Genomic DNA, 288,358 nt, shown 5'->3' with positions numbered 1-288,358 from the left:
TAAATTGTTATCCATATGTCCAGCAATGATGTACTATTTTTTTCCTGTCTCTGTTTAAGTTCGAGAAATGTTTCTGATATTTGGGGAGTGGATCAAAGGTGTACGTGGAAAGACAGTAGAAAAGAAAAAGAGCAAAAAAGTTTTGGAACGTGGGAAAGTGTCCTGTATAATAAAAGGGAAGTAAAAATCTTACCTTTATTTTTATTGGATACGTTACACTTCTCTAAAGTAGCTGTGTTTAGCGCTATTATGGGACATTGTTTTTAATATTCAAGTTCTTTGGGAGTATATGAAGCCTCCTTTTTGGTCCTGTAAGCAGAAAATTGAAAAATGGCAGTTATGAGCTGATTGGTTGGTACTAAACTGTTTTAGCGGGGCGTTGCGTCCTGCCTGATTTCTGCCGGCATGTCAGGTGCCGTCCCCACCTGCGGGCCACAGTGTCCCGCGGGTGGGAAAAACTGTGGTGCAGGGTACACCCTTGGTGAATAGATGCCGTGCCTATGCGCATGGCATCTATTCACAGAGGTGAGAGTTTGGGGGCAGCCCAGCATGTCCGTAAGTGCATTTCAGTGCCTTTTCTACGGTCTGGCGGCGCCTAGAATGAACACTTATCTCGCTCCAAGCTTTGAGAAAACTCCCTCAGAGGGACACAGCAACCCATGCCATGTGATTCCCCCAAATTAATTATATATTTAGAAATCAGAAGGGATGTCTCCTTCCCTGAACCCTTCTACCATCTTAGGCAAGAAGACTACTTTCTGCCACTCTCTCAAGAGGCCTAGAGCCATCACACACACACTAGCTGGTCTCAAATTGTGAGAGGACCATAGGATTTTGGTTTTCTCAGTAATATCCTTACTGAGTGCGTCCAAAAGACAAAACAAAGTGGATTGGACATTGTTAAAGGTTATTTTTCTTTGCAGATCAATTAATTCACAGGTATAGTGAATATTTCTCAATTGTGTTGACATGAATGGTATTCTCAAACATGAGCTACAAGGTGTAGATTTTAATTATAAGCCCTATGAATGGAAATACTATAGGGGAAACACATTTACCAACAGTGTTAAGGTGCCTATCCACTAGTCGATTAAAATGAGCGACTGAACGATAACGATATAGATATAGTTTGCAGATTGTTTAAAAAATTGTTTTTTTAGACATCTATCATCACGCAAACATGCTGGTCAACCTGACGAGAACGTCAGGTTCAGCATGTTTGCAGATGATTGATTTGCCTACACTGAACGACTGCTATTTTAGTGTAGGCACATCACAGACTGACAAACGACTGTACGATTACAATGTCGATTACAATGTCGTAATCGTGCAGTCTTTTGCCTGTCTTCTAGTGGATAGGCACATTTCGTTTTGCTAAAAAAACCACAAACTTCCTTTTTGAAAACTTGTGAGCATTGTTACCAACAGGGCCTCAGCCATAGATGGCAAGAACAATGGTCTCCTTGCACTCTGCCAAAAAAGGCTTTCCTGATTTTGCCGCAATCCACAGTACTTGCAAGATGATTTATCAAAGCACAACTCAAATGAGTATGACAACCCATAGAATGTCAGGTGGCTTTAGCTGGGTAAACACCTGGTCGACCAGTCTGCCGACCTGTGTAACGATTGGCAATTGCATATACACTTACCAATGCTTCAGGTGATATATCTGCCAGCAGAGCTATTTGAGTATAATCGCCCACTGGTGACAACATATAAAAGGACTTCTGTTGCAGACAAATCATACTGTCGGCAGGTCGGCCATACCGACAGCCAGATGAAACTATATATTGTCTAGTACAGTATCAGATTAGGTCGGCGCTACACTGGTGCGATGGAAAGATTGTAATTAAATCCAATGGGGATAGATACACTATATAAATAGATATGGATCAGTGCTACACCTATTCATTGCTGCACTCAATGTGATGGAGATGGAAATAAATGTGCTACACAGACTAATATAATCCAATATGCTTGGTATATATTTATTGTAAAAATCAGGGTCACAGATGCCCTTATATATTGATTTTTGGAAGTGCACTGTTCTGAGTGAATATAGATACCTATAAATGAACCAGGACTATAGGTATCGATAGGGTATTAGTCTCAGAGTCAATGTCCTGGGTATATGATAGGTAATCTATAGTGTTTATGAAAATGGTGGACTGTTTATAGTCACCAATGGTCTCTCTGTTAAATAGATGGTAAATGTCTGGTGGTGTACGGGGGGTGTTTAAAGAATGTGTCTGGCGGGGCGGCGTCCCGTATCCCCCAGGTGCACAAACTTACCCTCAGCGTCCTTTTCCGCTCACCTCCGGGTGGGTTGGCGACATCCATTTCTTCGGTCTTCTGTCTTCCGGTCCCTCGTTCCGCTATGTCTGTCAGCGCGCGTGGATACACGCGCTGACTGGGAAGCGGAGTCCTCACCATGGGTCTGCGAGACTTACGGGTCACTTATACCACAACAAAGATGGCTGCTAACAGAGTATTTAAGCCACACACAAAATGGCGCACTTTAACCCCTGAGGAAGGCTGCATAGCCGATACGCGTTGGGAGGACACTTGCTGGTTCATCCAAGACACTATACACATTGTCGAGTCCAACTCCTGAAGTCTCCTCGCGGCGCCGAGTTGAGCCACCGCTACGGAACTGTTGAGCCCGGGCAAGTGCACGATCTCGCGAGAGTTCACTACCCGGAAGTCTCGCAGACCCACGGTGAGGACTCTGCTTCCCAGTCAGCGCGTGTATCCACGCGCGCTGACAGACATAGCGGAACGAGGGACCAGAAGACAGAAGAAGTGGATGTCACCCACCCGGAGGTGAGCGGAAAAGGACGCTGAGGGTAAGTTTGTGCAACTGGGGGATACGGGACGCCGCCCCGCCAGACACATTCTTTAAACACCCCCCGTACACCACCAGACATTTACCATCTATTTAACAGAGAGACCATTGGTGACTATAAACAGTCCACCATTATCATAAACACTATAGATTACCTATCATATACCCAGGACATTGACTCTGAGACTAACACCCTATCGATACCTATAGTCCTGGTTCATTTATAGGTAGCTATATTCACTCAGAACAGTGCACTTCCAAAAATCAATATATAAGGGCATCTGTGACCCTGATTTTTACAATAAATATATACCAAGCATATTGGATTATATTAGTCTGTGTAGCACATTTATTTCCATCTCCATCACATTGAGTGCAGCAATGAATGGGTGTAGCACTGATCCATATCTATTTATATAGTGTATCTATCCCCATTGGATTTAATTACAATCTTTCCATCGCACCAGTGTAGCGCCGACCTAATCTGATACTGTACTTATTGTTCTAGAGTGGGTAAAGGGTATTCCCATTAAGGTCCGCAGCAAGCACGAACCATATACGAACCCTTTAGAATCCTAGCGCAGGTTTTCCCATCCCTTTGTTTCTATATACTGTCTAGGTATATATTCAACTGCTTGCTGCAGGGCCGATCAGATATGGATATTGGGTATACACACACCAATGGAACAGGCGATATATCAGGCAGTGTGTACCCAGCTTAAATCAGGGACAGTCCAAAGAAAGATTGAGCCAATGCTCGTAGTCATGTAATTTCTATTTGCAAAATCTGACAGAAGACATTTCTGCAACTGTCTCCTATATGATCGATATGAAAATCTAATTTAGAGGAAGAAATATTGAAGCTGTAATATTCATCTGAAAGCAAACTCTTCCGAAAAATATTTCTGGGACCACTGAATGAACAGAACCTATATTTCAACCAGTTATCAAAAGATAGGGTCTTCAACCCGTGGCCCGCGGAGCCATTCCTCGTGGCCCACAGATGGTTACTGTAGTGCAGACCGCAGTAAGTGCAGTCTGCACTACAGACAGAAACACACTGCCGCTGGCACCGGCAGCTGTGTGTTTGTTTTTACAGCCATCCAATGAGAGTCAGAGACTCATTGGCTGCTGCACCCACTGCAGGAGCCGGGCTAGAGCTCACTCGTGAGCTCATTCTTCCAGCTCCCGCAGTGGGTAATGGGAGCAGCATCATGACGTCTCTCACATAATTCAGAGCGGGCCGGCCGGGGAGGACAGAGGAGCGGTGGCGGCAGGAGCGGGGATTCAGGTAAGTGTTTTTTTCTTTATGTGTGTGTCTGCACTGCTAAGGGAGGGGGGCATTACTGGGGGTACTGAATCGAGGGGTTCCACTACTGGGGGCACTGTACAGGTGTGGGGGGGACACTACTGCTGTGGGCACTACACTGCATAGGAGGGACCACTATTGAGGGCACTGCACAGGGGGCACTGCATAGGGGTCATCACTACTGGGGGCCTGCATAAGGGGGATCACTACTGTGGCCACTGCATAGGGGGGGGGGGCAGTTATGTGACAATTAAAATTGTATGAGGGGGCAGTTATGGGTCATAATTGTGTAAGGAGAGTGCAGAATTTAAATACTGCAGTATTTCTTAGTGGCCTTTGGCTTTGGTGAATTTTTTAATGTGGCCCACACTGCCTTAAAGGTTGAAGACCCCTGTATTACAACATGAAGGTAAGTGAACAACAACTGTATTATGGCAAAATGCATATGTTGGATATCATTTTACATTTCATTACTTAATTGACAGGATAGATATAACTGTGTGCTATAGTAGATGGAAATAGATTTTCAGGTACGTCAAATCAAATGTCCAATCATGTTCTGCTACAAATGAGCTGTGCAGAGAACACTCATGGTGGTTCCCCTCCTGTGGGTTTCACAGGGAAGTATACAACACCACCAGATCTCCACAGACAGCTCTAGTTCCACTACAAAGCATTGACAAATTTATATTTATTAAAACTTTAAATAGTAATATAAAAAACGTATTACAAGTACCTGAAAGAGAGTGAAACCAGTGTAGTACTCAAACAAGATGCATCCCAGACTCCACACATCACATGGCTGAGACCAGCCCAGCTCTATGACAAGAGAAGAACTTATAGTGACTGCACAGAAATATTATACAAAACTAACCTCCAATACATTTATATATTAGCCATAGTCCAAGAGTGATATAACCTGGGAATAAATCAATTTACAAAAGATTTATTCCAAATGGTTATAGAAAATGATTTCTGCATAAACACTAACTGTAATCATCTACCTGGCGCATAGATATCTGGGCATTCCCACAGGGCAGCACTTACTGCATGACTACATAGCACTAGTAGAGAGCTCCGTGTCATTACATCTTACTGTATGGATATTAATGTTCCATTGGTTTCCTGATTTGCATAGCATTGGGGAGCATTTTTGCAGTAGATAAATTAGTTACAACATATTATAGTGCTGCACAATAGAAGTTACAGTATATATGTTATCACTACATTTTATCTAGTTCCAGCATACTATAGAATGCTTTACAATTGGGCTAGCTGGCAGAAAACCCTGTACATGTATGAGATTCTACAGAGTTTGTAAAAAAATAATGTGGTTGTCTTTCCGCGGGGCCTGAGCTACATTTGGCATCACAGAACAGCTTTCATTCAGAGCACCGTAACCCCCTTCAATTTACAGTAGCTTGAAACGGAGGCACAAAGCAGGAACTCACCTAAAATAACCTCGGGGGGGCGATAGTGCCGCGTTGCCACAATAGTGGTATGATATTCATGGTCAAATGTGGCACTGCCAAAGTCTACAACACGGATACTGGAGTTCTTTACACATTTATCTTCGCACTTCTGCCAGGACAAGGAGAAATATAGGGAGATGTGAAGATAGAAACAGGGGTACCTAAAGTATGCATAGCCATTCCAAATTCATCTACTGCTAAGGAAAAATATACACAATTCTGTACAACATTGAGAAAAGGCCCCATGGGAACAATACCACCACCTCATGTAGCCACACACCCGCCTTACACACACTTTGAAACACATAACAGTACGTTGCAAAACCATAATTGCCTATAGACAGTAATTTGCAACACATTAGAATAGCCCTTTGCTATTGTTAGTTATTCTTGCACAAATAAAAATATACATAATCTTAGAAACACCAGAGTGTGCCTTGTCATAGCTGATGAAAGATGGTAACACAAACAAAGACTAACACTCTGTAACAAAAAAAAAAAAAAAACTATTCACAAAAGGACGACAAGTAAACCATAATTCACTGCATTGTTATTACTGACAGGTGTTATAGGAAAAGTCTCTCACCTTCCCCTCATTGTAAGTAGTGATAAACTCTGAATTCACAAAAAGTATATTCTCCGGCTTTAAGTCTGTATGTGTCAGCTTGTTGTCGTGGAGAACTGTAAAAATGGAGAATGTCATATTCTGAGCTACTGCAAACTCAGTCTAAAAATATATTTTCATTAAATACCCAACTTTAATGTTTAAAAATAGCTAGTTACAAACTAAACAATAATTAAAATGTAAACAGGCAAATGTATTATAAAATATGTACAGTGCTGCTACAATGTAACCAGAAGGTCAAACATTGATGCACTAAAATCACTATTCAAGTGTTTTTCAAAATGGTGCTTATACTGAATAATATATGTATAATTGTATAAAGTGCACTCAAGACCAAAAATAAGATCTTTGGTTCGTACTTTAAATCTCTCTCTCAGAGACTATCTGGGTGAAACTTGACCATAGGGTGTAGTGAGGGTTGAGGAGCAAGCACTTAATGGGTTCACTTTTTTTTTTTGTTAAAGTATAAAAGCTTCTCCCTTCCAACCACTTCCTCAGTTTGAACTTAAAAAGCCCCAAGGATGTACAACAAAATGAGAGTGATTCCCTGCGTCCATCTGAGGGACGCTACAAAGATTCGACGGTAAGTACCAAAAATATTTTCTCCTTCCTCCATCTCGACCATGAGAATGTAATCTGTAAAATATTTTGGTGAATGTATGAATCGAATGTATGAATCGAGGACCATGACCATCTCTGGCTGACCCCACCACTTTACCAGACTGTTGAAGACTTAAAAGCAGAGGACCATACTCTTGGAAGAATAGAGTAGCGACTCAAAGTCCACTATGTAATTCTCTATTCCTGGAGTAAAAAGACTGCAGAAATTGCTGGAACATGCCCAAGATAGCATCTTTTCAGATCCTCTTATCTGCAGGGAGCTTCTAGTCTCCACAGCACCATTTTATATACTGCTGTAGCGTTTTCAGCCTGAATTAGAGCTTGTGCTTTCTTCTATGTGTTTAAAACTGCTCTTAAGCTGGCCATACACGGTGCGATATGCACTATGCGACGCGGGATCAGACGTCCGACATTTCAGGCGGTCTCCACACACAGTGAGATCGGGTGGCTGACCACCCGATATGCTGGCTCCACCCTCCCCCACCCACAGTGCTGCATGGGATCACACATCGCATCCTCTGATCGACTGAACCTGCAGTAAGAACGTGTATGGGCACCTTCATCTCCAACACATTGATTGGAAACTTTTTTTCATTTCTGGACCAGAGTTTCTTAAAGCGACTGTTCAAAATAACTGCCCCTCCCTTCCAAACCCTGGAGACTGGCATCGGTCACGATAACCAACTGAGTCCACCATCTGATGAATTGAGCCAATAGTTGGAACCAGTGACGTGCGGTGAGGTAAATGGCTGGAAAGGCACTGGCTAGTATCAGAGCCAGATTTGCAGATACATATATGAACCCAGAGGGTTCATGTGGGCATTATACAAAAGCGCAGAAGTATATACAGTCAGGTGCATAAATATTGGGACATTGACAGAATTTTCATATTTTGACCTCTATTCACCACCACAATGGCTTTGAAATGAAAAACAAGATGTGCTTTAACTGCAGACTTTCAGATTTAATTTGAGGGCAATTACATCCAAAACAGGTGAACGGTGTAGGAATTACAACGGTTTCTATATGTGCCTCCCACTTTTTAAGGGGCCAAAAGTAATGGGACTATCAACTCAAAAGCTATTTCATGGACAGGTGTGGGCTATTCCCTTGTTATTTCATTATCAATTAAGCAGGTAAAGGGTCTGGAGTTGATTCTAGGTGTGACATTTGCATTTGGAATCAGTTGCTGTCGACTCTCAATAGGAGATCCACAGAGCTGTCACTATCAGTGAAGCAAGCCATCATTAGGCTGAAAAATCAAAAAACAAACCCATCAGAGAAATAGCAAAAACATTAGGTGTGGCCAAATCAACTGTTTGGAACATTCTTAAAAAGAAAGAACGCACCGGAGAGGTCAGCAACACCAAAAGACCCGGAAGACCACTGTGGTGGATGACAGAAGAATTATTTCCCTGGTGAAGAAAAACCCCTTCACAACAGTTGGCCAAACCAAGAACGCTCTCCAGGAGGTAGATGTATATGTGTCAAAGTCAACAATCAAGAGAAGACTTCACAAGAGTGAATATAGAGGGTTCACCACAAGATGTAAACCATTGGTGAGCCACAAAAACAGGAAGACCAGATTAGAGTTTGCCAAACAACATCTAAAAAAGCCATTACAGTTCTGGAACAACATCCTATGGACAGATGAGACAAAGATCAACTTGTACCAGAGTGATGGGAAGAGTATGGAGAAGGAAAGGAACTGCTCATGATCCAAAACATATGGCGTGGGCATGTATGGCTGCCAATGGAACTGGTTCCCTTGTATTTATTGATGATGTGACTGCTGACAAAAGCAGCAGAATGAATTTTGAAGTGTTTCGGGCAATATTGTATGCTCATATTCAGTCAAATGCTTCAGAACTCATTGGACGGCGCTTCACATTGCAGATGGACAATGACCCGAAGCATACTTCAAAAGCAACCAAAGAGTTTTTTAAGGCTAAAAAGTGGAGTGTTATGCAATGGCCAAGTCAATCCCCTGACCTGAATCAGATTGAGCATGCATTTCACTTGATGAAGACAAAACTGAAGGGAAAATGGCCCAAGAACAAGCAGGAACTGAAGACATTTGCAGTAGAGGCATGGCAGAGCATCACCAGGGATGAAACCCAGCGTCTGGTTATGTCTATGCATTCCAGACTTCAGGCTGTAATTGCCTGCAAAGGATTTGCAACAAAGTATTAAAAAGTGAAAGTTAGATTTAGGATTGTTTAGTTTGTCCCATTACTTTTGGCCCCTTAAAAAGTGGGAGGCACATATAGAAACCGTTGTAATTCCTACACCGTTCACCTGATTTGGATGTAATTACCCTCAAATTAAATCTGAAAGTATGCAGTTAAAGCACATCTTGTTTGTTTCATTTCAAAGCCATTGTGGTGGTGAATAGAGGCCAAAATATGAAAATTCTGTCAATGTCCCAGTGTGTGTAAAATATATTGGAGGTGCTACCTATGGAGACAATTGAGATATATATATATATATATATATATACACACACACAAAAAGAAATACAAGTGCACGACTCCAAATTAAATAAATATTATAAATATATATATTTTTTTTAGAGATATATATCTATATATCTCTAAAAATAATATTATAGCAGTGCCTTGGGGTGGCTTAGCTGGGCTGGTTTGGGGGTGTCCTGCTCTCTGGATTTGAACCTTAGAATGTTAGGGACCTACCCTACAGAGGTTACCCAGATGTGGTGGGTAGGCCCATTGCCTTGGCCACGATTATGCCAAAAACCTCTATTTACTGCAAAAATTTATGTATGCATGCATGCATGTATAATCTATGTATATCTATCAGTTAATTTGGAGTTGTATTTCTTTTTGTGTTCACATCTGTAATACCTTGCAAGTCTGCGAAAACATCAGTACCATCAAGTAACATCGGAGCCTGACACACAATTGAACAAGGTCAGACCTTACCTCAAAAATTGCTAAACTTCCTGAACACACAGAGCTCAAGCTGCATATGCACCCCAGTCAAAAAGTCCATGGTATGGAGAAAGCATCCGTCCCAGATCTCTCGTCCTGAAGCAGTACAGAGGGATTCTGCGATTCAAGTGAAACCTCATCATGCCGACCTCTGGTAGGCCCCACCTGGACACCAACTCCTGAAACACGTCAGGATGCAGGGACCATTCTGCCGGATGTAGATCGTGACGACTTCGGTAGCCCACTTCCCAATTTTCAACTCCAGGAATTAAGACCACCTACTGTATATAGCTGGAATACGACTTTCTACCCACTAGAGCAGGCCTGGCCAGCATGTGGTTCTAAAGCTGTTGTTAAACTACAATTCCCAGCATGCCTTGCCACAGTTATTATTAGGGTATGCCAAAACAGTTGCAGGGGATGCTTGGACATGTATTTTCACAAAAGCTGGACATCCACAGGTTGGCCAGGCCTGCACTACAGGATGCAAACCATCTCTGCACTCCTTGTGCCTCCATGCAGATGTATATATGCCACGGCGTTGTCTGACTGGATCCTCACCGGACACCCATCAGAGCATTGAAAAAGCCCTTTGATTTGATTTTGAAGGACCACTGCCCCCCAAGCCCCTGTGGCTGGCATCTGCGGTGACTAACGTCCAGTTTCAAATCGTGAATGGTCGACCCACCTCATGATGCTTGGAGTGCAACCAGCGAAGAAGAGACAGTTGTGTCCGAGGGGAAAGACTGGCCCTGGCCAGGTGAAGGAGAGAGCCGTCCCACTTTGAGAGGAGGTCCAATTGAAACACCCAGGAGTGAACTGGACTGCTCTACGCAGAGACTAGTTTCCCCAAGAGGTGCATGCACAAATGAACGGAGACTGTTCAACTCTTGAGAACCAGCCTCACGGGGGATGGAATGTTGTCCATAGGGAGAAAGATAGTCACCTGACAAGTGCTGAAAACCATTCCCAAATAGAGCAACCTCTGAGACTGAACTAGATTGGACTTCTTGACGTTTACAATCCATCCATGCAAAAAGTTTGCCTGATGTACCAGGCGAACGTGAGAATTGAGAACATCCGCTCATTGAGCCTTGATGAAAAGGTCGACCCTAGATAAGGGACGATGATCACCCCCAGGGACAGGAGGTGAATGATCATAACCGCCATCACCTTGGTAAACACCCAAGAAGCGACCAAAGGGCAGGGCTGTGAATTGGTCATTTGCGTCACGGATCGCAAAATGAAGGAGAGCCTGATGGGGTACCCAAACTGGAATATGTAGGCAAGCATCATGAATGTCGTAATTATGAAGCTTCCACCTTGAACTTATTAGTAGCAGAGATGTACATTCAGGGACTTGAGAATCAGTATGTCTAAATAGTCTCACTTTGGAACCAAAAAAAAAAAAAAAAAAAAAAAGATTTAAGTAAAACTTTTACCCTTTGGTGGGATGGGACCTTTACAAGCAGCTTTGCAATTGCGATCCTTGCAGATATGGATGCAGCAAGAGGAATCACGCCTCCTGTGCGTTACTTATTCAGGCTGCGTTGTCCAACGCAGCATCGGATATTCTGTGTACCATCAGCCAGCTGCGGTGGCCCATGGGGTCCCGAAGCAGACCGCCACAGTTTAGAAGAAGAGGCCAGGAAATCTCCATCAGCCGACGGAGATCCTGGCTTCTTCCCTCCCCCACAATGGCGGCAACACGCCTCAGTTTCTGGAAACAGAGGGCATCGCCACCCTCTCCCCACCCACAAACAGCAGCAGACTGCGAGTCTACATGCGAGTTAGCAGGACCCATTCTGCACACTCGCAGAATGGGTCCTGCGTCAATTCTCAAACATCGGGAATCAGCGTTCAGCAGTCTGCTTGCAATGATCTTAACCAAAGGGCTAGGCAAGCTGCAACGGCACCGCGGAAATCCTAGAACAGACGAGACCTGCATCTATAGCAGCCTTCCCAAGGTAAGAAGCAGACTCCTCAACGTGTTCAACCAGTGGCAGAAGATCCGCCCTAGGGGTACCGGAACAAACCATCCAGAAGCAATTCTGCCCACTTCTCAATCTCCTTGTTTACCCAAAAGGAGATCAGAACTGGCTGCTACATAAATCAAAGGTGTTTACCAGTTTTCGCTCAGAGTCATCTTTTAGGGAAGTGGCTCCCGGAACCAGAATAGTGGTCTACTTGGAAAGGCAGGAAATGAAGGATCCACTGACTGAGGAGATTCCCACTTTTTTGATTTTCTGGAGATAGTGGGTACAAAGAAAGCATGCAGAGAGATTTGAAACTTACGGTCCAGATGCTGCAGACAGTAAGTAGTCTGTTTTCACTTCGTCCTGAAGAACGAGATTTCCTGAGACTACTGGGAACCTGCATCAGAAATATGTAACACCTGGTGAACGACAGTAATTTAGGCCTATACCCCCGACAAAAATCAGTAGAATCCTTCTCTGTAAGGGAAGAGACCTCAATTTCAGTCATCTAAAATCTCCTTGTCCTCTTCCCCTTGCAAAGATACCTCCGAATTGTAAACTTCCCCTGACTTGAGAGCTGTTGGAAGCCTGCGCTTCCTTTGACTACCTAATTGGGGCTCACTGGGTATAGAAGGTCCCCCAAACCTGTAGAAGAAGGTTCCAAAAGTTTTCCCAAGGAGGAGTAAATTTGTACCAGTCCCTGAACTGACCTAGCCAAACCCTAAGCCCAGGGGAGTTCTTGAGAAGAGGGAGATACCGGAGATGAAGGTCTCACTCCAAGCGCTAGAGCAGCATGTAGTGCTTGTCTAGAGGCTGACAACTGTTGGGACAATTCAGACATGGCCCATGCTAGAGTGGCCATCCAAACTGGAGTCTCCATATGTGGGGCCCTGCTGGCAGGAACTGCGCTAACAGAGGGCTCCAGGGAGCAGGACTCACAGACCGCCCCCCCTGTCAGCCCGTGCACTTGGAAACGCTGTCCTGCACTTAGAGCAAGCACAAATATTTTGAACAGCTCCATTATCTTTTAATGGGGACCCCCAGCATTGCCCTTCTCTGCCATCATATGAGAGAAAAGGAGAGGGGAGCAGAATGAAAGGAGAAAGAAAACAAACAATAGAGACACAGCAAAAATGCTAGTTAGCAGAAACTAAATAACTGTATGAAGAATCTGTCCAGCAAACATTCAAAAAACCCACACACAGGCCACCCAACATGTACAAAAACCACAACCCTGCTATGATATTAGAAGGGGGGAGAGCACAAGCCTGATCCAGCCGTCTATCCACGAAAGCTGTCAGTAGGTGGCTGCAGGGCTGCTGCTACGCTGTGAAGGCTGGACACTGCACCGTTGAATGGAAGAAAAATCTCTCTGTAATGGCGGCTGCTGACTTACTGGTACAGGCTGCTCCCCCTCAGAGGCTGGAACACTGCTCTGGCAAGACGTTTTGAAGGGCAGTGCTGGCGTACTGTCCTGTAGGCAGGAGCACGCTCAGCAGAGGGTAGCGTGACTAAAAGCACTCCCTCTAGCAGGGCCAGGGAGTGCCTGTAATAGAGGAATAATCCTCTGTGAGGCCACCTAACAAGCTGCAGAGCAGCTGCTCTGGCCCCGCCCCCTCAAAGAGCCAACTGCAGCGCCCACGGGAACAGAGGGTTAACAAACCGTGACTTAAAGAGCCAGCCCATCCAGACAGACTCTAGCTACTGCTACCGCGAGCCTCCAGTGCATGGTGGAGCCAGTGTGTCTGAGGAGACTGCTCAGAAAACCCAGACACTATCCTGTGGCAGATACCACCAGAGGCATCCCACGTTGTAGGCAAGACCCCCATAGCGCAGAGTCAGCTCAGCAGGATACAAAAGAAAAAACAGGAGATATGGTAAGAACTTACCTTTGTTATCTCTGTTTCTACGAAGTCCATAGGGTCCACAGGGTTGACCTTGGGGTTATAGCTGGAACAGGATCCATGGGCACCACACAGTTAAGCTTTTAGCTCCCAGGATGCACTTGGGTCCTCCTCTATACCCCCCCCCCGAGCCACAGGCACCTCAGTTGGTAAGCAGCCTAGGCCGGAGGAGAATATGGAACAGAGAGAAGGAAGACTGGAACACACAAGAAACCATACTCACAGCAATAGGAGACGGAAAACCGGTGACCAGCCACACAGCCCATTTGAAGCCAGGTGCGTCAGGGCGGGCGCCCTGTGGACCCTATGGACTTCGTAGAAACAGAGATAACAAAGGTAAGTTCTTACCATATCTCCTGTTTTCTACTTCAGGGTCCATAGGGGGTCCACAGGGTTGACCTTGGGGATGTCCCAAAGCAGTTCAACTAAGGGCGGGGACGCTCCTGTGCTGAAAGGAGCACCCGGCGCCCAAAGGAAGCATCCTGAGAGGCGAAGGTGTCAAACGCATAGAACCTCAAAAACGTTTGAATAGAAGACCAAGTGGCCGCCTTACACAGCTGAACAGCAGAAGCGCCACTTCTAGCAGCCCAAGAGGGACCCACAGAACGAGTGGAATGAGCCTTAACAGAGGCTGGCACAGGTAAACCCTCTTGTGCATAAGCCTCACAAATAACGGAACGAAGCCAACGGGCTAACGTTTGTTTGTTGGCAGGCCAACCCCTCTTGTGAAAACCAAAGAGGATAAACAAGGAATCAGACTTCCTAACCGAAGCCGTCCGGTCTACATAAATTCTAAGCGCCCGGACCACATCTAAGGAAGTCTCACCAGCTGAAAGATCAGGGGACTGAAAAGCTGGCACAACAAGTTCCTGATTAATGTGGAACTTCGAGACCACTTTGGGCAAAAACTCAGGACGAGTGCGGAGCACCGCTCTGTCCTGGTGAAAAATCAGGAAAGGAGGGCGACAGGAAAGCGCCCCCAATTCAGACACCCTCCTGGCCGAAGCAATTGCCAGGAGAAAAACCGTCTTAAATGTCAGCCACTTGAGCTCCACCGCCTCAAGAGGCTCAAACGGAGGACCCTGCAGGACCCGTAGCACCACCGCCAAGTCCCAACGAGCCACAGGAGGCACAAAGGGAGGCTGGATCCTGAGAACACCCTGGAAAAAGGTGTGAACGTCTGGTAGTATTGCAATCCGCCGTTGAAACCACACGGACAAGGCGGACACATGAACCTTCAGAGATGCAAGGCGTAAGCCGAGATCCAATCCTGACTGAAGAAATTCCAAGATCCTGGAAACTCTGAACACCTGAGGATCATAATGTCTGGACTCACACCACTGAAAGTAAGTGTGCCACACTCTGTGATAAATCCGTGCTGAAGCAGGCTTGCGTGCCCTGAGCATGGTACCAATAAACGAACTGGAGAAGCCCCTAGACCCCAAGACGGCTGTCTCAAGAGCCACGCCGTCAAAGACAGCCGACCCAGATCCGGGTAAAGGCAGGGCCCCTGAGACAACAGGTCCCGACGCTGAGGAAGAAGGTACGGAGCGTCGATGGAGAGGCTCCTGAGATCGGAGTACCAAGGACGTCTGGGCCACGCCGGAGCTACCAGCACGAGCATGCCGCCGTCCTGCTTGAATTTCCGCAGAACCCGAGGAAGCAGGGATAGCGGAGGAAACAGATACGCCAGTGAAACGTCCATTTCACCGACAGCGCGTCCACCAGACTTGCGCCTGCGTCTCTTGTCCTTGACCCGTAAACGGGCAACTTGTGATTGTGACGGGAGGCCATCAAGTCCAGCTCCGGCAGTCCCCACCTGTCCACGAGTAGCTGAAACACCTCTGGGTGAAGCGACCATTCCCCGGGATGCACGTCGTGACGGCTGAGGAAGTCCGCCTCCCAATTGAGGACTCCGGGGATGAAGACCGCCGAGATCGCCGGAATGTGACCCTCCGCCCAAGTCAGGATACGAGACACCTCCGACATCGCTGCCTGACTGCGAGTTCCGCCTTGGTGGTTGATATACGCCACCGTGGTGGCGTTGTCGGACTGCACCTGTACCGCCCTTCCGTGAAGAGCGGGGCCGGACGACTGCAGGGCCCTGTATACTGCCCGCAGTTCCAGGATGTTGATGGGGAGAAGTGCTTCTTCCGCTGACCAACGACCCTGAAGCGACAAAGAGCCGGTCCCTGCCCCCCAACCCCGGAGACTGGCATCCGTCGTGAGCAGGACCCAGTCCGGGATCCAAAATGGGCGCCCCTCGACCAGATGAGCTGTCTGAAGCCACCAAGCCAAAGATTGCCGAACGTCCGGAGACAACACCAGCACCTGAGAGCGGATCCGGTGAGGTAACCCGTTCCATTCTGATAGAATCAGCCCCTGCAGGGGCCGGGAATGGAACTGGGCAAATTCCACCATGTCGAATGTCGACACCATGGACCCCAGAACTCTCATAGCCGAATGGACCGACAGACGGCAACGGCTCAGGCAACTGCGTATCCGCAGCTGTAGGGAGGCGACCTTCTCCGGAGTCAGGAAGATCCTTTGCTGACGCGAATCCAGCAGGGCTCCCAAATGAACCATCCGCTGTGATGGAATCAGGGAGGACTTTTTCCAATTTATCAACCACCCGTGTGCTTGCAGGCAAGCGATCGTCAGGTGGAGATGTTGAAGCAGTACCTCCGGGGAGCTCGCCAGCAACAGGAGGTCGTCCAGATACGGCAGCAGCCGTACATTCTGGTTCCGAAGATGTGCGGCCATGACCGCCATAATCTTCGTGAACACCCTTGGTGCCGTGGAGAGGCCAAAGGGTAGCGCCCGCAACTGATAGTGGTGTTGAAGGATTGCGAACCTCAGATACCGCTGGTGTGAAAATGCTATCTGAACATGGAGGTAGGCGTCCTGGATGTCCAGGGACACCATGTAATCCCCCGGTTCCATCGCCAGAATGATGGAACGTACGTTTCCATCCTGAACTTGGGAACTCTGAGGAATCTGTTCAGAGACTTCAAGTTGAGGATAGGGCGATGAGAACCATTGGGTTTCTGCACCAGAAACAGAGACGAATAATACCCCGTCCCTTGTTGTGATAGAGGAACGGGAACAATGACCCCTGCTTTCAGCAAGGACTCTATAGCCTCCTGAACCTGTAACGCCTTGGTCTTGTCCTGAGAAGGACTTGTGCAGAAAAACTGGTGGGGTGGTCTGTGCCGAAAAGACAGGGCATACCCCTGGGAGACCACTTCTCGAACCCAGGCATCCGTGGTGGTATTGTGCCAGCACTGGGCAAATAGAAGAAGTCGGCCTCCCACTCTGAGGTCCCCCAGAGGGAGGCCCGTCCCATCAGGCCGCAGGTTTATCTTCCTGCTTGGAAGAAGGGCGCCGAGCACTCCAGGCTTGCTTCTAGGGTTTAGAGGCAGTCTTACTCGCAGACTGTCTCGGGAAGGACTGACCTTTCGTCTTACCCTGAACCCGAAAGGAACGAAAAGCCGAACTCCGAACCTTAGCAGGCAGTGCCGCCGAAGGGAGGAAGGCCGACTTGGATTTAGCCAGGGTGTCCACTATTTTGTCCAAGTCCGGACCAAATAGTAATTCCCCATTGAAAGGTAAGGCCTCCAGACCCTTCTTTGAATCAGAGTCCGCTCTCCAGGACCGCAACCACAAGGATCGGCGGCCAGACACCGCTGCAGCCGATACCCGCGAGGTCAGCAGACTAGCATCTAAAGAAGCTTCACCAATGTAAGAAGCAGCGTCCCTCATTTGTCCCAACAACGCCCGCTGGACATCCGGAGCGTCGTCTGGGAAGGTATCTTCCAATGCATAGGCCCACCCCTCAATGGCCTTGGCCACCCAGGAGATGGCCATGGACGGTCGGGCCACCGCCCCGGAGAGGGAGTAAATAGACTTTAAGCAAGTCTCAACTTTCCTGTCCGTGGGATCCTTTAGCGAGGATATCGACGGTAATGGTAAGGTGGCGCCCCGAGTTAAACGGGTGACATGGGAATCCACCGCCGGTGGAGTTTCCCATTTTTTACAATGTGCCTCAGGGAAGGGGTAATTAGAAGCCAACCGCTTCTGAGGAAGGAATCTCTTACTGGGCGCCTGCCAAGCTACCGCCATATGATCCGTCAACTGATCCGACAGGGGAAACACCGCAGAAGCCACCTTAGTTTTTTTGAAACTAGGAAACTTCGACTTAGGAACCGGTGCCTCATCCTCTATAAGAAGAATAGCTCGCACCGCCCTAACTAGTGCTCGCACTTTAATGGACGACTTGGTATCCATTTCCTGGACCGAGGCGTCCGAGTCAGTGTCATCAGGGACCTCCCCATCATCTGAGGAACCCTCTGAGTCCGATACCTGAGCAGCCCGTGTCATGAGTGGGCGTTTTGAAATCCTAGAAGGCATGTCAGTCTGCAACATTGACTGAAAAGCCGAGGAAGTGGCCGCCAAATTTTGCACGGAGTTGGAGAGCACATCCACCCATGGTGGAGGAGTCGCCATAGGGGCCTGAAAAGGTACCACAGGCTGCTGCGGCACAGGGGAAGCCTGTATATACATAGGCAACCCCGCATAGGGACCTACTGATTGAGACCCAGGAGGACTCCGCAATAACTGCGGGACACCCGGGGAATGGGGGACCGCCCTAGTAGGGAGAGCAGTCGGGACCGACAGACGGTCCGCAATAGACACCAGCACTTGAGAAAACATCGCCCACGGTGGTTCCTGCGCCAGAGAAGGTTTGGATGGGCCAGGAGCCACCTGGCATCGACTACACAGGCCATCCTGTGACAAATCCTCCCTATCTACTCCTGCAGAACAGCGTCCGCAGGAGGCCAACACCGGAGCCACTGAGCGCTCAACCTCCTCGTCTGACATGACAGAATATATTATATATCCGGCACCAGGGTAGAAGTAAAACGCACTCACCGGTGTGCTGAACAACAGCCCACAATATGGCACTGAGTAGCACACAACTGTATGTGACGGACCTCACAAATACGTGATCTATATAAGTGAGGTCAGTAGAAACGCCCCTCCCCCACACACCTGTAGGGCTTGTAGGAGAAGTAAAGGGATAGGTATAAGCTGACAGTAAGTAGAAAATAAGCACAGACGGCAGCACTAGCAATAGTCACATACCATGCAGGAAGATATACTCACTGCACCTTTACACTACAATCAACCTGCCCAGATTCAGTGTCTGGGAGGGCTATAGTGCTGTGTACGCTGTCCTTAATCAGGGGAGAGGTACACAGGGGGACCGGTCCGCGTGCTCCCTGAGATCTGCGCTGCCACTGGGAAAATGGCCGCTGGAGACCTCAGAGGAGGAGTGGCCGTGTAACTGCAGCTCAGCGACGCCAGACTGCGTGCTGAAAGGCGCGCTGAGCTGAGGGGAGGAGCCGCTGACAGGGAAGGCTTCCTCCCCTGGCTGGCCATAACCCCAGGGATGCTGGCTTCCCGCTTGCCCCTTTATCCCTGGTGGTCTAGTGGTCCCACGGGTTATGGGGGGGCCCGCCGCCACTGCCAGCAGCCTCCGGTCTGTCCCCAGGACCGGAGGCTAAAGGACTGCATTTAAGGCATTCCGCGCGCCGCCGCTAGCCAGCGACGCGCGGCTTACCTGAATCCCCGGCGACTCCGGCAGCAGTCCTGGGAGGTAGACAGAGTCCGGCTAGTACGGACTCTGCCCTCCCGCCGCGAACCCCAGATCAGTACTGGCGTCACGGCGCCAGTCGGGGATCAGAGCGGCAGCGTGGGCGTCTGTACAGACAGCCCTTCGCTGCCGTCTGTAGTAAAAAGATTAAAATAAATAAAATCTAACTTAAAATAAAAAAGCTTCTGGGGGCTGCTCCTGCAGCCCCCCTGCGCGGTGACCGACTCCGGCCGGGCACCAGCTTACACTGAGGTGCCTGTGGCTCGGGGGCGGGGTATAGAGGAGGACCCAAGTGCATCCTGGGAGCTAAAAGCTTAACTGTGTGGTGCCCATGGATCCTGTTCCAGCTATAACCCCAAGGTCAACCCTGTGGACCCCCTATGGACCCTGAAGTAGAAAAAGGCCCTGTTCCAACGGGCACTTAAATAAAACTTAGGTCAGGTGGGGTATAGAAGGGGAGGAGCCAAGTCCAGCAAATCTTCAAGCTTTAAAGTGCTAGACAGTGTACACCATTCACTATACCCCAACATAAGCCAGTGTTCCCCATGGAGGTAGGAGAAAACTAGCTTTCTTCCAGTGGCCTCAGAAATTCTTTTATCTAGGTCTGGGCCAAACAAAGAAAAAGACGTATCTAAAAGCGGCTTCCCCCAAGTATTCTGATCCTACTTTGAGCTGCTCTGCAATAGATAATAATGGAGACCTAGGACTGTGACTGGATCCCCTCTATTAAAAGGTCAGTCCACTTCTCCTTTGCCTTAGCTACCCAAGCTAAAGCAATACTGGGCCTAAAAGCTGCTCCTGCAGCAACCGAACTAGATTACACTATAATTTTACACTTCAAGTATGAGCCTTCTTTTAGATAGGCCCTATCCAGAATTGGGGGAGCCGTGGCCTTAGATAAATGAGCTACTTTAACATCCACCCTTGGCGAATGTTCTCTGAAAGCTATCTTGATAAAATAAGATTTAGAAGGAAACCTGTGTGGAATCTGAAATTTCTTAACAGGATTAAGCCATGATTCAGCTACTAATTATAACACTTGAAAAGTTGATAGATTAAAGAAAATATTTATTTCCCTTATGCTGGACATACACTGCCAGATAAAAAGCCTGTTAGAACTACAAACATTTTATCTGCCAGCCTGACATCAAGAAGATATCATGGGCATACACTGAGATATCTCACAGCATATTGGCCTAGATATCTGCGCTCCTCCCCACGGGAGAAGATATTTTCCCATTCTTTCCCTGTTAAGGAACAGGGAAAACATCAGATCAAACGTGCTGGATGTTCCGGCATGCCCAACAGATATTTTCAGATTGGTCGCCTGCATAAACTGTGCAATTATCTGGCCGATCCACCAGATAATTGTATAGTGTATGCCCAGCATTAGTTCAAAATTAATTATTGGAAGGAGACTCCAGATTTTCAATAACTCTTATGCTGCATACACACGTAAAGATTTTCTGTCCAACCATCCAACTAGTTGATTGGTTGGAATGAAAATCTGGTAACATATGGAGGTAACTGATGATCAGCAATTTGCTTCTAAATGCCAGAAAAAAAAAAAAAAAAAGATGAAAATGGTCGTTCAGACAAGTTTGTTAAATGTTTGATCTAAACAATTTGTTCAAACAGTTTTTGTCCATTTTCCGGCGTTTGGGAGCAAACTGCTGATTGTCATTCGCTTTCATACCTTACCAGATTTTCATTCCAACCAATCAACTAGTTGGATGGTTGGACAGATAATCTTTACGTGTGTACCCAGCTTTAGGTCCAGGACCTGATGCACAGATTTAACCAGGTCATCCACCCCTGAACACCTGTTCAATCATCTGTTAAGTATACAGATTCCTCAAAATCAGAATCTTCCTGATGTTCTTCCTCTTCGAGGAAACAGACTCAAAACTCTGACAAATGCTCCATAAGCTGTCATGTACATATTTTGGGGCCAGCTGAAGACACTAATTTCGCTAACGTAAAAGGACAACCTTTACAGCCCGAAAGCAGATGTCTTCATTGCCCTAGCCCAAGATGGCACCTCCGTCGACCCTAAGGTTACGGACACCCTAGAAGAAAGAAACGTCTGTGCGTACCACCCTGAACCATCTTATATGAAACAGAGTATCAGCTACTCTATTACTCTGACTAGACACAAAATTAGACAATTCCTCCCACATAACATAATCTATGGAAAGAGCCAAGAACCTAGGCCAAGCTGTTTTTTTTTTCCACAGGGCTTGCTGCAGCTCGGCAACCAGTCGCACATCACGAGCATCCTCGCAAGCAGCACAGCAAGCATGTGTGCACCACTAGGTAATTTACCCTGTAAACGAACAAAAAAGTTATCAGTTGATCCTCTTTTCATGTGTGGGACTGTACCATGTTCTGCAAATCGTCTGGGCTGCCTGATGGTCAGCCATACCACAGTGTTACCTTTTAATTACGGGTAGGCACTAGGTGCCTCCACTCACAACTCTGACCCTTTCAGTAAGGTAAGAGGCAGCCATTGCCATAGATACAGTCACCCCACCTTTCAGTAGGGAGGGTGGCCTGGTCCGTATTATGCTTCCTGCTGCTGGCCGATGTCATCTGTAATAGCCAGCAGCTGTGTTTAACAGAGAGTACGCATTACTACTGCATACGGCAACTGATGCCGGACTGCACAGTCATACCCGACGCTCTGCTCTCTGTGGCTACCATTACTACCAGTCTGCTACTGATCCCAGTTGTGCGCTCTCTGGCAGTGGGTCCTGCGCCCCAGTGCCTCCAGCCACAGCTTCCCACCGGACCACCCCTTAACTCATCTGCACAGCTGCTGACCCCACCCCTGGCTCAGCCTGCAGACTCTGCCATTCTGTTGCGTGTCCTACCATCACGAACCTTAGAGAGGGAGCCCCATCTGCCAACAGGAAAGGCCTTTCTAATTACCTTGCAAACACAGTATTTATAATATCATGAAGTTACAGGTTTTAAAAGAGATAACAAAGACTTACCTGAAGTAAGTGGATAAAACTTAAAATCTAAATTTTTAACAATGGAGTTGGTAAGAAAATAAACCTTAAATGTTACCACTAATTCACAACTAAGCAGGAATTAACAAAAGTGTAACAAACTCACACTTTACTGCATGACACAGCTGATAGGCCATATGACGAATTTGACGAAGTGGATATGGAAGGAAATTGTTCTCCTTTTGGAAGTCAAATGTGCTCTTCCCAAGCAGCTCAAATGCAATGCACACATGTCCATGAAACTCAAACCAATCCCGCATCAGTACACACATGCTGGGGACAAAGATACAAAGGGAATGTCAGTTTTGGCATTTTGTATAGTAATATCCCGGTTTTCAACAAACTAGCCACGCCTAATGGATTAGACACCCAATTAATACATTTGAATAAAAAAAAAAAAACGCTGTAGCCTAAGAAAATCTGTGTAAAGTATAAAGACAAGAGTGTTAGAGGAGCAATGGAGTGCATGATATACAGTCCCTTGCAAAAGTATTCACCCCCATTGGTTTTTTACCTTTTTTGTTACATTGCAACCTGTAATTTATTTTGTTAATCTGAATTTTATGTGATGGATCTCCACAAAATAGTCTAATTTGGTGAAGTGAAATGAGAAAAAAATATATATATATCATATAATATAATATATTATATATATATATATATATATATATATATATATATATATATATATATAATTCTGCAAATTGGCATATGCAATCACCCCCTTTGCTATGAAGCCCCTCAAAAGTTCTGGTGCAACCAATTACCTTCAGAAGTCACATAATTATTGAAATGACATCCGCTTGTGTGAAATCTAAGTGTCACATGATCTGTCAGTATAAACAAACCTTTTCTGAAAGGCCCCAGAGGCTGCAACACCACTAAGCAAGAGGCATCACACCATGAAGACCAAGGAGTTCTCCAAACAAGTCAGGGACGTTGTTGAGAAGTACAATTCTGGGTTGGGTTATAAAAAAAAATATCCAAATCTTTGATGATCCCCCCCCCAGAGCACCATCAAATCCATCATCATCAAATGGAGAGAACATGGTACCACAACAAACCTGCCAAGAGAGGGCCGCCCACCAAAACTCACAGACCGGGCAAGGAGGGAATTAATCAGAGATGCAGCATAGAGACCAAAGGTAACACTGAAGGAGCTGCAGAGTTCCACAGCAGAGACTGGTGTATCTGTGCATGTGACCACAATACGCCGTATACTCCATAGAGCTGGGCTTTATGGAAGAGTGACCAGAAAAAAGCCATTAGTTAGTGATAAAAATAAGAAGACACGATTTGAGTTTGCCAAAAGGCATGTGGGCAACTCCCCAAATGTATGGAGATGCTCTGGTCAGATGAGATTAAAATTGAACTTTTCGGCCACCAAGGAAAACGCTAGTCAAAGCCCAGATCTCAATCCAATTGAGAATCTGTGGTCAGACTTGAAGATTGCTGTTCACAAGCCGAAACCATCCAATATGAAGGCGCAGGAGCAGTTTTGCCTTGAGGAATAAATCCCAGGGGCAAGATGTGGCAAGCTCATAGAGACTTATCCAAAGCGACTTGCAGCTGTAATTGCCGCAAAAGGCGGCTCGACAAAGTACTGACTTTAGGGGGGGTGAATAGTTATGCACGTTGAAGTTTTCTGTTATGTTGTCCTAAATGCTGTTTGATTCACGATCTAAAAAAAAACAAAACAAAAAAACAAACAAACCACAACTTCACTGTTGTAGGCATGTTCTATGAATGAAATAATGCACACCTTCAAACATTCCATTTTAATTCTAGGTTGTGAGGCAACAAAAACCATGAAAAATGCAGAGTGTGAATACTTTTGCAAGGCATTGTATTGTTCTCATGAGTATGCAGTATAGTTTGGGATTGTCAATTGCAAGTGAGGTGACAAAAAAAAAAAAAAGTACATGTCACAATTGGCTATGACACGAAAGATCAGTATCTGAGTGAGTAAATAGGGGAGGTTTTATTTTCCTTGCAGCTTTCTGATAAGTGCAGTTGCTCTCCTGAGTAGAGTTTATAACATAACTCAATGAAAGGAAATAGGAGCACAATATATACAGAAACTTTACAAAAGGGAGTAGACAAAGTAAATGTAAAAGGACAATGATTTGTTTGCCTTTTACATAGTTACTATATTTTAAAATTTTAAATCCAGTAGCAGTGGATGTTTGAGCTTTGTTTTTCATTTTCTTTTTAAACATTAGAGTTGTTGGAGATCACTGTAGGCTTCCCAACTTGCATACATGTAATAAAGGCAGAAAATATATTATTTTAAAACAGGAGTTTTGTGCTTACCTGTTAAATCCTTAACAGATGCAGAGTCTGGGTAGTAAAAGGTTAAAAAAAAAAATAAAAAAAAAAACCTTCCTGCACAGGCTCCTCCCCCTGGCTCCCGACAGATAGTTTACTCAATGCAGAAAAAAAAGAAGAAAGAAAAAAGAAGAAAAAAAAAAAAAAAAGGAGAAAGGAGGCCATCACAATCACATATACATACGTAAAGGTGGCTGGAAAGCCAATAGGCTCCTAAGAAAACACTGGGAGCCAGGTGTGCAAGTAGGTATTTGGAGGCCCCATAGCAAAAGTTTTTAAGGGCCCCTATGTACCACCCAAAAGTGAAAAATGTATATTACACATGTAAATTTGACAAGGAAGATGGGCCCCGCTCAGCTCTGGGCCCCATAGCAGTTACAACCCTTGCCCCTTTTGTAGCTATGCCAAAGCTGGGAGCGCCAGGGAGGGAGCCCAGTGTCCCCCATGGAAACCGAGAAAAGGATTTAACGGGCAAGAAAAAAAAAAAATCCTGCTCTCTTGCTTTCTATGGGGAACAGTGGAGACATTAGGGATGTCCCATAGCTGTCACTAAGGGAGGGATCACTCTTATGCGGAAGATAACACCCCGCAACTGAAAGACTCGCAAGAAGCAAAAGTGTCAAAATGGTAGAATTAAATAAAAGTGTGGGTGGAACACCAAGTGGCAAGCTCTACAAAGTTGTACCGCTGACGCACCACGACGAACCACACATGAAGTCTCCACGGACCTCGTAGAATGGGCCAAAACACTCAGGGACAGGTCGACCAGTCGAAACATAAGCATGACAGATAACAGCCGCAAGCCACTGGGTAAAAGCTGGTTTTGATGACGGCCAGCTCCGCTTGTGAGCGTCAAACAGGACAAACAGCATCAGTGCGACGCAACTCCTCAGTTTTAGCAAGTCAAAGAGCAAGAACCACATACAGGGTTTACAAAGATGGATCAGAAGTACCAGAAGATCAGAAGTACCCCCTCTGGGAGAGCAGGCATCACAATTTCCTGATTAATGTGGAAGAAACTCCAAAGTAGTGGGAGGGACCGCATGGCCCTGGTAAAAACAAGAAAGGGTGACCTATGCGACAAGGCTGACATTTCAGAGACTCACCTGGACGAAGAGATAGCCAGCAAGAAAACGATATTTCATGTCAGGAAGCGCATTCCACCAAGTCTAGTGGTTCAAAGTGAGGTTTCTTAAGAACCTGAGAAGACCAGTGACTTTTAAAGGTCATGTGAAGGATTGATGCACACCCATCTCCGGAGGATGGCATCCGTGGTAAGAATGGTCGATGAAATCGGAAACTGACGTCCCTTGTCCAAGTGAGATTTGAACAACCACCATCGTAGGGACTGTCTTGTCTTGGGAGACAGACTGATGAACTGTAAAACATATCTGGAGGGGAGAGCCACTCCATTTGGAAACCATTCCCTGTAATATAATAAAAAAAAAAAAAAAAACACACCAGAACTGAGCAAACTCCACCATGTTGAAGGTCGACACCAGTTTGCCAAGAACTTTCATGCAGAAATGGATAAAAACAGTGGAGAAGCAGTTGAAAGCAGAGCATCTGTTGGGTAGGAACTAGAGAGGACTTCTGGATATTAGGAACCAACCGTGAGCCTGTAACATGTTTACGGACAAAGTGAGGTGAGCATCCAGTTCTGGTGGCATGGTGTTCTGGCCATGAGAAGGTGGTCGCCCAAGTAGGGAAAACTCCTTATTGGCGCAGAACAGCAGCCATGACGGACATCACGTTAATACTAGGGGTGCTGTCAAGAGAATAAATGGCAGATCTTGGAACTGAAAGTGTTCGCTGAGCACTGCAAAACGGTGAATGGACTGACGACCTTGCCACATTGGAATATGAAGATAAGCGTGCTTGATGTCCAAGGACGACATGAAGTTGCTGGGTTTCAAGGATTGGATTATCGATCTGAGGGATTCCTTTTTGAATCTGGGAACCTGTAGATGAAGATTGAGGGATTTGAGAATCAAAATGGGGCAGAAATGAGGAAGAGGTTTGAGTATACACCTCATCCCGGCTGAAGAGGAGTGACAGGAACAATGACTTCTGACGTTAATTAGGGATGGCAAACGACCATAGATGGTTTGCAAGCAATAACTGGTGCATTAGACATACCACAGACACTCAACATTCTAAAATGACTCCATATGGAATGATTAGACGGATAAACTGGAGTGAAGTTCTTACTATTTATTTTCCTGATCTCGCTCTCGAATCTTCTTTAGGACATTGATCTCGAGCTGGGCTGCCTCTCTGTACTTTTGTATATTTCGGATTATCTTCAGAGCAACTCTGATGCGGCCTCTGCAAACAATATCAAGTAATTAGAAGAGGATAACCTGAGACACTAGGGACTGCTATATGCCACTGAATAAATTCAAAGTTCCATCTTTACAAACCTTTCATGGTCCATACACTCCATCACTTTGCCAAATGTTCCCTCTCCTAGATTTCTCACAATTTCATCTGGAAGACAAGAGTAAAAATTTTAGACTCCAAAATGTTTAAACATGAATAGAAAGTCTGTAACAGACTGACCACCTCCTTCACTGCTAGGCAGATTTCCAGAGTCCAGCTATTATACTACCACACATTTCATCTAGAGCCCATTTTCTAAGTTGGGCATTATAACACTTTCTGGAACATACCACGGCACATTCTAAGGGAATCTGATTTATCGAAAGGTTTACTATTAATAGTCATAACCTTAACCCTTGGATAAGATCCTCAAATCCTATATCACCACATGGAGCATCAACTTCACAGCCAACACTAAACAGTACACATGGGAAGGGTTTACTAGCTGGGGTAATATGATGGTGGAATACAATTACCTCATGGTTCTGTTAATATTCTACAGTGATATATAATTGGTAGAACAAGAGTAGTATCTCTGAGTTGAGGGAAAACAACACCACTCGGATTTATTTTAGTGCAATGGGATTCTGCTAAAATGATAAATGACTTATCAGCTGTTACATAAGAGGAACTCTGCTGGTCTGCTCAGTAGTGAAAGGGATGATCATTATGCGAGCCACACACTTTGTCACTGGCTCAGCCTTCAGTTCCCTCAGCCCTATGGTTTTCTTATGGGGAGGGGGAAGTCAAGGGAAAAGCAGAGAGGTTAAAGTTTTACGGAAGTGGCATTAGTACATCTGTCCAGGATGCGATCTCCGGTCCAGCACACCAGGTGCCCTTGCTTGTCATCTTCAATGTTCTGGCTGTCCTTAGCACTTCGCTGGCTTTTCTGCACGGCCAACAGCCACCCACAGATGTAAGGTGTAGTTTCCATTGACGATAAAAACCGGGGAGGTGGTTACATTAAGATGACGCAGTCCAAGTCGGTGTAGATTGAGGAGGTGCGCATATAAAAACATAGAATAGGGGATATTGCAAAGGGAGACGTGCAAGTTAGAGACAGATCAGCTTAGAAGCTGAACTGAATTCAATAAAGCACTTTCCTCCTGATTAGGTTAAGAAATGCTCTAAAAACTAAATTATCCATTATTAGCCACTCTGTGCAAGCAAGATAATTACAGGGCAAAAAAAAGAAAAGTTCTGGGTAGATACACCTTTAAAGGATTACAAATCCAAAGTGATAACATTTACAGCAAAATGCATCCAATAAAAAAAAAAGGATCTTGTAACATTCGCATATATTTTCCAACTGAAACCCTCAAATTTATAGTAGCCACAAAAAAATAAAAAATAATAATCAATGCTGTTCTAATTGTCGTTGCACCACTAGTTCTGGCTGCCCATGATAGCCATAGTGGGGTAGGTCTAGTTACATTACCTAGCTATTCTGTGAGAGTCAAGCTTCATTTTGAATGGAATTGTGAAATACAATCAATTGGTGAAAATGTAATTAAGGGAGACTAACAGATTGATATTTTTAAATCCGGGGCATTGTAAAACTATTCCTTCACCTTCTTAGTCAAGAAAACACCTAACATTACATACTGTGAACGTGATCCTCTACTAAATGCAGCCATTTTTCCTAAGGTCACGTTGAAAACAATTTAAAAAGTAGCAAAAAGGCTTTTTTTTGGTACTTACCATTGAATCCTTTTCTCAGATTCATGCTGGGGGACACTGGACCATGTAGATGGGACTGCAGGAGCTGGCACTTAATCTAAATTAAACCTATAGCTTTAACACCAAGATCTTCCCCTCTGCAACCCCATCATGCTAGTACAACGTGCACGGTATGGAGAAGCAGTAACCCAGTGAAACTGTTAGAACACGAAGAAGAAAAAAGACAAACACAGAACCGCAGGGACCAAACGGTCAAAAAACACAATGCAACACGACTGAGCGTGAGGGAGGGAACGCAGTGTCCCCCAGCATGAATCAAAGAAAAGGATTCAACAGTAAGTACCCACAAATCCACCTCTTTCTTCTATGCTGGGGGACACTGGACCATGGGGACGTTCAACAGCCGCCCCCAGGAGAGTGAACGCTTAGGTTGCCTGACCAGAGAACTGTACACCCAAAGTGGGCATCGCCAGAGGCAAAAATATGAAACCTGTAAAACCCAGCGAACGTGTGGAAGAGGACCAGGTAGCTGCGCGGCAGACCTGTTCAGCCAAAGGCCCCATGGCAAGCCGCCCATGAGGTTGCCACTGCTCGAGTAGAATGAGATGACACTTTGTGAGGTGCCGGCCTCCCCACATCAGAATAGGCCCGAGAGAGGACTGAGCGATCCAACGGGCAATGGTCTGCTTCGTAGCCGGTCAGCCACGTTTGTGAGCGTCGCACAGAACAGACAAGGAATCCATACGACGAACGGAAGAAGTCCTGTCCAAGTAGAGCCGCAGGGCCCAGACGACATCCAACAGAGCAAGACATTTTCCTGGTTCAGGTGGAAAGTCGAAACCACTTTCGGTTGGAATGAAGAAATTGTTTGGGAAACCGCCCTATCGTCATGGAATGAGGAACGGTGGCTTGCAAGATAAGGCCCCCAACTCGGAAACAAGCAAACCTGAGGCGACGGCCATAAGGAAAATCAATTTCCACGTCACAAATTTAAGGTCCACAGAAACCAAAGTCTCAAAGGGAGTCTGCTTAAGAGCTGAGAGGACTAAAGCTAAGATCCGATAGAGCCACCGTTGGCTGAAACGGAGTTTGAACCCGCAACACCCCCTGCAAAAAAGGTCCGAACATCTGGCAGAAGCGACAGATGCTACTGAAAATAAAGCCGAAACTTGCACCTTCAAAGAGCGAAGCCGCAACCCAGCCTCCCTGAAGAAAGGGCAAAAACTGAGGAAGGTGAAATCCTGGATGTGTTAACCTCGCACCGTTCACACCACAAGATGTGGATCTTCCAGACCCTGTGGTAGTTGCGCAACGAAACCGGTTTCCGGCCCTGCAACACGAGCCAGGATGTTAAAGCCAATTAAAGGTGGTCCTCGTGCCAAAACGATCCCTGTAGAAGCAGATCCGGATGCAGCGGAAGCCGCCAGCCGGGACCTGCCTCCAGTTTGAAGATGGCGGCGTACTACGACCTGCATGGCCAGTACAGGGCCACCAGGATCCCCAGTACCTGTTGCTCTTTGACCCGCCGGAGTATCCGAGGTAACAAGGGAATCGGGGAAAGGAGTGGGAAGAGGTATGCCAGATGAAAGTTCCATGGAACAGTCATGGCATCCACTGAGAGGGCCAGCGGGTCCCTGGACTACACACTAAAAGCGGAGAACCTTGCAGTCGTGAGGAGAAGCCATCAGGTCCACCTCTGGAAGGCCCCCCTTCCAAACCAACTGTTGGAAGACCACCGCATGGAGGCCACTCCCCCAACAGGAAGGTGGTCCTGCTGAGGAAGTCCACCTCCCAATTTTCCAAGGCCGGAATGAACACCGCTGACAGTGCTGAACAAAGGCTTCTGCCACTGCTCCCGCACTCTTGGTGCAGCCACTTTGTGACATGCTCTGGCAGAAGATGGTACAGGGATACGCAATTGCGAGGAACAAAGAACTTCTTATCCAGGGCTTTCCACGCCTTTTTGTAGAGATCCGAGGAAGCAGGGAAATTAACAATCCACTTGAGCCTACGCTTAAACGGTCCCACCGCTTGTGCTTGGGTATCCAAGGCCAGGGACTGTCGTGCCGCAGTAATAAGGTCTTCCACACCTTGAACCAAAGAGTGCTCCAGATCTTCCCCCTCAGAAAGAACCTCCTCCTGAAGTTCGCCCTTCACCTGTTTGGAATCCAAAACGTCTAACGGCCCTCTGGAAGAAGAAAGATGCTTATGCGCCTCGCGCTGCTTAGGATCCTCAAAGAACCATTCCATATAAGAGGAAACTTTCTCGAATCCAGCCGCTGTGTGCTCCATGGTACAAAGCCAGGGTGTGTCAGGTCCCAGCTGGGGAACTACCACAGCCACAGCTGGTGACTCAGCACCCTGTATGGCTGAAAAAGGCGCTGCTGCTGCGCAAGCCTGTTCCTCCTGCTGAAGTGCCATATGCTGCACCAAGTCGGAGAGCGACCAACCCATAGCCTGTGCCCATGCCAGCTAGTCTGGGGTGCCACCCGACAACTGCACGCAACTAGGCCCTGCTTGACAGTCCACATGGCAATTTCATGACACTGGGCACGCACAAAAAAAAACAAAACACCATAGTCGCGCTTTTCGCTTTGACAGACTTTACTCAGTCCCCACTGATTACAGTGGACGCAGGCAGGTAGTCAAACTAAACAGATCACTGCAAACTCCATACCACACACTGAGGCAATAATAACAGGATTTTGGTACTTACCGATAAATCCCTTTCTCCGATTCCACAGGGGACACTGGAGTTCAAGACAGTGGGGTATAGACGGTGGTAGAGCAGAGCCTGGCACTTTAAATAATTCTGAAGTGTGACTGGCTCCTCCCCCTCTATGCCCCATCAGCCCCAGTTTTAAGAACTGAGCCCGAGAGGAGACGGTAAGGAGAAGACCACAGAACGGAACAATACCGACTGAAGGAGAACAGAGGAACCCACTGCAGGGAACACATGCAGTCACACAACTAGATAAGGACCCAACAAAACGGCAGGAACGCAGCGCTGGGCGGGCGTCCAGTGTCCCCTGTGGAATCGGAGAAAGGGATTTATCGGTAAGTACCAAAATCCTGTTTTCTCCTTCATCCACTAGGGGACACTGGAGTTCAAGACAGTGGGGACGTCCCAAAGCCAACCTCCCGGGTGGGAAGCGCGGAGAACTTGCCGACCTTTCGGCCAACCGAAACAGAGACAGCCCAAGACTGGAGGCATGTCGTAGAGCCAGGAGACAATCAGAGCTCCTTGCTGAACAGTCACAGACATTCCACAACTTACAGCATAAATTCAATGGAATACGGCTAGAGAGTAGCCGCAGATGAGAAGCATCAGAACACCGTAAGCTCAGCCAAAAACAGACCAAGCAAGACCGCTGGGAGCAGAAAAACCCCAACTAGAATCCATAGAATGGCCGTAACATGAGAACAAAACTCGAGAAAACCGTACCAGCGACAACTACAGGAAGCTGCAACAGTCTCAGACAGCAGAATCCCAGCACTGCGGGACATCAATCATATAGATAAAAGTATAATGATACCAATATAGAGAGACGGAGCTGAACCCGTCCACAGACTCCTAACCAAGCAAACAAGGTGGCAAGAGTCACGACCTAACAGTCGCCCTGAACCATTCTCGAGGTCCAACTACTAAAGGGTTGGTAACCAGTGTAAGGTTTAGACCATAGAAGTTGTCAACGAGTGGCGATCCCACTGGGCATGAGGCGGATACGAGAGGATTGAGACTACACTTCCTTCCAGTGGGTCAGACGGCAGTACCACCCCTCCTGTCAAACAGCAGACAACTTCCTACATGATGGTAGAGTGTAATCAGTACCAACTACTGGCCTGAACATAGTATGAAAACACCCAGGATACCCTTAGCAGAAAAAGAGCACGGATGCCACCTCCACCCAGGGAGAGTTACCAATATAGGGAAGTATCCCATCCGCAAGGCTAAAGCACTAGGACAACTATGAAGGTACCATTCAGGTACCTGTCAGTGTGCTGAATTTATCAACAGATACTGAACAGGAAACAAACCAGGCCCCCTGTATGGAACATAGAGACTGTCACACTTTATAGTAAAAATGTGCATTAGCCCATAGATGCGCTTCAGTCCATAAACCCAACAGATTCCAGTAGAATAGGGTCACAAATCTCAATGTTACAACTATGCACCTACATACCAGGAAAGCTCTAAAGTGTACAGCCAACTGATTTAAAAGAACTGAAGGCTGCTAGGACAGCAGCTAGGGTGCGTAAGATAGAATAACAGCTATGTCAGGATGCATGAAAAGGAAGCATCTTCCGAGGCATTAGTGGGGTAAGCCCGCTTACCTGTGAGCGACCAGAAACCCTCTGGACGCTATGTAGAATGTCACTGACCTTATTCATCTCACAGCAACCCACCACGACAGGTACAGAGAGTAGCCTCAGTGGGCAAAGATCAATGCTCTACAGCACGGACTTCAGTCTGGAAATGCTGCAGAAGAAAATACTGTAGAAACTAGCAAATTGTTAGTGGAGACAAGAAGGCCGTACAACAGGACGCTATACCTGAGCCTGTTCCATTAGGGATATGTATCCATATAGAGATTACACATACCCCAAAAACGGTCTGCTAGTGTATCCTTACATTAACACTTATAATGGTGAAGTGTGTATTACGCCCACAATCTGATACAACTCAGGCCAGACCCTGCCTATATCGGCGGGTGGCCCTAGGCCTCATGTAAATTAACTAATAAGCCATGAGGATGGAATAGATCCTGGATTCTCTATGTACTGATAGGAAATGTACCCAAGGGACCATCAGATACCCATTTTATTGAGATATGCGACAAGACAATAATATAAAGTACCAGAATCGATACTGGGAAAGGTACCTGTACATAGACATAGAATGCGTTAATTATCCCAAGTAAGAAGAGATATATATATGTAGTGATAACGCCAGACAGGGCCAAAAACAGATTTCTCCAATTATTAGGAAAATTCATACAAGGAACGGGAATATATCAGTATATATACACATACACACACATAAACATAGCTGCATGAAAAGGCAAACTCTTTGAAAGGAAGAGTTAGTACCGACATAGTAAGTCAGTTGTCAAACTCCTGCACCAGGAGATCAGCACGCTACATACATATACACACATATATATATCCCGCAATAGGAGATCAGCATGCTATATCTATATATACACACACTGCATTCCTAGTGTCTTACAAGTTGGTTACTAAGTGCGCCCTAGAGTGTAGTTGTAATTAATAGGTCCCCCGAAGTGGACGCCGTAGATATAGACTGATGGAAACAGGACTATAACCCGAGGCGGGTGTAAGTACATATACATGTGTGGACATACAGGAAGGCCCCAGGACATGTATAGAGTCCATACTAGAAGCGATGCCGTAGGAGCCTGTGACTATCCTATGTAAGCTGCAGAACATGACTCTAGTCTATAGAGCCACCATATAATATGTATAACAGACAGCTTCTGGTAAACCCTGGCAGCTTTCCAGACGTGGAATAATATGTACCTTAATGATTGTGGAAGTATAGGCATACCTACACATATCCATAATTATATACATATACACACACACCACCCAATCCCTAGGGAGAGATGGTGTTAAGCGGAGTTATAGAACAAACTACCGGATCAGGAGAGTCCAGCCTCTCGTCGCAGCATCCTCTTTAAATATGCTAGGTATCAGACATAAAACTGAGAAGAACATATCCTACCCCTGCTTTAATGGTAAGGATAAGAAGCAAAACACATATATATATATATATATATATATATATATATATACACACACACATACACACATATATATATTACACACACAAATCCCCACATGCCTACGCGTACCTACATACAAGATTAGTAGGTGACGATATAATTTGAAAAATATAACATGGGCAATAGTTAGAGCCATGGAAGGAACTGAGCCCCAGGTCTTAACGCCGGGTTTAGTTTAAAATACAAGTATATACATACATGTGGCTTACCTCCACGCAGGGAGACTGCTCATGTGCCGTGCGTGGCTGTCATTCTGCTACGGCGTTGGGGCAGGAAATGTTAGCAACGTACTATCCCAGACTGATTGCCATCCTGGGACCCTTCCGTTACCGGTGTACTCGCCTTATCAGGTGTGCCCTTCTGGCTCCAGATGATGGAAATCAAAAGATGACCTCAGTGATGCGAGACAGCAATGCCAACCACCACAACGGCCATATGTTACTACTTCGTGTTGTGTGTGCTGCCGAAGGGAATAAATAAGATATAAATCCATATAGATGCACAGATGCATACCTTCTAAGGTAAGCACCGAAGGCTGTTGAGATTTAACATATGTGCAGCCACATATGTGCCCTTCTTATGCATGAGAAGAGTACGGCTCATTGTTAAGGCGAGCCAATGTGAGGCATAAGCCTGAGGATGGGACGCACCCTTTTTGTAACCTTGAGTTAAAGATATGCAATAACCGTAATTTCTGGCAGCAGCCAGAACAGTGGCCCGACTATGCATACTATACACATTTAGGCAGAGTGATCTCTGGCAGCTATAGATGGAAGAAACACACTGCATTATTCTGTTACACATCAAGCATATTTGCCCCAGATGTTCAATGTAATAAGCCTGCCGCACCTGGTATACCCAGGCGGTCTCCCATCCAAGTACTACCCAGGCCTGGCGCTGCTTAGCGTCCAAGATCAGACGAGATCGGGCGTGTGGCCGTAGGCGCTGATAGATATGTGGTGGGCAAAGTGGCGTGGACACAACCTCTATATTAGCCTGTGACATGTTCCTCCCTGTGCTTCATTTTTTTTTTTTTTTTTTTTTTTAAATATAATATTAAACCAGTACACTACCCAGTTCCGTAGGGGAACTACCGACGTGCAATATAACAGATGAGGCAGAGCCAGAATCTATATAAAGACTGCAGGTTAAATTACAAACTCCACAGTTGTGCTGTTAAACCTAATAAGACCAGGTGCTGTAGGTTTAAGTAAAGAAAAAAACGGAAGAGGCCATATGCAAGCACAGGGAGAACATACAAACTCCAAACAGTTAGGGACGTACTGGGAATAAAACCCACAACCCTGTTAAGGGTTGCACCCCCCACAGAACTCCAGAGTGAGGATGCAGGAGATGCTGGCAATAAGCCCCGGCTCCTTTTAAGGCAGGTGCATATGCTGTTTAAGAATACTCGCTGGAGGTAATGGCGGCATCTGTGCACGCCAGCATGGACTAGACTCCGCCCCTTATCAATAAGCTGGCGGGGTGCAAACAATGGCTGGTATAGCAGGCATAATGCGAGTGGGGGAGCGGGAACGTAATAGCCAGCGCCGGTGCATCTTCATACAAGCACCGGCGCCGCAACCAGCAGCCGAGAGCGCTGTGAATAACAGCCTTGCTCTCCGGCGGCTGTGTGCAGAAGCCAGCGCTTCTACAAGCACCAGCGCGGCAGGGAACAGCCGCGCTGAGCAGCTCCCTAAGCCCCGCCATGCGGCCAATTGTAGCCAGCGCCGGTGCAATCTCCGGCGCCGCAACCAGCAGCCGAGGGCGCTGTGAATAACAGCATCGCTCTCCGGCGGCTGTGCTCCTCCCCCTGCAGAAGCCCAGTGCTTCTTCAAGCACCAGCGCGGCAGGGAACAGCCGCGCTGCTGCGCAATGTAGACTCCCTTATGGGAGTAGCGGGTCGCGGCAGGCTCCCTCCCCGTGGGGATATAGCAGAGGGAGGATTCGGCTCTCGTGAGAGCAGCAAACAGAGCGCTGTCAGGCTCTATAAAGTAAGACAGCGCTCATCGTGCAGGGATCAGGCATGCTGCTAGGCAGCAACATTACAGACTGTCTGAACAGTCTCCCTGTACATGTATCCGTGCTCTATGCGCGGTACCTCCGCCCCTTGTAACAACGCTAGCGGCGTTATAACAGGATTCCAGGAGGGGTTATACTACAGTATATACCACCTGAGCCTGGGAGGGGGCAGAGGGGCCGCAGATTAAACTCCGTTCCCCATAAGGGGAACAGAGCTATACTTACCACTGCTGGCATCAGGGCTGCGGCTAGGCATTCGGAAGCACGGACACAGCCTCTATATTAAGCTGTGGCGTGTCCTCCCTGAGCTACTGCCAGGGTGCCTGGGACTCCGACACACACTCTTTTTAGTGGAGGCGGGTCTCCTGATGCCTCCATGTAGCAGGCTGACAGACGCAGTACTCTGTCAGCCTGTCCTCAATGCTTTGTGAAAGCTAGAAATTAAAATAAAGTTGAAATAAAAGAAAAAATACTAAGTGTGGGCTGGAGCTCAGCCCTATGTGACCGGCTCTCTCGGGCACATTCTAAAAACTGGGGCTGATGGGGCATAGAGGGGGAGGAGCCAGTCACACTTCAGAATTATTTAAAGTGCCAGGCTCTGCTCTACCACCGTCTATACCCCACTGTCTTGAACTCCAGTGTCCCCTAGTGGATGAAGGAGAAAAAGTATTAGACACTTATCCTTCCTGAGCACACTAGCAGCCACAGAGGTGAGGAGCTTAAGGCAACACAGCCTGGAAAAAATCTGAGTCCACAGATGCAGATGATGTGGAGCAGAGATCTCCCAGACCAAGGCGGTCTCTGCGGATACCAGAGTGCCGCCGGTCTGGCTGCATTCTCTGCACAACCAGGAACAGAATACACTATACATGTATTTAGCTATAATTTAAATTTCTTGCTTTACATATTAATAGTTAAAAATTCTAGCTGAGCATTTACTGATAGTGCTAACTGCTCATTTCCCAGCTGTCCACTCTCATGGTCTGTGCCTGCAATCTGGTAATTGTTTTACAATAACTATTTTTATACCTTTATAGAACTACTGATGTTCTATGTAAGCTCAAGATAAACACAGCTCTTCACATTGAAAGAGTGCACATATCCACCATTTCATTTCCTCTACAGAAATGCATTTGATTCTGAATGTTACAAAATATTTTTTTTTAATGGAGCAACCCAGTTTGAAATTCTTGTCTTGCACTATACATTAGTAGCCATGATATGCTATAATAATCAATTGTTACTTTAAAGCTGAACATACTGACAGCACCAATTAGTGGAACCCAGCATCATGGAATCAGACAGGATAGGCTGAAAATCACTCACCCGTGTCCTGTATACTCACCAAGGAAGTGTAGCTACCAGACCTTGACCGGTGTTTGCGAGAGACCTGATGACGACGGTTTCTGGGTCTAGCCTTCTCCAGAGCAGAGGAACGCATAGCGTAGCTCTCACTTTGAGATGAAGTGCTGACAGAAAGACAAGCATCTCTAGAGCGTGGTATGCGTGACCTCCCCCAGTAAGTTTCCCTTTCATGGCTGCACAAAAAAAAACACTTCATGTGAGAAACTATTATATACACACAGTCAGTAACAGAACTCCCTGCTCCTCTCAAACAAGGATTTTTAAACCTTAATACCAAACTAGTAGTGTCATTATTAATCTTGGTGTCTGGATGGCGAAATCAGCAACAACAAAATTGATAAAAACAAATTATAGACAGTGCTTGGTGAAATTTTTTAAGCAAAAAGAAGTTCCAAAAACATACAGAAGATGGCAGCTTCCTTGTAGATTACACCTGTTCAGTGCAAGTGCATCCAGGAAAAAAAAAAAAAAACAAACACATGGGGCGCCAAACATGCATTAAACGTATCAATTATCTAAACTTTAAAAGTGCATATAAGCAGCGTACCACAGAATAACTGAAAACATGCTCAATCTCAAACTTTAGTGCTCTCTTTGAATTGTAAAACTAGGTACACACTAGACAATACGTCGCTCGAACCGGCGGATTGGGTCAGAAAATATCGTCCACATCGGCCAGTGTGTACCCGCTATGAGCGACCATGCGCGCTCCCACTGGCTTGTTCATCGCATCGACAGATCGAGCCTACATGCTGCTCAATCTGTCAATTTGTGAACGACCCCATGGTTGTGGAGGCGGCTGGTGAACAACAGATCTGCAGTTGTACAACAGATTGTGCAGTGTCAATTGACCACACGATATGTCACTCATCACATCGTGCATCACCTAGTGTGTACCCGGCATTACCTCATGTTCCAGAACAGGACATTTCAATTTGAAAACTTTCTGGACCTTTTCCCAGGTAACATTAAATATTGATGACACTCCTGACTTGTTAGTAAATACATATGCACATCAGTGTCAAAAAAATATGCTATAGTGTACCACTAACACAAAATATTTCAGATTACACAATTTAATATGTCTGTACACAGATCTAATTATTTCAGGCTACAAGGAACTCACAATTTAGGCCACACAAGACTCCTTTGCCTGGAAGTAGGGACTTCCTATCTACAAATCTGAGACCCAGCAGAAGTGAGGAACTAGCACAGACGGAAGATGAAATGTGACACTTCCAGTTTACAGCTCCGGGACGCCGATATGGACAGAAGTGGGGACGAGATGCTTCCGGCTGTGGTGCCAGTACTTTGTTTAGCCACATTAACTAACATACAATATCTGGATTCTTTTGTATGTTTTCACACATCTGACAGGATGTTTTATTCCACATGCATGCTAAAATGGTTTTAAATGTATATGGGCTTTGTTCCTTTTTGTTTCCACCAGAAGTGGCATATTGATTACTTTCGGTATATGTTAATTGCATCCATTAGTCAAACGGGTATAAATATGGGCAGTAGTTCCACTGACCTGTATCCCCTGAGGAAGTCCAACAGGACGAAACATAGGATTTGTGATTTTGGAGACACCTTTCTGCTGGCTACCTGTGTGGACTAAATTGTGAGTTCCATATGGCCTCTGGTTATTGCCCATGTTTGTTCCAGGATCCCAGGTAAGCTTGAAATAGTTCTATTTACGGGCATGTTAATTTGTGTAATGTGAAATAAAATTGTTACAATGGTATAATTATATTTGAGTAACATATGATTTTACAAATAAGAATCAAGTGTCCTCCATTGTTACCTGTGGGAACACCTAGAGAGTTTTCTAATCGAAATTACCTTTTCTGGAGAATGAGAGAACACTTCCAAGAGATTACTAAAGTTTGAAATTGAGGAGTTAATTTGCATTTATTCCATGGTATGTTGCTTAAATGCACTTCAACAATTTAAATATGTTTAAATACACTATGTTTGGCGCCCCTTGCTTTTTTCTCCTACATTTATCACATTAAAAATACTAGGATTATTTTAAGTAATATCAGCAGTTGAAAAATCAAAACAGACAAAAAAATTCATTACAAAAATCTAATTTTGATTTTGTAAAGTGATATGTTAATCTGTGTAATAAGGCTCTAGACCTAGGGTGACCAACCAGCAGTTATTTATAGCTTGTCAAATTATTAAAACATTTAAGTGAGCCTTTATTGAAATCCATAAATTTGGATTGTAATATTCACATTAGATACTCTCACTGCAAACTAATGGTGCATACACACGGACAGATTTTTCTTCAGATCTGAACTATAACGATTTGAAAAATCGTGCAATCGTTCAGATCTGAAGGAAAATCTGACATGTCTGAATGATGAACGATGCGCGTTCCCGATGGTCAGATAACGATATCTGACATCTGATGTGTTTGCAATCAGTTTTGGACTATTTCAGTCATTTTAATGCAGTCAAAAATCGTTCATAGTTCAAATCGTTCGTCCAATCGTCCATCTGACACATCTAAAGGCCCCCATACATCAGCAATTGATTGCAGCAATCGTGCAATTTGCAATCGATTGAAAAAGGGAAAGATTTTTATACACAATCGATTGTGGCAATTCTGCAATCGATGGAAGAAGGAAAAGATTTTTATACACAATCGATTGCAGATTACACGATTGCTGCAATCAATTGCTGATGTATGGGGGCCTTGACAAATCTGACCGCATGTATGCGCCATAAGGTTGACATTTAATTTTCTTCTGCCAAGAGAAGTAAAATGGCAGCTACTACTGGTTATTAAGATGACTGATAGCAGTTCCCACCTACATTGTTTTATGATCACCCATATAAGCTAGTGGTAGTGTAATAAGATTAAAATTTACATCTGGCTCTTCACTGGGTGGCCATATAGCTCATTCATCCATCATCAAGATCATAAGGCCAATCTTATTTCGTTCCAAGAAAAAAAAAAAAAAAAAAACACCAACCAGACAGCAGGCTGCAGTACTACATAACTGATTAATCCTGTTACAAGTCTTGGCCAGAGTACCCCAGCTACATAAGGGGATATATTTACCAAGTGGCGGCTTGTCCGCAGTTCTGGAAACAGAATTTAAAAGGAAAATATTATATTAATTGGTACACATTCCTGGTTTAGCATTTAATACTATCCCCTTTTGACTCCCATGGCCAAAGCTGCCACTCAGGTTCTGCATAAATTCCTAGAGGACTAAAAATTATGCACAAAGCTTGGCTGCCCTCATTCTAAGCATTAAAACTACAGGGTTCAAATATTCCTACTTTCAGCATATGTAACAATCTACAATTATTTAGCATTTATATATACATATCATACCTCCTGGATCGAGACCTGCGTGGAGTTTTCCAATGAAGTCTATGTCGCCTATCACGTTCCAAGCTTGGAGATGGTTTCCTTATTTTCCATCTCTGCCGTTCCTCAGGGGACCAGTGTCTCTTCCTCCTATGCATCTGGTACAAATATCACACAAGACTTACAAAAAAAATTAGCATCTTATAGATGTACTACAGATTTGCTTGACCTTAAAGGAGCTTAACTGACATTAACTTAATGGATTTAGCATGTATTTAAAATTACCCTTTCAGGCATAGAGGTCACTACAGTGAACAGCTATTTTTAAGTCATGCTTTTTCACCTGAAACACTTTTTAACGGCCATTAAATTAACATGTTAACGAGCATTAACACAGAATACATGATGCGTTGACAGGGTCTCTTCACCCATTAACATGCTATTTATCAAGGAATTCTTTTCGGCTCTGGTCAGAGTCGTAAAACAACCCCGTTAAGTGCAGCCAGCGGGCTGCTTTCGGGGCTAATTGAACAGCCTGCGGATCAATTAGCATTCAGTAAATAACCGCAGCTAACTGAATTCCACCCATAATGTCCTATAGAAACTCTTGACATCACTAGTGCATGGTGTCCTCTACCAAACGTAGAAGGTATGCCACCTAGTGACAGCTTTCAAATCCTGCAAAAACAATAAGGTCAAATAAAATGGTTGACACAAGATCACCAGCACTTCAAGGATTTCTGTAAAATCTTTTTACTCACGGATAGAGTAGCTAAAAAATAAAAAAAAATGAAGGAAAGTAATGTGTAGGGCAGGGGTTCCCAAACTTTTTTGAATTACAGCGCCCTCGAGTATCCGCATTTTTTCCAAGGCACCCCTTGGCCAAAAGTTGAGAAATTCAGCAAACATTAAATGAAGCAAATTATGCTTATTTGTCACCCTTAGGGTTAGTTATGTGGTGGTTGACAGGGCTGCGCTTCTTTTTGTCCCCAATTTTTTGATTGGCAGCCATTAGCCCTGGTTTTGCCTATCACACTGACTAAAAATAATTTTATTTGGTACTGGACCACCAACCCGAGGCACCCTTCTAAGTGCCCTAAGGCATCCCAGGGTGCCACGGCACAGCTTGGGAACCACCGGTGTAGGGGATAATATGGTAGATGTATTGATCAAATACTCTAGTTTTTTTTGTTTGTTTGTTTGTTTTTTTTACAGTTGATTTAAAATAATTTTGTCCACTTCAGTGGACATTGTGCAATACAAACATCCATACGTTTCCTGGAGAAAAATAAGCAACATAAGAACAAATTGGAACCATACCAGACATTTGTTTCCAAAAAACACTTGCACGGTAATAGGGCTTTTTTTATGTTGCACATGCATGTTGTCCACTTAAGTGGACATGTGAATATTTTCTTGTTTTAGTTTGAAAAAAAAAAAAACAACCAACTTGTGTTTTTATAAGTCCTGAAGACTAACAAAAAAAAATTTTTTTTTTAAATATTGCATTAGGATTAAGTTACCATAATTTATGCATGAAAGGGTTGAAAACAACATTTTCCTTATTGCTGATCTTGTACTGAATAAATAAAAAAAAAAAAACCACACTATATACACCTGTGATAATAATCAATCTGGGAACCCTACCTAGATAATGGCATGTTAAGCAGCATCTTCTCTCATCCTTTGATGCTGCGTTCACCAGACACACTTCTGACACCAATGAAACAGCCTCTTTTTGCAATCACTTTAGGTCACCTCCCAGTCTCCAACCTAAAATGCCCAATGATCGCAAATCCCTTCCCAAGATTTAGCAACAACACAAAACATTGCTTAACTCAGGGGCGTTTTAAGAGAGGAGGAGGCCCGTGTGCATTCCCTGTCAGGGCACACCTCCTCTCACCCTGGTGGCCGACTAAAGCGGCTGGCCGGCCATCGCATCATCATTAGACTGAGCACTAGAGTGTGCCCAGAGTCTACTGCACATGAGCAGATCGCCAGGAAAATGGCATGGCCACCATTTTCCTGGCAATTTCCTCACAGCGCATGCACAAAACGCCAGAAAAAATGGCCACGGTGACCATTCTCCGGCGTTTTGAGCAGCACTGTGAGACCGGATGCAGGACCTTGGAGAGGTAAGTTTTAAATAATATGGGTACATGGTGTGCGTTGCGGGTACCCCCTGGACCCGGGGGCCCGTATGTACCGCACACCCTATAGATATGCCCCTGGCTTAACTGCGTAAGTATCGCCACTGCAACCATCTCTGAATCAGGCCCATAGAGCGCAGCTGGTGCCTCACAACATTCCCCATAACAGATCTTTTCTGTAATTTTTCTGAGTTAAGGTCCCACTAACGTACTTTTTTTTCTCCATTCATAAAATATAATACAAGTTGGGTATTTAGCAAAATCAACACAAAGGTGTATATTTGTAATAGGTTGTGAGTTCTGCTGTTGATTTCAAGTGACAATTTAAAATACAAAACCCTACCTTGTTTCGCCTTTTAAATTATTAGTGCTTTTAATCTACAGCCTAGGTTGTGCTGCTTCACAGAAGATGCCAACTATTATGTATACCCCCAAAGAGTTCTACTCCCTACAGCTTTCTCTAATAAAATAATCCTGCTAGATCTCCAATCTAAATCTGTTACATAGATACACCAAATAGTTTGTTATTGCTGATAAAAGCATTTTCATATTGAACACTATTTGCAATCCAAACCAAAGGCTTCTCATTGGATACAGAAATCACAAATCTATCACCACCACCAGAAACCAGTCTGTGCCATTACCTTCTCGCTCATTCTTAATTCAGACATTTCATTGGACATGATATATAGTGTCCAGAGCAGCTTTGAATGGAGAGTCCTGACCACCACTTCTCCATACAAAATTGGATTTAGACAATCTATGGGATGACTATTATTGAATTCATATTAACAATTAATTGATCCCATTTATGGAAATGTACTAAATGGGAGGAGATACACAACAGACTCCATTATGATGATTTGTATGGTAATCATCTCCTTCAATATGTGCAGTTGTGTATGGTTCGTCGATAATATGATGTTTGCAAACAGCAAAACGAAGTTGGATAAATAATGTTTTTTGTAAAGTCTACCACAGCCTTGAGAAACGGACATTAAGTCGCCCTGAAACGTTGGCAAACAGGGATTAGCAGGTGGCGATATTAAAGCTTTTTATTTCTGCACTTTATAGACATACTGTACAATGCTGATTGCAAGTATCAAGACTCATATGCTGCTATGCTTATATGGTGCAGGATTGGACTTCACAAGCTGTGATTTTTTCTACATGGATTGAAACAGTGTAACTTGGACTTTGATATATTGTTTCTGTTAATAGACTGCTGCAAACATCACATCAGAAATGTAACCATATGCTTTTGAATATATAGATTTCGTTTGAAATACAAGCATTGATGTCTTACAAAAAACAAATAAGAATGCCATGTGAGTTATTATATATAACAACCTTGAGGAATGTGAAATAATTACAAGGGCACCTGGGTAGATGACATCTGTTGGAAAATAGGCCCGATTCAGAGCAGATTGCTAGGCTGCGTTCACACGCAGCCTGCTTATGTTTGCAATCTGCACATGCATCGCTGTGGACGAACTAGTACATGCAATTTTGAAGCGTTCGCTTGCTGCGCATAGACAGCTCGCTAGAATGACTGACAGGACATGCCATTTGTGGGTGGTGACAGGGGTTGGTCAATGGAAACGGGGGAGTGGTGGTGCGAATGCTGGTGTGCCTGAAGATCTTTAACGCAGATTAAGAGGCGTGAATAATTAAGACGCTGCGTCATCGTACTCGTCACATGGTTGAAATTCACACTGAAGCACTCGCAGTAGGGTATGGTCGTCCACAAGTGCTGTGATCGCCTCCGATGGTACTCTGTTACCGATGGTTGCATACATATCCTGGAGATGACGTGCATAAGTGGGCATACTTTTGCCGAGTGTGAAGGCATCTAGCGAGCGGGTCTGAATCAAGCCCTTAGTGCCAGACCCTTTGGATAAAATTTTTATATAACACAATATTACCCTCAATGCGCTAACTAATGCGTTAAATTGAAAATAAGATCTTAAAATTCATTAAAAATAAAAACGTTCAAACCGGCTGCTACCCCAAGTATGGTTCTCTGCCAGATGTGGCCCGAAGGTAAAACATGTATAGAGGGGGTCTTAGTGTGCACCTAGAGATCTCTCTTATAAGTGTCCAATGGCTCCAATATGTTTTCATGAACAGTCTTACACAATATCTAATACTGGATCTGAGGATGGAGTTGTGTGGTTGGATTCTTTGTTTCTATAATGAGACCCTCATACCAAAGTTCAACCAAAACACACAAAATCTGATTCTGTACTGGTTCCTTTAATTAAAGTTAAACCCACTGTAGGTCACAATAGCATTATCATCCCACCCGAAATAAAAACAAAAAAAAATTATGTATATATATATATATATATATTTCAGTCTCTCAATTTACCATGACAACACTGATTTCTACCAAGGGGTAGAGCGAACAAACACATAAGGTGCATTCCTGTAAAGCACAGCTGCCACCTGTCATTCCCTGCATGTATGCGGTGCTAGAGAATCACCACCGCTCTAATTAGGCATCTTGCTGCAGAAGAATGAAGCACAGAGAACTTAATTATACAAAACCACTGAAGTTTACAAAAACACTGAATGCATATTATTCAGTTCAGCCAATAGTACACAATCATTGACAAATGATCAGAAAACAAGAGATATGGTAAGAACTTACCTTTGTTATCTCTGTTTCTACGAAGTCCATAGGGTCCACAGGGTTGATCTTGGGGTATAGGTTGGGAACCAAATCTGGGCACCACGCAGTTAAAGCTTTTAGCTCCCAGGATGCACTTGGGTCCACTCTCCCTATAACCCCACCCCCAGCCAGAGGCACCTCAGTTTGTAAGTAGCCAAAGGCCGGAGGAGAAAAAAAGAGAGAAAACTGGAACACTCGATAACCATACTCACAGAAATGGGAGACGGAAAACCGGTGACCAGTCACACAGCCCATTTGAAGCCAGGTGCGTCAGGGCGGGCGCCCTGTGGACCCTATGGACTTCGTAGAAACAGAGATAACAAAGGTAAGTTCTTACCATATCTCTTGTTTTCTACTTCAGGGTCCATAGGGGGTCCACAGGGTTGACCTTGGGGATGTCCCAAAGCAGTTCAACCAAGGGAGGGGACGCTCCTGTGCTGAGAGGAGAATCCGCCGCCAAAAAGGAAGCATCCTGAGAGGCAAAGGAAAACAATGCCTAGAACCTTAAAAAGGTGTAGACAGAAGACCAGGTGGCCACCTAGCAAGGCAAACCAGCCAAGGCGCCACCGCGAGCCACCCACGAGGGTTACATGGCCCGAGAAAAAAACAAGCAGCAACAACAGAAAGGCCTACCCATGGGTAGGCCCCTGAAGAAGACATACGAGGCCGTCCAGCCAACATATGGCCATAGGCCGGCCATCCTTTCCTGTTAAAACCAGAAATCTCAGACCACCAATAAGGAGTCCGATTTCCGTCAGGAACTTGAATGGATCACATAAATCCACAGAGGCCGGACCACAGTCAATGAGGCCACACCAGCCGAGAGGACTGGGGACTGAATGGCCGCACCATAAGTTCCAGAATAATATGGAACCTGAAAATCACTAAGAAGAAACACAGGGTGAGAGCAACTCACACCCTAACAAGAAGCCTTCCAGAAGAGGGAGCCACATGAGAACGCTCCCAATTCCGACACTCACCTGGTTGATATAAACTCCCTGATAGAAAGAGAGAAAGCCAAAGCAATAGACCATGTAATGGCTATTACAACCAGCGGTTCCATTAACTTTCCCCGGAGTTAACGAAGAACCACTCCTAACTCCCAAGGAGACCCTAGGGAGGACAAATGGAGGCATAATCCAGAAAACACTCCAAAGGATGAACTGGATATCAGAGCGGAGCAATTCCATAACCTAATCATACTGACAGTGTAGAGATCTGCACTGTCAGGAAGGCCAGGCCGAGGGAGAAACCCAAGCCAGCCGGAAGGAATGCCAGAATATCTGGAAATCCTGGACACCAGAGGATCGTATTGATAGGTATAATACCATAAGAATTATGGCTGCCACAGATTGTGGTAGGTCCCAGCAAAAGCTGATCCATGTGCTCCAATCATTCCAACGATGACAAAGCCATGGAAGCCGTAAGACCACTATAGGGACGTAGTCAAAGACAAACGACCCAGGTCCAAGGCAAACCCCAGGACCCTAAGACAACAGGTCTGGGTAGCGAAGCATCAGGAATGGAGTATCGATGGAGAGACTCCGAAAAACCAAGTACCCCTGACATCTGGGGCAATCAGGAGCCACCAGCAGGAAAGCATCTCTGTCTCTATTGAAACACTTCCCTCGAGGAAGAATGGAGACTGGAGAACACAGGTACGCAAATTGGAAGAACCCCTTCACCGACAAAGAGTCACTGAAGGTTGCTTCAGAATCCCCAGAGTTGGACTGTAACACCATAGTGTGATAGAGTCAGAAGGCCATGAGTGTCACCTCAGGAGGGCCCCCCCCCCTGCTCACCAGGAGATGAAACCTCTCTTGGGGAAGAGACTAGCCCCCGGGATGCACGTCGTATCGGCTGAGGACTCCCGCTTCCCAATGGAGAGCACCCGAAATGAACACTGTCGAGATGGTCGGGAGGAGACCCTCAGACAATGCCCGAATGTATGACATACCTGACATTGCCACCCAACGAACAGTATTGCTAAAAAGGAAGCCACTGTTCTGACCCTGTCGGACTGAACTTTTTCAGGTTCACCTGGAAACAAGGACTATGCCAGAGTGAAGCCCAAGACAGGCTAAAGTTCCAACAAGTTAATTGACAGGGTGGAATCGACAGACATCCAATTGCACTGAAATGGATGCGAACCAGACACTGTCCTTAGCAAAGAATACCCTGGACGAGATGGCCATAGTCACCCGAAAAGGGACCGACTTGCCTCCGGGGAGAGCATCATCGTTTGAACAGTGATCCGACAGAAAAAACTTGTTCCATCTGGAGATAAGCCAATTATGGAAAGGCCTGGAATGGAACTGTGCCCATTCCACCCTTCCAAAGGCAGACACTGAATAGTGGACCATGCATCCCAGAGTGTAAAGACATATGGCGACTGCGCAGACATCCATGTACTCCTAATGGAAGAGTGGAGATGCCGTCTTAAGCCAGAAGAATTCTCAGATTTTGAGAATCCAGCAGGGCTCCTAGGTGAAGAATACCCAGAGAGGGATGCAGGGAGGACTTTTTTCCCCTTGATTAAACGTCTGCACCCTGAAGAACCCACAGTCAACCAGACCCAGCTGTAAAGTATCCCGGTGATCCTGCTAAGAGCAGGAGGCCATCCAGGTACAGGAGCATTGGGATATACTGAACAGAAGAACTGTCAGAAAATCCAAAACGCTGGTAAACCCCTGTGGGGCTGAGATCAGTCCCAACAGGCAGAGCCCGAAAAATCGTAAGTGCTGTGATACAGCAAACCTCAGTCCATGCTGAGGTAAGGTCTCTGTAAGTACCCGTAGGCACGCGTCCTGTATATCCAGTGATACCATAAAGTCCCCGGGTTCCAAACATAGTATGATGGAGCATAGGGATTGCTTCCTGAACCCAGGTAGCTTTAGGAACTGGTTCGGGGAATTGAGACAGAGAATAGGCCAAAGAGGACCATTCAGCCACCGCACCAGAAAGAAAGCAGAACAACCAGTCCCTCGCTGAGAAAGTGGGGATGGCCCAATTAGCTCCGCTTACCGCAACAACTGTATAGCCTTCTGGATTTGTAAGGCCCTGTTCCGAATAAGGGCCTGCGTACCATCACATGGAAATAGGCCGCCTGAGCAAAGAGAGGGCGTACCCTCCTACCCACGTAGCCGCGGCAACTAGACACTAGTACCGGGCAAACTGAGAAATCGCCATCTCCCAGTGGTAGGCCTGTCTCGTCAGGCTGACGATATATCCGTTGGTTCAGAAGCAGGATCGGCTGGCAGTCCAGGCCTGCTCGGAACTGGATATGTCGGCCCTTGTAAAGGCCGACAGTCTATGAAGAAACAGACCTTTAGGCTGACCCAGAGGACAAAAAGACTTAATAGTCTGAGGCCCCGTAGTGAGCATAGCTGACGGCGGGAAATTTGTACTGCCACTGTCAAGGTCAGATATACCCTATAGATGGTATCTGCACCTCTGCATTCCCAGAGCGCAGCCATAGGGTATTACAGAGGATACCATCGCAGCCGGAACTCTGAAAGTTTGGAGCTGGTATCCAATATAGGCATGTCCACCTATGACAACTGCATATATTACGTGAGCGACCAAATACACTTGAACCCCAGACGTGTTGGAGGGGAAAAACATTACAAATGCATCAGCTCAGTATGCAATAGTATTAACCAACCATGCTATCGCCATGGTAGGATGGGTAACAACCCCTGAAAGCGAGTATACTGATTTCAGGCAGAGTTACCACCTACGGATCAGAAGTATCCGACCACGCAGGAATGGGATGCGTAGTAACGTCTGTAATCCGACGAGTAACACGTCCATCCACCCCAGGAGGGGCTCATGATGACCCTCAGGGAATTTGGGACAGGAGACCAAACACTGTTGTAATACCTCATATCTGGCAACAGCCAGAGTCCCGCCCTGCGATCCACCCGCTAGTCAGCAACAGGGACCCAGAAGGCACGTAATACTGAGGGTGTATGATACAGGTGCAGGTCAACATTCACTCTAACCAGAATGGACCTGCTACCAGCCCTAAAACAGGGATAAAAATACTTGAGATAGGCTTCCCCCCCGTGTAAGAGGGAAAGAGCCCAAAACAGTATCCAGTTCACGGTAGAGCCAAGTGGGAAGTAAGCACAGGGCGTCCACCACGCCAATTTGCGTTTCATAGAAAAACGACTTCCACCCAGGGTGGCTGTTGTGGTAATCCCTGCAAGGGGCATGACAGACTATTGTGGCACCAGGGGGAATTCATATACTCGAAAAAACCCCTGTAGGGAGCGGTAGTCTGTGTCACAGGAGAAGAGTGCAAGAAACTGCGAGATACCCTGAGATGAAAAAGGGCAGTATGGTGAAGTAACCCCAAGTGAGGTACAACAATGGGGCCCGCCCGGCGATCCGCAATTAAGAGGATCCCGAGAAAACAAACCGCCCAAGGGGGTCGTGAAAGGGGCCGGCACCCGATGACGCCACATACAGAACCCTTTAAGAGTTAAATCCTCCGCACTAACACCTGCAGCACATGGCTTGCAGGATAGTAAAAATGGGTGCAGTATAACGCTCTATCTCCTGGTCAGACATATCTGACCAAGCCTTGTGATCAAGCAGCGCTATACTGGTCCTGACTGAAACTAAAAATTAGCTGCAGGGACCCATTTTCAGCGTATGCAACACACAGTTCCACTCAAAATATGGCAACGTGCAGCACGCAACAGTATGTGACAAACCTCACAAATATTAACAAGTATATAAATGTGAGGTCTCAGAACCACCCCAAGTACAGTTGTATTAGGGCAGATAAGGAAAGGGATAGATATACACTGACAGGTGAGAGAATAAAGTACAGTCAGCACTAGCATAAGTCACATACAATGCAGATATACACATATATACATAAACATGTCATATAATATACTGCACTATTATACTGCATGCAACTTACCCAGATTCAGTGTCTGGGAAGGCTACAGCGCTGTGTACACTGACCTGATGGTGAGGTACGCAGGGGGACAGGACCAACTGCCATCTCCAGAGATTTCTGCTGTACCACAGAGAAAATGGCCGCTGGAGACCTCAGAAAAAGCGTGGCCGGCGGAGGAAGCAGCTCAGCGACGCCAGACTATGGATACTGAAAGGCGCGCTGAGCTGAGGGGAGGAGCTGCTGTAACAGGGAAGGCTGTCTCCCCTGGCCGGCTATTAACCCCCGGGACGCCGGCTCCCTGCACCGAACACTCAGTCCCTGGTGGTCTAGTGGACACACGGGGTATGGGGGGCCCGCCGCCACTGCCGGCGCCTCCGGTCTGTCCCCAGAGACCGGAGGCACAGGACTGCATTTCAAATGCGCGGATCACCGCAAGCGGTGACCCGCGCCTTACCTGCTCCCCGTGGATCCGGCAGCAGTCCTGGGCGCCCGCAGAGTCCAGCTAGTACAGACTCTGGGGTCCCGCTGAGATCCCCAGATCTGTACTGGCGTCTCAGCGCCAGCGGGGTGACGGAGCGGCAGCTTAGACGTCCTATGGACAGTCTGACGCTGCCGCTCTGAAGAATCCAAAGGAAAAATAAAAAACTCTGTCCTTCAGAAAAAATAAAGCTTAGGGGCTGCTAATCAGCCCCCCACTGCACTAAACGGTGACCCGATTCCGGCCGGGCACCAACTTAAACTGAGGTGCCTCTGGCTGGGGGTGGGGTTATAGGGAGAGTGGACCCAAGTGCATCCTGGGAGCTAAAAGCTTTAACTGCGTGGTGCCCGGATTTGGTTCCCAACCTATACCCCAAGGTCAACCCTGTGGACCCCCTATGGACCCTGAAGTAGAAAGTGGCTTTTTTTGCACTTTATAACAAGTGTAAAGGTGCCCACACACATAGCGATGTGCTCACGATCCGTCATCGTGTATGATTTCCCTTGAACTCTCCGCCGGCAGTCCTACACATGATTTGGAGTAAAAAGCATCCAATATGACTTCAGATCTATCTTGCATCTTAAATTTTATTTATTTATTTTTCCAATGCATTGTGTCCCAGATTGTCAGATCTGCCCTACTGCACGGCAGATCTGACGATACGATGTGCGACCAGCGGGGACTCATGATTTACTCTCAATTTGCCCATATTTTACACGATCTGACGTTTCAATGTGTCAAAATCGGCCAGATCAGGTAAAATATCGCTGTGTGTGTGGCCAGCTTATGAGTAAATCAAACATATTGAAACCTTTCAAAACAATGTACGTAGCTCAATTTAAGAAAAAATTATAATATCTAGTGTTCCCAATAAAATGTTTTAGCAGGGCAACGTGTACTGCCCGATTTTAAAACTGTAAAATGCACCCTGCCGGCACCTTGCTGAAACAGCCTGCCGGGTGCCATCTCCACCGGCGGGCCACAGTGTCTCACAGGTGGGAAAAGTTACGGTGAAACAGCCACCTTCTGGTCGCACAGCATCTTTTCACTCTGCAGGGAGGGCTTTGGGGCTGCCCAGCATCTCCGAGAGTGCTGAGCACGACCCCTACAAAGATGAAAAGGGGGCAACGTCTTAAGGACACGCTTCCTTTTCAAGTGACCGTGCCCCTTTTTGGAAGAGAGTGCACCCTCTGCGCACGCGATAGTTTCCGTTTTCACATCAGGTGCCCTGCCCCTCTCCGGCCCTGGCGTGAACACTAATATCTACCATTTCTAATACTCTCTTATGCTTTCCATGCTCTTTCAAAACTACAAATACAGTCAATTTCATAAGTTAAAACTCACCTTAACTGATCTCACAGTAGGACAGATTTAAACATTATTCATAGTGTGGTTTCATAATCACACGCGACTTCAGACAACTGCAAGAAAAATATTTTTTTTAGTCTTCGATATTATAAAACTTTACTTACTGAGAACAAGACAAAGTTACAGTGAAACAGAACATGTATAAAGTTATGACGGCCATACACGGTAAGATTTTTTTTATACGATGTGCGCGATTTCGATCGATCGCAACGATCAATCGTGCATATCGTGTTTGTAATAGGTAATAAAGTGATCATGTGCCCTTATACAGCAACTATAATATCAGGATACACACACAATACTTCTGTCAGTTGTATTAACTCACCATGTAGCTACTTGTACATAACTACTGGATCAGTTTTTATTAACTCACAGCAAAATTATGCTAATACAAAATAAATAATTAGTGACATTTCTCAAGACAGGGCAGAATCAATGCTTTTCATTGTGGGGTGGGGAGCTCTGTGTTTGCAATACTTTTGCTGAGGTTTTCCTAGTGATATAAAGGGTGAGCAGTGGACACAATTTATACATTCTACTGCACCATATTTATAGTGAAACTATGCTTTCAGACCTGTAACTTTCTCAGCTGGAGTCTAGGGAAAAATTACTTCCTGCTCCCAAGACACAGTAGAAGGTACACAGTGCTAAAAAAAAAAAAAAAAAGAAGAAGTACTGTGTGCGCCGCACGTCCCACCCTCCAAGTATAAAATGCCTTGACTCCAATACTGAACATAAATTTTATCAGCTACATTCGATTTATAAATGTTACCTGTTTACTGTGAAGACTTTGGGCCTGATTTAGACCCACTCGCGAGCGGCTGTCCGCTCGCAAGTGGGTCGTTGTTCTGCACTGAGCATGCGCACGACGGAGGGAGCTCCGTCGTGCGCATGCGCCAGACGCGACGAGCGAAGGAAAGTCCTTCGCTCGTTGTGTCTGATCAAAGGGGGCGTGCTGTCGATGTTGATTGACAGCACGCCCCCTTTGGTAGGCGTGCCGGGGGCGTGCCTCCCGTCAGAAGCCGGCCCACTGACATCACTAGTGATGTCAGTGGGAGTGATTTTGGCTCTGATAGAGCCAAAATCACTCCAGAGCTTGCGGTTGAAAACCTCAACCGCAGGCTCCGGCTCACAATTTCGATGGTCGCGATGGTCTCGACCATCGCGGCCATCAAAATGCACGCTCGTATAGCCTGTGGGTGGTGACCCACAGCTATACGAGCGTCCAGAAGGACGCTCCATTTTCATGGAGGCCGGCCCTCATTCAGAGCGTGCGCTCTGCTCAGAGCGTACGGCTCTGAATGAGGGCCTTTGTCCTCTATTTTTAGAATACATTTGCTATTAACCCATCCCTCCTCAAAACAAAGCATCACTGATATAAAAACAATTTAAGGCCAGTATTCAATAGCGAAAAGCGAGATACGCAAAAAAGTATCACCGATTGCGACTTCTCGCCTGTCGGAAACTTATCTCCGTATTCAATTCCATTCGCTTTTCACATACGCGGAAAGTCCATGCAATGTATAGGTGAAAGAGATTTGCCTCTGAATAGGAGAAAAGAAGTGCACATTTTTGATTTTGGGGTGCAAAGGTGGGGAAAGCACTCAGAACCCTTGGAACAGGCCCCCCAAAGGACAACTGTGTCAAAAAAACCTGGGAAAAAAAAACTTAACACCCCAAAAAAGTACTTTGAATTTGGTGGCAAAAAGCACAAAGTGGGGGGACAAGTTTGCAAACTAGTGAAATGGTTCTGGGGGTGCTCTAAGACGGGGCCAAGTGTTTTTGGGGTTGCAGGGGCTTTTATGAAGGAGAAATTTCTCTTATTAAAACTGCACTTGAGACATTAAAAGATGCTTGCACCCATTTTCATGTACCCCAAATTTGCCAGGACAACTTATTTTCACCAAAAAATACTGCTTTATGCCATTCTTCACCACTTGTGCAAAGACGCTAAATAGAGGCAATTGTGCGAACTTAAGTACCCCAAACAGTTTTATTAGGTCTAATCCGGCACTATTACATTGATCCCCAATGTTACTGCATCATTTTTGGGGGTTCAGGCTGATTTCCCCGATTCTGACACCAATTTGCCTGTTCTGACTTCGCGTGTCGCCGTTTTCGCATCTTCTGGAATTAAATAGGGCGAATAGCGGGTACGCATACGATAAGTTTTCGCAGCTAAAATACGCGATGTAGGCGAAAAGTACAGCATGCGAACCTAATTGAATACGGCCCTAAATCGGAGTTTCATTGTAATCCTGTCATGTGCCTTGCCATTCCTATTTATGTTTCTGAAGGGTGTTACAAAGAACTGCAGGGCCCACTAAAATCATAAAAAATTACTTCATATTAGCATTTGTCCTCCTCTGAAACATATGCATGGACATTTGCAATATCACATGTATTCATTTACAGCATTACAATGAACACCAGAAGTAAAACTTCCAACATATTACACTCAATTTTACCCAATAACCACATATGAGTGTGGTTCTTGCGTGACATTAATTCCAAATCAAAGGCCATCAGAACTTACTCAAAATGAAAGCAGGCAGGTGTTGGGCCTTTTTTTTTTTATTATTATGTTTTTTTGTTGTTTTGTAAACCAACGGCTAAGTTCTTTATACCGGTAAGTGGGACATTATCCTAAAATAACACGGCTCTTGAAGAAACGACTTACTGCCGAGAAACGCGTCAGCCACATACCTCCAGTGACGTCACAGGAAGTCTTGCCACACCACCAAGCTCTCAGTGCTATCCGCACAAGTCCTGCTGCACTATCAGACCCTCAGCACTATTTTTTTAATCACTGATGCACCTGCTATAGCCGCGAGGCTGGACATCGTCTCCTGTGTACTTCCGTCCTCCGGCAGCTTCATGCTGTACAAATAGACGGCCACAGCCACCCACTAACACCGGCCTGAACCACACGACTGATGACGGGGTCAAGCACCGCAGGATCAGTGAGTAGCGCAGTAACAGACAGGGACGGCCACTCCTTCATACATTGGCCATATTAATTTGACTTTATGAGTACTGGCAGAGGTCTGACACCAGCAGGTTCAGAGAGTACCATTTTTTACTGGACATCATTGAGGTCCACTGCCTGCTGTTGCGACCTAAACAAAACATTTAAAAAGTAAATCTTTTAAAAAAAAATTGTTATTGTCTAATGCTTATAAGGCTATTTGAGAAACAGTGGTACATCTGCAGTTAAAGGGACCGGGAATACATCAACCTTGTTGTCTGGATACAATTTTAAGAATCCTTTGGCGAGACATTGGATTATTTAAGTAGCAAGTCAGAGTTTGGTCAAAAACTTCTAATACCCTATTAGCAATAGGCGATTCTCAACCAGAGTGCGCTATAAAAAATTGCTACAATGTTCCAACAGGAATTTCCTGTATTGAATTGATACTCTGGTTTCAATAACTTGCTAATTTGTTTCAAGAGCAGCTGCTTAAACAGTGTTCAGACATTCCAGATGACTTGGGCGTGGTTTTATATTGTCCTCATTGTTTTGCTACTGTATGTATTTTTATATGTATTTAAGTTTCTGTATTTTATATACCTCAAGCCTGTCAGGATATTTATTAAACCATTCAATATTTAATTGTGGTCCTTGTAGTGTCACTGCACACCTACTGTTTGATCATTATCCTAAAAGACTGTCTCACAACCAGCTGAACCCTAAGAGCATGTTACTGGGAAAAACTGCAGTTGCTGCAAATATAGGTTCAATTTCATCACCATTAATCAAATCAATGACATCCTCACTGACATGGTAACAATCAATAGCTTCACCTGTATTGCAAAAGCTCACAATGTAATGTATCGTTATCATTTATATGGCACCCCTAATGTGTCTGCAGCACCGTACAGAAATTAAACACCACGTGTAACTAGTACAGTGTTTCTCAAACTGAGTCCTCAGGACTTCTGACAGCTTACATTTTCCAGACCACCAGTGGGCTGTGTCAGGTAGGAATGACTGCACTGCATCTTTTAAAATATGACAGTTAGTAATGACCACGCCTGCGCACCAGCTCATTGGTATGGAAAACTTGGACCGTTAGGGTTACTGAGGTCAAAGCTTGTATAAAGGAAGGAACTATGCATAATGATGAAAACACCCTCTAATCTAATGTTCCCCATCATCAGCTAAAGTTTTGAGATTCAGTCTTATAATACACAGTCTTATTTAATATTTCTTAAGTAAATAAAAAAATGTTAAAACACACAGCAAAGTGCAGTCTTCAGCGATATGAAGCGGACCTTATTACTTGTGACCATGGGTCCACATAATTTACAGCTGCAGAAGGGGGCCACTATGGTCACACTATTCTCATCACACTTCTATAACAATGTAGGATGTGTGTAATATATATCATAGCTAGGCAGAAACATGCTATAAGCAGAAACATTTGCATAGTTCCTGACGTCACAACCTAATTGAGAAAGCAAAGACCATGTACCAGCCATGTAATACCATGTACAGCACACAATTGTGGGAACTATGGGGTACATATACTAACTAAGCCTTGGTGACAGAAAGTACAGTACCAACCAATTAGCTTCTGTCATTTTTCAAACACAGCCTGTAAAATGACAGGAGCTGATTGGTTGGTACTTTCTCACTCCACAGATTAGTACATCTCCCACTAGGTCACCAGCGCACAGCCCCCACTGTCATAGCATACACAGCAGGCGGAGACAGGGTGCCTGCACTGACTACAGGGCATATTTATCATAATCCACATCTCAGATGCAGATGGGATGTGATAAATTCACCCAAAATGGCAATGCGATATTTAAATACATCGCAAGGGTGTATCTAATATCACATGCAGGGACAGAGCTTGTGACAAAGCTCTATCTCTACGAATCCCCTCTGCAGTTCTCAGTGTTAGCGCATATTCACCACAAGCTAACTCCCCCTCCCACTAAGCTGACACTGACCAGCATGGTTGCGGCTAGATCCCTTTCAGCTGGAGAACCCGAACATCATCAGTTACTATTCGCATGGACATAGGGGGAGATTCAAATCAACGCGAATTGAATAGAGCGGGGAGGGAGCTCCCGGAGCTACTCAATTCAGTGCGCTGTTATGTCAGAATGCCGGTTCTCGCGACTTTACAAGGTTGTTAAGGAGCACGAAACGGCATTCTCTGACTAAAGTGCCAGGCGCATAGCTGTTAACGCCATGTTAAGCAGTAAAACAGCTGTGCGCCCAGCACTTTTGTCGGATTTCTCCATGCATCCCTAAGGGGGGTGCAAAAATAAATCCTTTGCCCACCCACAGCACGGTGTATTGAATAGCTTCGGGAGCTCCCTCCCGCGGCTATTCAACATCGCACTGAATTGAATTCCCCCCCCCCCCCCCCCATAGTGTGAATAGTAACATGTGGCGAGTGAAGCGAGGCGAGCCCAAGAGGATACAAATTTCTACTATCGGTGACCAGATACTACGGTTGAGACAAAATAATAACAAGGTCAGGGCATGGAACCACACTTCAGCCCTCACTCGACATCACGTCCAGGTCCTTTAGCTGAAAGGGATCTATGATCAACCTTACCTGCACGGTGAGCTCCTCTGTGGCTCCGATGAACTGATCTCCAGGCTCCTGCACAGTGACCATGACATCCACTTGTGCTGTAAACAGATTTGCCATTTCATTGAGGAGGGGGCCCCCTCCTCTCAGTCCAGCAGCAAACTGCCGCACTGATAGACTATGGGCACTAGAGTGTGCTCAGAGTCTATAGCGTATGCGCAGGTCAGCAGAAAAATAGCCAGTTGCCTTTTTCCCTGTACTGAGCATGCGCAAAATGGCCACGGCAACCATTTTCCAGGCATTTTTACAGCACTGACACCGCACCAACGTGGGACTCTAGAGAGGTGAGTATACTATGGGTGCAAGGCGTGCAGTGCAGCCCATGTGTACCGCATACCCAGCACGCATTATAAATACACCCCTGGTATTTTTTTAACAATTTTATTTTAGTTAATATGAGACAGACAGCACTTCCCATACTTGTAATGGGAAATGCAACCTGTTTACTAAAATAATGTGAATTTAAGGGCTTATAGTAGTTTTTTTTTAATAAAAACTGCTCTGAAAGCCCTTGAGAAATGGAGTTTTCACACTATTTTAGTTAAAACAAGCATTGATTAATAGAGCACTACAAGAGCACAGATCAGATCAGTTACCTGCACTCTCCCCTGCATAGCCGAGGCTGGGCACCGGGGTCACAAGGCTGGTGTGAGGGGCTACCACTCCAACTCCCACTCGCAGCGTAGCTACGCAGAACGGTCAGGGAGTCGAGGAACTTGAGAGACGGTTGTCCACGTCGCTTCCCGGGGCAGCGCTGCCCTCCAGCTCTCCTTAGACCTCCTGACCCGCCGCTAACGTACGTAAGAGACCTCCCCGCACACGCGACCGCCACAGAGAGAGCCCGGGATCCCGGTGACATCAGCCGCGGTTCGCTCCGCCCATTTCCTGCACGGCTTCGTTCTGCGTTCCAAGCCTCGGCCCAGCCTCTCACGTAGATTGGTCTAATTTGGCCCCATGAGCGTGACAGCGGAGTGCACGTGGTGTATGTTTTTTAGCCAAGTAGTGATGCTGTGGCCGTGTGGCGGGAAGGGCGGTGACTCACATGTCCCGTACACTGCACGCCGGCAGCAGGGAGGGAGGCGTGTATGTATGATAGCGGCAGCATTTTTCAAAATGTCCTGTCAGGAAGCCGGTACTCAAAATGCGTTTGCTGAAATTGTCAAACAGTGAAAAAAGTGGCATGGCGGCAGCTGGGAGATTATTTTTGGTATCTACAGTTCGAGATGTTGATATTGTTGAAAACGTTTTGACCAATATGGACATATTGTATATTGAGCATATGGACATATTGTATATTGCAGTGCTCCATGTTCCTTATTTTATATAGCACAGACATATTCTGCAGCACTTTACAGATAATATTTGGCCTTTCACATCAGCATACCCTCCAACATTTCAAATATAGAATCTGGTACAGGGGGCGTGGCAAATGATAAAGGGGGCGGGTTTGTGATCATGCAGAAGCCCTATCTCAACCTCTCTGTCCTTGTCTCGCGGGTTTATGACGTCATCATCTTGCAAGACTTTTACTGTAGAAGCTCCCAAAAAACAGCTAAGACTGAGGGCTGACTTAGCATACAGACGATGGAGCCACCTTTTACTCAGCAGCGCTGCTATAGAATTCAGGAGATTGTACTGCTCATCCGGTACAATCGGTACAGACCATAAAAAAATGGTTCTGTACCGGCCAAATCAGTATAGTTGGAGGGTCTGCATCAGTTCTTATCACATTGGAGTTTAAAGTCTATAGCCGCGTTTCCACTACACAATATATTTGAACTATAATTTAATCGTTCATTATTCGAGCAGTGGACATTCCGGCAATGACCAGCGATGCACTCTCCTGTTGGTCATTGTCGGCATCTGTCATCGCCTGAATCTATTGTTCAACCTGACGATATATCGACAGGTTGTGCAGGTTCGGGGATGAGGGAGAGTGTCGGCACTGAACGACATATCATTCAGTGTGGGCTCAATGTCCACTGCACTTTATAACGAACGCTGTCGTTAGACTCTGGAGCAGCCGGAAACTTCATGACTTCCAGCCTAGTTGATAAACTACAGATTCCTTGTTCATCTCTCAAGCAAGCAATTTCCCTGACTTCTGTAGATGGACGTCTTCTAGCTAAAGGAGTGGTCTCCAAGGAAACTCAACCAGTATTAGTTTGAGTCGGGGCACTCCACTCCAAGTCTTTAAAGTTCTTAGTGATACCAGAGGCTTCTCAAGAAATCATTTTAGGACTACCCTGGTTAAGCCAACATAATCCCAGGATAGACTGGTGCTCAACGCAGATTTTTTCATGGGGATCTGACTATCAGAAATCCTGTCTTCCCAAAATACGACCTGTAAGAAAGATAGCTTCGTTGCCATCTCCAGCTATACCCGTGGAGTACCAGATGTTCTTTTATGGTTTTTCCGAGCAACAGGCGAACATCTTACATCCCCACAGAGAATGGGACTGTCCTATCGAGTTGCTGCTTGACAAGATGCCACCCCGTGGTCGCACCTACCCTTTATCCATGTCTGAGACTCAAGCCATGTCAGAGTATATCCAGGACAACCTAGCAAAGGGGTTTATTCGACCTTCCACCTCTCCCGCTGGAGCTGGCTTCTTTTTTGTTGCCAAGAAAGACGGAGGCCTAAGACCTTGTATAGATTACCAGGGCCTCAATGATATAACGATTAAGAATCTGTATCCTCTTCCCCTGATCACAAAATTGTTTGACATAGTTAAAGGGTCCATCATATTCTCTAAGCTGGATCTGAGAGGGGTTTATAATCTCATCCGCATCTGTGCTGGCGATGAATGGAAGACCGCCTTTAATAATGGAGATGGACACTTTGAATACCTTGTGATGCCCTTTGGGTTGTGCAATGCCCCTTCCGGGTTTCAGGGCTTTGTTAATGAGATTTTCCGGGCCCTGTTGTACGTCTCGGTTGTAGTTTGCCTGGACGATATATTGATTTTTTTCGTCATCATGAACATGTGAAGGAAGTATTGTCCCATCTGAGAAAGAACCTTTATTGCAAACTAGAGAAATGTGTCTATGGGGTTCCCAGTGTACCATTCCTTGGTTACATCATCTCTGGCTCCAGCCTAGAAATGGACAACAAGAAGATGCAGGCAATTTTGGATTGGTCCCGTCCTCAAACTTTGAAAGCCATCCAGAGATTGCTTGGGTTCGCCAACTACTACAGATGTTTTATTAAAGGATTTTCATCATTGTTGGCTCCCATTACTGCATTGACCTGAAAAGACGCTAAGCCTGCCTAAAGGTCACCTGAGGCAGAGACTGCCTTCCAACTTTAAAACAGGTGTTTATTTCAGCTCCAGTCTTACGACAACCAGATCTGGATAGGCCGTTTCTAGTGGAGGTGGATGCGTCATCAGAGGCCGTGGGTGCAGTTCTCTCCCAGCGTTATGATGATAATCGAGTTCGTCCCTGCGGGTTCTTCTCTAAGAAGTTTTCTCCTGCCGAGAGAAATTACGCCATTGGTAAACAAGAACTTCTAGCAGTAAAATTAGCATTAAAAGAATGGAGATACCTGCTGGAAGGAGCCAAGTTTCCCTTCACTGTCTTCATGGACCATAGAAATCTTCTCTTCCTCAAGAATCTTCAGTGCGCGAGTCCTCGTTTGGCCCGATGGGCAATATTTTTTGCTCGGTACCAGTTCACCCTGACCTTCCGGTCTGGAGCACTTAATCAAAAGGCAGATGCCCTGTCCAGATCTTTCCTCTGCGATGACAAGTTAGAGAATCAACAAGATGCCCCTGTTTTGGAGTCAAGAGTTTTTGCCACTGTACAGTTACAGCCTTCTACAGGGAAGTCCTTTGTGGCCCCGGAGTTAAGGAAGCAGCTCCTCACCTGCGTTCATTCCTCTCGCTTTGCAGGTACTCGGAAGCCTTGGAGTTTTTAAAGAGAGGATATTGGAGGCCATCCATGAAAGCAGACGTGTTGGAATTTATTTCTTCATGTTCTTCGTGTGCCCAGCATAAATCTTCACGTCAGGCACCGGCTGGTGAGTTATTGCCACTGCCTATTCCATCGCGTCCATGGACGCATCTCTCCACGGACTTCGTCACAGATCTGCCGAACTCTCAAGGGTTCACTACCATGTGGGTCGTAGTAGACCGATTCTCTAAAATGGTTCATTACATACCACTAAAGAAATTGCCTTCTGCTCCTGACTTGGCTCACTTGTTCATTCAACATATTTTCCATCTCCATGGTCTTCTTCTGACTGTGGTGTTCAGTTCACAGCAAAATTTTGGAGAGCCTTATGTTCTGTATTGCAAGTAAAGCTAAATTTTTCTACGGCTTATCACCCACAAAGCAACGGTTCCACTGAGAGGGTTAATCAAGATCTGGAGACCTTCCTGAGGATTTTTATGACATCTTCCCAAGACAATTGGTCTGTATTGCTGCCATGGGCTGAATTTGCTCATAACTCCTCCTACCACTCTTCCACGAACCAAACACCATTCCAAGTGGTCTACAGCCTACATCCACGGGTCCCTGAATTTCAGAGTTTGCCCGTCTTTGATGTCCCAGCTGTAGAAGACACTGTACGGAGATTTGCTTCAATCTGGTCTCAAGTTCATTCTGTCCTGGAGAAGTCATCCTCCCATTACAAATTTCAAGCTGATAAGAGGCGTAGGAAAGTACCACATAGACGAGTTGGAGACCAGGTCTGGTTGTCCACCCGGAACCTACGACTTCGAGTTCCATCCATGAAATTTGCTCCATGCTTCATCGGGCCCTTCTCCATCATAGAGGTCATTAACCCCGTGGCTTATTGCCTTCAGCTACCCCCTTATCTGAAAATCCCCAATTCCTTTCATGTCTCCCTGTTGAAACCTCTGGTGCTAAACAAGTTTCAGAGAGTCGTGCCTGCTTCTCCCCGTGTCCAGACTGAGAGGGGCATAAAGTTTGAGGTCTCCCAGGTCTTCAATTCCCATCTCCGCAGAGGACATTTGCAGTACCTACTAAACTGGAGGGGCTACGACCCAGAGGAACGTTGTTGGACCAATGCCCGAGATGTCCATGTTCCTGCACTCATCAAGAGGTTCCATGCTGCCCATCCGGAGAAGCCTGGTGAGTGTCCTGAGGCCACCCATAAGGGGGGGTACTGTCACGACCAGGGTTTCTCGGCATGGTACCCACCAGGTATTACCTGTGATGTTGTTGTGGCGGGGGGTCTCTGGCAGCGGTGCTGGTGTTTGGCGAGGGGCATTGGCTGTGCGTGGTCCTGTGCAGGCACATTGTCACTAGGTCTGGCGGTGTTTCCGTTCCGTTGGCATGGGCGCCGCCATCTTGCCTGCGGCCATGTGATCTCAGTTGTCCAATCCTGGTAGGTCATGTGCTCATTCCAGCCAGTCACAGCGCAGCACTGAGTATTTAGGAAGGTCCAGAGCCTTCCTTCCTTTGCCAGTGCAACGTGTTTCTCAGCTGTGGCTGAGAGAGAGTGCCTGTGCCTTATCTGCCTGCCTGTCGGTTATGCTACTAGCCTGAACCTTGCCTGCTCCAACCTGCTGGACTTACCCTGCACCCTCCATATACCTTTTTACCTGCCTGAGTACCTGAACCTGCTGTTTCCCTGCACCTTGCTTCATTTCACTCCCAGCTGGACTTCACTACCTCTGTATGCATCAGTTACAGCTCACCAAACCTGCATTCACTTACAGCTCATCAAGCCTGCATTTTGTTACAGCTCATCATACCTGCATTCTGTTTTAGCTCACCATACTTATACTGGACTGTTCCTGCCTGTCACTATCTGGACATTTGTTCATTAACCCTCACTACAGTTATCAAGTGCACTTTAGTGCTATACCTGGACTTTTTGTTTGCCATTCCCATGTCTTCTCAGTCACTTATCAAAAACCCCACTTTTTCATTTAAGTCTGCTCCTGTGTCTGCTTCTATCACCACCCCGGGTCCACAAAAAAATTCAGAACCTCACACAGCCTAGCTCTTTTTTTACACAGCCAAATCCTTCTGTGTTGCAGATATGCCACCTCTGTGATGTGGTCATGCCCCCAGTCCCGAACGGCTCAGCAGCAATGTTGGGAGAAATGGAATAGCGCAATTCCCGTAATTCTCAATGTGGACTGCCTTCTTCACCAATTTATCAAGTTCTGAAAAGCTAACGCTTATAGGCTACACTACATTAACAATGGAGCTTTGGATTCCTCCTTTGTAGTGTGGACTGTGCAGTACAAACACCTCCTTCGCCGCTGCTATTGGTAAGGGAGGAAAGAACTGTAAATGAGGTAAAGTCATCACTAAAGCCCCGTGCACACTAGACTATTTTGTTTAATGATTTGGACGATTCCAACTCATTGAAACGATGTGTGTACGCACCTTGTCACTGATGATAAGCTCTCCTGCACGTCACCATCGACATCCTCCATCGGCCCTAGATCTAGATGCATGTCTGATGGGGGATGTTTTTAGCAAGGGCCATGCTGCATGGCCCCATCATCGCTCCATCGCTGCCCGCGTCGTAAGTGTGTATGCACTTGACGATGCCGGGTCCCATCGCTGCAGATGTCGGGCTGGGTACACATCATCTAGTGTGTATACAGCATACTAACTAATGATCTGTAGCAGCATGACTGCAATGGTATATTCTTTCCTTAATTAATCTGTTAACTTTGCAAACAGTGGTGATAACAAATGTTAATAGGCAACCAGTAATATATAGGCCCCTAAATGTGGAACATTTTGAGACATTTTTTATCTATAGAACCTGGGCACCTGCCCAAAATGCTACTATTATATTCCACCCTTGCAGTGGACTTAAAACTGCTACCTGGGAAGGCATGTAAATTTATCCCTGCACATAAATGTCTATTGGAAGGTAACTAAAACAAAAGGTAAATAATAGAATAAATGATGCTGAACTGTCAGTAAGAAATAACAATGGGCAGTAATGGAACTAATATACTATAACCTTCACTGGATCATAGCATTTTTGCTTGTTTCATTTTAGGTAAGATACCCACGCAAAATAGACATACAGTATATCCTCTTTAGGTGAGCTCTTTTGGCCTCATCTCTATGCTGATGACACTCAGATCTACCTCTGTTCCCCTGACCTTTCCCCCTCTATCCTCACTCTTATCTCCAACTGTGATTTCCTCTTGGATGTCCCAGTGCTTTTTTAAACTTAACGTGTCTAAGACTGAGCTGATAATCTTTCCACCCTCCAAATTACTTCACCTTCCACAATTTCACTATCTTTTGATAGCACCACCATCTCCTCTAGCCCACAAGTTTACTGTCTTGGAATTATTCTTGACTCCTCTCTCTCCTTCAAACTACACTTTCAGTATATTTTGCTGTCCTGCCTTTTCCATCTCAGAAATATATCCAGGATCATCCCCTTTTTCATCCTAGAGGCAACTAAGACCCTCATCCACTCACTGATCATCTCCTGACTGGACTATTGTGATCTACTTTTATATGGACTCTCTGACTTCCACCTCTCAACTCCATTCTGTCCTTAATGCTGCTGCTTGGCTATATTCCTTTCCAAATATACTACATCTTCCTCCCCTTTCCTACAAGCCCTACACTGGCTCCAGAACCCAATTCAGACTCCTCACACTTACAAATCCATGATTCAATCCTCTCCCATTTACATTTCAGACCTTATCTCCCTTTACAGTCCTGCCCACAAATGAATGCCACCTTTCCACACAACTGATTACTTACTCCCAATCTCACCTCTAAGACTTTGCCCTTGCTGCTCCCTTCCTCTGGAAGTCTCTCCCTATCAGACTCTCTACAGAACTTCAAACTGGCTCTCAAGACCCACTTTTTCATCAAAGCCTCCCAGCTCTCATCCTAACCCACTGCCCCATGCTCCTTGCTCACTGTCTCTTCCCTCTGTGTCATCCGTGTCTGTCTGCCCCTCCCCTGTAGACTGTAAGGTTTCACAAGCACGGCTCTCTTCCATCATGTGCTTTGCTTTCCCTCACTTATACCATCATCTCATCCCCACTGCCTACAACGGCACCTTTCCCTTGGGTATTATGACTGCTAATGTTGCAATGTTTAAAAACCATATCCATGTCCTGCTATGTTCTGTACTGTAAGTGGCTTTGTTCTTGTTTTGTTCATATGGTCTATGTACCTTGTATGGTGCAGCGGACCCCTTGTGACCCCATATAAATAAAGGATAATAACAATAAAGTGAGCTTTTAGGAAAACATTCCTGTATTAAAAAATTAAAATTGTACTTGTTAACAATATTGGATCAGAACCTCTATACACACCTCCCTATACCTTCTAAGGTTGACGCTAGTTTGCGTACGCAGTCACACCATAAATAAAGACTTAGACATAGAACCTGTGGTTCCAAAGCACAAGTCATATTCAGGTAAAAGTTCAGACAGTTACACGCAATTGATCAAGACACAATTTAGGCGCAAAAGTAAATCATACAGACCACAAGTACAGTATACGTACGTAGGCGCTTCTGGACCCAGAGATAGGCTTCAGCAAGAGACCCCTCGTCATTCAGCATGAAGACTCTCAAATAGTGTCCGTGCACCCATACTTATACCCCCCCAGTATAAACAAGACAAAAGGTATGTCTGTTGCTGGTGTCATTGGTTCTCAGAGGTGAAGCATCTGTTACAGTGCATCTAACAGGCTGGTTCAAACAGACTTTCCCTGCCTCTAACAGCTAGGGGTCTTCCTCCTCACGCCTTCGTCAGCATCCTAACAGTTGAATCTAAAATATACATTTTGGTTGCTTGTAGGTTCTGCGGTCCATAACTCGAGAATGCATGATGCGATCTCCTCACCGATAGCACCGGGAAACTGTGGAAAGAGTACGCATCAGAACAACTCCAAGAATGACATGTTTATCTTGTATAATTCCTTAGTTAACAAATATCTTTATTTCTTAGCATTTAAACTAACTGAGCCTTCTTGAATCATACACTTTAAAGCTTATTGAACCTTATGTATGAATATGAAATGTGTGGGTATTCGGGGTTTGATATAATATTTTAGCAGCGTGGCATGCTGAGCTAAGTAGTTCTACATGTCCTGTCAGCAAGCCCCCCCATCTTTCCTGTGTTCAAAGGAACGATACCTCTTTTGTCCTCCTAGACTCTTGTGTGAAATGCAAATGTATTATCACCTCAAGCTGTGAAGTTTTTGGGACCATCCTGTCTAGAGTTCAAACAGATCCAATTGTGTATACCAATGCATGGATTATATTACAATTGTCCCCACTTTACTTTATCTGCATCCAGGGATTCCCAATTTGTATGTAAAAATACCCATTGTCTATTTCTATTTACTTTTACTCAGAAAGCTTGTTTTTTTCCAGTTGCCCCTTGGTAGATTAACATTGCCATCTGTTCTTAGCTCCTGAGTGGTAACTTGAAATGACGCTGATCATAAAATGGTGTCTAGCAGATTCTTGTTTCTAAAATGGAGTCTAGCTGCCATTTCCAAGATGGCGTTGCGCACGCTTCAATTTTAAACTGATCTTGTCTTAGCTAATAATCCAGTTTTGACAGTCCACCCTTTGATAGCGAACAACATGCTATCACAATCTGTTATTTAAATTTAATTTATGCTTACATTTACATATTTAGTGTTATTATGGGATGGCACAAGGTGGTTCTTAATCCATCAATAATGTGTCTCTAGGTGGGGATATAAAACTACTATTATACGCACACCGTGGATCTTGGAAGATCATGTGATAGGTGTGGGAATGCACTAGTCTGAAGGGGAATTTGAGACTTTACATTGTCTGAGGTGTTCTATAAATAACATTTCAATAATATATTCTATGCATGTCTAAATATTATACATTTAAATGATGGTACTTCCTAGCTCAGGGTTGTAATGCAGTTCTGTATCTACTTCGGTATACACATTATCATTTCTGACCACCATCATAGTTTCATTCTTTCGTTTCACTGTTTTTACATTTTCCACACTTCAACACAATAGGAACACACCAGACGCATATGCCAATTACTATGATGACAATCAGTATAAGGATCAAGAATTTGCCTATACTGGCGATCACTTCCTGGACCCATTCCCCTAGACCTGAGAACCATTTCACTGGGTTCAGCCATGACACCCATCCTTCTATCTTTTCCCCTGCTTCAGCCACTGATGCGTTATGGTTCTTACGAAATTCCCACTTTAGCTGCAGAATCTCATCCATCTTATGGTCTATCACCTCCTTAGGGTCGCTGGTATCATTGGTGACATAAGTGCAACATTTTACTCCAAATTGGGTGGCTAACGTTACGCAATACCCTCCAGTAACAGCAGTTAAATAATTCAACACTAGCCTGTGTTGCACTAGTTCTTTCTTGCACGCTTACAATTCTCTCCCTGTGTACCTGAATGTGTCATCGTACATCTCGGTGATATTATCTATTAATTTAGCAAGTTCCTGGATATATCTAAATTTTAATGTACCCCTAGCAATTCTGGTGGGATCCAGGGCGACTAAAACTTGGAAGCCAGTTGTCTCACTGATTAACTGAGCGGCTTTATGCATATCACCAGGTATCATATTTCTCTTGCCTCTGTGTTCATATTGTGTGTGAAGATATGGTGACGGTGTGTTTTTATGTATTCTCAACATTTCAACATGTGTGAGGGTCATAACTTCTGGGACTACTCTTCCCAGATAACACAAACCTTCGGAACTCGGGGAGAGCCATTTATACGCTTTTCTTCCACATATAAAATATACATTATCAGGGAGAACATAAGGAATGGTATGCATCATTATCATTAAACACATTTCTCTTGCAAACAATCCTATCTCAGGCTCTTCCATCTGGTATATGCAAGTTTCTGGTTGTATTATTTTAGCACAATAACCATCTGGTACTTTACCAATCATTTCATTGGTGGAACTCAATGTATACCGGTACCTAAAATGTTTCCCACTGGATTTAATTGAGCGTAACAGATCATAGTTTATGGACTCATTATCAGCTCTTTGTGAGAAGGTCATCGTCTCATTATTCCCCGTCACTTCCCAACCTCTGGGTTTATTGGGGTTGGTTATGTTTAAACACAACAATGATCTATCTACTTGGAATTGATAGAGTTTGAAATGAGGTGGTTTGGATGAGAGGAATTTTCCATCCAATTTTTTCCCTTTTTGTAATTCTAAAATTTCCGTGGTATTCAGCGGAAATGGCACCAACCCTGCATTATGCTGTCCCTGTGGCACATGTGAACACACCCAGCAATCAGTTTGATTTAACACTTTGCCTACCATGCTATGATAATCCTCTAGAGCATACCCACCCCAGTACGGATTATATTTAGGTTGGCACCGTTGGATACAGTTCTCATCAACTAGGGACCCACAAAGCTCACAAATACAGGAATCCTCAGACGATAACCCTCCACACCTTCCCCGAGTATCCGGAATGACAGCTCTTTTAACAATAACAGTACTAAGATTGGAAAGACACTCCCCTGATTGGCATTGCACTCCTCCTTTCTCCACTCCATCAGCACTGCCATCAGTTCCCGTTTCCTCAATCGGTCCCCCATCACAGAAACTGGATAATCCCGAACCGACCGGGATGGTGAACACTCTGAAAGAGAATATGAAAATGAACACAGCAGGCCCGTCCATTGTCACAACAAGACCTGCAAATTTCTCTCAGTTCAGGTATCTCACTACGACCTTTTCAATCCTCCCGGAACAAGTTCGCGAGCGACAGATCCACACTATCAGCTTTGTCTCCGACTTGTTTCTCCACCGGTTGATTGACCTTTTTGCAGTGAGTGGAATGGACCCAGGTATCTCTCTCGGCCACCTTCAAAGATGTAGTACTCGTCAGCAGCACCTGGTACGGACCTTCCCACCGATCAGTCAAACAACCTGAACGTAAGAAATTTCGGATCATTACATATTCTCCTGGTTCAACATCATGGCAGTTCATTTCAGGCATATCATGGGACAACAATTTCAGTTTCTGCTGCTGTTGCTTTAACTGCTTACTCATTGATATAAGATACTTCACAGTTACCTCGTTGTTACCCTTTAGATCTTCCTGTGGACTTATAATCAAATGAGGTTGTCTACCAAACAATATTTCAAAAGGGGACATTCAGAGGAAATCTAGGAATGGTCCTTATACTATGTAGGACCAAAGGTAAAGCTTCTGGCCATCCTAGTCCAGTCTCCGCCATGATTTTACTTAGCTTATTTTTAATAGTCCTGTTCATCCTCTCTACCTTGGCACTGGCTTGCGGTCGGTAGGGGGTGTGAAGTCGGCTATTAATACCCATCAGCTTACACATATTTTGGAAAACATCACCTGTGAAATGGGTACCCCTATCACTCTCGATGATTCTAGGCATACCGTACCTGCATACAAATACCTGAACTATTTTCTTGGCAGTAAATGCAGCAGTATTAGTGGCCGCTGGGTAGGCCTCAACCCAGTTAGAGAATACGTCTGTGCACACTAATACATACTTAAGGTTCCTGCAGGGTGGTAATTGGATGAAATCAATTTGTATCACCTGGAAAGGTCCATCAGTCGGTGGAATGTGGGACGGTTCGGTAGGGATCGCTTTCCCTATGTTCTTTCTCAAGCAGGTCAGACAGGACATTGCTATCTTCTCTGCTTGTGAAGAAAACCCTGGTGCGCACCAGTATGCCCTCACCAACTTGCACATGCCCTGTTTACCCAGATGAGTCTGACCGTGTGCTGCCTCAGCCAGGCTGGGGTAATATGCCTTGGGGGCTACTGGCTTACCATGTCCGTCCCTCCAGAGCCCAGAGGACTCTTGCCCACACCCCTTGGACTTCCAAATGGATTTTTCCTGGAGTGAACACAAATTTTGCATCTCAATTAATTTCAGCATATCAGTAGTTTGGAATTACATAATTGTTTCAATTGGGTGAAACATTTTTAACCCTGCTGCCCATTTTGCAGCTTTGTCAGCTCTGTTGTTACCCAGTGACACCGAGTCATCCTCACATGTGTGGGCTTTGCATTTAATTACTGCCACTGCTTTGGGCAGTTGGATTGCTTCTAAAAGATGTTTTATGTGTCGAGAATGTGCAACTGGTGTGCCTGCTGCTGTCATAAAATTTCTCAGTCGCTATAGAGCCCCAAAATCGTGCACCACCCCGACCGCGTACCTCGAGTCAGTGTAAATGTTAGCAGATTTGCCTGCTGCCAGTTCACATGCTCTAGTCAGTGCTACTAACTCTGCCACCTGGGCTTAGCGAGGAGGACCGAGAGGTTTAGCTTCCATGATGTCTGTGTCATTTACAACAGCATAACCTGTACATAATTCACCTGTGTCTGTTTGTCTATGACAACTCCCATCCGTATAGAAAGTTACATCCACATTCTCTAAAGGTGTGTCATGTATGTCAGGTCTAGCAGTAAAGGTCTGATTCAGATATGTCATACAATCGTGAGTATCATCATGTCTGCCGAACTCACCTCCCGCCAGCAACTCCTCTCCTTCCACCCTTTGTACATCATGTTGTACATATGGCAGGTATGTTGCTGGATTCAGCGTACTGCAACGTTTAACTGTCAGGAGCGATTAAAGCTAGTTCCCATTTAGTGAACCTAGCCGAGGAGACATGTCTGGTTTGAGCTGAGTTCAACAGAGCAGATACAGCATGGGGAGTGTAGACAATCATATCATGGCCCAATACTGCATCCTCACTTTTACTCACCAATAAAGCGGTAGCTGCTACACTTCTCAAACAGGTAGGGAGTGATCTTGCTACCGTGTCCAATTGGGCACTGTAGTATGCTATGGGCCTACTGGCATCACCATGTTTTTGTGTAAGGACACCTGCAGCACAACCATCGGCTTCCGTACAATATAAATCAAAAGGTTTTTTATAATCGGGTATTCCCAATGCAGGAGCTTTTGTCAGACTATCCTTAAGATTAAAAAAAGCCTGTTCTGATTCCTCAGTGTGTATGATGCGATCGGGTTTTGAGGAAGAGACTAGTTCCTGTAAAGGCAAGGCCAAAATAGAAAAACCCGGGATCCACATTCGGCAATATCCACACATTCCCAAGAAGGTACGAATTTGCTGTTGATTCTGCGGCAGTGTCATGTTTTGTATGGCCTGGATTCTATCATTTGTGAGATGTCGTAACACCTGGGTTAGGCAGTGTCCCAAATATTTTACTCTGGGCTGGCACGGCTGTAACTTGTCCTTAGCCACTTTGTGTCCTGTATGCGAGAGATGAAGTAACAAAAGTTTAGTATCATTCACACATGTCAGAACATAGCAATAAATTGTCCACATATTGAATTAGAACTGATCCATTGGCAGGTTGAAAAGCTTGTAAACAGTCAAGCAATGCCTGGGAGAAAATACTGGGGCTGTCTATGAAACCTTGGGGCAATCATGTCCATGTATATTGCACACCTCTGTATGTGAATGCGAATAGATACTGACAGTCAGGGTGGAGAGGCACAGAGAAGAAAGCAGAACAGAGGTCAATGACAGTGAAATGGGTTGCATTTGGTGGAATTTGCATAAGGATGACAGCTGGATTTGGCACTACGGGAAATTGGCTCTCTACCACCTTATTAACCCCTCTAAGGTCTTGTACCAGCCTATAACCCCTCCCACCAGCCTTTTTCACTGGAAAAATGGGACTGTTGGCTACACTTGCTGTACGAACTAAAATTCCCTGCTGTAATAACCGCTCAATTATTGGGAAAACCCCTAGTTCTACCTCCTGTTTTAGTGGGTACTGGGGAATTTTTGGAGCTTGCCTTCTGCTTTTTAAATTTACCATTACAGGGCTTACGTTTGCCATTAATCCAGTGTCCTGTCCATCTTTAGTCCAAAGGGAATCTGGAATTAGGGACAACATTTCATCTACTTGTGATGGAGTTTCATTTAAAACGGTAGAGTGATACATTATCCTTTGAGGAGTGTCTAACATATCCCGCACCTCGTATACCATTCTCTCTGGGATATCTAAATATACACCATCAGGGGTGCAATATATGACACATCCCATTTTACATAACAAGTCTCTGCCCAGCAGGTTAGTAGGAGCCGCAGCAGCCAGGAGAAAAGAATGTCTGGTATGCAACGGCCCAATAGTAACCTCTGCTGACTTTGTTAAAGGATAACATTCCACTTTACCTGTCACACCCATTGTTGGTATTGTCTCGGTCACCTGTAAATTAACGGGAGATTTCATCACTGACTTGGTCGCCCCTGTGTCTACAAGAAAAGGATATTCAGTACCAGCTACATCAACCATCAAGACCGGTTCTTCCCTAGTACTTCCCGTTAACCTGACTATCTGTAGACTACAGGTATGACCTGACCCCTAGCGTTGGCTACCATTCTCCAATAAAGCATTTATGGCTACAATTGGAGCTGGTGCTAGCTGAACATTTGCTGGCCTCTGTGCATATCCCTTATGGGGATATCTAGGTTTGCCCTGATGTGGGGTCCATACTCTTTTTACTGTGCAGTTTCTACTTAAGTGTCCTGTTTGTTTGCAATTAAAACATGTCCGTAATTCAGGTGAAAGCATGTGTTGTTGTGAAGTTTGAGCAGAGGGTAAAGGTGGTGGATATGGGTAAGGATAGGGAGGGTAAGGGTATTGTGGGGGATAAGAAGTAGGTGGATATCCTGGGACCTGTGGTTGCATTGGGTTAGTGGGATAGAGTTGTGTTTGTTGTTGAGTGGGGTTAGTGAGAGCAACTTGTTCTGACGAGTGTGTGTGCGACTGCAAGCGTGTCTGTTGGCTGTGATGTTACCGTCATTCCCTCCAGAGCTTGTATACTGACAGCCATTAATTTTTCGCTCTGGGTCTCCCTCTTTTTTGAGATGTTTTTGTCATGTTCTATGGCAGACTCTATGAGGTTATCTATTGTACGTCCCCTCCAGCCAGGCTGTGAGGTCTGAACCCGAGTTTTTAAATTCTCTTTTAAACCGTCCATCAATATCGTGACTATCATTCCCCTGTGGTGAATGCTATCTTTAATATCTTCTATCCCAATGTACTGGGCGATAGCCTGCAGAGCCCTGTCGCAATAGTCTTCTGCAGTTTCACTCTCCTTTTGTTTGATTGTGAAGATTTTGTTCCAGTTAACTACTACTGGAAAATATACACCCAATTGAGTCACAATGCGGGAAATGTTACCTTGGTTTACTTGGTCTGTTAAGGGAACGTCGCCATCCAATACACTATTCGTGATAAATTTTGTCACGTCGGTATTGCGTGGTAGACAGGCCCTTAACACCACACGCCAATCTTTATTAGTGGGCTCATGAGAACTACCCAAATTTCTCAATAATCTTTGACATTTGGCTAATTCCTTTTTTGGATCAGGGAAATCATTTATGATGGAATTTAGTTCGTCCCTTGTCCATGGACAATGTATTACTACTTCCCTCATGGGCACTACACTGTTTGCATCCGCATTTCCATTCAGAACAGTTATTGTCCGAATGGGATGCAGACCGGCAGCGTTGCTACCTCTGACCTGGTTACCTGGCTGGGGGTTTAATCTGCTGCTGCTACGTTTGGTATTAACAACTTCCTCAATGGGTGCAGAGTGTATTAACACTTCCCTTGCTGTTACCGATGGAGATGGCGGTACCACCTGTGATTGTGGTGATGCAGCATCTATCATTTGCACAGCATGGGAAATGGCAGACATTACAATAGGCTCATCATCTACATCAATAAACATTTTCTTTATGGTTACTTAAGAGGGGGTACAAATTACTTGTTACATTTTTATGGGTATTTTTGGTAACTGTACTTGCACCTTCATCCACATAAGGTGGGGGAGGTGAGCATGAACTGCTGGCAATACTCTCCACGACGCTACCTTGCCGCACGTGCGCGCCAATTTGCGGCTCGCCCGTATTGCAACTCAGCGTCGCGGACGTATTTTCTGGCAATGCGCTCGCAACGCTAGTTTGCGTCGTTTGCACATTCTTAAGCCAAGCATCCCCTTCATGCTGCCATAGTTTTAAACATTCAAAATACTTAATCTGTTTCTCTCGGGATCGCACCATACTGATGTGATCCTGGACATTGTCTAACACACTTTTGTCAAAACTATCAATTCTGGGAAACGGTCTAACACTCTTCTTCGTCATATTAAACCATAAATCACAATACCTTATTGCATAAGTACCGTACTTAGTATGCATAATACGACGGGCCGATCCAATCGGAGCCTCCATTAGCAGCACATCATTGCGTAACATCTCTACTATTTGCGTGGCTCCCATTCTGAGACAACTCCTATGCTTTTCAATAAAAATTTAAACTGGTGAAAGACAATCAAGATACTTTCACTTACTTGTGGACGATTTTAAGTTGGCGGCGCCCACACACCTGGATAAGATTTAGTAAGGCAACTTCCACACCTGGATAAGATTTGAAACAGGTCACTTCCACACCCGGATAAGCTTTAGTAAGGTAACTTCCAGACCTATGAGAGTTTATATGTCGGCCACTCTCACGCACCTCTATACAACAAAGACAACATGTACACCTACTACTGTGTATAGAACGGTAAAGCTGCTTACCGAGCGACTAGGCTAACCCTTGCACCTAGCCCTTAAGGATCATACGATACCCTTGACTTTGTTCAACAAGTATTCACTGTTACACACTTTTTTCCTGCGCAGAAAAATACACGTTTAACCCACATATTGGTAATAGAAAAAAAATGTAAACCTCAATGGCTTTGTTCAAACACGTGGCAGCAGAACCGGAAGTGCGTATACGCTATTGTGCGACCATCCGCATACACATTAATGCGACTACCACACAACCGTATAATGACTTTTTAACTGCGTACGCAAAAATGCGTCTCAGCCGCGTACTCAATACTGCGGCACCCCTCTAAACGTAAGGTTCTATCAACAGAGGAAAAAAAAACTTTTTCCTCTCTTGTCCCTTGATTCTGATCAGCGCTTCCTCTACACAATAACCGGCAGTATGCTCTCAGCAACACTGTGGTAATGAAAGACTAATGCGTCTCTCAAAAGGCGCCTCCACCCTTTTGCTGAGAGAGAACTGACCGAGTGTTACCGTGTATCAGATAACGTGATAAACCTACAAGCCCCCAACTAACAATATTGGATCAGAACCTCTATACACTCCTCCCTATACCTTCTAAGGTTGACGCTAGTTTGCGTACGCAGTCACACCATAAATAAAGACTTACACATAGAACCTGTGGTTCCAAAGCACAAGTGATATTCAGGTAAAAGTTCAGACAGTTACACGCAATTGATCAAGACACAATTTAGGCGCAAAAGTAAATCATACAGACCACAAGTACAGTATACGTACGCAGGCACTTCTGGACCCAGAGATAGGCTTCAGCAAGAGACCCCTCGTCATGCAGCACGAAGACTCTCAAATAGTGTCCGTGCACCCATACTTATACCCCCCCAGTATAAACAAGACAAAAGGTATGTCTGTTGCTGATGTCATTGGTTCTCAGAGGTGAAGCATCTGTTACAGTGCATCTAACAGGCTGGTTCAAACAGACTTTCCCTGCCTCTAACAGCTAGGGGTCTTCCTCCTCACGCCTTCGTCAGCATCCTAACAGTTGAATCTAAAATATACATTTTGGTTGCTTGTAGGTTCTGCGGTCCATAACTCGAGAATGCATGATGCGATCTCCTCACCGATAGCACCGGGAAACTGTGGAAAGAGTACGCATCAGAACAACTCCAAGAATTACGTGTTTATCTTGTATAATTCCTTAGTTAACAAATATCTTTATTTCTTAGCATTTAAACTAACTGAACCTTCTTGAATCATACACTTTAAAGCTTATTGAACCTTATGTATGAATATGAAATGTGTGGGTATTCGGGGTTTGATATAATATTTTAGCAGTGTGGCATGCTGAGCTAAGTAGCTCTACATGTCCTGTCAGCAAACCCCCCCCCCCCCATCTTTCCTGTGTTCAAAGGAACGATACCTCTTTTGTCCTCCTAGACTCTTGTGTGAAATGCAAATGTATTATCACCTCAAGCTGTGAAGTTTTTGGGACCATCCTGTCTAGAGTTCAAACAGATCCAATTGTGTATACCAATGCATGGATTATATTACAATTGTCACCACTTTACTTTATCTGCATCCAGGGATTCCCAATTTGTATGTAAAAATACCCATTGTCTATTTCTATTTACTTTTACTCAGAAAGCTTGTTTTTTTCCAGTTGCCCCTTGGTAGATTAACATTGCCATCTGTTCTTAGCTCCTGAGTGGTAACTTGAAATGACGCTGATCATAAAATGGTGTCTAGCAGATTCTTGTTTCTAAAATGGAGTCTAGCTGCCATTTGCAAGATGGCGTCACGCACGCTTCAATTTTAAACTGATCTTGTCTTAGCTAATAATCCAGTTTTGACAGTGTGAAAAAAAATCAAAGATATTTTTATCAAATAGTAACTATCACTTTGATGTACTAAAGATCTACCATCAGAGATGCAATCTGGGTTTTACATTAATGGCAGGAATCCATCAATGGTTTACATCATCGACGGCAGGGTTGTAAAAAAAAAAGTTTTTTGTTTTTTTTTAAACAAGTAATTTTTTTGTTTGCAACGTTTTTAGTTTTTTAAAACCAGTTTTATTTGCATTAATGTTTTAATGGAAAAAAATGTGAGTCCTGCATATTATATTAATACTGTGAAACATTGCTATGTATTGAAACTTTGATTAACCATGGTTTAATACTTTCTAACCAGGGATGAAAAAAAAAATATATAGATATATATACATATATATATTTTTAGTTTTTTAAAAGAAAAACTGTTTGTTTTTTTCCAACCTTGATCGACAGACATCAGTGCAGCACTGAATAGGAGGTGAGACTTGGCAGGCATCAGGGTTGGGCTTAGTGCAAATTGGCATGGAGAGACATATTAAGAATGTTAGGGCTCGCTTCAATTGAACTTAAATTAAATAGTGCCAGGATTGAACTCCTGGAGCTATTCAATTCAGCGAGCTGTTAAGGATTTCTTCTCGCACCCTTCCAAATCAATTCAATTCAGCTTTATTTGGCCAAGTATACATACATACATAAATATACAAGGAATTAGATTCGGGTTAACACATCCCTTGGAACACACAACAACAAAAAACAATCAATCATGCCACAACAACAGCCCCTCCCCTCAATTATTTAACACCTTAATAGCCTGTGGGGAAAAACTATTCAGATGTCTAGAAGTTCTCGCCCATTGTGACCTATACCGCCTACCCGAGGGTAACTTTTGAAACAAGTGGCAATCTGGATGAGAATCGTCTGCCACAATATTACCAGCTCGCCTACTGATCCTAGCTAAGTATAGATCTTGAAGGGGCGGGAGATCAATACCAATGATTCTTTCCGCCGCCCTAACCACCCTCTGCAGTCTGTTCTTCTCCCGCTCTGTAATAGAACTGTACCAGACAATAATTGATGTACAAAGAACAGACTGAATTATTGTTGAATAAAAAAGAACTAACAGTTCTTGTGGCAGATTAAACTTCCTGAGCTGGCGCAAAAAATACAGCCTCTTCTGAGCCTTCCCTACTATGGAGTCCACATTTGTTCCCCACTTTAGATCCTGTGAAATCACTGACCCCAAGAACCTAAAGGACTCAACCACAGCTACCACCGTATCGTTAATAACAACAGGAGACATTTCAGACGGCCGCCTCCTGAAATCCACTATCATTTCCACCGTTTTCTGTGGATTTAACTCCAAGTTATTCTCCCCGCACCAAATGGCCAGCCGTTCGACCACTCCCCTATAAGCAGACTCGTCACCCTCCTTAATAAGGCCTATGATGGTAGTTTCGTCTGCAAATTTCAATAATCGCACAGACGGCTCACTAGAAGTGCAATCGTTTGTGTACAATGAAAAACGCAGTGGTGAAAGAACACATCCTTGAGGGGCCCCTGTACTAATTATTCGACCACCAGATGTAAACCCACCCCACCTCATCTGTTACTTTCTATTCTCTAAGAAATTAATAATCCAGCAACATATCGAACCAGGAACCCCCAAACCAACCAGCTTTGGGTAAAGTTTTCCTGGAACAATTGTGTTGAACGCTGAACAAATAAGACCCTAGCATATGTTCCCGGCAAGTCAAAATGTTGCAGGATAATATGCAACCCTAAATTGACTGCATCCTCCACCGACCTATTTGCCCTATAGGCAAACTGCATAGGGTCCAAGAGGGGGCCTACAATATCCTTTATGTAATTCAAAACTAATTGCTCAAATACTTTCATGACCACAGAAGTCAAAGCGACTGGTCTATAGTCATTAAGACCCTTGACAGGGGATTTCTTAGGCACTGGAATAATCATAGCACACTTAAGCACAGATGGAACTACACACAGTTCCAAAGATGCGTTAAAAATCCCTGTAAAAACAGGGGCCAACTGTTCAGCACAAATCTTCAGGCTAGATGGTGACACACCATCAGGGCCAGGTGCTTTCCTGGTCCTCAGCCTTCTGAACTGTTTAGCCACTTCAATCTCCTCCATCCTCAGAACAGGTGAACTACCTGTGCTCGGTGACGGAGGAATACCAAAGGACCCACCGATTTGGTCTCGATCAGGAATAAAGACAGGCATCAAATCCCGCTTTTCAAACCTACAATAAAAATTATTTAATTTCTCTATCAAATCCTGGCTCATAACAGAATTGGGAGATGACTTCTTGGAGTTAGTAATATCTTGCAGGCCTCTCCACATCGATACAGGATCATTAGCTAAAAATTGTACTTTCAGCTTTTCTGCAAAACACCTTTTTGCCACCCTGATCTCCCTAGTCAGAGTGGTCCTGGCCTGATTGTACAGGACTCTATCCCCTCCTCTGTAAGCCTTTTCTTTGGCACGTCGAAGCTGCCTAAGTTTACCAGTAAACCAAGGTTTATCATTATTAAACGTATGAAAGGTCTTAGGGCCTGATTCAGAGCTGAACGCTCTGACCAGAGCGCTCGCTCTGAATCAGGGCCCTCCTCCCTGAAAATGGAGCGTCCTCTTGGACGCTCGTATAGCTGTGGGTGACCACCCACAGCATATGCGAGCGTCCATGATGATGGTCGCGATGGTCTTGACCATCGCGACCATTGGGCTTGCGACGGAGACCCTGCGGTAGGGTCTCGCTGCCGCAAGCCCAGGAGTGATTTTGGCTCTATCAGAGCCAAAATCACTCCCACTGACATCACTAGTGATGTCAGTGGGGCCGGCTCCAGACTGTAGGCGTTCCCATGGGAACGCCTCCGTCTGGCCGGCACGCTCACCAAAGGGGGCGTGCTGTCAATCAACATCGACAGCACGCCCCCTTTGGTGCAAGACCCGGAGCGACAGCTTGGCTGTCGCAGTCCGGGTCTCACGCATGCGCACGACGGAGCTCCCTCCGTTGTGCGCATGCGCAGTGGGGGAACATCGACCTGTTTGCGAGCGTCCTTTGCTCGCGAACGGGTCTGAATGACCCCCTTAGTTGGAATACACAGATCCTCGCAAAACCTTATATACGATGTTACAGTGTCTGTTATATCATCTAAATCATCAGTTGCGGCTTCAAACACGCCCCAATCAGTACAATCAAAGCAATACTTGAAGATTACCCTTCGCTTCCTCAGTCCATTTCCTCACTGTCTTGACTACAGGCTTAACTGATCTAAATTTCTGCCTGTACGTTTGTAACAGTTGAACCACACAGTGGTCCGAAAAACCAAGAGCAGCACGAGGAATAGAACGATAAGCATCCTTTAAAATAGTATAACAGTGATCTAAAATATTAGTATCCCTCGTTGGGCACCTAATATGCTGCCTATACTTAGGTAATTCCCGGCTCAAATTTGCCTTATTAAAATCCCCCATAACAATCAATAAAGAGTCAGGGTACTGACGTTCCATATCCATTATTGAAGCCGCCAGATGCTGCAATGCTTCGCTCACACAAGCCTGCGGAGGAATATACACCCCAACCAAAATAAAAGACACAAACTCCCTCGGAGAATAAAATGGCCTACAATTAATAAAAATACATTCCAAATGAGGGCTGCATGACTTATGCAGTACCCCAACATCTGTACACCAACCTTGATTAATATAAAAACAAACCCCACCCCCCTTTGACTTCCCAGATAGTTCCATGACACGATCCCCTCTATACAAATGGAAGCCTGGCAGCTGTAGGAGTTCATCAGGGGCAAATTCCTCTAACCAAGTCTCAGTAAAACAGAAAATCCCGAAATGCCCCCATTTGATCTGCCAAGGAGCAGCAACAATTCATCCAATTTATTTGTCAAGGAACGAACATTGGCTAACAGGACTCCAGGGGTGCGAACAGAAATCCGACAGAAGTACAGGCGCGATGCTGTTTTCTGCCCTTAGTGCCACGGAAACAGCATCGCATCGGGGCAGTTTAGTCGGAGAATGCCTGTTCTCACGACTAAGCACCCTGTTTAAGGCGCAAGGGGCGGGAGAACGAGTATTCTCCAACCTAATAGTGCACTGAATTGAATAGCTCTGGGAGCAGGGTAGTAGCAAGAGTGGTTCCGATGAAGCATGAGCTCCAGGCGCCAAAATGGACAGAGGGCGCCATCCAGGGTTTCGGAATTTATGAGTGCTACTCAGTATGATGGACGCCTGTTAGTTTTATCTCGGTTTGTTTGCTCTATATCCTAAATAAGTTACAGATCTGAGATCCGTTTCTACATTTCATTCTCCCTCAAGCTGCCGAGATTGCCTCCTCTCTGGCCCCCCTCCTCTGTGATCATCTTCTGTCACTTCTCCTTTCCTGTCAGATTACATTCACTTCTCACTTCTTTAATTCCCTCCCCTCTCTACCCTGTGATCGGCTCTTCGTCCCTGTCCACTCCTTTCTTATTGGCTTCTGTCACCTCCTCTCTCTGATCACCACTTTCCTCTTCCCTCTCCTCTTTGATCCCCTCCCTCCTCTCCTCATTCATTCATTGTGCTTCAATGGACATAAAAGTGACACATCTGAGATAAAGTCCTAAACTTCAATTATAAGGTATTAGATTAAACAAAGTCACTGCTTTGATATTTAAAGTGATGGAGGTGTTCCCAGAAGGGAGCTTCCTAAAGGTGTTCCCACTCCAGTGAAAGCTGCTTGGGGCAGTAATAAGTTGTGCACCCTGTGGCATTTCACTCTTGCATATATATTTTGTTAATTTAAGATAAATGATTAGAATATATAATACAATCTCCTCTATTGACTAATAACAATGATTCAAAGGAGATAAAAGTCAGATCCTAGGTGCTATACATAAATAAAGTGGTGCTAAAGGAGCTACCCCTTAATGTCAGACAGTGCTTCACCGAAGCATTCCATTCCCCCAATGGTACCTCAATGCCAAGTGTCATAGATACTGCCACCGTTTGCTCTTTTTCTCTTCACTTCAGTATTCCCCCGAAAGCTGGCCATACCCCACTGGCACAGTTCAGTACAGGGGGGGCTGTATGACATTTAATTTGCGTTCAATTGAATCGAGCCCTCACAGCATAAAGCGTTCTCACTATTAGAGACAATAAATAGCATATAAAAAAATAAAATCACAGTATAACATGGCAAAAAATAAATAAATAGCATAAAATAAAAATAAAATTTGGTGTTAAATCTTCTCAGCATTTCACAGCACACCTCCGCTGGATCGGTATGATTTACCGCCGGACGCATGGAATCCCGACACCAGCATCCCGGCAGCAGTGGAAATCCCGATCGTCCTCAGGTAAGTATTAGCTTAAATAATTCTACCCCCTAACCCTCCCTTAGCGGTGCCTAACCCTAACCTCCCCCCCAGTACCTAACCCTAATGCCCCCTCTAAGTGCCTATACCTAACCCCCCCCTTCCCCGCTGCCTAACCTAAGTCCCACGGGGGGGTGCCTAACCCTAACCCCCACTTCCCCTAACCTAAACCTAGTGTAATTGAATTTTGAATGATATGGGTCAACAATTGTTAGCCATGAACTTTGATACATGTTCCTGGTGCTGGTCTTCTGGGGTGATTATGGGCCTGATACAGAGTTGTACACTATGCCTATGTTTTTGCAAATGGAGAGATTTGTGTACGCAGTTGCAGACAGTATGGTACAAGTCCCAGTGGCTGTTCATATTAGCATATTCTTGCAAAATCGCAGCTGCGACAGCAAAGGCATACAACTCTGAATCAGGCCCTATGTTTGTAGTCAAAGTGTGCCTCACTAGTCTATGGTTATCAAATAATAATAATGTTATAAAAATATATAATATTCTCTGAGCAGTGTAAAAAAAAAATACAACAGAATTATTTTTTTTCCACTCCAAAATGGAGGAAGAAAGACTCTCTTGTCTCTGGTCTGTAAGAGGTTAAACCACAGACTGTCCATCTAAGTGCGTGCTATTTGCAAACAATTTCTGAGTGTACGGGAGTGTGTCTATAGCTAGTGACAGTTGCCTGGTTTCACAATCTGAACTGGTTAATCAAAAAAAGGAGCAGCACAAGTCTTGTTGCTGTATGTAACCATAGAAGCAAGTCCAAGCTTTCATTTCTTTTAAATGGGGTTTGAGATTTAGGTGGGCTGACATAGGTGCAAGATAAACTACTGGTATGCACACCTATAGCTTATGGTAAGTGTCAGTTATTATGCTACAAATATAATGTCTGTTGATTTTTTTTTCTACTCACAGTATCTATAATGTAAAATATGTAGATACAATAATATATCTGTTTTCAGTGACTAAAACTAATGTAACATGTATTTTGTTTGTTGATTCTGAATCTGAATTTTTATCTCATGCAATATTGCACAGTTTCTTGTTATGTATATAATTTTTATGAAAGCAATATCCTTTGTTCTTATGTCGCTGGTATGTGTTTTTCAGACTTTGTATGTCCCTGTTTTATGTATGTTGTGTTTTCCCCACTGTCCTGTGTTGTTGGACTTTGGGGCGCTTTACAAATCAATATATCAGTATATGTAATATACAATAACTTTCCAATAATAGTAATATAATAACATTGCATTGCCTGCATCACCTGTATTCCCAAAATGGTAAAACTCCCATTAATATTGTAATATTCATCAATATGTTATGATAATGTTGTTCTGTAAAAATTATTTCATTTTTGTTGATGTGAGAAAAAGAGAAGGTAATATACAATATGCAAACTATGAAGCATGCTGAGGCTATATAAATAAATGTTAATAAATACATTTAATGATATAAGTCCTCTAATAATGGACATATTTTGTTGCTACATAGGGGGCCATTCACCACTGCCGTAACACATGAGATAACATGGATATCTCTTACATACAACACAGTCGTGATTTGCTATGCATCCTCCTACACTAGGAAGAAGATCTGGATTGACAAAAGGAATCCATTGGGATTCCCCCGCCTCTTTCGGCCCTTGATGTATTCGGCTAAAGTGTTAGGGCTTTGTGAGGCAACTGCTTTTTGGAGCAGCTATTCCGTCACCGAAGCAATAATGAATTGTTCTGGTAGATTGGTTTCTGCTGCTGCAAAGCATGGCAAGTTAGATACATAATTTGCATGAGGCCTTTGCAATTAATTTATTTTATTAACTGTTTTATATAGCACATTCACAGCGGTGTAACTAGGTAGTTGAAGGCCCCATAGCAAAAGATTGTAAGGGCCCCTATGTACCACCCAATGGTGAAAAATGTATATAACACATGTAACTTTGTCAAGGAAGATGGGCCCCATAGCAGCTGCACCCCTTGCACCAATGGTAGTTACTCCCATGCACATACATATTCACCTTACAGAGAATATATGGCCATTAACATCAGTCCCTGCCTCTGTTGAACTTACAGTCTATATTCCCTACCACACATAAACACAGGGTTTATTTTTTTGTCAAAAGCCATTTAACACATTAACAGTATATTGTTGGAGTGTGGGAGGAAACCGGAGTACATGGAGAAAACCCACGCAAGCACAGGGAGAATATACAAACTCCATACAGTTAGGGGCAGGCTGTGGTGGGAATCAAACCCACAATCTCAGTGCTGTGAGGCAGTAATGCCAACCTTCGGGTGTTGCTTCTGGACCGGGAAAAGTGGGCAGTCCAGAGAGGGCCGATGCTGCGATTTGCGTTGAATCGCATCATTGTAGCCTCATCCCCTGCTTTACAATGCCGGAAATCTCCGTATTGTATGATAGGGACAAGGCCACGATGACGCGATTGTTCCGCCACACACCCGCACCGCCCACTATTGCTGCTAGGCACCCTGCAGCGCTGAGTGGGGCAGCCAGAAAGTTGACATGTATGCCACAGACTTAAACTTTAGAACACTAGTAAGGAGTCATACTGTAACATTGTTTCTATGTATATGCTTTCGAGATACAGTGCACACTTATCCATTACACACTTAAAATACAATAGTGGTTCACCAATGTCTAAGAAAATAAGAGGGGAGCCTGTCTATTATAAGCAATTCAGCAAACAATAGTGCTGCTTTATATCTGTTTGTTTTCCTTGCATGAGATACGCATTTCCATACTACGGACCAAAAATGCATCTGCATATGTCTAATTATAGTTTTTTGCGTATTGTCAAGCAGTCAGAGGTGGGCAAGTGTAGGTCCTAGCACTGTAACTCAGTGTTTTTTAACTCCAGTCCACATGTACCCCCAAAGGGTAATGTTTTCATCATTAATTTCGTCATGGACCATCGAAATAATCTTTTTTGCTGTGTAAGTAATTATCCCACCTGTTTACATGGGCAAAACTGCAGGAAGTGTGACCTGTTAGGGTATTTGAGGACTGGACTAAAAACCTCTGTTATGCATCTGCAGATACGGGGTTGGGTGTGGATTAAAATATAGACAGTAAAAAGATAGACAATGTCTAGTTAGACACCAGATGTTAGACAGTCAATAGGTTGACTAGGACAAAAGGTCGACATGTAAGAAGGACGACAGGTACAAATGGTCGACACATGATATTATTATAATTTTAGCCTTAATCTTAATCCTAACCCTCCCTCCTGGTGCCTAACCCTAACCATCAGGGTAAGTGCCTAACCCTAAACCTAACCCTAAAAAAAATAATAAAAAAATAATTCCAACCATTTTTGTGTCATCTATTTTCATGTCCACCTTTTGACCATGTCGACCATTTCTACCTGCTGACCTTCTTACATGTCGACCTTTAGTGTGTCAACATTTTGTCCCAGTCGACCTATTGACTGTCTAACATCTGGTGTCTATCTAGACATTGTCTGCCTTTTTTACTGTCTATCTGTAGTCCAGGGGTATGACATATCTCTTGGAATGTTGATGCAATTATGTGCAATGAAGATCTATCTAGTAGCTTATAATTTATTATTATTATTGATATTTATTTATGTATGTATTTATTTATTTCAAGGTTGGAAAAGCCAGTAAATATATTAAACATGGTTCATAAACCCCTATAGAATGTAAGCTCTCACAAGCAGGGCACTCTTCCCTTATGTGCTTTTCCTTCCCTAACTCATACGATCATCTACTCAAAACCAGAGGCGTCACTAGGGTTGATGTCACCCGGTGTGGTAGCTCATGGTGTCACCCCCCCATCCTTAGTACTGTTTTTGTACTATCACTAAATGCAATGGCAATAGTAATAAAATAAACAGCTAACAAAACTAAAGTTATACCTTTAAAATACAATATCACAGGTAAAACATTATAACATTTACATAAGTGTTATGCAAACTAAACTCAATGCCTAACTTATTTGACTCAACAGTTTCATGACTTACTGGCCACAAACTTAGACTGTAAAACGGTTCTGCATTGCAATGAGGTTTTTCATGTGTTAGCCAGGATTCGGAAGGGCAACATAGGGATGAAGACATTAAGAGAAACTCTCATGAACAGCACGCCAAACCATATTAAATTTATTATATTCAGCAAAGTATCACACAAAGTATTCATTTGCACACCTCGATAATTTAATTTGAAGTAATACCATAAAAAACATAAACAGTAACAAATACAAAAGCATTTTAGCACTTAATGAACATCTCCACAAAAAAAATCAAAACTTTCCTTTCCTTCACAGCTGCAAACTTGTGAATCACTTCATCAAAGTCAATGCCTTTTGCCATCTCACTTTCAACTGATAGAATTGCAAGGTCTGAAAGCCTTGACTGCAGAGGCGTCACTAGGGTTGGTATCACCCGGTGCTGTGCTGCACGGTGACACCCCCCCCCCATCCAAAATAAAAATTCGGTACCAACTGGTGATGATGCCACGCCCGATATTCTGGGTAGCAGTGCTTAAAGTGGACCTAGAGACATGGTGGAACAACCCCCCCATTCCTCAGCGATTTATCAATAAAAGGACAGCATGCGCCTTAGGCGTGTGGTGCAAAAAAGGGGCGTGATCTCGAAAGGGGCATTGTCATACAATACTATCCCAAATTACTCCACACAGTAGCACAATCTTATCCACATTACACCGCACATAGTGCCCCTGATTCACATTACACCATAAAGTAGCGTCCCTTATTTATGTTCTGGCACACAGTAGTGCCCATTTTACACAATGACCACATTATTGACCCTTATACACAATGCCCACAGTAGTGCCCCTTATACAATGCCCACAGTAGTAGTGCCCCTTATTCAATGCCACCTGTGGTAGTGCCCCTTATGCAATGCCCCAGTAGTTGTGCCCCTTATGCAATGCCCCCTGTAGCTGTGCCCATTATGCAGTTACCCCTTTAGTAGTGCCTCTTTGTGCACTGCCCCCTGTATTATACCCCTTTAAGCAATGCCCCTGTATTATAGCCCTTTATGAAATGCCTCCTGTATTAAAGTCCCTTACGCTGTGCTCCTTATGCAGTGCCCCCAGTAGTGCTCCTCATACAATACCCCCAGGAGCTCCTCTTATGCAGTGCCCCCAGTAGTGCCTCCAGACAGTAGTGCCCTTATACTGTACCCCCAGTAGAGCTCTTATGCAGTGTCACTTTTACAATACCCCCAGGAGCTCCCCTTATGCAGTGTCCCCAGTAGTGCCCTTATACAGTACCCCCAGTAGTGCTCTTATGCAATGCCCCCAGTAGTGACCCTTATACAATGCCCGGCCCCAGGAGCTCCCCTTATGCAGTGCCCCCAGACAGTAGTGCCCTTATACTGTGTCCTCATACAGTACCCCCAGTAGTGCCCCTATGCAGTGCCCTTATACTGTGCCACCATACAGTACCCCCAGTAGTGCCCCTATGCAGTGCCCTTATACTGTGCCCCCATACAGTACCCCCAGTAGTGCCCCTATGCAGTGCCCTTATACTGTGCCCCCATACAGTACCCCCAGTAGTGCCCCTATGCAGTGCCCTTATACTGTGCCCCCATACAGTACCCCCAGTAGTGCCCCTATGCAGTGCCCTTATACTGTGCCCCCATACAGTATCCCCAGTAGTGCCCCTATGCAGTGCCCTTATACTGTGCCCCCATACAGTACCCCCAGTAGTGCCCCTATGCAGTGCCCTTATGCTGTGCCCCCATACAGTACCCCCAGTGGTGCCCCCAGACAGTAGTGCCCTTATACTGTGCCCCCAGAAACGCCCCTTATGCTGTGCCCCCTCCCCTGTGCAATAGTACTTACCCCTCTTCACGATGTCCGGGCGCGCATCTTCTTCTTCTTCTCCTCCGGCGTGCCGCATGCATGATGACGTCACCGCGGCCGGCGTCCAGAGCCACACACAGGCCGCTTTGTGTCTGTGTGTGGCGCTGTATGCTGGACGCTGGACGCGGTGAGTGACTCCAGGCAGTGGCGGGGTGTGGTGGTGCCGGGGAAGGGAGTGCGGATGGTGTGCGGCCCGCGGGTGTGTGCGCGCTGCTCTTTGGTGTCACCCCCTTGAAGGGTGACACCCGATGCGGGCCGCACCCCCCTTGTGACGCCACTGCTTGACTGTCCCATGGTAGATCGCAAATAGTTCTTTATAAGTTTCAGCTTTGAAAAGCTCCTCTCACATGAAGCCACAGACACACAGATCGTCAAAAATAATTTTAGACTTTGTGAAAGGTTTGGTAGAGATTCTACAAAGTCCCATTCTGCTATGAATTTAAAAATATCTAATACTACCCAATCTTTGGCTTTTTCCAGATCAATCTTTGCTGCTTTCAGGTGCCTTCTTAGCCTTGGTATTTCTATTAAAAGAGCACTTTCAGATAACTCATCATAGAAAGTGGTCAATTTTGGAACGGACACCTTTAACTGATCATCAGTGGCAGATATGAGACTCTTCGCTTGAACAGATTCAAACATGGCTGCTATTTTCTGGATGGCTCTTGATCTGATCTGAAGCTCAGAATGAAAGCAATCAATGCACTCAAGCATCGCCCTCCTATTTTCTTCTTGAAGAGAGAGTCCAGCATCACATGCTTGTTCCCCTGCCAACCTCTTCTTGACCCTGGCTCTTCTCTGTACTGCAATTCCATATTCTTCTGACTTTGAAAGTGCCTGTTCAATTGCATGCTCCACTAGTTGACTGCGTTCATCATGTGAAAAAACTTTAAGCACCTCTAACTTTGTCACCACCTTGTCAAGAGTTAAGCCCTTTGTCTGCAGGTACTGCTGTGTTAGATTAACTTCCTGAAGTACATTACACCAGAAGTATAGGTAGCACAGAAAAGTGAAATCACAGACAGCAGGAAAAAGAGTTTGTGCTGCTCCCCTTGTGTCCAAATTTTCATGTAGATCACAAAGAGCTTCGATCGCCTCCACAAACTTATCAAACTTCTCCTTAACTGGTGTAACAGCAGCATGATGAGCGAGCACTCCAGCGTGTTGTTGACAGCCTTTTTACTGAGACTCCAGTATGTTCCATTAACACATCCCATCGCTGGATGGAAGCAGCAAAGAAAGAAAACATTCTTTCAAGAGTCCCAAAAAATGTCACACATGATGCATTTTCAGCAAAAGTGCGCTGACCACACAAATTAAGTGAATGGTCCACACATCCACTAAAAATAGCCTTCCTGTTCTTTTTTTTAAGAATGGCTTGCACACCTCCATGGATTCCAGCCATAGTGGCAGCATTATCATAGCCTTGAGAGCGGCACATCATTATGTCCAGTCCATCATTTTCCAGTGTTTTAAGAATGTCAGAACTGAGGTCAGCAGCGGTTTTCCCCTTTAAAGGAAAAAATCCAAGAAATACCTCTTTTACTTCAACTTTCATATAGTTGATTTTTACATATCTGATCACTTCGGACATCTGGTCAGTATGTGATATGTCAGGTGTGCTGTCAAACATGATCCCAAAACAGTTTGCAGACTTTATGTCAATGACAAGCTTCTCCTTCACATGGGTTGCCAAGGCACTTATAAACTCATTCTGAGTGTTTGGTGCTAGATAAGAGACTGACACTTTAAGTTTACATGTGCTCTGTTTTAATCTCATAAGGTGCTCTTTCAGCACTGGATCATAGTTTGACAGCATCTCAACCATCTCAAGAAAGTTCCCTTTATTTAATGAAGTTTCATCTTCCTTGTGGTCACGGAATGCTAGATTCTGCTTGGCAAGAAACAATGTTATATCAAGCAATCTGTACAAGATGTCCCTCCACTTTTTCTTCTCCATTTCCATTAAAGAAATACTTTTGGCATCAATGGTTTTGTGCAGCCTAAGTCCTGCTGCTGTCTATTAAAAAGTGACTATAAGGTATGGTGCGCAAAACCTGCTGCCCCCAGTTCAACACAACAAATGGAGGCTCACCCGACTCCAATACATATAATCCAACAAAGCAAAATTATTGTGTCATCCAGTGGCGCTGGATATAAAATGTTGCAAAACACAAAGTATTGGGATAGTACTTAATCCTTATCAGAAATTTGAAATCCTGCTGGTCATCCTTTTGTATCTGGAGTTCTCAAAATCTTCATACTTTGTCCATATGATACATGTAACAAAAATAGTAAAGGAGTGTCTTAATAGTCTGATGTAATTTTCCTATTAATGTTCATATGCAGAATGACGTTGTTCTTATCAAATAGGCACATATGGTTGATGCGTACCCCACTCACATTAGAAAGTGTGGTTTAACTCCTAAAAAGGTTTCTTTACTCTTCCTTCCTAATTGTTATTCCAAACAAGTCTTTTTATATCGTGACACACAAATGTTTATGAGGGGTGAAGTGATGCGTACCCTACTCACATGGTGTAAATGCTGTAACCTGCATATAATGGTTTCTTTTCGGATATCCTCCTGGAGTATCCTCGGGGTTAATTCCCATATGATGTTTCCTTAGGTGTGGGGGGGCTCTCTCTCTTTGCTTTTCCATCTGAATCTTGCCTTGCCACTGCACTAAAAGGACCATCTTTGTTCTGGAAATAAGTACTTCCCTTTTTGATGATTTCAACCCGAAAGTGATCTGGAACTGGTATTTCCCAGAAAGAAACATCATGGAAAATTTGCAAATCTTTCTCCATAACACCACTCATCTCCGTTGCAGTATCAAGGCTAGAGTCACTTTCAGCACTTTCTTCTGCTTGACATTCTTCCATTTCCACTCCTTGTTTTTCTGCTGTAAATTCTGAAATTTCCACTTCTTGCTCTTCTGTAGAATGCATGCAATCATCAGAAGAATTAGTATTATCAAGTGGAGACTGACACGGAGGAGCTGTGGGCCTGATTCAGACCCGCTTGCGAGCGCTGAGCGCTCGCAAGCTGGTCGATGGTGCCCTAGTGTGTATGCGCACGACGGAGGCTGCTCCGGCGTGCGCGAGACCCGGCTAGCGACGGGGAAGCCGTCGCTCCGGGTCTCGCACCAAAGGGGGCGTGCTGTCGATGTTGATTGACAGCACGCCCCCTTTGGTGGGCGTGCTGGGGGCGTGGCTGCTAGACGGAGGCATTCCCATGGGAACGCCTACCGTCTGGGTCCGGCCCCACTGACATCACTAGTGATGTCAGTGGGAGTGATTTTGGCTGTGCTAGAACCAAAATCACTCCAGGGCTTGCGGTCACCGAGACCCTACCACAGGGTCTCGTCGCAAACACGATGGTCGCGATGGCCTTGACCATCGCGACCATCTTTTTGGCCGCTCGCATATGCTGTGGGTGGTCACCCACAGCTATGCGAGCGGCCAGGAGGCCGCTCCAAGTTTAGGTAGGAGGGCCCTGATTCAGAGCGAGCGCTCTGGTCAGAGCGTCCGGCTCTGAATCAGGCCCTGTGTCTTTTGATGAACCCTGGCCATCATCCTGTCTTTTGACAAATTGAAGCATTGATCCAGCTTGCGTTTTCAGTGCTTTTTTTCTTGTTTCTTTTGCCTTCCTTTGCTGGTATCCACTTGGCCTCTTTGCTTTATGTACACCATGTAGCATGATTGAATATCACTGCACAATATAAAAATGCATAATAGAATTTTTTTGCAAAATAAAATAAAAATATGTAAAATGTAAATCTATTGTAAATAGTACAGGCAAAGGAAGGAAAACCTTGGACCATGTGATTCTGCTGTTACCCTGCCAGGTTAATTACAAGTGCAGAACACTGCATGGGGAAGTTAATTTAAATATTTAAATATACCCTGTTAGTCAATGAGGAAAGGTGTGTATTTTACCCCTAATCGATTTACCCCTAATTGAAATCAATGCAGGGTTCACAAACATGCAAAATTTAGAAAAGGCAAACAAAACATTTAGAAAAACAAAAAAAAAGTAATGTTAATATATGTATACAGATATGTCCTCATACGCCAGGTCGCTTAAGAATCTTCTAGCATTGGGCATCTTCTTTGCTTGTTTCTAGCTAAAAATGCATCCTAGTTGCAACGTAATGTGACTAGGATGTAAAAGGAGGATTAATTTGATATATGACACTCAGGGTAACTAGGGTAGTGCGACCGGTGCCATGGCACAGGGCACCGCAGGGCTGGGGGCGCTACACGGGCCTGTCAATTTTTCTGTTTATTATCATTCTCACTTGTAGCTTCCTCTTCTTTTATCCCCAGCATAACCTGGCCTCCCCTATCTCTTCCCTGGCCCCAGCATCTCCTGGCCTCCCCTATGTCTTCCCTGGCCTTTCCCCATGAGGCCATGGCCCTTTTTCAGGTGCACTATTTATGTACCCATTTAAAAAATGGGGGGGCACTAATGCTCTCTTATGACACTTGTATATCTGTGTGCAACTGAGTCTCTGAATCTGTATATAAAGTGCAGTAGTAGCAGCTGCAGCTTTCTTCCAATACAAGCTCTGATCTGTATACTGACACAATATACAAGTGTCATATATCAAATTAATCAACACAGTCTCCTTGTGCGTACTATAGTAGTCACATTGCATTGTGACTGAGACTCATTTCTCATTTTTAGCAAACAAAGATGCCCAACGTTAGCAGAGCTGCACTGGACCTGGTGGCTCACTCATGTCAGGCATCTTGCGCTGTATAGCATATCGAGGATAGATGTAGGAGTACACATCTATAATGATGTTAACATAAAGGGCAATACACAGACCAATACCAATACCAATTAATAATTTAAAATGAGCCATTTTAAATATACTCCTTAGGGTAGAGACAGTGGGGGCGATTCAATTGTTTGCACCCGTGGCTGATAGCTCAGGGCAGGTGAGCAGAAATGTTCAATAAGTCGACACTTTGGGCGCCCAAAGCAGGACTTAGCCGCTTTACGGGTTTAGCCCTGTCGATTTGTGCGCGACATGCATGTGCGCCCAAAAACAATTGAATATCGCACCCCAATCTCCCGTCACTTTAGGCGGGAGATAGGGTGCGATAAAACAATTCAATCGTCCCCAATGACCAACCCTCCATTGACTTTTTCTACTACCTCATTCCCTCCTCACGTTAAACTCATAACAGTAAGATCATATTATAAATCAAAGGGCCTCATTCAGACCCACTCGCAAGCGGCTGTCCGCTCGCAAGTGGGTCGATGGTGTGCACTGTGCATGCGCACGACGGAGGGAGCTCCGTCGTGCGCATGCGCCAGACGCGACGAGCGAAGGACTTTCCTTCGCTCATTGTGTCTGATCAAAGGGGGCGTGCTGTCGATGGGAACGCCTGCCGTCAGAAGCCGGCCCCACTGACATCACTAGTGATGTCAGTGGGAGTGATTTTGGCTCTGATAGAGCCAAAATCACTCCAGGGCTTGTGGTCGAAAACCCCGACCACAGGCTTCTGGTCGCACTGGCGATCATCCTGCACGCTCGTATGTGCTGTGGGTGGTGACCCACAGCTATACGAGCGTCCAGGAGGACGCTCCATTTTTATTGAGGACGGCCCTCATTCAGAGCGAGCGCTCTGCTCAGAGCGTCCGGCTCTGAATGAGGGCCAAAGTTTGATTACATGTAAAGAAATATGATCTATTATGCAATAATACAAAATGGACCCTCTCTCGCTCCCTTATCTGCAGCCAGGTGTTTATTCAGGGCAAAAGTTGCCTCCCCCCCCCCCCCCCCCACCAACCTGACCCAAAAAAATTTAGACTAGTACAATGCTTTTAACATATAAATGTGTATTATGTATTTTAAGTCACAACAATAAGCATACTATACAATATCACTGCAAACATACTCAGACTTACAGTGCAGATTTCTTAAAGGTGAAAGCAGAAACTAGGCAGCACTCAATTCCAATAGCGTCAGGAGTAGGGTTAGGCTGTCTCCACCAGACTGCTGTGAAACCTCACTTTATTCTCTGAAAATATGTTTCTAATAAATGAGCAACTCTAATATATGGATAATTTATAAAGCACTATTATATATGTTAAATCAATGGGCAGCAAGAGTTTCCATTTGCAGATGGACAAGCACTCGCATTACCTCTATGGAATGCCCCTATTTCAATGCCGTATTAGTGCCCCTTATGCAATGCCCCTATAGTTGTGCCCATTATGCAGTTCCCTCTATAGTAGTGCCCCTTTATGCAATGCCCCCTGTAGATGTGCCCAATATGCAATGCCCCCTGTATTAGAGCCCATTATGCAATGCCCCCTTTATTAGAGCCCCATATGCTGTACCCCCAGTAGTGCCACTTACACAGTTCCCCCAGTAGTGCCCCTTATACTTTACCACCAGTAGCGCGCCTTATGCAGTGCCTCAGTAGTGCCCCTTATTCAGTGTGCCTAGTATGCAGTGCCCCAGTAATGCCCCTTATGTTGTGCCCCCAGTAGTGCCTCTTATACAGTATCCCCAGTAGTGCGTCTTATACAGTACCCCTTATACAGTACCCCCAGAAGTATGCCTTATACAGTGCCCCCAGTAGCACCCCTTACGCAGTAGCCCAGCAATGCCCCTTGAGCTGTGCCCCCCGTAGTGCCCTAATACAGTGCCCCCAGTATTGCATCTCTTATGCAGTGCCCCTTAAGCTGTGCCCCCAGTAGCGCCTCTTATGCAGTGCCCCAGCAATGCCCCTTAAGCTGTGCCCCCAGTAGTGCCCCCAGTATTGCCTTTCTTATGGAGAGGCAGTGCCCCCAGCAATGCCCTTTAAGCTGTGCCCCCAGTAGTGCCCTTATACAGTGTCCCATAGCCCCCAGTAATGCCCTTATATAGTGTCCCATTGCCCCCAGTAGTGCCCTAATATAGTGTCCCATTGCCCCCAGTTGTGCCCTTATACAGTGCCCCATGGCCCAGTTGTGCCCTTATACAGTGTCCCATAGCCCCAAGTAATGCCCTTAAATAGTGTGCCATTTCCCCCAGTAATGCCCTTATATAGTGTCCCATTGCCCCCAGTAGTGCCCTTATATAGTGCCCCAAGGCCCAGTAGTGCCCTTATACAGTGTCCCATAGCCCCCAGTAATGCCCTTATATAGTGTCCCATTGCCCCCAGTAGTGCCCTTATACAGTGTCCCATAGCCCCCAGTAATGCCCTTATATAGTGTCCCATTGCCCCCAGTAGTTCCCTTATACAGTGCCCCATGGCCCTGTAGTGCCCTTATACAGTGTCCCATAGCCCCCAGTAGTGCCCTTATACAGTGTCCAATGGCCCAGTTGTGCCCTTATACAGTGTCCCATAGCCCCAAGTAATGCCCTTAAATAGTGTGCCATTTCCCCCAGTAATGCCCTTATATAGTGTCCCATTGCCCCCAGTAGTGCCCTTATATAGTGCCCCAAGGCCCAGTAGTGCCCTTATACAGTGTCCCATAGCCCCCAGTAATGCCCTTATATAGTGTCCCATTGCCCCCAGTAGTGCCCTTATACAGTGTCCCATAGCCCCCAGTAATGCCCTTATATAGTGTCCCATTGCCCCCAGTAGTTCCCTTATACAGTGCCCCATGGCCCTGTAGTGCCCTTATACAGTGTCCCATAGCCCCCAGTAGTGCCCTTATACAGTGTCCCATAGCCCCCAGTAGTGCCCTTATACAGTGTCCCATAGCCCCCAGTAATGCCCTTATACAGTGTCCCATTGCCCTGTAGTGCCCTTATACAGTGTCCCATAGCCCCCAGTAGTGCCCTTATACAGTGTCCCATGGCCATGGGCCCTGTAGTGCCCTTATACAGTGTCCCATTGCCCCCAGTAGTGCCCTTATACAGTGCCCAATGGCCCTGTAGTGCCCTTATACAGTGTCCCATAGCCCCCAGTAGTGCCCTTATACAGTGTCCAATAGCCCCCAGTAGTGCCCTTATACAGTGTCCAATAGCCTCCAGTAATGCCCTTATACAGTGTCCCATAGCCCCAAGTAGTGCCCTTATATAGTGTCCCATAGCCCCCAGTAGTGCCCTTATACAGTGTCCCATAGCCCCAAGTAGTGCCCTTATACAGTGTCCCATTGCCCCCAGTAGTGCTCTTATATAGTGTCCCATTGCCCCCAGTAGTGCCCTTATATAGTGTCCCATGGCCCTTTAGTGCCCTTATACAGTGTCCCATAGCCCCCAGTAATGCCCTTATATAGTGTCTCATTGCCCCAAGTAATGCCCTTATACAGTGCCCCATGGCCCTGTAGTGCCCTTATAAAGTGTCCCATTGCCCTCTGTAGTGCCCTTATACAGTGTCCCATAGCCCCCAGTAGTGCCCTTATACAGTGTCCCTTAGCCCCCAGTAGTGCCCTTATACAGTGTCCCATAGCCTCCAGTAATGCCTTTATATTGTGTCCCATGGCCCCCAGTAGTGCCCTTATACAGTGCCCCAGCATGGAACTCCAATGGTGGCCCGGCCCCCAGTAATCCCCCTTATACTGTGCCCCCCCTGTGCAGTGACTCAGTACTTACTTCTGGGTGTGTCCGGGTGGGGTGCGCACTGTGTACTTAACTTGAGTCCTGGCTGGCTTCTTCTTTTCTTGACACGCAGCGTGCTCAGGTCAGTAGTCCCTCCTCCTTCTCCAGCAGGCTGAGCGGCTCCCAGAAGGACAAGCGGAGCCGGTGTGCGCGATGACGTCATCACGGCCGGCGTCCAGAACCACACACAGGCACAGAGAGATCCTCTGTGCCTGTGTGGCTCTGGACGCCGGCCGCGGTGAGAGAATGTGCAGTGCAGCTCACCCCGGCGGCGGCGGGCAGACCAGAGGACCAGCAGGACGGACGTCACGACTCACGCGGATCTGCATATACAGTTAGTGTCTCCAGCAGCATGGTCGGCGGTGGTGCCTGGGGTGTGCGGCCTGCGGGTGTGACGTGCTGCTCTTCTTGGTGTCACCCCCTTGAAGGGTGACACCAGGCGCGGGCCGCACCCCCCTAGTGACGCCGCTGCTCAAAACTCTCCACAAGGGCACTTAACACTTGGTTGATGACGCCCTGCTGCTTTTTTTTAGTGTTATGACAATGTTTATAAACTATGGACCTGATTCAGAGCCGCTCACAAGATGCAGTCGCCTGCTCCCTGCGTATGCAAATCCAGCGCATACCCAGCAAGGCAGGCGATCGCACGGCAAGGCATTAGCATGCCCACTATGTCTTGGTGAGCAATCACTTTGTGTATGCAGATGCCCACCATCCATTCATAAGATGCCCACTTGCGCACGTCATCTCCAGGAAGTGCATGAAAAGCGCTTGAGGTTGACTATACCTGGCCGCAAGCACTGCGATCCCTTCAGTGTGAAATACAACCAGGTGACGTGTACAATGACGCTGCCTGTTAATTATGCACGCCTGTGAAACGGCGTTGAAACACACAGGCACGCCTGCTTTCGTACATCCACTCCCCCGTTTCTAGTGGCCTGCCCCTATTATCACCCACAAACGGCCTCTCCTGTCACTCATTCCACTGGGCTGTCTTTGCAGGGCGAGCGAGCACATTCCGATCGCTCGTACTAGTTTGCGCATGCCCACTGTGAAGTATACGCATGCGCACATTAGCAAACAACGCCAGCAACGAGCGATTGCTCTCTAGCAAGCAGGTCTGAATCAGGTCCTATGTTCTTATTCTTTATTGTTTTGTACTGTAAGTCACTGTTTTACGAGTTTGCTCATTTGTTCATGTACTTTGCGAGGCGCTGCGGAACCCTTGTGGCGCCATATAAATAAAGGATAATAATAATAAAGAAAAGACAATGACTGAGTTACAAAAAAAAAACGCACCAAGGTGTCTAGCAGTAATAAGTCTTAAAGGGACTTTCAATTTGATTGAAAAATCAATAAAAGGGCCCTGCTGAAACAGAAGAGGGTCCTGATGAAACACTAACAACACAGACCAATCACTGAGAAAAATTAGCTGACAAGTTATATCATGAATAATCTAGAAACAGACAAAAATAACATACATAACTAGAAAACATGACGTAAAATGACTTGTCAACGGTAATAATAAATGTTACCAGGGTAAAAAAAAACGGTTGCTAATATTTTTGTACACAGTGGCTATGATAATATGCTAATGCCGCAGGAGGCATCTTGTGTAAATAGACACCTCCTGCCAGCTTCTTCGATCTACTGCTGTGTCCAAGGATATGCATCAGATCATCTGCGTGAACATCGATCATCTGAGTAACCCACAAACATGTTTAAATCAATTTGTCTGAATGACCATTTTTGTCTGTTTTCCAGTGTTTGAAAAGAAACACTAATTCACAGATAAAGTGATGTCCAATAGCAATGTGCTTGGACGATCCATGGGTGCTCACTGCTTATTGTCACACTCAATGCTGATAGTCTCATCTTGGCTAAGAAGACTTTGGGCCTGATTCATAGATTTACGCTAATGCAATCGCAACTGCGCTCTCGTACTGATCACAATAACGAAAATATGCTAATGTCTCCAAAGCTTACCCAAGCATAGGGACACTGACTGCTGCCTTCTTATATCTATCCGATGATGTGCAACAACATAAACATTGGGAACATCGATGCAGATTGGGCAACCATGTAGCTTCTGTGTCTTGACCTGCCTCAAACACTACATCTCTCCTGACATGCTGAGAGCTCTCATGCTGCGAAGGAGATCGCAATGGCTAAATTATGCTCGCACATGAAACTGCATTTAAACGGTCCTGACATGCCTGCATTTCCTTATCCACCCCATTTACCTCCCCCAAATGCTGGTAACCTGCCAATTACTTGCAGGTGAATCCCCAGTGCGAGGAAGTTAAACTTCTAATATCACTCTCATAAGGAACTTTCTTAATTTCCTCTATCTCTGCCTCACGTGGCAGTGTCATTTTTGTGCCTTTGTGAATAGGAGAACTTTGAGTGGTTTTGCATCTGTCATTGCATACCTGGTAAGTATAAGTTGATCGATTGTGACAGATCCTGCACTCAAGTTTTGTAAGGCCCTTAAGTCTAAATGAGATGTGCAGGCACTATGAGCCTGATTCAGCAACGATTGCAAAGCTGCACGCAGGCAGCTTTACAATTGTGAACCTTGAAATTATGGTAATGCCTCCTGCTGCACTACGTATCCAAGCTGCATTGTCCAACACAGCATTGGATAATTACGGACCATCGGCCGACTGCGTGACCCATGAGGTCCCGCAGCATCCGCCAGAGATTAGAGTAAGAAGCCAGGAAATCTCCATCAGCCGACTGAGATCCTGGCCTCTTCCCTCCACCCCCAATGGTGGGAGCATGCCTCCTTTTCAGGAAACGGAGACCATTGCCGCCCACTCCCCACCCACAAACGCCAGCAGACTGTCAATCACTGATAGTCTGCTGGCAGTCTGCATGCGGGATCGCAGACCCGTTATGCACATGCGTAGAATGGGTCATGCACCTGCGCAGATTCCCGATCATCGGAAATCTGCGTTCAGGAGTCTACTTGCGTGCACTGCTGAATTAGGCCCTATGTCTTTTAATTTACATTTTTTTTCCAACATGTTTGACACTGGCTATGTGTTTTCCCTGCTAGCAACAAATCATCCACTTATACAACTATGATGAACAATTTTCTATTGTCTTGTGGGATACACAGTGGTCAATCTCTGAATGCACAAAAGTTCATTTCTAAAAGTACAGCATCTAGCTTAATGTACCAACAATAACCACTCTGTATGTGACTACACAATGCCTTTTTCAACTGACAGACCATTCCTTTTTGAAAGTGTTCTAATTGTAATGCTCAGGATATTCCATATAAATGTCCTCAAATACTTCCCTTTTTAAGAAAGCTGAGTCAGTCTAACTGGTACAGCAGTAAATCATGCATGGCAAATATGGCAATGACTAAATGTAATGTACTGTACCTTGCATCAGGCGAGAAGATTTTCCCATAGTCAATAACGGATTCTAGCGTATATCCTCTCCCGACAAGGCGGGCTTTATAATGAGCAATAGTACCCACTATATTAACTTTTTACAAAAAAAACCCACTAGCTTTTAACTATCTTGCAATGACTCAGCCTGTTAACAACAGTCCAAGTATCTTCATCCAATTATGCCAGTTCTTTATCTATTGCTGATTTTCATTACTCCTAATCATTGCATGACTTTGCCTCTTGGATAGTTTGGGATAAACAAAGTGATATTTGCTAACTCTTCATTACCCCTGCTCTGTGGTTGGATATCCACATTTGTATCTAAATCAGACATGCTGCAAGCTGTCGGCATATTCAACATAATAAACTTGTACTGCAGTTTTCGTTCCAGCCTCACATTAGGTGGCGCTGTTTCATGGAACACCACCACCCTCGATTCCGTAAGCCCTTCATCTGCAATGTCCCATAGTCTGTATCCTCTAATTTCCTGGCAGTATCTAAGCATGGTACACTTGACTGATTTGGGATCTAATTTACACCTTTTCTCCTTAGGGATGTGTACATGTGCTTTGCACCCAAAGATTCAGAGATAATTGATACTGGTCTTTCTTTGAGACCATGCCTCTAGCAGTGTTTTGCCTTTCACAGTTACTATGGGCGCACTCATTTTCAGATATACTGTGGTAGACACTGCTTCTGCCGAAAATCTCTTTTCTAGGACTGTGTCACTCGGCATAGTCCACACTTTGTCCACAATTGTATGGTTGGCCTGTGCGCTGACATCATTCTGATCTGCCGTATATACAATGGTTAGCTGGTGCTCTATGCCATTTTTCTTCAAGAAGATGGTACACTCTTGTTCTCATATTCCCCGCCATTGTCAGATATCAAGAACTTCAGTTTTTGACCCATTTAAGTCTCCACCAAACTATTGTAATCTGCATTTTTTGTTTATTACTTCACTCTTAGCTTTAATTAAGTAAATGTGTGTCAGTCTCGTGTCGATGAATGTCAGGATATAGCGATATTCACTCATCGATTCTACCTCCATTGGACCACACACATCTGTTTGCACCAATGCTAGCAGTGCCTCAGCTCTAGTTGCTGACTTCAGATAGGGACAACTGGTTTGCTTACCCTTTACACAGCTCTCACATGCAAGTCTCTCTGAATTGTTCACAGCTATCACTGTCATCATACCATCAAGGAGTTCCTGGACATTATCATTATCCTTGGTGACCTAGTCATCTAGCCACAGCACCATAGACTTGCTCAAATCAGAGACTGTCATCGCATAATACTCCTTCATGTCTAGGACGTAAAGTTGTTGACACCGGGTTGCTGCTGCTGTTATAGTGCTTCTTTTATTCTGCACAATACACGTGCCCTCTGTGAACTTGACCTTGAATTACTTGTTTTCTAGGACACTTATGAAGATAAGGTGGGTCCCCAAATCTGGTACAAATAACACATCCTGGATGTCATTGATAGCAGTTTCACCTTTAATTCTTAGGCATACAGTGATTGTCCCAACTTTCATGGCTGATCTTTCTGACTGATATAACATCACATGTGCTCAATGATGTAAACCATTTTGATTGCATCTGACATGTCTTGTGGCTCCCGAATCCATCTTCCTGCAACTGTTTAAAGATGACTTGTTTCTTTTTTCACAATTCTTTTGCATGCCACCTCTCTCAGTCTGCATTCAGAGGCTTTATGTCTCACTTTGACAAATGAAATGATTGCACTTAGTGGCCTTTGTGAGTAAAGCAAAACTCTCAGCATTTGTCTCCTGGTATGCATCCTTGAAACTGCAGCAGCTTAGACCTCACAATCTCCACTGATAGCTTGGTCGCACAGACTTCCCAAGCCACTACTAAGAAATCAAATTTGGGCGTCAGATTTTGATGACCTCATATCCATCTGGACTACAGATGTCAGTTGCTGAGATATGGACTATATCTTGTCAATGTACTCATTAATGTCCCTGCATCAGGGCCAAATTCGGGGGCAGCTAGGGGGGCACATGCCCCAGGAGCAGAATTTAAGGGGGTGTGCATGCTGCTGAGGGGGGTTGGGTAGCAGCAGGTGTGGATTTAAAGCTGCACACACACACCTGCAGCCAGACGTCTGCAGCCCTTGAGAGACACAGCACCCTCCACTGTCATTCTAAAGTGGCTGCTTGTGGTGCTGATCATGACCCAATCAGAGCTTGTGGACCAGCAGCCAATTAGCAGCGGCTGCTGGTCTGTGAGCTCCGATTGGCTTGTGACTGTAGCCACATTAGAATGATGGCAGTGGGCACTGTATTTCTTTCAAGGAACGGCTGTGGGTCTGCTGGACTGCTGTCAGAGGAGGGGGACGAGGTGAGGCTGCAGGGTGAGGGGTCCATAATTGTGTGAGGGACATTACTGTTTGTGACAGAATGTATAAGGGGCATTACTGTGTGTGGCATAATGGTGTAAGGGGCATTACTATATGTGACATAATAGGTGGGGCGCCAAATTACTGCCTTGCCCCGGGTGATGAAACTCCTATGTTCGGTCATGCCCTGCATGCACTCAGTTTGGTGCTGTACAGTGTATGCCTCAGGTTTATCCTCCTCATCAGACCTTTATCTACATACGCTGCATGCAGTGCTATTCACATGTCATGTGCTGACACTTTCCCATGAAATATGGAATACACGTGCTGTTCTACAGGTAGGCCAATGGTTTTCATGGATCTATCCACTTCATCAGGATTTGGATTGTCACCTGGATCATTTGTGATCTTCCACAACGTTTCTTGCTTTAGCTGCATGTCCATATTGAATTTCCACATGGCGTAATTATCTGAGCCTCTCAGTTTTACAAAGCTCATGCTGGCTATTGCACTGTGCATTTTCTATTGGCAGGACCTGTTTGGTTACTTATAACATGTGTCTGTGGAATGTAAAATGGATTATACTCCGCACAGATGTCCTTAACCAGTCTGGATGGATTATTTGGTAACAGCAGTGTTACCAGGGTTACCAGCGGTGACAGCAGTAGGCACAGTGTTAACAGCAGTAAGTGCAGTAGGTAACGGTAACAGCAGCAGATCTCTACAGAGGAACAAAGTACTGCACTCTGTTCTACACAGTGGTGCGAACAGAGGGCCTGATTCAGAACCAGTCGCTAGGCTGCGTTCGCACGCAGCCATCAGCAGCCCAAGTATGCAAATACCGCAATCGCTAGCAAGACATTAGCACACCCACTATGTCTTGCTGTGTGATCGCGGTATGTATTTAGATGCCCACCAGCCTGACAAAAGAAGCCCACTTTCCTTTAGTAACATACAGTGCCTTGCAAAAGTATTCACCCCCCTGTGTATTTTTCATGTTTTGTTGCATCACAACCTGGAATTAAAATGGATTGTTTGAAGGTGTGCATCGTTTCATTCGCAGAACATGCCTACAACTGTGTTGTTGTGTTTTTTTTTATATTGTGAATCAAACAACATTTAGGATAACATAACAGAAAACTTCAACATGCATAACTATTCACCCCCCCTAAAGTCAGTACTTTGTCGAGCCACCTTTGCGGCAATTACAGCTGCAAGTCACTTTGGATAAGTCTCTATGAGCTTTCCACATATTGCCCCTGGGATTTTTGCCCATTCCTCAAGGCAAAACTGCTCCAGCTCCTTCATGTTGGATGGTTTCCTCTTGTGAACAGCAATCTTCAAGTCTGACCACAGATTCTCAATTGGATTGAGATCTGGGCTTTGACTAGGCCATTCCAACACATTTGAATGTTTCCCCTTAAACCACTCGAGTGTTGCTTTAGCAGTATGCTTCGGGTCATTGTCCTGCTGGAAGGTGAACCTCCGTCCCAGTTTCAAATCACAGGAAGACTGAAACAGGTTTTGCTCAAGATTATCCCTGTATTTAGCACCATCCATCTTTCCCTCGACTCGAATCAGTTTCCCAGTCCCTGCTGCTGAAAAACATCCCCACAGCATGATGCTGCCAGCACCATGTTTCACTATGGGGATGGTGTTCTTGGGGTGATGGGATGTGTTGGGTTTGCACCAGACATAGCGTTTTCCTTGGTGGGCGAAAAGTAAAATTTTAGTCTCATCTGACCAGAGCACTTTCTTCCATACATTTGGGAAGTCGCCCACAAGCCTTTTGGCAAACTCAAATCATGTCTTCTTATTTTTATCACTAAGTAATGGCTTTTTTCTGGCCACTCTTCCATAAAGCCCAGCTCTATGGAGTGTACAGCTTATTGTGGTCACATGCACAGATACACCCGTCTCTGCTGTGGAACTCTGCAGCTCCTTCAGGGTTACCTTTGGTCTCTGTGCTGCCTCTCTGATTAATGCCCTCCTTGCCCAGTCTGTGAGTTTTGGTGGGTGGCCCTCTCTTGGCAGGTTTGTTGTGGTACCATGTTCTTTCCAACAACTTTATCCCTGACTTGTTTGGAGAGCTCCTTGGTCTTCATGGTGTGATGCCTCTTGCTTAGTGGTGTTGCAGCCTCTGGGGCCTTTCAGAAAAGGTGTGTTTATACTGACAGATCATGTAACATTTAGATTTCACACAGGTGGACTTCATTTCACTAATTTTGTGACTTCTGAAGGTAATTGGTTGCACCAGAACTTTTGAGGGGCTTCATAGCAAAGAGGGTGATTGCATATGCCAATTTTCACAATTTTATTTATGATTCTTTTTTAGATCTATTTTTCTCATTTCACTTCACCAAATTACACTATTTTGTGCAGATCCGTCACATAAAATTCAGATTAAAAATATAAATAAATTACAGGTTGTAATATAACAAAAAGGAAAAAAGCCAAGGTGGGTGAATACTTTTGCAAGGCACTGAACGTCATCTCCAGGAAGGGTATTACACAATCGGTAACATCGAGTAACATTGGACCCATACGCAGCACTTGTGGTTGACCATACACTACCGCGATGTGCTGCAGTGTGTAAATCAGCCATGTGACGTGTATACTGACGATGCGTCTTAATTATGCACGCCCCTGAAATGGAGCTCAGATGCACAGACACGCCTGCGTTCGCACCACCACTGCTCCCATTACCATCGACCACCCCTGTCACCACACACAAACAGCATGTCATGTCACTCATTCTAGTGGAGCTTCTGTGTACAGGGTATGATCAATTCGCATTTGCATGGACTAGTTCGCGCACGCGCACTGCGTCTTAAACGCATACGCAGATTGCAAACATCGGCATGCTATGCGCGAACGCAGCCTAGCGACCGAATCTGAATCAGGCCCCGAGTGCGCATGCTCACTAGCACGGCAGTCATCCCGCCAGTGCATCACTGTACAGGAAGAGGCAGGGCAGGAGCGCACACCTCTCCAACATTTATCATATGCACAAAGGATCTTGTATGAACAATAGCCCTGAGAGTACCATGAGTTCTGCCATGAAATGACAAATGTGCAGTACTTTATAGTTTTATAAAATGACCATTAAACACTTTTGGTGGTTATGAAACTCAGGGCCTGATTCAGAGCCGCTCGTAAGCGGCCGCTCGATCGCTCTGAGCGATGTTCGCACAACTGCGCATGCGTATGGTTTGCAATGCGCAAACCAGTCATTGTGGTCGGAAATCAGGCGCTCATAAATCAACGAGGGGCTGCTAATTTGATTGACAGAATGTACAGTTTGTGGGTGGTAACAGGTAAAGGTGCTTGAAAACAGGGGAGTGGAGATCCGAACGCAGGCGTGCCTAACGGTCAAAACGGCGTTTAATGTCAGTGCATAATTAGTAAAGGAGCGTCATCGACCACGTCACTTGGTTGTCTTTTATCCTGAACTGCTCGCAGTGATAGTGGGAAGTAAATCCTACTACAAGCACTGCGAGCAGTTCAGAGGCCTTTCGATGTTCCCGATTAATCTAATAAATAACGGAGATGACGTGTGATGCGAACGGCAAAGGGGCGTCTTTACAAAATAGCAAGCGCATTTTTCGGACGTTCCCTCAGACATAGAGGCGTCAACACACCGCAAGGAGCGAGCGCTCAATTTATCCGGCCCCTTTTTAAGAACGAGCGTCCGCAAATAGCGTCCGGGTCTGAATCAGGCCCTCAGTATTTTACTAATAGTTCCATCTATGATCGGATAGGTTGGGGAGGGGCTTATGATATTAGGCTGTGCTTAGATGTGAAGTGTTGATTTCTGCAAAAAGTGTAGTGTCCCAGTTTCCAAGCTTTAAAACCACAATAATATCAAAAATAGCCTGCACAGCTAGATCATGGACTTGCTCAATGCATTCTATATGTACAGTATGTCTATGTAGAGGCAGCTTGTTATATGTGCTGTGCCATGTCGTGCCTTACTTAAATTATACCCATAAATTGGGCCTGATTCAGAGGTGTACACACTTGCGATGTTGGATGTAGTGTATTGATTATTTATTTTTTGCTACTGCACGTCTAAGGGTGGTATTCAATTAGTTTCGCACCCGTGATAAAGTTACGCTTGCCGGACTTTTTGCCTACATCGCGTCTTTTGGCCGCGGAAACTTATCGTGCGCGTCCCTGCTATTCGCCGTATTCAATTCCAAAAGAGGCAAAAACGGTGACACACGAAGTCAGAACAGGCAGAAAGTGGTGTCAGAATCGGGGAAATCAGCCTGAACCCATCAAAAAGATGCAGAAACATTGGGGATCAATGTAGTAGTGCTCGATTTGTCCTAATAAAACTGTTTAGGGTACTTAAGTTGGTACAATAGCCTCTAATTAGCGTCTTTGCACAAGTGGTGAAGAATGGCATAAAGCAGTATTTTTTGGAGAAAATAAGTTGTCCTGGCAAATTTGGGGTACCTGAAAATGGGTGCAAGCATCTTTTAATGTCTCTAAAGTGAAGTTTTAATAAAAGTGAAATTCCGCCCTCATAAAAGCACCTGTAATCCCCAAAACACTTGGCCCCGTCTTAGAGCACCCCTAGAACCTTATTTTGCTAGTTTTTGAAGTTGTCCCCCCACTTTGTGCTTTTTCGGCACCAAAATGAAAGTACTTTTTTGGGGTGTTCTTCGTTTTTTTATGGAATTTTTTTGACGCAGTTGTCCTTTGGGGGTCTGTCCCAAGGGTTCTGAGAGGTTTCCCCACCTTTGCACCCCAAAATAAAAATGTTGCACTTCTTTTCTCCTGCTGTTCAGAGGCGAATCTTTTTCGCCTATTACATTGCATTGACTTTCTGCGTACGCGAAAGCGGGTGGAATTGAATACGGAGATAAGTTTCCAACAGGCGAAAAGTCGCAATTGACGATACTTTTTCGCGGATCTCGGCTTTTCGCGTCTAATTGAATACGGCCCTAAGTCGCACTGTGCATGCATCCTAATTGTGTCCGTGCAGAGTCACCATTCTAATTTCAGGCGTATGCAGGGAAAAGTATATAGAAAATGTAGTGGGCAGTGACAGGGAGGTGTCTTAGCACATGCATGAGGATGGTCGGTCATATGGGCATGTTATGGGAGTGTCATTGTATTTGTAATTGGTGGTTGCATACACAGAGGCGAGATCCCGCGTGTAGCCCCTGGAGCCAGCAGCCGCCACAGCAGGAGCGGTGCTGTCCCTGCTGTCGTAATAATTCAATGACAGCTGCAGAAATAGAAGCCCTGCGCAGTGGAAATTAGCACATACCGGAGGTTTCTCATACATACAATTTAATAAGTGGCAATTCTAAAAGTATATACTGTTTGGATGAAAATTTATTTGACATTATTTTTACTGTTAGATTGTAACATTTTTCATTGAATATTTACCACTGTATAGGTATTTTATCTGTAAGTTACCGATGGCTCTCTCAGAAATATTTTATTATGTGTGCAATGTATTAAATAATCCATTCTGAATGATAAACCTTTATGGATGTTTAGCAATTTTACTTCTACAATCATAGATGTGTTTTGCCCGTACAAATCATTGAGGATGTTGTTTATCCCATGCTATGCAGATAAGCATAGATTGAATGAATATTGCTGACAGAAACAGCGTATGTCAGTAGCATTTCTGCTTAACCAATAAACAGACACTGCTGTCCTTTGGAGCATATATAAAAGGTATACCTGAGGTCTGGAGCATGACGAAACGCGTTAAGCGCTCCTCTACCTACCTGTCCCAAATGCCAGAAAACCAGATTGTTTTCACCCTAGCTTTCTTAGCCTTCTACAGCCGTCAGTGAGAGAGCCACACAGCACAGAATCTGAGGATGCTCGGACAGACTGATTACCTACTTGTGCTTAGCCCTCCAGTTATGTATGCAAGAACCTATATCTGAAGTGTTATGTGCTCAATGGCCGCGATTCAATGTGATGATGAATAGCCCTGGGAGGGAGCTCCCGCAGCTATTCAATTCAACGCGATGTTTGGTCAGGCTAAAAGATTTCTCGCACCCCCCTGGGGATGCGAGGAGAAATCCGACAAAAGTGCCGGCCACACGGATGTTTGCCGGCTTATCGCAGCGCTAACAGCCTCTTGGCCGGCACTTTATTCAGACAGTGGCGGTTCTCATGACTAAACACCCAGGTTAAGTTGCGAGAACTGGCATTCTCCGACTTAACAGCGCACTGAATTGAATCTCCGGGAGCTCCCTCCCGGGGCTATTCAACATCACATTTAAACTGAATTGCGCCCATTGAGTAGGTTTCTAAAAGCAAACTGATCCTGATAAGTCATGAGTTCAGCACTTAAGATTTTTATAATTTTTTACTTATCTTTACAGGTCAAAGATTTTACATCCCAAATTTCTACACATAACCTGACCACAATGTATATAACTATATGTGCCTAAACATCACTGTATCATTACCACACTTCCTGGAACTTTGCACTTTAGACATGTCATACCAGGTCTGTAATGGATATGTCAGCTTGCCCTCACGTTATGGCCTTAATGATGGCTATCAACAGCACCTGGATATTGGCCGGAGGTCTCCACGATGGTTTTCCAAAGATCTAGGAAGTAACAGGCATGGGCTGGAATCAACAAAAGCATTTGGTCTGTCGGAGTTGGAGAGGAGCATTGAGGTTTGGATTCTTCATATCATTTAGTATATTCCATGCCAATATCGTTTAATTAGCTGTCTACAAAAGCTTAAAGACAATTGTAGAGGATGGATTGTGTTTGTTTAACCCTATGTTGTCTTGTATGTGTGAGACATATTTTTATGACAACTACATCTAAATAAATGGGCAGCACAGACGGTGTAATGGTTAACGTTACTGCCTCACAGCACTGAGGTCATGTGTTCGATTCCCACCACGGCCTTACCTGTGCGGAGTTTGTATATTCTCCCTGTGCTTGCATGGGTTTCCTCCGGGTACTCCGGTTTCCTCCCACACTCCAAAAATATACTGGTAGGTTAATTGGCTCCCAACACAAATTAACCCTAGTGCGTATGTGTGTGCGCATGTGATAGGGAATATAGATTGTAATCTCCACTGGGGCAGGGACTGATGTGAGTGGCCAGATATACTCTGTAAAGCGCTGCAGAATATGTATGCGCTATATAAATAAGTGGTAATAAATAAATTATTGCTGACAAAACAAAATAAAAAAACATGTTTCTGACAGTACTATTGTCTTCTACCTACACACATTGAAGGCAGCCATTTTTATTTTGCTGAACTGATATTATAAAAAAGCAGTCTATTATTTTTCTACAGTAACTTACCTAGACTGACATCTTTTATTAATGATAAAGAAGCTGGTCATTAATTGTTACAATTATAGTGATTTATCTAGTTAACAAAAATTTATTTTCCTGTGCGGAATCAACAGAACCCGCCCTCTCTGATCTTTTATTGTTGACCTAGGGCCTGATTCAAAGTTGCATTCTAACCCTATGGTTAGTGCACATCTCCGATTGTTGGAGGATTGCGCAAGTGCAGGATGTGTACTGTGCATGTACAGCCTTCTCATTGCGAGTCTCCTGCAGTGTCTCCCAGATTGACAGGCTGCAGCATTTGGGAGGCGTTCCTGGAATCAGGTGCAAATCGTCCCCGTTTTCTAGGAGGGATGATGCCAGGGTCTGTGTTGGTGGACACAGATTTCCTGGGCTCGGAAGTGCCAGGCACTGACCAGGCTGAGGTAAGCTTCAGCTTATGCAGACTGGCCAAAGGGACAACTATCGCGACTGAAGGTTGTGATGGGGATCTGAAGCAGCATTTACGGATGCTGTACTAGGATCTCTCAGATGCTGCAAGGAGGTGTCTATTTCCTCCAGACACCTCCTGCTGCATTTACGCTTTGTTGGACGGTATTGCACAGACATTTATGTGCAGCTGTGCAATACCATCCAGCGGCAGCTCCTACCCTCTTAGATGAGGGGGGCTGCCTCCGCCGAAAAACACTCACCCGAGTTCTGTCTGGGTTCCGGCGCCTGCACAATCGATCTGATAGGCGCCGGGACCGATGCATGCGCACTAGTGGCGGAGCGCCGAGCATGCGCATATCACCGGCTTCCAAAGACCTGCATTTTCTGCAGCCCCAAGGACCCTGGTATCACTGGCAGAAAGGCAGAGTAGCGTCTTCCTACTGAAGGCTGCTCTCTGCCAATAGCAGCCCGGACTGGCAGTCCCAGGGGAAGGAGACACCTCCCCCTGAGACTGCCTGTTGTTTATGTGATTGGCAGATAGCGCTTCAAATGGGAAACCACTGCCAGTCACAGTGCAGTCACTACACTGAAGTGGTGGATTTTACTGAGGGGGGGGGCTGCAGCCCCTAGGCAAAATCCGCCTCTACATCCATTTCTGAATCATGCCACTAGGTCTCTTTTTCTGTGTTCCCACCAGTTCCCTCATCTTCTGTATTAACTCTCAGAGAATGTTCATTCCTTCCCATCACAAGCACCTGCTGTAGTGCCAGTTTCATCAGTAGCCATTTAAACTATGTATATGCTTTAGGTTGTGGGTGGATGCAGGAGCAAAAGAAACCTATACTATTATAGGGGTAACAGACAATAAGAAACAGAATCTGCAGGCTGCACTTAATGTTTAACAGATAACATTCATGAGCAAAGTCTCTCCTCTGTTCTTCTGCTGCTCTAGGCCAGGCCTACCTAACTTTTCTTTAAACCTGGAACTGTTCACTAGTTGACGGAGACACTGATGCTGTAGTGTGAAGAATGTTGGATCATCCCTCAAAATAGCTTCCTCTACTATGTATAAGCGAAGGGAGGGGTTGACTGTAATGCATTAGTTCCCTCGTTATGTTTAACTGTTCCTTAAAGAATGAGTTTATTTGCTGACCTTTGTGCCTTTGCTATGAAAATATTAAACCTCTACTTTTCATTTGTTATACATTGCTTAATATCTCTAATTTATGTATTCTGTAATAATATAGTATCTGGCAATATCTTTACTATTTGTTCAGATGCAGCATTTAATGAGCTATAAATAATTTTTACTAAAGTAAAAATAAAAACTATCAAATATGTATTCAGCAGGCAAACCTAAAATAATAAATGTATTTGAACTTTTTATTTAAGTATACATGTACTACATTATTATTTTCATTATTACACTATTATGTTTAATTTATAAAGCACTAACATATTATGCAGCACTGTACAGTGAAGGGACCTTGACACAAGCAAATTACATACAATATTGTAAATCAGAATGTAAAAATGGCCGTGCTTAAATAATCTTACAATCTAAGAGATGGGGGAACACAGTATACATAACCTAGTGAACTAACAGTTGTGCATTACGTTTGGAATGAAGAGAGGCAACAAGATATGAACCAGTCACTAGAAAATCTTAAAATAGCTGCTGCCAACCATAACTGTCCTTCACCATATATCTATTAGCTAAATTTATCTTAGCTACATTCTTATATATAATACCTGCAAATATCAAGTTTCAAGGTTAAAATAATTACATAATTAATTTAGATAATAAAATTTCCATTACGCTGATGCATAATTATGATAAAGAATAAAATAATTAACCAAGGTGCGTAATAATGAATTATTGGCCTACAAAATTTGGCACCAAATAGATAATACTTAGTAATAAGCTATATCAAAAAAATATGACAGCAAAAATCCAGAGGTAATAAATTAGTAGAATGTATCAAATTAAGGAGGCTGCTTCATTGACATGGTTGTTGTAGGATGCTGAATGTATTCTTGCTAATTTTCTGATTAACTGTATTTCAAGACTAGCATCACTCTCAGTGAGTTTATTTTTTATGATGAGAAAGGATGAAGTGGCTTGAAGTTGTATTCTCTCTGTGAATCATATGCTTTTTTAATGTGATTTGTGGTTTGTTCCCGGTAAGGCTGCTGGGCACTTCGAGTCGGATAATTGGATGGGACAGGGAAGAGATTACAGCCAGGGCCCTCTGAGTCCACGATTATCAGACAGGGCCAGGTCTGTGAGTCCTCTGAGAGGCATCCACTCCCTGGAATGCTGCAGGTACAGTTTGATGTGGTATTTTCAGTGCACTGCTAAACAAAGAGACACATTATAAATAAGCAGATTAAATGAATATCAAAAGCAAAAGCAGTTTGTTAATATTGTCGTCTTGTTACAGTTTACTTTCTGAAAGTAAAAAGTTATAATACATGACAGTAGTCTTACAGGCCAAACCTTTATTTATACTGGGGTAGTGGCAGATTGTGGAATGCTGCCAATGACATGAAGTCTGTCTGAGACAGATTAAATCTAGTGTTCCCTGGAGCTGCAACAAATTGCTGTGGTAACACAAACTACTGTGGCCACTGGACAGGCATATCTACCACCATTATATCAACTAAATACACTGCATTCTTTTTTTTTTCTATTACTGTTTTAGAATACTGTAGACCCTCTCAGATGAGATGAAAGGATAAAAGCTGAAGGACCTGTAGCTCTATAGTAAATCCGCAGTATCTGTCCTCATTAGCTTATATAAGTAGGGAGTATTAAAACAATAAATTTATGTAGCAAGTTTCCAAATAGAATGTCCCATATATCAAGCAGGGGGGGAAATTCAGTTAGTCTTGAAGTTTGAATTAGCTGCGATGCAGTGCGTTGCCCGCAGGCTGCACTTAATGTGGATTTCTGTTTACCTCCTAAGGCTTGAGCAGAAATCCACATTAAGTTAGGTATTCTGACCTCAACACGGCCGCCACAAACGCGTTAAACTAAAGCTCTGGGTACTTATGCCGAATCAAGGGGATAACGCGTGTTAGCCACGCAAGGAAAATGGCTTGTAATTGAATAGTTCTGAACGTAAAAGTTAGAGGTTACAACCCTTTACTCATGTGGTAAGATATTGAGGCCAATTGAATCCGGACCATAGAGATAAAGCAGTCTATACGTACAACAGCAAGGTCTGGTGCCAGACCAATGATCCAGTTCAACATACAGTAGCTATGGGCAACTTCTCCACTGGTCCAGTGGGGTCCCTCCGAGCACTGACACCTGGTGCGGTGAGGGCTAGAGTGAGTCCCGACAAAAGGGGGCATGGCCTCACAGCCGAAACCCCGTTCAGCGTTCTTATCACTGGGGGGGGGGGGTGCCGGATGTGCAGACTGCCCTGTGTGCAGTACCGGCTCTCTCACTGTGACAGGAGCCGAGTGCTGCACTTAATGCTACAGTGCACCACCCAGCTCCTATCACTCAGGGGGAGTCGGCACCCCCCCTTTGACGACACTGCACTGGTCCACTGCTTGATATATCCTGGTCCACTGCTTGATACATCAACTCCTTTGTTCTACTACATAAATTTAGCCCCATTTTATAACCACTTTCGTAATGGTAGTCTTCATTATTTTAATGGAATTCCATTTATTTATACTATTTGTAAAAGATGTACAAAGATATAGTAAATCATTGTAAATAAAATCAAAATCAAGAAATATCAAATTAAAAGAAATACTTCACCCAATACTTTGGTTTTGGGTGACATTCACTCAGATTTGATACAATTTCTTATTTTCTGGGGAGTGTCTTTTATACAATCATGTGGGTTTCCCTTAAGCCTCTTGTAGCAGTCAGGATCTGCCAGATCAGGGGAATGCCACACTCCAGATAAACATATTTATATTTTATCATGACTGAGTGAGCATCATTCAAAATGTAATGTTTACATTTTAGGTGGTGTAAGGAAGAAATGATTTCTGCTTACTTTCATGTTTTATACTTTAATAAAGATTGAATGTGCAGAATTTTTAGCTACTATTCAGCTTGTCTACCATTCGCATAGGTGATGGCACCAACTCAACTTCACATCTCTAAATGTGCCATTTCCACCATTTGAAGCACTTGTAAATATATTGTTTACAACATGAATCTCACTTTTGCATATGGGCACAGTAAGAGGTGCATTTCAGCACCCCATCCCTACTCAAGGCTGACTTTTGAGAAAGCACAAGCGAAACACGTGTCTAGGCATTCTCTGTGCCAGTACTAAATGTTAATAATACCTGTTGTACCTATAATTTGAATGTTATGATAGAAATTAAAGCTCCACTGAATTGATAGTAATTCTAGCTGTAGCTTTTGCACGGTGCTGCAGAGCTAGTGCAAATAGTGCAGCTTTTCCTCTCAGAGCAGGAGATGTACCAGACTAACTGAGAGGAGATATGTGGCCAGACTCAAAGCACTGCTGTGTATATTAAGTGAGCCAGCTGAGAAAGATATGCAGCCACTGTAAGCAGCGCTGCCTTATGTGATAACTCGGCTGAATGAGAGAGATATATACGGCCAGAATCAGCAGTGCCGCTTTATATTATACTATAACCCTGTGTGTATGAACCAAGCTATTAATTATTGACGAATGGGAACAAGCACCTGTAAATTAAAATAAATTAGAGGAATTTCTGGCAGGCTGGATATAATGATCTGTTTGTTATCCACTATTAAACCAGACTCTTGAGATTGATACAGTGTTGCTGTTCTGGAATCAATGTGGTGTTGTGGAAACACAATTACAAACAGAGAAATGGTCTATAATGTGTTACATCATAATACGAGTATAACACCATAGTAAGGGGATTCATTTGGTTGATGTATTAGATTTGTAAGCACACATGATTATAACTGGATCCTCTCATATGAGACGTACACACGTGGGTTAAACTAATTGCTGATACTCTCTATTAAGCAGCCAATAATTTGAGAACATATCAAACTGTCATTGAATTTAGGAGCTTTATAAATTTAATAGGTACACAAAAGGACACTATCAAGTGTAGATGTGACAAATATATAGGACTGAGCACACATATTTTAATATGTTCTGTTATATGTAATATTGTATGTTTTGTATATTGCTGTGTTTGTTCACCCAAGGGTGTGTTTTAAGAATTATAATAAAGGTTATATTATATTTTTTATTATAAGTAATAGTGCACTCATATAGGGATTCTTCCCTTCTCTCCTTTTTTGAAATAATGTATAATGTCCCTGAGTTGCACCCCTTACCTGATCATTAATTTATAATATCAATAGGAATTTAAGGGTTATTTGAGAATTTATGATGTTTTGAATATCAGTCCTTGGTGCGACCTTTCTTCCATTCCCCCTTACTCTTATTTAAGATTCCACTTAAACTGATTGTCATTGTCTCTTCATATACAATAATTTTAATCTGGTCTGCAAGTGTAGAGATCAGCTACAGCAGGGGGCCTGACGCATGCACCGCTACTCTCTGCATGTGATGGAGGAAGGGTATATGCCCATGAGGGTAGGGGGGTAACACCCAGAAGGGGGATCTAGCATCAGTGGGAGTGGAGGAGGTTAAACTAAAGCAGTATGACACTAGAGGAAGGATAAAATAATAATAAAAAAATTAGACTACTCACAGTGTCGGTTGAAGAGGGTGGGGGTGCAAAAAAATGGGTTTTTACAGGGGGGGTTGTTTTAAAAAAAAAAATATATATATATTTTTTTTACTACTAAGGGGGTGTGGGGAGGTACTATTATTAGAATTTATGACCACTGGGGGGTCTATTGCCAATGCTGGGTGGTACATTATTTTATAATGGGGACAATTCATGGACACGGGGGGATGGGGGTGCAAAACAGCCCCTATATAAAAATACCATTTCTGAACAGTTTTTTGAAATAAATAAAAAAATTGCCAGTTAAGTCGTTAAAACAAAATTTAATGATAGTATTTTATTGGTCATTAAATTAGCAAAAAAACTTTTTTTTTTTTTTTTAGCTCATAGTGTTTCTTTTGTCTATTACAGTAAACTACCAGTCGGTACAGACTATGTTAGAAATCTGTCCAGCCCTCCTGTCTCAAGGAGAAATTCCCTGTCTCGTATCTCCACCTGGTCTCCAGAGGAACCTGGCTTTGATGTGACACTAAGCCGCAAGGGATGGGGTGGATCAGAAATGGACCTTAGGGCATCTCTGACAGAAAGTGCCCAGAAACGTTCAGATCTCGTACAACGCCTGAGAGAGGCTCAGGGGAATCTGGAGGGGCAATCTGAAGAGCTCAAAAAGCGGGACAAAGAACTGGAACTCAGCAGAGCTAAAATAGAGCTACTGGCTCTAAAGCAGAAAGTAAGATGTTTTTCATTATTACAGAGATCTTTAAGGTGCAGTTATATGGGTATTTTTAACACAGGCACTTTTCCAGCAACAAAATCCTTACCTTCTATAGTGTGCATTTACTCTATACTTTACTTGAAGTGAAGAATCCCTCTTCTTCCGCCTCAAAGTAGTTATTAATCAGGGACGTGCAGTCAGGGGAGGCTGAGCCTCCCCTGTCATACTCCTGAGATTTGATATAAAAATTATTAGAATTGTACAAAGAAGATATTTATAACTTATAAACATCTTCTTTGTTTATTGTAATCATTTTTATAGTTAACATTTGCCAGCTTTGTGGAGCTCCCTGGGACTGCAGAGAGACGAGAGATCAGGCAGCAACAGCTCAACCTCACTTCTGTATAGTCAGACACTGCTTGCAGAGCTGGGGGCGGGGCAGTAAGCTGCACAGAAAGAGATCTAATAGAGGCATGCCTCTGAGTATGGGGGTCATGCCTTGAGCACTGATAGACACCTTGAATGTGTCATGTGACCAGGAAGTGCACTGCAATTATTAGAGATCAGAGCTCTGTTAGCAGCAGCAATAAAAGACACAGTGATGCAGGTAGGAGAGTGTCAAGTGACCAGGAAGTGCACTGCAGTGTTTAGAGATTGGAGCTCAAGTCAGCAGCAGCAAGAGAAGACACAGTGATGCAGGTAGGAGAATCAATGGACACTAAAGCTTAGTATAGTGAGGGGAGAGTTACAGTGAGTAGGGGGTGAGACAGGCTGACAGCACTCAGACCCATCTCCATGTGTGCCTCCCAGCCATTGACCTCATTGCACTTCACTGTTACTAACCAAATCAAAGCACATATCTCCTATTACACAGCAGAGAATCTTTTCCCCTTCACTTGAACATGTCACCACAGAAGAGAGTGAGTGTTTTGGACACTAGCGACTCGTTTCCTACTTGGAAAAGCGTTATTGTGCAAAATGCCAATATCACCATTAAGCAGACTTGCATACCAAATTTTGGTGCATTCCCTTAGACCTTCCTGAAGTTTCCCGGATCCCACCTATTTTCCCGGTGAAGTGAGCAGGACTGGGGTGTGATTACGTGATTTACATCGGATCAAATTGTTATAGCCCTCCCTTTGCGATACTGTAATTCATAAAATATTGCAGCAGAGGCAGAGCCATAATTACATTAATCGCGTCTCCATTCCCCCTATACCAGCCCCTCAGTGGCGTCCCTCCCCATGGTGACACCCGATGCGGGGAGGGATGCCATGTGCGCGGTGTGCCACTGAAAAAGGGGCATTGCCTCACAGCCCAAACCACATCCACGGCCCAATTTTATCATCACTGGGGTGGTGGGGGATGCCGGAGGTGCAGAGTGCCGGCTCTCTCACTGTGACAGGAGCCGAGTGCTGCACTTAATGCTACAGTGCAGCACCCTGCTCCTGTCACTGACGGGGAGCCAGCACCTTGGTGTCACCCCTCGGCGGGTGACACCCGGGTGCAGCCCGCACCCCCCTTGAACCTCGACTGGTATCTCAGAAAAAGTAGTTAAGTATGCTCTCAAGTTTGTTATGTTTCTGAGGAATGGGGGGTGTATTTACTAAAGTGAGAGTTGCTAGAACTGGAGATGTTGCTCATAGCAACCAATCAGATGCTACTTAATATTTAACTAGCGCCTTCTACAAGATAACAACTAGCATCTGATTGCTATGGGCAACATATCCACCTCTAAAAACTCACTTTAGTAAATATACCCCTAGGAGTCAGGTTCATGATCCGCATTTTAAGTTCAGTTTTGAATATTGTTAAAATAACAAAACAAAATATATTTATTGTCTTTTTTGAATAGAACTTTGCACCTGACTTTCATGAGAACTAGTTTTGTTATTTCAGTTAAAAGCTCATCTGTTTGATTCTCCTCATATATCTAATATTATCTACTTATTAATCTAGATATAGCTGCCTCTGTCAATGACCTGAATATGTTTTCAATATAAAAGCCTATTAATAGATCTAGAAACCACTTCAATGGGTGTTGTTATGTCAGACTAGGACTGGTACTACCATTAGGTGAGCTGAGCACCTAAAACATTGGAAAAGTGACATCATTTAGGGGTATATTTACTAAAATCGATTTAAAATCGATGTTGTGTTTCTGGGGCTAAATCACACATTTAATAACAGACAACTTTTGAATTAGTTTTTTATGTATTAGTTAATGTGTGATTTAGCCCCAGAAACAAAACATTCATTAAAATCGACCTTTAGTAAATATACCCTTTAGTGTTAATTTGCTTTTCACCAGCCGCCACTTTTTGCGGTTAATTGAATTCGGCCCTAGCTTGCAAGTCTCAGGTCTATTCCAAATGAGAATATGCTTGAAGTCCCAAGCAGCAGTAAGTGGCTTTTTATCACATCTGCAGAGATTCCGAGCTTTTTCAGTGGTTTATTTGTTAATGCTCTGTGTTTATGCTGAATAATAAAAGCACCCAGTACAATTATTTTAATTAATTAATTGTAACACTCAATTTTATGTATAACCAAAGTGGTAGGAAGTGAATGAACCTTTTTTTTTACATAAACTTCCATATTTCTGTTAAGTGGGGAAAAATCAATTATTATTGTTATTAGTGCACCCGAGCAAGGAACATTAAAATTAGCGGGCCAGTAAGAAAATTAGGACAATAAGAAAAGAAAACCGAATCATGTATAAGTCGATTTTGACTTTAATAGATTTGGTGCTTAGGAAATCATGTATTATTTATTTATTACCAGTTATTTATATAGCGCACACATATTCCGCAGCACTTTATAGAGAATATTTGGCCATTCACATCAGTCCCTACACCAATGGAGCTTAAAACCTATATTCCCTACCACATGCTCATACACATACACACTAGGGTTGTTTCTTTTTTTAGTTGCAAGCTAATTAACCTACTAGTATATTTTTGGAGTGTGGGAGGAAACCAGCGCTCGGAGAAAACTCACATAAGCACTGGGAGACTATGCAAACTCCACACAGTTAGGGCCAGAGTGGAAATCGAATCCAGGACCTCAGTGCTGTGAGGCAGTAATTCTAACCATTACACAAATCATCCTGCAAATCAATAAAAAAAAAAAAAAGTTATTTTGTTTCCCTATTTCTGCACATTGACCTTTTGTAGATCCCCCCTTACACTTATGATTAGTTATCTTCTAAGCCACGGAGGTATGAGTGAGGTACTATCTGAATAGCTCTGCGCCTCCTCACTTCTGGAGCTGCAGGTTGATGTATCCCAATCTAAAGGAAGCAACAATATTTAAGTTATCTCAAGCCTATACATTTTATTAATATCTTTAAAAAAAATTAAATGTATGTACTGTAAACAATAAAATGTAGCTGATGATTACAAAGCAAGATGCTTGTACATAATAATAATTAAAGATTATAAATAATTACTTTTTAGTTGTTAGTTAATATTTTTAGAAAAGATTGAACCATAAAGACCCACCCTAAATGACGAGGCTTCAATTGTTTTTGTCTTTACTCTAGGTTTTTTTACATCACACATTCATTATTATTATTATTATCTTCATATCTTATTATTATGACACAATTGTAAGCTGCTACTTTTGAGAGCACTTTGGTAAACATTTGGTGTGGTAAAGGGGCATGCTGTGTATTATGCATGTGTAGAATCAAATATAAACATACTCTGTATATTGGGGAGTTATTTTCAGCTATGTACAGGCATAGTATATTGTTTTGTTGTAGTGTTACTTTATATATTAGTATTGTATTGATGATATGAGGTTTGAGCTGCATAAATGGTGAAGAATTTACGGAGTGCATATAGTATATGAATGCAATAATAAAAGAAGATGATTTTATCATAGTCACTGTCCCTATATGGGTCCTATTTTAGTTGTGTAATTATATTACTACTGTGATTTGTCTGTTAGCAATTGGAGGCCTCCATATCCCAGCTAGAAAAAGAGAAGGGCTGGCTGGAAGTCTCACGCTTTGAGGATAAGAAACAACGAGGAGAACTACAAGACCGGCAAGTATTTTGTTTTCATTTTAATTACACCATTTGCATTGTCCATTCTGTATATTTTATTATATAATACTAAATCAGGCAGGTACACAGGCATAACAAGAATGGGCACCATTGAAAACTCAAATGATATCATTAAATGATATACTGCTTCTACTTATTGTTAGCACTTAGCTTAAGTACATAGAATCTGGATGCTGTATTAAGACGCACTGTTATCAATAATTATAATTCACTCTCAACTGTACTGCAAACAATAATGCAGATACTACAAGTCCTGTATGATCAATCATTAACTGATAGTTCTCTCTACAATTTTTTTCAGGGTTATTGAGACATGGTAATTGAATGAACATAGAACACATTTCCTTGTGATAACTAGACGCTGTGCCAAGGTCTTCTCAAAGTGGAAATGCATTAAGAGCGATTCCATGACTCATGAGTTGAGATCTTCAATATGAATGTGTGCAGACATCGATTAGTCACACTTATAGAAGGCCAAAATATTGAGTATTTTTAAGGGCCAAAAGGACGGGCTTGTGCAATGTTACAGTATGTGGCCTCAGCTGCCACACCTTTCAGTCTATGAGCACCCTTTAGAGGCACTTAAATATGAGGGCGGTTCAATAAATAAGGTAACAAGACCTTTCATTGCGTACATTTATTCAACACGTACATACAGTACATGTATATATAATCAATAGTATGGAATTGGTGCAGATTATTTTTCCACATACTTGTCTAAGCATTTGTTCCAACGGTACAGTAAGGAATCTATCCCGGCATAGAAGAAATCATTGTCAAGTGCCTGAAGCCGGGACATGACAGCTTGCTGAACTTCACTGTTGGTTGCGAATCGCCTTCCATCCAGTTGCTTCTTCAATGGTCCAAAGAGATGGAAATCACATGATGCCGGGTCAGGGCTGTAGGGAGGATGGTCCTGTATCTTCCAATGATTACGTCGTAACAACTCATGGATGGCTGAGTGTAGCCTGGCATTATCGTTCAGCAATTTGACGCTTGTTTGCAGCAACCCAGGTCATTTTCAACAATTTTCCCTCTGCAAACGGCTCAATATGTCACTATAGTAGACAGCATTCACAGTATCTCCCTTGGTGAGGAAGTCAACTAGAAGTACGCCCTTGTGGTCCTAAAACACGGTCTCCATGACCTTCTTTGCTGATGTAGTTGTTTTGAATTTCTTTAAAGGTGGGGACGATGCGTGTTTCCATGTCATGGATGCTTTCTTTGTCTCCAATGTCACATGATTCACCCATGCTTCATCACCTGTAACAATACGCTGCAGGAATTGCACTCCCTCCTCATGGTACCACGTCAAGTATACGAGAAACAATCCCGTCTTATTGGTTGCTTCTGTACCCAGCATGAACACTTCTTCCTGTACCTCAGTTGCTCATGAACTATGTTGTGCACAGTACCCACTGAGAGGTTCAGTTCGTCAGTAATATCCACTTTATCAAATGTGTCATGTCCTCCTGAATCGGACCTTCAGTGCGGCACAAATTGTCAGTTTTGCTGGATGCGCTTGGCCGGATGGATCGCTGCTCATCTTGAACGTCTGTCCTGCCGTTATCAAAGGCAGTGCACCAAACCTGTTTCCAGGACATGACATTATCATCATACACCTCGACAAGTTGGCAATAAATTTCAGCTGCTGATTGTACTTTAGACGCAATGTTTGACCGTGTTTCTGCCAGCCCTGCCATCTTACAACTGATGTTGGGACATTATGACTGATATAAGGCACTGTCTAATGGCCCAGAGGGGAAGCAGTGGTCTACCTGATCTTAACATACAAAGTAACAAAATCATATATAGTTATAATATCATATATAAGGTCCGTGTGCTATATATTTTTATTGAATATATAATACTAGCTAAAGTACCCAGTTTTCCCCAGGTAGACCATAGATATTATTGTTTCCATTTACATCTCACCACTGCAGTAACACATTAATCCTTCACCTCTATAGTAATGCATCCCCTCCCTCACTGCTATAGTAAGACATTACCCTCCCTCACCTGTGTACTAACACATTCCCGCACCTCTGTAGTAACACTGTTATCTTCACTTATCTCTGTAGTAACACATTCCCCTCCCTTGCCCGTGTTGTAACACATCCAACATTCCCCTACCTCACCTGTGTAGAAATACAATCCCTCACTCTCACCTGTATTAACACATTACCCTCACTCACACCTGTAGTAACACATTCCCCTCCCTCATTCTAGTAACACATTACCCCTGTGTAGTAACACATTCTCCTCCCTCACCTGTGGACAGACAATTAATGGTGACTACTATGCAAACGTCCTGAAAACCCATTTGCATGGAGCCATGAGGAAGAAAATACCACATTTGCAGAAGAAACAGTGATTTTTGCTCCAAGACAAAGTCCGACCACATGTTGCTGCTGTTGCATTGGCAGCACTGACTGAAATTAATGGGACATTCCCCTCCCATGCTTGTGTAGTAACACATTCCCTTCCCTCACCTCTACAGTAACAAAGAGGGTAATACGCAAGTGACTGACGAAGTGCATTCTGGGAGACCATCCACCACGGTTACAGATGTCGACATTGCCAAAGCTGCAGAGATGTTGCAAAATGACAGAAGGTTAACTTTACGCGAACTTTCGGCTTCACTTGGCATCTCAGGCCCCAAGATTTTTGTTGTCGTCCCTGATAATAGGAGAAACCTATCAGTATTATTGGTCTCACCAAAACAAGTGCATAAATAACCTCCAAAATGTGCCAATCCCAACTAGCAAAAATGTAAGCCTGAATTTAGTAAAATAGACATCAGCAATTATTCTAATTGTTTTTGTCAGTACGCACAGCTATGTTATACACAGGAGAATGGTGATGAAAGATAAGGAAAATTATTAAACCAGATGTTTCCAAACTCAATCTTCAAAGCACCTTAACAGTCCAGGTTTTAAGGATATCCATGCATAAACCGAAGTGACTCAATTAGTACCTAAGTTAGTTTGATTATACCATCTGTGCACAAGCATAACTTTCTTTAAAACTGGACTGTTAGGGTGCCTTGAGGACCGAGTTTGGGAAACCCTGCAATAAACAATAGGTTCAATAAATAGAGATTTCCAGGCACAGAAGAAAATATCTACCAGGTTTTCACAAAAATGATAGCCAATAGCAAACCATTATTTTTTTGAATATATTAGAATTATACAGTCACATAACAATATAAACAAGATACATAGTTGCTGTTATGATTGTCATTTGTATTCAGATTTTCATCTTTAAATTGAAGAATTAGCACTTGAAATAGTGCTGTTTTATATATGATCTGTGCTTTGACAGTGTCAGGTAACATTTTAATATAATTTTTGCACTATAACTATTTAGTATTATGTAGTTCAAAGACGAAAATTTGTTCTGACTAAGTTCAAAATGCGTGCCGAAAATAATGATGGTTGCTGACCTGCATGGTTTTTGTTTCCCATCAGGATTATAAATCTGGAGATGGAAGTGATGTTGGCCAAATCTTCCTTGGAAAATTTCAACCACACCAATGAGTTGATGAACCAGAAGATATCTATGGTAAAAACTAGTGCTGGCTCTTAACATCCTCACAACCCTTAAGTATATACAGTTTGATTATTACTGTGTATTTTCGTTCATTACAAAACAATAGATAGATTATTCACATATTATATGGCATATTTCATAATCAGGAAAACTAGGTTTTACTATTTTTCATAAATTCTCATGTGTTTAAATCTGGGACTTCCCAGATGACCATAGCGTGTTTACTTCTAGTTCTTTAATAAAGTGTGGCAAGGAGCAAACAATCATGCTGGAAATAGCCATCACTGTGTTGGATATTCTTCCCTATACCGTGTTTCCCCGATAATAAGACGTTGTCTTATTTTTTTTTTTTTGGTCAAAAAAACTCCATAGGGCTTATTTTCGGGGTAGGGCTTATTTTAATTAACATTGACAGCAATTTCAATAAACAGTTAAGTGTGAACAAAAAAATCGACCTTTATTCAAAAATGGTCATGTCATCTTCTTCAACAACATCATCATAAGTGTCCATACCCCGAATTCCGGCCTGGATTTCTTGCACCTCCATTTCCTGCAGAAGAAGTGGACCCAATCTGTCATGTCCAGCAATATAGCTCTCCTTACATGAGCATGTCTTGTCCAGGTAGCCTGCTCGTAGTGCATTGGCGACACAGCTGTCAGTAATTTTATCCCATGACTCACCCAAGTCAAATGACGCTGCCACGCACGCCAGCTGCCACTCGCTCACTGTGAGAGAGTGAGACGCTGCAGCTGTGGTTGGATGCCACTGTTAAATCTTTAACAGCGGCATCCATTTCATGTGGGGGCGGAGCTGGGGGCATTTTAGTGTAGCGCAGGGACTGGACAAAATGGGGATTTTGTTAGGGCTTATTTACGGGGTAGGAATTATTTTGGACCGTTTTTCAAAAGTAAGGGTAGGGCTTATTTTCGGGCTAGGTCTTATTATCGGAGAAATGCGGTAGCTGTAAAAACTCAGCACTTTGGAATATCACTGTCTTTTCCTTACAACAACTTTCCTGTAACTTCAATCAGTCCTCCACAGAACGCTAGTGCCGCGTATCCACTACACGACATTACTGAGCGATTGCACGATTACGACATCGTAATCGTGCAATCGCTTAGTAATCGGGCACAAATCGTGCACATTAATGTCGGAAACGACCAGTGATGCGCGCTCCCGCTGGTCGTTTCCGACATCAATCATCGCCCGAACATGCTGGTCAATCTGCCGATAAAGACAGATAGACCATGTTCGGGTATGATTGATGTGCCTGCACTGAACAACTGATCGTTCAGTGTAGGCACAGCACAGACTGTGAAACGACTGCACAATTATAATGTCGTAATCGTGCAGTCGTTTCACATTCTGCTAGTGGATGTGCCCCTTATGTGTCTTTGTATGTTGTTGTTTTAAATGGACAAATAACAATTTTTCTGATCAATAGTTTGTAGGTTCAAGGTGTTGTTTTAAATTTCTATCCATACAGTATGTCCACTTCTGTTTTGGTCATAAAGAATCGGTTTCTCTACGGGGGTCAATTCAATTTGGTGCAAGTTAGATCCTGCAAGCCATTTTCACGGCGATATTCCACCACAAATTACATTTGCACTCCAATTCCAAACTCGCACTGATTTTTCAGAGGAAATTCGTGGGTTTGTTTGTGCGCATGCCCCCAAGCAGGTGAAAAGGTAGAAAATAATCTTTATTTGAAGGTAAAAATGTCAATGTTTAAGTAGCATAATTTGGCCAATAAAGAAAGACATTTTCCTTTTTACAGTGAATTTTTGTGGACAGGTATGGGAGAGGGTTTCTTGATAGGTAAAAGTGTTATTCCAACTATTTATAAACTTGTATACTAACACTGAAAAATTAATATGACGACATTTTTCTGCACCCCAAAATGCTGGAAAGACTTTAATTTGCTGAAAAACACTTACAGTACTTGCTATAATTTTTTAACCATTAATTAAAAGTTGCAAAATAAGCCTTTGGACACCTTTTAAGAACCTCCTGCACGTTCCTTATATGTGGTCCTGCTGTCTCAGTTTTAACAATTTTAGGGTCCAGGATGGTTTCCCCACTTTTTTATGCACTTCTCCCGGGTCGCTTTTTTTGTAAAACATCCTACAACCTCGCCGCAAGTACCATGAATTGTCATTTCTAATTGAATCTCGCATTTCTCGGGTGCACGCATTCATGCACTGTATGTGAGTTTCATTAAACAAACTCACTTTCGCAAACTTGCTCCAAACTGAATTGACCTCACTGAGCAGAATTCAATTCAGCACGCTATTAAGTCGGAGAATGCCAGTTCTCGCGACTTAACCTGGGTGTTTAGTCACAAGAACCAGCATTCTCCGACTACAGTGCTGGCCGCACAACTGTTAGCGGCGTGCTAAGCTGGCAAACAGCATCGCGGCCGGCAGTTGTGTTGTATTTCTCCTCGCTTACCCAGGGTTGTGCGAGAAGAAATCCTTTAGCCCACCCAAACATGTTCGTTGAATTGAATAGCTTCGGGAGCTCCCTCCCAGCGCTATTCGACATCACTTTGAATTTGAATTGAATTCCCCCACTCTAGATTTACTGACTCCAGGAGATTATAATATTATGAACAGTCAATTTTGGCTCTTATCCTGGGTGTAAAATAACAGCAATACTAAAGAAAGGCTGAATAACAATTCACATGAAACCAGATATCAGATTACTGTTACCTTGTCAAAATCTGGCTCTAAACTGATATAAACTTGATTAAACCATGCCATCTAAAGTAAATACACGCTATTCCCTATGTCCTGAAAACAAAAACCACAAATAGGAAAACCTACTTTCTCCCATAAATTTGCACACCATTAAATATCACTTTTTATTTGCAAGATTTAAAATGTTTACTCTTTATAATCTTTACAATCATTAAAGGGAAAAGATGAGGTGAATAAGGAATTGAAGACAGCCAGGGAAAACCTTGTATATTTCCGAAATCGTGTCAAAGTTCTGGAGGCAGAGAAGAATCAGGCTGTGGAGGAGCTCAGAAAATTGCGAGAGGTACAACCAGAGGTCATATTATTATAATTGTGTGTTACACTTCAGTGACGGGCTGAAATGAGAATAGCAATGCCCCGTTCTAAATCAGTATCGATCAATGAAACATCTGCAAGCAGGGCCTTCATCATTATTTTCCTAGTTTGCACATATGTTTAAGCATGTATCTACTGTAATTTTCTGGTGGCAAAGAACACCAGTGCAGAACTCCAAGCTCAACCTTATCCAGAAACTTTGTGAGCACCATTCAGTGATTGTGCAGTGGCCTTGGAGAGTTCACTCATCCCTTCCCTTGCTTTAAAGGTCTCCCCATGAGGGTGGTGTTGTTTACTTCAGCCTCTATGTTAGGGGAGTGTCCCCTTGAAAGATGTTTACATTGTATACAATGCAATAAGGAGGTTTGGGGAGTAAAGGTCTCCGTTTGTTCCTATACCTATCCAAACCATTGCCACTTGCTTCTATTGACATTTATCACATGTCAGGCCTAGGTGGCCCTTATTAGTATTTATCTCTTGTCAGGCCTGGGTAACTGATATGCGCATTTATCATTTGTCAGGCCCAGGCAGCTGTTATGGCATTTATAGTTTGTCAGATCTAGGTGGCTGTTTTGTAATTTATCGCTTATCCGAACTAGGTGGCCATTATGTTCATTTATCGCTTGTCAGACGTAGGTGGCTGTTATGAGCATTTATCGTTTGGCAGGCCTAGGTGGCTGTTATAGGCATTTATCGCTTGTCTGTCCTAGGTGGCTGTTATGCTCATTTATCACTTGTCAGGCCTTGGTGGCTCTTATTGGCATTTATAGCTTGCCAGGCCTAGGTGGCTGTTATTGGCATTCATAGCTTATCAGGCCTTGGTGGGACTTATTGGCATTTATCGTATGTCAGGCCTAGGTGGCTCTTATTGATATCTATCGCATGTCAGGCCTAGGTGGTTGTTATGGTCATTTTTTCACTTGTGAGATCTAGTTGACTGTTATTGGCATTTATTGCTTGTCAAGTCTAGGTGGCTGTTATGGGCATTTATCGCTTGTAAGTCCTGAGTGGGTCTTATTGCCATTTATCGCTTATCAGACCTAGTTGGCTCTTATTGGCATTTATCACATGTCAGGCCTATGTGGCTGTTATGGGCATTTATCGCTAGGTGGCTCTTATGGGTATATATCTCTTGTCTGGCTTAAGCCGCATACACACTAGCCGATATTTTGAACGATTGAGCGATAACAATTCATTCAAAATATCGGCTAGTGTTTATGCTAAAAACAACCAGCGATGTGCGCTCACGCAATCTGGGGTTATCGTGAGCGATACCTTGCTGCTGAATGCAACATGGCCCCTTGTCCCCCCACTATCGCCATCCATCGCTGGTCAACATCAGCAAGTGTGTATACACTTGCCGATGCCGGCACCCCCGCCAGGCCTGCTGAATACGATATCGCCGCATACACACATCGTGTAGTGTGTATGCTGCATTAGGTGGCTGTTATCAGCATTTAACGCTTGTCCAGCCTAGGTCGCTGTTGTTGACATTTTTCTCTTGTCAGGCCTAGGGGGCTTTTATGGGCATTTATTGCTTGTCAGGACTACGTGGCAATTATTGACATTTATCACTTATCAGGCCTTGTTCAGATAGATTCATAGAACATTTTCACTGCTTCAGACTTAAATTTCGTGGCAATTTTGCATTGCAATGTTGTAATATGATAAATCCTTTAACTTGTTGATGTTATATCCTAATAAGCTAAATATCACAAGATAACAATCTGCAAGGCATTAGACCGAAAATTGCCAAATCTGATATAATATTTATAGTATGATATGCAACAGAATTGACTGCCTGAGGTTGTAAGAGAGAGTTCTGTGTTTTGATTGGTTTAATAAATACCCGTCCTTATTTTTGTTCGCAGGGGAGTCAGCTGACTCTTAGTCAAATGAATGAAGCAAACCAGAGAGTAACGGATACACTCCGGACTCGTCAGGACCTGCATGATGAGCTTGCTGACCTTCAGCTGAATTTCAACAACATAAATTTGGTATGGGTACAGGGACAGGACTAGCTGTTTTATGCAAGTACAACCATCTTTAATACTTTCTAACCTGGCAATGGTCATGTTTCTGACAGGAGAAAGAACTTCTATCCTCCAAAGTAATAAGGCTAGACGAAAAGGTCTCAGATCTCACTTTCAGACTGAAAGTTGCGCAAACAGATAGAGAGCGTTATTTGCAGGTAAATATATTGGCTGGTTGAGTATGAAGTTGGTAGCTTTATACTTGTACATTAGCATCCACATGCAGTGACATCAAACACTGCCATCCAAATAGGAAAAGTTGGAGCTGCATCGGCGTACACAGGAGCTTTCTCTGGAATTGGAGAGAGCCCAGAGAGGTCGGGAGGGGTTTAATGACCAGGTCAGCGACCTCCATATCGAGCTAGTTGGCGCTAAAGCCCAGGCCAACCGCCAGGACCAAGAAAAGGTGCAGATGAAGGAAGAATTGGTGATGCTTAAGCAAGTACGTACTGCATAACACATGTATAAATATATTTATCATGATTCAAATGTCTCATACTAGAGTATATTCTGTACAAACTATAGGATATCCAGCTCTTACTCCCCTGTACAGGTACAGATTATTCCTTACATCCTATATTATTTCATGTCATATACAGTATTTATAATCTATAAGAATTGTATCACAACAATCATAAATATCTTAAGATACATTGAACAATTATTTCTGTACCGTAAAATTAATGGATTACTCATCGCAAAGTTCCAGAGGATCACCAGATCTCTCGTAGTCCCACTCCACCTTTCACTCTCCTCTTTCTGCTTGTACGAGTGAAATGGTGACTGGAAATTTCATAGGGTATGCTCATTGTCAGCTGTTTCAAATTGACTGAGGGGTAAGAGCAAAGTGAATTGTAGCATGGTACTGAGGCCCTCATTCAGAGCCGCTCGTAAGCGGCCGTTCGCTCGTTCTGAGCGATGTTCGCACATCTGCGCATGCGTACAGTTTGTAATACGCATGCGCGAACCAGTCAGTGCGGCCGAAAAACGTTTGTTCGCTATATAGCGAATGCCTGCTATTTTGAGTGACAGGAGGAGGCGTATGTGGGTGGTAACAGGGGAAGGTGCTTGAAAACGGGGAGTGGAGATCAGAACGCAGGCGTGCCAAAAGGTCAAAATGGGCGTTTTATGGGTGTGCATAATTAATACAGCAGCATCATTGACCACGTCACTTGGTTGTTTTAAAGTCTGAACTGCTCGCAAAATAGCGGTAGGAAAAACCAGCCACAAGAATAGCGAGCAGTTCATACGCTGTTCGATGTACTCGATTAATCAAATAAATAGCGGACACGACGTATGGTGCGAGCGGCCAGGGGGCGTCTTTTTCAAAATTACGACCGCAAGTTTTGTTCGCTCGTTCAGACTTATAGGTGTGAACAGACCGCAAAGAGCGAACGGTTCATTTGAATAGCCACCCCTTTTTTGTGAACGAACGACCGCAAATAGCGTCCGGCTCTGAATCAGGGCCTGAGACCCAGGTCTTAAGGTGCCCACACACATACCGACTTTTCATCCAATTTGGCCGATTTCGACGAATCGTGAAGACAGATCATGTAAAAAATGGCCAAATCGTGAGTTCTACTCTTGATCACGATGCCGATGCGCGTCCCCGCTCGTCGTACCTCGCATCTTCAGATCTGCCATGCTGAAGGGCAGATTAGCCAATCTGGGATACAATGCACTGGCTGCACGATAGATCTTAAGTCAGATTGGACATTTTTAACTCCAAATCGTGACCACGACTGCCTGGGGAGAGTTCAGGGAGGGTTCAGGGGAAATCGTGTACATCGGCTGATTGGGAGCAAGTCGGTATGTGTGTGGGTACCTTTAGGGGATCTTACAAATAGAGGGGTTGTAGTGATTTCTGCACTACCTTTCTATGATCTCAAGTCCCACTATCGACCCCGTAGGCAGCGGCCTAGCAGGAAAATTACCACTAACACATATGGCCAATCCGCCCCTGAGCATATGCGCCATTTATATGACTTTTTCAGCAGAGGGAGTGATCTCTCCCCTCCTTGCAACCCCCCTGTCTATGCCACTATTCAATAGGTGGTTTTGTAATTTTGACTTTACCTCATGAAATTCCAGCCAAAACTATTATTTCAGTTTTGGGATTCGTTATTCTTTAAGCCATAGCATGTAGCTTAGTGGTTCCCATGATATCATTTAAATATGTAAACATTTAGAGTAATGCTGGCCATACACGCTGCAATTATCGGGACGATCCGCCCGATATCGGCGGATCGCCGCGATAATTGTAGCGTGGGGGGGGGGCGACCGAGGGTTAAATATTGCTCGGTCGGGCATGCTGGATTGTCCAGCATGCCCGTCCGATGTGATATTTACCCAGTAACTGTCGGCCGCATCGGGCAGTGTATGCCCAGCATTAGGAGATGTTACATAACCTTTGTTTGGGGGGTTTTTCTATTTTTTTTTCTAATATTTTGAATACGGAATTCTATGTACATTGATTGTAGCAGTATATTCTGACCAGGTGAATGAGAAGCTAACAGCAGATTTGGGACAAACACAGCACAGTCTCCAGAGTGCCCTAGAGGAGCTTCACCAGACCCAGGCAGAGCACAAGATCTCCAGCAACCTTGCAGCTGCCTTGGAGGCTGAACGCAAACAACTCCTAGAGGAGAAACAAATGCTAATGGCCGCAGTGGAGAATGATGCGGAGAGCGAGAGTGTCCAGGAACTCAGGTGACAGGGGGCATCGGAGGTAGAATTAATACTAATTAATGGAATTGTGATACTCTTATCCCTGTTCTAAAGATTAAACATATTTATACTCTATTAGAACACAGTACACAAGTGGAAACTGAAATGTTGTTTATATTCCACAAATCTAACAAATAATATTGTTGTAACGATGGGTGACAGATAATTAAAGATAGATGTAATGTACGAATTAATATTTATAATAATGATAACTATGACATTAAAGGTATTTATAATTTATATTGAGACATAGGTTTAGGACATATTTCTTTAATATTTTAAATTGTATTGTTGTAATAAATGTCTCATTATGATGGAACTATACTTGTTATCATTGGCAGTTCTCTTCCTTACTATCAGTGTCTTGTCTCTGTAACCAACACTGTTGCATATAATTTAAGCTGAGTCTGGTTAGTTGCAGCTTAGAACAAAAGTGACCCAGCTGCTGTGCAAAAACTACTTTTTAAAAGCATGGATCATTGAATTATATTTCTAAAATACTGTCCTTTAAATAATAATGAACTCAGACAATCCTATACCGATTTGCAAATGTTTACAACAAATATTGTCTGTGACTTCCAGGGCTTTGCAAACACAACTACAGGAAGAAAGAGACAAACTACATGTCCATTGCCATGACCTGCAGATAGCTCTGGAGCAAGCACATGAGCAATTAGGCTCCCAAATCCAGGAGCAGCAACAGGTCACTCTATACTGGAAGGAAAGATGGCAGCAGACAGCTGTCAATTTGAAGAATGCAGAAGAGATGCTGGAGCAGGAGAGAGCTCAGTGTCAGAAAGCTGCTGATAAGGTTTGAAAACATTTGTTTCAGGACAAGTTATAGCTTTGGGCCTGATTCAGAGCAGGACGCTCTGACCAGAGCGCTCGCTCTGAATCAGGGCCCTCCTACATGAAAATGGAGCTGCCACTTGGATGCTCGCATAGCTGTGGGTGACCACCCACAGCTATAGCGAGCGTCCATGATGATGGTCACGATGGTCAAGACCATCGCGACCATCGGGCTTGCGACGGAGACCCTGCGGTAGGGTCTCGCTGCCGCAAGCCCTGGAGTGATTTTGGCTCTATCAGAGCCAAAATCACTCCCACTGACATCACTACTGATGTCAGTGGGGCCGGCTTCAGACGGTAGGCGTTCCCATGGGAACGCCTCCGTCTGGCAGCCATGCCCCCGGCATGCCCACCAAAGGGGGCGTGTTGTCAATCAACATCGACAGCACGCCCACTTTGGTGCGAGACCCGGAGCGACGGCTTCCCCGTCGCTAGCCGGGACTCGCGCATGCACACGAAGGAGCTCCCTCCTTATTACAACAGAGCGCATGCGCAGTAGGGCACCATCGACCCGCTTGCGAGCGTCTGAATCAGGCCCTTTGTTCTGAAATGTGTTGATTGCATTATTTTGGACATTTAAAAAACAATTATGTAATTAAAACAAGAAAATTGCTAAATTAACACTCTTTCACACACAACGGATTTGTCCGTCTGGCATAAAACTGAAATTTTTGTTCTGTTTAATTTCAATGGAAGTTACAAATACATCAGGGCTTTCACACTGAACGAACACGCCATGGTCGCCGTGTTGCAGCCGTGAAAACCACTGACTAGGACGGCTGTCATGCTGTGACGTGCAGTCTCCAGAACTTAGTGCCTCACATTACTTTATGCAGGGCTCGACAAATGCCGGGGGCCAGGTCGCCATGGATACCAGATTTTGCTGCCTGGCTACCAGATTTTGCAGTGAGGGAGGAAGCAGATCCTCATCAGATCTAGCGGAGTTTCATGCCTATAGTATTGCGGTGTTCATATCATGCACAGGAGTGCATGTGCTGAGTGTCGCCTGCGGTGACTGCTGTGCATATGTCCATCCCAGCCTGCGCTGATGACTCCTCTCCTTCCTGGCCTGCTCTGATTCCTGCTGTCTGTCCCAGTCTACGCTGATCCGCCTGTACGTCCCAACTGTCTACTGTCTCCTATCTCCAGTAGTAGGGTCTATGCGTGGCCAGGGATTGCGGAGCAGCTTCAGAGGGATAGTGGTGTGACCATGAGGGAGGGAAGGAGGGACGGGGGGGGAGTTTGTTGTACTTTCTTGCACCATTATTTTATGTGAAATGTGGTCCGTTATGACTGGAGGGTGGAGCATGGGAGCTGTGCAGAGCAGTGAGGGGGCCTCCATTTTACTGTATCCATTCAACTGTGACCATTTTGTGGAGCTGTGCTCATTACTCACTCCTGTAATTTTTTGGGGGGGACAGTGGTCTGGCTCCTACGATTTCAACCTGGCCTTGTAGTCAATGCTTGTTTCATCCAAAGAAAATCCGTTGCATGTGAAGGGAAGTCATCCGTCTTTCCGTCCGGAAAAAAAAGTCTGGTTTTTTTCCGGACTAAAAATGTTGTGTGTTTAACGGAATCGGTATGTAATACCGACAGACAGAATCCAGATGGTCAGAATCCTGACACCGGGATCCCAACAGGGTTGACATACCGACACTTTGTGGTCGGCATGCTAACCCTCCCCCTCTCCCTACCTTAACCCTCCCTCCCTGGTGCCTGAACCTAACCTCCCTCCCCTATTGCCTAAACCTAACCGCCCCCTCCCCGCACCCGAAACCTATCCCTCTCCCTTAGTGCCTAACCCTATCCCTCTCCCTTAGTGCCTAACCCTATCCCTCCCCCTAGTGCCTAACCCTAAACCTAACCCCCTTCCACCCCGCCACTTCCCTTCTGCATCCCGGCGGTCCGGATGCCGGTGCCGGGATTCTGACCGGCATCAGTATTCTGGCATCGGTAAGGTAATCGTCAGCATCCAGACCACTGGGATGGTTAACGCATACCTGTGGAACTAGCCTATGGCATCAACTTTTCATTGTTTATCCCAGTAATTACTCAGACCCATATTGTGCTAAGTCTAAAGTTGTTTAACTGAAGAATCCCAATTCTACTGATTTCAAATACGTTTGGAATCATCTGTCTGCTCTTACCTCCTCATGTTATATGGAATGGTCTTAAGATGGGTAGTAGAGGAAAGATCTTGGCTATCCTGGTACACATGCAATTGAGCAGATATTGCTAATATGGACTCCAAAAAGCTTATTACAACAGAGCCATTCCAGTCTACTGTGTATACTTACATATATGTTACATATATTGTATAAAGAATTCCACGCAATATAAATCCTAAACTTCTATGTTTTTTAAATCTTGTACCCAAAATATATCAGAAAACACAGTGGCTGGAATGTATGAAAGTTAAAAAAAAAACAGTTTAAAATCTGAGCTAATGGAGAATGTTGTAGTCATTATTAACACCACCGCTTTCCTTCCACAAATGTGTCCCAATGAATCTCAAGTTCTGTGACAGGTAGGAAAAAGGCATGGCTGGGAGAGTCAGTGTAAAGTACCTTAAATCACAATGTTTCCTTCTAATATATATGACATATATAACATAATATAACATGTATAATTATTTCTGCCCTTTCCTTAGAACACAGAGTTATTGCAGGATTGTGAAATGTTTCAGGCAGACAACGAGGAGCTCTCTGATCTCAGATTGGCAGTGAGCAGGTTGGTTATAGTTCATACAGAATACTGTCACCCAGTATGGGGAAGGGTAAGAGACAGGGGTGGCCAGGAGATGCTGGGGATAAAAGAAGAGGAAGCTACAAGTGAGAATCATAATAAACAGGAAATTGAGAGGCTCAAACAGCGCCCCCTGCCCTGCGGTGCCCTGTGCCATGGTACTGGTTGCACTACCCTAGTTATGGCCCTGCTGTCACACATGTGCCAGTATCATTGGCGATATCACTAAATTGGTCTGATTCACCTTAAGGGGGCATCCACTACACGATTTTAGCAGGCAATTGAACGACAACGACGTCGTTATCATTCAATCGTTTATAAATCGTGCAGTGTTTGGTCATTAACGATCAAGGATGCGCGCTCCCGCTGGTCGTTTGATCGTCTCATCAGTCGACTGAACATGCAGGTCAATTTCACTTGATCTATTAAAGATAGTTTGCAAATCGTTTGCAAATCGTTCAGACTGAAAGATAAAATTTCAAGGGAAAAAATCAAGGGAAAATCGTTTAGAGATTGGACAGGGAGTAGATCGTCTAGTGGATGTGCCCCTTTAGTCTGATAACAGGTGCACTGATTGAAATGCATAAGGAATCAGGTAAAGGCATAAGACCTGTTTCTGAGTCGCAAGCAAAAGCGCACGCAGCAGCATTTACTGGCGGCCGCCCGTATGCATGTTTATGCAAATGCTGCTATAAACCCCTTCCCTTGTGTACATCCATTTGGCCGAATGTGCAAGGACCAAGACACCCACTTTTAGCATCCGTCCATGCTGTAATATCGATTGGTGAGTCCTTAGACGCCACCATAGGTCGCACCCTCAAAACTTTCACCAGTCCTATGGCAGGTGCAGTTTTCTGTCTGACCATGGCCTGCTATGCCTGTGGCTGTTCGTCTGTGAACACAGCCGTTTGCATCCACACGCCTGCAGCACTCCCATAACACGCCCACTGAATGGACCATTGTTGCATGCAATAATTGCCACCTCCCAGGAACCCCCATCACCAGTTCCGGCGCTAGGTGTCTTTGCGCCCAGCACCATTCCGTGTTTCCGCTCCGCCTGCTCCTTCCATGGGTCCTTCCCCTCACCTTATAATAATACCTGTGACAGATGGGTGGAGGGCGGGGATTAGCTCCTGCCGGACTCGGCGCTCCTGTGCGGCTGCACTGACAGAACGTGTCAGGAGCCGGCCCTGCCCATCACTTTTCTGCAACATTTTGGATACCGTACGTCTCGATCGAAACAGCGTCTTTATGTGTTTGCTCTGTGTACGCATGCACTGTAGGGGTTTTCAGAAATGTTTGTGCAGTTGCAAAGAATCGCTCAACTACGTGAATATTGGCATTGCGTGTGCATTGCGTGCTGCTCTGAATAAGGCTTATAGTGTGATACATCTGATGTCAGGCTTGTAGCCACAATGTGTTTTACTTAGTTGCTGTCAGTGAAAAAACCTAAAAGGTCTACATGTATTCATGTCCAGATTAGTTATACTTATAACTGAAACCGTTGAATGTTATCCTCGGACACAAACCGATACATTGGAGGGAATTCAATTATCCCCGATAATGTTTCAATCGCAAAAAACAAGCCTTTTTTGCATTTTTTTACCAACGGGCAATTTAATTCCCCTTTTTTTGTGCCCAAAAACTTATCTGTGTTCGGACGACAACACATAGAATCCATGATAAGGTCACAGACCTATGTGTATTCGCTGCCCGACCTGTGAAAATGGGATAATTATCGGGAGATTTTTTTTTTTGGAGACTGCTGAGGTCCCAAAAAAAAATACCCGATAAGTGCTACAGTCGCCCGCACTTCGAGGCCCATTGGATAGCCCTGGGGAGTCAATTAGCCCTCGGTAAATTACAGCAGCTAATTGAATTCCCCTCATTGTACTGAAAATGCCTTACAGAGGTTTTTCTGCTTTTCAGATTAAAAGAAGAGAACAACCAGTTATTACAGCAAAACAAAGAACTGGAGCAAAAACAGCACCTACAGCACATCCACAACTCCTTGGTAAGGCCAAAAGATAAGTACTATATGTCAGTGAATCTAAAAAAAGGTGTAAAAATAGTCACATGGAAAATATTTTGTTTCCAATAAAAGATTACTGTGCCTTTCATTGAAAAAAGTAGCAGAAACTATCTACTCTATAATCCTATTATTAATCTGCTTCCACAGCATGAGAGCCCAGAAGAAATGACTGATCAACTGACGGACATATATAGAGAGCTTCAGGAAGCTTAGTAAGTTATTTGTCTTGAACTAAAGTCAATGTTTTCTTGTTTTGCTCATATGTAGGGCTCTGTGGAACCCTTGAGGAGTTATACAAATAAAGTATAATAATAATAATACAACAACTATATTACACTATGGTGGTTCTCTCTAATACAATGCCATGAAATCATACTGTGGGTTTCTGGACTCCTTTAGAAACTCATGGTGGAACTTAGATATTGTACAATTTGGGCTTTGCTATATGTAAGAGTAAAACTTATTACATTTTGTAAACTTGTAAACCACCAAATAATAAGAGGTAAGTAGAAGACACCACTATTATGAATAGAAACCTAAAGTAAAGCTTGCTGGTAATAGCCTTCATCCTGCTTGGTTTTATGGGCGTCTTCTGGGCGTGTTGCAGGAGTGATTACTGATTCAGGGAGTGATTCAGTAAGGTTGGCAATTGCGATCGCAGCTGTGTAATGGCACGCAATGAAGCTGTGAAAATTTGCTAATGCCTGAAATCACTCAGCCAGCATAGAGATGCCCACTACTGCTTTCTCACATCTGTAATACCTCGCAGTCCTGCAAATACAATGGTACCATCGAAGCACATCAGCCTGTCACGCACAATTACAGTAGGTCTGACTAGTCGCAGAAACCGCAAGATTCGTTGCATGCAATGAGCTCTACAGCTGCGTATGCTGTCGCAGTGGCTAACTTATGCATGCCCATGCAACGGCATACAAACGGACAGACGCGCCTGCGTTTCTCCAACCACTCCCCCGTCACCACCCACAAATCTCACGGCCTGTCACTCACTCTGTGATGGATTCCTATGTTCATGTGTAATCGCAGTACCATTGCAGCACACGCGCAGCACGGTACATACGTATGTGCTGTGCTGAACAATCAGCCGATCTGAGTTCGTAGTTGCAATTGTGCACATTGCTGAATCAGGGCCTCGAACACTTAGGGCCTTATTTCAAATTTAGGAATAGAATAAGAAAGAGCAAGCAACTCTGCATCTTGGTGAAACCATGCTGCACTGCAGGTGGGGCAGATTTAAAATGTGCAGAGAGATTTGGATTTGAGAGGGCTGTGTCCAAACTGACATCTAAATTACAGTGTAAAAACAAAGCTGTCCAGCATTTGTGGGCTACATGCAAAAGCGGACAGTATTTACCCCACATGCAAAATAAAATGTATGTATTCGCCCCCCTTGCATTGCAACATGGTTTGTCCAGGCAGAGCCGTAACTAGACTTTTTGGTGCCCTGTGCCAGAGAGAGCATTGGCACCCCCCCTTTTTCTAAATAGGGACATAAGATAGGGCAGCTGAAATAGGGATATGACCTCATGGGGAAGGGCCAGGGAAGAGATAGGGGCAGCCAGGAGATGCTGGGGATAAAAGAAGAGGAAGCTACAAGTGAGAATTATAATAAACTGGAAAAGTGACAGGCCCAAACAGCGCCCCCTGCCTGCGGTGCCCTGTGCCATGGCACTGGTCGCACTACCCTAGTTACGGCCCTGTGTCCAGGTGCACAATTACTTGCTTTATCTTCCTCTATTCCCAACTCTGAATCAGGCTCTTAATCACGTACATTGGAGGCCATACTCTGACAGAGATACGGCACCTAGCATGGGGCAGGTGCAAGTCCCAATGGTTCTCCTGATGGGTGCGACTGCAGCAGCTCACAGTGGGCGCCCCAGTCCTTGCGTATACAGACACATGGTATGCACCAGATGAAGGGATTATACTAGCATTATCATATACTACAGCAGTTGTGCATCTCAGAATCAGCCCCTATATGTGGTAACAAAATAATTTGGATCATTATCAGACATGTTGGAAAATGGGCCTGAAGATGACAGCTACCTCCCAACCACACTGACAAGTCCCAGTGATGCCAGAGGAGATCCGGCTGCCCAGCCTCAGGACTGCTGTATCTCTTCTAGCTTTGTTGATTATGTCAGTATTGTACCATGTGTGTCTGGTATATAATACTATATTAAGCCAGAGCCCCCTCCTGCACAAACTGGCTCATAACCGTTAGCAATTGCCGCCCATAAAAACAAATAATACATATCTACACAGGTTGTGTTCTCTAATTCCTCCTGAGGGTCACAATTCTTTGCCTGTACGTTGTAATAATGTGTTACACTTTCCCAGGACACATTTGTGTTTCATTTAGATTTGTATTTAGTGCCAGCTATGTAATAAATAAATGTTAATAAGAAGATTTCCAGTATTTGCTTACAGAATGAAAATATGGTTTAATAAATAAATAGAGAAAAAGTTAGAATACAAAAATTAAAATAAAATTTGGTCATGAAAACAATGGTAGGTGTTTAATCAATGGTTGCTGTTTAATATTATTGTTCCTTGCACACTATTAGCTGTTTGGTTGTCTGCACATATCTAATTATTTCCTGCCTACCCCTCAAAATTGGGAATATTCTTCTTTACAGTGGAAAGCAGAACCCTTAGCAATTACCTCCCATATAAACAATGTTTAGCACACCCTTTCTGTCTTTCTAATGCTGGGTACACACTGGTCGACATATTGATCGTTCAGTTGAAGTAATTCACAGACATATCGCATTGGCTGTGTAGCACAGCTGATTATTACAGATATATCTGCAACTATATCACACATTGTGCTGTGTGTATGGGCGGTAAGCCAAATGCCCGTACACTGCTGCACAGGCCATCCCAGAGGACTGCGCAACACTACCCCCGGCCAGCAGGACCACCGACCAGATAGCAGTGATGGTTGTTCAGTGTGCATGAACAACCATCCACTGCAGGTATATCTGCAGATCAGTCAATCTGCAGATATATCTTTCAGGGGGTTGGGTACAGGATGCCAGCACTTGGGATCCCGGCAGTCAGAATCCTGACAAAGGCATCCCGACAGGGTTAGGATACCGACACCTGTCGGCAGGGCTGTAACTAGGGTAGTGCGACCCGTGCCATGGCACAGTGCACCGCAGGGCAGGGGGCGTTGTTTGGGTCTGTCCATTTTCTGTTTATTATCATTCTCGCTTGTAGCAGGGAGGGCGCCAATGCTCTTTCTGGCACACGGCACCAAAAAGTCTAGTTACGGCTCTGCCTGTCGGTAAGTATTCTAGGCAGCCTAAACCTAACGATCCCTCAGCTTAAACTTAACCCTCCCCCCAGTGCCTAACCCTCCCTGTAACTCCACTACTTACCGGCAGTATGCCGGCGCTGGGATTCTGACTGGTGTCGGGATTCTGAGCGACGGGATAGTGACTACATCCCCTTTCAGGTGTGTACCCAGCTTTGATTGTGCATTGATTGTCTCCCAGAATTAGTACCTTTTGTGTAGATCTTTCTGTGTTGAGATAACTGATATAACTTTATCTCTGCAGTGACAAGATAAAGGAGCTGGAGAGAGAACTAACAGGCAAGGAATCAGAAATGAGAAAACTGAAGGTGAGCTGGTCATCCTAGTTACGTTTCTCACTCACATGCATGCAATCTACACACTTTATAACCTGGCATTTATTTTAAGGGAAGCTACTTGTATAGTGCTTTGTAGCTTGGGAATATTCAGGGCATGCCACTGCTCATGGGGCCTGATTCTGAGTTAGACGCAGAAGCGTATGCAGCAGTGTCTATTGGCGGTCGCCTATCTGTGACTCTATGCCGATGCACACTTCTTCCCTTGTGTACATCCATGTAGCCGAATGTGCAAAGTTGGAGATGCCCACTTCGCTGTAATACTAATTGGTGCATCCTTATACTCCACCATAGGTCGCACCATCGAAACTTGCAGCAGCTGTATGGCAGGTGCAGTTTCTCTGGCCTCCTAGGCCTGCAGCTGAGCGTCGTTTGTATTGACACGCCTGTGACACTCCCATAACACGCCCACTGAATGGACCATTTTTGTGTGCACTAGTAACCACCTCACATCCCACACTGTGCTCCCCAATCCACAACCTGCACTGTGCCCCCCATCCACATCCCACACTGTGCTCCCCTTCCCCATCTACATCCCACACTCTGTTCCCCATCTACATCCCACACTGTGCTCCTCATCCACATTACCCATTGTGCTCACTGCTCCCCTTCCCCCATTGTGCTCCCCTACATCCCATCCACATGCCTCACTGAGTTCTTCCTCCCCTTGTGCTTCCTTGCCCTGCCCTCCTTCTAGCGCCTCATCATAATTGCAAAAGTCAAGTTAACCCTCCATAAAATGCCGCCCGGAAAGAAAAAGTTTCCCCTGGGTTGCAGCTAAGCCTGCTGCTGGCTGCTGCTGGGCAGGACTGGAAAGGCTGAGCACAGGGGTGGGGGTCTGGGCTGCCTGGTGACTCCTCGGATCTCTCAGCCAGTGATTTGAGGAGTCAGAAATAGCAGACAGTTCAACTTACTTCAGACTCATCGGATCACTGGCTGAGAGATCTGAGGGGACATCAGATCATCATCAGACAGCAGCCCCACCCCAGTGCTCAGCCTCTCAAATCCCTCACTGTCAGATTGAAGACTGATGCTGGCTGGTTTCAAGGGTCTCCTATGCCCAGGGCCAGCGCTGCATGTGTATGCAGTGTGTGACTGCGGGCAACTGGCAGCCCCTACAGTGCTTAAATCGTACTGGCCCAGGGTAGCAGATGGCACCCCTTACCCTGGTCCAGATGCCCTTGCCCAGCTACTATACGATCAGATAGAAAACTCTCTCCATTCCCCATTTCACATACCAACAGTAATGCATCAGCCAGCTACACCCAAAAAGGAGTATGGTAACTGGAACATCGACCCTCTGGCACATCAATGGTTTCCCATACAACCCATTCTCTTGTTTGCTAGCTAAATTTAATTGTAAAATGTCTGCCTCACAACCTTTTGGAAGAACTGGTACAAATAGTATGTTTTGATTATTAACCATTGGATAAATGAAAGCACTTGCCCACTATTATTAAGAGGACTATAACATTCCATGTATGCCTATCCCTCAATAATTGTATCTATGGATATAGGGCCTTATTCAGACGTGGACGCGATGCCGATGTTTACGCAGTTCAGTGATTATTTGTGATTTGAGCATGCGTCTGAGTCACACTGCGCATGTGTCAAGTTTCATTACCGTTGTCGATCGCAGTGAGGATTTATTTGCAAAGTGATTGACAGGCAGGGAACAGTTGTGGATGGCAAGGGGGGGTGGCGACATAAACGCAGGTCTTTCACAACCATTTTCAGGGTGCGTCTCAGCCTACGGCTGCAATCCCATTGGCTGCAACATTTGCATATTTTCGCACAGCCGCTGCATACAATTTCGCAGCAGTGGTGGCAATAGTGTACATCTCTGAATCAGGCACATTGTCAATATTTACTTCTAATGTAGATTCGTGTTTGGCTGAGACTAGACACACTTGGCAATTCTGGGATTCACATGACTTTTTGGACCTCAAATCACAGATCTTCTAACAATCGTGTTTGACTGTCTCTAGTTTACCGTTGGTGATACAGATCATGTTTAATTATGTGCGAGTTCAATTCGTATTGACCAGAAATCAATAGACCTGCCTGTGAGCTCTGTGTTTTGCCGAAGTGCTGCACAGAACAGTGTGATCTGTGCAGGCTTCTGTGCATAACCAGCCCCGGACCTCTGAGCCCATTCTGGTACTGTGGGCTCAGAGTGGGCGCGGCCGCTGATTGGCTGTGATAGGTCTGACTCTTAGCCAATCAACGCTAAAGTGCAGGAAACTACGTGGGAACGGTCATTCCCAAGCAAGCAATGAATGTACAGTATGTACATACAGTGCTTGCATGACCGTGGGATCGGGAGAGTGTTTTTTTTTTCTGCCAAGCCCGTTGGTTGTCTACCTGGGGAAGACCAGTGCCATGGAGTAGGTAAGTATGTATTGTGAGTGCGCGTGAGTGGTTAATAAAGGGTTAACATATTCGGTGTGTGTTTTCTTTATGGTTGGGGTACAGGTGCCAGCAGGAGCATACTGTTCGGGATTACTGGGACCTGTAGTTCCACTGTAACAACCAATATTTTTAACTATTTATCACACATTAACTCTGCATCCACCGCCATCAGGAGTGCTGGGAATAGCCCCGGGCTTTACCCCAGTCCTGGGGTACTCTCGGGAGGGGGGGCCCCTTTTTTGGCTGGACATATGGAGGAATCCCACACACTGTTTGCCCCCCACTATTCCAGTACCAGAGCGAGCTCAAAGGTCAGGAGCTGGATATGCTTTTTTGGGGGGGGGGGGGCATTATTTTTTTTTAGATATTTTAGCCATTTCTTTACACTGTAACACACAAAAACCTACATAGATCATACTGATCTGTGTAGTGCTTTGTGAGAACACACCACTGATTAGGTCGTCTATGCGACTATACTATTCTGCTCCAAGTTTCCTCTGTGTTCTATTGTGTTTTGAAACACGATTCTTAGTAAATCCGTGAGTTGTATTCCAGTCCATGGAAAGTACTCGCAGGTTGGTTCAATGGTCCATTGATTTCTATTTGTGTGTTTTGTTGTCTATTTCGGTGCGGCATTATGTTTTACACGCGTTGACCTTTAGCAAATCTTTGAGTTGCAAATTCAGGAGAAACTCCACTGAGAATGCAAACTTGGTCAAACACAATGAGTCTTAGTAAATTTACCCCTAGTACTCTTTCTTATTACACAGGATTTATACTTCATTAATAGCAAGATAGAATCCTACAATGCAAGTCTGGCACTTACTTATTACCCACATATCTGGCTAATATTTTTCCAAAACCTGCTACGAAATTGTAATTTTTTTTAATGATTGAATTAGGTCAAGGACATCTATTTTGGAACTTATACAACATGATTTTATTTTTTTTAAATATTTTTTTTTTTAAACACCCTATACCATAAAAATAGCAATTTTTACTGTGCATGAGCTTGAAATTTTACACTATTTAGGATAATTGACGATCCATAATTGAAGGACCCGTACCTATATACTTAATTTTGATAGTAATATCAATAAAATATATCTGATACATCGACAAATCTGTATTTATCGATTTATTGATGGCAGGGAGCAAACTTTGGGAGCCAAGGCTCCTCTCTGCAACCGCCGGGTGGGGGTGTGTTGCTGGGCTGCCCGATCTCTGTTGGCCACAGTGATTGGGACACACTTCTGGGAGAGAGGCCGCTACTGTGAGCTGTGGCTGCTCTGTTTACTTTGCAGTGTGGCTGCCCTGCAGCCGATGGGAGGGGGTGCCACCAGCCTGCTCGATCACTGTGGCCAGCAGTGAATGAGACACACTGGTGGGAGGATCCGAGGGTGCAGAGAGACTCAGTGGGTGTTTCTGACTGATCGAAACAGATGTAGTTAATAACTCCTTTATACACACAAAATAGCAGCTTGTTTCGTACAAAAAATGTAAATCAGACATGGCAGGTATATGGTCATGACAAGTATTTGATATCTAAAATTACTTCTTTGCATTTAAGTTTTTGTGTGACATAAACAAAACAAAACTTGAACACTATTGTATTGTGCAGACTGAAAGTGGAGCCATTCTTAGAATTGAGCTAGATGCATGCAGGCAGCAGCTGGAGCTGGAGAGAAGTCGTCGGGAGGTGTTGCAATGTAGAGTAACAGAACTGGAGTCCAAACTCACAGAAGAGAGAAAAAGCCAAGTGAGTGTCTGGCTGTAATTAAAAATTTATATATATATAAAGTTGAAGAGTAATAAAAATCATTCAACTGCATAAACATCAACACTGCACCCATCACTGAACCAGGCCCTTTCTAAATATATCTGTTTCATTTGTGCTGTATATTTTGGCATAGCAGCAGATTGGATTCATTAGGTGAATCTCTGAATGTTTCTATGTAACATGCTCAATTTGTAAAGATGTAGAAATATAAAAATAACTGATATATTGTTGCTACATTTTGCATATCTCAAGGGTAGCTGCATGTCTTAACTTTGAGTAAATCCATGTTTAGCATTGTGACTTCAATGTAATATGGATAATGAATGGCAACTCTGGATCACTGCAAACAGTCCTAACCCATGTATACTATATGTTGTTTCAGGACTGCTTTGGTGACATGGAAATCCATAGCTCCATGGTCCAATCACAGAGGTTTGTGAAAATGTGGCTGCTAAAACCAGCCTTGTTTGTAGGACTGGACAATGAGTTGTGTCTTCACTGGTTTCACCACTGGAAAAGTCAGGGTATGGCCCAAAGTAAGGGTTGGACAAGTCACATGACCATATTCCTGGCCGAACACACTACATAAGTGTAGTTCCTGACAGGCAGCCAGCCAATACTGGACATAAGATAAGGTCCCAGGAATGCTACGTTTTTAGTGGACATCATCATACATTGCACACTGGATATCAGTGTTGAGCTCTGTATGGTATATTAGACACCAAAGTAGAGCTCAGTACTGTAAACTGCGTTGTAGATGGGGCTCTGTATTGTATAGGAGACATAACATAGATCAATGTTTCAAAATTAGATGATGTCTAATGTCTAGCAAGTAAATATGGACCATCTTTCAGGGTGAGTTTGGCTGATGTTGGGTCTGAAATACATCATCTAGAACAGCAGCTGGAAAGAGAACGAGAAGCAAAGAAACAGAAAGATGAGCTGATAATTACACTGGGAGAGGTGAGCAGCTGTAATCCATCCTCACTGCATGGCAGTGATTGGATCTGTTCATACATCATGTACTGTACTGGAAGCTGGCAATAAACCTCACTCCATCTGTTCCTGTGAGAGTGTACTCTGCAGCTGAGCCTCCAGCTTTATATTATGTATTTTATTTCCAGAGTAATTCATTATATTTCACATGTTTATAATATCCTACCCTAATTATAACAGCACTTTCTCCCATCTGTCATCCTCAGCATAACTCTGTGTAGACTCTGACCCCATGACTTCTACAATGCTATCCCATCCTACAGAACTACTATTAGATATATGACCCATAAACTTCTGTACAACATATTTGGCCCCTAAACTTCTGTTCAATATATGTGTGCTGTACCCTGCCATGTCTATTATTGCTAATGAAAAATAGTTTTTTTTCATAAATGATGAGTTTTAGGTATCATGTCACTGGTCCTTTAGGACAGCAATTTCTTGTTTTGCACAGAAGTGGTATGAAGTTAAAAGTCTACTTAGACTAACTGGGGACTGGATGTGTTCTGCTCAGGTTTCCCTGGAGGAAGTGGACTCTGAATTGATGCTGGTCCGGGAGGAGCTGCAGAAGGTCTGGGACATGCTGAAGACAAAGGACACAGAGTTGGAAGAGCAGTATCAGGAATTGGAGTCTGCACGGGACCAGGTATGGAACACGGGAACTTTGTTACAAATGTACTATTGCTGACATATTTCTGATTGGGAAAGAAGCATGGGCAACACATGCTACAAACAGTGGAAAAGCTATGTGTAGACTCTAACGGGGTATACAAATAAAACATATGTGGAGAATGTCTATCAATGTACTTATATTTCCACATTGTTTTCATTATCTTTGTCTATTTTCTGGCTTATATGTGGCAAAGGACATTTCATCACATCTTGGAAGAACTTGAAGCAGCGTAAAGGGATCTCTCCTGACCACTACATAAAAGACCACTAACATAGAATAGAAGCTATATTACTAATATTCATACATATACAGTATATGCAATAGAATAAGATGTAATGATATACAGAGTTAAGTTGTGATCGTAGGGAGAAATATCTTCCTTCAATAATCCTACTGAAGGAGTCTGCAGTTAGCCCTTTAATGACAGTGAAAAATAGTTTACACTTAGCTGCATTACAAATGTAAATGCTATGTCCTATGTCTCAAGTTCTATCAAGGCATATGATCTTATACATATAGAGTGTGAGTGCATGTTTATATATGCTCAGTAGCCACTTTATTACACTTTCATACCTGCTTGTTAATACAATGGCAAATCATGTGGTCACAACTCAACGCATAAAGCATTCAGATATGGTCAAAACATTGGCCCTGATTCAGACCCACTCGCAAGCGGCTGTCTGCTCGCAAGTGGGTCGATGGTCTGCACTGCGCATGCGCACAACGGAGGGAGCTCCGTCGTGCACATGCGCCAGATGCGACGAGCGAAGGAAAGTCCTTCGCTCGTTGTGTCTGATCAAAGGGGGCATGCTGTCGATGTTGATTGACAGCACGCCCCCTTTGGTGGGCGTGCCGGGGGCGTGCCTCCCTGACGGGGGCGTTCCCAAGGGAACGCCTACCATCAGAAGCCGGCCCACTGACATCACTAGTGATGTCAGTGGGAGTGATTTTGGCTCTGATAGAGCTAAAATCACTCCGGGCCTTGCGGTTGAAAACCTCAACCGCAGGCTCCGGCTCGCAGTTTCGATGGTCGCGATGGTCACGACCATCGCGGCCATCAAACTGCACGTTCGTATAGGCTGTGGGTGGTGACCCACAGCTATACGAGCGTCCAGGAGGACGCTCCATTTTTATGGAGGGCGGCCCTCATTCAGAGCGTGCGCTCTGCTCAGAGCGTACGGCTCTGAATGAGGGCCCTTGTTTGTTCATTTTAAACACCAGAATGGAGAAGATGTATACCCAAAGTGATTTTGAACGTGGAATGGTTGTTGGTGTCAGACAGGGTGGTTTGAGCATCTCAGAAACTGCTCATTTAGTCTCTACAGTTTACAGGGACTGGAGTGAAAAATATCCAGTGAGCAGCAGTTCTGTGGGAGAAAACATATTGTTAATGATAAAGGCCAGACTGGTTCAAACTGACAGGTAGGCAACAGTTGTTCAAATAACCACGCATTACAGCAGCGGTACATAGAGAAGTGTCTCTTTATCCACAGCGTGTGGAACCATCAAGTGGATGGGTTGCAGTGTCAGAAGATCATGCCAGGTTCATTCCTGTCAGCTATACAGAGAAGAAAAAGGCTACAGTGAGCACAAGCTCACCAAAACTGGACAGTTCAAGATTGGTAAAATGCTGCCTAGTCTGACAAGTCTCAGTTACTGCTGCAACATACAGTGCAATTTGGTATATATGATTGGAGGAGAGAGTTTTTTTGGGCTATTCCCATAGTAACGGGGACGAACACTGATCAAGTGCGACCTCCGAATCCGCAGCTTACCATGTGTTCTTCTTCCTCCATAGGAGTAGGATATGCCCATGAGTGTCCTTTACAGATGCAGTGATGCCACCACTGCTTGTGGAACTACGAGTTCCACTGTCACCACTGTGTGTATATTATACTGTGCAAAGCCCAAACACTGCACACTACCTCTGTTAACCCGCACCTGGCAGGATATGTGTCATACTGCATAAATCTGATTTTGTGTTTGTGATGTCTCAATCCCTGTTGTTCTATCTGGTTAAGTTATTCAATGTGTGAACTGACCTCCATCACACACCACTGCCAACTATATAAACAGCTATAGATTCTGCCATTAGGTTATGGGTCCAGGCTGTTAGGCTCCCAACCTGACAGCATATGCTGAATAATTATACCAAGAATGCAGCTGTCACAGCAACACTGAATGAAAGGATCTGAGTGAGTACAGAAAATACCTTTATTCATACCGTGGGTGAAAGTGTATGCTACTAATCAACTAATAAGTATGGGATTCAACAAACTAACACTCTCTGAGAATTATGCTACATGGATGTTTGCCATATTAATGCAGTTAAAACCACTAGTAATCCTGGTAATAACCTAAATCCTAATGATTTGGATATAGCCATGGAAACCATAGGTCTAGCTGTAGAGCAACATTTATATTCAATTATCCACGGGAAAGTGACCGCATACAAAATGTGAGTAGTACTGTAAACGTCTTATGAAAACAATGGTTTAATGAGGCGAATCAACCTAATGCGCACTCTGTATGGCACTAAGCTAAGTGCATGCAAGAATATGAATGAATATATAGATAGGATGCTGTCTATCTCTCAGCACTTAACTTCAGTAGGCATCCAAAGAGATGATGAGGAGGTTGCAATGGTGTATCCTGCAAAACCTTACCCTAGGGTATGATTTTTTAGTAGTAGCTTTGGAGTTATGCACTACCAAACTATCAACAGATATTGTACTGCAGTTTCAAGAGCACATTCCTGTTTCTATTCTGCTGTCAATGGGTGTAAAGTTTAAAAAGCCCAAGTACAAGTGCTTCAAGTGTCACAAGTTAGGGCATAAAGCCTCAGAAGGAAAAGCAAGTGAAACAAGTGGTATTTTGTTATGCAAGCATGACAAAAAGAATGAGTCAGCATTGAATGCAGCAGACCGTCACCTCAAAGATCACTGGTACATGGACTCAGGAGCCACAAGACACTAAAGTCATGTGAGCCTATAAATGTCAAAGGAATAGGTGATGAACTCCTAAATGCCACAAAAGCTGTGACAATTTTGTTTTTACAAAATCTAGGAAACAATCTGATTGCCATCAATGTACTTGAAAAAAAAGGAGTACAGGGTCAAATTCACACAGCGACAGTGTGTTCTCTACAACAAAAGAGGCACTGTAATTGCAACGGCAACCCGGTGCCAACAACTATATCCTAGACACTGAGGAGTGTTGTGCGTTGACAGCTTCAGATACCAAGCAGTCAATGGAACTATGGCATAGGAGAAATGGGGGTAAATGTATGAAGCAGTGAAAAGAGTGGAGAAGTGTGCCAGTGGAGAAGTTGCCCATGGCAACCAATCAACTTTGAGGTTGCATTTATGAAACACATTCTATAAAATGATAGGTAGAAGCTGATTGGTTGTCATGGGTAACTGGCACATTTCTCCACTCTTTTCACTGCTTCATACATCTATTCCTGGGACACCTAGGCATGGTGATGGGATGTCAGTGAACAATCTTCAAAGACCAAAATGTGAGAATTGCCTGAAGGATAAGCAAACACATTGCTCCTTTTCAAAGTCAGCGTCTACAGAAAGTGCACCAATGGAATTAGTGTACAAAGACGTATATGGACCAACAGAGGTGGAGTCAATTAGTGTCAACCTGCTTCAATATGATGCTCATAGATGATGCTAGAAGGATGACGCACCTTTACTCCCTGAAAGCCAAGAGTGAAGTAACAAGTACAATTGTAGAATATAAAAATCTCATAGAAACTCAAATAGGCTGAAAGATTGAAATGTAGATGTCTAATAATGGTGGAGAATAATGGTTACCTAAACACCTGAACAAAATAGTGTGAATGGGAGGGCAAACAGAATAATCATTGAAAGAGCACAGACTGTGTTAAGTGATGCAGGTCTGGACAAGAGATTCTGGGCAGAAGCAATCCAAACTGCTGTATATCTCAAGAATCGAGCACCTACAATGACAGTCAAAGACACAACACCATTGGAGGCATGATCTGGTTGAAGGCCAAGTACCAGTCATCTACATGTCTTTGGATACAGAGCATATATCCATATTCCTAAGGAGAAAAGATGCAAATTAGATCCCAAATCTATCTCATGTATTATGCTTGTATGTTGTCAAGCAAAGCAAAGGCTACAGATTGTGGGACATTGTCAATCAAAGGCTTGTGAAGTCAAGAGATGTAGCGTTTCATGAAGCAGCTTCAATAAAAGACAAGTTAAGCACTACAACAACACAAAAACATGTGTTGCTGGACATAGCAGCAGCTGGAAGAATGCCAAAAATTGGAAACGCAGGTACAGCAGGAGCTCTATGAGGAGCAATAAAGAAAAACCTCCTAAAATATACAGTGCGGAATATGATAACTTTATCTGCTGTGAACCTCAATCCATAGAAGAAGCAAAGTACAGCAGTGACTAGGAGAAGTGGAAATCAGCCATAAATACAGAGCTTACAGCTTTGGCAACAATGGCACATGAACATTGCTATACAATATTTGATTTACTAATAACTAGACTTTGATTCAGCTTTCTTAAATGGTGAGCTAACTCAAAAAAATGACATGGAGCCACCTGAACACTACAATGTTTATGCATTTCAGGAATGAAAAGTAAGATTGCGAGAAAAAAAAATCATTGTATGGGCTAAAGCAAAAGTGGCTGCTACTTTTACATAAAACTTGACAGTGTATTATTAGAAATTGACTTCATACATTGCAAAACAGGTCATTGTTTCTACTACAAATGGAAAGATAAGAACTTATTCAGTATAGTTGCGTATGTTGGTAATTTGTTGCTTGCAGGATAGGAGAGCCAGATAGCCAAAGTGAAAGTGTTGCTACCTGAAAGGTTCAAATTGATCTTGGGCCTGCCTACCAATTGTTGGTTCTAAGAATTGTTTAAGATTTGAATGCTGGAACTGTTACTGTTGACCAACAAGGTTACATTGAGGCGATATACAACAAATTTAAACTGAGGTATTCTAAAACTGTCAATACATCAATCGACAACAGTACAAAAATTACAAAAGCTATGTGTCCAACTTCAAAGGCAGAAATAGAGGAAATGAGCAGAGTTTCTTACCAAAGTGCCATTGGAACTTTGATGTATGCAAGTGCTAGCACACGCCCAGATATTACTCATGCAGTCAGTTGTGTTAGCCAATTTGTAAATAACCCTAGAAAGAACACTGATCTGCCATGAAGCACATTTACTAGCGCCTTAAAACTAAAGTTTTCTAAAACTGAAGTCTGGAGTTACAAGCCTTCAGTGATACTTTCTTAGTAGTAAAAGAATCCCTGTTTTATAAACCAACCCCCTGGTTTTTCTGCACCCCTCCTTCTTTTTCCCTGTGACCAATGTCATTTTTGTATTATCATTTTACCCCCCCCCTCCAGCATCATATTAATTTACTTTGCTGCTCTCCCACCCCCGTTGATAGCAGATCCCCCTGGGGTTTTACCCCCCACCCCCATGGGCTTACCACCCCCTCCCCCACATGTAGAGTGCAGCGTAGCTGGTGTGTGGGGGGACTGATGATCAGTCCCCCCTGCAGCAGCTGATGTCTGCACTTGCAGTGATCAGCCAATTTGTGCTCTGTTGGGAATTTCGGTCCCCGCCAAATGCGCTCCATAAATTTGGATGCAACCGCAGCCAGCTTTACCGCTGGTTGCAATTGCATCACATGGGACCACGCCAGTTCAGTGGTTCATTAACCTAATACCTGGTTTAGTTATCTATTGTGTGGACTGACCTTCATCACACACCACTGGCACCTATATTAACTTATATAGGATCTGCCAATAAGATGCACAGGAAAGAAGTCACATAGGTAGATTTAACCCTTATGCATACTATACACTAGGGGGGTACGGGCCGCATGGGTGACATCATCCGAGGGAGTGACACCAAAATAGATATAACAGCGCTGAAGTCATCCACACTGTACTGGGATGGGCTGGGGGGTTTCGCAGCAACTTCAGGAGCTGGGCAAGCCCCCAGCGTGACGATAACTGGGGTGTGACATGCGGGCATGCCCCCAAAATGTCACATATGGGGCTCATGGCTTCGAGGGTATGAGGTCACACCCCCTTTCCCACGTGCGCGCCGAAGGTGCATGCGAGGGGTTGGTAAGTGCTGAACTGGGTGTCATCACCCTTACTGACGCTTCTGCATTTACATATTAGAGCAATTTATATCTTGGGAAGATAAACATTCAAATATTTATATTTTATAAGGTCCTAAACACGAAAGTCATGAAAACTGTATTTCTCTTTTACAAAAAAGAATAAGTAGATTCAGCCGCATGAAGCTATAAGGCAGATAATAATGCATATTAAGGAGGTTCCATTTCTTGTTTGACTACTGTATGTGTCACAGATCTATGTGAATTTATATAGGGGAATGATGCATGTGTGATGCTTTATCTCCCTACAGTACACAGAATGCAGCACTGAGAAGGTCAGACTGGAACAATTGGTTGCCGCTCTACAGAAACAAGTGGAAGAGAAGTAGGTTATTCATGTTTTGGTCGTCTATTAAAAATATACGAGGTTATCACCTCCTGTTGTGGATCAGCAGCACTTATCTCCAACGTTTCTGTAATGTAGCCTGGAGTCACAGAGGAAAGAGCATGCATGTCCTGTAATTCCTCCCAGTCTGTTCCCATTCTCATTTAACAATTTCATACGCACCCACCAAAATTCTATACCAAATTTTGCTTGACCTTAGTGCAATAGGATCTAAGTACACTTGATACACTTTACTGTACCCCCAACAGACTGGAACTGGTCAGTGACTGACAGCATTTATTCCAGCAAAGTACTAGGAACCATTTGTTCCTGGACACATGATTAGTAAAATATAGAGTTCTGTTGTAAAATTGTACATTGTAACAAAGAGATTAAATAATGTATTAGCTAAGGATCACATATTAGCTGTTTTTCTTTACTCTTTTTGCAGGGAACAGGCAATGAGGCATCTCCAGAAGATTAGGGAAATGGAGAAGACAGAGATGGATATTGAGAGGTCATCCCTGGAGTTGAAGGTAATTAGTGATTTAAGAGAGTGAGCCGCAATTATACTGGCACCGTGGCTGCAGTAGTGGTTGTGGCTGGATATTACACAGCACGGGATGTAGTCAGCAACTCGGCGTGCGGAATGCCGACGGTCTAAATATCGGCGCCGGAATCCCGATGGCATCGGGATCCCGGCTCCGGTATCCCGACCATGGTTATCCCGAAGGTAAGTATCGGGCGTTAGCGGAAGGTTAGGTTTAGGGTTAGAGGTTAGGATTAGGACTAGAGGAAGGGTTAGGGTTAGGCACTAAGGGGGCAGGGTTAGGTTTAGGGTACGGACAGGGGGAGGTTAGGTGTAGGCATTAGGGGAGGAGGTTAGGTTTAGGCACGAGGGAGGGTTAGGGTTATGGTAGGGGCTAGGGTTAGTGGTAGTATACTTACCTACGGGTGTCAGGATTCTGACTGTTGGGATGCCGCTGTCGATATTCCGACTGCCGGGAACCCCCATACCTAACCCCACAGCACAGTCCCTTCTACTAGCCATGCTGGTGGATGTTTAAAAGTATAGTTGCAATAAGGCATATTTGCAGTGTATCCTATTGTTTTAGGGTGTACCCAAGCCTCTAAACCCTCTTTTTTTCCCCCCATATTTCTATTGTTCTCCTGCCCTGAATAAGCTGCTTCCCTATACAATGCCTCCCTTACTTCTGCTCTTGACTCTGTTGCTCCGGCGATCATTACTCACCCTCACACTACCACACCTCAACCCTGGCATTCCAAATGCACCAGATACCTGCAAAAATGTTCACGAACCGCCGAGCGAAAGTGGAGAAGATCACGCTCTCAGGCTGATTTTCTCCATTTCAAATTTCTGTTATCCTACAGTGCAGCCTTTTCCCTCACTAAACAGTCATATTTCAAGAATCTCATCTCCTCCCAGTCCTAATATCCGCCGGGGTCTCTTTTCCACCTTCAATTCCCTCCTCTGCTCACCCCCTCCTCATCTCCCCTCCTTGCTCTCTGCCACTGACTTTGCTAACTATTTTACATCTAAAATTGATTCCATACATCAGGACATCATATCCAACCAGTCCCCCAGCTCTCCACCTCCTCCTTTCCCGTATCACCCCTCCCCATCCACTTTACCGACTTTGATATCCTTCTCCCCTGTATCTGGAGAGGAAGTAATGGCCCTCATCCAGTCCTCCTCCCTCTCCACCTCCCCCCTTGACCACATCCCCTCCCGCCTCCTCCACTACCTCTCTCCTTCTACCTGCTTCCATCTTACCCACCTCCTTAATCTCTCCATCTTTTCTGGCACTGTTCCTTCTGCATTCAAGCATGCCCTTGCCTCCCCCATTCTTAAAAAACCTACCCTTGATCCTAACATTCTTTCTAACTATTGACCCATCTCTCTCCTCCCTTTTGCCTCCAAACTCTTTGAGTGTATTGTTTACAACCGCCTCACCACATTTCTTTCCTCCCACTCCCTCCCTTTTCAGTCTGGGTTCCATTCTCTCCACTTCAATAAAACTGCCCTCACGAAAGTCAGCAATGACCTCCTTGCTGCCAAATCCAAGGGCCACTACTCCCTATTCATTCTCCTTGACCTCTCTGCTGCTTTTGACACTGTGGACCACCCTCTCCTACAGCATATCCTTCACTCCATTGGTCTACGTGACACTGCTCTCTCCTGGCTGTTCTCCTACCTCTCTGACCGTTCTTTCTCTGTTTCCTCTCACGACGACTCCTCTCCTATTCTCTCTCTATATGTCCTCTCTAGGTAAACTCATCCGCTCTTTTGACCTCCATTATCATCTCTATGCTGATGATAATCAGATCTACCTTTCCTTACCTGATCTTTCCCCCTCTCTACTGACTCGTATCTCCAACTGTCTCTCTACCATTTCTTCCTGGATGTCCCAGCGATTAATATGTCTAAGACTGAGCTGATGGTCTTCCCATCCTCCCACATAACCTCATTTCCCACTATTTCTTTTTCAATAGATGGCATAACTATCTCATCTAGTCCCAAAGTGCATTGTCTTGGAGTCATCCTGGACTCTTCCCTCTCCTTCAAACCACAAATTGAGTACCTCTCACAGTCCTGCCGTTTCCATCTCAGGAATATTTCCAAGATCAGACCCTTTCTCATCCAGGATGCCACCAAAACCTTCCTCCTATGTGGCCTCCCCAATTCCCATCTCTCTCCTCTCCAGTCTGTCCTCAATGCTGCTGCTTGGCTCATTTTCCTCTCCAAACGCTCCACATCTGCATCCCCTCTCCTACAGCCCTCCACTGACTCCCCTTCCCTTTCAGAATCCAATTCAAAGTTCTCACACTCACTTACAAAGCCCTAACCCATTCCTCTTCCATTTACATCTCTGATTTCATCTCCCTTCACTGTTCTTTCCGCCCTCTTCGTTCACTTAATACACTTCGCCTTTCATGCCAATTGATTACTTCCTCCCACTCCTGCCTCCAAGATTTTACCCGTGCTGCTCCCCACCTTTGGAACTCCCTCCCTCTCCTCATCAGACTCTCCACCTCTCTACAATCATTCAAACAAACTCTTAAGAGCCACTACTTCATTAAAGCCATCCAGCTCTCATCCTAACTTGCTGCTACATCTTTCTTCCTCCCCGCCTACCCCATCTGTGTCACTCCTGTTTGTCTGCCCCTCCCTTTTAGAATGTAAGCTCCTTCGAGCAGGGCCCTCTACCTTCTTGTGCTTCTCCCTACTGTATTTTAATTTATCTCTTACTCCCCACTGGGATAACTAACACTTGGCTGCTTATGTGGGTGTAAAGGTCGCTAATATATAGCTATGTTTATTATCCATGTCCATGTCCTGCATTGTATTGTATTGTAAGTCGCTGGTTACTTACTTGTTTATGTACTTTGTAAGGCGCTGTGTAACACTTGTGACGCCATATAAATAAATGATAATAATAATAATAATAGTGCAAAAAATCCAATAAAAATTTAATGTTACAAAATAAGTAAAGTTGTATTGTGTTAAACAATACAAACAAGTTTCTTGTATGAAGTGATCCCCAAATGTGGATACATTTTTACTTCTGCAATTGATAATAATATATATAAATAAAACAGAACTGAATATAGGGCCTGATTCTGCATGGATCACAACTGAGTGAATCTGTGAAAATATGCTAATGTCTGCCACCGCTCAGCCAGCATAGAGACGCCCACTACTGCCTTCTCACATCCATAATACCTTGCAGTCCTGAGAACATCGGCCCCCTCATGCACAATTGCAGGAGGTCTGACCTGTCTCAGAATTTGCAAATCTCGTCGCACGCAGTGAGTATCAAGCTGCTTAGGCAATCACAGTGGCTAATTTATGCACACTTCCCCGTCACCATCCCCAAATGCTCACGGCCTGTCACTTATTCTGCGATGGATTCCACAGTGCATCCGTAATCGCAGTGCGATGGCTGCGCATTCGCATTGCGGTGCATACGCATGCACAGTACGCAACAATCGGATGATCTGCGTACGTGGTTGAAATTGCAATCCGTGCTGAATCAGGCCCTATGTCCATCAATACTCCTTAGATTTAAGCTGATTTTTTATCTTTAAACTCCTGTATTCTCCAGCTCGCCGAGATGCAGGAGAAGAATGAGAGCGTTTTATCCCACAATGTGCGGCAAGGTGCACTGAGTGGACATTGGAGTCCAAAAGCAGCTCCAACTGCATCTAGTACCCATAAATGTGCTCGTTGTGAGGTCTTCCTGCTGCAACTGGACATGGCCATTAAAGGTGGGACATTTACTATTCCCTCTATATCATGCTACATCTGCTTTCAACAGGGGTATTCTCCAAAAGTGGATGAAGTAGAGGGACTATAACCTAATATTTGTTCTTATTTCCCCTATATATCTGTCTAATGTAAATATTAAGTAATGTATAAATTAGGGGTGAGCGGGTTCGGTTTTACTCGGTTTTACTCGGTTCTTACCGCCACTTTACCGCAAATTCGGCTCGATTTTATTCGCTATCCAAAACACATGATCGGTGAAAGCCAACAAAAAGATCCGAGTAAAACCGAGTAAAACCGAACCCGCTCACCCCTAGTATAAATATGTTCATAGGCAAATGCAGGGGGGGGTTCCATCTGCCTGGAAACCCCCCTCCCCAGCCCACACCATGACAACAATAGAAATAGTAATATAATATAATTTTAGTAGTGCTGCATGTTCTTCTCAGTATCACAAATTAAATAATTAGCACCACCTGTGGATCTTTTAACATGTATCAGCCAGTAATAAATAACCTGTGCACCAACTAGGAGATCTGGAAAACATTTACTGTTAGGGATGTGATACTATAGAGCCCAATTTGTACATATATGTCCAGGGCAGTGCTGGGTTATTCTGCTACTGCCCCAGACTCCCGGACTTGCTCTAATGTGCTCACATCTAAAATAGAAACATTCACCTCAGACAGGATGGACCTACTGCCGCATATAATGGCTTACTGTGATCACTGGTCCTGTACATGCTGGAATTATGACACACAATAATATATGTATGACACATATAATGGGTTACTGTGATCGCTGGTCCTGTATACGCTGGAATTATGAGACACAATATACTTTGTATGACGCATATTAAAGATGGTTAAGTGCTAATTTTACCCTACTTATGGACTGGTCGCACTCACTCTAAAATCATGCATTTGGAAACCCCCCTCTAGAAATCCTGCGTTTGCCACTGATGTTCATGTTACAGATCCTTTACCTAGTTTATCTGATGGTGCTAATGAGGCTGCGTGCAGAGCCACACTAGCTATGCATTCATCAGGGCCGTAACTAGGGTAGTGCGACCTGTCAGGGCACCGCAGGGCATAGGGCGCTGTTTGGGCCTGTCAATTTCCCTGTTTATCATTCTCACTTGTAGCGTCCTCTTCTTTTATCCCCAGCATCTCCAGGCCTCCCCTATCTCTACCCTGGCCCTTCTCCATGAATCCATGGCTGTTTTTCAGGTGCACTATCTTATGTCCCTATTTAAAAAATGGGGGGGTGCCAATGCCCTCTCTGGCACAGGGCACCAAAAAGTCTAGTCACGGCTCTGGCATTCATATTCCTTTATCTTTCTTTCTCTCCCCCAGCATCCATTTATTTCCATCCGAAGTTCTATTGCCAGAGAGCTGGCAAAGAGGTAGCAGGCACCCCCCCAAAGCTTGTTCATCACCCACTCAAAGGGATAATATAGAACTATTCATCTCAATTTACTCCTATCTTTTAGGAAGGCTCCCAACACATGGTATAAATCATCATGCCTTAAAACAGAATGCATAGCATAATACTGTTTTTTTTTTAGGTTTTATTAACCAGATAAGAGTAACAAATTCACAATAAAAACACTTGTTTATTAGCTTATTTGACAACCACTTGATGCAGGTAAAGATGGTAAGGTCTGACTTCTTCTCCTTCCTCCAAGGGGAAAATTAACCAGGCAGTCCTAACACCAAACAGTAATATTGGACCCGGTGCTAGCAGTGGTGTATTGCAAAAAAGTGTCACAATGCTAACGCCACATAGATTTATGAAGCTCTGGAACCTTGACTCGTTTCTTCCAACAAGACTTTATCAAAGGGTAAACGCTCCTCTAAAGATCAACTTCTTATTCACATAGGGCTCTTTAGATAGGGGTTATAATTAAGCATTACCAGTCACTTGATATCATCACACGATTACACGCTTCTGTTACCAAGCTCATTTTTTCATATTCACTCCTTACACACTTATACAGAATAAAATTAACAAAATATATACATAAAATCAGGTAATTCCTACAGAAAAATAGATTCTCCAATGTGTGCGGGTATGCGTGTGTGACTGTGTATGTATTAGGTATACTTGCCCAGGTGTCCTCCAGAGTAACCAAACTCCAATATAATGCATGCACGCTGTGTCAAGTTCTGTGTTCAACTCTTCAGTCTAGCGACTTTTATCAAGAACAATGCAGTGTGTAAATGACATGACTTAAATAGCAGTACATCTGGAAGTTAAACCAATGGGATCCCTGGTGCTGGAGTGTGCTGATTGGACAGCATTATCAGTCCGACCCTAAGACAGACTGAGAGCTGCACGGTGCACTCTCATACAAAGTGAAAGTAAAACTAAAGAACATCAATATACACACACATATACATACATTACACACACATACACACACCCCATACTTACCGACTTCTTGCTGCACCTTCCCGGGAGTGGACCTGGTTGCTGTCATCTTCGGGGGCGGAGCCTGACTATAGCCGTCATTAGGCCCGCCCCCTTTACCGGAAGCCCCGCTATTTGCGGGTCAGTGAGGAGGGTGTGGGGTAACATACTGCGATTCACGTAATTTAGCCCCGCCTCCTCCCTACGGACCCACATATTGCTTAGAAAATCTCCCCATCCTGCCCGCTTCACTAGGAAGTGGGCGGGATGCGGGAGATTTGCCTACTCTTTCGTGGGTGCGGGGGGTTCCCCGAAAAATCGTGAGCCTCCCGGGAGAGTAGGCAAGTATGACACACACATATATATGTATATCATACTTGCCTACACTTCCGATATGGCCGGAGTCTCCCGAAAATCGGGTGTCTCTCCCAACCCCCCGGAAGAGCGGGCAATTTTCCCGGCTGCCGCCAACCGCCCGCAAAGCATTTATTAAGATATACTTGTTGAGGATCCAGCAAAGAGCCGTAGACCATCATGCTTCCTACTTTTACAAACCCATTTTTTTTTTCACATATAGCAGTTTACTGCTTACCTTTGTACCATTTCAGATTATTCACTGGGCTTGAATTGCTAAAATTTCTTGTTGTTCAGTTAGATTTGTGTTTTAGGAGGAGATTTAATAAAGCTTACAGAGAGATAAAATTGTGGGAGAAAAAGCACCATCCAATCAGTTCCTAACTCAAACACAGCCTGTAACGTGACAGGAGCTGAATGGTTGGTGCTTTATTTCTCATAATTATCTCTCTGCAAGCTTTATTATCCCTCCCTTATTATCTTTAGGGCATCGACTTTTGTGAGATTTGATACACATCAAAAAACTAAAGGCGCATATCCACTTGCTGATATAAATGGACAATTGAACGATTATGATATCATTATCGTTCAATCATTCATTAATCATGCGGTAAAATGCCGGTAATGACCAGCGATGCGTGCTTCCACTGGTCGTTGTTGGCATCGCTCATCGCCCTAACATGTAGGTCAACCTGACGATAGGTCGAGTATGTTCAGGGATGAGGGAGAGTGCCTGCACTAAACGACATATCGTTCACTGTGGGCGCTGATTCAGAGCGCTCGCTCTGAATCAGGGCCCTCCTACCTAAAATTGGAGCGGCCTCTTGGACGCTCGCATAGCTGTGGGTTACCACCCACAGCTTATGCGAGCGTCCATGATGATGGTCGTGATGGTCAAGACCATCGCGACCATCGGGCTTGTGACGAGACCCTGCGGTAGGGTCACGCTGCCGCAAGCCCTGGAGTGATTTTGGCTGTATCAGAGCCAAAATCACTCCCACTGACATCACTAGTGATGTCAGTGGGGCCGGACCCAGACGGTAGGTGTTCCCATGGGAACGCCTTCGTCTGGCAGCCACGCCCCCGGCACGCCCACCAAAGGGGGCGTGCTGTCACTCACCATCGACAGCACGACCCCTTTGGTGCGAGACCCCGAGCGACGGATTCCCTGTTGCTCGCCGGGTCTCGCGCATGTAATTCTGCATGAGGGTCTGATGTTACTCGATATTACCGATGCATATGCAGGACTGCAAGGTCTTAGAGGTAGATCTAGCTGCTGTTGATGAACCGTATTAAGGAACCTATCTTAGTCCTCAATAAGGAGCATTGAACTCTGGGCCTGATTCAGAGCCGTTCGCTCTGACAGAGCGCTCGCTCTGAATCAGGGCCGGCCTTTTTTTTTGCTGGAGCGGCCTCTTGGCCGGTCGCAAAGCTGTGGGTGACCACCCACAGCTATAGCGAGCGGCCATGATGATGGTCGCGATGGTCAAGACCATTGCGACCATCGGGCTTGCGACGAGACCCTTGTAGTGTCTCGTTCATCGCAAGCCCCAGAGAGCTTTTGGCTCTAACAGAGCCGGAAGCTCTCCACTGACATCATGGGAACGCCTCCGTTTGGGCAGCCACCCCTCGGCCCGCCCACCAAACGGAGTGAGCTTTCACTCAATATCGACAGCTCGCCCCCTTTGGTGCGAGACCCGGAGCGACGGAGTGCCCGTTGCTAGCCGGGTCTCGTCGTGCGCATGCGCTGTGGGCCACCATTGACCCGGTTGCGAGCGCTCAGCGCTTGCGACCGGGTCTGAATCAGGCCTTCTGTCCTCCCTGCCAGCAGAATTCTGCTGGCAGACTACTGATTTAAACAATATTAAGTGCAGTGGCGGATTTTAACTAGGGGCTGTGAGGCTGCAGCCCCCCCAGTAAAATCAGCCACTTCAGTGAGTCAATGCAGTCCCGAGCTGCACTGGCTACACTGTGACTGGAGGTGGCTTCCCATTGGAAGCGCCACCTGCCAGTCATGCTGAAGACAGGCAGCCCCAGGGGGAGGTGTCTCCTCCCACCGGGACTGCCAGTCCGGGCTGCGATCAGCAGAGAGCAGCTTCCAGTGGAAGCCGCTGCTCTGCCTTTCGGGCAGCCCTACAGGGCTTCTCGGAGCTGCAAACAATGCAGCCTCGAGAAGCTGGTGTTATGAGCATGCGTGGCACCACTGCCGCTTATGTGCATGCGCCGTTCCCGGCACCTGCCAGATTAATGGAGCAGGCGCCGGTACCCAGGCCAACAGCAGCGGCAGCTCCTCTCAGGTAAGAGGGCAGGAACCGTTGCTGATTAAGTGTAATTATTGCATAAATGACCTCTACTTGGTGACACCAATAGCTAACGCCCTCTAAGGAGGGTAGGACAAGAAGCCATGTAACATCACACTGTGAGTGGGTTCATATTGCATGGATTATGCATGCTATGGTGTAATTCCAGGATCCAAAGGAATTTGACTTAAAGAATTGGGGGTAAATTTACTAAGATTCGAGATTGGTCGAGATGCCAATCTCGGGTAAGTTTAGGACTAATTTTCATATTGCAAATTTGCTAAAGGCAAAGTCGGGTGAGTTAGGGAGAGATTTCTCTCTTCTCATTCGTAAAACTCGGGTGAGATAGCAAACTCGAATCAACTCACCATCGGGACAACTCGGAAGTACTTTTCACCTAAAAGATACATCTCTCAAGTTTACCAAGAATCAGGATGACAAGCTCAGGTGAGATGACAGCAAACTCTCTGCCAAACTCACTTTTCAAACTCTGTACCTCCTGAGCTGCGAGTTTGGCAGAAACATACACAAATCATTGTGATTTGTGTATGTTTATGGCTGTAAATAGTTAAAATAGGGTTCATTTTTTTTCAAATTACATAGGGTCCCCCCCCCAATCCCCCTGGTTTTAAATATAGGGGGGGAAAAATTGCGTAAAGGTCCCATATTTAAAACCAGCACCGGACCCAAACCGACCTATTGCCACAGCCAGGAGACCCTATTACCGAGTCTCCAGGGCCAAAGCATTCTCACCCCAAGCCGGTCAGGCCAAGCCGGGGATCTCAGGGGAAATGGGGACCCCCTCTCCCGAAACCCCAGGCTTGGTCTGAAGCCCGGGGCTCTTCCCCGCACCCCTGGGCTGTGGGTACGGGGGTAATAAAGTGTAAAATAGAAGTAAACTCTTGTATTTTACAGTGGAACTACAGGTGCCAGCATGCCTTCTCTTTGGCACTTGTGGAACTACAAGTGCCAGCAGGCGGTCGGCACCCGTACCTCCACTGTAAAATAAATAGGTAAATAAAGACATAACACACACCTAAGATAGTACAAGTTTATTACACACATACCTCAATCACACATACCTGTACCAGCCGGTGTGTCCACTTCTCCAATGTAGAAATCTGTGTGGAATGACCTGCAAAAAAGATCCTATACTCACCTCCATCCTGGTGCTGCTGTCCGTAGCATCCTCGGTCTTGGCAAAACAATAAAACGACTTACCCGACCAAGCTGAACAGGTGTAAGTATATGCTGTTACATATACTTACACCTCCCGAATTGACAGATGACCAAAATCATCTGTCATTTCTCACGGCCCGCTAGCCAAACAGCGCCCACTTTACATGTAGCAGCCGCTCATTGGCTGGGACCCACGTGGAACTAGCCCCTGAGATCCCCGGCTTGGCCTGACCAGCTTGGGTTGACAATGCTTTGGCCCTGGAGACCCAGAAATAGGGTCTCCTGGCTGTGGCATTACACCCCGGTCATTTTGGGTCCGATGCTGGCTTTAAATATAGGGGGACCCCTATGCAATTTTTTCCCCCTATATTTAAAACCAGGACTGGCCCGGCAGCCTGGTGCTAGTTCCTAAATTATGGTGGAACCCTACTCGTTTTGTTCCCCGTAATTTTCGGAACCAGGACTGGCTGACAAGTCCGGAGCTGGTTAGGCTTTTGGGGGGGGACCCTATGTCATTTTTTTATTCATTTGACCCGTTTTTTACAGGTACAAGACACAAGCAGCATACACATATCTCACTGATATGTGCAGGCTGCTTGCTCGGGAGAGTTAGGCAGAGAGAAAACTCTGCAATCTCGGGTGAGTAATCTCCTGCAAAACTTGCTACTCGTGGTAGATATCTCGTTCTGCTTCACCATCGGCCAACTCAATTTGCCTCAAATCGCCTGTTGGTAAATTTGAGAGATCAAAAGTGAAAAAATCACCCAAGTTCATGCGAGTTACAGCGAGATTAATCTCTTTGCAAATCAGGACAATCTCAATTCTTAGTAAATTTACCCCTAGGTGTAAAGATTTTCTTTTTCATCTCTTCATTTTCACAAGAGGATGACTTGGTGGGGAGCCCAAAAGATGTATTAAGAACTACAGATAAGCCATTGAATTTGCAAAGACGTGTAGAAATTAAGTAGTTGATCTGAATAATGCATTCGGTATGATTTACCGCCTGTTGGTTCAAATCCCGGCAGCGGCAGCCTGACAGAGGAGGAAATCCCAATAGTCCTAAAGGTAAGTATAAACTAACCTAATTCTACCCCCTAACCCTAACCCTCCTTTAGGGTACCTAACCCCCCCCTGTGCCTAACCCTAATCCCCCCTCTAAGTGCCTAAACCTAACCCCCCCTTCCCCGCCGCCTAAACCTAAGTCCTCCGGGGGGGTGCCTAACCCTAACCTCCACCCGGAGGTGCCTAACCTTAACCCCCCCTTCCCCTAGCCTGACCCTAACCTCCCGGGGGGGTGCCAAACCCTAAATCCCCCCCCGGGAGCCCTAAACCTAACCCTCCCCCCGCGGCTGTCCGCGCTCTGCGCCCGGCAACCCTTCGATCGGGATGCTGGGCGCCGGTCTCCCGGCGTCAGTAAAATGACAGGCGTCTAGATTTAGATGCCTGTTATTTAACCCTCGCCGGGATGAAGTAGTCGGGAAGCAGGTGGTCGACATTGCGTCCGGCTTCCTTGAACGTATATCCTTAATAATATGTAACAAAAGAAGGAAATTTAGATATATAATATTGATTAGATAGATAGATAGATAGATAGATAGATAGATAGATAGATAGATAGATAGATAGATAGATAGATAGATAGATTTATAATATATGTTCTTTTTACCAGGATGCCAAGAACGCAACGTGGAATTACAGGAAGAGAAGAGCCAAACTCTGGCCTCTCTATACAAGCTGCAAGATATTCTAAAGGTAAGTGCCCTTAGCTGCCTCTTGAGTAAACACAGGCAAAGATATTTCTGGCATGAAGAAAAGTGAGTATGATGCTCATGACAGCAGGAAAGGGTGGGGGACTCTTTCAAAACTGAACCTTATTTTTATTTTGAGTGTAATTTACACAGCTCACAATCATGTTGTGCCGCGCCTTCTTGCCATTTTCCATTACCACTCTTCCAATTGAGTACCTCCAAATATCAGAGTGTGGTGCATAATGATTTGAAAGCATATGATGAGATCACTGTGCACTTCCTCTTCAAAACCTTCAGGTTTGCCAGGTTGGCTAGCTTCCAGACGTATTTGTTAAGGTGAAACTTGCCCAAACATTTATCTTGTTGTTGTACCTTGCTGTAACTAGCACATTCCTCTAGGGCAGGGGTCCCCACCCATGGTCCTCAAGGCACACTGACAGTCCAGGTTTTAAGGATAGCCATACTTGAACACAAGTGACTTAATTAGTACCTCAGTTATTTTGATTTAACCATCTGTGCACAATCATGGATATCACTAAAACGAGGACTGTTAGTGTGCCTTAAGGACCGAGGTTGGGAATCACTGCTCTAGGGGATAACAAGGAATGTGCCAGAGACAGCAGGTGGTATTGGTTAGGGAAATGTGTCATGGGGAGCCTGAAGTTACTCTTAGTATATGTCCCTACACTCACTAATACCCCTTTTACACCAGAGCTAAAACCCAGGTTATTGCAAGGTTAACCCGGGTAGCTCCTTGGTGTAAAAGGGGCCAGGGTTCAATTCCAGGATCAAGTGACCCGGCAATCCAACCCAGGTAACTTGCAGGGTTTAACATGGGATCAACCCGTGAAACCCTGCAGTGTAAACAGGTTCCCCGGGTCATTCGACCCGGCTCCCGTTTGCAGTGTGGGGACTTTCAGGCTTCTCGGTGCCTGGAGATGTCATCCACTTCACCTGTGTGCAGTGTGAACGGCGCCGATACGGAAATACTCCGGATAAGCGCCGCAGTAGAAAACTGAGTAGAACTGAGTTCCAAAACTCGGTTCAGACCCAGGATTTAGGTCTAAAAGCAGTATTATTCTTACTGCTGCCATCATTGCACTTGATATTGGTGTATGGTGGAGCAACAGTGGTAAATGTCAAGACAGGAGGAGGGAGAGGAAAGTGCTAATCAATGTGACATGAGGGCATATCAAGAAGGAGTAAAATAAGGCTTCTTAATTTAGAACATGCCAGCTATAATAATGGTAGGGGACAGATCCAGATTAAGGCCCCATGGGGCCCTGGGTAAGATAATTGTTGAGAGCCCTCCAATTCAACTCTGTAAAAATCATTGTTGTAGACAAGCTAACACCCCATTTCTGCTAAACTGAAAACTAATATCTACCAATCTGTAGTCCACATCTGGAGATGTAACTTACAGTAAGACTATAGTCTGTTGCCCGGTATCTACCGCCTCAGGGGACAGAAGAAAGTTAGGTTGTTTAGATACTTTTCAAAAGTTGGACACCTCCTAAATTCACATTTCTATCCATTGAAGGTTATTTATCTAATTCTGCAACACAAAATGTAGTTTTTGCATATAGTCCTATTGTGGTCCCCATTCAACAAAGACCTCCAGTACACCCAGCTCCTCCCATGAGTAGAAGAAATGTTTTGCACCCCTAGGGGTAAATTTACTAAGATGGGAGTTCTATTAAGATGTGATGTTGCCCATAGCAACCAATCAGATTCCAGGTATTATCTTCTAGAAGGTGCTAGATAAATGAGAAGTAGAATCTAATTGGTTGCTATGGGCAACATCACTTCTTAAAAGAACTCCCATCTTAGTAAATTTACCCCCTACAGTCATTTAGAATCTTGGAGTATGAAAACATATATTATCACCCTTATAAACAGATCTACTAACACATAAATGACCATTAGAAGTGGAGATGTTGGCCATAGCAACCAATCAGATTCTAGCTGTTATCTTCTAGAAGGTGCTAGTTAAATGTTAAGTAGAATCTGATTGGTTGCTATGGACAACATCTCCATTTCTAAAAACTCTCACTTTAGAAAATATACCCGCTGGTGTCTATGTCTACTGACCTCTTTATCTGTTTAATCTAATGTTTGTATAGGACCTCTCAAAACAAACTAAAGTAAATGAACATGTCGCTCAAGTCCTACAAGTAGATAATGAAACTCTTAAAGAGCAGCACAAGATGGTGACTGAACAGGTAAGAATTTACAAAAATCACATTTCCATGTTAATGTTACATTTTGGAATCCTAGAGATGTGGAAGTCTTCATAATCTGAATCTGCAAACAGGAGAATAAAATGATTTGTTTTCGATGTAAAAAACAAATGGAAATGTATCTACCATACAGATCACTATATTTAATCCATAGTTGTCTACACTCCAAGAATGTCCGGGGACCCTAAATTCAATGGGAAATCAGCCAAACTTTCAAGCAGACTGCACAGGGCCCTATGTAAGCTAACACTCCCCCCCTTCTGTGTATATATTATACTCCCAGAGGCATGTGTACATATATGCACACAGATCTGCCATACTAGTGTTAGCACCAATAACAAATGTCTTTCTGTTTTGTATACTCGTACATATATGGCACTAATATTGCTGGATGGTACCATGTACAATATGGGTAGAACTGAATGCAGGCATATTTCTTTTCTATGTATGTACATTCTTCTTGGCCATTACTCTCACTAAACTAACATAGTCCAACTAACTATAAGATTGGGCAGCTAGCAAAATGTTCATTTAATTCTGGATCAAGACACATCGCTTTTGGCTGAAACAAGTTTGGCGCAAGATTTATTAACCTTTTTTCCTTATTGTAGCTAGCCTAACGTCAATTGTCCTGCCCACAGGAATCAGCACCTTTTGAAAGGCTAAGATCCACTCCAGCTCTATCCTAATTGGTTACATAGAGACATAGAAACATTTAATGGCAGACAAGAACCACTTGGCTCATCTAGTCTGCCCCTTTTCATGTATCCTTTAGACAACTTCAACCCTATTTACTCCTTACATTTCTCTTAAGGATAGTCTTATGCCTATCCCAAGCATGTTTAAATTGTTCCACCATTTTAGCTCCAACCCCATCTGATGGGAGGCTATTCCACTTATCCCCTACCCTTTCTGTTTAGTAATTTTTCCTCAAATTTCCTCTGAGCCTACCACCCTCCAGTTTCAGTGCATGTCCTCGTGTTCTTGTACATCTCTTCTTTTGAAGAATGCTTCCCTCCTGTCCCTTGTTAAAACCCTTCATGTATTTGAAAGTTTCTATCAAGGGACAGTAGGGAAGCATTCCCATGCTAACAGCTCCCTGCTTCCTTATATAAAGCTGATTAGCCCAAATACTCTGCTACTAGCAGGCTGCAACTTCACCCAGAAGACTACTAGCAGCAGTAAGATCTGAAATTCTGTCCAAAGGTATGTGGTCAGTTGTTCACTTTGCCACTAATCCCTGCCACTAGTGTCTTTCTGTTTCATATCTCTTCTTGTGATGGCTTCCTCCACAGATTTGCCATGGTTTGTCTATTCTATTTCCTAAGCTAGCATCTTGGAAGGGCAGCTCGTTCAGACTAGCGTTCTCCTTCCTCACTTGCTCATGAAGGATTCCATAAAAGAGGAAAGTTTCACCTCAAGATAAGGAAAACTGGTAGTCTCTGCACTATGGTGGCTACTACCTTTACTGTTTGTACTTTAAATGTAACCAGAAAGTGGGTTCTGTCATACATCACAGTTCTGTGTATACCTGAACCTTAGTAAATCATACAGTTGCTGGCTCAGGTTGCACAGTGCTGGAGACTAGGAGCCTAGGGTGAGTTTACTTCCAGAGTCCACTAAGACCATCACCTATTTGCGTCCAGTTCTATAGCTGCTCAAAACAACCAGGGCTTACCTAATGTGGGAATCTAGGTACACCAGACCAACACAAGACTGGCTGCAGTCCATGGTTTCCTGGAGCAAGGGATATTTCCCCAGCAAATTACCCACACCTCCGTGCACAAAACATTCTGGCCACAATACTTTCTTTCCTGGATCTTTTTCCAACGTGCACTCTCATTCGAGGTCCCATTCTGGGAGACCACCAGCTGTTTTTGTTTCGGCACGGCTTTAGGCAGAAATGGTTGCTAAGTTATCTGCTGCATAGCCCTAAATCTCTCCACAGCATTGGCGAGTTCCTCAAATGTTTGTTATTCATGTTGCAGGACCTCCCTCACACCAGGCCCCATTGCCATAATCTCTATGATTTGCACTGCTGAATTAGCTTCTGGTCAAACACATTTCTGAAAAACTTTAAACAAATCAGATAGGTGCGACCTAACCGATTTCTCTCTTTCAATGAACCAGCCATGGAATTGTTGTGTTCTACCAGCAGCTGTGACTCCTATGCAAGCCGAAATCTCCCACTTTAAGGGGGAGGTTCAGTTTTCCTCAAGTTGGCCAAAGGTTATAAACCAGCGGCTTTGACTTTTTCCTATTCATTTAGAAATCTGTTTTAAGTTAATGCAGGTCTCAATGGGAGTTACCATGGATTTTAGGAGCTCAATCAGACCCGCTCACTAGATGCCTATGCTTGCACCCAGCATATGCAAATTCGGCTAAGTGACGGCACGGCAGGTGAACGACTGGCAAGGCATAAACACGCCCAATATGTCTTGGCGTGCAATCGCTCTGTGTATGTAGATGCCCATCAGCCTGTCTTAAGACGCCCACTTGCGCACGTTATCTCCAGGAAGTGTATGCAACCATCGGTACATCGGTTACCATCAGAAGCGAACGCAGCGCTTGAGGTTGACTAGCACTGCCACAAGCACTGCGATCACTTCAGTGTGAAATACAACCAGGTGACGTGTACTATGACGCTGCCTGTTTATTATGCACGCCTCTGGAACGGCGTTGAGAAGCTCAGGCATACCTGCGGTCGCACCTCCACTCTCCCGTTTTTAATGGCCAGCCCCTGTCACCACCCACAAATGGCTTCTCCTGTCACTCACTCTCCTGGGCTGTTTATGCGCAGCGAGTGAACACTTCCCGATCTCTCGCACAGGTTTGACCACACGCACTGTGATGCGTACGCATGCGCAGAAAGCGACAATCGGGCAGCTACGAGCGAACGCATTCTAGCGAGCGGGTCTGAATCAGGTCCTTAGTTCGCAACTCCAGACTAGATGAAAAGTAGGGAAAATCCTTATTTTAATGTAAATATAACATGACACAGGTCCTGGTTCAGAGATGGATGCTAATGGTATCACAACTGACTCTTTGGACGCATCGCAGTTGTGAAAAAATGCAACTGTTAGCAAAGATCACCTGAGCATTAAGACGCCCACTGCTGCCTTCTTACCTGTGTGCAACTACGCATACCTACGTAAACATCGGTAACATCGAAGCACATCGGCGGCCATCTTGCCCTTGCGGAAGGTCTGACCTGCCACAGCCTTGGGAGCTCTTCTGACATGCAGAGCTGTGTATGCAATCGCAATAGCTAATTTATGCGTGCCCATGTAACGGCGTTTAAACGGACAGGCACGCCTGCGTTTTTGTGACCACTCCCCATTACCACCCCCAAACGCTGGCAGTCTGTCACTCACTTAGCGATATATACATCGGTGCATGTGTGATCATAATGCGATCGCAGCACACGCACAGTGCGGTGCATACGTATGAGCAATAGCAAAAATGTGCTCGATCTGTGTGAAAATTGCATTAGCGTCCATCTCTGAATCAGCCCCACAGTGCAGTACCCCTGGGACATGTCTCCTCCTGAAAAATAAAGTATTTAGAGGTTTTAAACAGGAAAAAAAGGGCAATAAAAAAAGCATGTTAAAGTAGAAAAATGGGTTAAATTATGTGGTACATGTATGTTGAGAAGTTGGTCCAAATGTAATAGAGTGTATATTTGTAAAAAAAAATGCGAGCTTAGTGCAAAACATTTTTACTCACTCACAAATGTAATAGGATGCGACTATAGTAGAACAGTAATTTTTCGGCCATTACTATAACTTGCATCCAGATGTTTTCCCATTCTCAAGATAGAACTCGGGCAATGTAATAGAGTGCGAGTGCTTATATGTGCGAGTGAAGCACTTGCACTCTATTAAATAGCCCGAGTTCTATATTGCCTGACAAATCGCAAAAACAATAGAGCAGCTTCAGGATAACGAGTTTATCCTGAGCAGGTCACAATAACACAGAAACATGCACATATCCGTGCATACGATACGTGCATGTTTCTGTGTGTACATATAAATAAAACATTTTGTAAAAAAAAATTACGTGCACCCCTTCCCCAGAAGCATAACCAGCCCCGGGCTCTGTAGAGCCTGTGTTGGTTTTTAAAATACAGGGACCTCACAAAATGCGTAGGAGTCTCCTGTATTTTAAGAATCGGCACCGGGCTATGTAAAGCCTGTGCTGGTTCTAAAAATTACAGGGGACAAAATGCGTAGGGGTTCCCTGTATTTTAAGTACTAGCTCAGGGCTTTTCTGAGCCGGTCCTGGTTGTGGAAATACAGGGGACAAAATGAGTAGGGGTCCCCTGTATTTTCCATAACCAGCACTATACTCTTTCTAGCTGGAGAGTAATACCACGGCCAAGGCATTACCCCTGACTGCTAGTCAGGCCAAGCCGAGGATCCCTGGGTAAATGGTGACTCCCCCAATAAAGGGGTCCCCCTCTCCAGGACACCCCAGGCCTGGGCTAATAGCCCGGGGCTATCCCTGGCACCCCTGGGCGGTGGGTGCCGGGATGATAATGTTAATGTGGTGTAAAAGAATTGCAAAAGAAATATTAAAAAAAGGTACCAGCAAGCCCTTAATGCCCTGCATGCTGGTGGTTCTCAAAGTACCAGCATACGGATGAGGCTTGCTGGGACCTGTAGTTCACCTGCAAAAGACAATATTTTCACTTCTATTTTTTAAAACACATTACACTATCAACCTGGTACCCACCACCCAGGGGTGCCAGGGATATCCCTGGGCTATCAGCCCAGGCCTGGGGTGCCCTGGAGGGGGGGGGAACCTTTATTGGGGAGTTCCCCACCTCCCCAAGGATCCCCGGCTTGGGCTGACTAGCACTCAGGTGCTTTGCCCGGGGGACCCGGTGAAAGGGTTCTCCTGGTTGTGGCATTACTCTCCCACTAGAAAGAGCTCGGTGCTGGTTATGGAACACAGGTGACCCCTGCTCATTTTGTCCTTTGTATTTCCACAACCAGGATTGGCTCTGCAAAGCCCTGTGCTGATTCGTAAAATACAGGGGACCTCTACACATTTTGTCCCCTATATTTTAAGAGCCAGGACAGGCTGTACGGGGCTGGTTATGCTTCTGGGGGAGGGGGTACATAATTTTTTTTTTTTATGTTAATGTAACTTCATTTTTTTTAACACTCAAAAGCCTTCACAGATCTCACTGATCTGTGAAGACTTCTCTATAACTCGCAACTTTTAATGCTAGTCGCATTAAAAGATATGAGTTTACATAGGAAATACTCGCACACATTCGCATAGTGTAGTAGCATCGAACCCAAACTCGAAAGTTTGCAGGCTATTACATTTGTGAGTCCTGGCACCAGCTCGCACCTTCAAAACACGCGAGAAGTTGCGAGCTGGTTTTTGCCTGAACACTCGCACCCTATCACATTTGGCCCATTGTATTGATTGGAAAGGTATATTTGAACTTGTAGATGGGACTTACAAGGATTTTTTTACACCTTTTTTTTTTTGTACAAACACACTGAAAAATCACTGTAGAGGCATTTTAAAATACCCCAAAACACTCTGGCTATTATTTTTCCATAACTTATAAAAGTTTCAAAAAGTCACTATTTGACTCTGTGGTGGAGATGTAAGAAGAGGTGGGAAGTTTTAAATGCACTATAACCAGCACTATTTGACACTTCCATTGAACTACGGTATGCTGTGTCAGACTGGGGCATGAAGGGCCCACCAGGGGATTGTAATGGTAGGGGCCCGCTGAAGGGGCGTGACCAGCTATTTTGTTAGTGTTGTCATCAACAGAATGGGCGTGACCATCCAACAAAGACAACGTATCAATGTTTCAGTTCTTTAAACTGTCGTCAGGATATACATGATGTGATGTATGTGCCACTGCCAGTACTATGGGCTTATTACTGACACACACTTATCGCACAGTGATGAGGTGGATTACCTTCTATTGCAGCACACAAGGAGGATCTGCTGTAAATTCAGAGATTTTTCAGCACCAGGTGCTAGTGGTGTCACCGCTGCTGGCGAAAAGAGCTATGAGACTGGGCACCGTGATAGCGCTGCCAACCTCCTCCACACCTTCCCAAATGCACGTCCAGCCATCACTTTTTATACCATGGTCAGATATAACACTATGCATAGTGGAATCTGCCGCCTGCTCATCTTAACAAGAATTTACACAGTCGATTCGCATGGGTGTTGACAAGAAGTTTGTGTGGTCCTCGTCCTGTGCCACGGTCATCTGGGCAGCACCGTGCCACTGGCTGTCTGTCTAGTGGTGATCTCTCCACGGCCTGGACTCCCCTATATAGGTCACTGGCTGCAGCGGCTGGGCACGTAGTGACGTCATGCCTTTCCAGGCAATAATCAGTCTCCCCTCTGAGTCCTAGCTCCCTGTGCTTTGTTCACACAGCACAAGTTTGGGGAAGACAGTGTTCTTATGTAGGAACACACATATCAGTGATTCTAAACCCTGTGCGTAAGTGGCACAGCCAGGCAGTCTTCAGTGTTCCAGTGACTGAGTACTTTTACTTCACTCTAGGCTCCCTGTTGTTTTCAACTTCCAGTGAATCTCTCTCCAGTGTGCAGTTCAGCTTTTCTTGCTGAATCCCTATGTTAAATGTATTTGCTCTCATGCTGAATTCAAGTGTGCTGTCCAGCTCTCTCCCTGTGTTACATGTTTCAGCTGTTAAGCTGATTATCAATATTCTGAGTTTCCCTTCTCATGCTGATTTTCTTGTGTTACATGTCCATCTCTTTTCCTGCTTTTCTCAGTGCAAGTCAGCATCTAGATCTCTAGCCAGTAGCGCATGAAGGGGGGGTTTCTGAGTACCCAGAAATACCCCTGACAGAGGGGAGAGCAAGCACCACCATGTTATTAAGCTCCGTCTCCTCGCGGCAAAATGCCACGATTCGCGGGTCAATGGGAAGGAGGCGGAGCAATATGATTAAATAGAATTAGAATTGCATCATTTGGCTCTGCCCCCTCCCAATTGACCCGCGAATCGCTGCATTTTGCCGCGAGGGTGCAGGGCTTATTGACATTGTGCCTGGTCCTGTCTGCATCTCCAACCTGCAGCATGATAAGTTTGTGTACGTGTATGTATGTGTGTGTAAATATATATATATATATATATATATATATATACTAGAAAACTAGAAACCCCCCCTTAAAAATCCTGCATTTTCACCTGCTAGCAATTCTCAGTACACTCCTGTGTCCACATTTCTTTGTTTCATTACAGTTTTGTTTCATTACAGCAAGTCAGTCTCAGTGTCTCCCGTGTCTGCCAGAGCAAGCCTGCGTCTGGTTAATTTCCAGCATTTCCAGTTCCACTACATTTCAAGTGTTTCCCAGTGCCATCCCATTTCTACTAAATCCCAGTTTGTCTCATTGCTAGTAATCTCCAGTGTTACAACAACATTTTAGTAACTCCCAGTGTTATTACATTTTCCAATAATTCTCAGTGTTATTTTCTAGTATTATATTTCGGTCTTCTGCTACTCCCAGGTACCTGTCCGGAGGGCCGCGACCTGCACACTTGGTGCAGCTAAACCATAATCCCAATATGAGGGGTCACCGGTGAGGCCAAGAACCGGCGGGAAAATGTCCGCCGGTTCTTGGCCTCAACAGAGGTGTCCCTAGTGCCCGGTTGTGACAATAGCACTCAGTGTCACCATACGCTTACACCTTTGTAACATCAAATTACTAGGTACTTTTACTCCACACTCAATATATTTCTACATTTGCAGAAATGGAATTTAATATACAGAATGTTTGGAATTTAGTATTTTGAAAATGACTGTTATGTGAAACATAGTGGCTAAAATTACTAGCTTACATTGAATAAATACAGCTGTCCACCCCAACCTGACCCCCATTCTCATCAATGTGTTTAGCAGGGTTCAGCACATTGCCTGTAGCTGTGGGTGAAGAAGACACTTTTGATCCTTTTTTCTTTTCTGTTGTTTTGGACTTTCTCAAACATATACCGCGTAATAGACCTCATAATGTTTTTGTTGAAAGAGCCTGTGTTCAATTGTTGGATGTTTGCAGTGAGTTATTTATTTTATTAGGAGCCATTTATTTACAGTGAGAAAACTTATAGAAAAGTATATGATGTAACCAACATCATCACTTTTATATTAATAGCTATTTTGTGTCTCTTTCTGCAGCTGAAGGGATTGTTCAAAGAGAAACAAGCCTTGGATAAAGCCTACAAGAAAATTCCTCAGGAGGAGAAGCCAGCAGATGACTGGATGGTGAAATCCAGATTAGTGAAGGTAATTTATATACAAACTGAAATTCACCTCATATGACCCAGAGTGAAAAAAATATCTAGAGGAGAACTACACCCACTATATTTGTAATGTTACTACTTTGAAATGAGCTGCTTTGTGTGGAAATTATCTGGTCAGATTTTTGTAAGGATAAAGCAAAGACTCTTTGATTGCAAATGCTGTGCAATAAATGTCCAGTTTGGAATGGTAAAGAAGCAGAAGTGTGACACTTACAGGAAGAACAGAGCTTCGGTTCTCATACAATTAGGAGTAACAGAATTTTAAAGTATTTAACATGTGTTCTTAAAGCCTATCTAATGTGGGTCAGACTGTGGGCAGATATGAATCTGGCACAGGGCAGCAAAGGAGTGGAGAGGGAGGGTGGTGAAAGGGGAACTGAAGGGGGAGAGGAGAATGAGGGAGCAGAGGGAGGAAGAGAGGACTGCAGGGAGAGGACAGGGATGAGGAAAGAATAATTGGACAGTAACTGCAGGATAGAGGAGTGGGAGCTATAGAGAGGAAACAGGGCTTCTAGAGAAAGGAGTGGAAGGGAGAAAGAGGAAAAGGGGACTGCAGGCTATAGGAGGGGAGAGAAAAATAGGTGGGGTACTGCAGGGTAGAGGAGTAGAATGAAGAAAGAGGAGTGGGCACTTTGGGGAAGGAGAGGGATGGAGAAATAGAAAATGAGGTTAGGTATATAACTACAATTTAATCCCAGCTGGTCCTTTCTTTCAGAATGTGATAAGTTCTATCAAAGCTCGTAAGGAACATCAGGAGCTCAGCAAGGAGAAGGGGCTACTAAAGGAAGATCTGCAGAGTTTATCATCTTGCGAGTCAGAGAAGAAAGACATCAGCGAATTGCAGATGCAGCTTGAAGAAAAATCAGAAAAAGTACAGTGAAAAATATTTGTCTTCAGTATCCATACTTACTATTGAATCATTAAGAAGGGTTGGTGGCCCATGGGAGCCTTCCCTTCTCCTCCTAGGATCCCCTTATTTGTCATCCTACCAGACAAGTGGGATGGTAGCATCTTGGGAATGGGATTGTTATGCCGGTGGCTGCTTAGCCCCTGGTTCAAATCCCGACAAGGCTAGCCCGGCAGGACAGAATGCCGACATCGGATGAAAGTAACCCTAACCCTCCCCTCTCCCCCCTAACCCTAACCATCCCTTAGGGGTGCCTAACCTCCCCCCATTAGTGCCTAAACCTAACCCTCCCCGCTCCCTAAACCTAACCCTCCCGCAGGAGTGCCTAAGCCTACCCTCCCCCTCTAGTGCCTAAACCTAACTTCCCCTTCCCCTAGCCCAGGGGTGGGGAACCTTTTTTCTGCTGAGGGCATTTTGATATATATAACATTATTCGCGGGACCCGGTGCAGGCCACGCCCCCTCCATGTGATGGCACACAGGGCGTGGCCAAAATTGCCAGTGATTACAGCAATGCCCGAAGCATTCTGAGGATGCTCCGGGGAGCTGTAAGGGCGGTGGTGTGACTGTCTGAATTGTCCTAAGGACACTCCAGGTAGCACTGCTGCATAGATTCTGGCTGAAGGGTGCCATTCTAGGCACCCTGCTAGCCAGATAAGCTAGCAGTAAAAAGCTCTGAGGACCAGACCAAATTATTCCGGGGGCCTTATACGGTCCCGGGGCCTGAGGTTCTCCATCCCTGCCTAACCCTCCCAGGGGGTGCCTAACCCTAAGTCCCCCCAGGCGTCCATAAACCTAACCCCCCCATCCCCGGGCTCAGTGAATACTTACCCCGTCCATGACGATCAGGATGGTGGGGGTCAGGTTTCCGGCATCATAACAGGGATTATGACAGGCGTCAGTATCTCGACACCTGTCATGAATCCCTAGCCGGCATTCTGCGGCCACCGGTCACATACCTACATCCCGCGTCTTGTACTTCCATCAGACTGAGATTGTGGCGCTGAGCTGTGATATCATGGCCCAGTGTCATACTCCCAAACCCAACAACAACAGCAGTATGCACCTTCACAGATAAGTAGCCCCCTTTTGCCCTACATGTTAGAAAATATTTGATATATTTTATAGTGTTAGACACAAATACTTGTCGGACTCTTGAGTTTAAATTCCTTTTAAATTGTATATATATCTTTCAAACAAAAAATGGCAGCTGCTCAATCAGTCTAGCAGCACTAATCAGGTGCATGAAAGGGAGGGGTCATACTAAGTAGAAAAAGGAGGGGGTTTTAACCCCCTATTGTTCCTCAGCACACTGAATAGTACCTGCAACAATATATGAAAACTATATGGTCATAGAAATCAGAGATATTAGTTGCATGCATTTGCAAATACATGGGAAGCTGCTAGGCCACGTCATGGCTTCTCTGTCACTAGCAGTCCCTAACACTAAGGGGTTCACATCCGGGGCACAGTGCACCCCGAAAAACATCCAGCCCAGGACCCCCCATGGCATCACACGAAAATGGAAAAAGTGTGACAGTGCAGTGTAAAGTATAGGTGTGTAAGACTAATTAATGAGTGTTGGAAAAAGGGGTTAAAATATATGTGAATTATTACATGAAAAAAATACAAACATAATATGTGATGTAAAAAGTAACTATGTGTATTAAGTGGTGATGCCATGAGGGGGCCCAGCCAGACCAGCCCCGGGGGCCTTACGCCCGAACACTCACCCCAAATGTAAAGTATACCAATTATAAGGCCTCATGATAAAGGCACATACATAGATGCATCCACATTGAGAGCCAGCTTACCTGGGAGTCACCCCTGGGAACTCCAACTAGCACTACTAGAACCAGCATGCCATACTAATGCTGGCTCCTTCATGCCACTCAATCTAGCAGCACTAATCTGGTGCATGAAAGGGAGGGGTCATACTAAGTAGAAAAAGGAGGGGGGTTTAACCCCCTATTGTTCCTCAGCACACTGAATAGTACCTGCAACAATATATGAAAACTATATGGTCATAGAAATCAGAGATATAAGTCCAGTCTCTATCTTAATTTCACAATTTCACAGTTCCAATTGCAATTAAAGTGGAAACTGTTATTGGAATTCTATACCACAGTATTTGCAGCTACACACAAACTGCCCCAACTAGTGCAGATTAAGGGGTATATTCACTAAGAATCGTGTCCTGCCAGTGTCTGCCTATTTTTAAACATGGGTAGGAACAATCAGAATCGGGAGATTTAAAAAAAAAAAAAAAAATAGATTCAGGAATTTACCAAGCTCCCGTGTTTGTCAGAATCGTGTTTCTCAATGGTGTATGTGAATGTTCCTACCTGTGTTTCCTGCCCGTGTTTCCCTCCCGAACAAGCATGTGTGTGTGTTACTAAATGGTTAATTTAAACATAAATAAATAATGTGGTCCCCCCTAAAGCATAACCAGACCCGGGCTCCTGACCCAGTCCTGGTTCTAAAAATACGGGGGAAACAATGTGTAGGTTTAGGAACCAGCACTGGGCTCCCAGAGCCAGTCCTGGTTTTAAAAATAGGAGACAAAATTGTGTGGGGCTCCACCTATTTTTAAAACCAGCACCAGACTCAAATCTAGCCGGGGTGTAATGCCACAGGTAGGGGATCCTTTTACTGGATCTCCTTGGCCAAAGCATTAACACCCCAAGCTAGTCGGCGCAAGCCGGGGATTTCAATAAAGGGGTCCCTCCTCTCTCATGCACATCAAGCTTTCGCTGAAGCCGGGGCTCTTCCCTGCACCACTGGGTGGTGGGTGCAGGGGTATGGAATTATACTATTGTTTTTTACAGTGGAACTAGAGGAGCCAGCAGGCATGCCCTTTGGCACTTGTGGAACTACAAGTGCTAGCAGGCAGCTGGCACCAGTACCCCCACTGTAAAAAAAAAATAGTAAAAAAAAGACAGTACACACACTGTAGAATGTAAAAGTTTATTATATACCTAAAGCACATATTTACCTTCTACCAGATGTTCCCATCCCCTTCTCCAGTAGAACTCACGCGGGTTACCTGTAAAAAAAAATCCAATACTTACCTAATTCCTGGCATAGCTTCAATAGCTTTCATTTAATAATTTATTGAACACAGGGGCGTATTTATAATGGATGCAGGGGTAAAAATTATACTTACCTCTCGAGTCCCATGTTGCCACTGCTGTCAGTGCTGTATAAACGCCTGGAAAATGGTCACCGTGGCCATTTTCCCAGTGACCTGCGCATACGCTATAGACTCTCGGCAAGTAAATTCCCATGTTTTGAAATATGACTAAATACTCTCGTGATCAATCTTGGACCAACACGATTCTTGGTAAATTTACCCCTAAGTCTCAATAACATAACCCCCATTTGCATGGATATATTGTGGTAGGGTGTCCTCTATGACACCTAGCTTGGTGATGTCCTTAGATTGACCATCCAACTGCAGCTCATTATCTCTCATCCCAGAATATAGGGGTTTATGTGAGAAAACAGTCTCTATGCAGGCAGGTGTGATATAGATGAAACCGATGATGCTGGTGATTCGGTGCACAGACACGACTGAAGATAATAATGGACTCCAGGTTATCTGCTAAGGTGCACCAATTATTTGGATTCATTTACTAAGTCTTCGGCTATACTACATTATCTGGCCACGACACAACTGTATTTGGCATCATAATTGACCTTTGTCATTCTACCACTTATTGGTCTATCCAGGGGAATACTGGGTTTACTAGTCTCATGAGCTGACACTCTCATGGTATTTAATAAGCATGCTTTACTTCACTTATCTGTTCTGTGGCTTTTAGGTAACTGTTTTACATTTTCCCCAACATCATCAGTATCTTTTAACTGGACTCCACTTTTGATATCACCTAAGTCTCTTACAGTTTGCTTACCTGCTCTCAGCTTCCGATTCTCACATAGACCAAGCTCAGGTGCTCTGTGTTCTCAGCATATGCTTTGTTATAGCACGCAACCTTCCCACTTGCGTCATCATTATTGACTCCTCACATTTCTTGTGGGTCCCTTGGCCTTTCTCCAGTTTCTCTCATCTCCCAGACTTTGCACACCATCCTCTTAACTCTCGTATCATCCTATATGTCTGGACATTACATAACATTGTACCACAAGTAAAATGCATATTTCTATAAAATACTGCCAAGCTCATGGAGAGTTGGACACATTTACACCACAACCATAAGTGGGAGAAGACGCTGTCATATAAAAAGTTAATTTACGTGCAATCAGACATATAGATGTATATGTAATAGGCTGCAGACTTCAAGCATCAGCGAGTCCCGTGCAAGACTGCCCGTTGATCAACCAGTTTTGCCTTTTAAATGACTGCTACTTTAAAACATCGGCCAGTCTTGCATGGGACTCGCTGATGCTTGAAGTCCGCAACCTATTACATATACCCATAGTATCTCAGGATGCGTCCAGCTGTACATCAAAAGCATTTGTGACAGGTTTATGTCAGGAGTAACAATTGTGTATACATATGGCTCACAATAGTGTAGGGAAAGTGCCCAGATAGTATAGCGATGACTGCAACTTTATCATAATTTTACACAGTATAATAATATAATGGAGTATCATATATACAAGAGAGAAAATGTCTTGACAGTTATTAATAAATGCAAAAGTCGCATTTACCGTTATAATTATTATTCTTTATTTAGGTAGCTTAACCATATTACACAGTTGTTTACAGGGAACTTTTAATAATTCACGTGTGGGTGTGTGGGTGTCTGTGTGTACATACACATACCCTAGGTGTATATTATTGTTAGCAGTTGTTTAACGTACTGGTATCTGTTTGGGATATGGGAATGATTCAGCTGTGTAATCGCACGCAATGTAGCTGCAAAAATATGCTAATGCCAGCATATAGACGCTCACTACAGCTTTCTCACATCCGTATTACCTCGCAGTCAGGGGTGTTTCGAGAGAGGAGGGGGCCCGTGGGCCCCCTCCTCTCTGTCCAGCGGCCAGCAGCGCACTGAGCTGTGCGTGGCCAGCACCGGAGTTATAGACTCTGGGCACTAGAGTGTGCCCAGAGTCTATAGAGTATGCACAGATCCCCGGGAAAATGCCGCCGCGGCCATTTTCCCTGAACTGCGCCTTCGCAAACGATGGGAAAATGGCGGCGGCGGCCATTTTCCAGTCGTTTTTAGAGCACCGATCCCCGCTCTGACGTGGGACTCCTGAGAGGTAAGTATGCTATGGGTGCAGGGTGTGCCCCCCGCACACTCTGCACCCAGTCCTGCATATACATCGGCACCATCGGAGAACATCAGCCTGTCACGCACAATCACAGCTTGTCTGACCTGTCTCAGAAATTGCAAGTCTCGTTGCAAGCAGTGAGTACTCAAGCTGTTGAGGCAATCGCAATAGCTAATTTATGCACACCCATGCAATGGCGTTCAAACAGACTGGCATGCCTGCGTTTCTGCAACCACTCCCCCGTCACCACCTGCAAAAGCTCACGGCCTGTCACTCGCCCTGTAATGGATTCCTTTCTGCGTGTGTAATTGCAGTGCGTTTGCCGCGCACACGCAGTGCAGAGCATACCGATGCGCAGTACGCAACAATCGGCCGATCTGTGTACGTGGTTGCAATTGCGATCCGTGCTGAATCAGGCCCTATGTTTGGAAACCAGATGAAACCCATGCAAATACAAGGAAGACATACAAACTAATGACATGCAAACATCTGTTGCTTTTTCCTTTTAAAAGGCAAATGGGAGCATTATTTCCAAATTAAATATCAATTAAGTAATGTGATTAGAAGACTGCAACTTCATATTATAGAGCAGCCACAATAATGATGTAACCACTTACCCGGCACGGTTGTATCTGCAGCCAAATTGACTCGTCACTGACACTGTCACATTGCATGCAACCATGCCTTCATTTTCCAGCGTTTAAAAAGGGATTTCCTCATGCTCCTCCAGCCCCCAGCTGTAATGTAGCGGTCTCTGACCACCAACATCCCATGGCGATTTAGCACTATAGAATTGCTGCTCAACCGAAATTTGGAGTTTATGCACCGATTACAAAATGGAAAAATACAGCTAATGCTACTGGGGTGTTGGGAGAATAATACCAGTGTAGGATATATTGCCTCTGGGAGTAGAGAGTAAAGCAACAATGGGGACACAGGTACACCAGAGGTGGTGGTGTGGGGGGGGTAATGTTACAATTGATACTTATTGACACAAGCAGATGGATGTAATTCTACAGTGAGGATATATGGACACTGGGGGGGCATGGGGTGCAGTAATTGTTGCATTTGAGACCTATTGATACTGGGGGTAACATATGGACACTGGGGAGGGTGCTACATGGGGTTCAATTGCTACAGGAAAATGTGTGGTGACAATGTGATGGGATAATGCTATATGAATCAGCTAGCCTGCAAGGCAGTCCTAAACACCCGCTAGGCATATTATTTTTTCACTAAAATAGCTAAATTCATTTTTAATTAGATGTTCTGGACGTAAATAAACAAAAAGTGAATAAGTACCATATCACCTAGAGGCGGCTATCTAGTGTTGCTGATCAATATCCTCATCATTGCATGTTGTTGCACACGCCTTCCAGACCCTGCAAGACATATGCCTCCTGACAAGTGTATCTGCACATTCATCCAGGTCTAAGTGAGTCATAATTACATGGCCACATGGCCTTACTGTACTAGGCCAATGCTTGTCACCTGGATTCCGCTTCTGCAAGTTTAAAGAAGCATAGGTGTAATATACACCAAAATCTTCATACAGACTGTAGTACGCATACGTAGTACCAATACTGTATGCACATTTAACTCTACGTCAGCCCCTCAAGAAATATATATTACAAACATATTCTATTAGATTAAACAATTTTTACTGCATGTGGAACACATAAAAGGTCAAAACAACACAATTTAATCCAAGAGATCTTTAAGTAATATGAGTGTCCAAGTTTGCTTATTTCAATCACTCCATACTTGAAATTGATATCAATAGGTGTATGGTTAGATTAAATGATCATAATTGAAAAGTATTGTTTTTGCTCATGCTCAGTATATTTACATTGTTCTGTGTATAAATCTTTGTGTTAAAAGATTGTTTATCAAAGCCTCTTTCAGCTAAAATTCTTTAAATTGTCGCATGCGCTGGAATTTTTCTTTTTTTAGTACATAGGACCTCATTCAGAGCCGGACGCTATTTGCTCTTGCTCGTTCAGAAAAAGGGGCCGGCTATTTAAATTGAGCGCTCGCTCTTTGCGGTCTGTTGACGCCTCTATGTCTGAGCGAGCGTCCGAAACATGCGCTCGCTATTTTGTAAAGACGCCCCTTGGCCGTTCGCATCATACGTCATCTCCGCTATTTATTTGATTAATTGAGTACATCGAAAGGCGTATGAACTGCTCGCTATTCTTGTGGTAGCATTTTCCTACCGCAATCATGCGAGCAGTTCAAGCTAAAAGACAACCAAGTGACGTGGTCGATGACACTGCTTTGTTAATTATGCACACCCTTAAAACGCCTGTTTTGACCGTTGGGCACGCCTCATTCGGATCTCCACTCCCCGTTTTCAAGCACCTTCCCCTGTTACCACCCACAAACGGTACATTCTGTCACTCAAATTAGCAGGCACTCGCTATATTGCGAGCACACGATTTCCGACCGCACTGACTGGTTGGCGCATGCGCATTACAACCCATACGCATGCGCAGATGTGCGAACATCGCTCAGAGCGAACAAGCGGCCGCTTACGAGCGGCTCTGAATCAGGCCCATACTCCCAGAGAACATGCCTGCCTCATAATAAGCACTCCTGCGCAGACGGTGTACCAAAAACTACACTAGGCATCATGTAAAAACAAAAAGTGACAGGTTCTAATTAAAAATCTGTTCATATCCCCAAAGCATTGCTCTGTAAATAACAATGGAGGTTTAATTGTAATTCTCAAAATGTGCCTGATTAAACAACCAAATAATTTCTCTTTTTTTGTTTTATTTAGATATCCACAATGGCTTCTGAAATCAAAATGTTACGGGAAAAAAATGAATCTCTTATGAAAGGTTGGTACAAGCAGAAAGCGTTTGATAGAATCCAGGCTTTGTTGTGGTCTAGCAGAATGTCGCTGACAGATTTTGGTTTGGCATGGCAACATTGATTGTCGTGTGGCAACACAAAATGGTGTGTACAAATCTGGGGCCTAGCCTAGTACAGAGCCGCAGAGACTTCGGGTGGGCCCTGGTGCTGGGGGGCATGGCTTCTGTAGGCGGTGTGGCTATACATATCTATGGTACGCCATTAGCATATCACCATATTGCAGTTGTGAATGTTGGGAGTTGTGTTATATGGTGTGTAGATAGTTATTGATTCCCATGCCTTCCTAATATAATTTAGTACAACCACCTGCTAGCAATATTAGAATGTAGTTATTGCGGCAGCCGGTCTCAATACCGACACCCGAATCCCGACAAGGAATTTAAGATAGGCGTCGAAATACCGACGCCTATCTTAATCCCGACGTCGGAACAGCAAAGGACGCCAGCAAGAACTAGGTAAATGCGGGGAACCCATAGCGTTAACCGCACGCGCGGGGGGTAGGTATAGGAAGCGTAGTGGCGTTAGCGATGGGGGGAGGTTTGGGTTAAGCACCCCTAGAGGGGAGAGTTAGGGTTAGGCACCCCCTGGTGGGAGGTTAGAGTTGGGCACTAGGAGGGGAGGTTAGGGTTAGGCACCACTAAGAGAGGGTCAGGGTTAGGGGGGGAGAGGGGTAGGGATAGGGTACTTACCTGCCCTGTCAGGATCTTCGCCCTTCGGGCTGCCGGCGTCGGGATATGAACCGCCGGGACTTTATACCCATTCCCAATATTATTCTCACACAGTGATATGTTCACTAGCAGATTTATACATAGGACACGTTTATCTACATCTGTTGACGATACTAGTGATGGCAGATAATCACATTAGACTTATGACTGTGGGTGGTATACAGATTATCAGCACCGCAGAATAAGTCCCATATTATCCATGTTGGTTATGTTACAGATGTGGATTACAGCAACCATTAATGTTCATATGTGATACTAATTTGTAGTCTGTATGTGAGTGATAGTTTTCCTATTATTAAATGTTATACTTGATCATCTATGGAAGCATTTTCTTCTCTAGGACAATGTGCTCCTGGAAAATGTAGTGTTGATAATATAAATAAATAATTTTTAGTTGACCTAGTTAACACTTGTCATTGAGTTGTCCTCTTGCATGTTCTGTATGGAATGTCTGTGATTCACAATTTTTTCTGGCATTTGCCATAGAATGACAGAGTTTGTATTGTTCATAATTACTTTCACTAGTCCCATTTTACATATATTCCTCACACAAGTATTGTGTTTGCCTTTCCCATCTGCAGCTAAGCTGCGTTTCCAGAAGCAGGTACAGCAGATAAGAAGCATATCCCAGCCTGGTCTTGAGAAAGAACCAACAGACCCCATTGTGCCCCGTTTATCTGGAGACCACAGAAACTCACCTCAAAGTAATGAGTCTGGATCAGGCAGCCAAGGATCATTAACACCAGTGACTGGAACCCAAACTCCAGAAGGATCATGGACAGACTCCAGATCATCGACCCCCATAAACACAAACAGTACACCTACTGCATCTCCACTGAGGCTCAACATACCTAGGACAATGGGTAAGAGCTGGAGGAATTCCACAGAGGGTTCATTGAGTCCCAGGAGTCATGGTGAAATTGAGGGATCAGGCGATACACGTGGTCCCCTTACTCCCAGATCTACAGCTCTCCTCTCCCCCCGGCCCTACCTGCCTCGCAACACAAAATAACTGAATGAATTTGGAGAGAGCTAACATAACACAACCCAATGAAATGACAACTATAATTCCTAAATGCCTTATTGATGACATGGTGAGCCCTGTATACAATACTGGTTTCAGTGAATACTTTGTCACCCTTAAGGATGGTGTCACGGTCACCTGTGAATGCTGCATTATAGAAGCTGTAAGAACCAGGATGTCAGCATGCAGTACTTTTATAGCTGAAGCTATCTCCTGTGACAGGAATGCACCATTAAGGAGCATATTTATTATTTATCAGTCTTTTTACCAAATAAATAACGGATAGCTTTGCACTGCATAGCTGTCATTTTTCCCAGCAAAGTGCTTTCCACCCCAGTGAAGTTTTTCATCGCAGAGGTTTAACCTGTGACGAACCCTACAGCTGATATGTTCCTTTTCACCGGAGCTTTGTCATAGGCAAACTGTGGCTAACAAAGTCAGAAGATGGCATTAGAGGGACCACTGCAGATATACAGTATCTGATACTGTATGTGCAGAACCCTTATGTTAGATAGCCCAATACTAAATAATAATTCTGCAATCCTTTGAAACTGTTTTCGGAGAATTGACAAGAAATAGTGGGAGCTTCTAACAACTTCAGAATGCTGTTTTTATTTAATTTACAAGACAATCAAATGCACCCTGGTGACCGAATCCTGAAGAGACCTATAGACACCAGTATTGCCGTGCACACATAGGGGCTGATGCATAGTTGCACACAAGTCTGCTGTGTGGCTAGATCTTGCGACCTTTAGCACTATACATGCTACGTAGTCGATTGCAGACATCTACAGGTGATTCAGAGCCATACACATCTCAGTCGCAATTCTACTTATGTCAGAATGGGTGGTAACAGGCCATTCGCAAGTAGTCTAAGTTTAGTGGGCTCATGTCGGGGCTAGTAGTCAGACTTGCAAAGTTGTGCAAATACGGTTGGTACGAGTCTGCGATAATACTGATTATGGCTATTTGAATAAGTGGACAGATAGGGGACGTGAAGTCGCTTAGATGAATACAGTATATGGGTGAATATCGCAGTTAGGGCCTGATTCATTACGGATAGCAACTGCAATTGCAATAGCGATTCTGCACGCAGTCTCACTACAATAGTATAGTAATCTTTAGCAAGACTGCGAAACCATCAGTAACATCAAGTACCATCGCAGCCTCACGCACACTTGCACAAGCTCTGACCTTACTCAAAAATTGCTAACGCAGTGAGAGCTCACCTCGTATGGCATTGCAGTGGATAATTTATGCATGCCCCTGCAACGGCGTTCAAACTCATTGGCACGTCTGCATTTCGCCAACCAGCTCCCCCCGTCACCACCCCCAAACGGTACTTCCTGTCAATCACTCTGTGTCAGTGGCTACGCAGACCCATCACAATTAGTCAGCGGAGTGGTAGGGTGGAATATACAATACCATGGCAGAGTTTAACTGTGTTACTTATAGTGTGCTGAGTCATGTACTATTACACATTTTGTCACTTTTGCTTTGCTAGAGGGCTGGCCTGGCACTTGTCACACTGAGGTCTTGGGCGTCCTACTCACTCTCTTATTAGAAACACATCTCTCTAAGCAGAGTGTCAGGGAGTCTATGTATCACCTCTGAGGCAATCAATCCAGATACTTACATCTCTGTCATTCTGATGAGAAGTGTACATGATAGACAAAGTCCCAAGAAAGTACCAAACACTAGACTAGTTCTAGAAATAGATACCATGCACAACAAGTTATTTGGGGGGTACACATATTAGTGGGTAATCAGATGTAAGGGGTTATTTCAAAAGAAAATGTTTGGGAAACATTGCTGTAGGGTATCTAATTAAACAATATATATTAATTAAACCGTATGAATTCGAATATTAAAGGGTTTCCCACCTTCAGATGCCTTTAATATTCTACAGTATGTTGTGCATGACCTCCTGATACTCCTAATAGACACATAACTTTTTTTCCTGATGTCTACCTGTTCTTTTCAATATTGTCACGTATAGGGCCATGAAAATACACAATTCTGATTGCATAGGTACATACAAGGCAAGAAAGAGGATATGCACAAACAAATAACTTAGTTACCTAAAGGTGGAACCCCCTTTGATGTGTACTCTTTTACATATACAGTGTTTGTGTATTGTACATTTTTTACCTTTTTGTATAATTATTTTACTAATTTCACACAGGGTAATTTTCATAGGGTGTGGTAATCTGATAGTTACAATGGTTCTGACATTGTAGTTAGTAGATAATAACTAGGGATGTGCAGGCTCGGTTCTACTCGCCGAGCCTGCACATCCCTAATAATAACTAAAGCCGCTCACTTACCTGTTCAGAGGGCATTACAATGGGATTAAGTGTCCTATCATTTCTATGCTGTTTATGATGTTCGTTTTTGGAGTGGAATTTTATTTTGATTAGCTAAACTCAAGGTCACACTGCAGCACAAAATCACGTGTGGATTTTTTTTGGGGGGTATATTGTTTGTAAGCAGAATATCTATTTTCATATATTATGTGTTGAAATATATTTATGATTTTGCTTATCTACTTTTTTGTGTTGATTTTTTTGTTCATTCAAAAATATAATAAAATGTTAAACTTTTAATACTGACCTTTAAATACACAAAAATGGATAGAAGAGTAATATTTCCGCAACATTTTACATTTTATTTTATCGTTTACATGCATTTAAGGTTCTTTTCATATTTTATTTATTTTGGTGTTTTGTTTGTTGTGGTTTTACATCTCAATTGGAAAACAATTGAGACTACTTTGGCTCTGTATAAATTAAATAACAATTTGATCGATTTTTTTAAACATTTAAACAAGTGTTTTATTGAGATTTGTATACAGTGGAATAAAGGAAGTGGTAGACAGAACAGAATAAGAAAAAGGGGTGGGAGGACGTAAGTTTGTATGTATAAATAAAAGTAATAGCAGGCCTTGAACAGAGTGAATTAAAAATTATTTGATCGAATTGGACTAACATGAAACTACATCCTTGCAAACTTTGACATTTTATATTTATTTTTGCTCAGATTATCTTTTCAGTATTATACCCTACCACCAACATATAATTTGACAACAGAAAAGTACCTACAGGTCTATGCAATCTGGCCTTATTTAAAAAAAAAAATAATAAGATTTAAGTCTTCGCAATAGTACGTTTGTCCCATGCTTGGAGACTATTCTATGGATCTATCACAAATTCTATAAAAAAAATATTAGCTCTTCCATATGTTGCATTTCAGTCTTCTCTGTTTGTGATAGAAATCAATTTATTAAAAATATATATTTCCTGAGCTCTATTAACATCGCTTATATACAGTATTTCAGTGTTCCTCTCATCACCTCTATCCCTGTAAATATTCAGCTCTGGGAGTCTTTACTGAGTTTTGTTATGCAGCCCAGGCATCATTTTTGTAGTCCTTCTGAATTGTTTTTATGTTATTGATAACTTTTTCATATCTTTTTGAAGAAAGGTCCTTCAGAAATACACACAGTACTCAAGAATACATTTTACCACTACCATATAAAATTCTAAAATAACCTGCCTTTTCCTGCTACTTCTGATACTAATACCTATTCATATACAACCAAGTATTCTACTGACTAGTCCCCTCCAGAAATACAAGCTACAATAAAACACAAAATAAAATAAATATTTATTAAAGAAATAAAGAGCAAGCCTATGACACCCACATTTATTAACAGCATACTTGCCAACTCTCCCTGATTGCCAGGGAGACTCCCTGAAATGGTAGCAATCTCCCTGACTCCCTGAAGAGTCTAGCAATCTCCCCGATTGCACCTTACCCCCATTGTGAAGCTGTTATACATATAAAACAATAGAGACATATACACTCCAATGGGATCATTAGTATAATTTCCCTGCATTGGTTATAAGGCACAATGGGCCGAATTCAATGCAAAGCTGAATAGCCGCGGGAGGGAGCTCACGCAGTTATTCAATACTGCACTGGGGATGCGAGGAGAAATCCAACAAAAGTGCCAGATGCGCAGCTGTTTGCCGGCTTAGCACGGCACTAACAGCCGCGGATCCGGCACTTTAGTCAGAGAATGCCAGTTATGGCGCCTAAACACCCTAAAGCTCCCTCCCGCAGCTATTCAACTTCGCATTGAATTGGATTCGGTCCAGAGATCCCTAAGGCTACATGCATTTTCTGAAAAGTATCAGTGTGTTTTCATCAACAAACAGATCTTAATAACTGCTTTGGGGCTCATTTACATTTGAATGTACAGTAAGTCAGGTTTATGACACGCCTCTCAGATGTAGCAGCACACGCCCACTTTACTGCTCGCTCATAGGTGCTGCTTTCACAATCTCCCTGGAAAGCTTTTTCAAAAGTAGGCAAGTATGATTAATGGTGTGCTGAAAATACAAAAATGTGTGCTGCAATAAGAAGAAAGGAAAAAGGGAGACATACTGTATGCGCACAAACTGGAAGAAGGTTGCTTAACAATCCAGCTCCGATAATTGTAACTTGTAAATTGAAGTGAGCAGGGCTCCTGTTCAGCCATACATTCTGCTGCTCTGCTATTAGCTAAGATGCCCATTCTTGATCAAAACAACATTACCTGGACTGTCTAACAAGGATTAAAATCCTCAGCCCAAAAATATGTCATGCTCACTATTAAATAGATCTGCCAACCCTAAAATTTAGTACCAAAGTTTACTATGAGGAAGTCTTCAGTTACTTCTTGTCTTATCCCAAAATACAACCACAGCCTACATGAGTCATATATATTGTAAACCAAATAATCCACAACATTTATTTGTGTATTGTTTATAGAAATAAAGCCAACATTATCTGACACATACATTCTTAAAGAGCACGAAGACAAAACTTTATTAAATGGAATTTAATATGATAAAAATAAAACTAGAAACTGTCATATAACACTCACAAACTCTTTGCATAATTCTGACACATGGGGAAATGTTTGAAAATGGACTGAACCTGATTTGCACACTGACTCCCAAGACATTTTCATGACTTTTTCAATATCACTGTTTTCCACTTAAAAAAAACCCAACAACCCCCTCTCCTTGTGATCTCATGGAAAGAGGTATGCCAGTATGTGGAGTTTGTATTACTGGGTTTGAGGTTGTATTAATAGTGAATTTTATAACTGGTATAAATCTCTGATAACATCAAGAGTTGTAATAAAAATTCCATTGTACATAATATGAATGTACAGTACACACATGGGCATATGAAATATCATTATGAAGTATGTATTTCCTAAGATTTATGATTGACCTAAGTCATGTAGCTTGTTTCACTCATTGCAGTCTGTTTTGATGTACCTTCCCTATATAAGATAACAATAAGACATGAGAGAGATCCTCAACCATTCGTTTCTGAAGGAACAGCAGCTACACTGGTTATAGACCATACTTGATCTTATTGCTGGGTCCCTGGTCTGTCTGTATATCAACATTCCTCTATGTGACAGAGTTCCAGCCTGTTAGATTCAGGATCCACTAACCCTTTGTTCCCTTACGGGACTTCAAAAGTGCTCATATCATTGAGAGTAATCATGACCACATTTATGTATTTCATTTTATTAACTAAGTTTAGTTTTTGTTGTTGCCCTTTTATTCTTCCTGCCTCCCTTCCTAATACTAGGGTTAAAATTAGACTTTAGGCTTTAGAAATAATTATGATCATGCTCATGGCAGTGTTGCGAGCTATGTAATGTCTTTGCTTTAATAGTTGTGCCATTGGATTGAGCAAACTAACTGTAGCCAACCATTTCAATATCGAGTTCTATGTGATCCAGAGCCTATATTCTAATTTTTTTATCTTTACTTTGGAGGGTGCAAACTGGCTGACTTATAATTGGTGGGGACTACAATTACTCTTTGTTAGATTGCAGCCAAGTGTCATCTAGACCAGTGGCTTCCAAACTGGGTTCCACGGCACCATAGGGTGCCGCAGGGCACTTGCAGGGGTGCCAGTGGTTGGTGGTCCAGCAACAAATCAAATTGTTTATGGTCTGCGAGATTTGCAAAACCAGTTCTGTGACTGCCAGTCATAAAATATGTAAAAAACAGACAGGGACGCTGAGGAGGGGAGAGGGGGAGGTGAGTGCTGTTTACCCAAGCCTGGTCTTGCTGGCGGGCCTGGGTCTACCGCTTTCCCTCCTACTCATCCTGATTCTCCTCTGTCTGCACCTATTAGAAGGGGGGAGAGCGATCTTACTGATGGTGCCTCCCCTGGACCTGCCCCTGGCTGAGGGGAACAACAACGCCCCCCTGTAGAGCATGCGATATTGCAGATACTGGGTTTATTTCTTTTTTTTTGTAAGGAGGTGTGGCCACAGTTACTTACATTAGGCCATGCCCCTTGCCATTGCCCGGGTCCAGCCTGACTCTCGACAGCTTTGCAAACAGAAGCACTACCCTGTCTACCACCATATAAGTAAACCTAAGGATGACATGTAAGCAGTGGCGTAACTAGGGCAGGGCGAGCGGGCCACGTGCCCTGGGCGCCGTGGGACTGGAGGCGCGGGGGGCGCCAGTGTAGCGCCGACCGCAGTCAGTGCGGTCAGCGCTACACATTTACACAGGACCGGCGCTAGGCTTTCAGCGCCGGTCCTGTGCTGCACAGCTGAGCTCCTTTCCTCCCCCTGAGCGCTTGCCCAATAGTGCCAGGAGGAGGGTGGCAGGCGGGCTCAGGCTGTGCATAACACACACAATGCCGCCAGCACTGGCGGTGATGTGTGTGTTAATCAGCAACCAATGAGAGTCAGACAGACTCTCATTGGCTGCTGCTGCTGCACACACATCACCGCTAAGCGGCAGCGATGTGTGTGTGAATCAGCAGCCAATGATAGTCAGCTAGACTCTCATTGACTGCTGCGCACCCACTGCAAGAGCCGGGCTTCTGTCCGGCTCCTGCAGTGGGTAATGGGAGAGACGTCATGACGTCTCTCTCATAATGCAGAGCGGCCCGGCCCGGGAGGATGGACGTGCGGACGGCACGGGAGCAGGAGTGTGGATACAGGTAAGTATTTTTCTTTTGTTTCATTGCAGTGTGTATTTCGGGGGGGGCGCGCTCTATTACAAAGGAGGGAGCTACGACTGGGGGCACTACTGGGGGGGATACTACTGGGGGCACTGCTTAAGGTGGGGGGGAGACCACTACTGGGGACTACTACTGGGGGCATTGCTTAGGGGGGGGGACCACTACTGTGACTACTACTGGGGGGGGATACTACTGTGGGCACTGCTTCGGGGGGGGACCACTACTGGAGGGGATACTACTGGGGGCACCACTTCGGGGGGGGCTACTACGGAGGGGGGGATACTACTGTGGGCACTGCTTCTGGGGAGGATACTACTGGGGGCACTGCTTCAGGGGGGGACCACTACTGGGGGGGATATTACTGTGGGCACTGCATCATGGGGGACCACTACTGGGACTACTGTGGGCACTGCATCGTGGGGGCCACTACTGGGGACTACCACTGGGGGGGATACTACTGGGGGCACTGCATTGTGGGGGACTCCTACTGGGGGAACTACATAAAGGGCACTGTATAGGAGGGACTTCTACTGGGGGCACTATTTAAAGGGCTCACTACTGGGGGCACTGCACAGGGGGGACAACTACAGGGGGCACTGAAAAGGGAGAACCACTACAGGGGGCACTGCATAAGGGGGACAACTACTTAGGGCACTGTATATGGGGGATCACTACTGGGGCCACTGTATAAGGGGAACTAATAGGGGGCTGCATAAGGGGGACCACTACAGGGGGCACTGTGTAAGGGGCACTGCATATGGGGGACCACTACTGGGGGTCTGTATAAGGGGAACTAATCGGGGGCTGCATAAGGGGGACCACTACTGGGGGTACAGTATAATCGGCACTACTGGGGGCCTGCATAAGGAGGACCCCTACTAGGGGCACAGGGAGGGACTGTATAAGGGGCACTGCATTAAGGTGCAAATGGAAAGAAATGTTCCCAGTGCCAAGAAAGGTGTGTGTGTGTCATGTTGACATGCCCCATTTTTCAGTGGCCACGCCCATTTTTCGCCACGCGTTAATGAGATTGCCAGATCTTACTGCTTGTAGGTAAGATCTGAGGATATGACAAACAACCCGCAGGACCGCGCATTGGGATCGTTCGCGGACACTACACGATTTGCACGATTTGTCATTCAGATGTGTCGGAATCAGCCAAATTGTGCAAAATATCTTCCAGTGTGTACTAGGCACCTTAAGAAGCAATGTGCAGGAAGGATCAGCAGCCACTTCTCTCACTGTGTAATGCTGCTGAGGTTATTTGGGTGTGTACTAATATTGTCACCCCCTGAGGAAGTCTGAGGAGGAAATACAGTACATTGGGTCATCCTGGGACATTTTACCTGTTCCACTACCTCCTGGATCCTTTTGGATACTTGTCACCTAAAGACTATACATCTTGTACTCCAGATAAGCAATTGTTTTATATCTTTAACGTAAGGAAAAATACTGTCTTTTTATTGTTATAATAAAATATTTACACTATGTGCACTCCCAATATTTTATATTGATGAAATATTGGTGGAACCTCTGTCCCCCATCTGGGAAGTGTATTTGAGACATTCTCTATCAAGCCTAAGATTGCCTTGTATAGGTTGATGCGAATGAAAACTTACAGTATCGGCAGATTTTAATTGATTTCCCTTAACAAACAGATTGATATGCTTGGAGATTTTTAAAATCAGGTCATTCCCTAGAAATACATCTGAAAAAAATAATTTGACATATGAACCTCTTTGCACTGCTACATTGCCATCAGGACATCAGTTTTGGCTATTGTTTTGGTTTGCACAGTATTTATTATATTAATATTGAGGACACATCTATGTCTGTATTATGCATTGTACAGATTGTTGTCCTCTATTTCTTCTATATAATATTGTAACAATGTTAAGGAAAATAGCGTATTTTGAAAATGCCTATATGGTGCTGACTTCATGGTACAGAACCCCTGTGGTGGTTGCAAGGTTTAACCTCACTGCATGAGTGGTTGCTCCGATATGGGGACCATCTAATATGCCTGGTGGCTTTGCCCAATTGTCATTTAGAAAACAAGTGTACTGTGACTGGTACACCCCTAAGGCAGCTTTACTATTTTTTAGACCGCGCTCATCCCCAGTCCTCCTGCCATCTTGCCTCCAAATCATTTTGACTACGAGGTCATGTGGCCAAGTTAGAGACAAGTTTAACTAAATAATGGTCAATGAAAATCTGAATAATATACATATGGACACACATTTCTGTCAAAACATAGTGCTACATCAGCATAATCCCATCCCTTAAATGCCTGATGGTTCCTTTCAAAGTTGTCCATTTTACTTCTCAATATGGGGGTTGCACCTCATGTATATTGCTTACCCCTTAACATACCCTCTTACCTTTGTGAAGGACCTAATTAGAAATAAGTTACATGATAGTAGCAGCCTTCCCCTCTTCAATATTATACCTAATATTTATATGTACTTTCTGTGTGACCCATACTCCCATTATTGCATTTTTTTATACCACTTCACCCATTTCCCTCACCCGTTTTACTCACAGATACGTAGGGCCTGATTCCTGATATGTAGATAGTATACATATTGAGTGACACTCTCTTTGGTGTATTACATTCAAATTATTATTTTTCATATGTATGCTTTAAAGCTTACTTCAGTAAGGGGCTTGGTGCAAATGACATTAAATAACCACTGCCTTAATTAGGAGTTTAAACAAATGATATGCAGAGTGGGTGCGACAATCCTTGGTGTCCACGCTGCCCCCCAGCCCTGTGGCACTTGGCTGTAGCATCATAGTGAAACACCATATTCCTAGCCCATTACTGACAGGGAGGAGCAAGAGCTGGTATCTGCGCAGGTAAGATTCTGCCAGCTGTTGCCCTGCCAGATACTGACTTACATTGTATGACCATATGAATATGCCCCAATCAGAGAACAGTAACAGGGACATATGACAATGATCTCTGCTTGTGTTTTCCTATCAATGTATTGTTATTGAATGTGAGGCTCAATTTCCTAAAATACTGCAGTCTGCATTCACATACAGCCTCTAACATACACACAATTTGTGCTACAGCCGAAACTTGGAGACTGACTTGTACTGTACATGAGCACACAAATAGCATAGTCACCATGTACACAGATTGTATGACAGGTGCAAGGGAAGGAAGCATTAAAAGCAAGGCAATTTATTTACAGTACGTGGAAAGTCAGCGAGGCAGATAAGCATGGCAGCATCAATTGTTTCTTCTTTTTATGTATAATATTATTTTATATACATGTACATCTTACACAGAGGAACACGCTGCATTCCATATGGATTTTGTTTTGTATCTCTCTACAAATTGTCATTACAAATTTAAATGTATACAAGGAATATGTATACAAGTGCACTATGGGCCTGATTCAGAGCTGGACGCAAAGGCAATTACGCACGCAGATCGAGCGATCATTTGCCATCATGCATGCATATAAGCTGCACTGCGTGTGTGCAGCGATTGCATTGCGACTACGGACACACAGAGGAATCCATCGCAGAGTGAGTGACAGGCTGTGAGCATTTGGGGGTGGTCTATAAAACGCAGGCGTGTCTGTCCGTTTGAACACTGTTACATGGGCAAGCATAAATTAGACACTGTGATTGAATACGCAGCTCTGCGTGACAGGTGATCTTCCAAGGCTGCAGCATGTCAGACCTGCCGCGAGGGCACGATGACCGCTCGATGTGCATCGATGTTACCAATATTTACGCAGGTAAGCGATGTCGTACACATATGAGAGGGTAACAGTGGGCATCCTTATGCTGGGGTAAGCTTTGCAACCATTAGAATATTTTCGCAGCTGCAATGTGTACAAAATCACAGCTGCGATCACATTAGCGTGCGTCTCAGGCCCTATGTGCATTAGATATAAGGTATGTAGTATATCGGAATTTGTATACATTTCTCTAAGCATCGATGTACAGGACCTCTGGATGCCAAAACATGTTACTAGCAAAATATTGGTACTGTGTTTTTCCAATCTTATGAAATAATTCATTTCAAATTCTTTTTTATAGAAGTGAGAACGTGTAGCGTGTAATCAAAGCGATCCAGTTTCCACAGCGTGACTAGATCCAGTAACAATTCCTGATTATACAACACTGCACTTCAGGTTCATCTCTGTCAGTTCTCTTAATTTTAGAAGTCTTCGTTAATCTACATAGTATCGGGTGCAGAAAATCCTCTAGAAGACATCTGACTGAAGAACATGCCAGCAGGAACACTCCACGGGTGCTTTCCTACACATCTCCTGCCAGTGAGATTTCCCAGTTTCCGATGTTACAGACCCAATTAGCACGCGTCCTAGAATACGAGCACGGTTGTAAATCCGACCCTGAGGAAGAAGCAAATAATGACAAGTTATTATATTTTAAGTCATTTGTAAAATCCTATAAATCAATTGGTTAAGCAGCTATAACCTGAAAATGGCAGATTATGCATCTTCAAGTTCCAACATTTATCATCAGTGTAACCAGAATAAATATATAACTGCAGACCTAAAATGTGGAGACAGGAAAATATTTTCCTCTCCATTTAACTGGAGCCCCGGGGGATGCTAATTGCAGCCATTTTTACGGAGCTCTATAGGTTGAGTTATCCTCCAGCTCACGCTTCCCCTCCTGAGTCTTTGCTGGGGCTGTGAGAAAAATGTAACAGTACAATGAAATATATCTAGGAAGGGATAATGGGCACGTTACTAGACATAATTACATTTAAAAAAAAAAATTGTTGTGGGAAGGAAAATGAGTACCTAGGAGATGGTTCTGTTATATGCTGGAAAACTACTATACAGCGGGAAGCACTACAGTAACATTCATACTGCACAGCGATGCCTTCTACCTGCTGGCATGCTCTGTACTATATCGCTCCATATATGTGATACTACATATCACATTATAATAAAAAACAACACAAAGTACTGAGGAATCCCTGCTGATACTACTGTGTATACCCATACTTACTCAAGCACATATGACTTGTATATGACACCAGTCAGTTTTACACAGGCTACATAAATGACTGGCAGGATGCAGTCACCATGTCGACATTCAAATGTTCACAATCATAATGTCATCACCACAATGCCAACAGTTATGGTTGTTGAAACGTCGACATGGAACATCTGCAGAATGTTGATATTTGAAAAGTGGACACGTGAAATGTTGACATTGTGCAGGGAGCGGAAAGTCAGGGATAGGCTGTCTGACCCTTAAAATATGGCTGGGGCTGCCAGACATGCTGTACAAGGTAAGTCACCACTACACCACCAGGAGCGTTTTGTCAACATTCTGACCATGTCGACATTATTAATAACGCTACTCATTATTAATGTTGACAAAATAAACCCAACCCATTACTGCACCATGACCACACCCCAAACAGCCTTTACACTGTTGTTGCCACTGAGGTAAGATAATATATAGCTCACATCTAAATAAGTGTAATCCGGCACTACAGTTCAGCAAACATTATACTGCATTCCATTTGTCAAAATGTTAACTCAAGCTAATTCTGCAGGATTAAGTGTTTAAATAAGCTTCCAGGGGTTCATTATTGTACATACCAATAAGTGCCATCCCCAAAACTTCACCCATAGACAAACTCAGGGGGGGTTCCAGTTGCCTGGAAGCCCCCCTCCGCAGACCACACCATGGTGACCACTATATAAATAGCATATAATACTAAAGTTGCATGTTTTTAAGATCCTCTCAGGGCCACATATTAAATAATTAGCACCACCTGTTGATCTTTTAAAATGTGTGAGCCAGTAATGAATACACTTGTGCACCAACCATGAGATCTGGAAAACATGCACTGTTAGGGGTGCACTAATATAGACCATCTATAGGATCAATTATTATTACTGTTTGGTTGTTATCCCGACTGGGATCGGGTAAGTATACTTACCTTCCCCCCTTCTCCTTCTCCCCCCCTAACCCTAACTCTCCCTGCTTGTAGCCTAACCCTCCCCATGCCGAACCCTAAACCTCCCCATTAGTGCCTAAACCTAAGTCTTTCCCCTTTGTGCCTAAACCTAACCCTCCCCCTTAGTGCCTAATTCTACCCCCTAGGGGTGCCTAACCCTAACCTCCCCCCCAAAAAAATCTAACGTTAACCCTGCTATGTAACCTAAACCTAACCCTCCCTCTCCGCGGCTAACACTAAGTACGCCTGGACTTACCTCGTTCGGGCAGCTGTCCTTCTGTGTTCCGGCGTCAGGATTAAGATAGGCGTCGTATTTCGACGCCTATATTAAATCCCTTGTAGTGATTCAGCCGTCGGGATTTAGACCGGCGGCCTCGTGGCTAACTACATCCCGGATGGCCCTACTTCCGCATATAATGGTATACTGGTCCTGTATATGCCAGAATTATTACATACACTATACTTTGTATGATGTATATTATAACTGGTTAAGACAAGTGATGATTATGCCCTCCTCATGGACTGGCCACACTTGCTTTAAAATCAAACATTCGGAAACCCCCCTTCTGCTCCTATGCTATTATTAACCTCAATAATATTAATTTCCACTCATTTCCAGTCTATTCTGAACACCTCACACCGCACAATATTGTTTTTAGGCCAAAAGGTTGCACCGAGGTAGCTGGATGACTATGCTAAGCGACACAAGTACGTGGCCCATCTAGTAGTGACACTGCAGTGGCAGACAGGATGGCAGTTTGAAAAACTAGGCCCCAAACAGTACATAATGCAAAGAAAAAAAAGAGGTGCAAGATGGAATTGTCTTTGGGCCCTCCCACCCACCCTTATGTTGTATAAACCGGACATGCACACTTTAACAAACCAATCATTTCAGCACCAGGGTCTGCCACAAGACTGTTGCTGAAATGATTGGTTCGTTTGGGCCCCCACAAAACAAGCTGGCAATTAATCTGTCCCTGCACAAACTGGCTCTACGGAGGCAAGTTGTCGTCCTCATCCTCCTCATCCACTGATTCCTCACCCTCTTCAGTGTTGTGTACATCCTCATCCTCACAGAGTATTAAATTGTCCCCGCTGGAATCCACCACCACAGGTCCCTCTGTACGTTCTGGAGGCTGGTCTCCCTGGAAGAGTTGATAATTCATTTTGATGAACATCATCTTCTCCACATTTTGTGCAAGCAACCTCCTACGCCTTTCGCTGACAAGGTTTCCGGCTGCACTAAACACTCTTTCGGAGTACACACTGGAGGGGGGGCAACTCAGGTAAAATAGAGCCAGTTTGTAAAGGGGCCTCCAAATTGCCTCTTTTTCCTGCCAGTACAGGTACGGACTGTCTGACATGCCTACTTGGATGCAAGTCCCACATGCCGAGCGGAATCGCTCCGTCTTAGCTCCTCCTTCACTTTCTCCAGCTGCTTCTGCAAAAGCCTGATGTGGGGAATAACCTGACTCAAGCTGGCAGTCTCTGAACTGACTTCACGTGTGGCAAGCTCGAAGGGCTGGAGAACCTTGCACAACACGGAAATCATTCTCCACTGCGCTTGAGTCAGGTGCATTCCCCCTCCTTTGCCTATGTCATAGGTGGATGTAGGCTTGAATGGCCTTTTGCTGCTCCTCCATCCTCTGAAGCATATAGAGGGTTGAGTTCCACCGCGTCACAACCTCTTGCTTCAGGTGATGGCGGGGCAGGTTCAAGAGTGTTTGCTGGCGCTCCAGTCTTCGGCACGCAGTCGCTGAATGGTGAAAGTGGGCAGAAATTTTTCGGCCCACCCAAAGCGTCTCCTGCACGCCCCTGTCATTTTTCAGAAAATTCTGCGCCACCAAATTTATTGTGTGAGCAAAACATGGGACACGCTGGAATTTGCCCAGATGTAATGCCCGTATAATATTGGTGGCGTTGTCAGATATCACAAATCCCCAGGAGAGTCTAAGTGGGGTAAGCCACTGGGCAATGATTTCCCTCAGTTTCTCTAAGAGGTTGTCGGCGGTGTGCCTCTTACTGAAACCGGTGATACACAGCTTAGCCTGTCTTGGAACGAGCTTGCGTTTCTGAGCTGCTGCTACTGGTGACGCTGCTGTTGTTGCTGCGTAAGGTGATACATCTACCCAGTGGGCTGTCACAGTCATATAGTCCTTAGTCTGCCTGTTCCACCTGTCCACATGTCCGTGGTAAAGTGGACATTGGGTACAACCGCATTTTTTAGGACACTGAGGACACTTTTTCTGACGTCTCTGTACAGTCTCTGTATCGCCTGCCTAGTGAAGTGGAATCTAGACGGTATTTGGTACCGGGGACACACTGCCTCCATCAATTGTCTAAAACCCACTGCACTAATGGCGGATACCGGACACACGTCTAACACCAACATGGCAGTCAAGGCCTCAGTTATCCATTTTGCTTCAGGATGACTGCTGTCATACTTCATCCTCCTCGCTAAGGACTGTTGGAGGGTCAATTGTTTAGTAAAAGTAGTGGTGTTCCTACTTCCTCTCTGGGATGACGAACGACTCCCAACAGTGGCAGCAGTAGGCGTAGCAATGCAGGATCCTCCAGAGGAATCCCGGATAGGAGAGTCAGTCATGCCAGTGACATGGCCTGCAGGACTACCTCCGATCCTGACTAAGGAGGAAATTGACGAGGAGGGAGTTGACGGTGTGGTTTGCAGGCACTTGGATACAACAGGACAAAGGGATTTAGGTGTCCCTGGTCTTAGCCAAAGTTTATGAACTTGACAGTAACTTTTTATAAATACGCTGCATGTGACGTATAAGGGAGGATGTTCCTAGGTGGTTAACGTCCCTACCCCTACTTATTCCACCTTTACATATGGTACATATGGCAAGACAGTTGTTGTCAGGCATGACCGTGATGGGCTTTTTCATCCCACGGACAGCAACTGTCTCCCCCGCAGCCTGATTTAAACAAACCACATCACCATCAGAATCCTCCTTGCCAACTTCCTCCTCAGCACCAGCTACACCAGTATCCTCATCCTGTTGTACTTCAACAGTGACATCTTCAATTTGCATATCAGCAAGTGGACTGTGGGTGCTCCTTCCAGCACTTGCAGAGTGCGTGCAAATGGTGGAAAGAGCCACCTCTTACCGTCCAGTGCTGGGAAGGTCAGGAATCGCAACCGCCACCACACTTGGACTCTCCTTGGGGATTTGTGATATCTTCTTAGAACACACAGTTCTTCGCTGTGCTTTTGCCAGCTTAACTCGTTTGATTTTTGTAGCGGGAGGAGGGCTTCCATCGTTATGTGAAGCTGAACCACTAGTCATGAACATAGGGAAAGACCTTAGCCGTTCCTTGCCACTCCGTGTCGTAAATGGCATATTGGCAAGTTTACGTTTCTCCTCAGATGATTAAAAAAAAAATTTTAAACGTAATTTTCCTGAACTTTGTCATTTGGGATTTTATATGCCCTCTACTATGACATTGGGCAGCGACCTTGGCAGACGATGTTGATGGCATTTTATAGTCTATGTCATGACTAGTGGCAGCAGCTTCAGCACTAGGAGGAAGTGGTTCTTGATCTTTCCCTATTTTATTTTTATCGGACAAAGTTTTGTCCTCCATTTATGTTATATCGATATATACGTGCAGCTAAGGCGCACACAAACACAGAAAAGAAGAATTTTAAATTTTTTTTGGAGTGCACTTTGGGGGTTACACCACCCTTTAACAGACGAGCCAGCCGGCCCTTTACTTATGACACAAGCGCACGCTTGGCGCTGCTCCTTTGTTGATGCACATGCGGCTACAGTGCACACAATTCACAACACAGAAAAGAAGAATTTTTTTTTTTTTTTAAGTGCACTTTGGGGGTTACACCACCCTTTAATAGATGAGCCAGCCGGCCCTTTACTTATGACACAGGCGCACGCTTGACGCTGCTCCTTTGTTAATGAACGTGCAGCTACAGTGAACACAATTCACAAACACAGAAATAAATGTTTTTTTTGCACTTGGGAGGAGCACCCCTGATGGACAGATCACCCCCTGGAAAACACTACAGCACCCCTTTAGGACTACAGCCTTTATGGGACACTGCACAACACAGCCCAGCCAGCCCCTATAGACTTTTGGAGTGGACACAGTCCCTATGGACAACTGACTGCACAACACAGCCCAGCCAGCCCCTATGGACAACAGCAGCACAACACAGTCCAGCCAGCCCCTATGGACAATAGCAGCACAACACAGTCCAGCCAGCCCCTATGGACAACAGCAGCACAACACAGCCCAGCCAGCCCCTATGGACTGAGTGGACACAGCCCCTATGGACAACAGCAGCACAACAGAGCCCAGCCAGCCCTAACCCCCACCCTCCCTCTTCACTGTCCACAGCCGGAGTGAGAAATGGTGCAGACGCGAGATCCGTAAGGCGGGATGATGACGTTTTGACTCGATTTCAGCTCCGAGTCAGGCGGGAAAACCAGAGCCGGACTCGGTTCCCGACTCGGATCGGGGTGGGGGTTCGGATTGCAGAAATCCGAACCCGCTCATCCTAATATATATATATATATATATATATATAATATCGTCCAAACCCCCAGATGGTTGAGTGCCGTGGAGTAAGCCTGTCGTGTATATATATATATATATATATATATTATATACACACACACATTGTATATATACACACAAATATCGTTTTACATATATAGATTTTTTAATCATATATTTTTATATATATATATGCACATTTTTTCCTTAGGTGAGCGCTAGCTATCCCAAATGAAAAACGTGCCTGTATATTGAGAAGAGTGGTGACCTTACTAGCTATAGCAGCTCCCAAATCCACTCCAGTTATATTTAGAAAGAGCGCACGATAAAAAATTTGTTTTATTTATATTGATAATTTTATAATTCTGTTGCATTTGAGTTTTAGGGTTAAATTTACTAAGATGTGAGTTCTATTTAAGAAGTGATGTTGCCCATAGCAACCAATCAGATTCTACTTCTCATTTATCTAGCACCTTCTAGAAGATAATACCTGGAATCTGATTGGTTGCTATGGGCAACATCAATTCTTAATAGAACTCCCATCTTAGTAAATTTACCCCTTATAGTCTGAATGAGTACCTGCACAATGTACGTATATCTAAACAGACAACATACAGTATATAGACATGTCTTATGCTGGCCATACACGCTACAATTATCGGGGCTATCCGCCTGATATCGGCGGATCGCCCCGATAATTGTAGCGTGGGGGGGCGACCGAGGGTTAAATATTGCTCGGTCGGGCATGCCGGATTGTCCAGCATGCCGGTCCGATGAGATATTTCCCGGTAAACTGTCGGCTGCATCGGGCAGTGTATGCCCAGCCGTGGCAGACAGACAGACATTTCCTATGCTCCTTCCTACGGAAGGAACAGGGAAATGTCTCCTCCCCCGGGGGCGGAGCGCGGATTTTGGACTGATACACTGTGAGAGAAATCTCACAGTGTATGCCGGCGACATCTGCGGCTGGCAGCCTGCCAGATAAAATGTCTGTCGGTCTGACAAACATTTTATCTGGCCGTGTATGCCCAGCATTACATTTATACCATTTGTATTTGCAATGACATTGTTACATATTGCATAAAGTAAGCCATATTCTGGGCAAATGTAACTATTCATGAGCATTAATGAGAGCATGGCATACTGTGATCGCTGGTCCTGTATATGTCAGAATTATTACATACACTATACTTCATATGACGTATATTAGTCCCATGTCCTGGAAGGAGCATGCTCAATGTGGTTCCGGAAAATGTTCTGTGACACTAATCTTCCAGTTTTCAGTAAATGGGCCTTCAGTGATCACACCAGACAGTGTCAAAGCAGAGTCTGTTTATCTTTATTTTAATTTTTTTTAAATAGCATGAGAGATACACATTCCTGATCCATAGCGAAACTACCAAGAACTGCGTTAGTTCACTTTCCTCCTCCATAAGAATGCCCACAAAATGGGGCATACATAATAAACTTACTAGTTTATGCCTCTGCAGGTTTACGGGAATGGCAGTATTTAGGCTTTGTTTCCTTTACAACTCACCTGCATCACCAAGAATTCTAGATGCAGATTTGGACCTTGTACAGACTCCAGAGGGACATCAAATAGAAACGGGGCATTCCACACTGGACTGGACCCTGACACAGTCCGTGTCTCCTTCATTTCCACTACCTGGTTCTCCTGGATCAGACGTATACTGACAAAGTGATCTACATTTGGTGCATAAGAGACACTTAGATTATTATTACTATAATTAATGAATAAATAATTGCTCTGTATAACAGTATGATAAACAGTTACTAATATTTATGCTAAATTGTTTTGCTCAACAAATTGGCCTTAAATGTCACTATGCTCTTATATCAAGCTGAAAATTAGTTGCAGTTGCCATAGAGATGGATGCTTAATAAATGAAATATAGGCAACTCGCATGGGGAAAAGTGAAAATTGTATTTATGTTTAAGTCTTCATGAGCCACAAAGTATTTAAAAAAATAAACATCACTTCACCTGCTACCACTTCACAAGGGCATCTGCAGTGTCCATAGTGACCAAGAGCAGGATGATTTTGCCCGTAAAGCTGAACATCCAGCGGTATAGCTACATAGCCGCATAATATGGCAACGAGACCCTATAGCTCTAACCATCAGCTCATCTGATTTCATTTGCACTGACTGCAGCACTTTATTGGGAAGTAAATTCACTAGTGTGCAAAATCTATAAATACAAAAACCAAAATGACCAATATGATTTGCTGGGGATGTGTGTTGTGTGCATGTCCTTACTAGGTGGCCTCTTACCTGGAGCTCCTGGCATACGTGTTAGTTTAATCAGATTCTCTGCCTTCTGCACCATCACTTTGATACGACTTGCTAGTGCCTGGTGCTGCAGCAGGATCAACACCTGTCCCGGAGCCTTGCAAGTAGATGTGGGGGGGGAGAAGACATCCATAGTACTGAAACTCTACAGAGACCCAGAAAGAGGTTACAGGCTGTGGGTATAACATTTTACATAATATTAAGGTCACTGTGCCGTAAATGGTACCTTATCATGTAATATGTAGGGTAGATAAACATAATAGAGCATGTGGGAGACATATCAAGTCTTCCAAAGAGGGGAGACCTTGAGAAGGTGCACGTAGCAACCAATAAGCTTCTACCTATCATTTTATAGAATGTACCTGATAATTGTTAGCTAGAACGGGATATTGATGGATGGTCAGGAGCTGTGCTTTATAGCAGTAGGCTGCATGGCCCCTGCACCGCACGGAGGAGGAGGTGTAATGTGCGGTTTTTAAGATAAAACCCTGCACCTTACACCGCTCCAGTCTCTGCACACCTAGCAACAGGTAAGAGGGGAAGGGAGAGGGGGGGGGGCGGGGTGCAAAGGCTTCGGAACAATTTTATGATGCCCCCCCCATACAAGGAGTTTCTCAAATGTTGCAGTGTATTATAAATAATGTTGGTTTCTTGTTAGAGATGGTGCAGTCATACAACACTAATCAGGATACAACTGTCTGTGCCTTTAGTCTACCGCACCCCGATTTTATTACAACCAGACTCCCAGTGAGTCAGGCATTCTGTTCTGCCCATGGAAAACTGAGGTTCTGACATGAGAGATAGGATTGCTGGTCCTCATCTCTCCTCTCCACAATCAGAATAGGACACATAGGGCACGATTCATTTAAACGCGAAGAGAATAGCGCCGGGAATGAGCTCCCGGAGCTATTCAATTCTGCGAGAAGTTAGGTCAGGGAAGGCTCATTCGCACGCCTTAAACAAGGTGTTTAGGCGCGAGAACGGGCATTCTCCGACTAAACTTACCGGCGCGAGGCTGTTTTCCCGGCGCTAAGGGAAGCACCTTATGGCTCACCCCACAGCTCACTCCCCACCACAGCTCACACTTCTACCATCATACCTCACTGTTCACCCCATAGCTCACTCCCCACCACAGCTCACACTGTTCCCATAATACTTCATGGCTCACCCCACAGATCACCCTGCCCCATCTTACTCACTGCTCACCCCGCAGCTCCCATCATACCTCACTGCTCAACCCGCAGCTCACACTGCTTTCGTGATCACCGCACTGCTCACCCCACAGCTCACTCCCCATCACAGCTCACCCTGCCCCACCATACTAGACAGCTCAGATTGCTCCCATCACACCTCACTGCTCACCCCACAGCTCAATCCACACCGCAGCTCACCCTGCCTCCATCATACCTCACTGCTCACCCTACAGCTCACTCCCCACCAAAGCTCACACTGCCCCATCACACCTTGTGGCTCGCCCCACAGCTCACCCCCCACTACAGCTCACACTGCCCCATCGCACCTTATGGCTCACCCCACAGCTGACCCCTCACTACAGCTCACATTTCCACCATCTTACCTCACTGCTCACCTCATGGCTCACTCCCCACCACAGATCACCCTGCTCACATCATACTTCACTGCTCACTTCCCACCATAGCCCCCATCATATCTCACTGCTCACCCCACAGCTTACTCCCCACCACAGCTCCTACTGCTCCCATCATATCACTGCTCAACTCACAGCTCACTCCCCACCACATCTCACCCTGCCCCATAGCACCTTATGGTTCACCCCACAGCTCACTCCCCACCACATCTCACCCTGCCCCATAGCACCTTATGGTTCACCCCACAGCTCACTCCCCACCACATCTCACCCTGCCCCATAGCACCTTATGGCTCACCCCACAGCTCACTCCCCACCATAGCCCCCATCATATCTCACTGCTCACCCCACAGCTTACTCCCCACTAAAGCTCACCCTGCCTCCATCATACCTTACTGCTCACCCTACAGCTCACTCCCCACCACAGCTCACACTGCCCCATCACACCTTATGGCTCACCCCACAGCTCACCTCTCACTACAGCTCACACTGCCACCATCTTACCTCACTGCTCACCTCATGGCTCACTCCCCACCACATCTCACCCTGCCCCATAGCACCTTATGGTTCACCCCACAGCTCACTCCCCACCACATCTCACACTGCCCCATCACACCTTATGGCTCACCCCACAGCTCACCCCCCACCACAGCTCACACTGCCCCATCGCACCTTATGGCTCACCCCACAGCTCACCCCTCACTACAGCTCACACTTCCACCATCTTACCTCACTGCTCACCTCATGGCTCACTCCCCACCACAGATCACCCTGCTCACATCATACTCCACAGCTCACTTCCCACCATAACCCCCATCATATCTCACTGCTCACCCCACAGCTTACTCCCCACCACAGCTCCTACTGCTCCCATCATATCACTGCTCAACTCACAGCTCACTCCCCACCACATCTCACCCTGCCCCATAGCACCTTATGGTTCACCCCACAGCTCACTCCCCACCACATCTCACCCTGCCCCATAGCACCTTATGGCTCACCCCACAGCTCACTCCCCACCATAGCCCCCATCATATCTCACTGCTCACCCCACAGCTTACTCCCCACTACAGCTCCTACTGCTCCCATCATATAACTGCTCAACTCACAGCTCACTCCCCACCACATCTTACCCTGCCCCATAGCACCTTATGGTTCACCCCACAGCTCACTCCCCACCACATCTCACCCTGCCCCATAGCACCTTATGGCTCACCCCACAGCTCACTCCCCACCATAGCCCCCATCATATCTCACTGCTCACCCCACAGCTTACTCCCCACTACAGCTCCTACTGCTCCCATCATATAACTGCTCAACTCACAGCTCACTCCCCACCACATCTCACCCTGCCCCATAGCACCTTATGGTTCACCCCACAGCTCACTCCCCACCACAGCTCACACTGCTCCCATAATACTTCACTGCTCACCCCACAGCTCACTCCCCAACACGGCTCACACTACCCCATCAAACCTCACTGCTCACCCCTCAGCTCACTCCCCAACACAGCTCACACTACCCCATCATACTTCACTGTTCATCTCACAGCTCACACCACCCCATCATACCTCACTGCTCACCACACCACTTACACCTCACAGCTCACTCCCCACCACAGCGTACACTGGTCCCATCATTCTTCACTGCCCACTCCACAGCTGACTCCCCATCACTGCTCACCCTGCCCCAATCATACCTCACTGCTCACGCTCCAGCTCACTCCCCACCACAGCACACATGGCCCCCATCTTACTTCACTGCTGACCTCACAGCTCACACTGCCCCATCATACCTCACTGCTCACCATGCCACAACAGCTCCCCCTGCTCCCATCATACTTCACCGCTCACCTCTCAGCTCACACTGGCCAATCAAACCTCACTGCTCACCCGCAGCTCCCTAGCCAGGTATTTTGATATGTCATTAGCGTGCTGCCTCTGTCTTTGTGCGACCCATCGTGTGGAATGCACAGTGTTTGATACAGCTGGGTTCTCTATAGATTCAATTGCTCCCTCTGACACGCTGCCGATCATGTGACTACGCACTTCCGGTTTGTATGCGTTGCACGGCGTGGAACGCATGCCACTTTCTGTTTGTCCATGAACAGCCGTTTTTTTGATGTGACTATGTTTGTCCATACATATGTGATGCGCATCTGTCGAGGTGAGTGAGGGATTATACAATACCATGTCTCCTAGCCTGCATGGGCACTTTGCAGTGTTTTGTTTGCTATTCTGCAAGGCTACTTCCTGTTTCATGCTGATGAGACACAGGTGTTGTGCATTACCAGGTGTGGGGACTATATAAGCAGGCTCAGACATATGGGTGTGATTGCTTCTTGGTTGCTGTACTGTCTTGGGTGGTGAGTCTTGACAAAGGTCCTTAGGGATCGAAACATCGACAGATTGTGTGTTATGGATTAAACCAATTGATTTATACTTTTGTACAACAAGTGGCGAGTGCTTTCTTCCTTTCTGACTGTATGCAAATGGGTCTTTGAGCCTCTAGAGGAGCACCCCCTGATGTCATTCTGTATGGACTAGAGTGCAGTCTTTTCTAGAATAATTATATATATATATAGTAAATACTGCTAGTGCATGCAAGATAATGTACCAGATTAACAACAGCAATGCTTTGAAGAAAATTCACCTTAGTCCCTATCCTCCAAAATGACCCCTTCCATCAGGTACAAAATGCTCTGCTCCTGGACTTCCCACCTACAGGGGTGTATGGGAGCGAAAACATCGTTTTTGCGTTAATATCGGAGGTATGACGTCATTATCACAGGTTTTACTTTTACACTGTATTCAATTTCAAAGACTTATCGCAGTTTTGAAAAGTCTTTGCGAAAAAACGGGGATTACTTTTCACCATTGAATAGGTGTCGAAAAAAAGTGCAGCATTGGGGTTTAGGGGTGCAGGCTTAAAAAAAAAAATAGCCTGCACCCCTGGGAATGACATTTAAAAAAGAACTGTCAAAAAAAAAAAAAAAAAAAAAAAATAGGGACACCCCAAAAAATGAATAAAAAAATTGGGGTGAAAAAAAATATTGGTAAAAAATTGTATAACAATAGGGAAATAGGTTCAGGGTTATTCTGCATGTATGCGGCAGGTGTTTTCTAGAATAGAATTATAGCGGCAGGTGCACAAATGCAGAATTTTTTAAAATTTACTTTAAAGACTTAAAAATATGCTAGTACCCATTTTCATGTACCCCAAAGTTGATGGGACCACTTAAAAAACCGAAAAAAAATAACCTAAGTGCTCTTCTGCAACACTTCTTCAATGTCGGGGAAAAAAACACCTGCTGCGGCTATTTAAATCCCCGAATTTCATTTTAAGGCTAAAACGGGGGTACCCATAGTGTTCCCCCCATGTTTTTACAACTTTAGGGGCGTCTTACAATTTTTTTAAGGAAAAATTTGTAACTTTACGCAAATCTAACTTCGGAGTTTCCCGTTTTCGTTAATTTTATATTGAATACGGGGATAATCGGGAGCGCGCCCGATACTTTAACGCAGGTAAAAACTCCGATATGAAACGTTAACTTGGACAGTGAAGTTAACGTTTCATATTGAATACCCCTCCTAATGTATGATTGCAGCCACCTGTGTTGAACTAGGTAATTGATGAGAAGGGTGTTTCAACACAGGTGGCTGCAAGCATAAATTAAAAAGGAAGTCCAGGAGCAAAGCATTTTGTACCTAATGGAACAGTTCATGTTGGGGGGTGATCCACTTGCACATCAATATAATTAAGAAAACAATGTGACCCATCTCCTTGTTACTCAACATACTTAGGGCCTGATTCAGCAAGGATCGCAACTGCTAAAGCGTACGCAGATGTTGATTGTTGCATACTGCGCATGTGTATGCATCGCAGAGTGCAAATGCTTCACTATGATCGGGACTGCGATCGCAATAAGTACGCAAACCCATCGCAGAGTGATTGACAGGAAGTACCGTTTGGGGGTGGTCAGAGAAACGCAGGCGTGCCAGTTGCAGGGGCGTGCATAAATTAGCCTCTGCGATGGCATACGCAGCTTGAGCTGTCACTGCGTGCAACAAGGTTAGCATTTTATAAGTAAGGTGAGAGGTCGATGGTACTCAATGTTTCCGATGTTTAAGGAGGTTTGCTAAGTATTACGGATGTGCGAGAGGGGAAGTGGGCGTCTGCATGTTGTCCGTGCAAGTGCTTTGCGATGGCAGTTATTAGCATACTTTCACAGCAGACCTGCATGCACAATTGCAGCCGCGATCGCATCAGCCATCCTTGCTGAATCAGACCCTTAATTTGAGGGACTATCAATTTTATAAATCAACCTGAAGGTGGCAGCACAAGATTTTGCTTTACATAATAAAGTGATAATATGTGAAATGCTGCTCATATACCCTATTATGTGATTGTTTTATGGAACCAAATCTAAACAACCAACTAAAGTCGGCATTATCCAAACATGGAAGAGACAGATTTTAGTCTGATTTTGCATTACATAATTATGGTTACATTGAACCATAGTTATTAGTGCTGTTTGCTTAGTGCTGATTACACAAGACCTCTTCATATATTAAAAAGATGATCAGGTTCTCCAGTCTCATCAATATACTGTATGTTTGTCTTTTCATCAGATATTAATGGAAAAAAATTTTTTGATGCTCATTTGTCAATGTCAGACCAGTTTGGTTGAAACTTCCCATAGCAATTTAGTGACTAGATTATACTGCTTATGCTCAGAGCTGGATTAAGGCTTTGGGGGGCCCGGGGCACTTAAGCCAGGGGGGCCCTAAAGTCTAAAATTAAATTCCTAAGGGATGGAAAACGGCACTCGGTGTTTATTTACAGAATTTGAAATATACAGCGAGCCGGGGTCGTATAGCAAGTTGTATATTTCAAATTCTGTAAATAAACACGAGTGCCGTTTTCCATCCCTTACGCTGCATCTACTGTACCTGGCACCCTTGACAAAACTTTGGACACTGAAGTGCCCATTACCTCTATACGTATGTATATACAGTGTATATACAGTGTATATATATATATATATATATATATATATATATATATATACACTGTATATTGATTATATATATAATACCCCAGGTTCCGTCCATAGTATTAAGCAATACACAGCAGGGAATGGTTGGTGGCACTTACAACATATATAAAAATAAGGTCCAACCGACCTATATAGTTAAACATTTCAGTCTTTATAGACTTTTTTTCTGGAACTGAAATGTTAAACTAAATAGGTTGTTTTTTTTATATATGCCGTGAGTACCGCCAAACATTCCTTGCTGTGTGTGTGTGTGTGTATATATATACTATACTATACATATGTGTATATACAGTATATATATATATATATATATATATATATATATATATATATATATATATATATATATATATATATATATATATATATATATATATATATATGTATATATATATATATATATATGTATATACACACACACAACCACACATTCAAAGTAATGCTACCTGGAGCCTTAATTTATTAAATTTTAATTGATAACTAAAAAAAGTCACTACTCTCTGTCTTACTGTATCTGCTCTCTTGAGATGATGATCCCTTTTGCTGGCAGACAGTGACACAGAAGAACTGCACAGCGCGTTCTTCTTTCTCCTCCTCGGGTGATCCTCCATGTGCAGCTGTGCCTGTGATGCCCCCTCCTTCCCTGCAGCCTGCACGCCGGCCAGCCAGTCCCTGAAAGCCTGCTGCCTGCACAGCCCTTTTCATTGAACGCGGCTACCGGCATCCCAGCAGCAGTGCTCTGCGTCGCCGCGCCGTCTGTATGACGGCTATCAGTACAGCTGCCGCTACTGGTGTACACTCTGCTACAGGCAGCGCTTCAGATGGGATCGGTAAAAAAGATCCGATCTGTGGCAGGGGGCCCTCTCAGAGAGGGGGGCCCGGGGGTACTTGCCCCCAGAGCCCCCCCCTTAATCCGGCCCTGCTTATGCTGCTGAAGTAGAATTACTGGAACTGAGCCTGGTAGCAGCTCAATTTGTGAAAAACTTATCCATAGAGTCTGCACTTTGGGCCTGATTCAAAGATTTACGCTAATACAATCGCAGATGCGATCTCTTAAGGACCGCAATAGCGAAATATGCTTATGTCTCCAAAAGCTTATCTGAGCAAAAGGACGCCAACAGCTGCCTTCTCATATTAATCTGACAACATACAACAGCGTAACCATCAGTATCATCAACGTAGCAGTATCATCAACGGGCAGCTTATAATTCAGGTCTGTCCCTGCCTCACACACTGCATCTCTCCTGACATGCATCGCTGACAGCTATCATGCCACAAAGGAGATCGCAATGACTAATCTATGCACGCCCACGAAACAGTGTTTAAATGGTCAGACACGCCTGCTTTTTTCACTCACTTTGCGAGTGAATCCTCTGAACGAGCATAATCGTAATACAATCGATGCGCACAATGGCTAACAATTGCTTGACCTGCGTAAATATTGGCCCTTTATGTGGTCATTGACATTAACAAACGTAATTTGCTAAATAAACCTTTGGCAATAAAGGCGCTCCAGAGAGAGTCATACCTATAAAGCAGGGAGCTAGGAAATTTTTATTTCCTGTTCCCTCCTCAAATATTTAAGAGTCGAAATGGCGGCAACATTTGGGAAAGGTAGGCAGAGTTTGGGATAAAAACTGGGAATAGACCTTTCCACTCTGCACTCCTGGTAAATGCCATCCATTGTTAGTGATCGGAGAACAGTAGCGATACTTGTACCACAGCTGTCTATGATAAATAGGCATTCCCATGATTTTCATGGAGAAACATCACAGAATGTTCACGGTGAAGGCTATAGCCGGTGTTCATACACACTAGCAGGGGGCTTTGTTAAATGGGCAAAAACTGGTAGGCTTTTTTAGAGTTGTATGTCTATAAATAAATCCCCAGTTATCCATCCAATAATCATTCAGTGGGCTTTGCTGAACAACAAGATCACATACAGTGCTGTCCACGCAAATTATGTGGGTTATCTGTAAAGGTGCATATACATATACACACAATGATTTTTGAACGATTGTCGATAACTATATAATTGTTGACTTTCTGAGTTAAAACGATGAACGATTATCGTTCATGCGCGTTCACGTTTGTAGTTTGTAGTTCAGTCAGACTGACCAACTGAACGATTTTCATTAAGGGAATATGCAAAAATCGTTTGTAGTTCAAAAATATCGTTCATTACACTTTAAAAAAATCTGACAGATAATCTGACAGAAAATCATTCATAAAATCGTTAGTAACAAAATCATTGTGTGTATGCAGCTTATGGTGCATACACACGGTCTGATTTTTCTTCAGATCTTAACGATAACTATTTAAAAAATCGTTCAATTTTTCATATCTGAAGGAAAATCTGACATATCTGACATGCCTGAACGATGCGCGTCCCCGATGGTCTTGGACGATTCCATTCATTTTAATGCAGTCAAAAATCATTCAATCGTTCAAATCTTTGGTCAAATCGTTCAAATCGTTCAATCGTTCATCTGACAGATCTGACAAATCTGACCGTGTGTATGCTCCATTAAAAGCTGCCCATCCACCGTTGTCTCCCACAGGGTGAACTGCATCCCCAAACACGGCGGTCGTCAGGTTGGCCGTCATGTTCGGGCAATGAATGATGTTAAAAATGACCAGCGGGCGAGCGCATCGCTGGTCGTTTTTAACCTTTTACTGCCCGATTTTGGGGGCGATTACCACACGATGGAGCGAAAACAACCGTCGTTATTGCTCCATCGCTAGGTTTAATCGCCTAGTGGATGGGCAGCATTAAGCTGGAATTATTTTGTATTTTATTTAGTATTGAATAATTTTACATGTGTATGGGCATTCAGGGGCCTATTCATGATGTTAATTATCGGGGTCCGAACGGACCCGATAATTAACACCCTAATTCGCCGCGGCCAACGGAGCAATTCATCATTGCTCTGGCACGGTGGCAGCTGATGTGAAATCAGCTGCCCCCGCAAGCGGCTTCACTGCTCCTTTTCGGAGCAGTGAATCAGTGACGGCGGTACACATGCGTGACCTACAGGTCACGCATGCGCACAAGAGCCCCTACAGGTCACGCATGCGCACAAGACCCCCCACGCATGCGCACAAGAGCCCCGGCCATTCCGAAAACAGAAGGTAAGTAGGAGTTATCTGTGATATCTCCTGCTTCACCTTCTTAATGAATGGCCCGAATACTTAATTTTAACAATTGCAGGTGAAAATGTGCTTTTTCACCTGCTTTTGTCAAAATTAAGTGATAATGAATAGGCCCCTCAGTAATTAATACAAACATGACAATGGGCTCTATTTATTAACATTATTTTTACTAAAATAAAGTGAAAAAGGGTGTTTTCACACCCTTTTCACATTATTTTAGTTTCACCTGTAGTTATTACAGGGCAATTAGAGTAGAATTAGTACAATTCTACTCCAACCCCTAGTATCACTTATTTTTAGTAAAGCAGATCGCATTTCCCATAATTGTAATGGGAAATGTGATCCGGCCATAGTTACTAAAAATAAATTGTAAAAAAATACCGGGGGAAGCCCTGTGATAATAACGCCACCTGGAGGTGGCGCTATCCAGGGTCTCCCCCGGTTACCAGGCTCCCACTCTGCTCTAACGGGGAGAGCAGAGGCGGGAGCCGGTACCAATAATCAGCTATGTGGTCTAAACAGACCGCAAGCTGATTGCTGTAAAAAAAAGAAAAAAAAAATTTAAACATTTTTTTTTTTTTACTTACCTGAATGCAGGGACCGGTGATCGGGCCTCCGGTGATGGCTCCTCTCCAGTCAGCTGGTCTCCCATAGTGCACTGCGGCCCGGTCATCAGGTGATCGGGTCCCAGTGTAGTATGGGAGATTACCTGATCGGGAAGCCCGGAGAAGATCACCGGAGGCCAGGAGGATGCAGGTAAGTGTAATGAAGGGAGGGGGGGATCGTGGGGGGGGGGAGGGGGGGTCACGGGGGGGCGGGGCTTAGCATCAGTGGGGGGTAGCAGCAATGGTGGGTCGGCGCATGCGCGGGCTCTTAGTCGCTGTATTCTTTCCGAAAATACCGTGACTAGAGTGCGGATGGGATCCGCAGGGACAGAGCTTTATCACAAGCTCTGTCCCTGCAAGGGATTTATAGTAAATCCCTGTGATATTGCCTGAATTCGCAATGCGAATTCACTCGGTAATATCACACTACAATCCGCATTCAATATGCGGATTGTAGTAAATAGAGCCCAATGTATCTTTACATTACCTCATGCCTTGGACTTCTTATTTCTACCAGAATACATTTAGGACCTTAATAACGGGAAGCAGGATGGAAATCCCTACCGCCCGCTTCCCGACTGTCTAACCCGGCAAGGTACAAATGACAGGCGTCGAAATCCTGACGCCTGTCATTAGACCTACGCCGGGAGCCCGACAGCCGTGGGGGGGGGTTAGGCTAGGGGCTCCCGCGGGGGGGACTTAGGGTTAGGCTAGGGGAAGGGGGGGTCAGGGTTAGGCACCCCTGGGGGGAGGTTAGGGTTAGGCACCCTCCTGGAAGACTTAGGGTTAGGCTGCTGGGAAAGGGTGGTTAGCTTTAGGCACTTAGAGGTGGGTTAGGCAGCCCTAAAGGAGGGTTAGGGGGTAATAAAAGGTTAGTTATACTTACCTTTTGTAGCTTCGGGATTTTCACTCCTGCCGGGGCTCCGCTGTTGGGATTTGAACCAATGCCAGTGATGGGTTTGTAACATAAGTGGCCCATGAAATAATCATGAAATGGCGTCATGTAGGTGGGACCAAATCAATTGTAGAACAACAAAATGTAGACATGGTTACAGTAAATTTTCAGTAGCAGTGTAAAACAGAAGGCAAATCACATTGCCTCTGCCAAACTTTACCCAAAACTTATAGCATCCAAGTGACATACAATACAGAGAGCATCCTAAAGACCAGTGTACAATATAGAGCATACAGTACTAGTGACTGCCATACAATATAGAGAGCACTCTAGTGATCGCAATACAATACAAAGTCCTGGTAAGGTATATGACCAATATGCACCTGCCTACAACTCATATTCTAGTTTAATCTGTCCCTGTATAATTTATTACACCCACAAACTGGCTGTATGTTCTCGCACTCCCATTTTACCTCGGTTCCAATCTTTACAATGCTGAATGCGCCCTTTATGACCCTGCACCCTAATTTTGCAACCATGAACCTTTTCTTTACAACCTTGTTTATTTATATGAACCTTCATTTAACAGACAATGAACCCTATCTCAACTTCTATACTTCAGTTTCTGTCTACCCATCTCACAGATCATGAACCTTTTCTCTACATCTTTAGGTGCCTACACTATGTAAGATCATGGAACCCGTGTGATCTGCCCCTACCTTAATTGACCTGCATGAAGCACTTGATCACATGTACAAGTGGTGACCATTCTCAGGATAGGAGGGGGCAGCTGTGGAAAGTTGAACAAGTTATCTATTTCCTCCATCATGGTACTTCAGCTGAACACAGGGGCAGCATGGACAGTGTAATGGTTAGTATTACTGTCTCACAGCACTGAGGTTGTGGGTTCGATACTCACTACAGCCCTAACTGTGTGGAGTTTGTATATTCTCCCTGTGCTTGTGTGAGTTTCCTCCAGGTACTCCAGTTTCCTCCCACACTCCAAAAATATACTGGTAGGTTACTTGGCTCCAAACAAAAATTAGCCCTAGTGTGTATGTGTGTGAGCATGTGGTAGGGAATATAGATTGTAAGCTCCAATGGGGCAGGGACTGATGTGAATGGCCAGATAGTCTCTGTACAGCGCTGTAGAATGTGTGCGCTATATAAATAACAGGTAATAAATAATAAATAACACAGCTCTGCAGCTGCTGGATACTGATGGAGAGGAGCTTTGGGGGAAGGAGGGGGTCCCATCTACCTCATTAGCTCATGTTAGGAAAGCCTAAATAATGTTGACATCCATATAATGGACACAGAACACCAGTGGTGAACAGCACACTGGGGTCAAAGTGGCAATGTGTTGTCAGGTATTGCTGCAAAGCCCTGAGGCCCATTGGGGTGCGACGCAAAACTTTCAATGTAGATTGATGCGATTTTCCATCTCACTGAATTGGATTCCTCCCAGAGTCTGACAGTGGACATCTGCCTGGGTTGGTCTGATCCAGTGGGTGTCCAAGGAGAGCCTCAGTGCATGTAGAGTACTACCTGTCACACCCCCTTTATAATTGGGGCACTGAGTGTCATAATGTGAACTGGACGCACTGAGTGGCATAATGTGTCCCAATTGTAAAGCACAACGTAATATGCTGGCGCTATGAAAGTAAATGTTAATAATAATAACAGGGGATACTGTGTAACATAATGTGAACTGGGGGCAGTAAAGTGTGGCATATTGTGAACTAGGGAACCTACAGTGCGGCATAATATTAACTGGGTGCACTACAGTGTGTTCAATACATTTGTCATACTGGGAAGAGTTACACATTATGCTTTTAGTAACATCACCTGTATATAATTTTTACAATTTTATTAATAGGAGCCACCACAAGTGGCCCTTCTAATATACACTACAGTCTATTAAAAGCCACTATAATGGGCTAAATAAAATGGCATTGATACTTGGGGTACCAGATAGTGCAAGATTTAACTGTAACCCCATCTGGCCAGGGTGACGCAGTGCAAATGTAATAGCTTCCGATTTTCCAAAAATGCAGATTTTGCTGTTAGATTTAAAGTGGTAATTGTTTAAAAGATAAAACAATATATTTTTTTTGTCTTTAAGAAATGCCTCTTTAAATCTTCAGCGAAAATGCTGAAAGATTGTCTAGCAGCCTTGATTGCCAGACCACCTGTGAGAGGCTGATAAAGGGTGTGTCAGACTCTGTAGTCAGTCCCTCACTGCCTGGGGAACAGGTCAGAGGCCTGTTGAGTGACACTGTGATTACTGAATGTAAGTGCTATGTTAAGGACTTCTGTTTTGTGAGAGAGATGTTAGGTCTTTCTGTTTAGTTAGAGCTGGACAGGACAGGATTTATTTTCATGTTTAGTTAGAGCCGAACAGGTCAGAATTAATTATCATGTTGGGTTTTTTTTTGTTTTTTGTTGGGGGGAGGAGGGTTGCTGCTAATAAAACTAGCTGCACATACTTGTACCAAGGCCCTGGATTTGTGTATTACTCCTTAACTGCTGCGTGACAAGTGCAACCATTTACCCGAGGAGACAAACCGCTACCCTGATCTTGCCACCTTCTATCTATCTATCTATCTATCTATCAATCATACCAAGCTATGCGAGGTATTACGTCTGACATTGTGCAGACCACAACTCTCAGCAGTCTCTGCAGCTGCTGAAGAGGTCAGGAGCTTGTCACATGACCAATGTCAGGTGGTAAGGTCAGTGACAGTTACAGGGGGAAGGACAGTTGGTTGGAGCTGAGCTGAGGTAACGGACCTGGAGAGTGATGCTGTGAGGGGGCAGATGGAGGACGGCCCACAGGGCCTGATACAGAGAATTTAGGCCGGTCTCCAGTGGCGTAACTATGGAGGGTGCAGGGGGTGCGGTTGCTATGGGGCCCGGCGGCTTAGGGGGCCCGCCGGCCCAGCGATCGCACCCCCTGCACTTTCCATATGCCGGGCGCCCGCTGAGATTGTGTTACCAGCGGACGCCCGACTCCTACTCAAACCCCCGGCGGCAGCCGGAGGACGGAGCTCACTCCGTCTTCCGGGTCCCGCAATGCACTATGGGAGTGATGTCACTCCCATAGTGCCGAGGAGCGGACACCGGGGACGGAGTTCAGGAATGAGCTCCGTCTTCCGGGTCCCGCAGTGCACTATGGGAGTGACGTCATGACGTCACTCTCATAGTGCCGAGGAGCGGGCGACGGGGCGGTCGGCGGCTTCACAGGAGCGGGGATAAGGTAAGTTTTTTTTTTTTGTTTGTTTGTTTTGTGTGTGCGCACGCGGGGGGAAGTTACTGGGATCTCACTACTGGGGGCATTACAGAGGGCTCACTACAGGGGGCAGCTACTGGGGGCATTACAGGGGGCTCACTATTGGGGGAAGCTACAGGGAGTCACTACTGGGGGCAGCTACAGGGCTTCACTACTGGGATCTCACTACTGGGGGAAGCTACAGGGGGTCACTACTGGGGGCTTACTACTGGGGCAGTTACTGGGGTCTCGCTACAGGGGGTCACTACTGGGGGCAGCTACAGGGGTCACTACTGGGGGCAGCTACAGGAGGTCACTACTGGGGGCAGCTACAGGGGGCTCACTACTGGGGGCAGCTACAGGGGGCTCACTACTGGGGGCAGCTACACAGGGCTCACTACTGGGGGCAGCTACACAGGGCTCACTACTGGGGGCAGCTACAAGGGGCTCACTACTGGGGGCAGCTACAAGGGGCTCACTATTGGGGGCATTACAGGGGGCTCACTACTGGGGGCAATTACAAGGGGCTCTCTACTGGGGGCATTACAGGGGGCTCACTACTGGGGGCATTACAGGGGGCTCACTACTGGGGGCACCATTACAGTGGGCATTGCATAAGGGGCACCATTACAGTGGGCATTTAATGTTTTAGGGGAACTACTGTGGTTATTGTGTAAGACCTAAGTTAGGGGGGGGCCCTTAAAAATGTTGCTATGGGGCCCAAAAAGTTCTAGTTACGCCCCTGCCGGTCTCCCCTTCATTGTGCTACAGAATCAGCAGACAGCCCCTGAGGCAGCACTGGGAGTGACTGGAGGACATCACATCTAAATACCAAAACTTTATTTCACCTCATGACTCTGGCAGGCACAATTAATGACTAAGCATCAAAATTACAGGTTAATATAACAGGATATAAAACAGAAATTCATTACAAGAAAATAAATATATACAGTATATATATAACTAAAGCTGCACATACACGGTACGATCTGTACCAACAACGACTTGGAAGATATCTTTCAAATGTCCCGTACACACGGTCAGATCAGACAACAATCAGATATTGCTGTCTGATCGACCAGCATGTGCTGGATGATCGTTATCGAACATCCAGTAAATGCTCCATTCCCCCAACTACTATAACGACCCTTGATCAACGATGGAGGGTCCCTATAGTAACCAGGCTAACCTGGTCGATATCGACCAGGTTGGCCTGCTTGCACGGGTGATGGGCGATATCGATATCAACCATCCATGCCTGCGAATCGTTTTATCGTTTGGTCGTTTGAGGGGGGCAAAAAAGGTTGATTTAAACGAACAAACGATAAACTATATCATTATCGTTTAAATCGACCAAGAAATCTGACCTTGTGTATGCACCAAAAGATATCGTTCAAAGAGATCTTTCAGTGAGTCATCCTGCCACATCTCTGAACAGGCAAAGTTGACGATATCGTCTAAGTTGGCCTGCATGCATGGACGATGAAAGATATCGTTATCCTTCATGTGGGAACGCGCATCGTTGGTCAATTGTTCACTGCATAAAAATTAATGATATGAACGATTTATCGTTGAACAATATCGTTATCGTTCAGGAAAATCGTCCTGTGTGTATGCAGCATAAGACAGTGCAGACTACCAAGTATTGCTCTGCAGGATATTGCTCCAAGGAGATAGACTTTTACATGAGTTATAAAACTCAGGTGCAGTATCTGTTCTGGCACTAGCAACAAAGTACAAACTGACTTAAGGCTCTATTTATTAACATTATTTTTACTAAAATAAAGTGAAAAAGGGTGTTTTCACACCCTTTTCACTTTATTTTAGTATCACCTATAGTTATTGCAGGGCAACTGGAGTAGAATTCGTAAACTTCTACTCCAACCCCTAATTATCACTTATTTTTAGTAAAGCAGATCGCATTTCCCATAATTGTAATGGGAAATGTGATCCGACCAGAGTTACTAAAAATAAAATGTGAAAAAAATACCGGGGAAAGCCCTGTGATAATAACACCACCTTGAGGTGACGTTATCCAGGGTCTCCCCCGGTTACCGGACTCCTGCTCCGCTCTAATGGGGAGAGCAGAGCCGGAAGTCTGTCCCAGTAATCAGCTCTGTGGTCTAAACAGACCGCAAGCTGATTACTGTAAAAAAAAAAAAAAAATTGTCAAAATTTTTTTTTACTTACTTGACTCCAGGGACCGATGATCGGGCCTCCGGTGATGTCTCCCCTCCAGTCAGCTGGTCTCCCATACTGCACTGCGGCCCGGTCATCAGGTGATCGGGTGCCAGTGCAGTATGGGATATCACCTGCCCGGACGCATGGAGGGCATCAACGGAGGCCCAGATCATGCAGGTAAGTGCTAGTAAGGGAGGGGGTTGTGGGGATCTGCGATTGCGGGGGGCAGGGCTTAGCAGCGGGGGGCGGGGCTTAGTGCCGAAGGGGTAGCGCCGGGGGCGGGGCTTAGCGCCGAAGGGGGGGTAGCAGCGGCGGCCGGTCGGCGCATGCCCAGTCACTTTGTCACGGTATTTTTTGTGAAAATACCATGGCTAGTGTGCGGAGGGGATTCGCAGGAACAGAGCTTTCTCGCAAGCTCTGGACCTGATTCAGAGTCGCTTGTAAGCGGCCGCTCGTTCGTTCCGAGCGAAGTTCGCACAACTGCGCATGCGTATGGGTCGTAATGCGCATGTGCCAACCAGTTATTGCGGACAGAAATCGAGCGCTCGCAAAATAGCGAGTGCCTGCTAATTTGAGTGACAGGATGAGGCGTTTGTGGGTGGTAACAGGGGAAAGTGGTGATCCGAACGCAGGCGTGCCAAACGGTCAAAACGGGCATTTTAAGGGTGTGCATAATTAACAAAGCAGCGTCATCGACCACGTCACTTGGTTGTTTCTTAGCCTGAACTGTTCGCATGATTGCGGTAGGAAAATCCAACCGCAGTTCAGACGCCTTTCGATGTACTCAATTAATCTAATAAATAGCGGAGATGACGAAGGATGAAAGCGGCCAGGAGGCGTCTTTACAAAATAGCGAGCGCATGTTTCGTTCGCTTGCTCAGACATAGAGGCGTCAACAGACCGCAAAGAGCGAGCGCTCAATTTAAATATCCGGCCCCTTTTTCTGAACGAGCGAGCGCAAATAGCGTCCGGCTCTGAATCAGGCCCTCTGTCCCTGCAAGGGATTTGTAGTAAATCCCTGTGATATTGCCTGAATTCGCAATGAGAATTCAATCGATAATATCACACTACAATCTGCATTCAATATGTGGATTGTAGTAAATAGAGCCTCAAATGTGTATCCACAGTGATCTCTATTTTATATGCTACTGTATTATAGATATGCTTAGGACTTTATGCTAGTATGGTAATAGGTTGTAGCTATTAACCTACTGCTACCAATTTGGTAAGGGTGGAGCATGAGTTAGTGCAATCACCATTAAGGGTATTACCAATAAGGAAGAGTAAAGGTAGTGAACAATACTGAATTGGGATGTTACTTAAACACTGAGGGCCTGATTCGGAGCCGCTTGTAAGCGGCCGCTCGTTCGCTCTGAGCGATGTTCGCACAACTGCGCATGCGTATGGGTCGTAATGCGCATGCGCAAACCAGTCATTGCGGTCGGAAATCGTGTGCTCGCAAAACAGCGAGGGGCTGCTAATTTGATTGACAGAATGTACCGTTTGTGGGTGGTAACAGGGAAAGGTGCTTGAAAACGGGGGAGTGGAGATCCGAACGCAGGCGTGCCAAATGGTCATAAGGGCGTTTAATGGGTGTGCATAATTAGTAAAGGAGCGTCATCGACCACGTCACTTGATTGTCTTTTAGCCTGAACTGCTCGCAGTGATAGCGGTAAGAAAAACCTACCACAAGCACTGCGAGCAGTTCAGATGCCTTTCGATGTACCTGATTAATTTAATAAATACCGGAGATGACATGTGTTGCGAACGGCAAAGGGGCGTCTTTACAAAATAGCGAGCAAATTTTTCTTTTGCTCGCTCAGACATAGAGGCGTCAACAAACCGCAAAGAGCGAGCGCTCAATTTAAATAACCGGCCCCCCTTTTTGGAACGACCGTCCGCAAATAGCGTCCGGCTCTGAATCAGGCCCTGAATTATATGTTCTAAACTTGATTTTGTTAGGGATTTTGATGCTGGTAATCTCCAAAGCAGTCCAGTATCAGTAGTAGGCCATAATTTTATACTAAGGGGCATATTCAATAGGCTGCGAGAATAGCAAAAAACCTGTGCCTGCAAGGTTTTTCCTGCAGGTGCGGGCTTTTTGCTATTCTATTAGGTGCATGTTTTTTTATTAAACACTCGTCAGGAGGTTTTTCTCCACGCACCTCCCGAGCAAGCGTGATTTTTCCTAAAATCGTTGATTTTAGGTTAAATCACCGACACTTGCTCTGACACCCCCGCAGCGCCCCCCTGAGGACTAATTAAGCAATTGGAAGTATCCAATTAGCTTAATTAATCCTTTATTACTTACCTCCAGCAGCGCTGTCTTTTTCATCCTGCGTCGGGAGATGGCTCTTCTGCAGCAGTATGTTAGTGTGAGTGGTGTATGCATGAGTATGTCCCGATGTCAGTGTGCCCCCGCAGTTCTAGTGTGGCCCCCCCGCAATGGGCGCTGGGAGAACTACATCTCCCAGCAGCCCTAACTCCTCCCACCAGCCCCTGGGACTCCCAGCAGCCCCCCTCTCCAGTAAGAAGAGGGAGGGCCGGCCGCCGGGAGCCACGGAGACTACTGGAGACCCCCGGTAAGGTAAGTGGGTTTTTTTTTTATCAGTAAAAAATACGCGCCGTGGGGTTTTCATAGCTGAAAACCCTGCGACCAGTATTTTTGGAATTGAACACTGCGGGGACCTGGAGTGCGCATACCCACGGTATTTCTAAATTGGGCGCAAGGTTTTTACCTCGCTGACCCTCGCACCCAATTGGATATGCCTCTAAGTGTTGGATAAATATATTTTAGAGTGTAATGTATTATTGATAGTTATATGCATGGGAAGATCCAGAACTGTCAAAGAGTTCCAACTAAATAAAGTGAGCATTATTTTATTTACTGTCAAGTGTTGTGTTGGGATTGGGGACCACCTTCCTCTCTGCTGTGACGTGGGAAGGAAAAAGCAGCAAGAACCACTGGAATGGTCTGAAATCCAATACTAAAGATCTTCAATCACCTTAGGCATGTCACATATCTATCGCCAGATACAGTTTTGCAGTATATTATTGCAAAAGTCTTTCTGTTTTTAATACATATATGAAATTAATACTGCCACGCAGCTGGTACCATCAATATAGGTAAAACAGAGCGCGGTCATATTTTTTTCTGATATATATGTGGCCCTGGAAAAATCAGGTGGTTCTGTTATTAACTGAAATTTCCTGAGTGCCACCATACCTTCTCTGCTTGTTGACAGGCCACACCTCTTTGTGAGCCCCTATTATTGCATACTGATGGTTGCAATGTAAAACCATTTTGGGGCAGTAGAACAGCACATCTCTCTAATCCCGTGGTCAGTGGCCTATCTCCCAAAGGCAAATGAAGCATTGCCAGGTACAGTAGTTGGCTGAGTCCCCGGGCTGGTCCAGTATTAAGGTCTACTAGTTCTTTTAATTGCTATATTTACTTTAAGAGACTGTTCTGACTCATGCTAGTGCAAATACACCATGTCCGTGTCACTATCGCAGGGCAGGGGTGTCAGCGGGACCTCTTCACAATTGTCCACATGTCTACACAGGGGCACACTGCCCGCTAACCCCTGCTCCTCATACCTATCCTGGATGAGAGGTACCACTATGTATTATGGAAATGACTCACACATTATGGCAAATGCAGGCAGATATTACATAAAAGACACTGGAAGGGGTTGGTTAGGAATGGGCTTTGAGGAAGACCCTTCCTCCTGGCACTGCTGATAAACTTCTGCCACTGCCTGTGGTGTGTATAGCACCAGAGTATGGAGTAGGAGGGTAGACGAATACAGGGACACAAAAAAAGAGAGATGGTGGTTAACAGGAATCAAAGACAGCCCCAATAGGTCACAAGCCCAGCGAGAAAGCCCTGGTAGAGAATATGAACGATCAGCCCCTGCTGAAATCCTAAGGGGGTCTCATAACATGGTAAGCGCTACACTTTATTTTCTTTATATAAACATGCTATGATACACAATAATAGCCTGTCTATACTAGTGTATACTTAGCCATGAAAGGAACACTGTAATGCAGACATCAAACACACAAAGGTTTTTTAAATCACAATATCCATACCTAACACATTTGAAAGTAAACACCCACTTCAAAGTCTTTGGATTAATCTCCATTGCAATGGTATAGAAACGCCAAAAACAACACCAGAACTCAGTGAGTAGAATCATAAAGCCGCACTTACTCGTACCACGAGGGGACTCGGAGCTAATAGCATTGTTCCCTATGTGTTTCATATTGGAGCTAGAGGGACTTTACTAATTACATTTGTCACTTGTGTGTGTTCAATGTTTTTATCCAGTTGGTCAAAGTACCTCATTTAGGTAATAACATTTTGTTTCTGGATTTAAATGTAAAAGTAAAGGCACACACTTAGCAAAGACCACCCTCAATTAGCCCAATTCCTTCCATTAATTTGGTTTTGCACCTCCACAGGTACCCCCATCCTAGCCTGCAAATTCATTTTATAATCTTTTATTTATATGGTTCCGCAGTGTTTTACAAACTGCCAAATGCTCGCATTTCCCTGTATAACTAGGCTCAGAGTAGGCGCATGACATCACACACGAGCATTTCCCTGTATAACTAGGCTCAGAGTAGGCGCATGACATCACACACGAGCATTTCCCTGTATAACTAGGCTCAGAGTAGGCGCATGACATCACACACGAGCATTTCCCTGTATAACTAGGCTCAGAGTAGGCGCATGACATCACACACGAGCATTTCCCTGTATAACTAGGCTCAGAGTAGGCGCATGACATCACACACGAGCATTTCCCTGTATAACTAGGCTCAGAGTAGGCGCATGACATCACACACGAGCATTTCCCTGTATAACTAGGCTCAGAGTAGGCGCATGACATCACACACGAGCATTTCCCTGTATAACTAGGCTCAGAGTAGGCGCATGACATCACACACGAGCATTTCCCTGTATAACTAGGCTCAGAGTAGGCGCATGACATCACACACGAGCATTTCCCTGTATAACTAGGCTCAGAGTAGGCGCATGACATCACACACGAGCATTTCCCTGTATAACTAGGCTCAGAGTAGGCGCATGACATCACACATGAGCATTTCCCCTGTGGTTTTGCACATTTGCAGCTCCTAAATGATCGTTACTGTATTTCAGTTTATCATGCAGGCAGTGAGAGCAGCACTGACCTTCTTGAGCTTTGTCTTGGTCATTGACAGTTCTCTTGTAAAGCCTGTTGTTCCCTGAGTGTACCAATCCAACTGGGAGCAGGAGAGCAGCACTTCCCCAATAAATCCCTCCCTCAGAGTACTCTTTTCCCGAGCATATACTGCTAGCCTCAGGGTCCGTTCCCTTAGCTCCTCTGGGCTAATGCCACAGAAAGTAAACTTTTGTGCTCCATCGGGACCTTCCATTTGCCCAGGATATGGCTCCACAAATCCAGGTAGGAGGTAGACCCTGACAAAGGACTCCCTCTTCTGATACAATCTTTTAGGCAGGTTGGAGAAGCCGGTAACAATAATAGTGAGAGCTTCATCGCCTAATGAGTAACAAAGGGTGAAGTGCACAAGTGACTGAGATGTCTGTTTGATCCCTGATAGTCCATCTGGTTCAGTGCGAGAGAGTGGCACCCTCACCAACTTGGCACGATCCCCCTCTAGTGAACCGTCTCCAAAAACAGTGCTTCTGCGCTTTAAACCACGCTTCGTCTTTGATGACAGTTGGTAGAGGCTAGGTAGAGAGGCTCTAACATGGAGACTCTTCTCAGATAGCACCTTTTGAACTGGTGATACATCCTCTCCCCCAAGGTTAGGTATAATATCCCCATCCAAGGTCTGATATTGTTGATGAATAGCAACAGGAATAGACCGTGCAATGCTATCAGACAGCTCTAGACTTGTGTTACATTGCTGTGCCAAGACTTTGTCTCCACCATCAGTACTGGTTGCAGATTGTTGCTTGCGTCTCTTGTGCCAACAGATGGCGCAGCCCAATAGAAGACAGAAACATAGAAGTGCCAGACCAGCTCCCAGCAGCACCTGCAAATGGACTGAGCAAAAGAAGGGATTTTACATAAATGCAATTGGCATACAGGAAGCAGAGCTGTAATTTTCTTATTTCCCATCCTCACGCCCCCCCCCAGGTCAGCATGCCGGGGGGCGTGGCGTGGCACAAGGAGGGGGGGCATTCACAGACAGATCGGATGGGCCCTGCAGCACAACAGATAGCAGATATATCTGAAAGATATATCGGTCATCTGCTGTAGTGTACAGGCGACCCGCCAATCTCCCACACACATGCTGCAGGGACCCGCCTATAAGTGATTGTTCAATTTGGCAGGCCCCCCTAAAACGGAGACTTGAAGTCAGCCAGCCACAGAATCTGTGTAATCTGTACACGTTAACGGACTTTCTGTCTGTCCCCTAACACACGGTGAGCGTGGCATGGCAATACGTGGGCAGTGCGGGTGGCGTGGTGGCTCAATCGTGTCATCATGGTCCCATCCCTCGCTGTACAGAGACAATATTACAGAGTAGGCAAGTATGAATTCATATATGTCTTGTTTAAAGGGATGAGGTGGCAACCCTAACCGGTATTTTGCCTTGGGCTCCAAGGGGTCTTAATCCAGCCCTGGTAAGAGGCACAGGTACTACTATCGTTTGTCAGAAAGAAGATCATACCTAATGCTGTAGTTGTCCTTTGCTTTAACAACTGAGCTCTCTAACCTTTAGCTGACACTGGTCCACTCCTTACTATACCACATGTGAATAGTTGCTAGACCATTCCCATTAGTGTCTATATTGTGCAATGCTCTGCATACTGTTTATTTGTGTCCAAAAACATGTGTGCTGGCAATGTGACGTCTGCTCTGTGAGATTTATTAAATAATAGCAACAGGTCAGAGTCTGGTCATGGAAAGAATAACACTTTAATCTCCTGAGGCTTGCTGATAAGAAAACAGAATCTAAAAGGCAAATAGAGCATGGAAAAGAATTAGCAGTGAAAGTGCAAGGGTGCACCTAATGATAAACAAGATTATGGGATATATATGTGTGTACCTGTGTATAAATGTATTTCTTGTGCACAGTACTCCACAGAAAATAACCCTACATTAGAAGGCAGTATTATCTGACATGATCAGGGGCTGGCTGGCAACTTTTAGCCTGGGGGGCAAATGCATGCAGGCGGCCCTGGCAGACGAGTAGCGTGTAGCCAGGGTGTCCGAAGAATATGCGTGCTACGGCGCCCCCCCCCCCTCAAGTGTTCCAGGGAGAAGGCGGGTCCATATGGGATTAATGTAAGGTAAAAATAAAGATATGGGCAGCCCCCTGTCATAGTGCCCATATGCAGTGCCCCCGTGTGCCACAGGAGAGAACACCCTTATGCAGGCCTCCAGTAGTGCCCCCAGTAGTAGTCCCCCCCCTTGTAGTGCCCCCAGTAGTAGTAGTCCCCCCCCCCTTTGTAGTGCCCCCAGTAGTAGTAGTCCCCCCCCTTTGCAGTGCCCCCAGTAGTAGTAGTCCCCCCCTTTGTAGTGCCCCCATTAGTAGTAGTCCCCCCCCCTGTAGTGCCCCCAGTAGTAGTCCCCCCCTTGTAGTGTCCCCAGTAGTTGTAGTCCCCCCACCCCCCTTGTAATGTCCCCAGTAGTAGTAGTCCCCCCCTTTGTAGTGCCCCCAGTAGTGCCAGACCCCCCCCCCCAGTAGATAGACACACATAATATAAAAGATAAAATAAAAAAACACTTACCTGAATCCCCGCTCCCGCCGCCGCCATCTGCTCCTCCATCTGTCCTCCCGGGCCGGGCCGCTCTGCATTATGGGAGAGACGTCATATGACATCATGACGTCTCTCCCATTACCCACTGCGGGAGCCGTAAGATGGAGCGGCTCCCGCAGTGGGCGCAGCAGCAGCAGCTAATGAGAGTCTGACAGACTCTCATTGGCTGCTGCTTACAACAAACACACAGCTGCCGAAGCCGGCGGCTGTGTGTTTGTCAGTATAGCGCTGACTGAACTCCGTCCGGTCAGCGCTACACAAGCGGTGCAGTCTGTGTCACAGTGACACCGACTGCACCGGCCCGCATGATGCTGCGGCCCGGGGGGCACATGGCACCCTGCCCCCCGGCCCAGCCCGCCACTGGACATGATACTCTAATTACAGTGTAATACAGATTAATAGGAACAAGGAATTATTCTGGGGGAGATTTATCAAGTGGTGGAGGAAGATAAGGTGGGGAAGTAGCACATAGCAACCAATTAGCTTCAAACTGTCATTTTTTAGTAGGAGTGGGCAATAAGCGGCCCCCCAGATGTTGTAAAACTACACATCCCAGCATGCCCTGCCACAGTTTTGCTATATGGCCATGCTAATAATGTTGCAATGCATGCTGGGATTTGTAGTTCAACAACAGCCGGAGGGCCGCTTATTGCCCACCCGTTTTAGAGGCTGTGCTAGATAAACGACAGCTAGAAGCTGATTGGTTGCTTTGAGCAACTTCTCCACTTTATCTCAGCAGTGGTATCAGGGCTGGATTGTCACAGGAGAAGTGGTGCCACAGGTAGGATATGTTGAGCTGTACAGATGCTGCAGGCTGGATGCCTGGTACTCGAACTGCCAGCAATGATTACGGTCATATCTCATAGTGCTGTACAATCGTAGGGAAATCCAGTTTTTAAGTAGAGATACTGTCTAAATAATGTGTACCAACTTTATAAAGAGTTATACAAATGTTATAGATGATAATACAAATGTTTTTGGTGCTAGCATGGGTCAAAACTACTTAATCCTGTAAAACTGTGTTTGTAAATTTGGGGAGTTGGAGAAAAGCCATGTAATCCTCATCCACATGGCTGATTTGTTCTGCGTGTCTGCCTTGGTCATACAGCTTCCTTGTGGGTGGTCTATACAGTAGTGCCTTAATGAAGCATGATGGAGTAGAAGTGGGCAGTGTAAATCTTTCCCCTCCTGACTTATTGTCTCATGTCTGTACAACTTGTCTTACATTTCCTCCTTATCTCATGACTGCTGCCTCCTTAGGTTGTGTCTGCTCTCATCACACACTGTCCTACTTCATTGTCTTATGTCTGCCACCCTCTTAGGTTGTGTCTGCTTTCATCACACCCCCCTACCCTTACTCCCTTGTTTCATGTCCTCCTCCTCCTTAGGTCGTGTCTGCTCTCATCGTTTGATCCCTCCTCTACTCCCTTGTCTCATGTTTGCCTCCTTAGGTTGTGTCTGTTCTCATTGTAAACCCCCATCTCCCTTGTTCATGTCTGCCTCCTAATTAGGTTGTGTCTGCTGTCATGTTCCCCTCCTGTTTAGGTTGTGTCTGCTGTCATCGGAATCGGTATGAATTACCGATCAGCGGCTGCCCGACATGGGTGAAAATCCCGATCGTCCCCAGGTAAGTATTTACTAACCTAACCTCCCCCCCTAACCCTCCTTAGGGATGCCTAACCCTAACCTTCCCCCCAAGTGCCTAACCCTAATCCCCCCTCTAAGTGTCTAAACCTAACCCCCCCTTCCCCGCCACCTAAACCTAAGTCCCCCGGGGGGGTGCCTAACCCTAAGTCGCCCTTCGATCGGGATGCCGGGCGCCAGTCTCCCGGCGTCTGTAAAATGACAGGCGTCTAGATTTAGATGCCTGTCATTTAACCCTTGCCGGGATAAAGCAGTCGGGATTACATCCGCCAGCTTCCCGACTGCATACCCTGTCATCACACCCCCTACCGCTACTCCCTTGCCTCATGTCCTCTTCCTCCTTAGGTTGTGTCTGCTCCCATTGCATCCCCCTCCCGTACTTCCTTGTCTCATGTTCTCTTCCTTAGGTTGTGTCTGGTCCCATTGCACCCCCCTACCCTACTCCCTTGTCTCATGTCCTCCTCCTTAGGTTTTTGCTGCTCACATCGCATCACCCCCCAAATCCATTGTCTCATGTCCTCCTCCACCTTAGATTGTTGCTGCTCACATCACATCAGCCCACCAGCTCCCTTGTCTCATATCTGTCTCCTCCTTAGGATATTTCTGCTGTCATCACACAACCTATTCCCTTATCTATGTCCTCCTCCTTTTTAGGTTGTTTCTGCTCTCATTGTATAACCCCTTCATTACTTCCTTGTATCATGTCTGTCACCTTCTTAGATTGTCTGCTCTCACTGCACACCCCTCTCCTACTCCCTTGTCTCATGTCCTCCTCCTTAGGTTGTTGCTGCTCACATTGCATCACCTCCCCCCATAGTCCCCCTTGTCCTCCTTCTCCTTAGGTTATTGCTGTTCACATCGTGTCACCCACCCTACTCCCTTGTCTCATGTCTGTCGCCTCCTTAGGATATTTCTGCTGGATGTCATCACACAACCTACTCCCTTATCTATGTCCTGCTCCTCCTTAGGTTGTTTCTGATCTCATTGTATAATCCCCTCTTGTCTCATGTCTGCCACCTTCTTAGGTTGTGTCTGCTCTAATTGTATTAACCCCGTCTCATATCTGCCTCCTCCTTAGCTTGTTTCTGCTCTCAATACATCTGCCTCTCCTACTACCTTGTCTCATGTCTGCCTCCTCCTTAGGTTGTGTCTGCTCTCATTTCTATTCTCAGTCCTCTTAACACTATGACAGGTCTTGCATCTGTCTTTACTCAGGGTGAAGAAGTCTTCTTCAGGGTCAGCTTGATTTACATTGCTCATAGAGTGGATTTAGCAATTTGACTATATTAACACCTACAGCACAGGCTACAGTGCACAGTATTGTAAGGACAGTTACTTTTGACCCCATGAAAAAGTTTTTGGTAAACTTTGAGCCATGCCTATAACCCAAACTGTTATGCGTTGTAGCTTTTTCCTGGGTTGCACCAGCTCAGTCTCATTGACAACAACTCAAATTCTTTTTGCTACATTACTGGTGACAGAAAGTGGTGAAGCAAACAGCAGAGACACTATATAATGCTGGAGGTGTTAATATATTCAAAAGGATCACACTACTGACCAGTGCTCAATATTTTACTAATATACCATCCTATTGCTCTTAAGAGCCTACAATATACGTGATGAGTGCCTGACGCACCTAATAAAGAGTATTAAAAGTCTGGTATTATAATTTCTTTCATTAGGATGAGTTTGAGGAACAACAGTAGACTGACTTAAAAATATGTTCTTATTTAGAAGAATGAATGTTTGTTTGTAGCCCTCTGAAGCGATCATACAGCACAACACATACACAGTACATTTATATGGAGAGTTGGGATTGACCAGTAATATGGAGTTACAGTACATAGATGACATTATGTTATTCCAGTCTTTCTGCTGTCTGCCATGCAATACACATATCCATCTCATTCTCTCTCCAGCCTGAGACAGCTGCCTCCCACATCCCTGATTATAATATGAATGGAATATGGACAGGAAATAATATGAGGTTGGATATCTTGGCTTGGGATAACAAAATAAAGTAAAAGGTGGAGAAGCAGCTGGACTCTACAGCATAATAATATGTAATACAGAAGAGAGAGAGACCACTTGGAAAAAAAATTATGTAAATTAAATATTTTTAATTTGCTAACTACTCGTTTATAAGGCCTGGCAAATTGCAGCAATAAGAGCAGCAGGGGAGAGAAAGAGATGGAAAAGTAAAGTGTAGAATGTGTAATGAAAAAAAGCAGAGGAAGATTGGATAGCAGTAAAGGAAGCAGAAATGTCTGGAGACAGTTGAAAAGTCCATGCAGGAAAGAAAGAGGGGGGCTGGGGGGTAATAAGCAGATCTGTACCTTCCTGATGTTTATTGAGGAGGACCTGAATCAGCAACCAAATGAAGAGAAAGACCACCACACCCTCAATCATGCCTTTGGAGCAGAAGAAGATAACCGAGTGACACACTGCCCAGGGGGATGTTTGTTCCTCTGCCAGCTCCGCCATCCTGCACTCACTGTCCATCATCCCTCACTGCTCTCAGACACAGCATCTGATGTGGTCCTGAGGGAAGCTCAACAATTTCTGCATGTCGTGTGTATCTGGATAGGTTAGAGCATCTCTAGCTCTAACCTGTGACCTTCATCTTCATCCTTAAAGCTGCAATGTTGATATTTCTAGGCAGCAGGAGACACCTTCATTTCCCAAAGACAAGTTTCTACCAAAGCAGGAGGTCACCTTGTCAACAACAGTCGATGCTACTGGCCACTGGGCCCTTTTTGACAAGGTCTGAGCTAAGTTCCTCCCTCTTTTTCGGGCTGCGCAATGCCGTCTGTTGTGCCAACTGCATTAGAGAACGGAGGACAGAAAAATCATGCACTCCCTTTGCTAGTCCCCTGGGTGCTCTCACCACCCTTCACAGGGGTAATATTTTGAATAGTGATCTTTAAACAGTAAAGAAGTGTAGTTATGCTTCAGGTTCTGAGCCTGAGAACATTCAGTAGGACAAAGCTACCAATATGAATCACAAAGCTTTTTTTCTCCTGTCTCCACACTGCAATGTCAAAGTGAATTGTTTTTTTTGGAAGCAGTCATGCAAAACCAAGCTGCTTTTAACCCATGTGCAACCAGACGGCACTACACAGCGAAACATTTCTGTCATCTACCTAAAGAGTGCATGGTGGGCAGGGAAGCCAAACAGCTTTAACATTTGCAGAGAACTTCTAAATTAGTAGTAATATTTTTAGCCTTCAGTAAGAAAACAGCTCCAGTCAGTGAAACTTTGACAATATCTTCACATTGCTAAACCTCACAGATGTACATTTTTGGACTTCCAAGTTGTGCAGTTCAAGAAAGCTGCATTATTTTGTAGTGGAAACGCCTAGAAATAACCTGCACTCGATCTGTCAAGTTAAAGCTGAGCAATTACAAAAATAAAATTTATTGACAGAATCAATGCAAGAGATAGGTGTGGCACTATAAGTGTGGCAGGTAAGGGGTGTAGGGAGAGGGACTTTAGGCCCACGTTCACTTGAATAGGAAAGGCTACATAGCAGTCTGTGCACAGGGCATGCAGTGACAGTGGGGTGAGTGGTGGGGGATGGCGCTGCTGCCATCAGTCTGTATAGTGCTGCTGGTCATGTGGGTCACTCCCGCTACAGGGCTCCTATGCAGGGTCTTATTAAGAGGGGGCATGTGCAATCTCCGTCTGGGGCCCCCTCCTCTTTACCCGGCAGCCGGCAGTGCACTGAGCCCAGAAGTAGACTCTGGACACTAGTAATGTGCCAGAGTCTACTGCACATGTGCAGGTCACCAGGGTAATGGCACAGCAGGCAATTTTCCAGTGACTTCCCTACTGCGCATGCACAAAACGCCGGAAAAATGCCCGCCGCACCATTTTGCCAGTGATTTGAACACCCCCGACGCGGGACTAGTGAGAGGTAATTATTTGTACAGCGCAGATGTGGGACTCCGGAGAGGTAAGTATTGAAGGAATGGGTGCAGGGTGTGCGATGTGGGCATCGCATACACTGCAACTATTATAGATACGCCACTGCACCTATGCAAAGCAATACAACCAGAACACCTCAAATAAAAAAAATGTTGGCAGAAGCGATTTCATTGTGAGTGAAGCCCTGGGCAACAATTAGTGTATTAATATTTATTTATGCAGCGAGGTTCCACCCCCTCTCCTACAGGCCCCGCTCCCTTTCCAGCCGGTACTATAACCATCGCGATGGTTATAGAATGGAAATGTTGCGATGTGATAGTTGCCATCGCATCGCATGATTTAATGTCGGAAGCTCGGCAACTATTCGATGCCGGGCTTCCGATGTCCATCCCTATAGATTGGCCCGTGCTGAGAACTGACAAAGGACAGAGGGCCTGATTCAGAGCCGCTCGTAAACGGCCGCTCGTTCGCTCCGAGCAATGTTCGCACATCTGCGTATGGGACGTAATGCGCATGCGCCAACCAGTCGGTGCGATCGGAAATCGAGCGCTCGCCAAATAGCAAGTGCCTGCTAATTTGAGTGACAGGATGAGGCGTTTGTGGGTGGTAACAGGGGAAGGTGCTTGAAAACGGGGAGTGGAGATCCGAACGCAGGCGTGCCAAACGGTCAAAACGGGCGTTTTAAGGGTGTGCATAATTAACAAAGCAGTGTCATCGACCACGTCACTTAGTTGTCTCTTAGCCTGAACTGTTCGCATGATTGCGGTAGGATAAACCTACCACAAGCACTGCGAGCACTTCAGACGCCTTTCGATGTACTCGATTAAGCAAATAAATAGTGGAGATGACGGATGCGAGCGGCCAGGGGGCGTCTTTACAAAATAGTGAGCGCATGTTTCGTTCGCTCGCTCAGACATAGAGGCGTCAACAGACCGCAAAGAGCGAGTGCTCAATTTAAATAGCCGGCCCCTTTTTCTGAACGAGCGAGCGCAAATAGCGTCCGGCTCTGAATCAGGCCCAGAGCCTCTCGCAGAGTTTGACAATTGGAGCTGTCATCACTAGAGAGCCGGCTATTGCTGCAGAGCGACACAGTGAGTAACCACTACCACTACTGACACAAATTTACAGCATTTATAGCATACTTTCCTACACTCCCGGAAGTCGCGGGAGGCACCCGATTTTTCTGTAGCACGTCTAACCAAGTTGCTGGTGCAACTGGGAACGCTGGTCTCTGAAGTGATCAGAGACTAAAGACACCTCTGATCGCTTCAGAGGCCAGCGCTTCCAGTGATGCATGCCATCACCCGCGATGAGAGGAGCCTGCGCCTGCTGCTGGATCTAGTTAGATCCAGTCAGCGGCAGCGTCTACGCGGGAGGAGAGCTGACGGCATGGACTGGAGCATTGCCCAGCGGCCAGCGTGAGAGGTAAGTAATGCACAGGGGAGGGGGGGCCACAGCTTAAGGGGCACTACTAGGGGCATTACTGAGAGCACAGCATAAGGGGCATTACTGAGGGCACAGCATAAGGGGCACTACTAGGGGTATTATTGGGGGCACTGCATTATGGGCATTACTGAGGGACACAACATAAGGGGCACTACTAGGGGCATTACTGGGGGCACAGCATAAGGGGCATTACTGGGAGCACTGCATTATGGGCATTACTGGGGGGGCTCAATATAATGGGCACTACTATGGGCATTACTGGGGCCCTGCATAATGGGCACTACTGTGGACACAGCATAAGGGGTTTTAATACAGGGGGCATTGCATAAAGGGCACAACTACAGGGGGTACTGCATAATATGCACAACTACAGGGGCACTGTATAGGTAGACCTATAGAGGCCCCATACCACTGGTTACACCCCTGGATAGGATTATACCAGTGTGTCAGTGTATCTGCTGCATCAGTGACAGTTACCCAGGTACAGCACCAAGCTATATTGTACCCAGTGCAATGAGGGAGACAGCATTGTACTACTAACACCAGTGTACTACAGAGCCACAGGGACAGCACAGCCACTCCAGCATCTCAGTATACACTGATCCCCTGCACCTCCTTTATAGTTATGTGCACCAATGAGAGCCTTTACAGGGAAGATTAAAGGCTTCTGCTCTGTATTGGTTATTTGCAGTAAGTCCTTACATTAGAACAGCTGGTTACAATTATACTCAGAGACATTTTATTGTAATACAAATATTAAGTTTGCACCGGATGGGTTACACTGCGCATAATATGCCAGTGAAGGGTACCCTCCCTGGCAATGGCGGTCGTGCATTTGCAGTCAGCAGTACTGCGCATGCACAGCAGCCTCGGCAGATCCCTGGGCACATCGCACATCGAGCCCCTGTGCCTGAATGTGCTGGATGATACATCCAGGCGCTATGATTGCATATTGCAATGCGATCATGGACGGTAATGTCATGCCCAGATCACATTGTAATTCCAATCATTAATAAATGGGGGCCGTAAAGCTGGGTACCAGTGGCGGGCTGGGCCGGGGGGCAGGGTGCCATGTGCCCCCCGGGCTGCAGCGTCATGCGGGCCGCAGGCAGTCTGTGTCACTGTGACACAGACCGCACCGCGTGTGTAGCGCTGACCGGACAGAGTTCGGTCAGCGCTACACAAGTGACAAACACACAGCCGCCGGCTCCGGCTGGCACTACAAGGGGGAGACCACTACTGGGGGCACCACAAGGGGGGAACCACTACTGGAGGCACCACAAGGGGGGAACCACTACTGGAGGCACCACAAGGGGGGAACCACTACTGGAGGCGCTGCAAGGGGGGGACTACTACTAATGGGGGCAATACAAGGGGGGACTACTACTACTACTGGGGGCACTACAAGGGGGGGACTACTGGTGGCACTACAAAGGGGAAACCACTACTGGACTGGGGGCACTACAAGAAGGAGGGACTACTACTGGGGGCACTACAAGAGGGAGACCACTACTGGGGGTACTACAAGGGGGAGATCACTACTGGGGGCACTACAGGGGGGGCACTACAAGGGGGGACCACTACTGGGGATTATAACTGGGGGCACTTCAAGGGGGGGGACTACTACTGGGGGCACTACAAGGGGGGGACTACTATTACAAGGGGGGACTACTACTACTAGGGGCGCTACAAGGGGAGGGGACAACTACTAGGGGTTACTGGATAGGGGGAAGGGGACTACTACTAGGGGCACTACATAGGGGGGAGGGGACTACCACTGGGGGCACTGCATCGAGGGACCACTGCTGGGGGCTCTATAAAAAGGGCAATACTGGGGGTACTGCAAAAGGGACAGAGACTACAACTGGAGCCACTATTTAAGGGGGCACTGCATAAGGGTTACCACTATTGGGGGCACTGCTTGGGGTGTGGACTGCTACTGGGGGCACTATATAAGGAGCACTGCATAGGGGGTACCACTAATGGGGGCACTATATAAGGGGTTTACTACTGGGGGCACAAGGGGCACTGCACAGGGGGGGACCACTACTGGGGGCACTGTATAAGGGACACTGCATAGGGGGATCACTACTGGGGGCACTACTGGAGGCCTGCATAAGGGGATCCTCTCCTGGGGCACAGGGCACTGCATATGGGCACCACGACAGGGCTGTTCCTAATCTTTATTTTTACTTTACATTAATCCCATATGGACCCGCCTCCTCCCTGGAACACTTGAGGGGGGGCGCCGTAGCATGCATGTTCTTCAGGCACCTTGGCTACACGCTACCCCTCTGCCAGGGCCACCTGCATGCATTTGTCCCCCAGGCTAAAAGTTGTCGAGTAACTGATGATCAACAATTTGCTCCTAAGCTTGTTAAATGTTTGATCTAAACAATTTGTTCAGACAACTGTTTTTGTCCCTTTTCCGGCGTTTGGGAGCAAATAGCTGATTGTCATTTGCTTTCATACCTTACCAGATTTTCATTCCAACCAATCAACTAGTTGGATGGTTGGACAGAAAATCTTTAGGTGTGTACCCAGCCTACGTGTTATCGATCAGTTAAACTATAGGTACTCAATGCCAGATAGTAATAGCAAATGTGAAACAAGTATTGTAAATGTCATATTGTGCAAGTTATAGTGAGCATTGGAAAATGATCATAAGTTAATTCAAGCAACTGCATATATAATTAATATTGCCATATCCTTCATTACTTTAAACAGTACAAGTGTGACAAAGTGGCCCAGCATTATAAAATTAACATCACTTTCCCCAACGTATGTTTACTGTGCTGGGTTCTGGGGGTCTCCTGTCTCTCTGCAGTGGTAGGAGGAGCTTAGAAGATGAACGTCCCTGATCCATCTGGCGATCCACTCCCAAGCAGGTTCCAGAAGAGCAACAGGTACGATCCACTCACTGACATCCCACCAAAATCCCATAAAAATGGGGGTGTTGCATGCCCATACAGAAGGAAAATAGTACCTGATACCACAGTATGGTCTCCTGCTTCTATGTAAGTGCTCCTCTGGTTAGGAGCTCAGCTGATAGCAGAACGCACATTTCACCACATGGAGCTTGATGACCTGTCAGCCTAGCTTTTATATTGATTTGATGTGTCTCCCTGTCTTCAGGTTCTAATAAAACGAGTTACTGATACAATATCCTCACCACTGAACATGTTCTTAATTGAGAATTCTCACTAATTGGATCAAGTGTGTCCTCAGCTTGCACAATAGTTTCACAACTGTACAATTTATGTCCTATAGATGTATGAATAATCGGTAATGGAATTTATTGGTGCATTCTGCTTTTAGTATATGTTTACTTGTTTTGTCAATTGGGCAGACTAACCATTAAAAAAAATGATCAATTCTGGATACCCCTTATTTTTAATTTTACTAAAGGTGTAATAAAGTTCATGTTTTAAATTATTACTTCCGATTTCACATATTCAAACATACCATACATAAGAGTGCCCCCCCAAAAGAATTTCTACCTTATTATCCTCTGCTAATTTAGTTTTTTTGAGTACCAACAATGAGTACACTGCACACATTAAGAACGCCATGGTTTGGGCATTTTACACATATCTTGAATGTTCACATTTAGGGGCCTATGTGTCAAAAATCTCAATTTATTTGACTAGTATGGCCGGGTTGGATATGGGTTCCCGGCGGTCAGGATGCCGCTGGTCAGAATACAGACAGCAGCATCCCGACTGTCAGAATCCTGACACCCGTAGGTAAGCATAGTACCACTAATCCTAAGCCCTAAACCTCCCCCTTAGTGCCTAAACCTAACCTCCCTCTCCCCGGGATCCCGAAGCTGTTGATATTCTGGCGCCGGTATTTAGACCGTCGGCATCCCGCACGCCGACATGCTGACTACATCCAATATAGACGATTGTGACATTGCTGGAATGTATTCAAATGATGTTAACGGGACAGCTCAGACGATATCTTGCTGTCCCAGCAAATAATCAATTACATTTGTAAAAGGCATTGTATTTGTTTACTTGCATGACTAGATTAATGCGCATGCGCCATATCATAGGCGGTAATGCACATACACTCATGAGCAGCAATCTATCCAGCATTTGTTTTATTTCTGGAATAAACTGGGGTTGTAATAAAGGATGATTATCATGATGATATTTGTAACACTTCCCTATTATATACTATCACATAAACAGTCCAATGAAGGATGGTTCAAATAAATTCAGCATTTTACTTCTGTTTTATTTTAAAAAGCAAACATTTGTACAGTATCATTTGCAATTTTGTATTAAATAATAATCAGTATTGCTCCATTGCCGGTACAGCAGCTCCAAAAAGCAGTTGTCCTACTACCCCTAACATACACACTTTTGCCACTAACTAGCAGTGGTGACAGTTTACGCTGACAGGTAGCGTAACTGTGCATGCGTGGGTTTAGTTTACTCATGCGCACAGACTTCCTTCCAATAGTAAGGAGCGGGACTCAGTGAGCTCCCGGCGGCCACAAACGGTCACCAATGGAGAATTGACACATTACATAAAACATGCAGAAACTACTGTTAATGCATGTATAATAATCTTGTTCACCTTGGCGAATATGCCCCTTAGAATCTTCATTACAGTCATGATTATCATTAGAGAATGAGCATAGGGACAGGCTGCTATTAAGAACTGAAACAGGTACAAAGAGTCCAATGCCTATTACCGAAATCAACCTACTGGGCAATAACTTTCACTTTAGTGCATCAGGTGGCTGCTCACTATATCTGTCCTATAATTATGTGCTAGAAGTAAAAAAAAAAAAAAAAAGTATCTTTATAAAGGTTACTTGACCTATGAATGATCTGATTGTTCTTTGAAATAAGGCAATTATACTCTATATGTATTTTTTTTTAACTCTCTGTTTTTATAATATCAGGAATAATTGTGTAGTATTAATGTAATATAAAAAGTAGATATACAGGTTATGTTGGTATGATACATGCACATACAACTGCCAAAATCCCTACCAATCTTTATCACCTAAACATTGCGAGAATAATCCCAGTGCAGCAGGGAGCTGCCCCTTAACTGGGAGCTTCTAGCTTCATATTTATTTTTACTGATCACCTTTCTACCATTTCAGGAACTGAATTGCTTGCATTTCAATAAAAACTGGTCAATTGGGGGTTTTGATATGTATAGGGAAAGGGGGAAGTTGGAAAAGACTTGAGCACTGGTACAAAAACTCCAATAAAGTAAAAAAAATATATGAATGGTGGATTTTACTCTATGATAGTAAATTCCTATGTCACAGAGGTGCTCCCATGAAAGTAACAACGAGTATACAAGTAGTAGAAAATAGAAAAACAGTACTCTCCTGGTTGGGGCACTAATCCACCAAATGATGATATCTATAAGGTAGGGCCTGATTCAGAGCAGCTCGCTAGATGCGATCGCTCGTATGATGTGTATGCAAATTGCATAGCTCGCCCAGTATTTCTTAGAGAGCGATCACATAGTGTATGCAGACACCCACCAGCCTGTTTTAAGACGCCCACTTGTGCACGTCATGTCCAGGAAGTGTATGCAACCATCGGTACATCGGGTAACATCGGATGCTATCGCAGCGCTTGAGGTTGACCATAGCCTGCCGCAAGCACTGCGAGCACCTCAGTGTAAAAACAAGCCAGGTGACGTGTACTATGATGCTGTCTTATAATTATGCACACCTCTAAAACGCAGTTGAGATGCTCAGGCACGCCTGCGTTTGCACCTCCACTCCCCCGTTTTTAATGGCCAGCCCGTTACCATCTACAAACGGCTTCTCCTGTCACTCACTCTGCTGGGCTGTCTATGTGCAGTGAGCGAATGTATTGTGAACTTTGGCTAAGGTATGTATATGCGCACTGCGATGCATACACATGCGCACAATACATACACACTGCATACAATCGGCAGTAGAGAGAGTATGCATCTTAGCGAGCGGCTCTGAACGAGCTCCTTAACCTTTAATTATAAATATTGAAAAAATTAGAAAAATGTTACAAATGAGACAAGAAACATTTACATAAAATACAGGTACATATATGATGTATCACTCTTATATTAAGATCTCAATGATAGTGGTGCTGAAATAATACACAATTAATCTAGACCCAAGGCATATCTACCAAGGTGTGGGATAAAAGATCAGGGTGTATCTGCAGTGTCCCATATCCATTGAGTACTAGTTTTGCAATGTTAGGAACAATGGGCAAACATTCAAAAATTGTATACAAATGTACACTGTAAAAATAATACAAACATTCAAATGTATACAATTGTACACTATGACAATAACGGAACCAAAACATGTGGAATAGATTAGATCAGGGAACTTTTTACCTTTTACCCCAAAATATATTTAGATACGCCGACGTTACCCCCTTGATTTGAAAGGAAGAAGATCCTATAGTAGTGCCCCCATAGTTATGCCCCTGTAGTAGTGCCCCCATAGTTATGCCCCTGTAGCAGTTCCATAGTTATTCCCCTGTAGCAGCGCCCCCATAGTTCTGCCCCTGTAGCAGTGCCCCCATAGTTATGCCCCTGTAGCAGTGCCCCCATAGTTATGCCTCTGTAGTAGTGCCGCTTGTACAAAAAAAACCCCAAAAAAACACTTACCTTAATCCCCGCTCCTGCATCCGCCGCCGTCCTGTCCGCCCGGCTGCTCCTCGGAACTATGGGAGAGACGGACGTCTCTCCCATAGTTCGCATAGGGAGTTACGGACGTCTCTCCCATAGTGCGCATGGGGAGAGCCAGAAGCTGGAGTTCAGAAGAGAAATCCAGCCTCCGGCTAACGCGGCGCTGCAGGGAAGGAGCCGGGCATCTCAGCGGGCATCCTGCTTAGAGCCTCCCTGAGGCGCCGGGCTGGAGGTCACTGGCGCCGGGTGCAGCGGCGCACCCGGTTTACGTGCACCTCCAGCCCTGCATCCATTACCCCCAGGAATTTCAGTCTTACCCCATGTGGGGTAATTTACCCCTGTTCCCGGACCACTGGATTAGATTAAACAATCCCCTGGTGAAAATAAGGTAATAGTTCATCAAAATTATACAGATGAATCCTGGATTTTAATCAGCGGCAACCACTACAGTCATAAAACAATAATACAGATATGGTAATCATCGAAGCATATAAACATAATAATTATATACCAAGCTGAAGTCCACCATAAATGATAGTGGATCCACCCTCACTTAGGGAATGCTTGTTGAATACGCATTCTTAGCAACAGAGATCAACATGCTCCTAAGCAGGGCCAAAAGTCAGATTTTTGGCAACTGGAGCAATGCTATAATCTGGCGCCCCCTCAAAAAAACCAAAAACAAAATACAACGTAGAGGACTAAAAGAGTGTGTGGTTTTGTGACACAGTAATGCCACTTACAACACATTATGTTTGAGCTTGTGCTGAGCTCTGATTGGTGGAGCTCAGCACATGTTCATCTAACCCCAGCAGGGGGCGGGGCTACAGCAGCATTTCGAGGAAGAAGCTGCAGGATCCACATTAAAGTAAGAGAGGTTATACCCCAGTTATGTCTATCACCCGCCTGCCTGTATGTGCTGTATGTGTGTATGTGTGACCCTTCCTGCCTGTATGTACTGTATGTATGTGTGACCCTTCCTGCCTGTATGTGTGTACTGTATGTACTGTATGTGTGACCCTTTCTGCCTGTATGTACTGTATATGTGACGCTTCCTGCCTGTATGTGTGTCCCTTCCTGTCTGTATGTATGTATGTATGTATTCTATGTGTGACCCTTCCTGCGTGTGTGTGTGTGTATGTATGTGACCCTGCCGGTATGTGTGTGTCTATGTATGAATGTGTGACCCTGCCTGTATGTGTCTGTGACCATTCCTGTACGTGTATATGTTAGTATGTATGTGTATATATGTAGCGATTATATTATATGGCATACACACTTTTTTCTTTTGGGGGGGGGGGGGGGGGGGGGGGGCGTTAGCACGGCACGGGCACCCTGGCCACATGCTATATCTCTGGATATGGAGTATAATGCTTTGGGCCAGGAGATATGGGTAGAAGTTCTGCCACCCCTAGGGTGGTCACTCCTGAGATTGTTATGAGCCGCTGTGCTCACATTCCCCCGCCGGGTCCCCAGCCGCATCCTAGCAACTAGGGACACCAGATGACCCAGTGATGTCAGGAGTCGGGGGTTTTGGTCCCAGCGATTGGCACAGCAGCCGGGACTCCTCTCATCAGCACTACCGCCCAGGGTCGGCGCCAGGGGTTGGAGCACCCTGTGCTGGCTGTCTACAGTGCGCCCCAACAACGCACGTGGCAAAGCCGCCTGCGATCAAAAATGGGGGCGCAACCTAATTACCATAGACCACGCCCGCATGGCACACCTTCAAATAATGTCAGGCTGGGGGGAAGCCTCACTAGCTGGGCTTCCCCCAGCCTTCTCCAGTCACTGAATGATACCACGCGCATGTGCACAGCATCCATTCAGACTCCAGGATCCGGTACCACCGCATAGCTGCGGCGGTGGGGGTCCACTTTGGCCCACGGGTGGAACAGCGGGAAAGTAATGTCCCACTGAAATCAGGATGTTGGGGAGGGGTGCGCCTTCTATGGGTGGCGCCCCTGTTCGTCCGCACTGGTCGAACACCCCTAGAGCCCCCAGCAGCTGCTCACTAACAAGAGGGCTGGATCCAGCAGGCAGTCTAATTGGTTCCTAGGAGGATAAAAGGCAGGGAGGGCTTAGCCTCCCTGTCAGTTATAGCGTCCATGTCCTGCATGCAGCTGACCTGCTCCCTGAAGCCTTCTGTTGGTTCGTGCTTTTGGTTATTTTCTACCTTTTAGTCCCTGTCACTGTGCTATATCTCTGTGCCTTGCTGATGTTCAGTCCTCCAAGCATCTTCCAGCCCAGTGTTCTATCCTGGTCTCAGCCCTTGTTTCTGGTTACCCATTTTTAACGGGCTACGGTTACCCAGCTGCTTGTCTCCTACTCCAGCCTTATACCCAATAGCCACCTGGTTGCTTGCATAAACTCCTACAATCCTGAGTTAATCCTGGTGGCATCCAAGTACCGGTGAGAACATCATTCTCTATGGGAAAATGGCGTCTGTTATAGGTGAAGACCTCTGTAGTGTGCAGGGGCATATCTATAATGGTTACAGGGTGTGCGTTGCACAAAGGCGTCTGGGTCCAGGTGGGCCCACACTACACACCCTGCACCCATTTCTTCTATAGTTACCTCCCCGGAGTCCAGCGTCGGCAGTAGCAGTGGTGTACATATCACTGGAAAAATAGTCTACTAGTGCCCGAAGTCTACTGCTGTGCTCAGTGAACCACCGCCCACCCGGTAGTGGTAATATGCCCCTGGTAGTGTGGTTCTAAGAGTTTATGTAGTTTCCTAGGTGAGCCCTAACAGAGATTTAGGGCCTGATTCAGAGCCGGACGCTATTTGCGCTCGCTCGTCCAGAAAAAGGGGTTGGCTATTTAAATTGACCGTTCGCTCTTTGCGGTCTGTTGACGCCTCTATGTCTGAACGAGCGAACAAAACATGCGGACTTTTTTTGTAAAAAACGCTCCCTGGCCGCTCTCATCAAACGTCATCTCCGCTATTTATTAGATTAATCGAGTACATCGAAAGGCGTATGAACTGCTCGCTATTCTTGTGGTAGCTTTTTCCTACCGCAATCATGCGAGCAGTTCTGGCTGAAAGACACCCAACTGACGTGGTCAATGACGCTGCTTTGTTAATTATGCACACACATTAAACGCCCGTTTTGACCGTTTGGCACACCTGCGTTCAGATCTCCACTCCCCGTTTTCAAGCACCTTCCCCTGTTACCACCCACAAACGCCTCACTCTGTCACTCAAATTAGCAGGCATTCGCTATATTGCGAGAACACGATTTTCGACCGCACTGACTGGTTCGCGCATGCGTACTAAAACCCATACGCATGCGCAGATGTGCGAACATCGCTCGGAACTAACGAGCGGCCGCTTACGAGCGGCTCTGAATCAGGCCCTTAGTCCTCATCTAGCATCATGGGAAGAACAGCTCTGTCTACAGAAGAGAGCAGGGTGATGAAACAAAGGTGTAGAGATGTGTTTGCAAGGGTTATTTGTCTGTAAATATTATGTGGGAAAACTTTTTTCTCTCGGTGGGTCTCCAACTGTATATATCAGGTTCTTTCTTTCAATGTGTACATACCTGGAAGTACTTTATGCCACTATGTTTTTTTTTTACTGATAAACAAATGCATTATAAGGAATATTAGACCCTATGCTAAAAAAATAACAGTATTAAGCATAACTTAGAGTTCATTCAGCAGCCTCATACCTTTATATAGTGATAGCTAGGCTTCCTTAGTGGTATTATATACAAGTATTTCTATTTACCGTTGGTGTACCTTATCCCATATATTAACAAATATTAAGACTTGAAGAATATTGTGTTAGAAATGCAATCCCTCTTATGCTACAGAACTATTTATTCCAGGAACTCGTGTACAAGGACGAGGATACAGCAAAGCAAGAAATGTGGTCAAACCCCTTAAAATGCTGTTTTCCGTGGTCTGACTGCATTTCTCATATGCACCAAACCCCGGAATGCAATATATTCTGGGGCTTTGATGTGATGGGCAACGCCATCTTCTGATGGCGGTGCCCAATAGAAACCTATGGACTTCTATTCGCGACACCCCTCCTGGGAGGGATCCTGCTTGATCCCTCCCAGCATGATCCAAACACGACAATGTCACCCTTACTACTCTCTTATTACCAACTAAATGAATTAGTTCACATACTACCACCATAGTTATTATAATACATTGTATGCTGCATATATTGAGTTTATTAGTTCTGCAATTCTCTGTTACAATAAAAACGTTTGTCTCATAGACCGCGGTTAAGTGATGCTGTGCCCGGCTGTGGGGCATTGATGTGTACAAGTAAAACTGATAAAGGGGATTTTCTGTTGGCACTAAGGATTCTGGGAAATATTACTATAGAGATGGCCAAACTGTGCAGCCTGCAGCCAAAAGATAATATAATGATTAAAGAAATGTAAAGAAAGGGAGAGAAGCAGTAAAGGGAATATTCTGAGATAAGAAGGAGCAATGATTAGAAAGTATGAAAGATTAGCTACTGTGCAGAGAGGATAGTGGGGGTTAATATCTAACATTTGGTTCTTCAGCAGTTTACTGGAGGGACCCAATGATCCTGCTTGCATAAATTAATGCACTTTAAAAATGTTACATATCCAATGCATAAATATGGACGTGAGGTTTATCTATAAAGAAAATTGTCTTGCTATTCAAATTAAATCTCTGTGCAATACACATTGGAGGCAGACATTAATTTTATTGATGTGGTTGCAATCGGTCAATTAGATATGTACTAAAACATCTATGAAGCACCTTATGGCCAAATTAGCATGAGACACTGGTTCATATTGAATTAAAAGGCTGCATTTTCATGAATACTGGTTCAGTCAATACAATGGCTGTCTCTATTGTGCGTAGGTGAGGTGCTCATTAATGTTTAACTCAAGGTTACAAAAATAAAATAAAACTAGCAGAAGTGTGTGGTTCCGTGCCGCTGACCACTACAGTTCAGGAGAACATCCTGATAGAGTTCAATAGATACATGAAGATTGCTCTTGCAGATCATCTTATACTTAACTTTTGTGTCTCTATACACTATACATCAGGCCTGGCCAACCTGTGGCTCTCCAGCTGTTGTGATACTACACATCCCAGCATGCCCTGCCACAGTTTTAGTATTCCCTAATAGTAAAACTGTGGCAGGGCATTCTGGGACGTGAAGTTTTATAGCAGCTGGAGAGCCACAGGTTGGCCAGGCCTGCTATACATGGTTTCTGATTTATTTTTACACAATGATTATATTTTATATATATATATATATATATATATATATATATATATATATATATTATATATATATATATTCTAGATATTATTTCCATGCATGCGCAAATACATATGGAGAAAAGGTTGTATAGTGTCGAAGCTGGATTAGTGGCTGAGACGGAATCAGCGTAAAAATTAGCGTGCGCAACGCCATCTTGCGAATGGCAGCTAGACTCAATTTTAGAAACAAGAACCTGCAAGACGCCATTTTGCAACCAGCACCATTTTAAGTTACAACTCACGAGCTAATTACAGATGGCAATGTTTTTGATAATCTACCAAAAACAACTAAAAAAACAGCCCCTGAGAAAAGTAAATAGAATAGACAATGCACCAGAATACTGTGAGTGTTTTACATACAAATTGGGAATCCCTGTATATAGACAAGTATAGTTGTGGCCATTGTAATATAACCCAGACATTGAATTTGTCTGAATCCTAAACAGGTTTTAGTCCCACACCCAGACAGAATGGGGGTAACACATTTGCATAGCAGTTTGAAACTGTAAGTAAGGAATGAGATATGTGTATGTATGTATATATATATATATATATATATATATATATATATAATGTGTGTGTGTGTATATATATATATATATATATATATATATACATGTTAAGTCCATCATAGATAGAATCTCATGCATAAACACCGCACATTACGCACAGTTGAGCTGCTAACATGACGCTCAGTAGCGAATGCACAATATCCTGCATGCGAACGCTGTTTATTAGCTGCATGCATGCACATCTGCCCCAAATCAGATAAACCTAACTAGTGTCTTTTCCCATATCCCTAATACTTCCATAATGCACACTTACACAAAAGGTTCCATAGCTATAAAGTAAAAGACCCAAGTTTTATTCATTTATTACAAATGCTGTGAAATAAAGACTATTTTGGTATCTAAGGTTTAATACATGATAAGTAAGCCGTGTTTGATATTATACTGATCCACACTTTATCCACAGCTTCCCGGTATCAACGGTGTGAAGATCGGAACATGCGTTCGCAACTTATGGACTGTAAAGACATAAAGAACCAAAATGTATTTATGTGCATGCAGGGGAAATAGAGGAGGCAACCAGCTGTTAGAGGCTGTTCTGTGTCCATTTGAACCAACCTGGTTAAATGCCCTGTAACAAATGCACCCGCACTGGGAACCAATGGGATCAGCAACAAACTCCTCTATTGTGTTGTCTGGGGGGGTATAAATATGTGTGCTCTGACCCTGGGTTTCTAGTCGTCTTGCTGATTGATGGAGGTTATCTTGCTGATGCCGGGATCTGGTTAAGAGCACTTGCGTATGTATATCTGTACTTGGGTGTGTATAATTTCTTTGCGCTAAATTGTACTAAGATCATAGCGTGTAACTGACTGTACTTTTACTTGAATAATACTTTGTGCTTTGGAACCACAGGTTCAAGGTCTGGAGTCTTTATTTACTGTATGACTGCGTACGCAAAATAGCATCATCCTTAGAGGTTTAAAGGAAGGATATTAGAAGGTATAGGCAGAAGTGTATAGAGGTTAGATTCCAGAATCCTTAGTTGGGGGCTCATAGTGAAGTCACTTAACCGTATTTTATCGTGTGAACAGGTATCGATATGTCACCAAAGGGTGGATAGTGGTCACACGCAGTTTTCCCTGCAACCACTCTATGCTGAGAGATCGCTATCCGTTATCGTGTGAGTCAAGGTCTGCTGACTAGAATCCAGGGACAAGAAAGGAAAAATTTTTTTTTCCTTTGTTGATAGTATTTTACACCAACAGGGGGCGCCGCAGTATTGCGCATGCGGCTGAGTCGCAGTTTTGCGCGCACGGTAAAGACGCACTTTTGCATACGCAGCTAAGGGTAAGTCATACGGTTGTGTAGTAGTCGCATTATTGTGTACAAACAATAGCGTATACGTATTTCCGGTTGTGCTGCCACGTATTTAAACAAAGCCGTTGAGGATTACATTTTTCAATTGTTGCCAATAATTGAGTTAACGTGTATTTTTCTGCGCAGGAAAAAAGTGTGTAACTGTGAGTGTTTGTTTAGGGTGTAACACGGGACCTTAATGTTAAGGGTATCGTAGGACCCTTAAGTGCTAGGCGTAGGAAGGTGGCCTAGTGACTCGGTAGCAGCATACCGTGTACTTTTACACAGAGCAGGTGTATGGTTTGTTATTTTTGTTAGGGTTCGACCCCCAGCGTGATTATAGCGTTCAGTAATCAAATGTGTGTGATCTGTTAGGCTTATTTGAACACTATAATTGAACCGCTGGTGGGAGGTTGGACGAAATCAACTGGAACACAAAGGGTACTTTGCTGCCCCCTAGCAGTTGAAACGTAGTCAAAAAGGGATTTTATTGTATGGGAGCATCTTCCTTCCATAGGTGAGTGAAGGCATCTAGAGGTCATTCATAGGGTATGGTGGATACACCCTTTTCCAAAGGCGTCCACAGGTAAGTGAAAGTATCTTGACTGTCTTTCACCAGTTTAAATCTTTATTGAAAAACGTAGGAGTTGTCTCAAGATGGGAGCCACGCAAACAATAGAGATGTTAGACAATGATGTACTGCTAATGGAGGCGCCGCTTGGATCGGCCCATCGTATTATGCATACTAAGTACGGTACTTTATGCAATAAGGTATTGTGACGTATGGTTTAAAATAACGATGAAGAGTGTTTGACCGTTACCCAGAATTGGTAGTTTTGATAAAGATGTATTGGATAATGTCTGGAACCACATCAGTCTGATGCGGTCTCGAGGTAAGAAGGTAAAATATTATGAATGTTTAAAATTGTGGCAGCATGAAGGGGATGCGTGGCTTAAAAATGTGCAAGCGACACAAACTAGAGTTGCGAGCGCATTGCCAGAGAATACATCCGCTACGCTGAATTGCAATGCGGGCTAGCCGCAAAATGGCGCGCACGTGCAGCAAGATAGCTTTGTGGAAGGTATTGCCAGCAGTTCACGCGTACCACCCCCACCTTATGTGGATGGAGGTGCAAGTACAGTTATCAAAAATACCCATAAAAATGTAACAAGCTGTTTGTACCCTCTCTTAAGCTACTATAAAGAAAATGTTCATGATGTGGATGATGAGCCTATTGTAATGTCTGCCATTTCCCAAGCTGTACAGATGATAGATGCTGCATCACAACAATCACGAGTGGTGCCGCCATCTCCATCGGTAACAGCAAGGGAAGTGCTAACACCCTCTGCACCCATAGAGGAAGTTGTTAATACCATACGTAGCAGCAACAGATTAAACCCCCAGGCAGCTAACAAGGTCAAAGGTAGCAGCGCTGCCGGTCTACATCCCATTCGGACAATAACTGTTCCGAATGGAAATGCAGATGTGAATGGTGTAGTGCCCACGAGGGAAGTGGTAATGCATTGTCCTTGGACAAGGGTAGAACTAAATTCCATCATAAATGATTTCCCCGATCCCAAAAAGGAACTAGCCAAATGTCAAAGATTTTTGAGGAATTTGGGTAGTTCTCATGAGCCAACTAATAAAGATTGGCGAGTGGTGTTAAGGGCCTGTCTACCACGCAATATCGATGTGACAAAAGTTATCACGGATTGTGTATTGGATGGTGACGTTCCCTTAACAGACCAAGTAAACCAAGGTAACATTTTCCGCATTGTAACTCAGTTGGGTATATATTTTCCAGTAGTAGTTAACTGGAACAAAATTTTCACCATAAAGCAAAAGGAGAGTGAATCTGCAGAAGATTATTGTGACCGGGCTCTGCAGGCTAACACCCAGTACACTGGGTTAGAGAATATTAAAGATAGCATTCACCACAGGGGAATGATTGTCACCATACTCATGGATGGCCTTAAAGAGAACCTAAACACCCGGGTTCAGACCTCACAGCCTGGCTGGAGGGGAGTCACAACAGATACCCTCATAGAATCCGCCATAGAACATGATAAAAACATCTCAAAGAAGAGAGAGACACAGAGCGAGAAACTAATGGCTGTCAGTATTCAAGCTCTGGAAGGAGTGACGGTAACATCACAGCCAGCAGACACACCTGCACCCACACCTGCACCTGAACAGTTATACGCCCTCACTAATCCTACACCACAGCAAACACAGCCTTATCCCACTTATCCTACACAACCACAAGTCCCATACTACCCACAAGCTCCATACCTCCCACAATATCCTTTTCCTCAATATGCTTACCCATACCCACCACCTTTCCTGCTCAACCCACACAACAATCCTTCCCACGAAAGTGTTTTAATTGCAACCAGCCAGGACACATAAGTAAGAGCTGCACGGCAAAGAGGGTAGGACCCCCAAACCAGGGAGTACCAGGATATCCCCATAAGGGATATGCACAGAGACCAGCATATGTCCAACAGGAACCAGCTCCAATTGTGGCCATTAATGCTTTATTGGAGAGTGAGAGCCAACGCTAGGAGTCGGGTCATACTTGTGGTCTGCAGATAGACAGGTTGACGGGAAGTACTAGGGAAAAACTGGTAATGGTAATTGATGTAACTGATACCCAATCTCTATTCTGCTTTCTTCCCTGTGCCCTAACACCCTGTCAGTATTTTTCTTTTCCCACCTAGGGGGAGGTGTACACTACACATGGACACAAGTGTCCCATGGGTTCATAAACAACCCAGTATCTTCTCCCAGGCCTTATATGACTGTTTACAATCTTTTCAACCTGCCAATGGATCTGTTCTAATGTAAAATGTGGACAATTTATTGTTGTATTTAGGTCATATTTAAATGATATTAAACTGTTGTGCTTTATCTCTCACACACAGGACACAAGGTCGCTAAGGACAAACGGCATGCCATGCCAGGCTAAGGTCAAATACTCGGAATACTGTCCAACCCAGGGGTCCAGGCAATATTTAGAGCAGTAGATATTGATAACAGAAATTGCAGGAATTTGTGTACAAATACAGTATCCCTAGAATAATTGAATATAGGGATACTCATTTCACAAGTAATGTCTTCTATAACCTGTGTAAGGTGATGGGTATTAATATCAAGATCATCCCAGACCATCTGTCTACCTGTCCCCCTTTGAGATACTGTTTAACAGGCAGCCTCATGTGAAAATATGATAATGAGGTTACTGTGCAGTGTCTCACGAAGATGAGCAAGAACAACTGAAATTGAAAATGATATTAACTAACATGACTGAAGCAAACTCTCATGATGTTAAACCTGGAGAATTTGTTATGATCCAAATTTTTTTTAACTCAGGTTGTTTGACTAATCGGTGGAAAGGTCCGTATCTGACGTTGTTGACAAAGTACCACATCCTCAAAGGGTGGCCGGGGAAGATACGCGGGTCCATTCCACTCACTATAGGGAGGTTAACCAACCGGTGGAGATACAAGGCGGAGACGAGGCCGATAATGTGGACCTGTCGATTGCGAGCCGGGAGGATTAAAAAGGTGACAGTGAGAAACCTGAGCTAAAAGAAATCTGTAGATCAGTGTCGCAGCAAGGGATTGTTTTGCTGTGTTCATTTTTGTATTCTTCTTCCAGAGCTTCCGTCATCTTGGTTTGTTTGGGGATACCCAGTTTCTTTGATGGAGGACCGATAGAGGAAATGGGAGCTGATGGCAGTGCCGATGGAGTGGAGTCAGGAGGAGTGCAATGCCAATCAGGGGAGTGTCTGACCAATCTTAGTACTGTTATTGTTAAGAGAGCTGTCATTCCGGATACTTGGGGACGGTGTGGAGGTTTATCGTCTGAAGACTCCTGTATTTGTGAGCTTTGTGGGTCCCTAGTTGATGAGAACTGTATTCAACGGTGCCAGCCTAAATATAACCCGTACTGGGGTGGGTATCCTTTAGAGGAAAATCATGGCATGGTAGGCAAAGTGTTAAATCAAACTGATTGCTGGGTGTGTTCACATGTGCCACAGGGACAGCATAACGTAGGGTTGGTGCCATTTCCACTGAATATCACGGAAATTTTAGAATTACAAAAAGGGAAAACATTGGATGGAAAATTCCTCTCATCCAAACCACCTCATTTCAAACTCCATCAATTCCAAGTAGATAGATCACTTTTGTGTTTAAACATAACCAACCCCAATAAACCCGGGAGTTGGGAAGTGTCGGGGAATAATCAGACGATGACCTTCTCACAGTGAGCTGTTATGCTCAATTAAATCTAGTGGGAAACATTTTAGGTACCGGTACACATTGAGTTTCACCAAAGAAATTATTGGTAAGGTACCAGATGGTTATTGTGCTAAAATAATACAACCAGAGACTTGCATGTACCAGATGGAAGACCCTGAGATAGGATTGTTTGCAAGGGAAATGTGTTTAATGATAATGATGCATACTATTCCTTATGTTCTCCCCGATAATGTGTATTTTATATGTGGAAGAAGGGTGTATAAGTGGCTCTCCACGAGTTCCGAAGGTTTATGTTACCTGGGAAGAGTAGTCCCAGAAGTTATGACCCTCACACATGTTGAAATGCTCGGTATCCATAAAAACACACCATCACCATATCTTCACACGCAGTATGAACACAGAGGCAAACGAAATATGATACCTGGTGACATGCATAAAGCCACTCAGTTAATTAGTGAGACAACTGGCTTCCAAGTTTTAGTCGCACTGGATCCCACCAGAATCGCTCGGGGTACATTAAATTTTAGATATATTCAGGAACTTGCTAAATTAATAGATAATATCACCGAGATGTATGATGACACATTCAGGTATACAGGGAGAGAATTGCAAGCATACAACAAAGAACTGGTGCAACACAGACTAGTGTTAAATGATTTAACTGCTGTTACTGGAGGGTATTGTGTAACTTTGGCCACCCAATTTGGAGTAAAGTGTTGCACCTATGTCACCAATGATACCTACGACCCCAAAGAGGTGATAGACCGGAAGATGGATGAAATTCTGCAGCTAAAATGGGAGTTTCGTAAGTACCATAATGCTTCAGTGGCTGAAGTAGGGGAGAAGATAGAAGGATGGGTCTCATGGTTGAACCCAGTGAAATGGTTCTCAGGCCTAGGAGAATAGGTCCAGGAAACGATCGCCAGCATAGGAAATTCTTGATCCTTATACTGATTGTCATCATAGTAATTGGCCTATGTGTCCGGTATGTTCCTATTGTGTTGAAGTATGGAAAATGTAAAAATAGTAAGACGAAAGAACAAAATTATGATGGTGGTTAGTAATGGAAATATGAATACTGAGGTAAATATAGAACTGCATTACAACCCTGAACTAGGAAATACCATCATCTAATGTATTATATTTAGACGTGCATAGAATGTATTATTGAAATGTTACTTTTGAAACACCTCAGATAATGTAAAGACTGCCTTTATAGGACTGGTGCATCCCCACATCTTTCACATGATCTCGTCCGCGGTGTGCGTATAATGGTAGTTTTATGTCCCCTCCTAGAGACACATTATTGATGGATTAAGAACCACCTTGTGCCATCCCCTAAAAACATTAAGTAATATACGTATGTATGCCTAAAATACATTTTAACATCAGGATGTGATAGCATGTTGCTCGCTATCAAAGGGTGGACTGTAGAAGCTGGATTAGTGGCTGAGACAGAATCAGCGTAAAAATTAGCATGCGCAACGTCATCTTGCGAATTGCAGCTAGACTCAATTTTAGAAACAAGAATCTGCAAGACGCCATTTTGCAACCAGCGCCATTTTAAGTTACAACTCACGAGCTAAGTACAGATGGCAATGTTTTTGATAATCTACCAAAAACAACTAGAAAAACAGCCCCTGAGAAAAGTTAATAGAGTAGACAATGCACCAGAATACTGTGAGTGTTTTACATACAAATTAGGAATCCCTGTATATAGACAAGTATAGTTGTGGCCATTGTAATATAACCCAGACATTGATCTACACAATTGAATTTGTCTGAATCCTAAACAGGTTTTAGTCCCACACCCAGACAGAATGGCCCCAGCTTCACAGCTGGGGGTAACACATTTGCATAGCAGTTTGAAACTGTAAGTAAGGAATGAGATATGTGTATGTATGTATATATTTATTTATTATTTATTTATATAGCGCACACATATTCCGCAGCGCTTTACAGAGAATATTCGGCCATTCACATCCGTCCCTGCCCAGTGGAGCTTACAATCTATATTCCCTACCACATGCGCACACACACACATACACACACTAGGGGTAATTTTGTTAGGAGCCAATTAACCTACCAGTATATTTTTGGAGTGTGGGAGGAAACCGGAGTACCCGGAGGAAACCCACGCAAGCACAGGGAGAATATACAAACTCCACACAGTTAGGGCCGTAGTGGGTATCGAACCAACGACCTCAGTGCTGTGAGGCAGTAATGCTACCATTACACCGTCTGTGCTGCCCCAATATATATGTATATATATATATATATATATATATATGTTAAGTCCATCATAGATAGAATCTCATGCATAAACACCGCACATTACGCACAGTTGAGCTGCTAACATGACGCTCAGTAGCGAATGCACAATATCCTGCATGCGAACGCTGTTTATTAGCTGCATGCATGCACATCTGCCCCAAATCAGATAAATCTAACTAGCGTCTTTTCCCATAACCCTAATACTTACATAATGCACACTTACACAAAAGGTTCCATAGCTATAAAGTAAAAGACCCAAGTTTTATTCATTTATTACAAATGCTGTGAAATAAAGACTATTTTGGTATCTAAGGTTTAATACATGATAAGTAAGCAGTGTTTGATATACTAATCCGCACTTTATCCACAGCTTCCCGGTATCAACGGTGTGAAGATCGGAACATGCGTTCGCAGCTTATGGACTGTAAAGACATAAAGAACCAAAATGTATTTTTGTGCATGCAGGGGAAATAGAGGAGGCAACAAGCTGTTAGAGGCTGTTCTGTGTCCATTTGAACCAACCTGTTAAATGCCCTGTAACAAATGCACCGGCACTGGGAACCAATGGGATCAGCAACAAACTCCTCTATTGTGTTGTCTATTTCTGGGGGGGTATAAATATGTGTGCTCTGACCCTGGGTTTCTAGTCTTCTTGCTGATTGATGGAGGTTATCTTGCTGATGCCGGGATCTGGTCCAGAGCGCTTGCGTATGTATAACTGTACTTGGGTGTGTATAATTTCGTTGCATTAAATTGTACTTAGATCATAGCGTGTAACTGACTGTACTTTTACTTGAATAATACTTTGTGCTTTGGAACCACAGGTTCAAGGTCTGGAGTCTTTATTTACTGTATGACTGCGTACGCAAAATAGCGTCATCCTTAGAGGTTTATAGGAAGGATATTAGAAGGTATAGGCAGGAGTGTATAGAGGTTAGAATCCAGAATCCTTAATAGGCACAGTAGAAACACAAGCACGAGATGCTGGACACAATTTTCTGGTTCAATCTTAGTGATACACCATGATTCCAGTAACGAAATCTCGATTTTCATTGTCCAACCCTACAGAAGCCCACTAAAAGCATTCTGAGAAGAGTAGGGAAGTGGACCAGGTGAGTAGTAGAGGATCTGTGGCATACTGCAGTGGTTCCCAACTTTATTTAAATCACGGTGCCCTAGGAGTATCAGATTTTTTCAACGGAAACCCTAGGCCTAAAGTTTCTTATTGAGAAATTCAGAAAATATATTACGGAAATTGGGCTTATCTGTCATCCTTAAGTTCAGTTGTGTGGTGGTAGACAGTGTTGCGCTTGTTTTCGCCAATTACATTGACTATGAATAATTTAATTTCATCTTGGACCGCCAACCCGTAGCACCCCTGCACGTGCCCAGCACATCCAGTTTGAAATATTGGGATACTGTGTGCTGGAGGCACTGTGTGGCATACTGCAGAGGTTCCCAAACTCCGCCTTTACAGTCCACGTTTTAAGGATACCAATGTTTAAGCACAGGGGACTTAATTAGTACCTCAGTCAATTTAATTTAATCATCTGGACTCAAGCATGGGTATTCCTAAAACCTGGACTGTAATGGCAGAGTTTGGAAGCCTCTGGCATACTGTGTTCTTGGGGGGCACTGTGTGGCATATTGTGATCAGGGCATGCATTGTGTGGCATACTGTGATCTGAGGGGCACTAAAATGAAATGAACAACTGCTGCAGAGAGAGGTGTCTTTATAGAAGAAATTTCAAAGTGTTGCTATGGGGAAAAAAATTTATAGTTACGCCCTTGATTCCCCCATTGAGCTTAGGTTACTTGTCAGAAAGTGTTAAATCAAGAACAGAAAAATATTATCCAGATAAATGTGCTGGGTTGACAACTCTGTAGTAATGTGTGCTAGAATTCTGGGCAATTCAAGGCAATAAAGTTATCTCAAGTAGTGCGTCACTGTTCATGTTTACAACAGATAGCGTCCATAGCACTCACATCTTTTATACAACAGTGGTTCGTAGCATGTTTTACAATCAGCACCTTTTGACTCTCAATGTATAGTCTAGAGAAACATGTTTGTGAAAACAAATTTATTGCAAAATACTTTCAAATACATCTATTAGAATTCAACAAAATTTAAATGTGAGGCAATTTTTAATGGCTATTTTACTGTTCCTTAATGATATTTTTGAAATGGCTCTTGTATTTTTGGAAACATGCAGCACATTACCCTAGTCACATTTAGGCAGTTTCTTGCCTTTGCTTTGTATGTAGAAGTGATGAAAATTCCATCTCACATAGGTAGGAGGTGAAAAACAGGGGTATGTGTGATACATTATGTCGACAACAAAATGTTGACAAGGTCTGAATGTCTACATTTGGGATGTCGACATGTTCAGCATGTAGACATGCACAATTGACGGTCAGAATGTTGACAACCTAACTTTAGGCCTAACCCTGATCTAGTCCTTACCCTAATTGTAGTCAATTGCAGTCTAACCCTAATCTAGTCCAAACCCTAATTGAAGACTAACCCTAAAATCATGTGTTGATGTTCTAGCTACTGACATTCTGCCAATGTCGACCTTATGGTAGCATTGACATTCTGAATATTTCGACACCCTGAATGTCGACATGACTGCATACAGAAAAACAGTATCAGAATGTGGCTTTGCCAGTTGTATAAGTTGTACTAACTGAGGACCAGAAATTATTACCATTGATTTTTTATTTTTTTTTCAAACTCAATATGAATGCATGCATTGGCTCCTATTTCAAGATCATTTTTTAATTAAATTAGCACTGTTCATGGAACTAAGGTAAAAATAAACTGATTAGGTAACCATCAACTATAGAATAACATCTATGAAATGATTCAGATATTGCAAATGTTTCATCAGGTGAAATTGTGATATTCAAATTTTCCTATAACATTTTTAAAGATTTTCAACTGTCTATTATTATGTTCCTACAAAATCATTACATTGATATGTTTAATCCAGTCAGGTGAGTAAATATATCCTCTAAGTGGGCCAGTAGAAGTATTGAAACTCTTTGTTAAAAAAAAAAACGTGAACTAAACTACTGTCGGAAACTAAGTAATTTCCTTGCACATTTCAAAAACTTTTTTTTTTATTCTGTCAAAGTTGTCAATACAATGTCGGTGTAACATGCAATGTGTTGCGCAAATTGTGGTTATTCTTTTTTGACATATGCAACAATTCCTGAATTTTTGCTTAACATTGCAGGAGGACCAGTAGTGCTACTTCATTCAATAGCATTTGGCATATCAGGAAAATAAAATTATCAGTGCCTTTTTTTTCATTAACTCCAGTTGCCCAGAAAACTATTCAAAGGATACAGAGTTACAACTGGAGTTTAACTGGATTTGGCCCCACTCTTTAATCTAAAAAACACCACAAGTTCTCAAGGGATGTGTACGGGATGCCGGCGGTTAGAATCCCAATGCCGGCATCCTTACAGGGTTTGAATACCGACACTTGTCTGTCAGTAATCTAACCCTCCCCCTCTCCCTACCCTACCTCCCTGGTGCCTGATCCTAACCTCCCTGCACCCTACACGTAACCCTTCTCCCTTAGTGCTTAACCCCTAACGCTAACCCTCCCCCAGCCCCGCTATTTACCTTCGGGTTTCTGGCAGTCTGGATGCCGGTGCAGGGATTCTGACAAGTGTCAGGATTCCGGTGCCAGAATCCCCGCCGTCGGTATATTGACCGCATCTTGTTTTGAAGCATTACAACCCTTGCATGCTACTACTCAATGTCACCTCCTGTAACCACACCTGGTAATTTGACCCATTATTACTTAACACTGACTAATATTATTATAGCATTCTGTCTTCACACAGGTTGAAGTATGTCACCTCTGTTATTCCATTTATCACGTACTTTTATGTGCAATATACTTACTCCTTTTATGCCTCTACATACTGCCACATTATGGGCTCCATTCTCTACCATCCCTCCCCTGTCCCTCTTCTTCCCAGTCCCACTTTCCCAGTATCTCTGCCCACTTCAACCTACTGTACTTTTTATTTTCTCTGTAATTTCCAACTGCATGTTACACTTCTATGAATTGCTCTCCTGGCTGCCTCATTTGCTACTTTCAAGGGCAGGATGAACAACCCGTTGAACTATGAATTGTGGCAAGAACAGAGTAAGGCTGCTGTCTCCTGGGGTAAATGGTTGCACTTGCTATGCAGCAGCCAAGAAGTAGTCCAGTACCTTTTGTAAAAGTAATCGCAGCTAGTTTTATTAGCACCACAAAAATAAACAAAAACATAAACGTAAATCCTGGCCTGTCTGGCTCTAACTAAACAAAATGATTCGCCCTCTCTCAAAGTGGAAGAACCTAAAATCCCTCTCATAAATAAAAGACTAGATTTTTTAGCACAGCACTTACATTTAGTAATCACAGGGTCTCTCGACAGGTAGTACCTTAGTGTTTCTAATGCCCATTTAATTGCCGATGCTTATTTTTCAACAGTTGCATAATTTCTCTCGTGCATTTTCAATTTCCTACTTAATTTAATAAGAGGATGTTTTTCACCATCTTTGCTTTGAGACAACACAGCACCTATCCCTACATCTGATGTATCTGCCTGCACAAAAAAATTTTTTTTTTAAAAGCAATGTGTCATCAATACTAGTTGAATGCACAATGCTACTTTCAATGCTTAAAAAGCCTTTTCTGCCTCAGGATTCTACTTAACCATAACTAAATGTTTACCCTTGGTACAGTCAGTCAAAGGAACAGCAATGATGGCAAAATTGGGCATAAACCTGCTATAATACCCTCTAATTCCTAAGAAAGATCTTACCTGCTTCTTATTTAAGGGGCGTGGCCAATTTTGTATTGCCTACATTTTATTAAGTTGGGGCTTTATCAAACTCCTGCCTATGGTGTATCCAAGATACTTCACCTCTTCCATCCATAAGCAACACTTTTTTGGTTCGGCTGTCAATTCTACCTCACAGATTAAGTCCAATACTGTTTGTACCCTAGGTAAGTGAGACTGTCAATCAGGACTATAGAGGACTACATCATTGAGATAAGCAGCAGCATACTGTCTATGGTGCCTTAGAATTGTATTGATCATCCTCTGAAAGTTGTAACCCAAATGGCAAAATTTTATATGGGAAGAGAGCCTCCTTTACAGAAAAAGCTGTCATGTCTTTTGCCTTGTCTGACAACGGTACCTGCCAGTACCTTTTGGTTATGTTTAGAGTGGTTAAGTACTGTGCTGTTCCCAACATTTAAAGAAGGTCATCCACACAAGCCATTGGGTAGGCATCACACTATACAATTTATGGAAATCATTGCAGAACCATAAGCCCCCTTTTTGGAATGAGTACACTGGAGCTATACTGATGACCCGCAGTTATGTGACCATTAGCCAGGTCTAACACATCTTCTATATAACTTAGGAACTATCAATTATTCCACAATATCTTCTCCTTTACTGGACATTTGATACAAGTATTGACATACTGCTGACAACCTATTTTTGGGCTCTACTGGGTTTCCATCAACCACTTTTACATTCTGTCTAGCCTGTACCAGAGTAAAGTCTTTTCTGACTTCAGGCATACAGTCAACTGGTTCTACAACATTTTCTACTTCAGTAGGGGGTACATCGTTCTGCGCTCCACTGCTGCTCTTGTAATTTTCTGCCTCCCCAGTCATACTTGGAAAAGGGAACACTTCAGACTTGGGAAACATTCCAACTGTCACTGTATGAGGAACATTATCAAGCAAATCTGGGTTATTTACTTCTGTAACAAATTGGGTTTCCCACAGCTTCCAGACGGGGGAAAATTTCTCTCCAATATAGCATCAAACTTCAAATAAGGAACTAGTCCCACAATGGGACTACACTGTGTTTCTATGGTCACTCCAGCATACTCCCATGTATTCAGGTTACACCAACAGTATTCCCCTGATATTTTAAGGGGCTCACCAACTCGTCTTTTACAATAGAAACCAGGCTACCAGAATCTAACAGAGTATCTACCCATTTGCCTTCTACAGTAATTATACACATTTTATCTGGTGCCAGCTTCGGTATTTGTCTTGGGCTCTGGGCTATAACTGGAGTGAGTGAAATTAGGTGAAACAGTAACAAGTCTCCTCATTCAGTTCTGGTTATGACTGAGCAGAAAGGAAAACAGACTAAATACTAAGCTAATGATGTGGTATGCGCTACCTGGCTGTGGTAGCAACACTAACTGAAGCCTAGGGCACAAGAAGTGTATTATTATTAATACATTTTATTCAAAGGGTGCCACAAGTGTTCCACAGCACCATACAGAAAGCAAAACAATAAGACAATACAGGGTAAAACAGTACAGTACAAATAGCACTACAAATGTCGATACAGCCACTGATGCAATGTGTGCAATTGAAAAGTACAGTGTTTAGCTGTCATCTTGGGCACAAATGACAGATCTAGTTCACCTGAAAAAAACAAAAACAGATGATTGGGGTCCAGGGGCAGAGAGCCCAAGGAGGATGTGAAGCAGGTGTGCAAGAGAAGTAGGTGATGAGAACAGGAGGGAGGAAGGCCCTGCTCATGGAGCTTACAGTCTAAAGGGAAGGGAGCAACAAACGGAAGATATAAGGAGTGAACCAGTGTAAGGGGAGTTAAGAGGAAAACAACGTGGTGACATGGTTAAATATTGGACAGATGTGCTTTTATGAACAGGTGGGTTTTCAGCACTCGCTTGAAGCAATGCAGGCTGGGGGATAGTCTGATTGAATGAAGGAGATTGTTCCAGTGGTGTGGGACAGCTCAGGATAAATCTTGAATTCTGTAGTGAGATATGGTAACCACAGGGGAGGAAAGGAGGTGCAAGAAACATGTCAGCAACACAATAGAATGCGAGTCAATCTGTGGAATATACACTAGTGATATGTACAAATCCGGAGTCAGCTGACCAAAGCAAGATGGCCAAAGCAAGGCCAATGCCCATGCAGCATTGGCCTCAGGAGAGACTCCAGAGTCAATGTTTGTCAGCATGTGCAGCTTGCAAAGACTGACAGGCAGGAACATACTAGTTAATGAACTGGCAGCGCCAGGCATGGAAAATGGGTTTGGGAGTCCACTGTGTGACAGTACCCCCCTCTTATGGGTGGGCACTGAACACCCGTGTGGTTTAGAAGGAAGGTTCTGATGGAACCTTTCGGACATGCATGTAGAAAAAATTATCTTAAATAACAATTGAGCAAACAGGAACAGATTCCAGATGCTCACAATATAGGCTCCTCCTCCTCCTCCAAGAACCTTTAGATCTCAGTGGAAGTGTCAGGAATTCCTTCAGGGGGAAAACACGGCTAGGAAACATGGGACCCCCAATAATCTGGTTAGCATTTGCCACGGGTTCATAGTCAGAATCAGAGTATGAGTCCATCGTTAGTATTGGACCTTTCTTCTTGAAGACAGCATCAGTACTGGGGGGTGTATACGAAAGACCAGGACATCCCAAAGGATCACAGGGGAAACACAGGGAGGTAAAACAGACCAACACATTTTTGCTTCACTGCCTCACAGAAAAGATTGTGAAGCACTGGGTCCCTCAATTCCCCTCTAAAAGCTAGAATAAAGTATTTCACCTCATGAGCTGAGGTGGCAGAGACCGGGGATGCAGTCTCAAAGTACGTGTGACATTGGCATGACAGAGCATGGAATTGGTCAAGATCCATGTTAAAGTAGGTGGAGAGCTGGGCATCAGATGGACACTCTGAAGGTTGAGTGGATGCTAGGTAAATTGGAGACTGGACGGTGAACACACTCTCTGAAGACTGATGAGGAGACAGATCCTTGGGAGACTGGACATGAAAATCTGATGACCTTGGTTGTGCTGAAATCTTGGATGGCCCACCTTGGAGTTGGAACATGCTGGAATCCCTTGCTGCCCGGGCAGCAGATAAAGACATAGCCGATAAGGTGGCACTCAGACTGACATCTGGTGCTCTCCTCGTGTCTGAGGGCAAAGGTGGATGGAACTTCATGCCTAAAGGCAATGTGAGGCAATTTGGACCCAGCACCTGACCAGATGAATGGCATCCTCTCAGAAGCTGGCAGGCTGGGATTCCCTCTTAGAACTGATGGACAGAAGTCCTTGATTGGGGCCTGCAGACAGGAGTCCCCGGCTTGGACTGACAGGAATCACCCACTGGGATTGTGGTCCTAGAGGTCCCTCCAGGGGTTGTTGCACTAGATACACCTCCTGGGGTTGTGGTGCTAGAGAACCCTCCTGGAGCTTTGGCACTAGAGATCTCTCCTAGAGCTGTGGTACTTAATAGCCCTCCTGTGGCTGAACCCTATCCTGGGGCAGGACACTCAGAGCCCTCTCCTGAGCTTGAACTTCTGATAAGTCTCCTGGAGCTGTAAACTCAGATGCCCCTCCTGTGGCTGGAGACTCAGATGCCCTTCCTGGGGCTGGAGATTCAGACACCCCTCCTGCAGCTGGAAACTTAAGTCAAACCTCGAGACAGACCCCGAGGCTGGAAGACTTAAAGTCCTTCCTTGGTTGAAATACTTGGAACCCCCTCCAAGGGTAGAAGACACAGAAACTGGAGATTGCAACCTTACATTTGGAACCTGGTAATGCTTACAGCTGTCTGGTACTAGCGGTTGCGCCCCGATACCAATCCTTGGTGTGTGGATGGTACAAGCTTGGATGAAATGTCTGAAATTCCCACAGTACATTTAGTTTTGTTGTCTCTATGAAACTGGTATTCAATTTTCGAGAGACTAGGTCATGGGAAGCTCCAAAATCTGCCTTTACTCCAAGTAGGAGTAGAATGCATAGCATTCAAAGTCCCAGATTCACAAAAAAATCTCCCTGAGGATATCCTTGAAACAGGAACTCCAGAACCTATCTTGACTATGGGTCTCTCCAAGAATTCAGGCAATACCAGTAGTATGCAGGATAACTAAGTTTGCAAATGGATCAGCAGTTCTCTGAGAACCCGAAGTCGTACAGACAAAGAAGACTTAGAAGCTTGGGGGTTAACTGGTTCAGAAAATTTTGCTTTTGGCCTCCAGTCTGTAGGGAAACTATAGGGTTGCAGATCAAATGGGATTCCACGCTGGTTAAGGAATCTGCTGCAATATTGAGGATCAACACCTAATCTCACAAGTGTAGGGGGTACAGAGGAGCTGGATTTAGCTTGAGATGTTTGAGAAACAGAACTGGTACGATCAAGCGTAAGTTGGAGAGAGTCCATACAGGTAGAAACCTCTTGCAGGAATTGCATCACTTGACCTTGCATAACTTCTTTTTCCAGTCAATTCACCAGACTTTGCATTGATTCTGCCACTTGGGTTTATTTTCCTGCTGAGTCCATTTGGTCAGTTCAAACTGTCAGATTCAGGATTTGTCTTGGGCTCTGGGGTAGGGCCACTGGACAGGTCCGGCTAGAACTTGAGTGAGTGAAATTAGGTTAAACAGTAACACTTCTCCTCATTCCATTCTACCCTCTGTATATGACTGAGCAGTAAGAGAACAGAATAAATACTAGGCAGGTGATGAGGAATGCTGTGGTAGTGATACTATCTGAAACCTAGGAGACAAGAATTGTAGGATCAGGAGACATGTCAGCGACAAGATAGAATGCAAGTCAGTCTGTGGAATCCACAATCGTGATATGTGCAATCTGCAAATGTATGATAACTGTAGACTCCTGGCAGAGAGAGATACACGAAGGTTGGTATGTAAATTGTAGTGAATACTGAAGGTTGGTAAGCAGTCTATAGCTGGCAGTACATGTAGTAGATGCAAACCTTAGGTTTAGGGGTAGGATACTTACCAACAGGTGTCTGCATCCTAACCCTGTCGGGATGCCGGGATTGAGATTCTGATCACCGGGATCCTGAGCGCCAGCATCCCATACCCAACCCGCATAAGCAGTATCACATTGCATAGGGTCAGAGGTACTGTAAGTGGACAATTAGCTGCAACATGGTCCAAGCCACCACATCTAAAACATCTGATCATATTTTTATCTAGTCTTATACAAGGTGGGAACCTTCCTAGCACAGCTGGCCTATCTCCAGGTTTTAAGCCTACAGTCTCTTGATGTTTAAGTGCAGCGCCGTAGCAGGACGGCAGTGCTCCCTGTGCTGCACTGCCGCCCCTCTCGCTCACCCCCACCCCCCTCCTCCCCCTCAGAGCTTACCTTTTCCTCTCGGAGGTGGGTGGAGGGCGGGGATCTTCGCCGGCTTTGCTTGTGTGCGCCGCGCAGCACTGCAGGTCTCTTCCTGCAGACCTCTCCGGAGGCAGGCAGTTCGTGGCGGGTGCCACAAGAGGATTCCGCCCTGCTGCACCACCTGTTTAAGTGCTTTCCATCACCCAGCACCCTTTTCCACTGGAAAAAAAATTACCATTTCCATGATTTGTGACCTTGTTAGAGTCTGTGACTGTAGCTAGTTCTTAGTGAAATGGGTGCGATCAAGTGGAGAGGTTTATCCACTTGTTATCCCCAGTGATGAACTTGTTGTGCTTGAACAGACATTGTGATACCAAAACAAGTCAAAATCTAAGTTTGTCATAGTCCTTGGTATCAGTAAGGCTCAAGTCAAAATATGCCTTTTGTGATTCCCCTGACAGGAAGGGTGACAAAAGGCCTGCCCGCTGATTTTTAGGCCAACTTTCCATCTCAGCTGTTCTTTCAAAAGTTGTTAAATAGGCTTCAACATCATCACTCTTTGTCGTCTTATTAAAAAATTGACTAACCCGTATGGAGCTGGAGCGATTTGTGACATCCATGGAAGCATTTCCAGACAGGGCTGCTGGATGCTGCACCACATCTTTTAAAGCCTTGCGGCCTTGGTGCTGTCAAGCTCGGATCTCAACAACCAACTGCTCTTGCCTCTGGGCCTCCTCAATGGTCAATTGCGGCACCCTATCATATTCCTGCTGAGCCTTGAAGGCTTCCTGCTGCACCGATGTAGTCTGTAGCGAGGCCTTAACTATGTCCACCATGTTATATCAGGTGAGAAACACAATATGAGTATTTTTTAAAAAATAAAATGTGGGTGTCTGTCACTTTTTGTTTTCAGTCTTAAATCTTTATTGAATTTCAGAAGTTTAAACAGAGTAAGACAAAGTGGAATAAAAGAAAAAGTGTGAAGGGAAGGAGGGGGGTACACATATTAAAGAATATCCATAGATAGCAATGGTACTGCATATGGCAATCGAAAAAGTTTTGAATCACCAGTCCATTATAAGATTAAAAAAAAATACAATACTGAATTGAAAACCAATGAAATATTTAAAAAGTCATATAAAATAGTATAAAAGACATTATCACAATGAGAGGTTACAGTGAAAATTACGGTTCTTCAGTTGAGCATAAGAAACAAATAAAAAAAAAAGTCACTTATATTACCCATTTACCAAGATGGGTCATGACTACTTCTTTGGTCAATGAGAAAGAAACGCTTTAGAGTGTCCCTGAAGTTAAGCCTGCAGTCCTGACCTGTAACCATTCCTGTGGAGACCTGTGCGGAGTGTCCCTGCATAACCCCAGATCTTGTATTATAACAGCCTCAGGCGGAGTTCTTGCCGTGACCACTGGAGCTCCTAGACCAACGGAGAAGTGGGACTTGGCTATCAGGTGACCAGTCAATTTGTTCACAAATCCCCAATTTGGGCTAACAAGTGGGCTTTAAAAGGACACGTATACAACATATAGCCTACATGGGGAGACACCACACTGATTGACCCTGTCAGGTCTAAAAACACTGAGATTACATGTGGATTAGCAGCTATATTGACATCCAATAACACAGGTATCTGGACTGTTAATAAGGATTGGTTACAAATTGGCCACAAAACGAATATTGCACAATCACAGGATACTTTTTTTCATATGCATATGCAACTTTTTTTATCCAATTTTTAAATAAATGGACACAAACACAATACAATTGTTTGAGAATAGAGCACACAGTTGTTGCTATCTATTAAATCCTCTATGATATATATGTGTGTGTCTGGATAATTTTTACATGTGTACAGATTAATTGACAATAAGCTGTTTCTGTATCATCTATTGTTAAAATTTAATATGTAAATCATCATTGTGTGATATATATTTGTACATCTAAGTAAAATAAATAATTTTTGTATTTACCTGGATTGTGTGTCTCTTGGGTCCAGGATAGACACTGTGGCGCTATCTTTTATCTATTCACTATACTTCTTTGGTCAGTAGCCAATTGCCTATGAGCCCAATATTCACTCCGCTAAACCAGCGAATCAGGGGGTTGGGCGCTGAAGATATATATGGGCAACCTGCTGTCTCAAATTCGTAATTGGCTTGTATATTAGTTTCAATAGTATTTATACTCGGAATAACAGTCAAACTCCAATGTTGAGTGATTATAAGTATATGCCCCATTATATAGCGGTCATTATTAAGGTGCCCACACATATACCGATGTGCTCACGATACGATTTTATGGCCAATTTCCTCATGAACTTTCACGGGAGCTCCCTTGCCGTCGTGATCACGATTTTGGAAAAAAGACACCCAATCTGTCTTACGATCTCACGATCTATCGGATCGTACGCATCGTGAGATTGGCCATAACAAATCGTGAGTTGAAAAAAAAAATAAAACAGGCTCTTGACTATTGGAGGGAAATTTAAATAGCCATAACAATGGGAGGGGCTAGCTTGTGAGTATAAAAAAAGCAGGCACCCTAAACTCTGTATACATTCTGCTCTGCTACTAGATGAGGCTAGGTGTATTCCTGCTGAATCCTGTACATTGCTACTGTGTTCTTTGTATTTGGCTTGCCTTATACAGAGTTTATTCTACCTGCAAGTGTGTGCTACCTACCTGCATTCTATCCTGTTCCTGAATTCTGTACTGATGCGTCCCTATCAGTATAAAGTGTTGGTCGCTGAAGCCGGGGTCCGGGAGATTAGGAAGAGGGCCCAGCGAAGAAGGACGAGAGTATGTTGGACCAAGGAGTGGCTGCTCACATGTCCCTGCTGATAGAGATCAAGGAGAACAACCCGGAGGACTATCAGAACTACCTGCGCATGGATGACGCCAGCTTCCAAGAATTGCTGCATCTGGTGACCCCCCACATCAAGAGACAGGACACAAGGTGGCGGAGGGCAATCCCTGCTGAAGACAGACTGGTGGCTACCCTAAGGTACCTGGCTACAGGAAGGTCACTGGAAGACCTAAAGTTTGGGACACTCATCTCACCTCAGTCCTTGGGCGTCATCATTCCGGAGACCTGCAAAGCCATCGTAAAAGTGCTACAGTACCAGTATTGCAAGGTAAGTTAAAAAAAAAACACCACATATTGGTTTCTTGTGTAAAGAAAATTTTTTTTTTTTTATAAAACAAAGAAAAAAAAAGCCTTCATTAAGTACAATGTGCACTGACCTGCAGGCAACTGAAAGTGTGCACTAAACTGTGTGCAAAATACTTTTTTTATTACAACTTTACAAAAGAACATCACCAAATTTTATGAATCCCAATAGGTAGCTGGCTGTATGTGATAGGGTGGGTCAGACGCCAGTTTGAACAGGCCAATACACACATGGCACAAGTACACATTGTGGCCCCGGCTTCCAGCAATGCGTACTTGTGCCATGTGCGTAGTGACCTTGTTCAAATGGCGTCATCACCACCCTATCCCATGCAGCAAGCACCTATTAGAATTCATAAAATTTGGTGATATTAAAATCAAGAAAAAATTTACATCTCTGTATATTGGGGCGACTCATCTGCTGCATCCAGCAGAGCATTATACAAGGTGGTGCTGGTGCTTGGGGTGCTTGGTGGGGGAGTAATATCTAACTGGGCAGGGGGGGGGGGCGGACATACCTATTTGGGGCAGGGGAAAATAGAATTGGATCTGCAATGTATGTCGAATTTGAGATATTTTTGCTCATACAGCAACTCAAGAGTTCGTAGTTTAACCTTAAAAAATTTCTTTGGATATCTGCATCCAGATTTCTCAATGTGCTGTTCACATGAGCTGTGAAATCATCAATTGCATCTGGGGGTTTCTGCAGCAGCCGTTCTGCGTTTTGTAAAAAATGGTCCTCATGTTCTGTCAAATTCTCCTTTCTGCCTTGTTTTTTTTTCTTTTTTTGGGGTTGTTGAGAAGATGAGGGTCCAGGTGGAACTTGACTTTCCACTTGTGTGCTATTCTCCGGATCACTGTCGCCACCGAGCAGACTGAGGTCCGGTGTGGATGCTAAATCAGGGTCTTGGGTGGGAGTCTATATAGGGAAAAAAGATATAAAAAATATTATAGTCATGTTTTAACATCTTTTTTACTATTTTTACAGTTTCCTAACACCGTGGAGGAGTGGACCAGCATCGCGGAAGATTTTGAACAACGTTGGAATTTCCCTAACTGCGGAGGAGCCATCGATGGGAAACACATCCGCATCAACCCACCTGCCAACCGGATCATATTACTACAACTACAAAGGATTCTTCAGCATCGTTCTCATGGCAGTGGTGAATGCCAACTACGAATTTCTGTTTGTGGATGTCGGCAAGAATGGGCGTGCTTCGGATGGTGGGTCCTTCAAAAAGACGGCTTTCTACCAGAGACTCGCCAACAAAACCCTCAACCTGCCCTCACTGGAGGAGACAAAGCACGGCCTAAATTACGTTTTCGTTGCAGACGAGGCTTTTGCATTACATGAACATGTGATGAAGCCATTTGCACACAGGGGCCTGACCAGAGCGAAAAGGATATACAACTACCGTCTATCCCGGGCACGGCGCATTGTGGAAAATGCGTTTGGAATAATGAGCAACCACTTCCGCATTTTCCACACCACCATCAATCTACATGTGGAGAAGATAGACTGTGTCGTGATGGCGTGCTGTGTGCTGCACAACTTTCTGCGAAGAAAATCTACTCAACGAGGACCAGTCCCAGCTAGACCAGAAGATGTAGGACCCCTGGAGGACATTGAACATTTGACATCTGTGTCTGCACCAACAACTACAACAACATCCACCGCACGTGCCAAAGAAGTGAAGGAGGAGTACATGACCTATTTCAATGGACCAGGTGCTGTACCATGGCAGGAGGACTATCTGTGAACTACTGACTAAATTGGACATTTGGGATTTAACAACAAAAACATTAAGGATTTTGGTTTAAACTGTGTCACTACTTACCAAGACTTCTGCAACCTCCTCATCTCCCTCACGCTCAGACATCAAGATGATTGATTCCCTTTGAGGCTCTTGTTCACTGATGAATGACATCATTTGGTAGTACCACAGCGCAGGAGTATATATTTCATCTGTAGCCGCTCCTGATTTTTTGGAGTCATCCACCTTCTTTTTTTCTTTGATATATACTGTCCTGAGATTTTGTATCTTTTGCCGTACAGTTTTCAGGTCTGCATCCGATATGTATTTTTTTGTATACACCAACAGTTCCTCGAGTGCGGCCAACTTCTGCGACTTATTGTGGTACTTCCGAGAACTGATCTTCCACAAACAGTCTTTCGAGTGCAGGATTTCAATGAATCCTGTAACGAATTCACGTTCTGAATCCATGGACATTATCTATGAATAAGAAAAAAAAAGGACATTTAAATATTTGTGTATATAGTTTTGTTAAATGTAATGTTGTTATAGTTCACATTTTTAATGTTTTCTTTTTTACAGGGTTTTAAAGGTTTGTTATGGTACTCTAATCATGTTTTCTTTTACAGGAATGTTATGTGTTTATTGCTTGGTAATATAATGTTTTTCTTTGTTTGACAGTATGGGTTTTCCACCTTTGGGCCTGTCGTTGTGGTAGAACTACAGATCCCAGGATGCCCTAAAAACAGTTTCAAAGGTGGGTGGCAGGTCATCCTGGGATCTGTAGTTCCACAACAGCTGGAGACCGAAAGGTAGAAGAACCCCAGCTTTAAATAATGTGAGTTTTTAAATGTAATGTATGGCGTTTTTTTTGTAAAAAACGTGTTTATTTATTTATTTGAGGTATTACACACATTGGTGGGCAGTGGGAGCTTAATGCATGACCCAGCCACCGCCCGCCTCAATACGGCGGGCGGTGGCTGGGTCATGCATTTATTACCTGGGGGCATACATTAGTGGGCAGTGGGAGCTTAATGCATGACCCAGCCACTGCCCGCCTCAATACAGCGGGTGGTGGCTGGGTCATGCATTTATTACCTGGGGGCATACATTGGTGGGCAGTGGGAGCTTAATGCATGACCCAGCCACCGCCCGCCTCAATACGGCGGGCGGTGGCTGGGTCATGCATTTATTACCTGGGGGCACACATTGGTGGGCAGTGGGGAGCACATATTGGTGGTCAGTGTGGTTGCATTTAAACTGTACAAATACTCACTAAATATACAACAAAACAAAAATCCAGTGTGCAGGCTCCCAAAGTGCGACTGTCTTGCTCCATACACGATGCTGCACAAGATGGCGATGGGGCATGTCCAGGCTTCTGTCAGTCAAATTCCGCATTGTGTGATGAATCGTACGATTCATCGTGAGGAAAAAACCCTCACGATCGGCGTCCATCGTGTTCATGGTTGGCTAATCTGCCCTACAGCACGGCAGATCAGAAGATGCGATATACCACTAGTGGGGACGCGCATCGGCATCGTGCTCATGAGTATAAACTCACGATTTGTACAATTTTTTTACCCGATTCGTCGAAATCGGCCAAATCATGTAAAATGTCGCTATGTGTGTGGGCACCTTTAGTGAGGTCCCCATAGTATATATGAAAAATAGCTAGTAAGGGATCTGAGGATATAGAAGTGTTTAAAATCTCAGAAATAAGGTTAAATACCATGTTCCATAGCGGAGACTAAGCTGGGCAAGACCAGAATATATGCAATTCGGTACCTACTTGGCCACAGTAATTCGAAACCGAAGGCGATATCACATGTAGCTTCTCTGGAGTTAAATAAAGTCTATGAAGAAGTTTATAAAATTGTTCAACATGAGAAACACATTTAAATAACCGAAAACATGTATGAAATACTGAATTCCAATCTTCTTCAGTAAGAGAACAAGACAGATCCGCCTTCTATTTCACTAAAGAGGAGAATTTAGGAAGTTTCTGCGTACTAACAATAAGAGCATACCACCAATTTATACCCCCCTTTTATATGAAACTTTAACAACTCTATCACATAATTATCTAGGGACAGTAAACACAGAGGGGAGAATGTGTAGGACTAAAGAGCCAGTGGCACAATTGAAGATATTTCTAAAAATCTTTGGCAAATAAATAAAATAACTTCTGAATCTGAGTAAAGGAGCGCAAAGTTCCGTCTAATGTTACATCATTGTAGGGAGATTGTTCTCTGGGCTTTCCAATTATCAAATCGTACTAGTGATGCCACTCCTTCTAAGGAATGGTAGGTGGGTAAAGTAACATCCTCCAATTTAGAAACCACTTCATGCCACGCTTTATGGATGGATAAAACTGCCAACCAAGCTGGAAGGGTGTCTGTCACTTTAATGATTTCTATACATTATGCAAATCTAAACCTCTGTGTAAAGTGCCTTGAGTCCTATTGGAGAAAAGCGCTATATAAATTATTATTCCATCATTTTCCTCTTGTTTATGTACTGCACAACTACTAGCAGCCGTGTGTAGTTATCCACATAAATTGACTCATCCAGTTACATTTTTGCTACCAGAAGACTGGCTTTGATATCTAAAGCTGCATACACACACAACGATTTTGTTACCAACGATTTTATGAACGATTTTCTGTCAGATTTTTTACAGTTTAAAGAAAACGAAGAATCCGCACTGATCCTTATATTTCTAATTAATTTCACCCTTCCTACTTGTTATTCTGTGTAGGTATTTACCAATTAATATTCATCCTTTTCTTGCCATCTTTATACGGAAAAGGAATATTGGAAAAGGTGCTACCCTGCTCACAAAATATACTCCAATAAAGAAAAAGAAAAAAAGTGTGAGGTTATGGGGTGCACTCTCGGGTGATGGGCAAGTGCTAGGCTCTGACAGTGTTGACGTTACATTAGCAACATGGTAATAAAATAAAAAATTACTTTTAATAATTTATATACCATAACATTCGTGGTTAAAATAATAGATATAGTGCATAAAGTAGGAAAAAGTGTTAAATTAAAATTCCTGATAAGGCCGCTGGGTCACTAACTTATATTATCAGTACCAGGTCTGATTATATACTGCACAAGATATATATTTCTACTCACTTATTATATAGCTTCAGTATTGCTATTCATCAAAACAGTGCAGATTAACTGTATCATAAAACAGTAGTAACATTAGTTAACTTGCTTTTACAATGTATAGTAACTACTGTAATTGTATCAATAATATCGCCTCAGCAGTGGTTTGTGTCTTGCTCTGAACAGTCACTTAGGGTTATGGTCAGCTTCACCATATATTTGGTTTACTAATTACCATATTTAATAACCTATTTCAGTTAACCCTATACAGTGTGTGATGAAGTTATTTCCCTGTTCATTCACCATTTCAGGCATATGGCAGGTCCCTCTCTGCACAACTCAGTGCGACATAAATATTATTATTAAATCTCTTCCCTGAAGAAGCCGGACATCCGGCGAAATGCGCATAGGCACCTGAGACCGCTGGGTCATATGGACGCAATAGTCCACATTGAGAAATTCTAGTTAACATGCTGCAATAAAGATTTGGCGTTTATAAATATGATGCACTGATCCTAACTTGAGGAGTGAGTGCTAACAGAGCCGCTGCAATCAAATGCCGTTTACACACATATAAACCCCAGTGATTAGCAGTGCTATAGTAGTAATGTGTCCGATTCAATACTGTATGAAGCAGGCGTCTCTAAGCGCTTACTACTAGCGCACATTTTTCTGTTAATTAACAGCTCTATAGTGGGCACCTGAGACTATTTTGTCATATGGACGCATTAGTTCACATTGAGACATCCTAATTAACATGCTGTAATAAATATTAGTTGTTTTAAAATAAGACACACGGATCCTAACTTGGGGAGTGAGCGCTATTAGAGCCGCGGCAATTAAATGCCGTTTATATACAAATAAACCCCAGGGATTAGCAGTGTTATAGCAGTATTGTTTCCGATTTTATATTGGATGAAGCAGACATCTTAATGTGCTTATTACTAGCACATCTTGCTGTAAATAGATCGTTCTTTATTGGGCAGTGTTAAGAAAAGAGCTGTTACATGTTTACAATAATGCAGTAACAGAGATTTAATAATAATACTTATGTCGCACTGAGTTGTGCCGAGAGGGACCTGCCATATGCCTGCAATGGTGAATGAACAGGGAAATAACTTAATCACACACTGTATAGGGTTAACTGAAATAGGTTATTAAATATGATAATTAGTTATCCAAATATATGGTGAAGCTGACCATAACCCTAAGTGACTGTTCAGAGCAAGACACAATCCACTGAGGCGATATTATTGATACAATTACAGTAGTTACTATACATTGTAAAAGCAAGTTAACTAATGTTACTACTGTTTTATGATACAGTTAATCTGCACTGTTTTGATGAATAGCAATACTGAAGCTATATAATAAGTGAGTAGAAATATATATCTTGTGCAGTATATAATCAGACCTGGTACTGATAATATAAATTAGAGACCCAGCGGCCTTATCAGGAATTTTAATTTAACACTTTTTCCTACTTTATGCACTATATCTATTATTTTAACCACGAATGTTAAGGTATATATTTTAATATAAATTATTAAAAGTTATTTTAATTTATAATTTAACGATAATCGTTTGCAAAAATCGTTCACTTTCTGAGTCAAACAATGAACGATTATCATTCATGCTCGTTCACATTGTAGTTTTGTAGTTCAGTCAGACTTGTCAACTCAACGATTTTCAGTAAGGGAATATGCAAAAATCTTTTGTAGTTCCAAAAAATCGTTCATTACACTTTTAAAAATCTGACAGATAATCTGACAGAAAATCGTTCATAAAATCGTTGCTAACAAAATCGTGTGTGTATGCAGCTTTAAAAAATCTGACAGATAATCGTTCATTATATTGTTGGTAACAAAATCGTTGTGTGTGTATGCAGCAAATGTGTCCTGTTAAACTAATGGGGGGCATCCACTAGACGATTTTATCCCTGTCCAACCTCTTAACGATTTTCCCTTGAAGTTTCCCTTGAAATATGATCTTCCACTCTGAACAATTTGCAAAAGATTTGCAAAAGATCTAACAATAAACTATGTTGTTTTAATCTGTGATTGAGAGCTTTCAGCTATAGTGGGCAGATAGTGGTTCATCGTTTGATCGTTCAGCGTGAACGATGTGTAAACAATTTGTAAGCAATCAAGTGAAAATGACCTGCATGTTCAGTCGATGGAGGAGATGATCAAACGACCAGCGGGAGCGCGCATCGTACATCGTTAGAAACAATTACTGCACGATTTGCAAACGATGTTCAAACGATTATCGAATGATTTTATCATTATCGTTCAACTTTATCGTCTAGTGGATACCCCCCTTTAGAGGTTTTGAGGATACCCTTAAGATTCTCTATAGCAGTGGTTCTCAAACTCGGTCCTCGGGACCCCACACAGTTCACGTTTTGTAGGTCACCCAGCAGGTGCATAGGTGTAATCATTACTCACTGACACATTTTAAAACGTCCACAGGTGGAGCTAATTATTTCACTTGATTCAGTGTGGAGACCTGGAAAACATGCACTGTTTGGGGTCCTGTGGACAGAGTTTGAGAACCTGTGCTCTATAGTATATATTAAAATGGTCTAACATCTTTGACATTTTTAAATTGGAGCTTGAAAGTATCTTGCAGCATAATATGCATTGTGGTCTATGATATATATGTGTGTCTATATAAAATATAAACATCTTTCCTTTGGCATTTATTTGACATGACGAGGGTTACTGAAAGTCAAATATATAGTCTTATTGCTGAACATAACAGAGATCAATCAAATTACAAGTGTTTAAGGGGTGTATTAAACCGTCGTGCACATGTGTGAGACCCGCTACGACCGACAGCGCCGGTTGTAGCGGGTCTCGATCCAAAGGGGGCGAGCTGTCGATGATGATTGACAGCTCGCCCCGTTTGAAAGGCGGGCCGGGGGGTGGCAGCCAAAATGGGGGCGTTCCCACTGTTTGGGGGCGGCCCCACTGACATCACTAGTGATGTCAGTGGAGAGCTTCCGGCTCAGAGCCGAAAGCTCTCCGGGGCTTACGACAAGGGAGACCCTACCATAGGGTCTCGTCGTAAGCCCAGATGGTCGCGTTGGTCTTGACCATCGCAACAATCACCTTAGGCGGTCGTAAGGCTGTGGGTGTTAACCCACAGCCTTACCACCGCAAAGGAGGACGTCTTGAAAATTCAAGAGGTCCTCCCCTCATTCAGACCGATCGCACGCTCTGTGCGACCGGCTCTGAATGAGGTCCAGAATGTGGTATTATCAGGAACACATGCTGAATATTTATAATACATGGACACTATAATGTCTTGTGTGCAGAGCAAATACCATACCATGGAGTATAAAAGAATCATTTTCTAAATATAGTTACCAGCAGTGTGGTACATTTGGAATGAGGAAAGCCAGTGGAAGGTGGAGATATGAAATATTATCTAGTCATTTTGGACATGTTGCTAGCCAGCAGCTGGCAACCCTAATTGTCCTTCATCTTTCATTTTAGCTGAACCCATCTCCCTCTTCCATTCTAGTGAAGGTTTTCATATTTGTGCTACATGGTCATCCTTGTGTTATCTTCCACCTTTGAGTAGCTGTGTGCCTGATACTTGTCTTTGGCATCCTGCTCACTGCTGTACACAGAGCCAGGACACGTCTTCCCTATAGTCACAGAAGTTGTGATGTCACCAAAGGAGGCACAGATTCCAATAGCAATGAGAGCTGGACTCCCTGGATCTGATCCTAGTAGATCCTGGAAACAACCGTCCTTTTTGTAATGACCCTCTACTGCAGGGGTGGGGAACCTATTTTCTGCCGCGGGCCATTTTGATATATATAACATTATTCACTAGCCTGGTTCAGGCCACGCCCCCTCCGTGTGATGTCACACATGGGGGATACCACAATCGCTGGTGATTACAGCAATGCCAGGAGCATACTGAGGATGTTCTGAGGAGTTGTAAGGGCAGCAGTGTGATCGTCAGAAGCGTCCTAAGGGTGCTACAAGTGGCACTGCTGCATAGATTCTGGCTGCAGGGTGCCATTCTAAGCACCCTGCTAGTCAGATGAGGCTAGCAGAAAAGGCTCAGATGGCCAGACCAAATTATTCCGGGGGCCTTGTATGGCCTCCGGGCCTGAGGTTCCCCATCCCTGTTCTACCGCTTCACCTTATAATGTCCCACTACCACCACAAACCTCTTTCATAAAATGACTGTGGGCTCTATTTATCAACATTATTTTTACTAAAATAATGTGAAAAAGGGTGTTTTCACACCCTTTTCACATTATTTTAGTATCACCTATAGTTATTACAGGGCAATTGGAGTAGAATTCATAAAATTGTACACCAAACCCTAAGTATCACTTATTTTTAGTAAGCAGATCACATTTCCCATAACTGTAATGGGAAATGTGATCTGACCATAGTTACTAAAAATAAATGTGAAAAAAATACCGGGGAAAGCCCTGTGATAATAACGCCACTTGGAGGTGGCGTTATCCAGGGTCTCCCCCGGTTACCGGCCTCCTGCCCTGCTCTAACGGGGAGACCACAGTCGGGAGTCGGTCCCTGTAATCAGCTGTATGGTCTAAACAGACCGCAAGCTGATTACTGTAAAAAAAAAAAAAAGAAAAAAAAAATAGTCAAAAAAAAATTACTTACCTGACTCCAGGGACCGGTGATCGGGCCTCCGGTCAGCTGGTCTCCCACAGTGCACTGCTGCCCGGTCATCAGGTGATCGGGCCCCAGTGAGATCACCTGACTGGAGGAATGGAGAACATCACCGGAGGCCTGGAGCATGCAGATAAGTGTAAGTAAGGGAGGGGGGGGGGGTCGCGGGGAACGCGGGGGTCCGCGATCGCTGGGGCGCATGCGTGGGCACTTAATCACGGTATTTTTTGCGAATACCGTGATAAGGCTCCGAAGGGGATTAGCAGGGACAGAGCTTTATCGCAAGCTCTGTCCCTGCAAGGGATTTGTAGTAAATCCCTGTAATATTGCCTGAATTCGCAATGCGAATTCACTCGGTAATATCACACTACAATCTGCATTACCAATGCGGATTGTAGTAAATAGAGCCCTGTGTTAGGTAGAGCATAGGTCTGATTTGCATATATATGTGATGTCTGACAGGAAAGTGCCATTGAGCTGTGTAATGCTGGTCATACCATTACTTTCCATATTTTTAAGGTAAAAGTCTATAGGAAAAGATGTGAGGTGACAGGTCTCTATTTTAATAAAAGGAGTGGGGAATGAAAAGCAAGATAAAAAAAAAACTTCTTAACTTTTTGGACCTGGTTTGATTTTAATTTTCTTTCAAGTAGAACTTGCAATGTTTGTCAGGTATAGTGGATTTATAAAGTAAATGTATTTGGACTTGCTACATACTCCCCTAAGATACAATATAATCACAGCTATAAGGAGAAATCTCCCTGCTCACCTTACCAGATTAGTACCCAGAATATATAGATGCCAGTGGTTCACAAACACTTTAGAATTTCCTAATCATCGCTTGCCCTTTAAAACGAGCGATAATTTTAAAATCCCATCACACATACCAGAAGTGGCAGTGCAGGAGGGGGAAAAAACTAGTCTAAAAAATAACAAAACACATTTTCTGTACTAGTGGGAAAACTGAAAAAAGACCTAGTAAGGGGGGCATCCACTACGTGATTTTAGCAGGCGACTGGACGATAACTACGTCATTATCATTCAATCGTTTAAAAATCGTGCAGTGTTTGGTCATTAACAATCAATGATGCACGCTCCCGATGGTCGTTTGATCGTCTCATCAGTCGACCGAACATGCAGGTCAATTTCACTTGATCTATTAAAGATAGTTTGCAAATCGTTCAGACTGAAAGATAAAAGTTCAAGGGAAAATCGTTTAGAGATTGGACAGGGAGTAGATCGTCTAGTGGATGTGCCCCTTTAGACGGTATCAATTAGAAATAATACTGTTGCTAATCACTGTGATCCCTTTGCATATGATGACATACGCAAACTGTAGGTATGCACTGGGGAAATCGGTGGACCTAATCCCGACAGCCGGCTTCCTGACTGCTTAATCCCGGAGAGGGTTAGATGACAGGCGTCTAAATCGAGACGCCTGTCATTTTACCGACGCCGGGAGACCGGCATCCCGATCGAAGGGATGCCGGGCGCTGAGCGTGGATAGCCGGGGGCCTTAGGTTTAGGTGGCGGGGAAGGGGGGAGTTAGGTTTAGGCACTTGGGGGATTAGGGTTAGGCACTGCGGGGGAAGGTTAGGGTCAGGCACCCCTAAGGGAGGGTTAGGGGGTAGAATTCTTGGACGATCGGGATTTACTCCTCTGCCGGGATGCCGCTGTTGGGATTCCAACCACCGTGAATGGGTCCGGCGGTAAATCATACAGATTCCAATCTGTAATCCAGAGCTATATGGCTATCCTTCATGCGGAGCTAATTCACACTTCCGCCGGTATATGATGCAGCTGCATGTTTTGTTTGATGTCTTCATAAGGAAGAATAGGACATTAAGGGACACGTAGTGTTGAAAACTATTTATATTGAAAGATTCAGGACTGGATTACTATTTGACTTTTTTTGTATTTGGGACTACTGTTGAATCATCGTCGTCGAGACATTCAGAAGAAATTTTCTTCCTCAATTACGTGACTATATAACAATTGTGTTATACTTTATTCTTATTTGAGGTGCATGTGGTTTTATTATCCTCACCCATGAACCTGGGTTTTAGTGTATCTTTTTGAGGTAGAGTGCTTGGACCCTCCATTAGTGAATGTGCCACTGTCATGAGCCAGACAAATAATTGACTCAAAAGACAAACGCTTTAAAATGCCATTAACTCTTTCTACCGTATAGCTGACCCTGATCCATGTTAAATGGTTATGCATATATATTAAATACACATTTTTTTTATAAAAAGCAAACTTGAAAAATGAACTCCCAATAAGGCCAAAAGATTTTATTTTTTCCTTTCAGTTATGTTGTTCAGAATTCATATCCAATCGGCCTTCTATCCAAACCTCAACCTCTCCAGGAAGAAGAAAAAACAAACACAGTAGTTTTAGCTTATTGTTTTTGCCTCACAAAAAAAAAAAAAAATAAATAAAGAAAATATTGTAATGCTTCAGGAGGCGGCATCTGAGAAAGCTTACTCAGAATGACCGGCAGAACTACTCAGCTGGGGCCAGGAAGTCTGCGTCAGAAGATGCAGACCCTGGTTCTGACACCCCTAGAAAACGGAGGCAAGAAACGCTGAGCAGCTACACCCATTCCCCACCCCCAAATGGAATGGGTGGAGCTGCTCAACGATAAGAGACCTGTACAAGCGCAGTGCAGATCCTGAGCATGCGCAGTTCTCTAACCATTGGACTTGTATGCAAACCATCTGATTTGCATACAAGTCTGAATCGGGTCCCTTGTTTCTTGTTTAGAAATGTTGCGAAGGTGTATATTTACTAAAGTGCGGGTTTTTAGAAGTGGAGATGTTGCCCATAGCAACCAATAAGATTTTAGCTATTATCTTCTAGAAGGTGCTAGATAAATGTTAAGTAGAATCTGGTTGGTTGCTATGAGCAACATCTCTGCTAAAAAACCCTCACTTTAGTAAATGTACCCCTAAATATTATGTACTCTATTTGTAGAGCAGTTTATAATAAACATAATATAAATGCTATTGAGACAGTCACCAAGAACAGGCTCAGTCATGCTTCACAAAACAAAACATTCTAGAATTCTAAACAAAAGATCCACTTTATATTTCCAAATATTTTTTTGCTCACCCCCTTCAAAACCAAGAGATTTACACTGGCCCCCAGGAACAAGATTGAACTACAGTATATTAATGACGTCCATGACTCATGGCGGCCATACTCGTAGTCACACAGGCTGACCCTGCAGGTCCCTGAAACAGCCTCGCCGACAGGACCACTTTGCAGTGTTCTCCCCCTAATTTTTTTCCAGCCGGCTGGCATCCAAAAGTTGCGGGGTGGGGGCCTTCGCAATTATGCGCGCACCGGGAAAAGGGGTATCTCCCTTATCAATCCAGCCCGACAGGTCTCAGGCTGTTTCCCCACTGGCTCTCAGTCAAAAGTGCCCATTATACAGTGCCCCCTGTAGTTTTCCCCTTTATGCATTGCCCTGTAGTTTAACTTTGCCCTTATGCATTGCCCCCTGGCTGAAGTAGTGCTCCCATGTAGTTGCCCCAGGCTGGCCCCGGGTTTAATAGTGTCCCTTATGCAGTGCCCCTAGGTTTAATAGTGTCCCTTGTGCAGTGCCCCCGGGTTTAATAGCGTCCCTTGTGCAGTGCCCCCGGGTTTAATAGCGTCCCTTGTGCAGTGCCCCCGGGTTTAATAGCGTCCCTTGTGCAGTGCCCCCGGGTTTAATAGCGTCCCTTGTGCAGTGCCCCCGGGTTTAATAGTGTCCCTTGTGCAGTGCCCCCGGGTTTAATAGTGTCCCTTGTGCAGTGCCCCCGGGTTTAATAGTGTCCCTTGTGCAGTGCCCCCGGGTTTAATAGTGTCCCTTGTGCAGTGCCCCCAGGTTTAATAGTGTCCCTTGTGCAGTGCCCCCAGGTTTAATAGTGTCCCTTGTGCAGTGCCCCCAGGTTTAATAGTGTCCCTTGTGCAGTCCCCCCAGGTTTAATAGTGTCCCTTGTGCAGTGCCCCCAGGTTTAATAGTGTCCCTTGTGTAGTGCCCCCAGGTTTACTAGTGTCCCTTATGTAGTGCCCCCAGGTTTACTAGTGTCCCTTATGTAGTGCCCCCAGGTTTACTAGTGTCCCTTATGTAGTGCCACCAGGTTTACTAGTGTCCCTTATGTAGTGCCCCAGCACTTACCTTTACTTGATGGCCGCTCCCGCTCGCTGACTGGATCTAACTAGATCCAGGAGGCGCACGGGGCAGGCTCCTCACGTCGTGGGTGACATCATGACGTCACCAGCACAGTGCATCACTGGGATCGCTGGCCTCTGAAGCGATCGGAGGCTTCTTTAGCCTCCGGTCACTTCAGAGGCCAGCGATCCACAGCGGAGCGGCAGGCTGTTACTGCTGGGTGATGCGCCCACAGAAAACAGCCTGGGGAGAACACTGACTTTGGTGTAAACCAGCCAAATTGTTAGGTAAAAGTAGAATATGAAACATGAATAGCCAAGCTTAAAGCTAGTTACAACCCTTATACCAACCCTTTTAACCTTATTTAATAATATAGAATGGGATTATAGGATATGGCCTATTGGTATCCTCCTGCTGTATGTAGGATTATGCTGCTGTGAACAGCATTGGGCATACACAGAACTTAAGACAATCATATACATCAAATGGGATTTAGTAACAAAGTCAACAGTTATAATCATTGTTAAAATGTCGGCATTTAACATGTCGGCTTGTGCAGTATGTCGATATGTTCACAATGTCATTATGTGAAATTATGACATTCTGCACGGACCAGCGGCGGAGGTTTAGGCTACGGAAGGGGAGGGTAGGGTAAGGCTGCGGGAGGGGAGGTTAGACACTAGACTAGGGGGAGGGTTAGGTGTACTTACTACTACAAGGGCCGCTGGACCTGCCAGAAGTCATCATGACAGCTAGGTGGCATTGTGGGTACCGCCGGACACGCAGGACCAGGTGAGTCACTGCTAGGCCACCAGGGACATTTTGTCATTGTCAATATAATGAATGTCGACAAAACCTACCACACCCCATCAAAGGCATTGTTTAGCCACAGATGTACACTTTTATTGGATTGTACATGCCTTCCTTGAGCTTTGACTAAACACATTAATACAGAGGTTTCTAAACTCCGCCATTACAGTCCAGGTTTTAAGGATATCCATACTTGAGCACAGGTGACTTATTTAGTACCTTTAACCAAATGGGTTCAAGCATAAATATCCTTTAAACCTGGACTGAAATGGCAGATTTTGGGGACCTCTGCATTCACTTATCTTTTCTTGCCATGTATTTTATACTATCAAGCAACACTGTTTATTGATGTAGT

At 44.4% G+C, this 288,358-nt stretch overlaps 3 protein-coding genes across 3 annotated transcripts in view; 1 reads left to right on the top strand and 2 right to left on the bottom strand.

Annotated features, from left to right (window-relative positions):
• CLK3 (CDC like kinase 3) overlaps positions 1-59,425 on the bottom strand; it is a 94,290-nt gene extending 34,865 nt beyond the window's left edge. Inside the window, exons 1-11 of the mRNA XM_088446127.1 lie at positions 59,082-59,425; positions 52,850-52,926; positions 41,313-41,446; positions 37,938-38,130; positions 27,879-27,972; positions 27,125-27,191; positions 26,913-27,029; positions 22,480-22,646; positions 6,213-6,307; positions 5,606-5,735; positions 4,891-4,973 (exon numbers count right to left, since the gene is read on the bottom strand). Of these exons, the coding sequence (XP_088302253.1) occupies positions 4,891-4,973; positions 5,606-5,735; positions 6,213-6,307; positions 22,480-22,646; positions 26,913-27,029; positions 27,125-27,191; positions 27,879-27,972; positions 37,938-38,130; positions 41,313-41,446 (1,080 nt within the window). The 5' untranslated portion in view covers positions 52,850-52,926; positions 59,082-59,425. The remainder of the gene's footprint in view (positions 1-4,890; positions 4,974-5,605; positions 5,736-6,212; positions 6,308-22,479; positions 22,647-26,912; positions 27,030-27,124; positions 27,192-27,878; positions 27,973-37,937; positions 38,131-41,312; positions 41,447-52,849; positions 52,927-59,081) is intronic.
• A 50,539-nt stretch (positions 59,426-109,964) lies between these two features.
• LOC148540422 (uncharacterized) lies at positions 109,965-190,598 on the top strand. Its single transcript, XM_088443729.1, has 28 exons — positions 109,965-110,153; positions 113,413-113,549; positions 117,314-117,632; positions 121,569-121,666; positions 125,158-125,251; positions 128,157-128,282; positions 130,186-130,311; positions 130,401-130,505; positions 130,601-130,789; positions 132,845-133,056; positions 133,657-133,885; positions 136,574-136,653; positions 138,598-138,682; positions 138,848-138,912; positions 142,282-142,345; positions 146,406-146,543; positions 146,947-146,996; positions 147,419-147,527; positions 148,015-148,206; positions 154,689-154,762; positions 155,214-155,298; positions 158,890-159,052; positions 166,965-167,047; positions 169,167-169,265; positions 177,468-177,575; positions 178,308-178,463; positions 186,525-186,585; positions 187,929-190,598. The coding sequence occupies exons 1-28, from the start codon at positions 109,965-109,967 to the stop codon at positions 188,357-188,359; spliced, it is 3,867 nt and encodes a 1,288-aa protein (XP_088299855.1). The 3' UTR covers positions 188,360-190,598.
• Positions 190,599-198,601: 8,003 nt separating this feature from the next.
• Positions 198,602-237,180, bottom strand: LOC148540421 (synaptotagmin-4-like). Its single transcript, XM_088446117.1, has 5 exons — positions 236,780-237,180; positions 230,216-231,075; positions 208,226-208,388; positions 207,469-207,635; positions 198,602-199,803 (listed from the first exon to the last, which is right to left on the bottom strand). The coding sequence occupies exons 1-5, from the start codon at positions 236,946-236,948 to the stop codon at positions 199,654-199,656; spliced, it is 1,509 nt and encodes a 502-aa protein (XP_088302243.1). The 5' UTR covers positions 236,949-237,180; the 3' UTR covers positions 198,602-199,653.
• Positions 237,181-288,358: the final 51,178 nt, after the last annotated feature.

This window comes from Taudactylus pleione, unplaced genomic scaffold (assembly GCF_031769625.1).
Source record: "Taudactylus pleione unplaced genomic scaffold, aTauple2 ptg000019l, whole genome shotgun sequence".
Lineage (NCBI taxonomy): Eukaryota > Metazoa > Chordata > Amphibia > Anura > Myobatrachidae > Taudactylus > Taudactylus pleione.
This window is presented reverse-complemented; position numbering and strand designations above follow the sequence as displayed.

Coding starts and splice junctions, on each gene's coding strand:
- LOC148540421 (XM_088446117.1), bottom strand. CDS start 236,948: ATGATGGACAGTGAGTGCAGGATGGCGGAGCTGGCAGAGGAACAAACA. Junction 231,076..236,779: donor CCTCAATAAACATCAGGAAG/GTACAGATCTGC, acceptor TCTTTTGCTCAG/TCCATTTGCAGGTGCTGCTG. Junction 207,636..208,225: donor ACGTATGCCAGGAGCTCCAG/GTAAGAGGCCAC, acceptor CACCAAATGTAG/ATCACTTTGTCAGTATACGT.
- LOC148540422 (XM_088443729.1), top strand. CDS start 109,965: ATGTCATACCAGGTCTGTAATGGATATGTCAGCTTGCCCTCACGTTAT. Junction 136,654..138,597: donor CTCAGATTGGCAGTGAGCAG/GTTGGTTATAGT, acceptor TCTGCTTTTCAG/ATTAAAAGAAGAGAACAACC. Junction 186,586..187,928: donor AAATGAATCTCTTATGAAAG/GTTGGTACAAGC, acceptor TCCCATCTGCAG/CTAAGCTGCGTTTCCAGAAG.